The 288,358-nt window shown below is 40.0% G+C and overlaps 1 long non-coding RNA gene across 1 annotated transcript; it reads right to left on the bottom strand.

The window, feature by feature from the left end:
• Nucleotides 1-46,617: 46,617 nt before the first annotated feature.
• LOC125458650 (uncharacterized) lies at nucleotides 46,618-144,996 on the bottom strand. Its single transcript, XR_007248879.2, has 3 exons — nucleotides 144,670-144,996; nucleotides 48,049-48,104; nucleotides 46,618-46,748 (listed from the first exon to the last, which is right to left on the bottom strand). It is a non-coding gene; the product is annotated as an uncharacterized LOC125458650 (long non-coding RNA).
• Nucleotides 144,997-288,358: the final 143,362 nt, after the last annotated feature.

The following is a 288,358-nucleotide window of genomic DNA, read 5'->3' on the forward strand; positions in this document are numbered from 1 at the left end:
CCAGGCATCCTTTACATTAGGTCAATGCTCACATTGCAAACTTTGCATTTTAAAATATTTATAGAAACTCTTTCATGAGCTTTTCATTTCTGGATAGATTTTTCTTGTATACTATATTTTCCTCCTTGATAATTTTTTCAGTTCTTCTTTGCTTTCTTTTTATATTCTGCTCAATTATCTGATAAGCCACCTGTTTTTTGCACAATAAAATACTTTCTTTTGAAATGCTTATATTGCTTATCTCTTTTTAATTAGCCACAGATGGTGTATCTATCCCTTAGAATTTTTCTAATACGTTGGAATGTATATACTCTGTATACTCAGAAATAGTCTCCTTAAATGCCTGTCATTGCATGCCAGTTGATCCATCCATTAATCAAGTTTGCCAATTAGGGCTCTCATGCTCTCACACTTGTCCTTCTTTAAGTTGAAAAGTTAAAACAGTTTTAACATGCGAGTTTTGAGAACATTTGTAGCTCAGGTTGAGGTTCTGGATGTGAGTTTGGTCGCTGAGCTGAAAGGTTAGTTTTCAGATGTTTCATTACCATTCTAGGTAACATCATCAGTGAGCCTCAGATGAAGCACTGGTGTTATGTCCCGCTTTCTAAACAGATAAATAGAAAGCAGGACATAACGCCAGCGCTTCATCGGAGGCTCACTGATGATGTTACCTAGAATGGAGATGAAACGTCTGAAAACTAACCTTCCAGCTCAGCGAGCAAACTCACATCCAGAAGCAAACAAGTTTATTAAAAAACAGATTGTCGTGAACCAAGGGTCATCAGGCAATATCAATAGCTAACTTATAACAGTATAAGTGAAAAAATACCCTTCTCAATTCCCCCCCCCCCCATTATTAACAGAGTGATACACAAAGGCAGATAATACATGTATATTAAGAAAACAGTATCAGAGAAACAATTTGACAATACCACTGCGACCATAAGAGTTGATGAATTGTTTCTTTCAGTTTCTTCCAATTCCTGTTCATTCTTTGCTGTTGACATAATGTCGTTTCACACACCAAAGCTCCCTTTCATTTACTGTTTGAAAATTCAGCCTTTCACTGCCTTTGAAGGCATTTACATTCTTCCATCAACAGGGAATTTAAAGAGAAAGGTGAAGGGATGACGGGTAGCAAATACTGGAAAATTTCTGGTACCTCCACTCATGAGAGGCAAGTGTGGAGGGATTTTGTCTTGGTGTCTCTTCCCAGGCTAGATGTTTCTGGCCCCAAAATACTCATTTTCACTACGACAGGAGCTAATCAAAATATTGTTGCCAAACAATTGCCGCTATTGTTCAGGATACTGCTTGTACACTCTCCATTCCAGGAAAAGCAATACAATATCAGCATTGAATAAAACACAAAATGTGCTCTCGTAAGCATGATTTCTTAAACTACAGCAAGCATTTGCAGAATCTCCTTGGTGTAATAAAATATCTTCATGTTTATCGACTACAAACCAAAAATAAAGGAAACAAAATGATATGTTTTTTACAATGGTTAATCAGTTGGCAACATTTCTGTTTAACTCAGCACAACCCTTAAGACAACTTTTAAATGAATTTCAATCATAGTTTTAGAATGTACATGAGGAACATACATTTATATTCAAGGAAATGCTATTTTTTATAAGACATCTGAGTGTATTATGACCCCTCACAACTGACACAATTAAACGGAGATAACAAAGTGTGGAGCTGGATGCACACAGCAGGCAAAGCAGCATCTCAGGAGCACAAAAGCTGACATTTCGGGGTCTAGGCCCGAAGCATCAGTTTTGTGTTCCTAAGATGCTGCTTGGCCTGCTGTGTTCATCCAGCTCCACACTTTGTTATCTCGGATTCTCCAGCATCTGCAGTTCCCATTATCTCTGACACAATTGAACATCTCATTTGTAGGACTGGGAGCAATCTTTATTCAATAACAGCCAGCTTGGCATCACTGTGCAATTTACTGTTCTGTCTAAGCATTGTCTGACAATGACAGGAGATAGGTCCTATAGACAAAGAGGCTCTTACAGTCACATGGGTTTGTGAAAAATGTTCTGGATTAGTAATTGACTTGAAGGTCATACAGAGATTAAAAAAAACTCCTTATATGATAATAAGGAACTCATGAGAGTGGCTCTGAGAATCCAAAGATACCAAATGAGACTTATGAGATGCACTTCTGGTATGGTATATGTCTAAACCAAACTGCAAATGACAGCAGATGCATTGTGCAGAGCTGGTGTGGATCTTCCTCACAACAAGATAGTAATCTCATTTGTGAGACTGAGTCATATTTAGATTTGACTACAGTACAACAGCTGACAAGCTCAAACGTTGGTCACAAACAGCTGTAAGCTGAGGAAAACATCTGTATCTGCCAATCTTGCATTCAAGGTTATTTCCATCAACATCCTACTGGAATGAGGATTATATAGTCTTCTTTAAGCACTGGAAGCAATTTATTATTGTGTATGATGATAGTACAGGATGAAAGACTGGTGATTCTGTTCTCATAGCAGGCCATGAATAAGTCAGTTGGCTGGATGACTGCTTTGTGATGCAAAGAGATGCTAACAGTGTGGGTTCAATTCCTACACAGGCTGAGGTTAGTGTGTAGGATTGACCTTCTCAATCTCTTTCCTCACCTGAGGTATGGTGACTCCCAGGTTAAACCATGGCTAGTCATCTCTCTTCAGTGAAAGAGCAGCCCAGTGATCTTCTGTGGGTATGGCAGCTTCACCTTTTACATTGGACAAAATGCATCATGTCCACATAGGTATCACAAAATGCAGAACATAGATTTAGGTTTTCTTGTTACCAAGATCTCAGAATACATTATATCTCATTGTCAGGTGTATGCAATGCACCTACCAGTATGAAAGGAACCCCTGTCTCAACTCAATTCCCATCCAGACAGTAGGAACGTTCATAAGTGGATCTATTCTTTTTGTCAGTGATAATTTTTGAAGGCATTTGTAGTCAAACATCTTTACGTTTAAACCATGGACACAGCTACTCAGGCTTTAAAGGAAATTGAGGCAACATACGACCAACCTGACAAGCTGCCTCTGATAGTGGTCTACAATTTGCCAATGATTACTCCACACAACTACTACTCTTTTGCAGAAAACTATACATTTCATAATTTCCCTGAAATTTCCTCAATTCAACGGTGAAGCTAAAAGGGGAGTTAGAACTATCAAAACATTGTTGAAGAACAATGAAGAATTTCAAACGGCACTCCAAACCTATTGATTTAATCCAATGCAATGTGTGTTAGCACAATGAGAACTATAAATGGACAGCTACCAAATGCACTCAAAAAGATTACTTCCAAAGCTAGAAGGCCAGAATTATTACAGTTCAAGACCGAGAATGATCTTATCAAAAGCATTGGTTTCTAAACTATAACAGGAGATACTTGTACAAGGAACTTAACCAAGTTACTTGAATGAGTAAAGGTCAGGTCATGGGAGGAGTAATCATCCAGACACATGGGTACCAATGCATATTCAATACAGTACATATTGTGGAATGAACTACCTACTGAATTATGAGGAAAAAGGTGGAATTGATGAGAGGAGGACCTGAGCATTGCTGACAAGAGCTGGCAAGGTGGGGAACAGAGGCACACACACTGACTTGGAGGTGCTTGCGCACAAAACACAGGTGCAGCATGCAATCAGCAAGGCTAATGGAGTGTTGGCCCTTATTTCACAGGGATTAAAGTACAAGAGTAGGAAAGTCTTACTACAACAGTAAAGGGTGCTGCTGAAACTATGTCTGAAATACTGTGAGCAGTAATGTTCCCCTAACTTGAGGTATTATTTGATTGGAGGCAGTTCAGAGAAGGTTCACCAGAATGACTCTGGTATACAGGGATTGTTTTATGAACACAGGTTAAACAGGTTGGAACTGTACTCACTGCACGCTGGGGTTTAGGACAATGAGAAGTGATCACATTGAAACATATAGGATTCTGAAGGGGCTTGACAGGGTGAATGCTGAGAGAATGTTTCCTCTCATGGGACAGTCTAGGACCAGAGTGCAACATCTCAGAATAATGGGGTGCCAATTAACACTGAAATGAGAAGGAATTTCTTCTCCCAGGGAGATGTGGGGGCAGAGTGCTTGTGTATATTTAAAGCTGCGGTAGATAGATTTTTTAGCAATAGGGAAATTGGAAGTTGCAGGAAAAATACAGGAATGAGGACATAAGGAGTGTCAAATCAACCATAATGCAGTTGAATGGTGCAGCAGGCTGGAGAGACTGAATGGGTACTCCACCATTCCACTTCCTTGTGGTCTTATGGTATTATGATCACTAAACCTTGGCTCCACCCTTTGTACAGAGGTTAATACACAGTTTATGTCAAATATGGTGGATTAACTACAGGTATTAATATTCTGTCCTATTTTCAAATGCCCCATGTTTGCACCAACGTTTATTGTAATTCCTTTGCTTGCAAGTTGCAATGGATATTCAGCAGCAAAACAAATGCTCCTGTTGTTATAATCATCATGGCTTTTAGAAGCAAATTGCTGCTGTTATTTTTGTCACAACCCAAGCGACAATAAACCAGTGAAGTAGCTGTTGGTACGTTTCAGAGCATACTCACAATTGAGAAGCCCCTTAACCTCCACAGTTTATTCAGAAACAGTTACAACATATATTTTCCATCTAACATTATGTTTAACGCTTGTAAAGTTCCCAAGATAATGTAAAGAGCATAAATAAACAATTTCTATAATTGCAACCTTTAAGGCTTGATAGTTTTATACTTGTTTTTGGTGATTAGTGGCCATTGAATAATCAAAGAACTTCTAACTCCTAATTAGTTTATTTTACAACTGTAATTAGAATGTGACTGCTGAATACTGGAGACAGAAGGGGATGGTACAAGCTTCGCCTAATAAAAGGCAATCCTTCAATTTAACAGTGATAAATACAAATACAGGACAATGGCTTTGTCTGTTAAAAAATATCTACGGGCTTAATTCTAATTTGTGGATGTGCTGAGAACAGTGGGTGTAGCACTGGTGTGAGGCATGGGCTTGGATGACAATACTTGAGAAAACCCAAAACGATATTCAGAATAATAAAATGTGAGGCTGGATGAACACAGCAGGCCCAGCAGCATCTCAGGAGCACAAAAGCTGACGTTTCGGGCCTAGACCCTTCATCAGAGCCTCTGATGAAGGGTCTAGGCCTGAAACGTCAGCTTTTGTGCTCCTGAGATGCTGCTGGGCCTGCTGTGTTCATCCAGCGTCACATTTTATTATCTTGGATTCTCTAGCATCTGCAGTTCCCATTATCACACTATTCAGAATATCTTTTCTCAGTGACTTTTATAATGCATTGTTTTATGACATTTTATTTCTGAGTTTCATATCAAATCAATGGGAGGAAATGTGACCCACACAATGTTTAAGCCTACTAACTGCTGGTGCATCTGTAAGCAGCAAAGATATTCTTGCCTAAGCAATGAGGTACAGACAGAGGAAGCGTGGTTGTAAGTAGCAGAAGCATTCAACAGCAGGAAGGTGGCACCATACTTGTGGCTGCAGTTCAGTGACCTCACCAGGACGGGAAAGAGCTGGCAACTTTCTGATTGATGTACAATCCAATCCTTGAACTCTGCCTTATCAAGCATACTTCAGCCAATCATCCCCACAAAATATTACCCTAATGGTTATGATCACCTTTCTTTCTCTGCCTACCAATTTGCCCACATGCTTGTCCATTCATCCATCACTGATGCCCCGCATCACCTTTGCAATACAAAGATCATGTTTTCCATGGAAAATAATGCTGTCTCAACATGTGGGATAATTGGAGAGGGAGAAATTATCACCTGGAAGCTAAGAGGTGGCAGAGTTAACTACCAGTTACTCACATGGTACATCATCTTCACCCATGTTGATCTGAGGTAAACTACATATGAAATATTGCCATGTTCAAACTGATGTCGCCATTCTTTCTTTCCTGAAAAGTATTCATTCATATTTTTTACATTTTACAGACTATCTGAGCAACACTTCGGAGACTGTCAACAGCACCCTCTAAAGGAACTCATTTTTTTCTGAGGATCCATCATCACACAGCTCAGGCAGGTCACACACAGTTTAGATATTCAGGCTGTGATGGGATCAATAAGAAAGACATTTGTGTTTTCACCAACACACCAGTATGAGCGTGAAAAGGTGCTGAAGGCAGGATGTGGTGTCAAATTTATCAGTGGGTACTGACCTCTCTAAGTTCTGCACAGCTGGATGTAAACAGGGTTATACAGCATCGAAACAGACCCTTTGTTCCAATTCATCCATGCCACCAGATATCCTAAACTGATCTAATCCCACTTGTCAGCATTTAGCCATTATTCCGCCAAACCCTTCCTGCTCATATACCCATCGAGATGGCTTTTAAATGCTGTCATTATACCAGCCTACACCACTTGCTCTGGCAGCTCATTAGATTCATACATGACCCTCTGCATGAAAAAGTTGCCCCTCAGGTGCCTTTTAAATATTTCCCCTCTCACCATAAACTTATGTCCTCCAGTTTTGGACTCCACTACCCGGGAAAAAGGCCTTGGCTATTCACCCTTACCTTGGTCCTCATGATTTTATAATTCTACATAAAGTCATGCTGTATCCTGAGCCATGTCTATAAATAGGATACCTGCGGAGTAGCAGCAGAGAATGAGCAATGTGCTAGCATGTGTCTAAGCACAGGATAAAAAAGTAAAGTTGCAAAAGTCCTACCTGACCATGGAGTTGTTCTCTCATTACAGAGAGATGACAGGTAATGGTTTAAACTGAGGGTCACTATTTCTAAGCTGAGGAGAAAGGTTGAGAAGCAGGGACGTTTATGGCAAACTCAAGAATTCATTCTCACTGTTGGTGGGGCTCTACATCGCAAACCAGCCGTCCAGACAACTGGTAACCAATCCCGTAAGGATAGAACTACAGACAGATTGAAGGAAAATTCCTTCAGGATGATCACACATTGTAAAATAGAATCCCTACAGTGCAGGAAGAGGGCACAAAGCCCATTGCATCTGCACCAACCTTTCAAACCGTATTCTGCCCAGACTGAGCTCTTTACCGCATTACCAGAAACCCACATGGGGTTTTCTTTATGGGTAACCCACCTAAACTTCACATCCTTGGACACTGTGAGACAATTTAGCATGGCCACTCCACTTGACGTTCACATTCTTGGACTGTGGGAGGAAACTGGAGCACCTGGAAGAAACCCACACAGACATGGGGAGAACATGCATACTTCATTCAGACGGTCATTCAAGGCTGGAATTGAACCCAGCTCCCCAGAGCTGTGAAGCGGCAGTACTAACTACTGAGTCACCGAGCCACCCCGATATTGTGATGAAGTCCTCTTCAATTGATTGAAAGGTCAGCTGCATAGACCATCAAAAACAACAATCTGTTGAGAATATGCAGATATTGAACAAGTCCTTGGAAATTCTGGATGCTATCCTAAGTAGGATGAATCTCTGAATCCGTACCCTTGACCTTGTAGCTCATTTTGATCTCAGCACAGTGAGGGCAAGGAATGATATCTGAGCCAGGAAAAGCATGGTACTGAAAGGGAACATACAATAAGGACTTGTTTGATGAACTACTTTATTATTGTTGTATTTGGTAAAACTTTCGATACCAGTTCAGCCACATGGTTATGGCCATCTCCATCAGAGCCGTCACAGATGACTTCAGTAGATTCATTGCCAGCTATCTGACCTATTGGTGTCAGACTATGTTGCTGACACTAATTGGGGAAGGATGCCCAATGTTTTGGCAAAAAGCTGACTCAATCATGATGAACAGGTTTAGTACCTAGTACATGTCGATTAGCTATATTATATCTGGGTTATCTGAGACTATATCGTAAGACCTCAGGCTATCTTATGAATAACTACACAGCATTGTTAGCTTACAATTGAGAACACAACTGTGTAGCTCCTGCAGAGAACATTCCTTTTTACCCTGATAGGTAGCACTTAGTTTATGAAATAAATTGACCCTTTAAGATACTAATTAGCTGAGGAAACAGTATTATTGTTGGAGCAGGGGTGTCGCTTGTGGAAGCAGATTTTCGCAAATATTTGCGAGATGTATGCTCTGCTGGAACCTAAGTGAATCTGACAAAAATCAGGTTGTCTGAAGCAACACATTATGTACTGATCATTCATTGACATGTACATAGAAAAGACACATTCCCGATACATACACAACCTCCTCCCTCATCTCATGCCAGAGGATCTCAGGATACTGCAAATGTAGTTACATTCAAGTAGAAAGACAAGTTCTGCTGTCTATCACAGGAAATCTCTTTGAAAAATCCTCTTGAACTATCTTCTCATAAAAGACAAGAGACTCCTTTGATTATTAAAGAAAAATGTTAAAGTTAGCACCAACTGCTGTTGTGGCCTTCTTTAATCTCACAAAAGCCTTTAACTCTGTTAACCATGAAGGCTTAGGGATGGTTCTCTTCCAATTTTGTCCTCCTCAGAAACTTATTCACTACTCTCTGCCTGTTCCACAATGTCACACAATTTGTGACTCTCACCAGTTGAAGCATCAGATCTTAGTGAACTTTGCTTTGGTGAAAACTGGAAACACATAAGGAATTGTCATTACCAAATGACTTCTCCAATTTCCTCTCTGTGAAGACAAAATATTTCCCAAATAACGAGTCAATGAAGTATTGATGCCCTTGTTCATGGATCAAAAATCCTAACAAAGATACCTTACTATAATTGTTCACAACCTTGGTGAGAATGTACATGGCATATTGCATGTCATTTTGGTCTTCTTATGTAAGAAAGAATACACTTACCATAGAAGGAATGCAACAGAGGTTTACCAGTCTAATTCCTGGGATGGTGCTGAAAAGGGAAGTTTTACTTCCTTCTGTGCCTGCCATAATCAGATGAGACTGATGTTTCCCTGTTCACTGGTTTATTCAACAATCAAAGAGAACTGTGTGAAGCAAAAGATAGGGTGGTTTTAGTTAAAATCAACGGCTAATATAGTTGTCCAATGATATGATCCCAGATGCAAAATCTTTGTACTACTCTATTACACTGCAATCTGTATGTCTTTACATAATTTGTGCTGATCTATGTAAGCCCCTATCTACATTCTTGCAGTGTTTCTTAACCCTCTTTGTGACAGTTAGACAGCGTTTACATTTGGGGTTAACCATTTGGAGTAGCTTGTATTGAAATTCTCAGAGACTGCTCTCTCTGTACCAGCTGACATTACAATGGAGGGTCCTCCTCTCAACGTCTCCCCTCACCTGAGGCATGGTGACCTTCAGGTTAAGCCACCACCAGTTGTGTCTCTCTAATGAGAAAGCAGCCCTGTGGCCTGGTAAGACCATGGCAACTTTACCTTTTGGAAAAGTGTCCAAGCTTTTCTTGCACTTTTTCCCTTTCAATGGGATTATTTTATAAAGAGAAATTAAGCTAACTGGGGCATTCAGTCTCTAGAGTTTAGAAGACTGAGAGATGATATCATCTGATCTTTATAAATTCTTATAGGGCATGACAGGATGGATGTAGGAAAAATGTTACTCCTGACTGGTGAGTTCAAAACCAAAGGATGCAATCTCAAAATAAGGCTAAGATGACAAGAAATTTATTTACTTGGCCTGTGTTGAATCTTTGGAACACTCTACCCTAGACGACCATAGAAGCTCAACAATTGAGTATCTGCAAGACAGTAATCAAAAGAGTTCTGGAGATAAATTACACCAAGGAGCTAGGACGGGAAAGTAGCATTGAGATCGACAATCAGCTGTGAGTTGGTTGAATGGCAGGCTCAAGTACTATCTTGGATTACACCATGTATCCAAACAATTCTGTTCAGATTAGGTTAGATATAATTAAGAGAAGGCTTGACAACAACAATTTGTTTAAATATGAACACTTATTCAGCAAGAATAATGATTACAATGGTAACAATTAATGATTATAGTGGTAGTAAGAAAAGGAAAAGAAAATTGAAAAAATAGCCTCATGCCTTTCTCAAAAAACCAACCAGTCTCACCTTCTTCTGCTTATCGAGGACCTCTCAATCAATGGCTGATCTGCAGGCTTAGGTTCCTTCCTGGCACCGTTCATGTTTTCGATTCAAGGTGAAGTTCAGCAGCCTTAGAACAAATTCTCTCTCACTCACACATTGTTTGTGATAATGGATGAGTGAGAGAGAATTTTGAGTGCAGAAAACAACAGCTACAACAGACAAAACTGCTGGATCATACAGAAAACAAGTTTTTGTTTTACTTCTGGTAACAAGGTGTAGAGCTGGATGACACAGCCAGCCAGGCAACATCAGAGGAGCAAGAAAGTTAACATTTCAGGTCTGGACCCTTCCTCAGAAATGGGGGAGGGGAAGGGTGCTCTGAAATAAATAGAGAAAGAGGGAGGCAATGACAGAAGGTGGATAGAGGAGCAGATAGGTGGAGAGAGAACAGACAGGTCAGGAGGCAGGGATGGAGCCAGTAAAGGTGAGTGTAGGTAGGGAGTTGGGATGGGAGTTGGTCAGTGAGGAGGGAGGGGAGGGTAGGTGGGAGAGATGACAAGCAGGTCAAGGAAGCGAGGATGAGGCTAGTAGGTAGGAAGTGGGGGTAAGGGTTGGTCAGTGAGGTGGGAGAAAAGATGGACAGGTCAAGGAGGCAGGGATGAAATTGGCTGGTCTTGGGAATGAGGTCGGGGTGGGGAGATTTTGAAACTTGTAAAGTCCACATTGAGGCCATTGGGCTGCAGTGTCCCCAGGTGGAATATGAGGTATAATTGTGCTGTATGCAGCACGTACAGGAATGTTCACAGAACTCATCCGAGACTACAAAGGCAACCTTCCAACCAGCTGTAATGCACAAAGCAACTCTCTCTGCTGAGTGAGATACTGGAAAATGTGGACTTCTTCTTGTATTTCATTACCTCGCCTCAGACAGGGAAGAGATGGCCTAGTGGTATTATTGCTGGAATGTTAATCCAGAAACCCAAGGAATGTTCTGGGGACTCAGGTTCAAATCTTGCCATGGCAGATTGTGGAATTTGAATTTTTAAAAAAATCTGCAACTAATAATCTAATGATGAACTGTGAAGCCATTGTTGATTGTCAGGAAAATCCCCTCTGGTTCATTAATGCCCGTTTGGGAAGGAAATTGCCACCCATACCTAGACTGGCCTACATGTGACTCTAGACCCACAGCAATATGTGGTTGATTCTTAACTGCTGCAGTAAATGCTAACCAAGCCAGTAATGCCCAAATCCCATGAATGAATAAATTTAAAACAAATATATCCAGAGAAACTCCTCGCAATGAAGGAGGACAAATGTATCAAAATGCAACATTGCCTCCAATGGACAATCTCAGCCTTCAGTTGAGTTAAGAAATGAGTATTTTGAAGAAGAAAATCTCACATCCAAGACAAAGATCAAGGTTTACCGTGACGTTTACACTCCTGTGTGATTCAGAGATTTGGATAATCCACAGCCAGCATTTCAGGTACTGAAATACCATCAGCAATGACTTTGCAGCATTCTCAAAATCCAGTGACAGGAAGTGTGCTGTCCCACGCCACCTTGTCCAACATTGAGGTTCAAATCACTTCAAACGAGCTCTGCTCGGTCGGACATGGTCTCTCAAATGTGCTGAAGCAAATGTCGGAAAATAGTCACAGCAACAGACTCCCAGGAGGACAGTCGATAAGTGTTAACACGTTCTCAAAATCCTCTGGGGAGGTCAAGCATTCTCATTGAATCGTGAGGAACCTTGGAGAAGTCTCATTTGCAAAGGAACTAAACATCTTGAAAGATTATCGGGAATTTGCAGAGAAATCTGAAAGCTAGTGATCAGAGCTAATCTCCTAAGACACTGTCAATTGTGCCATTTTATCTTCCCAATCATTATGAAACCTATGTCTTCTTACCTGTTAAAGTCCTGACCGTAATCCATCCAGCAAACACATTTCTTTAGATGAGGGGTCACTCTGACATGCAATGGGCAATTTGCTGCTATCGACTGTCTTTTCTTGTTTGCAGTCAGTTTGAAGCCTACCAGAGCTGAAGTTGGGAGAAACGTGAGGGTAAGTGACAAGAGAAAGTAACTAATTACTTAGCTGTTTTGCAGGGTTTGCTGTGAATAAGCTGCAAACAGGAGTGATGTTGATAGAAATCTTTACTTGAAAAGGAACAATCAAATGTTGATTAGGCTGTGGAGAGTCAGCAAGTGCTACAGCAATTTAATTCCATTAGCATGATTGGCAACAGCTCCGTCTGGATACTTAATCACATATTCTTGTATCTGTGCTTTTCTGTATGCTTCTTTAACTATAAAGATGACAGCATTTTATTTTCTCCCTTAAGAGGCAAGGCTTCTAACATGCTTTGTTTACCATTCAGAATGCTAAAGAGATCTAGCCTTTAGACAACATGCAATACACAGACTGATTATGACAAGATATATTTGCATGCTTTACCACATAATCCTCTCTGCATTACAACTGTACATCAAATCTAACAAGGCAGTTTTGCTACAGCAATGTTAATATAGTGGTAATGTCACTGAGTGAGCAGAGGCAAATGGTCTCGGGACTTGGATTCAAATGGCAACTGGTGGATTTTAAACGCTATTGACAAAACTGGAACTGAAGGAAAGATTACCACGTAACCATTAATTTTGTGAAGCCTATTACAATCTAATGACTGTCTACGTAGATTGTTGGTCATTCAGCTGAAGTTATATGACTTGCAATAAATGCTGCTTTGGCCTCAATGTTCAAAATAATTTTCCAACATTCATAAAGGAAAACCAGATGTTTACAAAACTGAAAAAGACAAAATCCATTTTTTCCCTTCTTGACTTGAATCTAATAATAATAAATAAAAGCATTAAATAAGAAAAACAATATATTATGGACCTTCATAGCAAACTGATCTTATGTTTCTTCAAGAAGAAAATCTATTGTCTTCATACGGCCTGGGCTATAGTTGACTTCAAAACTACTATTATGTGGTTAGCTGTTAAGTACTTCTAATCTAATCTAATCTAATCATACTTTCTGAAATGTTGTGGCAAGCCATTCAGTTCAAGAGCAATTAGGGATAGCCGACAAATGCTGGCCTTGCCAGCAATATGCATATCCCATGAAATAACAAAGAGAAAATATTGCCTTTACATATAAAATGAGAGTTTGACAACTTTTTTTTGTTATTTGTTGCAACGATCCCTTGGGTCGTCTTTATAGCCTCTACATCAATAATAAACAATTGCTCTTGAAGGAGTAGCCACTGAATGATGTGCAATTCAATCATTTCAGCACATGCATGAATATATTATGTACCTAGATATTGTAAATGTAATGACATTGAAACTGTCAGCTTTCACTGTCATTCCTCCGTGAAACTGACTACAACTTCTCGTGTTTGCACATGCACTCTTGGAGTGTTAATGGATGAAAATCAAACAGAAATCAATAATTTGATGTGCATTTCTACCATCCCCGCAATTAGCATAACTGTAAAACTCTTGAGGTTGTTACACTTTGTTGGATAAGGCATAATTGGATTTTTACCAGTATACCGAACTATATTTGCTGCTCACCAATCTCTCTTCCCTGAAAATGTCATTTTATTTGAGTGGAATATCAAATTTCTCTGTTCATTGTGGGGGCAAAAAAAGTCAACATTGTCTTTAAAATTATTTTTAAAAATTCCAAAATTGATTTTGATGTTTTATCTTCCACCATAAACCGTCAAGTGTATCTTTTTCATCAAAGAAATTTTAGTGAAAAATCACAGAACATCACCCACGTTTATACATTAAACACAAACTTTCGTAAAAAAAGACGCATTTTATTCTAAGATAACAAAGTGTGGAGCTGGATGAACACAACAGGCCAAGCAGCATCTTAGGAGCATGAAAGCTGATGTTTCAGGCCTCGATCCTTTATCAGAAAATGGCAACGGAACTCCGCCCAACACTGATGCCAGCGGCACTCTGCCCACAGCCGATGCCGACATCACTCTGCCCACAGTCAGCAACCCCAGAGGAGACAGCCACACTGAACCCTGCTGAATTCTCACCATCCCCCCAGACCACCCCCTGATGGAAGACGAATGGTCAGTCCATAGCAAGGGGCTCACCTTTGTGCCCCTCCACCCACACATCAACGAATACCAGTCACATCTGGACATTGAGCAGTTTTTCTGCCGCCTCCGCCTCCACGCTTACTTCTCTAACCGTGAGCCTAACCCTCCCTTCTCTGACCCCTTCACCCACCTCCAACACAAGTCCTCCTCCTGGACCACCCCCAGGCCTCCTACCCTCCCTCGAACTCTTCATCTCCAACTGCCGTCGAGATATTAAATGCCTCAACCTCTCCACCTTTCTCACCTACTCTAAACTCTCCCCTGAAGAACATGCAGCCATCTACTCCCTCCGCTCCAATCCCAACCTCACCGTCAAACCCGCAGACAAGGGAGGCTCAGTTGTTGTATGGCGCACTGACCTTAACATTGCTGAGGCCAGACCACCAACTCTCCGACACCTCCTCCTACTCTCCCCTGGATCATGACCCCACCCCCGAGCGCCAAACCATCATCTCACAACCTCATCACCTCAGATGACCCCCCATCCACAGCCTTCAGCCTCATTGTTCCCCAACCCTGCACCATCCGCTCCTACCGCCTTCCCAAAATCCACAAACCCGCCTGCTCTGGTCGACCAATTGTTTCCACCTGCTCCTGCCCCACTGAACTCATCTCCACCTATCTGGACTCCATTTTCTCCCCCTTGGTCCAGGAACTCCCTACCTATGCCCGTGACACCACCACGCCCTCCACGTCCTCCAGAACTTCCCTTTTCTGATGAAGGGTCTTGGCCCGAAACATCAGCTTTTGTGCTCCTAAGATGCTGCTTGGCCTGCTGTGTTCATCCAGTTCCACACTTTGTTACCTCAGATTCTCTAGCATCTGCAGTTCCCGTTAACTCTGATCACATTTTATTCTGATGCCTTCGTGTTGCATTTTCAAGTAAATCTTTCCTACTATGTAGAAGACAAATAGTCAGTCATGCATTTGTTATTGACTTTAGAGTAGGCATATACAATCAAACCTGTTATAATCCATTGTGTAAGTTAGGACTAAGACATGGATCCCAGGACTACTGCAGTCACCAGTTCACTTGAGCTGAGTAACTGACCAGCTTAGTTTACCAAAATCAGGTTAGACCAACTTATCCAAATAATTCAGTTGAGTTCCCTGGAAAGCTTTTGCGTGGGTAATAGTGGTTGAGAAACAAATTTTAAAAACCTGCTTATGCGTTGCCTAAACAATGCAAGGGAGAAAAATAGAATTGTGTTCTGACGAGGAATATCAGAACTGTTACAACATTTTTCATCGAATTTTGTCATGACTTCTGTGTCTTTAACTTCAACTATAATTGTGTCCAAAACTAACTAACAAATAAAACCAAATAAAGATCCAAATTGATAACTGTAGAATCCAAATGAATTTAGTTTTTCTTTGAATTGGATGGCTGAAGGAGGAGCCAACCCCTAATCAAACTAGGCGCACTTATAAACTTTTAACATGTCACCAGTTTGCATCTTGGCTTTTTTTGTGCTCTTTCACGTCAAGTTTGTCATTGTGGCTGCAAGTGATCTAAGCATCTTATATTTTAGAACCTATCTCTGGCCAAATGTCTATACCTAACTAGATGCTAGTGTACTCAATGATATAACAACTCCTTTTGCAAGTTATGAATTATATTACCATGTCCACCATTGCAAACTTTTAAAAGACAGGAGAAAAATGTATGTAGCTTGGTAAATACTGATTTAAAATGTGAAGCTGTTTTCCTAGCAAGCGAACACGCTGAACACTAATTACGAAGAGAGTAAGAACAATGCTGGAGCCAGAGATAGCACAGTGTGGAGCTCGAGGAACAAAACAGGCCAGGCAGCATCAGAAGATTCTGAAAAAGGGTCCTGACCCAAAATGTGCACTTTCCTGCTCCTCTGATACTGCCTGGCCTGCTGTGTTGCTCCAGCTCCACACTGTGTTATCTTGAACGCTGGTTACATACTGCTTGCTTAGTTCAATAGTGGAACTGTGCTTAACAATAGAAAATAATGAAGAGCAAGACTTACTCTTCATGCTAATGGCTGTCTTACCTGCAACATGCCTCAAGTTGTCTTAGTAAAATTGAGACCGACCCAAACAAAGTTCTACATTTGTTCGAATTTACATTGCTCTCTTGTGAAACATATATAATAGCTGATTATTGTTTTATCATAAAATTCAGTTAACTCAATTTACCACATTTCAGCAGCTTTTGTTTGCTGTTTCTATTCATTACTTAATCATTGTTCAAAAGCCCACTTAGAAGATTTTACACTTTTTAGTCAAATATTTGTTTTAACAAATTTGTGACATTAAAAAATCAATTAATTACCAAGTATATTCCATAGATATTGGTAACTTGATCAAGATCCCAAAATACTAGGCAAGAACCCACTCACTAGCAAAACAGCAACTCTGTCAGCAGAGATGAATTAAACAAATTCTCTTTGTGAGAGGCAGTTGTGCCAAAGAATTGCAGCCAATATTCCAAATGTAAAATTATTCATGAGCTCAAAAAAGTGTTGACCTTTTTCAAATCCAAATGCTGTCATAACATACCCACATTACTTGTGCTTCACATTAATTGGAAACTTTCAATGAATAACCAGTAATAGTTAACTAAATCTTTTGGATTTCCATCTAAGTAATCATCATCCTTTTATCATGCACACATTGTTCCTATATGTAATAAGTTTTACGTGGCTGGACTAAATACCACCTGCCACTCTTCTGCCCATCTGTGTCATTGGTCCAGGTATCTTTGAAGCTATCTATCTACCTTCAATTTCACACTTGAGAGTATATTTTGCACATTGCCTTGGTAACATCCACTCGTTTCATAACAAAAAGTAATATTGTCAACATTTGCTTTGAATTATGAGAATTGTGTGTAGTCACAAACAAATCTCAATGGAATCTTTCAGGTCTAAGCTGGAGACAGTGTTTCAATGACGAGGAAGAAATTAATCCAAAAAGGTGATTAGGAAGCAAATGAGTAAAAATTTTTAAAAATGCAATTCCATCTAATCTAAACTCAACAAGACAATGACAGAAGATAGTTGGTGAAAAAGGAACATGTCAGAACTACAATTACCTTTTAGTCCGAGTGCAACTAACTGCCACTTAGACTGGACCACTGAATATGTAGATTTTTCACTTACTTCATTATTTTGTCATATATGTAGAATATTATACGCCGCAATCAAGCCTTTCTGCTGTCCACGTAATTTCATTACTGAAGTGACTAAAGCAATGAACATTGTGGATCAAATTGCTTTTGTCTATTTCACTTTCCTTGCAGCTACTCCCAAGCCAGCTTTATAAGTTTGCTGGAAGTATGGCATTTTATTTATTGATTCTGGAGTTTGAGCATCTCTGACAAGATTACCATGGATTCCCATCCATAACTGTACCTGAAACAATGGTCGATAAGCAGCTTCCTAAATTACAGCAGTGTTAAATGGCCATTTGCAGCACTGTCTTGGAGGAAAGCCCAGAACATTAGCCCTGTGATGAAGAACAAATGGCAGTGTAATTCCCACTCAGGTTGGAGTGCCGGGAAACTTTTAGTTTGTTGTGTTTCTATGTAGCTGTTGCTTTTCCTTTAGGCACAAGTTTGCAAAGTGCTGTCAAAGGATTCTTGGCACTACGCACTATTTATGGGACCCACTGGTGTTACTGTGTACTGAATGTGGATGGCGTGAATATATAAGGATGGGATAGCAATCAAATTGGTTGATTTGTCCTGGATGGTGTTAAATGTCTTGCTTGTTGATTGAGTGGGGAGCATTCCAATGAGGCATTGCGACTTTCCAGGGTGAGCAGACTGGGTTTATACACAGTGGAGTTTAGAAGAATATTACTGGAGCATATTAGAACTTGAGTGGACTGAATGATGTGGACACCAGGAGGATGTTTGCTGTTAGATGGTGGGCTAAAGCAGGGGTTGCAGTTTACGAATATGAGTTTTCCATGTTAAGATAGAAAGGAGTAGAGTTCTTTTCTCTCTGAAAGGTATTGGTTTGGACCTGCATCAGAGAGCAGCAGAGACTGGATCGTTGAACTGTTTCAGGAATGATTTTGGTAGATATTTGATAGACAATGGAGTCAAGGTTTATCAGGGCAGGCAGGAATGTGGACTTGAGACAAAAATAAAATCAACCATGAACTTATCAAATGGTAGAGCAGGCTCAAAGAAACAAATGATTGACTCCTGTGCTAATAGGCACATGTAAAAGCTTTTAAAATAACTATAATGCTCTCCATTTGAAAATGCTTTGAAGGCTTTACTTTTAAATAAAATAGGCTAAAATGACAAGTTTGGGAATGGCATTCATTTCACACTTTTTTCAAAAAGGACACAAAGTTACAAGATGCACACAGAATTATTGAAAAACAGAAAGAGAGATTCTCAGTATTCTTTTTTCTACATTCTTGTTATTATTGATTTTGGTACTCGTGGAAAGTAGTTGATTTTACAAAAGGGAGGGCTCAAAAGAAGTCTTAAATCAAAAAAAATCTGATTATTAAGTAATATGTCTCATGGTCAGGGAAGAAAATAAAGTAACATTTTCCACTGAATGTTAGGATCAACAATATATTTTAGGTTATATCTGTTTATTTATTAATAAAAATCAGGCAAACATCTCAGAAATTCTTTTTGTGCTCATCACAGTCTTTTGAAACACGTTGATGGTGCAGTGGACAATTTTTTGGTTGATAGATTAAAGGGGATCGGTGTTCTCCCTCAACTTAAATAAATACCTCTAGAACAGACAGGCAAATTAAAACCAACAATAGTTAATCTGGCAATCACGTAATGAAAATGTTGAAGCAGAAAGTGAATCTTCAATAAGACCACAAAAATTCTAATACACAACAAAAACAAAGATGCTGGAAAAGCTCAGAAGGTCTGGCAGCATCTGTGACGGTTAAAACAGTGTTAATGTTTCAGGTGCGGTGACCCTTCCTCAGAACATAATGAAAATTATAATGATCAGGGCCGAGATACCAAGCTGCTGGTACAAAATCCAAGGCCCCCAATATTAACAGAAACATACACTTTGTGGGATCACAACTGAATAGAGAAAATGATGATGAATCTATTTGCAACTATATTATACACACATTCAGATTAGCTAAACCAATGGTTTGCATATATCCTAGTGTTTGATTTCTGAGAGCTTCATTACCATACAATAGTGATTGGATGATTATTTTTATGATTAGCTAAAATGTTTGAGATGGGTTGAGGCTAAGACAATTAGAAGCTAAATGGGAATATTAGCTTGATTTTTCCTTGTTAAAAGCTGACTGGTTGAAATCTGTACCTTTGACTTCAATTAATATTTTATTCAGCTGGGGCCATTTATCTGAACGAAGAATAATCTCCAGCTTTTACTCCTTACCTTTGTAACAAATAGGAAGTGCAGAGAAAACCAACTGGTCCACTGAACATGGCTTGTATTGAATCTGGTCACATTCTACCAAATTCACATTTGCATCAAATCACTCAACCTCAACTTACACAACTTTTGTACAAATTCCTGGATGGGAGAAATAACTAAAAGAAAATACACTTAGGTCACACTGGGGAAACTGTGAAGCATTCTTCTTAATTCTCATCTGTGAGCAAACGGAGCTCCAATAAGCTGCAGTAGTTTGGTGTCTGCACCATATATTTTAGCCACCCTCAGGAACACATCTAACAGCTTCTGATATAGTGAGTGAATTTATACCCATGATGCATCAAACTGCCTCCTGGCATCTGATCTAGTTCTTTGTTTTAATTTGTCCTGTGTTCTTCCTTAACACACCTATTTACATCAAATCTAATTCTTTCTTCAATACCTCCACTGAATCTCCTCAAAATCTATGTAAAAGTAGAAAAGAAAAGCTCCAATTTGGTCAACCTAACCTGAGCTCCAAGAGTTTGTCAACTAGTTAGCAACCTAGTTGATCATTTATGAACTGTTTCCTGTGTTATTTTAAATCCCCAACCATGTTGTAGGGCCAAAAATGGACATCGTATTCAAATGTTGTTTGACATTTTTACTGAGGATGTACAAATAGCAACTCTTATTTATATCTCTTAAGGTGACTCAGTAGTTAGCACTGCCACCTCACAGTGTCAGGGGCCCGGGTTCAATTCCACCCGCAGGTGACTGTCTGTGTGGAGTTTGCACGTTCTTCCTGTGTCTGTTTGGGTTTCCTCCAGGTGTTCTAGTTTCCTTCCACTGTGCAAAGATGTGCAGGCGAGGTGGATTGGCCATGCTGAATTGCCTGCAGTGTTTGGGCATGTGTAGCTGAGGTGGGTTATAGGGGGTTGGGTCTGGGTGGGAAGGTCCAAGGTTCAGTGTGAACTTGTTGGGTCAAAGGGCCTGTTTCCACATTGTAGGGTTACTATGATGACTGGCCTGGTAAAATATCATATTACTGTATTGTAACTTGCAGCAGCTTTATATTGTGAGACAGTGTCAGGTCAGTGTAATAAAGTAAACCCACCAATTTGACAAAGAAATATGATTTAATTACAATCTCTGAACAACAGCTGCTACTCCGAGTACAGACAACTTTTGTAACTCAGAGTGACAACTCTAAATTAGCAAGAAAGAACCTGAATTATTGCCTTTCATAACCTCAGGACATCCCAAAGTGTTGCGTATCCAATGAAATAATTATGTGTGACCACTTTTCTAAAGTCGGGAATGCAAGAACCAATTTATGCACAAGGTCCCAAAAACAACAGATAGACCAAATGATCTGTTTTGCTGATGTTGTTTGAGGAATAAATATTAAAGAGGTCATCTGGAAAGGTCCTTCTACATTGCCTGGCTCTCCTTCAAGTAGGATTTAATTTCTTAGAAAAACAGAAATTAGTATCATTAACTTCACATCAAAGATAGCTAATTCCTTTATAACCATTTAGAGATGTTATCAAAACTGTGAATTTACAAGCTCCACACTCAGATAATGATAGGTTATGGAAACCACTAAGCACCATGAATGCTACATTGATCACTCTCAGGCTTATGCCACCAATCAGCTATTGAAATTGCTGGTGCTGATTTTTTAACAGCTGGATTTTTTTTTCAAAATCTATAGTGCGGAGGATTTAAATGACTTGACAACTGAACAGGTCTACAGACCATATTTTTATGTAACACTCATTCCTGTCTGTTCTTGACAAATTCAGAAGGTACCTGACATCTCCAAAATGGAACCTCATTTTCTTACTGAGTAGGGCTGGAAGAAAGAATGTCCCAGATACCACACAAAAGGCGGGTATATATAGGAACTAGACTGGCATATATTGTTCTGTAGGGTCTGAATGAATTAGCACCCATTTGAGAGGGGTAAGCACAACCCACTGTGTAGAGTAGCGTAGGAACTGCTAAAAGACAGGCCTGAGGCTAGTGTCGTAACTGTCTCTTCAATAATGCGGATCATATTCATGTAATTGGTAAACAGGGCAGGAATGCAAAAAAAAATCCCCACTGTTTACAACGCCATGCCAGTTAGACTGGAAAAGTGGCTATCCTTATTCATGCTTTACCACACTTAAAGGAACCCACACACTCAATCTGCCGAGAGATGGCATGATGAGGGATAGTGTGGTGACGTCAGTGAGACTAGCCACAACTTAGTGAACTGGGCCAACCAGCATTATTTCTAGATGATGTCAACTAATGGAAGTTAGACTTCAGGCTTTCAGATGAATAAGCTAAAGCGAAAAAGAAGCATGATGATGACCAAGAAAACATCAAATCAAAGAAATATTGTTGATTGTTGATGATAGCAAACCCCAAAACACTAGTAGCAACAGACGACAGAAAATACTTTAAAAATTGCCACAAAAAGTATTTCAGACGTGACAGAGATGCATTAGGGCAAGAGAAAACTGTAGTTTGAAGGCAGTGATACATGGTGTATTGGGACGCGGTAGTCTGTGGTAACAGTCCTCAGTCTGCTTTGAGCCAGTGAGTCAACTAGATAAAGAATATGACAAAAATCCCTTGTACAAAAAGAAAAACCTTAAACACCACATTAATTCAGGCATAAAGGCTGTAATTTCTAAGAGATGCTGCACAACATTTGGATACCACAAGGGAGATCTGAAAGCCACAAGAGAGAACTCATATGTTCTGGAAGTGGACAGCTGAGGAAACCACAAATCAAGACATTGAAAAGAGTAAACGTTTGGCAATTTAAAGAAGGGCACAACTCTAGAGTAACACAGAAATTTTCTGGGAGACAAGAACAATGTGATGGGACCTTAGTGAGTCTCTGAAGCTTGAGTAAACCTCTATCACAGCTGAGAAGCAGGAAGAAAATGTTTGTCACACATACGAAGCATTGGAAAACCTCCATGACAACAGCAAAGCATTTGGAAGTAAACTTTCAATGAAGCGGCAAAGAATGACAACCATGATTCCTGCTGAACTTTTCGATAAAAGTTGATGAAATATCTAATCACATGAGGAGCTATGGTATCAGAAGTAGCATTGCGAGGATGATTTAATTTCAGAGGTGGGGCAACAGAATACAAAACTGACATGCTGGAGAAAACAATTGAGGTGTGGAATAGCTTCCAGCCTAATATCAGGATAGAAGCTGAACAAGTTAATATACTTCTGTACACTATTGGGAGTTTAGAAGATGATGTTATTACTCAATGAGGGATAAATTAAACATCAGTTCAATGTGAAAATGTACAGAAAGGTTTTGACAATTATTTCAACCTCAAAACTGATTACATTCTTGAAAGACCAAAATTTATTAAAAGAGTCCAACATCTTGATGAAGCCATAGCAGCTTGCATTAATAATCTCTAAGGCCAGTGTAAAATGTGACCATAGTGGCTTCAGGCCAGAATTCATAATTAACTAGAGTGTTGCATTCATCATTGATGAGTGTTTTCTTTTGTCAGATTCATTACAGGTAATGGCAATATTGGACAAGCCATTTCTCTCAGTCACTATGAGGACTCTTGTGGTGCAGTGGTAATGTCCATAACTCTGAAGTTGGAAGTTGGGGTTCACATCCCACCTGCTCTGGTGGTGTGTAATAATGCCAAGTCTTAAACAGGTTGATTAGGGGAAAATATTTCCTCAGTCACAAGAGTCTGCCAATGTCAGAACATAAGTTTAAGGTGAGAGCAGAGGAGAAAGATTTAAAAGGGACCTGAGGGGCAAACTTTTCATTTAAAGAGTAGAGCATGCATGGAATGAGCTGCCAGAGGAAGTGGCAAAGGTGGTACACTTACAACATTGATAAAACATTTGGATAGTACATGAATGGAAAGCTGTAGATGGATATGGATCAAATGCTGGAAAAAGGGACTAGGTTAGTTTAGGACATTGGTTGGTGTGAACAAGTTGGACCAAAGGGTCTGTTTCTGTGCTGTGTAACTCTATGACTTTATGATTACACAGTAAAAGGGAAAAAAACAGTTTTAATCCCCGCAAGAACTATTTGAAATGATTATATACCAAATATCAAAAATAACTATTCAAAACGTTTACATTCTACAGCAATCGTGCAGCTTTTGAAAGGTTTCCATGCCTCCACATATAAGTTGCTTGTTCAATAGGTACTGGAGCTTTCTTTTCCAGACTTCTCAACACTTGAAGAGCAAAATATGGTTTTGCTTTATATCCTTAGCTTCCAGTAGTTTTCAATCGAGTCACCTCTGATTCATTTTAACTCTAACCTAGCCTGTCCAATCTTTCTCCATAAGGCAACCTGCCTATTTCAGGTATTAGTCAAGTAACTTCTATAAACCTTTTCCAATGCATTTATATTCATCCATAAATAAAGTGACCAATATTTTACAAAGTACCCCAGATGCAGTATCACCTGTACCATGTATAACTGGGCAGCTGTAGTCCAAAGCTCTGACAATTTTTAAGTGATTGTGATTTTCTTGATTCCCACAATCACTTCCATATCATAATTTATCACTGCTTTTGGAATGTTTCTTATATCATTTACATTGAAGACATTTGCAAAATGCCTTCAACTCATCTGCCATTTCCTTATCTCAGTTCTTCTGTTGCTGAAAACCTCCTCCTTGCTGTTGCTACATACAGACTTGGCTATGTTAATACTTTCTTGGCCAGCCTCTCAAATTTTACCTTCCACAAAGTTAAAGTAATCCAAACCCTGTTGCTGCTGCTGCTTTTTCCTGCTCCAAGCGCTCTTCACCCATTACCCCAAGCCTGCAGACCTATACTGAGTCCCAGTTAAGAAACACCTCAATGTGGCCAATTAATGGCCAGATGGCAGATTCATTCAGCAGGTATATGTTTGGCCAAGTATCAGGTTCACCCCCTGAATTTGAAGCTGAAACGGGCCTCATGACCAGATGAAATTTTAAATAGTATTTGATTCCTTTTTTTAATTAAGCACTTTTGAGAAATTTAATTGCATTAAATGTGCTGTTTTAATCTAGACTGCTGGTGTTGTTCAATATTGACACTGTAAACTTAAGAATGGGATAGTTCTCTTATTGGATAAGCACAAATGAAATGTAATCTGAATAAAATACATTTCATAATTTGTAAATAACTTGCAAATTCATTGTCCAGCTCAGATGCTACAAATTATCTAACACCAATTAATAGATGCAAATCCATCAAAACAAAAGTAATAATTTGATCTTAAAATCATAATTGCCCCATACACCACAGGATCAGTTATGTTCTAGCTGTAGCAATGCTTCACGAAAATAGTAAGCTATCACATAAGTTAATAGAAACTGATTTCTGAAAGAAGGTAAAATAATGAGCAATGAGACAATTTGCTGAAAGAGGTTACTAAAGTAATAACTGCAGTATAATGGTGTAAATCAAACTGATGTGAAGGTTATAGGTACAGTGGTGCAAATGTTGTTTTTTAGTTTGATATTTTAAAGCACAAAGCAATAGTTATTACTGATTACAAAGTTCAAAATTTGTATGTTTAAGTAAAATATGAACAGGCTGATGCCTTAGAGGGTCTGTTAAAACCAAGGTGGCCTTCATTTGCTGCATGAATGGTTTAAGTCTTCCACATTTTTAAGTTGCTGTTTAACAGACCTACAGAGCTAATGAAATTCTATGAATTTCATTTCACTTGAGGGGCAGGCTTGACCTCGCAACAACTGGTTTTGAACAAATCGATGGCTTCTCCACAATGTTGCAAACAGAGGATCAATTTTTCACTATCTGTACAGAATCAGGAGACAAACTATATACGACACTTCTAATTTGTGACGGAAAGCCGCTGGCAAAATCTTAAACTTTGAATAATAATGAAATGATCTAATTTAGTCCATGCTTGCTTGTCAGGTAAGTGATCTGTCCTGTCCTTGTACGGCTGCGTTAAACTGCTTTGGATACCAAAAAGCTGCATTAATTAACCTGGTAATGACAACGGTTGTTAGACTATTCAGTGGGAAGCGCAAAGAAGTTGGATCCACGAGATGAGCTTGTTCACAGTTCACTTCATCTTCTGCATCATGTGTGCTGTTTGTAAAATATTTTGATTTTTGATAGGGCAGATCAATTAGTTTTGTCAAGGAATCCAGCTGAAACAAATTTCTTTTAAGGTAATCACTACAACGTACGGCACAATGTGGACCAAACAAAAACATTGCGGTGCCTAAATTTTAAACAAAACTTTCATTATTTTGGTGTTCAGGAGACTTTCTATGTATGTTCATGATTCCACATGAGAAAACCACTGACATTTCAACATTCCAACCCTGCTAGAAATTCCATACAAATGTCAACTACAGAGCTCCCATTGAATATTTAAGTTGCAATATCATTATATTTGAGGGTTCTAATTTGGAATCCTTACATAAAGGCAATAAACAAGCCTCAAACACCATAATCAGTAAATTTAATTATCCTGTGTGGGATGTAATGCAAGTGATTTTTCAGTGAAAGGTTAATTGCCCTCAAGAATTCCTTACTGTTGAAAGTTTATAACATTGAAATCACAATGAAAATATACAAACCCTTGTGTACAATTATTTGTTTTAGTGGCCCTGTAATGAAGTGGCAGTGTCCTTAACGAGGTTCAAATCCCATTTTTTCCGGCAAGTGTGTCATAACTTGTCCGAACAGGTTGCTTGAAAAGATTGTTTTTTTAAAATATCTTTTGGTGGATTCAATGATTTGATCACTGATGTAGTTTGTGGTTGTATAATTGCTAGCTTGCATCCAATATACCGCAGAGACAGATCCGTGTTAAGAAATATCTTAGAAGATTATTAAAGGTGTTAATTGTTTACATGGCTACAGTGACACAGAGTTACATGCATGATCTGCATTCTGTTCTTATTGATGTTACCTTACATTGCATAGCTAACTGACTGAAGATGGCATACTGATTCCATTATACAAAGATGATGAGGCAAGGACATCTTACTGTATGTCACATTTCATGCTGTCTTAAATTTACAATCCTGTCTGATCTTAAATCCAAGCAACATTCCTCCCTTTTCCTACAAAGCATGGAAACCCTATTTCTGACAAACATGTACAGGGGTGAATAAGTTGTTTCTAAACTTCTAGATAAACTTTGTTGTATCTATGACAGATCTGGTCATTATCCAGTGACCAGGACTTTGCAATGTAGCTTCACTCTCTGGTATGCTATCTGATATCACAGGAGGATGTGTAACATTTGTTATATATGTACAGTTGTTGTCGGGCTTGATGTCTTGCATGTCCAAGTTGTCACTTGTGTGACGGGGAGTGACAATGGACAGTTTGTATATGTTTTTCTTTCTTTGCAGGGCTTGATCATTGCTCATCACAATATCATAACAACTGGGCTAGATAAACCAGCACAGCATCTTTTCAGAAACCTATAGGTTTGGGGCTCCATTGAAAGCCTTGAATTATTTTGCATCATCCCGATTCAAATTGGGAGAACTGCATATGTGAAAGGAGTACAGGAGGCAAGATCTGTGTGGATCTGTATTGCAAGCATGAGAGCTGCTCAAGAAGGATAAAGCATCACCCAGAGTATCAAGTGGCTTTAACATCGTGATGTGAAAAATAGAGCAGTTTGCTTTACATTTAACGATCATGGATTTTATGGTATAAACAGTATGTTCCGTGCGACCATTCAACAGAGTGTAGGAAGGAGAAAAGGCAATATCTTGAACACCAGTTCACCTATGTCTTCAAGGGTGCACTTGTCTACTGTGGACTACTGTCAGACGCAATTTGTCGACATACAGTAAACATATTGAACATGAAAATGTTATCTGTGCATTGTATACTTTGACCAGTTTGTGAACTGAAAAACAATTTACCCAAGTGCGCTTGTTGTTGAGATAGGACACAGGATTCAGTTTGCAGTTCAACTCGATTTTATTAACATAATATCCCTTATTAAAATGCTATGTGAGAGCCTCCCAGTTTACCAAAATGTTTACCTCTATCCAATTCTATTTGTCTGAGGATATTACCAGCACTGATCCACATGTTTGAGCTGGGCTGTTGAAATCTCCTTTCTCTCTGATGTGGGCCTTGCTCTTTTCCATGAAGTTAGGTCTCACAGTGGCCAGGGCAGATCTTCTCTCTCTGTCTCTCTCTCTATGCAGATTGTTAAACTTCTACTGCTCCGACAGGTCTGAGTCTTTACGGTGTCTTGCCTACGGGGCTTCCTCCTAGATGTGTGTTCTTATCCTCCCTTGTACCAGACATTAGGAAAGTTCTGTGGCTTATGGCCATTGGGGATCTTGAACTGGGTGGAAATCATCCAATGGGATCTCACCAACACCTTTTACTCTTGCAAAGCCAGGAGATAATGATGTGCACCTACTCAGGCACCCTAGATGCCAGAAAGTCTGATCGACACGTCCCCAAAACACAACCCTTCAGCTGGTTGTATCAGAGATAGTAGGGACTACAGATGCTGGAGAATCCGAGATAACAAAGTGTGGAGCTGGATGAACACAGCAGGCGAAGCAGCATCTCAGGAGCACAAAAGCTGACGTTTCGGGCCGAGACCCTTCAGCTGGTTGTAGCTGGTTTCCCTTGAACCTTTGGCACCTCTTTGATTTTGGTTTCCACCATTCTCTGTCGTCAATAGAGGGCTGCTGTTTAATTTAATTTGGCAAATGTTCTGTCAGGCTTGATTTCCCTGACTGGTAAGTCACTTTAGAATGTCCAGTTTTGAGCCCGTGATCACTTGACTGCTTGACATGTCAGTAACTACATCATTAGTGGCATTTTTGATTTAATGCACAAAAGCAAATCTGATGAAGCAGTCACCAGAATGTGACCATGTATGTAACCATGTAAGGTGTGCCAAAAAAGTCCCCATCAGTTTATGGGCATATCCTGGACTTAAAACCCTCTGAAGGGAAAAGTTATGGAGACTGGGGCATTACGAGGCCTGCACTGCGATACCAACCACTGAACAGCAGCAACTACGTGCAAACCTCCACTCGAAGCCTGGAGGTGATCAAAGGCATCCTGAGACCCGAAACCCCAACCGGGCCAACACCAGCAACATCCACCACCATTCGCAACATCGCAAGGACTACCAGGAGAAGAAAGAAAACCAGGGTAGACATCAGGCTGACCCCGTGTGTCTAACCACATCAGCGGACACCATTAGACTGACTGTTACCGGTACCTGTGGGCTTTTGCGGGGTCCCAGCTACTGTAAGCGACTGTAGCCAAGAGCCAGTCAAAATCACGTTTTCACACCAGGAGTGAGCCTGAGGTCATTGAGACTCTCTAACCCAGCTTGGCTAGTCTTTGACAGGGGAAGATGGGGTTCGGGGCTAATGGTGTAGGATACCTCTAAGGAAGTGGAATAGGACTTGGGGTCAGCAAGTATTCTCGCTCTGTCTTTCTCTTTCTCTCTGTCTCTCTCTCTCTCACACACCCTCCGCCTTCCCTATTAGCATAAGTCACAGTCACCCACTGTATCTATTTACCAACTGTATTCAGTCTTAGCTGCAAGGCTTAACTGGTGTCAGTCAGAGACAGGCAGGTTCTAATTTTGATATTTACTTTCTTGTTTTCTGTAAATGTATTAAATTTTGCTTGTTTTCTCAATAAAATCAGAGTCTTCTTTGCCTCCGGAACATCTGCCTCCTGTGTTTTTCCACCACACCACATTCCATACATATGCCCAGTGTCAGAACCAGGGAAAATGATGATCGAAAGAACTGCAGATGCTGTAAATCAGGAACAAAAACAGAAGTTGCTGGAAAAGCTCAGCAGGTCTGGCAGCATCTGTGGAAAAAACATCAGAGTTAACGTTTCAGGTCCGGTTACCCTTACAGTGAGCCAGACAGCACTCACAACCAACATGGAAAATGAGTATAATCATACATCACAGCTCAGAAGAAATCTCATGTGGAATAAGGGGTTAATGGAATTGCCATGCTTTGCACAAACTTGATGAGTTCAGCACTATCATTACTATTGTCGGATCAATAAATGGATTCCTCACCACCTTCCTTATTTTTCTGTGTCCATGGCCTGGTACATCTTCACATAGAGCTTATGAAGTTACAACCCATTAACCTTTGCAGCTTACATTCCGGAAAGTACTAATTCACACCTGAGTATTCAGAATAAACAGACCAGGTCAGGGCCCTGATGAATACCTTCAGGCCACTGGTTAAGAAGAAGCTTATTGAGCTATTCCAACTGGCCAGACCTACCATAGCTTGCTGAATCTGCTTGGCTTGGCTGTGACGAAAATATATGAGATCGATGTTGCAGTCTGCAAAATTTGTTCTTGTAACTGATGGATCTGTCATCTCATGGATTCTAATAACATACAGATCTGTGTGTCCCAGCAGATCAATAATACGTGGTTCAGCTGTATTAACAATGTGAAAGGTTTGAGGAGGTCCACCCAAAGATTCATACTCTCATGAAAGACAAAATACCAGCACGTGGCATGTGGGATCAGTATTAAGTTGTTAACTGATTTTTTGTGGAGAGCAGTATGCTGTCCCCATTTTCTGAGTAACCTTATGTAAAGTACAGCAGGGAATGATATTTGCACTGACTCCAGAGTCAATTTTGGTAGGCAAGGCACGTTGACCTTTCTTTTTAGTACTTATCACATGGATGAAGGTAAAGTCTTCAGCTGCTCTGATGGATGCGGTGTGTCAAATTGACCACATATAGGGTCTGCAAGTTGTAATGTTGAGGTTACCTCTTAGATTGCAGCATCATGTTTGTATGCCATTTACAATTCCTTGTTTGAGTTCAATGGGGTGATCACTGATGTGATTTGTGGTTGTACGTGTAGTGGTCCACATAATGTACTACAGACTCAGGTTCTTGTTGACAGTTTATTATGAACACCATTTCTTAAAAGGCTAAGTGCCACAGACTCAGACACAGAATTGAGTTTGTGCTTACTGATGGTACCATACGTTACACAGTTGACTGACTGAAGGTTACGCTGATGCTATTACCTAGAAAGTGTGATTGAGGTAAAGCAGGTACATCCATGCAGTATTTTCACATGTCATGATGTTATGTAACTGTCTTAAGGGCATAGATCTGTCTGGTCTGTAATCTATGCCATAATTCTGCAACCACTAAAGACTTTTGAAACAATCCAGCCTGTCATTCAAATTGCGTTAGATTCAGATGTTCTCTACCTTTTAACAGTTTCACCTGGCCATCGACACCATCATTTGGTTATCTTTTCTTTTTATAGCAAAAGTGACACTTCTGACAATGCTGTTACTTTGTAGCAATAAAAGTACAATTGTATTTAACCATTGCTAATGGAATTGCTCAACAGGAAGAACTAAGTGGTGTGTTTAACATCCTGTACCTTTTTATAGCGACACTTTGCTATGCTTCATGTGGCAAAGAACCATCTGAATATTGAGCATGGGATGTAATAAGATTGCAATGAAATGGTGTGGATGGCAACATTGCTGTCATATCTCATATATTCTACATATACATGTTTACATTAAAATGAAAATAGATTGCAAAGGCCATGTATTACAGAATATTGGTCTGCATAAGGAATTGAAAGTGGCTTGAATTTGAATAAGTCACTGTTTATAGTATTACTGTTATGACCTCAGGTGACGTCATGACCAGAAATGTCATATCCCAGAGAGGAAATTGGTTGGATAGATCATATTTTGATTGGTTTTGATTTTAACAAAGTAGTCTCTCAAAGAAACATAAGCATACCATTTGCAGAATTTACTTTGTCAATAAAACGGGAGTATATCAACAAAGAAATGAAGATAAATTGGAATAAACAAAAGCATAAAAGCATAAAACCCGAAAATACTGTTTCAAATGCTTTAAAGCACACAGTAAAGTTGCCATTGTTCATGAGGACATTAACGCTGGCCTCATGTTAGAGAGAGAGAGATGGCTGGTGATTCTTCTACCACAGGGTCACCATGCTTCAGGCAAGGGAAAAGATTTAGAAAGGTGGGAAATTCAAGTTAAACTCAATCAGGTTAGAATGGAACCCATGCTGCTGGCATCACTCTGCATTACAAAGCAGCATCCAACAAACTGAACCAAATGTCCATATTTATGGTCTATCATTCACCTGAGCTTAAATATACTGTCTTTTAAGTAACCTCTTCTGGGTTTTATCCCGACCTTTTTTTTTGATCTGGGGCTAACACTAACTGTTTACAGGAAAGTAACCTAGTTCACTATATGTCCTTCCCTACCCAGGGGCACTGGTCTGTACAGTTATCATATTCCAAGGACTTCACAGAACAAACAACAAAGAACAAAGAAAATTACAGCACAGGAACAGGTCCTTCGGCCATCCAAGCCTGCGCCAATCCAGATCCTCTATCTAAACCTGTTACCTATTTTCCAAGGATCTGTATCTCTCTGCTCCCTGAACATTCGTGTATCTGTCTAGATACATCTTAAATGATGCTATCGTGCCTGCCTCTACCACCTCTGCTGGCAATGCGTTCCAGGCACCCACCTGCATAAAGAACTTTCCACGCATATCTCCCTTAAACCTTTCACCTTTGACCTTGAAATCATGGTCCCTTGTAACTGAGTCCCCCACTCTGGGAAAAAGCTTCTTGCTATCCACCCTGTCTGTGCCTGTCATGATTTTGTAGTCGTCAATCAGATACCCCTCAACCTCCGTCTTTCTAATGTAAATAATCCTAATCTACTCAACCTCTCTTCATAGCTAGCGCCCTTCATACCAGGAAACATCCTGGTGAACCTGCTCTGCACCCTCTCCAAAGCATCCACATCCTTTTGGTAATGTGGCGATCAGAACTGTATGCAGTATTCCAAATGTGGTTGAACATGACCTGCTAACTCTTGTATTCAATACCCCGTTTGATGAATGGAAGCGTGCTGTGTGCCTTGTTGACCACTCTATCAACCTGTATTGCCGCCTTTAGCGTACAATGGACCTGAACACCGAGATCAGCCCACTTAAAGGTGAAACTAAAATTCTCTCTTTCTCAGCTATGAATTTTGCCCATTAACTTTTAAAAGAAGCCTGACAAGTCTTTAACAAGCCTCAAGGTCCCATTATTATCCTTATTGGTCACAAAACAATCTAAGATAACAGAAGTATCCATTAATGCACAAAAACATGTTTAGACTAAAGGTAAACCTCAAAAACTGTTTCTGAAACAAAATCACCAAGGCTTTTGAAATACAAGGTAATTATTTACTTGAGGCACACAAAAAAATACACAAGTTACTAACTTTAAAACATAAGTTCAAACTTATCATGATTACTAAACGTTTGCAAATGTGAATCACACAGTTTAGATCACATAACTGCAGTATAAAATATTTTCAAATTTCATTATTTGGTTTTAACACCTAGAATTTCCACAGAGGGACATAGGTTTAGAAAGATATTGCCTTAAAATGGCTGTAGCAATCACCTGAACACACAGATTAGTCAATGTTCATGAAACTAATGAGCAAGGAACAAAATTGGTTGAGCTAAAAATTTATTGAAACACCCCAAAGACTAGCTACCCTGGCAGAAATGAAGAAATCTTCATCTACTATTTTGATATGGTAGGTTTCACATATCATAAATGAATTATATCACCTGAAATTATCAAGTTAGAAAGCAATGAACCCATACCTTTAAATACACAAGTCTAGTTTATATTTAAAGAAACGTCTTTTGGTAGAGCTGAAGAGGTGGATTTGTGACTACAGAAGGCTCTTTCACACACAAAACAAAGCAGTCAGTGACAACACAAATTGAAGAAATATCCAAGCACCAAGAAATTGAAAAGATCTGCAACAGTCATTGCCACTGAGGACAAACAAACTGTGGTCTCAAGTTATAACCTCGATGCCTCAAGTACGCCCTGATAATTTCAACTGGATATTCCTTTTGTCTTCTTTTTGTATTGGCCCACCTTTTATTTAACTTTACAACTGTGCATATGAATGCTTGACTTTGATTCTTGATTCTTATTATTTTTCTTGATGTCAGCAGATATTAAAATTTCTCTTTAATTTACTCAAAACAAACTTGGAATTGAATCCTTACTGATAAATAGACACTAGTAACTGCATTTCTATTAGAGAAAGTATAGCATCTTGCTAAAAACATCCTAAATCATATAATGGCCAACGAGAAGATTGTAAGAGGAGAGCTGATTGACATCTCCATGCCTGATCCTAAAATAGGGATTGCAATTTACATAAAAGGCATTACGTTTCTTCCCGTCAAAACTAGCTCAATATTTTTGTCCAACACAATATATGCTTTCAATTTTGACTTCTAAGGATTAGCATTAATTTTTTCACACATTTACAAATGCTGCTACTGAACATATTTTGTTTTCATTACTATTTTAATAGACTCTGTTAGCTATTTCAAGTGCAATTATAGTTACTAATCGTTACTAAAATAATTTGAATTTATCACATACTTAAAGGTAATCCCCTAAACAGACAAATGATTATATGACATAGTCACAGTTTGTTATTACCCCCTCAACCACTAATGACAAATGTTTTACGTGTCTATAGATTAATTTTGTCAGTGATATCTGATGCCATTAAAACTGCATCAACATGCACAAAATGTGAAAGTTCTTACAGGTTTGTACAACGTATGGAAACATCTGAGATCATACACAATTCAGTGTTTCTACTTGACACATTCACCGCATGCACAGGGTATTACTCATATTGTGCAACCAACCTAATGATAAATATTGTCACTCTATTAACCATATTCCTTCTTCTGCTCGGAAGGGATTTGTGTTGCGGATTTTTTTTGCACACATGACAATGGTGTCAAAATATAATTCACACTATAGTTTATGCAGTTTGACTAATACATCTGGATTAATTGCAAATGGTGGATTGAGGCGAGGGTTTGTGAGGTGTGATCAGGGCATGGATCAGTGGATAAGGGATCCAAAAGAATATGGAGGGCTGAGTCAGTAGCATGGAGGAGTGGAAGACCCATTCAAGGGAGGATAGAGGATGAGGTTGTGATTATGCAGTAGATAATTGGGAAGTGATTGTCTGTGGTGTGGGGAGGGCAATGTTGGGAGTTCTGTTAAGCACAGACAAGAGAAGAAAATGAGGGGCCAAATGGTAGGTATTAGTACTGTCCACACGAGGATTCATCTTAGATTGCTGGTTGTTACAGTCTTGACACAGTTTTCAGTTCGCCCACAACATTTCAATTATCCCAACTGAGAGTGATCATGGACAATATCCTTCACATTGTATAGAAGAAAAGACCAGCTGTAAGTTTATTCATGTCTCAAAGTAACACTAGACTATGACAAAAATATGAACGAGCAAAAAATACAATATTGTTTCTTCCACAAAACAGCAACACCGCAAACGCTCCAGTAATTATCAATGTATGTAATAAGACATGTCAGTACTTCATAGTTTAATAATTTTCTTAAGTAATTTAAGTAACTTTTTGCCCAAAGTTATGGCCAATAACATAAGAGTTCTGCAGACCAGGAAAGTGGAAAGGGATTTAAATTTTCAAATTTAAATTTTGTTGGTAAATAAGTTGGTTATATTGGATTCTCTTTCATTATTTGTATATCATCATTCTTTTACATATTTAGTTTAGTTGAGATATGGAGTCATTTTCAGAATGGCAAACTGTAACTAGTGAAGTGCCACAGGGATCAGTGCTAGGGTCACAATTATTTGCAATATATATATTCATGACTTGGATGAGCAAAGTCAATGTGCTATCGCGAAGTTTGTGGATGACACAAAAATAAGTGGGAAGGCAAGTGATGATGACAACGCTGACAGTCTACATTAGGGATGTAGCCAGGCTAAGTGAGTAGGCAAGAACTTGGCAGATCGTATATAATGAGGGAAAATGTGAGGTTACACTCTTTGGTAGGAAGAATAGAGGAGCTGAAGATTATTTAAATGGACAGAAACTGCAATAAGCTGTAGAACAGAGGGATTTATGGACTATTGTGACTTTATCTAATGAAGCAAAAATGCTTTCATGCAACATTACAGCCCAGACTATTCCCAGTAACAAAGTAAATGGTTTCCAGGAAAAGATTTTAATAAGTTAAACATTTCATTGACTCTTGACTTTTTGGTGGTGCTCCAAGATGTAGGTTTTTGAAACATAAGAGCAAAACAGAGCTGAAATAGACATTAATGATTTATGCCTATCCACATAAAATATAATTGTTGCAGGCTTAGTAAACTTATTCAACATTGCTGATGGTGTCAAATTACAGACAAGGATGTTGACATTTCTGCAAAGTTAGAAACACATTTTGTTAATTAGTCTTCCAATTAAGTTCTAGTAGAAAGACATGGCAATGTTACATAAAAAAAATTAAAACAATTTGCAGCACCCAAAATCCAAGCTCAGCTTAATGATTAAAAATGGTTATTTTTTGGATAAGACTCACTTAGAATGTTGCAGTTCAATGCAGTACATATTGAATGCACTCGGTTTCAATTCCTGAAACATATTTAAAATTGGTTTTTCTCCTATTGAATATGCCCTCTCATATCCATAGATATTTGCATTAGTTAGAACAACAGACAAGAGAATCAAACTCAATGGATTTGACAGGTGATGTTGAAAGAGCCTTGATAAATTGGTTCAATATATATCTTGAAATGAAACAGATCCACCATAATCATATGGAATGGCAAAGTAGACTGAAGTGGCCAAATATCCTATATCTACTCTTACTTTGCATGCATGTAAGTGATATATACTGCTGCCACTGGACATTGGTAATGGAGGGACAGAATCTTGATAGTGATTGATTGGGTGCCGATGAAGCAGGTTGTTTCTGTTCTGGATGGTGCCAAGCTTTTCAAATGATGTTGGAGTTATTATAGTCAGGCACTCAACTCCTTTGACCTGGAGAATACTACTTTCACAGGCAGTTTGTTGCATATCTCTGCCACAACATCTCAGAGGATTTGGCTATGGCTCCTTCTAAAGCACCACAGCAGCGAAGGAGGTGCAAACCGCTACACTTAAATGTATAGGCAATCTTATAATAATGAGTCAAACCAGTAGTGTCTCCTTTTACTTCCTAATATGAACACACTTTCATACACAGGGGCCAATTTTCTGAAAATGAAAGAAGTATGTTGTAGCCATGCATCCTTTTTGAATTATCCAGCAGCTTGGGAAGCCTAGATAATGAAATGTGAAGCTGGATGAACACAGCAGGCCCAGCAGCATCTCAGGAGCACAAAAGCTGACGTTTTGGGCCTAGACCCTTCATCAGAGAGGGGGATGGGGTGAGGGTTCTGGAATAAATAGGGAGAGAGGGGGAGGCGGAATGAAGATGGAGAGAAAAGAAGATAAGTGGAGAGGAAAGTATAGGTGGGGAGGTAGGGAGGGGATAGGTCAGTCCAGGGAAGACGGACAGGCCAAGGAGGTGGGATGAGGTTAGTAGGTAGGAAATGGAGGTGTGGCTTGAGGTGGGAGGAAGGGATGGGTGAGAGGAAGAACAGGTTAGGGAGGCAGAGACAGGTTGGACTGGTTTTGGGATGCAATGGGTGGAGGGGAAGAGCTGGGCTGGTTTTGGGATGCGGTGGGGGAAGGGGAGATTTTGAAGCTGGTGAAGTCCACATTGATACCATTGGTCTGCGGGGTTCCCAAGCAGAATATGAGTTGCTGTTCCTGCAACCTTCGGGTGCCAGGAAGCCTACTGTTTTCATTTGTTTTCTGAATAGTGGTATCTCAGCCATTCAGATGACTTACCAGCCAATCAACACCTTTTTTCACCTTGAATGTGAATTGTTGTGATCATTTGATATTTGGCATTTTTCCAGTTGGTCCTGATAACAGGACAAAGCACTTCAGCAACACATCTCAATTTTTCACCATATTCAAAATCCAGGCTACAAACAGATTACATATACCTGGCATTCAGAGGTCTATCACAACAATCAGGAGTTTTTATAAGCTGCGTGGAATTTCATTCCATCAATATACAGTTGGGGTGGAGCCAGAAGATGTTCTTAAAGGCGAGGTAATCTGTATCCAAATCATGAACTTACAAGTCAACAATTTAAAGAATTAATGCAAACTTTTGAGGCATGTGAGATGTTTAACATGGATTGACAAAGATGAAGGCAATTAAGTTCAATAAAGGCTAAAGTTTATACTGTTCTACAAATTACTTATCATAAAAGTCACAATGAAAGCAAAACAAAAGGATATCATATTTGTCAATTTTACCTATTCTCTCATTGGGACAGGATATATACTCCATCCCTGTATTCCTGCCACCCTAAACTTATAATTTTTTTTTCCAATATATTCTTGTCTGCATCCTATTTGGAGCATCAGCACAAATTCTTGTTGCAATCTATGCTGTAGGATTACATTTGCAATCACTGTTTTAACTGCACTCAGTTTCAATCTTAGATTAAGTGAGACCGATTCATCATAAAAAACATTTTTGTCTTATGAGACCTTACACTCCAAATAGATCTTGTAAATACTAACTACATCATTTAATGTACTCGTCTTAGAGTTCCTTTATGTGGAAAGATCCATTAAGCTATATAGGAATCAGCAAATTATGAACATGATGCCAGTGAGTTTACACATAAAATGATTTGTAAGAAAAGTTAAGAAGGGGCAAATATTTTAAAACAAAAAAAATTGCCACACATTATTTTGTTTGGTTAAGAAGAAGGATGATTCACCAAAGCAACTGAAATGTTTTCCATAATAACTACCTGGTCATTCATTTGTGAGAAGCAATAATTGCATATTCTTTCACTAAGTCATTTGGCTAGATTTAGTGGAATCCATTGGAATGGGAAAGGTAGGGGACAGGGTCAGATAATCACATGGAATTCACAAGCTCAATCCCATTAGTGGGGAGGGTATGGCCTAGTGGTATTATCATTGGGCTGTTAACCTAGAGACCTTGGTAACAGTGACCCAGGTTCAAATTCTGCCATGACAGATGGCGACATTTGAATTCAATAAATATCTGGACCTAAGAGTCTAACAATGACCATGAATTGAATTTCAGGAAAAAAAAACCATTTGGTTCACTAATGTCCTTTAAGGAAGTAAATCTGTCATCCTTATCTGGTCTGGCCTAAATGTGCTTCCAGAAGCACAAAGCAATGTGTTTGACTCTTAACTGCCCTCTGGGCAATTAGGGATGGGCAATAAATGTTGCCTGGCCAGTAATGCCCTCACTCTGTGAATGAATGCAGGGAAAATAAAAATGCGGAAATCGTTCCCAATTATGCCAGAAGCAAGTGGAAATAAAATAGCACTCTTGGGTGTTGTCTGATGATCGTGGTGGATATTTTCCGGCAGTCCTGGACTGCATAAACCAGCAAATGTCAATTTCACTGCATCTGCGAAGAAATGACACATATGGTTACTTCCTTTGGCCAAGTTCAAATCATGAAAGAGGGTCTGGGGAGTTCAAAATAGCATTGCAGTAACTCATGAGCTTCATCTCTGCATCTCCTCCTTGTCTCTCCACGCAATCTAACACTGCCCTGTTCACTTTTGATTGAGATGTATCCAGAGGGGTGTTCAAGGAAGTACTCGATGTGGGCTTTGTGTTATGTGATCCTATAGCAAACATATACAACTCACCACCAATTGATTGGGTTTAGACGGTGGACCTTCATCCCAGACCAGATCGCTCAGCCTCACCAGTGGATTCAGCTATGGTAGGATAAAATCCAGACCTTTGATTTTATATATGAAAGCTCAAGTGAAAACCAAACAGGGTAGCTAGTGTCTGTACCCTATTTTAGAATTATATTTAGTTTTTAATTATAAAAGTTGCATATAGCTCCAATGCAGAGTCTATCTGGACCATTTTGTTATTAGTTCAAATACATTGCCTCTTCCTTGACTGTTAGAAATCTTAGTACATATCTGAGCCCTTTCAGTCTTCAATGGTTGAACTGTTTTAGAAAACAAACAGATGATCAATATGTACAGAGAAATGCAAGGAGACATCTATTTGCCACTTATTACTTCCTCACAGCTCTTACCGAATGCAAATCATGTTGATCTGTAAACTTTTTTGCGATATTATGAGCAAAATGTTGCCCGTGTAGAGTGATTTGGCAGAGCTGTGTCCCACTGGGTGTTGAATCCTTCAAGTATTCTGTTGTCTAAATTTGCACCAAATTTGATGTGAACAAAAAATAACATATTTGATTGATCCAGTCCTCCAAATTTATTCAGGAACAGCAAAATCATATTTCAAACAAAATCAGATACCATCCCTCGGTGGAAGTTTATTGTTAAATTAGTAATGAAGGAGCCAGAGTCACAGTTGTTCTTAGGCATTACTTTGTGAGATGCTAGCATGTCGTAAGATATCATTTACATGCCAGCTTTCACTCATTCCTTGTTACCACGACAGCTAATAATGGCACTTGGAGATATGGCATTGTATATGAATAATGAATAAATTTTATTTTAGTTTATCTTGAAGCTGGTATGTATGCATTAGCTGTTTTTTCTAATGATCATTCATTTGTCCTCTGCTGAGATATCATAAATTAGACACCATTTAGCTGCATTAGCACACACTCTGGAACAAAACCGCTTAACAATGAAATAATTATTTGAAAAAGAAAATGTAATACAGTGCATAAAAACAATTATTATTGTTTCTAATAAGTTTTAGCAGCCTCTGTAAATACCAATGTGACAGTCAATATTACTTCTACTTTTACTTTTCAAATATGTCAACCATGTTTCAATTAGCAGCAATTAAAAGATGGCACCTTCTACCTTTGCGACTGTACTGGATTGTCAGCATATTATTTTACTTGTGTCTCCAGAGTGATTAGTACCCATTGTAAGAGATGACTGCAGCAGGCACCTGATTGGAAGCCCGAATGTGGTGGGTGCCGTTGTATGAGGCAGTTACCTCAAAAGGATTAACTCTGAAGTTTTGGTATAGCTCTAATCAGTTTTAGAAAAATGTGCATATCAGGGAAGATCTAGTCAGCTATTCTACTTTAGTGTTTAGCTGGTTACTTCAACAGTCCATAGCTACAAAACATTGACCGAGTTTCTCTTAGGAGATAACAATGCCTTTACTTTATTGTTGGTGAATTTAGCGAGTCTTAAGCTTATGTTACCTGTTATTTTACTGATATGTAACAAACTACTTTTTCAAGTCTATGATTTTTCAGAAGACTTACCGCGGTTAATCCTTCACTACTTAATACTAGCAATCCGCATAGACTAGTAACACAAAAAGGGATTGTGATGGGATATCTCCCCTAAGAAGATCATAGCAGAACTAGGTGGCTGCTTCAGACATCCTTTAAAACAGATACAAGTCCCACTGTAGAGACATGGACAAAATATGTGTTGACAAAGCAGTGCAGTTGCAAGGCTTGAAGTTGCCATCTTTTAGATGAGATATGAAACTTCAGCTGGAATTGATATTCCATGGTATTTTTCAAATAAAAGCAAACTTTTTTGATTCATTTCAATATCTATCCCTGAAAAACCATGCTAGCTCCTGACAATTGCCACAATATTGTCATCAAAATGCTGCCATGTTTCATAGAAGGACAATATTGTTAAAATATGTAAGAGATTCAAAAGTATCTGGGGCATCCTGAACTGAAGAAAATCACTGCATAGATGCAGATTCTTCCCTTTGAGTAGTGCTGTGGAACCTTTTATACCCATCTGAGGAATGACTGGCTCTTAGTTTAATGATTTATTAGAAAATGAATGCGGTCCTATTAGCATGTGAAAACTTAGAAATATGAACAATAGGAGCAAGAATAGGTCAAATGGCAGAGCTTGCTGCACCACTTATTATGATATTGCTGACAGTCGATCTCAACATTATATTCCTGCTCCCTCTTTTTCTCCATACTGCCTGACAGCTGTAGCTTCTAGAAATTGATCTACTTCAGTGGCTTTGCTTCCACAACCTTCTGTAACAGAGAATTTCAAGGATTCACCGCTCTCTGAATGAAAAGATTTCTCATCATTTTGGTCTAAAATTCCCCATGGCATATTCTGAGACCATGATTACCTGTTCTGGAATTCCCAGCCAGGGGAACATTATCCCCACATCCAGTCTGTCCAGCATCATCAAAATTTTTAAAATATTTATTTTTCTGAGATCCTCACTTTTCTTCTAAACTCTAGTGAATACAAGCCCAAGTCAACTGTGGGGGTGGGGGGGGAGGTGATGGCCTTGTGATATTATCACTGGGCTATTAATCCAGACACTCAGATAGTGGTCTGGGGACCTGACTTCAAATCCCACCACAGCAGATAGTGGAATTTGAATTCAATAAAATATCTCGAATTAAGAATCTAATGATGACTGTTAATCAAATATCAAGGCAAAAATCCATCTGATCCACTAATAGAAGGAAACTGTCACCCTTGCCTGGTCTGGGCCTACATGTGACCCCAGACCCACAGCAATGCAGCTGACTCTTAGCTGCCCCCTGGGCAATTAGGAATGGGCAATAAATGCTGCCTGGCCAGTGACACCCTCATTCTGTCAATGAATGAATAAAAAAAAACAATCTGGTCTCATATGCCAAATCTGCTATTCCTGGAATCAGTTCAATGAACTTTTGCAGCATTCCTCCAATGCCACCTATATCTTTTGTTGGATAATGAGACCAAAGCTGCAGATAATACTCCAAGTGTGGTCTCATCAACGTCCTCCACAGCCCTTGCATTGAAAGCCAACACAAAATTTGACTTCCTGACTATTTGCTCCATCTGCATGCATACTTTCAGTGACTATACAAGGACACCCAGCCTCTTTGCTCATTTAAACTTCCCTACCACCATTTAACTAGTACTTTACCATGCTGTTTTCCCTCCTGAAGTAGGAGGTTTCATGTTTATGCACATTAGCGTACATTTACCCTGTTTTTGCCCAATCCACTTGTCTACAATGTGTCACAATTTTCTTTAGTAACTGATTTCCTTTGTCATTGATGCAAAACATTTGTCTTTGAAGTTATGTTGTGGTGTGGCAACTTGTTTACCATTTATAAGATATCACAAATAAACATAGGTAGTTGGAGCAAAAATAAAAATTTAACTCTTGAGCCTCCTCGAGCATTCAATAAGATCATGGCTGATCTATTTGCATTTTGAATACCACTTTCCCATCTACCTCTGATAAATTTTCATTCCGTTGATGAACAAGAAAATGTCTACCTCTCCCTTAAATAAATGTTTAATTATCCTGCCTCCACTGCGTTGAGGCAGAATTCCAAAGTCACAGAAACCTCAGACAGAGAAAAAAATTCCTAATTTCTGTCCTGAAAGTGTGACTACTCATTTTAAAACCATACTCCCTAATTCTGGAATGAGGCACAAGGGGAATCATTATCCCCATATCCACCTTGCTAAAATCATTCAGAGCATATATACATAATTCACGTCATTCCTTGAGCTTCTAAACTCCAAAGGAATCAAACCAGCTGGTCCAAACTATCCTCACAGAACAATCTAATGAACCCTGTATCTGAATTGATTCCATTGTGTTTACATCTTTCCTTTAATAAGGAGACCAAAACTATGCAAAGTACACAAAACATGTCCTTATCAATGTCTTGCATAATTTAAACATTTTCTACTTTCTTTTAAATTAATTCCTTTCTTAATAAAAGAACATTAGTCTTCTTGATTATGTATTGTACCTGTATACTAACTTTTATGATTCATGCACTAGCCCACCTAGATCGTTCTATTCTTCAGAGTTCGGTAATTATTCTCCATTTAAATAGTACTGTTTCTTTCTGTCAAAGTGAACAACTTCACATTTTCCCATATTATACACACACAATACTTCACCGGTCATATTTTTGCCATATCACTCAACTATCTATATTCATCTGCAACTTTATGCCTTCTTCATCACACTGTAGCTTGATGTCACCTTTGAATGTCACAATTGTGCCTTTGCTCCACTCATCTAAGTCATTGATTTAAATTGTAAAAAGTTGAGGTTCCAGCTCAGAGTCCTGGGTGACTCTAATCATTTACATGTTGCTAATTGAACAAGACTTATTCATGTAGATTCATGCCTGAGCACAGATCAAGTGTACACAATCCTAAAGATACAGCACCCACTTTGCCCAGTACTGATGCCAATGCCCCACAAACTGGAACGAGCTTCTCCTGCACTAGCCTTTGATTCATGTAGTCATCTGTATAATGATGTATCCTAGGCCAATTTGCATGCTAATAATCCAGACTAAAACCTTGTGATTCTGCTTTCTAATTCAGTGCCTCGTTCCTCAAATTCTTTGTGCAGAACTTTTGTCCTATTCTATGTATGTTGTTGATATTGACATGGACCAAAGATCACTGGATCTTCTTCGTCTAACGCAAGTTCCTTTCCAGTCACAATCAGCTGTCCAAAGCCCTAGCACCAGGCAGGGAACACAGCTATTTGCAGGGAATGGCGTCAACAGCCCCCTCTATAATATCTCCTTTTACTAATGCATTCGTCGTTGCTCCTTCCACTTGAATGCTTTTGTACGGTGGGTTTGTTCATCCACCCTTCCACCCCCATTCTGATGTAAGCCAGCTGAGAGCACATCAAACAAACTGGATAAGTGCAGAGGCTGACATGTGGTGCATGTACCTTTTGGGTTCCTTGAACTGGCCACTCGCAGTCACACCCTTCTTTCAATGATTAAATCAGAAGACCCGAGCCTTAGAGGTGTGAATGCATCATGGGACAAAGTATATACATAATTTTCCCCTCCTTGATCCATCTCCAATTCAGCCTCCAGCCCAAAAATTGTGTGCCAAAGCTAATCGAATTTCAAACACTTAATAGAGACATGTTTGTTTTGGATCAGAATGGTATCTATGGGCTCTCACATGCTTTGACACATCAACACTTCTGATATCATTAATGAATTGCAATTAATTGTACAATTATATAAATCACTTATATTGCTTTTTATCCAATTTTATGGGCCCAGATGATCTTGTTCCTGAACGAGATAGGTGCAAGTCTGAAATATTACTTCATAGATCATAGTTCATCTGTTTAGTTTTCATGGTTGGTGGGGGGAGGGAGTCCTTCACTTAAACATTACACTCTGATGTTAACAATTAAACAGGTTTGGCAGGTAAAAGAAATGAAAATCAAATAGAATAAACCAAACTACTGATATAAAGCAAAATATTAAACATTTCAAAACACATAGTCATGGAGTGACACAGCATAGAAACAGGTTTTTTGATCCAACTTTTCCATGCTGCCCAAGTTTCCCAAACTGAACTAGTCTACTTTGTTGCATTTGAAGCACATCACTCTAAACCTTTCCTACTCATGTATCTGTCCAAATGCCTTTTAACTGTTGCAACTGGGCCTGAATCTACCACTTCCTCTGGCTGCTTGTTCCACATACAAATTGCCCTCTGTGTGGCAGTATCTGTTTTGCAACTTATAAGACTTCTTCACAGCCTGAGGTTTCTGAAAAAAAAGTGAAAACACACAAAAAACCCTGGAGAAAGCCAAAAAGGTCTGACAGCATCTGTGCAGAGAGAAAAGGAAACAAGTATTAACTTTTCAAATCCAGTTTGACTCCCTCAGAACATTCATACAAAGTTGTGTGTTTGCTTCCCACCTGAAGTTAAAACCATAAGTTTTTTTAAAAATAATTACTCAATGGGCTTTGTGCAATCTTGCCGCTTTTGCTTACCATGGCTAAAAGAACTGAGTGCCATTATCAGCCATGGAAGCTATCATAGTTCCCAATATTAAGGTTAACTGCATATTTCCAGATTCAGGAAAATAAAATAAAGCTGACAAGTTGAGATCTTTACCTATGGCCCCATGTAAATAGTTGGCGACCGTTGATTACCAGCCTAGTGACAATCCAACCACACCATCACCATTTCCAGTGCTATAAGCTCATATTGGTTTCCTTCCACTCTAACATAGCCTGAAGCTCATGTTTTACAAGAGCCTATTTGTTAACAGTTTCCCAAGCAGAGATCAGATGACTCATTAAGTATGCTTCCTCTCATTAATTATTGTCCTATGATGTGAACCACCCCTCACTTGTTGGCCCAGGATGGGAGCCTTTTACTCTCGGCCTCTTCCTGAGCGCATGAAGCTCCTGTGACTGTTAACCTGGGAACTGCTGATTCTGGATCAGGATCTGTGAAGCCCGCAACATGTTGCCAAACTCTCCCAGGCCAGCCACTGCTAACTTGTTGTAGGCCCAATGCCTGTGAATGATAAAACATTATATTATTCCCAAAAAAAAGTTCTCGAGAGGGAACCCACTTCTATGCACATCTACAGGGCTTTACTTAGCTGATGATTAAATTTTCAGTCTTAACAATCTGATAACTTCCTTGTTTTGGCACAACATTGTGGGCCAAAGGGCCTGTACTGTGATATATTGTTCTATGTTCTATGTTCCTGAGCCTTTTTTCGTATAACTGAGCACATTTTTTTCTCAGTTTCGATAACCCCTCAAGGTTTTAACTAAACACTTCTGGTTTGGGCCTTTCAAAATAAACTCCTTATGCTAAGGTAGCCTTATAACTATTTCCCTTTTTTCAAGAAGAACTGTTTGACATTGTTACCTTCATCTAGGAATTATACAAAATGAAAGCAAATGGACTTTTCAAGCTATGGATGTTCCTTTAAGCCAACAAAAACAAAATATTCTGGATCATTTCAGCTGTAGTTTAATGCATGGCACTGTTTATACTGTTCACTCAAAAAATGCTTCCAGTGTCAAAAGCTCCCATGTATCTCCAAGAACTATCTTTCTCCCACTGTTCTTTTTTAATTAAACCATAGCTTCAGAAAGTTTTACATGTTTAACAAACTTGTATCCTTTCACATACATGTAAACTATATCCCATATGGCATTAATTCAAAATCCAAAGTTAAAAATAAGTTATATTAAAATATAGATAAACTTCCCATCTTAAATCATAATATTTTATTAACTTTAAACCAATTTATATACTGTAAAAAAAATCAAGGTTTTAAAAAAAGTAACACTATACAATTTTCTGTTGAATAATCTTCATGTGTCTTCATGTAACTGAGTTTATACTTTCTCCGTTTCTCACCAAATAGCTGGTTCCATTCACTGTAGGAGAGAAGGACCCAATTCAATTAACTTCAATGAATCTCATATCAATTTTCATTGATTTTAAAAAAAAGAGATGTTTCTTGTGCTAAATTGATAAACATTTGGAGTAGCTGAGTATAGATGTCCCAGCATTGCACCCATATGAGTAGGCTGCAATCTCAGAAAAAGATAAAATATGATACTAAGTGAAATCATTGTGAAAATGCAAGGGATCTTGGAATGAAGAGGAGGAAAGAAAATTGATAGCTGCATTTATTAAACTAATCATCACACTTTCTCAGATTAAATTTATTCTGGCTTTGATAGACATCAGGGAAAACATTACATGAGCATCAATTTAAAATATAACCTGATGAATTATGATGAGCATTGTTACAGCTGATTAAATGCAGTAATGGAAGATAGAACACTAACAGAATTTATTCCAGGTCTTTAAAAAAAAAACAAACTTTGTCGAATATTTCACTTACTTTTGACTTATTGCTTTCTGTCATTGTACAAAGGTAGTTGAGAAACAGATTTGCAAAGAAGAAAGTTGTTGCAATAATTTATTGCTTTGCCCAAGGTATAATTGTTTAAGGAAATGGGCAATTATTTAATTTCCATTGGCTTTGCAATTATCGTCAAGTTTGTTCATTTTATATCATGTTAGAAAATGACAGGAAATTAGTCACTGAAAAAAGCTTGAACTGTTGATCTGTGATCTTCAGTTGGAAGTTCAGGGACAAATCAATGAGAAACCCATCAGATGCCAATTCTCACCCATGCTGCCAAACATCCTCAGCCACTAAAAACGTCTTACTGTGACATTCAATTACAATATATCTTAGCCCAAAATCTCAAAATCAAGATGAATAAAATACAGACGTGGACACAAACTCATTAAATGACAGGTAGATAAACAATTTAACTTGAAATACAATGAAAAAAATAAATTATCTGGACTCCTTTAACAGTTCTGGGTGGTGCTTTAAACAAATTCTACCTTTGGTGAAGGACTTGAGGCACAATCTAATCAGGTCCTAAATGACATGAGCTCTGTCAAGAAATCTGGGAGAATTACATGGGAATCCAACAAAGAGTTTCTTGATATTGGCAGCAACTAGATGCAGTTTTCAGCTAAGTTCCATATGTTGATGTGATTCCCAACAAGCAGTGGTGAGCAGATGTTTATTAATGGGGATTATTGCTAGTTATTGGCCTCATAAGCTACACATCCTGCCCTATTAATATGCAGCTTCCTATCCTGCCATAACTAGATACTGAGAATTCCCCAATCAAAATTCAGAGCGGGTACCTGGTAACTCCAGCTGATCACTTGCTCCTCTGGGCATCCATCCATACAACCATAACCTGCAGGAAGAAATAAGTGGATTGCTCAGGTGGGCAAATGGAATTCAACCGAGTAAAATGTGAGGCAATGAAACTGAGAAGGTTAATAAAGCAAGTGATAACATTAATTGTGGTTGGACACTGAAAAGTATTGACAATCAGCAGGACCTTGATGTGTGTCCTCACAGCTCCCTGAAGTTGGCAGGGCGGGTAGATAAAGTGGTTTTAAGGTATATGAAATACTTGCCTTTATTAGTCATGCTGTAGAATGCAAGAGCAAGGAGATTGTGATGGAACTCCTTAGAATGCTGCTTAGGCCTCAACAGATGTCATGCATGCAGTTTCTGGTTACCACATTGTAGGAAGGATGTGATTGTGCTGGAGAGGGTCCAGAAGTGATTTTCTAGGATGCTGGCTGGGCTGGAGTGTCTGAGCTATGAGTAAAACTTTGGAGAGGCTGTGATCACTTTCCTTAAACCTGAACAAAGTTTAGTGAGGATTTTAGATGTGTAGATATTTTCTAATCAATCTGGCCTGAGATGTTATTACACGTGTTTTGAATAGTTAGAGCTTAGAGTCATCATAGAGTCATAGAGATCTACAGCATGGAAACAGGCTCTTCAGACCATCTTGTCCATGCTGTGCAGTTTTCACAATCAAATGACTCCCATTTTCCTGCATTTGGTGCATACTTTTCCAAAATCTATCCCATCCATGTACCTGTCCAAATGTTTCTGAAATAACAAATTGCACTCGCCTCCATCATTATCTCTGGCAGCCCATTCCAGATGCCTATCACCCTCTATGTGAAAATATAGGACCTTTTTGCATCTCTCCTATCTCACCTTAAACCTATACCCTCTAGTTTTAGACTCCCGGATCATGGGAAAAGCTGTTGAATATATACCTTATCTATGCATCTCATCATTTTACAGACCTCCATAAAGTCACCCCTTCAGTTTCCTGCACTCCAGGGGAAAAAAAAACTTCCCAGCCTCCCCTGCCACTCCTCATAACTCAAACTTTCCAGTCTAGGTTGCATCCTAGTAAATCTTTTTCCCACTCTTTCCAGTTTAATAATATCAGGGCAACCAGAACTGCATACAGTACCTGAACCAGAGCCTCCTGGTTCAGGGGAAGGGACACTACTACTTAGCACAAGACTCCTCCTGATACAGGTGCATAAGATAATGTGGGATAGAAAAACATTCTTCTTCATTAGCAGTTGAAGTAATAGGCGAAGTCTGTACCAGTTTGTTACCATTGTACCGGGCTTCTAAAAGCGCATGGTTGTTGCATTTGCTCTTTCAGAGGCCTGCCATGCAAATGCAACAAGCATGCACTTTCAGAAGGCAGCTACATTTCACTTGCAATCATGTCATCGTGCATGTGAAATACATACAGTTCACAAGTAATTGGAGCTCAAATGCTGGTCAGTAGCAATGACTGCCATGTCATTCGTGACATGTCATTATTACTTGCAAATTGCATGTAGACAAACCAATTAAATAGAAGTTATCATGAATGACATTAAAAGAGGCAGATAATGGTAGCAAACAGTAGTTTTCTTGCATGACTCGCAGATGTGGTGATAGAAATGAAATCGGTTAATGTCTTCTCCTACACTTTGGGTATGATATATACTATAATATGCAATGATACCTTTTATGGTTGATATGGGGCTGGGATGGAAAGGGTTTAGAGCGTAAGGTGAAATACCAGTATACTGCTGTGGTCACTCCATCTACGCAGCATCTCTACAAAGTAGGTGACTATTCCAAAATCCCATGATTGCTCGATACATGGCTCTCACTGTTAAGGTGTGGTGTGTCTGCTGAATAGAGAAAACTCTGCAGCTGGGATATTCCAGTACTGACTCTTATCAGGGCTAAGAGTCTAATCCGTTACTTATATTTCCAACACAAATCATTGCCAGTATATGTGATGGAACCAACCACTGGAAAGATGGTTGTTGTATTGGTTACCTTGCTAAGAAGGCAAAGGCAGTTACAGGAGCCAGAGCAACAGCAAGCCACAGCAGAGGTCAAATAGCACCCAACTCATGATTCGATATTGATGCATCTCTGGGCTCTTAGCTTTCTCCCATACATTTAGTGACTGACCACATCAGTAACCAAACAGCTAAAGTAAACTTTATAGTCTATCAAGCCAAGCTTTCTTTCTATTTTTATATTCAGTCATGGAACGTAGGCATCTCTGGCTGACTAGCATTTATTGACCAGCCTAGTTTCCCCTGAGCGAGTTGCATTCTTGATCTGCTGCAGCCCACCTGCTGTGGGTTGATCCATGATGCCATTAGAGAGGAACATTCAAAATTTTGACCCAGTGAAAGGAAGGCAACATATTTCTACCTCAGGATGATGAGTGGGTTGGAGGAGAAACTATGGTGTTCCCATTTACGTGCTACCCTTGCCCTTCTAAATGGAGGTGGTCAAATGTCTGGAAGGCCTTTAATGAATTTCTGCTGTGCATCTTACAGATAGCACACACCGCTGCTACTGAGCAATGGTGAGGGAGGGGTGGTTGGGGTGTTGAACAAATGCTTCTTTATCCTGGATAGTGTCAAGCTTCTTGAGTGTTGTTTGAGCTGCACTCGTCCAAGCAGGTGGGGTGTATTCCACCACACTCCTGGCTTGTGCCTTCTGGTGGTCAATATGCTTCAGGTGAGTCTGGAGATGAGTTACTCACGCTAGTGTTCCTATCCTTTGATCTTGTCTTGTAACCGCTGTAGTTATGTGATGAGTCAATTGAATATCTGATCAATGGTCATGACCAGGATGCTGATAGTGAGAGATTCAGTGATGGTAATACCATAGGATGTCAAGACACGGTGATTAACTTATCTCTCATTGGGAATAGCCATTGCCAGTTATTTGTGTGGTATGAGTGTTACTTACCATTTGTCAACCTAAGTCCGAATATTGTTCAGGTCTTGTTGTATTTGAATGTGAACTGCTTTAGAGTCTGAAATATCATGAATGGTGCTGAATATTGTGAAATCATTGATGAATATCCCCATTCCTGACCTAATGATGGAGGGAAGGTCATGAAGATGGTTGGGCATAGATCATGACCCTGAAAAACTCTAGCAGAAATGTCCTGGAGCCGAAGATGACTGACCACCAACAACCACGACCACAACCATCTTCCTAGGTGTCAGGTTTAACTCCAGCTAAGGACATTGCCCTCTGAGGCTCATTGATTCCAGTTTTTTCTCCTCGATATCACACTTGATCAACTGCAGCCTTGATGTCAAGAGCTATCACTAACACCTCATCTCTGAAATTCAGTTTTGTTGTCACTAAGGCTATAATGAGATCAGGAATTGTATGACCCTGGCAGAACCCAAACAGGGTGTCACTGACCAGGTTATTGCTAAGCAGGTACTGCTTAATAGCACTGTTGAATCTGAAAATTGACTGTTGTAACCTGACTGTTGTTGAAAGTAGACTGATGTAATGGTAATTGATCATGTGACATTTGCCCTGCTTGTTGTGTATGGGACATTCCTAGGCAATCTCTACATTGTAGGATAGATGCCAGTGTGTGATAGCTGGAGTCTGCTGCTCTCTGGAATCTGATTTTTTCCCCCCCCATATTACCATCAGCTGGGATCACAATTGCAGAGAGGACAGTGTTAAGCAGTTTATCTTTCCTGGGAAATGGGTGTTTGAATCAGCAAGGCAGTGTTGCTACAACCACTAGCTCAACAGCCCAGGAAGAGTTCAAGATCAATTCTCTGCCTCAATATTCCACTTTAAATCATTTTGTATCAAAAAGTTCTTCTAAGGAAAGTTAAAACATGGCAAATGGTCAACATTATGTTATGTTGAAGGATACAACAAACCACTGTCCCTTCAACAGTTGATTAATTGTATTGATTTTTTCATCTCAGTGGATGATTGCACTGTACATGAATTAAATAGCTTCCAGGATGTGTGATATTGATAAAAGGATTTTCAGACACTGGAGAGGGTGCAAAAGAGACTTACAAGGACAATACCAGAAAAGAAAGGTTATACCAATCAGGAAAATCTGAATAGGGTCGGCCACTTTTCTCTTGGAGATGGGAGATTGATGTGTGACCTAACGGACCCAATGAAGGTCTTTAAAAGTGCAAGAATTTATGGTAGACTCTGGGAGAGTGTTTTCATTTAGTGAAGAAAGAAAATATAAAGGCATTCAAGATAAGCACATCACTATGATATGAAGGACAGGAAATTTTCTAGAAATCTCTTTATCCAAAATGTGGTGAAAAATCAAACTTGTTACCTCAGTTACTTGGGACCAGTAACATAGGTACATTGGTACATTTATTACGATGCTAGATAAGCTTATGAGGCATAAGGGAAAATAGAACTATCCTGCTGAAGTATATGAGGAAGGATAGAGAAGAGTTGAGTGGAGAACAAGTAAGACCACGGTCTAATTAGTCTAACAGTTTGTTTCTTAGAATCACTTTAAATGTAAGGCAATGTGCAACAACCTCAAAATATCAGAACTGTTACCAGATGCCACTGGGAAAATCTTTTACTTCACACTTTTCCTCAATGGACTACAAAGAGCTAACCGTTATGATCCAATTGATCTGTGCTCTCCAGGAATGAGCTCTTCGATCAGGAACTATGAACTTCAATGAAGAAAGCAAGCTCCTCAAAAGGATACTGACTGAATGTTTAAACACTCAGCATGGCAGCACATTGAGCATCAAGGTTTGAAATAAAAGCTGCTTCCGTCTCATTTGCTTTAACGTGTAGATATAAATAATTTCATTTTTATTTTAATTGAAGTTAAGAAAGAATTTGGTTCTGATCAAAAAACTGAAAGTCTCTTCTGATCCTTAGTCAAAATAGTTTGTTCATTTCAATTGCTAGTGGCTGCATTAATGTCAATTTGATGATTTTCTTCTGAGGTGAAAAATCAGCCTATTGACTGAAATTGCTAATAGCTGTAATGATGCAAATTGCTGAGATTTCCTGCGAGCTTAATAAGTTATTGGTCTTTACAGTGTGAATGAATTTGTGCACAAGGGTGTATTTACAGGCCAAGAGGGATGTTTCGCTTGGAAAGAGACACACTGTATTCCATACCCTACTTACATGTATCTTAGATATCACTTTTTGATTGCTGTTGGATCACAATGTCAAAACGAAGAGACACTGAGCTGAGCCATCCATTTGTAAAGGTGATGAGCCTAGAGTTGGGAAGGATAATTAATTAGACAGGATGGTGAGCCTAACCTACACTGTTGCCCTACCTCCACTGGAAGTAACGTCTGACTGGGAAGGCACATGGTGGACCTGTCTGCCCTTCTGCAAAGTGAAGCCCTTAAGTGGTCAGTTAAGGGCCACAGTCTATTGTTACTGGCATTGACCCAATTTAAGAAGGCCTGTCACAAAGCACTGCATGCAACAAGTCAAACTGTAACCTTGGCTTGGGAGAGCAAGGGAATTGGGTTTGGGTGTTGAGGGATAGCTCCTGACAGCAAAGCTCCTGACTAGCATCTGAGCAAGGAACTGGTCGTCGGGCAGAGGTCTGCCCACTGGCAACCATCCCCATGCCCTTAGTTCCAAATCTCCCCACAACCTCTCCCTAGGACCCTGACCCAAGGCACCCCCTGAACAGACCCACATCACCGACCTTTATAAAAACTAAAAGAACTGCAGATGCTATAAGTCAGGAGCAAAAACAAAAGTTGCTGGAAAAGCTCATCAGGTCTGGCAGCATCTGTGAAGGAAAAGAAAAATCAGAGTTAGCTCAGATCTGAGAAAGAGCTGCTAGATCAAAACGTTGACTCTGATGTTTTTGCTTCTTCACAGATGCTGCCAGACCTGCTGAACTTTTCCAGCAAATTCTGTTTTTATCACTTGCTTTTCTCCTGGGTTATCCACTGTTCTGGATTTGGCATTGCTCTTATGGCAGGAACCACAACCGCTTCTGTGGTACTTCTGAATTGAAGGGCTGGCCCCCTCCACTTGATTGGCGACTTTTGTTGGGTGGGTATTTTTTTACCCCCAGGATCTTGATTCCATGTCGGTAACTTTAACACTACTGATTCATGAGTGGTTTGGAGGGAGTCACTGGAAAGGCAGTACAGGTCTCTTGCCAGCTGTCCACCAACCTGCAGGACCCCTGACATCTTAAGAAGATTCTGCACAATACAGAAAGTGCTTCAGCACTAATTAGATTTAAATCTTCAAAGTTCTAAAGCCTACTTTATTTCTTCATAATAATTATTTCCTTGCAGCAAGTAACTGAGTATTGACTTGTCTTATGAAATATAAATTATATTATCCTGCGAACTTAGTCAACTATGTTGTGCTTTGGACTGCTGCTAAATTACAATATCCATCTATCAGAAGTGAGTTTAATTTAAAAAGACTTTACTTAATGCATTAAATGGATTACTCAAGTAGCATAATTATTAACCTTCAGGTCACACATTTCTGAAAAGAATTTTTTTCATATGTCTACAGCTTGAGCGTCATAGAGGCCATGATCACAATCTGGGCACTCTTGTCAATACATTGAGAGAGAAAATGGTGTTATAATACAATAAATTCTAAGTGCTTTATGAAGCATGGATGTGCTATTGGTGCCGCATGAAGGAACTGAGCAAATTCTGCACAATATGACCTGTTGTTGATGTTTTTCCATCAGTAGCAAGAGAGATCTGCAAACACTTAGAACCTGACAGAGGCCAATAGAATTTACTGACAAAGCAGAATAGCTGCCAAAGGGAATAGGCTCTTCAAGGACAAATTAGGCTCTCAGCAGGATAATGGAAATTTCCTTGCATTAGGCAGAATTAACTAGATTTTTAAAACATGATTCGAAATAGGTTTGGGCAGGATTATTGCCTGTGAGCCTCAGGTCTTGACTGGGAGGCTAAAATGAGGGGCAAAAGTCCACCAATTGGGAAAGAATTGTTCTGCTGTCATTTTTATCACATTAACCAATCAATGGATTGAAAGTGCACTCACCGTCCAGTAAAGCTTGAGTAGGCTCTCATAGGTGGAGGGATAGGAAGTCCTCCAAGCTGGAAACCCCAGCAAGATTCTCTGCGAGATAAGTGAAGGTATCAGAGTCCCAAAATGGAGGTATCCTCTTTCCAACAGATATACATTTTAATTAAAATGAATGAAGCAGCTGGCTGACCCTTTCTAAAATTGTTCATTTCTTCGAGGCATGTCCCTATCTAAGAACATTAATTGTCCATTGCTGATCAGAGAAACTGGTTATAAGCTGCCGTCTGGAACTGTTGCAGTCCATGCAATGTGGAAATGCCCACAGTGCTCTTAGGAAGACAGTTTCAGTATTTTGGCCCTGTGGCAATGAAAGGTCAGTGACACAATTTCAAGGTGTTTTAGGGTGGTGTTTGGCTTGGAATAAACTTGCAGGTTCCCATGCATCTATTGACCTTGTCATTCTAGGTGTTAGAACTCCCAGGTTTGGAAGGCACTGCTGGAGGAGTAACTTACTGCAGTGCATCATGTTGCTGCCATGGTGAGCCTTACCTCAGATGTTTATAGACCAGTGAGCCTTCCTCAGTTGTTTATAGACCAGTGAGCCTTACCTCAGTTGTTGGTAAAGTGTTGGAAAAGGTTATAAGGGATAGGGTTTATAATCATCTAGAAAAGAATAAATTGATTCGGGATAGTCAGCACAGTTTTGTGAAGGGAAGGTCATGCCTCACAAACCTTATTGAGTTCTTTGAGAATGTGAACAAACAGGTAGATGAGAGTAAACCGGTTGATGTGGTGTATATGGATTTCAGCAAGGCTTTCGATAAGGTTCCCCACAATAGGCTATTGTACAAAATGCGGAGGAATGGAATTGTGGGAGATATAGCAGTTTGGATCGGAAATTGGCTTGCTGAAAGAAGACAGAGAGTGGTAGTTGATGGGAAATGTTCATCCTGGAGGGCAGTTACTAATTGTGTACCGCAAGGGTCGGTGTTGGGTCCACTGCTGTTTGTCATTTTTATAAATGACCTGGATGAGGGCATAGAAGGATGGGTTAGTAAATTTGCAGATGACACTAAGGTCAGTGGTGTTGTGGATAGTGATGAAGGATGCTATAGGTTGCAGAGAGACATAGATAAGCTGCAGAGCTGGGCTGAGAGGTGGCAAGTGGAGTTTAATGCAGACAAGTGTGAGGTGATGCACTTTGGTAGGAGTAAGCAGAAGGCAAAGTACAGGGCTAATGGTAAGATTCTTAGTAGTGTAGATGAGCAGAGAGATCTCGGTGTCCATGTACACAGATCCTTGAAAGTTGCCACCCAGGTTGACAGGGCTGTTAAAAAGGCATACAGTGTTTTAGCTTTTATTAATAGAGGGATCGAGTTCCGGAACCAAGAGGTTATGGTGAAGCTGTACAAAACTCTGGTGCGGCCGCACTTGGAGTATTGTGTACAGTTCTGGTCACCGCATTATAGGAAGGATGTGGAAGCTTTGGAAAGGGTGCAGAGGAGATTTACTAGGATGTTGCCTGGTATGGAGGGAAGGTCTTACGAGGAAAGGCTGAAGGACTTGACGCTGTTTTCATTAGAGAGAAGAAGGTTGAGAGGTGACTTAATTGAAACATATAAAATAATCAGAGGGTTAGATTGAGTGGATAGGGAGAGCCTTTTTCCTAGGATGGTGACGGCGAGCATGAGGGGGCATAGCTTTAAATTGAGGAGCGAAAGATATAGGACAGATGTCAGAGGTAGTTTCTTCACTCAGCGAGTAGTAAGGGAATGGAACGCTTTGCCTGCAACGGTAATAGATTCGCCAACTTTGGGTGCATTTAAGGCGTCATTGGATAAGCATATGGACGTACATGGAATAGTGTAGGTTAGATGGGTTTGAGATCGGTATGACAGGTCAGCACAACAACGAGGGCTGAAGGGCCTGTACTGTGCTGTAATGTTCTATGTTCTATGTTCTATGTTCTCTGGTGAAAGAAGTGTGTTTTCAAGATGGTAAATGGGATGCCAGTTAAGCAGACTGTGTGGTCCTGGATGATATCAAACTTCTTGTATGATCTTTTAGCTGCATTCATCTCGGGAAGAGGACAGTATTCTTACACATTGCTGACTGTTGTTGACGGTAGGCGTAGTATAAACTATGTACTGCAGAATTCCTAGCTTCTGGCCTCAACCAACAGAATCTATCTTCGTTTATGCTAGATATGACTTGAATCAGTATAGAGGGTCGTTTCCTCTCCTCTCCCTGCTGACCCTCACAGTCAACCACCAACTCCTATTAACTTGAGCTCTTTAAATTCACACTCAGCTAAATGCTGTCTTGACATTAAAAGATGTCACTCCCATCCTAACTCTGGGGCTGAGCTCTTCCGTCTATGCTTGGGCCTGGACTGAAATGCGGTCAGGAGCTGAGTTGTCTTGATATAACCTAAAGAGAGTGGCAGAGAATAGATATTCTTCAACAAACTTGATAGTTCTGTTAATGACTCTTCCATTTCTTTGCGGGCAATTGACGGTAGATTGATAGGTCAATAATTGGTTGGGCTGTATTTGTCCTTTCTTTTTGCACAGGACATACCTGGCGATTTTCTGCATTGTCAGATAGATGTGAGCGTTGCAGCTGTTTGTTCAGGGATAATACAGGGATAACCATTTATTACTAACTGAAAGTATTTTTCAAACTTCTATGAATAACAGTGATGTATACTCTTCAAATCACTAACTAACCACCTGCGCTATCAGCAAAACCTCCCTTTCATCCTCCAGCCAATACTTCAACCTGACAGACCAGACAAAAAGTCAGTAATAGAGATTAGATATTCAGTTAAAGGTAGAAAGAAAGAAAGTTGGTGAGCCACTTGGCTAGATCCAAGGGTATTTGAATCTCAGACTAATGATTCCAAACCCCAGGATCATCTCTAAGATGAATTGGTTTAGTGGAAAATTTGAGGAAGAGCTTTTTCACCCAAATGGTGACAGTTATATGGAACGTGTTGCCTGACAGGGTGTTGGAGGCAGATACTTTCACAATATTGAAATGGTATTTGATGAGTACTTAAAACATCAGGGCACAGTAAGCTATGGACCAAATGCAGGTATTTGGGATCAGTGTAGTTTGGTGTTTGTTAGTCAGCATAGAGAAATGGGCTGAAAGGACTGTTTTTGTTTTGTGTGACTCTATGACTCCAATAAGAAGGGATGGGCAAGAATGCCTTAAAGTGCAATTCCAGCCCATAAATGATATATGTAAAAGAAGTGAACACATTGCTTTTTGCATCCATGGTAGATATCATTTTCCTGCTAAGAGCATATTCAGCAAAGTATATTATCTCACGAGGCAGCTTAGAAGGATTCAGCAGCATGAAATATTCATGGTGTGACAAACCCTTCAACTATACAGGAAAATCCTTCCATTATCTACATAATATGGACAGGCCACGTCACATTTCTGTGGAGCCCATCTTGTGAAACAGAAGAAATGAATGGCCAATCTCGTCCAATTCATGCAGATATACACAGGAGGGCTTCACACAACATTTGCACTATATTGACGGTAGTAGCTAAAATATTTGATGGTTATTGCATTGGCATTTGTTAGCACTATTACAAACGTATACTTCCGAACCAACATTTGCACTGCATTCTGAATCATTGAAGAAATATTTCCCTCAGATTTCAGCAGAAACCAAAATTATTTTTTTTAAACTTGGTGAGAAAAAATGGACCATAAGTAAAAAGACTAGAGAACAGAAAGGTGTCATTACAGAAGCGAGAATGTTAAGAGAAAGAAAATCTATTTTTAGCTACCACAGGCTCCATATTCTCAAATTTTCATGGTCAAGGTTTTGATTTTATGTACAGTCTTAAACTGAAAAACAATATTTAACATGTGGCCAGTAATAACAGAGAAAGAACAAGTCACCTGCAGCTTGTTACTATTTTAATTCCCTATACATCCCTCCAACACCCTGTCACCATCTCAGGCTCGTCCAGATTTCTTACGATTTTAATATTCTGTTAAACCCCAAGCTGTGCTTTCAGTCACATACCTTCTGCATTACAAAGCTTGACTATATTTATCCAGTCAGAAGTCACATGCCACTAGGTTATAGTCCAACAGGTTTATTTGAAGCATAGCCCCTTCATCATCTATGCTCAGAAAGCTTGTGGTTTCAAATAAACCTGTTGGATTACAACTTGGTATCAAGTGATTTCTGACTTTTTCCACCCTACTCCAACACCTACACCTCCATATCATGGTTACTTTTATCTATGCATTGTTTCTTGCTTGTACCTCTAAAACACGTATATAATCAAAATTATTCATCAGCATATTTGTCATTTATGAACTTGATTATTCCTGTGTTTGTTTGTCTAACCTTCAATCCTATGTCCCTATAAGCTTCACTCCATCAAACATTCTATTAGTTACATCTAATCTGGACTTGTTCAATACCACAATCCTTTCCAATCTACATTGGCTCCAAGGGTTGGAACACCTTAAAGTTGAAAATATGTTTAAACCTTTTTTGTATGTCTCTCTGTCTTATCATTAAGACCAGCTGGAACAATAACAACAATTTGCATTTATATCATGTCTTTACATTGTGAAATGTTCAAAGGTGCTTCACACAATCATTATGAAACAAAAAATGACACCAAGTTACAAAAGGAGATAGTAGATCAGAGGAACAAAAGCCCTGGCAGACTCTTTCAGGAGTGTTTTAATAGCAGAGAGAGAGAGAGACGGAGAGGTAGAGCAGTTTTAGAAAGGAAGCTCAGAGTTTAAGGACTTTGCAGCTGAAGGAGCAATTGGCAATAGTAGAGTAATTCAAATCTAGAGACAAAAACTGAAAGAATATACAGATCCGGCAGTATGAATTTCTCCCCTCCTGTCCCCACTCCCAATTCCATTCCTAGGATGTTTGGTCATTCAATAATCCCTGTTCTGTCTTGCTGTCCATTTTGTTCTTGTATCTTGTTTAAATACTTTAGGACATTTTAGCTAGTTTGTTTAAAGTGAAGGGGTTAATTCCCATTTTATTTCTCAACTTGAGTTCTTTATTCTACATGGCTGCTTCAAAAGAAAAAATACAGCTATAAAACCACCAAACAAGACTTTAGCTTTCATTTTATGTGCTCATATATTATTCAGACTGTGATGTGTTTGAAATGAATATTCTAAACACCTGTAGAAATAGATGTCAAGATGGATTTGGAGCTTTTCATTCCCATCCATACATTGCTAACAAATGCATGATTGCTTTCTCTTCCTTTCATTTCTTGATGGTTCACTGACTCTCATCTATACAGAATGAATCACGGATGTTCCTTTTTTGTGGAAGTTCACCTTGCTGATTTCCTAATAAGTTAAAAGACATTGCAGGCAAAATAAAATTATGACCTAATCAAAAAGCATCTTCACATAGATATTTTAAAGCACTGCTGAAACCGAGGTAATTATAGCTTCTGAATACTCCCAGGCTGAGAAATGAGGTGATTTCCCAACTTTGTTCCCCAAGACTGCCCGTGGCTGCTGACAGGACACATCAGAAACCTCACCACATCCTGCTTTAGTATGTGCAACAATTAATTTTAATTGTTGGTGTATGATTATTGGAGTGTTTGAATTTCCAATACATAAATACCGCCCCCCAGTGAGGTTTGCAGTAGGAGATGCAAAGGCAAAAGAAAAATCTGCAACATGCTACAAATATGGAACTGTTATAGGTGTCTCCTCAGGTTTAATGGGATTTTGTCACTTCTGTTGGACTTTCCCACTTTCTAATTTATAATGCCATTGCTTCTAGGAACAGTTTTTGGGCCAGTTAGCTCTGTTGGCTGGATCGTTCATTTGTTAAGCAGGGTGACATCAATGGTCCAGGTTCAATTTCTGTATTATCTGTGTTCACCCTGAATGCCCTATCTTTCATCCTCGCCTGAAGCATGGTGACCTTCAGGTTAACCTCATTCCCAGTTGTCTCTCTCCTGATGGAATGCAATCTATAGCCTTCTCAGACTATGGAGGCTTTCTCTTCAGTGAATACAACAATTTGACAGGTAAATTGAAAGCATCCATTGAATTATCCATTCATTGCCAATTTTTATCTTTGAGCCATTGATGCTAAAATAGTAATATCTGGTGGCATTTCAATGCTGTCTGTGAGACTTATATGGATGAGAATTGGCACTAAGTTTATGCAAAAGAACATTATGCCTATTTCAAATTTCCTAAATTGGCTGGAAAACATTTTGAAATGCTGTAAATTCATGGAAGCTGGTGTTATAGAATCATAGAATGATTCAGAAGAGGCCATTTAAAATACAGCACCTGTGCTGGCTATTTTAACTATCAATCAGTCCTAACCCCTCATCCTTTCTCCAATGTTATACACTACCAAATATTGCTTAATTACCTTTCAAAATTTACTCCCGAATCTGCTTCTAGCGCTATATCAGAAAGTACGTTCCAGTTCACAGCTTAGATTGTAAAACAATCCTTATATCAAGACTGGTTCTTTTTTAAATTGTCTTAAAAATATCTCTTCCAGCTTGGGACCCTTCCACCACTAGAACCAGTTTAGTTTAATTTACTCAATAGAGCATAACATGAATTCTAACAGCTGTACTAAGCCATCCATTAACCTTTCCTATTCTAAGATGTACAATTCTGATAGAAATAGAGATAGAAATAGAAATAGATCATTACAGCACAGTACAGGCCCTTCGGCCCTCAATGTTGTGCCGACCTGTCATACCGATCTCAAACCCATCTAGTCTACACTATTCCATGTACATCCATATGCTAATCCAATGACGACTTAAATGTACCTAAAGTTGGCGAATCTACTACCGTTGCAGGCAAAGCGTTCCATTCCCTTACTACTCTCTGAGTAAAGAAACTACCTCTGACATCTATCCTATATCTTTCACCCCTCAACTTAAAGTTCCAGTCTCTCCATATAAATCAATGTATTAATGGAGTAACACTCTTTTGCATCCGTGCCAAAGTTTGCCTTACATCCAAGAGTGTGGTGCCCAGAACTGAACTGAACTACTCAGTATAAACGGTGATTTTCAAAAATATTGAACATAACTGCAATGGAAGTCTGTTATATTGTGAATGTTGACACCAAAAAGTGAAACGGTTCAATTGATGGATTGTTTTAATGGGAAAATTTGTATTTTTAACTAGTATGCTGAAAATTTTTAAAATATGTCCTTCCTTTGAGAGATATAAGAATTTATTTTGTGAATTCATAACATGTCAAAACTCATCTTTGAGGACTTCTATTATACTTTGATTTTGAACAGTACAGCCTTAGGAAGGCTTGCATAACTATTAATGTTTATGGATAAACTTATAAACAACAGGATTTAATAAATGCATATGAAGTGTGGTCAGATCTTGAGATATTTAGAAAACTGGCCAGTTATTGTGTGGAAGAATATAAATGGAAGTTAACAGACTGGATGCATTATGGACAATCCACAGATTGTACAGATTTTGTACAGGCTCCATTCTCCAGGCTTTTCGCAAGTTGAATTTTTACGCAAGTTGGAACATATAACCGAACAATAAAAAATAGTAATTTGTAAGGTCAGGAAATGTTCCTATGTCAGATTTTTAAAATTAAAACTTGTATGGGATCACATTCACAAGAACAAGTGTTTATGAGGCTGATATTAATAAATCAAAGGCCCCTTGTATCCGGATTCCCAGAACAAAACATGCTTTTGGAATAGATTATAGAAACTTATAAAAGATCCACAAAAATCATTTGTTTTCAGCAACTTTCATGGCACAAATGGGACATTTAGTAGTAACCGAAAATATTGCAAGATTCAAATGGTTGTGGCATTTCAAGACTGTCCAGATATAAGTAGCAAATATTAATATGTAAGAGGGATTATAGTTTTAAGGAGGGTGATTGGTGATGGATTTGGCACTTACAGCAGATGACAGGAAGAAAGGAGAACTGCAATGGAAAAATGAATCCCGGGAATGCCCAGGCAATCAGCTGTTTTAGTTACGAATCTGAATATTGTGCAATGGGTGTTCCAAAGGGAATAACAACAATTTTAAAAATTATGTACAACTCAGAAAGTCCAAAAAGAGGGTGGAAATAATCAGTTGGAAAGAAGGGCGTGATCAGAAGAATCTTTAGCCCAGTAATGAATGTTCTAGTCACGAGCCGTTCAATTGCACGTGTGGAACACTGGATGCGTGTCCACGGTGTTTGCAGTGGGTTCGTTAAAATGTTACCTAGATTCTGTAAATAAAAGGACCACAGCAAAGCTAAGATGTTTGAGGCTTCTATCTGCTTTGGGCTCAGTAGTAGTGAACTGACTGTCTATGAAAAAGACTCAAATGGATGTGATGTGCAAGACAAAAATGCAATTGTTTCTGGGAAGTCAGTGGATTTACAATTTACATAATGTAGACATTATTGTATCCCTTTTAATGCGAGCTAACTGGTCTGGTCAAAACATTAAAGAAATGTTAATGGCATCAGGGGATTAGAGCTTAAGAGAATAAAAACTAATTGTTTTAAAACTATATTGGTAGTTTGCCTATCTACCTTCTCACAGTTTAAAAATCCTACTAAAAGGCAGTAGCATAAAGAATAGTAAGTACATTAAACTTGTGGAGGATTTCAGTGGTAAATGTGATGTACTTAAAATAAAAGAAGGATGTCATAATGGCTTGTATTGAGTCTCCTATTAGCAAGAGAATTTAAATGAAGTTAGAGCAAAGGGACTTGAAGGTAGTAGAGAAGGGAAAATAAACTACACAATAAAGAAAAACAAAGTGATTGTGGAGGAGATAATGGGGAAACTGATAAGGTCTGAAGGAGGGGCATGATTTAAATTCCAAATTAACAACAAAGGATTTGGCAGAGGGCAGTTGTAGAGAATTTGTTAACAATTAGAACATAGAACACAGAACATAGAACAGTACAGCACAGAACAAGCCCTTCAGCCCACGATGTTGTGCCGACCATTGATCCTCATGTATGCACCCTCAAATTTCTGTGACCATATGTATGTCCAGCAGTCTCTTAAATGTCCCCAATGACCTTGCTTCCACAACTGCTGCTGGCAACGCATTCCATGCTCTCACAACTCTCTGTGTAAAGAACCCGCCTCTGACATCCCCCCTATACTTTCCTCCAACCAGCTTAAAACTATGACCCTTCGTGTTAGCCTTTTCTGCCCTGGGAAATAGTCTCTGGCTATCAACTCTATCTATGCCTCTCATTATCTTGTGTACCTCAATTAGGTGCCCTCTCCTCCTCCTTTTCTCCAATGAAAAAAGTCGGAGCTCAGTCAACCTCTCTTCATAAGATAAGCCCTCCAGTCCAGGCAGCATCCTGGTAAACCTCCTCTGAACCCTCTCCAAAGCATCCACATCTTTCCTATAATAGGGTGACCAGAACTGGACGCAGTATTCCATGTGCGGTGTAACTAAAGTTTTATAGAGCTGCAACAAGATCTCACAACTCTTAAACTCAATACCCCTGTTAATGAAAGCCAAAACACCATATACTTTCTTAACAACCCTGTCCACTTAGGTGGCCATTTTAAGGGGTCTATGTATCTGCACACCAAGACCCCTCTGTTCCTCCACACTGCCAAGAATCCTATCCGTAATCCTGTACTCAGCTTTCAAATTCGACCTTCCAAAATGCATCACCTCGCATTTATCCAGGTTGAACTCCACCTGCCACCTCTCAGCCCATCTCTGCATCCTGTCAATGTCCTGCTGCAGCCTACAACAGCCCTCTATACTGTCAACGACACCTCCAACCTTCGTGTTGTCTGCAAACTTCCTGACCCATCCTTCAATCCCCTCATCCAAGTCATTAATAAAAATTACAAACAGTAGAGGCCCAAGGACAGATCCCTGTGGAACACCACTCACCACTGACTTCCAGGCAGAATATTTTCCTTCTACTACCACTCGCTGTCTTCTGTTGGCCAGCCAATTCTGTATCCAGACAGCTAAGTTCCCCTGTATCCCATTCCTCCTGACATTCTGAATGAGCCTACCATGGGGAACCTTATCAAATGCCTTGCTGAAGTCATATACGCCACATCCACAGCTCGACCCTCATCAACTTTTCTAGTCACATCCTCAAAGAACTCGATAAGGTTTGTAAGGCATGACCTGCCCCTCACAAAGCCGTGTTGACTGCATTTAATTAAGCCATGCTCTTCCGGACGGTCATAAATCCTATCCCTCAGAATCCTTTCTAACACCTAAACAATTAAAATAAAAAAGTGTGTGAAAATATAAACATTGTGCAAATGAATACAGCAATGCAAAACTCCTTAGTAACGGAGTATGTGAAACATCATACAAGAGATGAAATGCTTTATAAAATCTTAGTGGTTCAACAAAGTTCTAAAACTAATATCTGCCTTGGTAGAGGTAGTTCATGCAAATAAAAACAAACTCAGTGGAAATAGATGATGGTTATAGTAACTTCATTTATTTTTGGAGAAATCCAAAAAAAAATTTGCTGATTGCCCCCATGCTCGCAAAGAGACAACAGCGAGATCCATTTTTTTCCGATTACTCAAATGTTCTGCTTACAGGGAGAAGAACATTCATGAAGGCTGAAGTTTCAGAAGAAGCTTGACAAACTTTACAGCATCATGCAAGGTCATTGGAAGTGCATTTTTATCCAGGGAATGTTGTTATGAAGGGTTGAGCAATGTCAAAATGTCCTGTGAAAGGGAAAGTGCAAATATAAACATTGCTAAATGTGCAAGACGAGGGACAGAAGCAAGATTCACGAATTGTGAAGAGACCTAAAGGTGCAGAAGGCTGCAAGTTCTGAAGGTGCACCTGGAAGCAAATACAGTCCCAGGAAAAGGAAGGGAAAGGAACTCAATCAAAGGATCAGCTATCTTAAATTAGGAGCGCAGAACAACATGAGAGGGCCTTGAGGAGCATCACCATACAAAGTGACCTAGGGGAGCAGGTGCATAGGTACTTTAAAGTGGAGCCATAGGTAGACAGGGTGATGAAGGAGGCATTTGGTATGCTTGCCTTCATTGGTCAGTGCATTGAGCATAGCAGCTGAGATGTCAAGTTGTGGCTGCACATGTGGCCACTGTTGGAATACTGCATTCAATTCTGGTCTCCCTGCCATAGGAAAGACATCACATACAACATAAAACAGTATAGCACAGGAACATACCCTTCAGCCCAGGATGTTGTGCTGAAAATGATGCCAAATTAAACTGAATCCCTCTTACCTGCTCGTGGCCCATATCTCTACATTCCTTGCTTATTCACGTGCTTACCTAAAAGTCCCTTGGATGCCTCTATCGCATCTGCTCCCACCACCACCTCTGGAAGTTCACTCCAGGCTCCTACCACTTTCTGTATCAAGACTTGTCCCGTACTTGTCCCTTACATCTCCATTGAACTTTCCCTTTCTCATCTTTAATGCATATCATCTAGTATTAGATATTTCAACTCTGAGTGAATTTCATCTCTGAATTTTATAGATTTCTATCAAATCTCCCATCAGCCACCATGACTCTGCAGAAAACAAACTGAGTTTTTCTAGCTTCTCATTATTGCTCAAACCCTCTAATCCAGGCAGCATCCTGGTAAGCCTCTTCTGCACCCTCTCCAAAGCCTTCACATCCGTCAAAAATCTTATAAATTTACAACATATCTTCCTGAGTCTGATACTCACTTCCCCAAACAATGAAGGCAATCACACCATATGCCTTCTTTAATGCCACGTCGACTTATGTGGTCATTTTCAGGGAGCTATGGAATTAAACCCCAATATCCCTTTGTGCATTAATTCTATTCAGGGTCCTGCTATTATCTATATACTTGTCCTTAACATTTGATCTCTCAAAGCATAGCACCTCACACTTACCTGAATTAAACTCCATCTGCCATTTCTTCACCCATGTCTGAAACTGATCGAGATCCCACTGTATCCTTTGACAACATTGTACACTATCCACAATTCCACCAATCTTTGTATCATCTGCAAACTTGCTAGCCCAGCCATCTACATTTTTATCCAAGTTCTTTGTATATGTTACAAACAGCAAAAGCCCCAGTACAGATCCCTGTGGAAATCCATTAGACATGGACTTCCTGCCAGAAAAACATCTTTCTACTACCAACCTCTGTCTTCTATGGGCAAACCAATTCTGAATCCTATTAGCCAAGTCACCAGGGATCTCATGCATCTTAATCTTCTAGATGAGCCTATGAAGGACCTTGTCAAAAGCCTTACTAAAATCCATGTCGACAACATCCTCTGTTCTCCCCTCATCAATCACATTCGCCACCTCCCCGAAAAATTCAATCAAGTTAGTAAGACATGACTTGACCTGCACAAAGCCATGCTGACTGTCCCTAGTTACACCATGCTTTTTCAAATGTGAGTCAATCCTATCACTAAGAATTCTCTCCATTAGCTTCCCAACCACTGATGAGAGACTCACCGGTCTGTAGTTTCCTGAATTATCCCTATTTCCTTTCTTGAACAGAGGAAACACATTGGCTACTTGCCAGGCCTCCAGGACCTCTCCAGCGTCTAGATTTTGGTCAAGGAACCAACAATCTCCTCTCTTGCCTCTCTCCATAACATGTTAAACTTGAAAGGGTTCAGAAAGATTTGCTGGGATGTGGTCAGGATTGGAGGATTTGAGCTTTAGGGAGAAGCAGTACAGGCCAGAGTTTTTTTTTCCCTAGAACATCGGAGGCTGAAGGGTGGCCTGACAGAGGTTTATAAAATCATGAGGAGCGAGGATAGTGTGAATAGCCAAGGTCTTTTCCTCAGGGCATGGGAGTCCAAAATAAGAGGACATAGGTTTAAGGTGAGAGGGGAAAGATTTAAAAAGGACGTGAGATGTAACTTTTTGGCACAGAAGGTGGTGCACATGTGGAACGAGTTTCCGGAGGAGGTGATAGAGGTGGGTACAAGTCCAACATTTAAAAGGATTTAGATGGGTACATTAACCGGAAGGGTTTATTGGGATATGGGCCAAATGCTGGCAAATGGGGCTAGATCATTTTTAAGATATCTGGTTGGAGTGGAGGATCTGTTTCCATGCTGTGTATCTCAATGATTCCCCAACAGCAGGAAAAGTGAGCTAAAGATTGCGTAGTTTTGTTAACGACGTATTTCTGGGATGTAAATTACTTGCTTTAAAAGCGACAATTTTCCAAGAGAAAGAAAGGGAACTCTTTTTGAAATCGTCTACAGAAGCTGGACATATATAAAGGATGTGTTAGAAAATGAAAAGATGTGTTTGTGAGTAAATATTGCATCAGTGTGATATTTCACAGGTAAATCTGTCAGATTTGAATGAAGAATGTATTCAGCTAAAATTATTTTTGGTAAAGGTTTACTGGTACAACCAAGGAGAAGCTAGTTGGCATCTTTATGATGCAAGTTGATAGATATTTGGTGGAGTGGTTCCACAGAATTTGAGCATTGGTATAAGATAAAACCTTTGAAACAGATGTTCAGAATTAGTACTTTGGCTTCAACAGCTTTTAAAAATATTGGATTAGGTATCAAACAGAACCATTGGAAGTGACCTTGGACCAACCATCTTACTTAGATCATGCAAATCACTTCCCATGTACAGAACTGGATCCTCACAGAAAGAGCATATCATAAACAAGGTGAAAATAGACCAAGTAAGAAATTGATTGGACAGTTGAACTGGTTGTGCACTCAGACTAGGCCTGATGTCAGTTGTTACCTATTGGAACTGAGGACTATGTTAAATTATGTCATAGTTTTGAAGGTTCTGAAAACATACAGCATTACAGATATTAAATTTAGAGAAATGTGTACTCAAATTTACAATCTTGGGTGATCAAGAAGCTATGAAGCTATACATGTTTCGTGAGAATTCACATGCCAGTCATCCAGATGGCTGTACTAGTATGGCACAATTTCTTATCTTCTTTGTGGGAAAGAATATTGTTTAACACGCTGACCCAGAAAGTCAAGAAAATAAATAGGGCAGTTAAAATCAGCTTAGTTGATAAAACACTGGCACTTAAAGAAGCAGTAGATATGGAATGGAATGTGTACTTGTCTAATATTCTGAATGAACTCTTACATAAAACTGAAATCTGAGATAAAGAATTGCATCATGTAATGGCTCTTTTTTGTGACATTATTTATTCAACAAAGGGTATCACAAACAAAAGGTTGAGAATTTACCTTGCTAATGGTGAGGAAAATACTGGTTAAAGAAAATAAATTCCTAACTAAACTGGATTGACACAAGGCACCAATTGCAAAAAGGAAAAATGCTTATCCTAAGAAATTAAAGAATGTCCTTAAAAAAATATCTTTTTTAGTTGATGAGATGAAACATTCAGGTGATAATATAAGCAGAGTATTATAAGAATATGGGTAACAATTTATATCTTCAATTGCATTTTAGTTATTTCTGCATTTGGAAAAGAAAATAAAAACAAGCAATGTTAGATCTGTTTGCTGCATGGTAATTTGTAAATCATGTTGGTTCTGCATGTTGTGCGAATGGAGTCTTTAATCCTTGTGAGTGTTTGTTGTACAGTGGCTGTAGGCTCGTGTACTACCATGATTCCTAGTATAACTGTGATCAGAGATAATGGGAACTGCAGATGCTGGAGAATCCAAGATAACAAAGTATGGGGCTGGATGAACACAGCAGGCCAAGCAGCATCTTAGGAGCACAAAAGCTGACGTTTCGGGCCTAGACCCCTGATGCTAGGCCCAAAACATCAGCTTTTGTGCTCCTAAGATGCTGCTTGGTCTGCTGTGTTCATCCAGCCCCACACATGGTTATCTTATTCCTAATATTACTACCTGGTAGATTCCTAGTAGTACTACCATGATTCATAGTGCTCAGTTCCTCTTGATAATAACAGCTGCCACAAACATTACATCAGATGGACAGGAAGGAAACTAGCCATCAGAATACTTGAACATCAGTTAACAGCAAAACAGCACGATAAACATTCCTGAATATCAGTACACTCAGACAATGAAGGCCATCAGTTTAACTGGGACAAGGTAACCATAGCAGCCCAAGACAAACACAGACACTAACGAGAATTCCTAGAGACATGGTTCTCCACCCATCATACAATCAACAAAAATACAGAACTGGACCCCAATACAAGCCCCGACAGACCAAAACTGGAAATGACACTACTCACGATAACAGACAAGACAGTATAAATTCCAAATGGAGTAGAATGGCATCACTTCATCAGAGGCCATACTGATAATGTCACCTAGCATGGTGACGAAATGTCAGAATGAAAGTAAGCCAGCTCAGTGAGCAAGTGTGGTGATAATGGGCAAACAATCCAGAACTCTGGGTTAGTGTTTTGGGTGCATGGTTTTGAATCTCCACCACTGCAGGTGGTGAAGCTTGTATTGAATAAAATTTGGAATAAAAAGTTACCTAATGACGATCATGTAGCTACTGTCGATTGTCATGGAAATCTATCCAGCTCACTAACATCATTCGGGAAGCAAATCTGATGTCATCACCTGGTCTGACCCATAAGAAAGACCGTAAGGTATAGGAACAGAAGTCCCAGACCATCTAACCAGCCCTGTCATTCAATGTGATCATGGTTCATCTGATCACCCTCTACTAATTTTCCTGATTTTTCCCATAGCCTTCAATTCCCTTACAGATTTAAAATCTGTCTTTCTCTGCCTTGCGTATTCTTAGTGACCCAGTTTTGACAGCTGTTTGCAATAATGAATTCCATAGATTCATTACTCTTTGAGAGAAGAAATTCTTCCGCATCTCTGTCTTAAATGGCTAATTTCTTACATTGAGATTATGCCTTGTGGTCTGAAACTCCCCCATAAGGTGAAGCAAGCCCTCCATATCTCCCTTGTCAAGCCCCTTAAAAATCTTAAGTGCTTCAATAATGTGACCTCTCATTTTTTCAATCTCCAGTGAGTACAAGTCCAACCTATTCAACCTCCCCCGACTGGAAAATCCCTCCATTCCTGGGATCAACCAAGTGAAGGTTCTCTGGACCACCTCAAAAACCAGTTTATCCTACTTTAGGTAAGGAAATCAAAACTGTTCATAGTATTTAATGAGTGATCTGATAAATGCCTCGTAGAGATTCAGGAAGGTTTCCTGATTATTGTACTCCATTTCCTTTGAAATAAACGCCAACATTCTATTGCCTTCTCTATTACCCAACTGAGCTTGGGTGCCACCTTCTCTGATTCATGCACAAGGTCTTTGAAATTCCTCTGTGCTGCAGCTTTCTCCATTTAAATTGTTCTTAAGTTCGTACGCTCTGTTTAGCTGTAATTAAAGCACACACCTTGGTGACATAAACAAGTTAGAACAGCAAAATCACTATTTCCAGCTAACTTCTGCAAAATGCTGGCACATTCTTAAAATCTGTTGCAGATGCTACCAAATGCATACTCACTGAGATAAGCAAGGTCATACATCAAAACCTCCATTTCTAGCAAACTCAGGTTTTCTTCCGGTCAAACTGAGGAAAGTCACTTTTTCCCATATTATGTTCCATCTGAATTTCTTTTTCTTATTCATTTAACCTGCCTGCTGACTTTGTGTCATCCTTACCATTTGCCTTCACACCTATGTTTCTGCAAATTTGACTTCAAGCCTGGCAACAATGTGGTTAGTTTTTAACTGTCTTCTGGGAAATATATGCTAACTTAGACAGGGACACCTCATCCTGTGAATAACAAAACAAAAACACATTCCCAAGTTGTTTACTGTAGATAATCACTTAACAAGCTGTTCAGGAATGCTATTACACATCTCTGGACTAAGTCGGACTTGAGCCCAGAGGAAGTAGCACTCCCATTGTGCCACAAAAGTACCCAAGTTGTTTAGTGTATTTTCTGAGTTATTTTCTGATCAATCTGTTCAGAGATGTTGTAATATGCCCCGGGCGAGGTGAGATTGAATCCAGATCTCCTGGTTGAGAGGATACAGATACTTCAAAATACGAGGGAGCACCTGCAGCTGTGAGTTTGGGATGAATGGTAAGTCAATAAAAGTGGGGAAGTCAATAGTCAAGACTTGTGTATCCTGGGCTCAACCTCCTCAATTGGCATGGTCTTTAAACATGTCAATTAATGTGAATGGGGTTTGATAGGAATGTTTCTGTTAAAAGAGGAGACTTTTTTACAGATCGCATGTAACAGTGACATTGGCATCTGATAGCAGGTCTTATCAATAAAAAGTGTACTGGGCCACAAAATCACAAGTGTTACCTGTACACACTGCTCACAATTTAAATTTCATCTGTGATCACGAGGGACAAAAACTGCAAGAGAACGGGTGTGACAAACTTTTGGGTCCACTACGTGGAGCAGTGTGTCACTGACAAATTTTGCCCCATGTTTCTCACATTCACAATACCCATCACTCCTTTCCATATGTCTTTTTATCCTCATACATATTTTTACAGCCTACAATAAGCACTGTTGAGGTAAAAGTTCTCATTTTTTTCTAGCTCTTCATTAACGAAAAGCCAAACTGAAAATCAGGGAACACTGAACTTATTTTCCGGCCCCAGATCTGATCCAGGATTTCAGGCCAAACTTATGTTCACTTCTCAGACACTAATGAACTTCTTGTTAATGTGCAGAATTTCTCCTAGCATTTGTTAAAAACAATCTTGTCCACAGATGACTAAATATACCACTTCAAACTTTTCAATTCTTTCCTTTCAATTATTACAAAACTGATTTCAAAACAGAGATTGATCATTTGTTATTAGGCAAGCGTGTTGAGATTTGCAGAACGAAGGCAGGTAGATGAACTTAGAAACAGATTGGTCAAGACGGTATTAAATTTCAGAACCAAACCTGGGGGGCTGAGTGGCCCACTAATGCTTTTACATTCTGTCTCCTTTTCCCTGTTTGTTTGGGGGTCTATTCTATAAAGAGATTCATATTTACTCTGAAAAAAATCTTTCTTTTCTATTTCCAAAATATTATACTTTTGCTTTTGATGTCCAGCAATGGCAGTTCGATATCTTTTTACTTCCAATGACAGTATAACGTCCACCTCATTTTCAGCAATTTTTCTAATGACAGCAGGATGCAGTGCTAAACTGAAACCTCACTTTGCATATTGAACCTATTAAATTATAAGAAATTAGACCTATCAAATGAAAAGAAAGGGTAATATTATAAATAATTAATACGTTCACATATATACCAAAAATGCATACTCATGAACAAAATGAAATAAATTTTCAAAGTGATGTGCAATCCACTTTACTCTGTAGAATAAAATTCACACTAAATGTTAATTCATTTGTATTTGTTTCTGCACATCCTACTTTAGTTGTCCTATCTCATTTCTAACAGTTTGATTTTTTTTTGCACTTGGTTAATCCTTGGCTTATTTGACTGGTTAATCACATTAAGTGTTGGCAAATCTTATGTTGCACGTGAGATACTGGCTACTAAATTACAACATATTTATAACCAGGGATAATCAAAAGAAATGCTGATTGTAATGAAGCTCACTGGCAATTAGACATGAAATTCCTGCTTTTTGTTTAAACCTTTTCTGCACTGATTTCAATACTGGCAACAATATAGCAGAATATTTCCACAGTAGCATATAAATTTAATAATTATCTGAAATTGACATAATGATTATTGTGATGAAAGGATGAGGGTTATGAAATGATTTTGTTTTTTCCATGTCAAAAGGCCACTGGCTTCACCAAAATGGGTTTGATAATTCAAATAAAATTCAAGGAAACATGAAAGAACATTCAAGAAAAATAAAGCATTGCTGGAGCATGGTAAGAAATGTTCTATTATATCTGAATTTGATGAGTTGCACTACATTTATACAAAATTTGTGAGGTGAATGGTAAGATTCTTAGTAGTGTAGATGAGCAGAGAGATCTCGGTGTCCGTGTACACAGATCCTTGAAAGTTGCCACCCAGGTTGACAGGGCTGTTAAGAAGGCATACAGTGTTTTAGCTTTTATTAATAGAGGGATCGAGTTCTGGAACCAAGAGGTTATAGTGAAGCTGTACAAAACTCTGGTGCGGCCGCACTTGCAGTATTGAGTACAGTTCTGGTCACCGCATTATAAGAAGGATGTGGAAGCTTTGGAAAGAGGAGATTTACTAGGATGTTGCCTGGTTTGGAGGGAAGGTCTTCCGAGGAAAGGCTGAGGGACTTGAGGCTGTTTTCATTAGAGAGAAGAAGGTTGAGAGGTGACTTAATTGAAACATATAAAATAATCAGAGGGTTAGATAGGTGGATAGAGAGAGTTTTTTTCCTAGGATGGTGACAGCGAGCACAAGGGGGCACAGCTTTAAATTGAGGGGCAAAAGATATAGGATAGATGTCAGAGGTAGTTTCTTTACTCAGGGAGTAGTAAGAGAATGGAACGCTTTTCCTGCATAGGTAGTAGATTCGCCAACTTTAGGTACATTTAAGTCGTCATTGGATAAGCATATGGACGTACGTGGAATAGTGTAGGTTAGACGGGCTTCAGATCGGTATGACAGGTCGGCACAACATCGAGGGCCGAAGGGCCTGTACTGTGCTGTAATGTTCTATGTTCTATGAACTGATGAAGCATACAATGCTATGAATCCAGTTACTAAAAAAGTTGTCGCTTATTAGCAATCAAAAAAATTCTTCTTAAATCTATATATAAATACATACGTGTGTGTGTGTGTGTGTGTGTGTGTGTGTGTGTGTGTGTGTGTGTGTCTGTGTCTGTGTTTAACACAGCAACAAGCCAATTACAACTTTAAGCTGGTTTGCTAGCAGAGACTGTGATTTTATTAATGCCATTCCATTTTTATTTTTTCAGAATACATGTTTCTCACAACAATGTAGAGAGACCAGTTTTAAGAGCCCTGGGATTTGGTTTTATAACATTGCATACTCAATTGCCTGACAGTCATTGACTCACAGGAGCTTTTCTTCTCACCGTAGTAAGTAAGTACAAAAGAAATCATAAGCAGAATGTCAAAAGACATCTCAGAATGGTCTAGCTATGTACTGGGAGGGAAGTTATAATATTGAAAAGTGCTCTGGTCAAATTAGCACATTATTTTAGTGCAACAGTTTTCTTTAGAAAAGCACAAAATGGTTGATTTAATAATAATTCATGGCTTCTCAAAAGTTAGTTTTAACATGTAATATTAGGTTTAGCTGCTAATTATTATAAATAAACTAATCTGAAGGCACTAAAGAAGTGACACCTTCAGGTTAAACACAACACACTAGTTATGACATTGTGTTGTTGGGATCAAGCACTCACAACCCCTGAATATGTAGAGTGGGCTGACTGACACATAACAGTATGTCTCAGAGTGGAGAATCTGCCCACTATCAACATCCTGGGGGCTACCACTGACCAGAAACTGAACTAGACTAACCATGGGAAAGCAGATCAGAACCGAGGAATACTGCGGTGTATAACTCACTACCAGACTCCCCAAATCCTCTCCACTATCTACAAGACATACATCAAAAGTATGGTGGGCATGTCTCCAGTTGTTTGGAGAAGTGTGGCTCCAACAGCATTCAAGAAAATTGGCACCGTCCAGGACGATGCAGCTTGCTTGATTGGCATCAGATCCAGAAACATCCATTCACTCCACCACTGATGCTCAGTAGCATCATGCATAATGCATCGCAGAAATGGAGTGGGAGGGTACAAGGTAACCAAATGAAGCAGCAGAGGATGATGGAGGGGATCCTAAAGATGAACAAGGTCCTACATTTACGTTGGGGAAGAGTGCCCATCTTCCCTAATCCTCACCCTGATGCCTCTTTTTGTTGCTTCATCTGATTTGATCTTATATTCTCCTCTGTATTCTTCTTGCTGACAAAGAGCTGGCTGCAGCATAACTCAGAACTCCAAATCTATCAGTGTTCAAAATATTCATGTGGAACAGAACTCATTCTTTGTAGGATTGCTTTCTCACAAAATGTTTTAGAATACTTGTTGATAAAGTTCTGTAAGAATCTTTACAATAACACTAGAATATGTCCCTCAGTGTTTCAAAAATATCTATCAACCCTCCAACAACAAGTGAACAGTAAAATAGCAGCAATCAAACCTCGACAATGTCTTGCTTTATCTCAATCAGCTAATTTGCACAGAGCATTATGCAATGCAACCGAGTACTGTATACAGTACTAACGCAGTCCATTTCCAAACGCAGCAAGACCAAGACAAGGTCCATGTTCGGGCTGAAAAGTTGTAAGTAACATCTGTGCCACACAACTGCTAGTAAAGACCAAGCCTAATAAAAGACAATCTAACCAAATGCCGTGTGACATTCAATGACATTATCACCACTTAATCTACCCCCTACTAACATCGCGGGGCTCACCATTGACCAGAAGCTAAACTGGACTAACCATACAAAAGCAGATCAGAAGCGAGGAATACTGCAATGCACAACTGACTAACAAAGTCCCCAAAACCTCTCTACTATCTCCAAGACATGAGTCAAGAGTATGGTGGGATAGTCCCTAATTGTTTGGATAAGTGCAGCTCCAAAGACACTCAAGCAGCTTGGCACCATCTAGGACAATGCAGCTTGCTTGATTGGCATCACACCCAGGAACATCTATTCACTCATCCACTGATGCTCAGTTGTAGCAGTGTGTGCTACCTTCAAGATGCATTGAAGAAATTCACCAAAGATTGTTAGACTGCACTTTCCAAACCCATGACCACAACTATTTAGTAGGAGAAGGCCAGCAGTTACATGGGAACACCACTACTTGCAAGGACTCCTCCAAGCCAATCACAATCCTGACATGGAAATATATAGTCATTCCTTCACTATTGTTGGATCTAAACTGGGAATTCTCTCCCTTACGGCATTATGGATCTATTTACAGCACATCGACTGCAGTGGTTCAAGAAGGCAGCTCACTGCCATCTCCTCAAAGTCAACTAGAGACAGTTAATAAACATAGACTCAACACTGACATCCACATTCCATGAACGAATATTGAAACAAAACTTCACTTCTCATTTTCAATTATTAAAAATACAGAAGCATATGTCACCGTTATACCTTTACATCTATGCATTGTTGCAATTCTGCTCAGGTTTTGGAGTCTCAAGAACGTTATATCAAACAAGCAGATATCTGGAGGAAGGATATATAATGTCAGGGGCTGAATTCAAGGCTATAACACATTGGCATCTTGTGTGAGCATTTGAAGTATGCACAGTCTACCATATATTTCACAGTAACAATTTATAGGATCTTTCAGTTGTTTATTTATTGAATATATAACATTTTTTTGCCGTACATGCATATTTCAGGGATTCACAAGGCAAGATCATTTGAGTAAGAGTCCCATTGGCTGATTTATTCTCACTTTTATTAGTACAGCTTCCTTTGGATGTTTGTTCCTGTAACATTATTCAAATTACTTCGATAGTAAAATAGATCCTTGTTTGTGACATTAGCAGACAAAAAGAGTTCACATGACAGGTCTTAAAATGTTACTTTGATGAATGCATCAATCCATGTGCGACAAAGAAGTTTTGACTCCTTAAAGCCAACAGAAGAAGGAATGTTACGTGAATGTATTATGTATTCATATCTTAGTAACATTCATATTCCAAGCTTAGATATTCCAAGGAGTGACAGAAGTTTCAATGACAAACTAGCTCACTCATTGAAGGATTCTATTAGGTTTCATTTCAATTCTGTCTTGCAAGTTATGCTGATCAACAATTAGTGCATCACTCTATTGAATGTATGTTTACTTTAACGTTTATAGTTGAATGTTCTTATATCCATTTTTCTCATTGAAATATTTTTACTTCAGTTTTCTCTACTCTATTTTTAAAAAATAAAACCCAACATAAGATCAAGAAGAAGAATAATTCAGCATTTCGCCGTGCTCCTTTAAAATGATGTTCTTTGCGCAGATTTCAACAAGGGATTTTATTTATACTCTTCAAAGTAACAAAAGTCAATACTGGGGCTAAAATCTTCGCCCATTTCTGGCCTTGACTCCAGTGTCAAGCTGAAAAAGAGTATCATATGTGTCAGGATAAAGCACTGTTCATTTATCCTCCCAACATGTCAGAACTATAACTTCAGAAGAATACTGTCTCCATCCACAACACCAGCACTATAACATTTATTTTAAGGGAATACTTTAAGTTCTGATGGGCTATATGTGGTTTTCAATTCAGAATAATTTAGGGAAAAATGAAGGATGTTGTGATGCCCGTTCCACGGGATGAGATTTACTTTATGAAGAATCTTTACAACGAGCCCATGAAAAAGATCACTAGCCTTATGCACTTAATCCCACACACTCTGGTTAAATATTATAGGTGTTTCTTTTTTATTTGATATGAGTGCTTTAAATTTTTTGGAAGATATTTTGCTGCATGTCCTAGTTGGTTTTCTTTCTGTCTGTACCTTACCCAAACTCGCCACATGAACCATCTGTGTCAACTCCTCCTCTTAATGCCATTCCATCTGCCCAATTTTCATCTCAATTTACTGTGTGCTGTTCCTGGCACAACTCGCTACTCAGCAGAACTCCATTGAGAGACTGGCATCCTTTGTGGCAGTCGGCATCTTTAAAAGATCACACAGATGAGCACGGGCACCCTGAAGCTAGTCTGCTCAAAAGACAGATTCGGAAAATGGCAGAGAAGTGGAAGGTGGCGTCATGATTCACCAAAAGGGACCTGGAACCCCTGGTGGACTGGGATGGTGCAAAGGAGAGGAGTCCTTTTCCTGAACAATTACCAGAGGAGGTTGTGCCATCAGATCCTGCCAGCCTGTCTAATCACCATCCGAGTCAGTGCCATCTTCACAGTTTGGATGAGTGGCTAACAGTCCCACAAGGTGGCCCAGGAACTTCATGGCTCTGCCAGATCAAGTGCCCCACTCTGCTGTCTGCCACCTCACGCTCATTCTACCTCTGCTTATGCACACACCACCCACAAAGCTCGTCCTCTGCCATTCTCACTGTTGCCTTTGACCCCTTCCCTCATTTGCCGGTGTTACCCCAATCTGCCATATCACTAACTCTGCATGCACTCTGCACTGTCTCCTCAATACCTCAGAACACCTTTCCATCTTCTGCACCAGCACTAATAGCCGCAACCCTTACTGTTATTTCACTCATCCTCCCCCTTGCTCTTGATACAAGCGAAGACATTCCATAACATGGAAGATCAAGGCTGTGCCAGTGAAAGGGTATCTAACATCCAGCTCCTCACCCCTATGAGGAGAGAATCTTTGCCCTTGAAGCAGAAGCTTTGAATTACTCCTGTCTGGATGCAGACACATCCATGTCCCGCCAAACTAATAAGTACCATGGTGTATGCCACTGCTACTATCCCATTAACTCACTGTCTGCCTTTTTTTCAATTGCTTACTACTTCTAATCACTGGCAGTGACACCTTCTCTCTTTTATCTTGTAGATAGAACCAGTGCTTCATGAAGTCAGCAGAAAGGGGCCAGCTCCTGCAAAACCCACTTCCTTGACTCCTGAGGGTAACAGGGCCTCAGCAAGGCTGTCTCTTACACTCCACACTGGCCCTGGTAATGATGCCTTGGTGGGAATGATAGGCTTAGAGAATGTGGGCCACAATCTGGCATGATATCCCACCGAGACAGCTCCACAGTTGGCCGGGGGAGAAGTGCCCCAGGCTATTGGGGTTTGGAAAACCATCGGAGGATAGTCGCCTACTCAGCCCCAGCCAGGAGAGAGCCTTTTGGTGTCAGCAATCAGTAAAGTCACAGGGCAGTGTGACAGCAGTAGGCTGCAGGCAGGCGTCTGGGGCTTAATAGCCCTCATCACTCAAGAGCTGCCACATAGCCTAACATATCTGTCTGCCTCCATGGATAAGTTAGTGGCAACCATGTTGAGACAGGTTAAAGTCTGCTGGAGAGACCTACATACAGTGCAGTGCATCACCTGAATCATATGTTCTCAACACTGAGCAAATGGCGACAGGGAGGGGAAGTGAAACTTTGTATCCAGTCAGTTGGATCCTCCCCACAAAGATGTTGTGCAGTGATCTAGAGGACAGACCACACACAGGCCCTTCTGCAGTTCCCTCTCAAACAGAGGTGACAGTCCCTCCACTCCCACCCAGCTTTCTTTCTGACTCTTGGAAGTTCTGGCTGAGGGAGAAAACCCTCAACATGCCTGGCTCATCCAGACACAAGTTCCCTTGGATTGCCCCATCAAACCCTCAGAGCCAACAGGATCCACCCATCCAAATCAGCTGTGGAACAAGGCAGTACGTAAAAATGCAGTGGGAGGGAAAGGAAAAAGAAAACTTGTTGAGGATACTTTGGTGACAATAGCTCTCAACTTATGTATAAACATCTGAGATTTAATTGTACATGTGAATGTCAGACTCACTGTGTTCTGAAAGGCATTGTAACACCATCCATCTTCTTATCTCACAGGTTTGCTGTTTAATATTTCTCTTTCAAACATTTTATCCCTGTTTCTTATATTTCCTTTCCATTTCTGGGCTCCTCTGCAGTATTCAGAATTGGCACGGCACTTGCCCTACAAACTCAAAGACCTTCCTTTCTTTCTCGCCATTGGTTGTTCTGCACATTCAGCTGAGGATTTCGCTTTCATTGGACTGTTAATGTCGAGTTTGTTCCTGTCACACTGAATATAATTAAGCTGTAAGGAGTCCACTAAGCCAGTTTTGTCTCAAACCAATAGCAAGTATAATTTCCTACCTTGGGAATTCAGGATTGTAGAAATAGGCTGCTATTTCTTGTTTCCAGCATAGGCAGGTCAATTCTACACTGAGAAGAGTGAACATTAAAAGGCTTAATTGATCACAACCATATACGAAGTATGGTACGAGATGGCATCTCCAGAAACCAACAGACACAGGGTTCCAATTCTTTGCAATCTGTTGTCATGACAATTTTGTACTGTAAGCACATGTTCAATAGCTATTTTTGAAGAGCTGCCTGGTTAACACTTCACTCCAAATCCTGAGGATCCCATAACTTGCCCGAGAATGTTGTTGGACTTCAAGGCTTCTCTTGCATAATGATTACCTAAATCATAGAATCCCTACAGTGTGAAAATAGGTCATTCAGCTCATTGAATCTGCACCGACCATCTGAGAAGCACCTCGCCCATGTCCATTACCCATCTCCCCCCCCCCACCCTATCCCTGTAACCCTGTGTTTCCCATGACCAATCCACCTAACCTGCACATCTTTGGATTGTGTGAGGAAACTGGAGCAGGCAGAGGAAACGCATGCAGACACGGGGAGAACATACAAACTCCATGTAGGCAGTCGCTCAAGGCTGGAATTGAACATGGGTCCCTGGCGATGTAAAGCAACAGGGCTAACTACTGAGCCACTGTGCTGGATTGTTCAAAATTCAATGAGGAAAAAAGTAAACCAAAACAAGTTATTGAAGTTTTGATCAGAGGCAGAAGCGCCTAGAAAACTGTGAAGCCAACAAACATATCAGTTTCCAGGCCATGCTCTCAACACTAACGATTTTTAGCTATTTCAGGTTCATGGCTTGCACCACTACTTCTTTCTGCAAAATGGGCAGCCAATGTGAGCCATTAAGAGATTTGTTAAACAGTGATGAGAGCAGATAATGAAATTCTCCGGTTGGTCTCCCAATGTGTTAGGGTTATGGGGATGAGGGAATGTGGGGCAGGAGTGTGTTGGGGAGAGTTTATATAGCTGTATGAGGGCACTCAGCAATCGGTTAGTCTGCTTGTGCTTCAGAAAGGCCCGGTGGTCTGTGCAGGGGTGTGTGGCTAAAGGCTACACTGTATGTCACACTGAGGACAGCAATAGTTCACTTTGGCAACTTTTTCAATCTTGTTTTTACATAGAAAAAGTAGATAAGGCAATGATATCACATTGACGTAGCTTCTAAGACACTATTATTTTGTGCAAATGGTTGTTCTCCTGAATCTGGAAGGCCTTCTCATCTGAACAAGCTACCGGTTGCTCTGATCAGATATGGGCCCTGTCTCCATGCCAAATCGAGGCTGCTTTGGTTAAAATCTGCATGAATGACTAGTTTCACCTGGGGGGGACAGGTCTGGGAACCAGAAACCTACAATTTTCCTGTGTGAAAATTAAAGCCCCAGTATTCCTAGTTTTTTTTTAAAGAAATGCTTTTATTGCTTTATAACAAAGTAATGTTGAATTTTCAATATTATCTGCTCAAGAACTCTGGCAATTACTAAAGATGCAGGGTGATAATCAGCTGAATGTTTTTTAACACCAGCCATTTAATGCTACTCTGTGGTGCATCGCCAGAAGTTGAAGCCAAGTGAGTCATTAACTGTAATGTTCAATTTTTTAAAGAAAATTAAAATAATGGATTCTACTGAAGCACCAAGAGCCTATGATCAGATTTAAATGCAAATGTGCTACAACAGTGATTTAAAATCATGTCTTATGATGTCATACAAAAACTTTCTGTCAGTAGTGAATAATATACTAGAGAAAATAATTCTGTGACTAGAAGCAATGTAAACCTTTGAGTAGGTAAGAAATATGAATTTTCAGAAACATTCCAGAAACTGAGTGTGCATGTCGTGACACCCATACAGCTGTAGCTAAAAATATTTAGAATTGAAGGGTGAATGAGCATTTTTTTATAAGAATGTTATAGCAAGCACAATGAAGAAGCTTGATGCCTAATATTTCGAGCAGGACTTATGTTTTGAAAGGTTGTGGGTAAAGTTATTTATGGTAGGTTTTACTGTACCTCTAGTGGTTTCTTTTAAAGAGGTCATTAATAGTTCACTGTGAAAGTAGGATTTTTTTTTAAAAAGAAAAGAATTCCCAAAAATTACATGTTTGGTGTATTGTATTTTTTTTGCAGTTGACCCTGCCTGGTCTGGTTTTCACCAGTGACTCATTTGATAAGGTTACCAAATGTGGAGCTGGATGAACACAACAGGCCAAGCAGCATCTCAGGAGCACAAAAGCTGACATTTCGGGCCTAGACCCTTCATCAGAGAGAGGGATGGGGAGAGGGAACTGGAATAAATAGGGAGAGAGGGGGAGACGGACCGAAGATGGACAGAAAAGAAGATAGGTAAAGAGGAGAGTATAGGTGAGGAGGTAGGGAGGGGATAGGTCAGTCCAGGGAAGAAGGACAGGTCATGGAGGGGGGATGAGGTGGTAGGTAGGAAATGGAGGTGCGGCTTGAGGTGGGAGGAAGGGATGGGTGAGAGGAAGAACAGGTTAGGGTAGCATCATGGGCCTCCTGCAGTGCCACAATGATGCCACCCAAAGGTTGCAGGAAACGCAACTCATATTCCGCTTGGGAAGCCTGCAGCCCAATGGTATCAATGTGGACTTCACAAGCTTCAAAATCTCCCCATCCCCCACCACATCCCAAAACCAGCCCAGTTCTTCCCCTCCCCCCACTGCATCACAACATCAGCCCAGCTCGCCTCCTCCCCCCACTGCATCCCAAAACCAGCCCAGCCTGTCTCTGCCTCCCTAACCTGTTTTTCCTCTTACCCATTCCTTCCTCCCACCTCAAGCCACACCTCCATTTCCTACCTACCACCTCATCCCACCTCCTTGACCTGTCCATCTTCCCTGGACTGACCTATCCCCTCCCTACCTCCACACCTATACTCTCCTCTCCACCTATCTTCTTTTCTCTCCATCTTCGGTCCGACTCCCCCTCTCTCCCTATTTATTCCAGTTCCCTCTCCCCATCCCCCCCTCTGATGAAGGGTCTGGGCCCGAAACGTCAGCTTTTGTGCCCCTGAGATGCTGCTTGGCCTGCTGTGTTAATCCAGCTCCACACTTTGTTATCTTGGAGTCTCTAGCATCTGCAGTTCCCATTATCATTTGATGAGGTTCTTGTTTTGTCTGATTGAATTGGAGAGAAGCCTGCTAAGAATAAAATGAATTGGAGGAAAGATTATTATGGAGAAGCTGTCCAGCTGATCCTCTATTTGTGAAAAGGAAAGAATAAACTCTTTAGTTAAGGGTGAATTCCATTGGGTCTTTTGAAATGGTGATCAAATAACATCTCAAAACTGTACTTGCAAGCTGAGTCTACAAGACTTCAGAAGTAATTCTGTATGAATAGTCAGTGACTTGATGGCATGTGTCAGAATATCTAGTGGCTTATTTTGTTGTCTTCAAGTATCGCCCATTGGAGTCTAGGCCTGAAATGTCAGCTTTTATGCTCCTAAGATGCTGCTTGGCCTGCTGTGTTCATCCAGCTCCACACTTTGTTAACCCATTGACGACAGTGTTTATGTTTCAGAAAGACCATCTTTGCAGATAGGTCTGATTTTTCTTTTTCTGAAGTGTGTTTGTCTATTTATGTCAGAGTTTTAAGGCTATCTAGACAAATAAGTATTCACACTTCAATATTACTGACAGTATGTGAACCGTTACTGCATTTTTATTGAAAAGCTCTTTTTAGTCATATACTCATAATTGTTTTTGTGAAAAAGACGGTCAAGAAGTCTTTTTGTTTAAAACTTGATATAGTTAAGGCATTTAGTTGGTCACTTGGTAACTGAAAAAGTATTTTTATTTTATGTTGTGACCCAAAGAGTAGTGAGACTCAGGTAATAATACTCCATGCCAGCCTTGGTCGTGAAGCAAGCACAAATAATTTGTCTTCTACAAGCAAACAATGGAGGTGCTTAACATTTATAGATGAATTTTTTACTGCCTGCTTTCCTCTGGGCAGGAAGGGAGCAATTGTACAATATAAATTGTATATCTGACAAGACATCAGTTTTTCCATTTTATTTCACTACGTGGCCTGAGATTGCGTGTTCATTTTATTTCAGTATATATGCAACAATAGATGGTTTTGCCTTGGGGAAGAAGGGTTCGGGGCTAATGGTGGAGTTGCCTCAAGATTAGTAGTGAGACCAAAGGTAGGAAGAGAGAATGTTGTCACCTGCCAGCAATGGCAGGCACATCACTATACACTTATGTGGAGACCATCACAATATTCCCAGAATGACATCTGGTTTCCCTAAACGCTCTGAAAAGAAAGTTCATGAAAATTATACCTTGAGAAAACCACTATAGTCTTGATTAGGATCTCATTGTGGCTATTAAAAACAAAGGCTGGAACAATGTTTTATATTATTTTTTCACCTTGCAGCTCTTGAAGTTTTGCAGGAATTCTCTGAACAGTGCCATTTTGGGGAAATATTTGCTTTAGTTGCTGCCATCTTAGTCTGTTGCATGCTAGTGTAATAATCGGTATGCATTAGTGAAATACATTGATACATGTTTGATAATACTGTTGGACAGACAAAATCACCACAAATATATTCCCTGCTTTGCTTACACAAAGGGCAGATAGTGACAGGGGAGCAAATGGCTCGCACCCCGAGAGAAACATCTTAATGGAGTCAGCAGTCCAAAAGAAATTACCTCTGCAGTCACAAAGCTTTGCAACCAAACTCAGGAGCATGGGAGTTTTGCTCCCTGCTTGGAGCAAGTCTCACCCTCGGGACTTCTGTCAGCCAGTCAATCTGAATAACCAACAGCTCCAACAATCCTAGTTTGAATTTGGTAGTGGCGCTGCTGGGACTTCAGGCAAGTCCATGAAGAAAACAGACGTGGGCGAATTATTTTTGGCACCTCAGGGAGGTGTAGGCATGAGGAATGGATGTGTGGCTTTTTCTTTAATATAGGTAGGCAGAGAGGCAATAAGTACTATATTCCCAGGGATGCCATCTTTGGGCAAGGTGGACCACTCAACCCAAAAGATAGTACTCCCATCCTTTCCCGATTTAAAATACTTCGTTAAATATAAAAAATGCTTACACCTCCTCACTCTTGTCAACCATTTTATGGCATGGACAGTTCAATATTTTGATCAATTGGACTTTTAACAAGCTCAACAGATCCTAATTATTTACTTACTGATGGCAATCAGACTGTCAGATGTAGCGCTTACTGTCCACTCTGTTGGTGGTGGAAAGGTTGTTGACTACCAGCCTGGCTGATATTGCACCAACCTCCCCACAACTGCTGGAAACATGCCTAATGATGGCATGAAATATAGTACAAGCCCCTATTGCTTGTCAGAGAGAGAATTGCTGCTTTGTAATATTTTGACTTTTACTTTCAAAATATTGTCACCATTTGCTTAATATTAGCTTACTCACAGCATCTTTTCATCTTGTTTACATTGCACCAGGTCTAAATATGCATGAGTGAGCATCAAACAACATAATTAACACTGAAAGAGGATTTCTATTTTGCAAAGTGAAGTGAGACACAGCAGTCACTGACTGCTCAAGCCATGATATTTTAAATTATTCCAAATATTGTGGTGGGTAAGTCTGCAGTATTAATTTGAGTGCATGTGTATTTTGCATAGGAACATTACCCTCTATTTAGACCTTATATTAATAACAGAAGTTGTTCACTCAAATATTCATTGAAAAAGTGCTTGTCATTTTGGTAGGATAATTACATCTGACTATATTAGTTTTGAATACTCAAGTGAAATCATATTAATTAGCTTTAGTGCTGTTTACAACAGTTTAATAGGCAATTTCGTGAATGCAAAATGGTTAACATTCCCAGTAATAAGTTTGTACTTTGGCATAATTCAGTTGTGCAAGTTATTTTATATGTACGTTACTTTAGGAATTTAGATTACAATTATTACAGAAATAATGAACTACTCTAAAATTTTAGTAATGCTTACACTTGAGAGAATAGATCATTATTCATTTTCTCTAAATACAACATATATCCATTTCTTACTACTATAATTTTTAGCACTGCAAAACGATGAGGAAGCTGAATTTAATCCTAATTGCACAGTTGGGGCAATAAAAGCAAAATACTCAAGACTACAAAATAAGTACAGGCAAGGAGTAGTCATTTAGGTCATCAGTTCGGAACTAAAATTTTAATTTCAATTTAAATCTAGAATTTAACTTTATTATGGTCAACAGCTAGAACTAGAGCTGATCAAACGAGATTTATGCGTTTGTGTGCATAGATCACAGAAATGATCAGGGATGAAAATAAATTTTATGAGGCAAAAGGAATATTTTCTTTTAGTACCAGAGAGTGTGAATAGAAGGAAAGATATGGATCCTTGTGGCACGTTGTTAATGTTCTGGCCTCTGGACCAAGAGACCTGGCTTCAAGTCTCTCCTGCTTAAATGTTGTGTGATAACATCTTTCAAAAAGTTGATTTAAAAGAAACCTATAAAGATAGTTTTGTTACAGGTGCTGGTTACACATCTGAAGTAGTGTTTACAGTTCAGAGCATCGCATGTTTGAAAAAATATATAAAAGCAAAATCCTGTGGATGCTGAAAATTTGAACCAAACAGAGAAAGCTGGAGAAACCCAACAGATCTGGCAAGAGAAACAGATTTAACATCTTAAGTCTAATATGCGTCTTCTTCAGAGCCCTCATATCAGACTCAAAATCTTAACTCTGTTTCTCTCTCCCCAGTTCCTTCATTTTCTAATGCTTGCTTCAAAAGGATATATTGGTCTTAGAAGAAGTACAGTATAGGTTTATCAGAATATAACCATGGTTTAGAGTGTTAAATTATTAGAAAATACTCCATAAATTAAATTAAGCTTGTATTTCCTGTTAGATTTAGCTCTGTAGAATTTTGAAAGGAATTTACAAGGTAAATAAAGATTTTTTTCCCTGTGAATTGGAAATAATAGTAAGATGGACAAGCCATTCAAGAGAAAAGCTAGGAAACACACAGGCAAAGGATAGTAGAAGTGCAACAAATATGATAGATCCCCACATAACTAATAATTTTATTCCTGACATTGCCAGATTTTCTACTGGATAAGTATGTTTAGGAATGTGGAACTGAAGCAGGTAAATAGAATTAAAATATGGGTGAACAATGATGTCATAAATGATGAAATAAGCTCGGGAAGTACTTTTGCTCTTCTGTCTCTACCTTGGCTATTCCAGCTTGTGATTCTATCTAATCACAGCAATCTGGCATCATAGACATCAGTCATCTACATGACTTGGAGACATGTTGCCATTCCTTCACTCTCATTGGATCAAAAATGCTGGAATTTCCTCCCTAATGGTATTGTGGGTCAACCCACAGTAGGTGGACTGCAGCAGTTCAAGAAGGCAGCTCACCAGCACCTTCTCAAGGGCAACTAAGGACTGGCAATAAATGCTGGCCAGGCACTAATGCTGACATCCCACAGATGAATAAAATTTGATTCACCCATTCATGATCTCAAGAAACTGCTGAAAGTAGTGGATACTGCAAAAGCTATGAGCCCTGACAACAGTCAGGTAACAGTAGTGCTCTAGAACTTCCTGCTCCCCTAGCCAAACTGTTCTTGTATGGTGATATCTCAGCATCTTCCAAATAGCATGGAAAATTACCCAGGCCTGTCCAATACACAAAAACCTGAATAAGTCCGTTTGGGCCAATTGCCGTCCTATCAGTCAGCACTCAATCATCAAAAAGTGATGGAAGGAGCCATTAACCGAGCTACCCAGCAGCACCTGCTCAGCAATAACTTGTTCAGCTTGGGTTTCACCAGTTGGGTTACTTAGCTCCTAACCTCATTGCAGATTGGAACAAACGTGGACGAAAGAGCTGAATTCCAGAAATTAGGTGAGAGTGATTAACGTTAACATCAAGGCTGCAATAGACTGAGTGTGACATCAATGAGCCCGAGCAAAATGTGAGTCAATGTAAATTGGGGGCAAATGCTCCATTGTTTGGATTCATACCTGGCAGAAACAAAATGACTTGCAGCAGTAGAGGTCAGTCAGCTCAGCTCCAGGACATCATTGTAGAAGTTCCTCAGGATAGTGTCTTGGACTTATCCATCTTTAGTTACATCATCAATGATATTCCCTCCATCATAAAGTCAAAGGTAGGAATGTTTGCTAATGGTTGCACAATGTTCAGCACCATTTGTGACTCCTCAGATGCTGAGTCAATCCATCTCCAAATGCAGCAAGGCCTGAATGATATTCAGGTTTGGTTGACAAGTGGCACATAATGTCTGCACCAGGTCACGATCAGCTCCAAGAAGAGAGTATTTAATCATTACACCTTAACATTTGAATGTATTGTTCATACAAAAAACCCCACAATCATATCCTGAATGTTTTTTTTTGACCAGAAACTGAACTAGGCCAACTATATGAATAACATACAGGAATATGAGGGCAAGTCAGAGGCTAGGAATCCTGCAGAGTAACTCATCTTCTGATATCCCAGATCCCATCCATCTTGAACAAGGCTCATGCCAGAAGTGTGATGGATTGCTCCTGACTTGGCTGGATGAATGCAGCTCCAACAACAGTCAAGAAACTTGAAAACACCCAGGACAAAGCAGCCCACTTGATAGACACCACATTCTCAAACATCTGCTCCATTTACCACTGATACACTGTCGCTGTAGAGTGTACTGTTTACAATATGCAAGTTCCTTTAAAAGCGCCTTCCAAATACTTGACCAGTACAACCTAGAGGGTCAAGGGCAGCTGATACATGGACATAATGACACCTGCATGGTCCCTTTGGAGCCACTCACCATCCTGACTTGGAACTCTACAGCCAATCATTTATTATTCACTATAGCAGTTTTAAAGGCAGCTCACTACCACCTGGATAACTGAGAATGAGCAATAAATGCTGGCCCAGCATACAAAGGAAACATCACTTCAATGAATAAAAACTAAGCTATTTGAAGTTCTATTCCTGGTCTTGATTATTCTTTTATGGAATTCTTTTTTTAACTTTCACTGATTGAAGTATAACATTGTGATTCAATGCTCCCCTGGGACTGCAATGCAATTATTATTCTTGAGTTTTGCATTGACTTATAACATTATAAACTTAAATATTTCTCCCTTCTCCAAGGTAGCTAATTGCAAAATAATTTTAAAGGTATTAAATATGGCTTGATACTCCAATGGAAAGTAAAAGTATTGCTTATGATTCTAAAGCATTTAACTTAATCCAAAAATAATTAATAGTTAAATAAATTTGCACTTAGTGTATTTCAAGATGAACTACATCTCAAATTCATAAACACTTTTGGGGAAGGTATATGTTTGGGCTAGGTTCCCAAACATTGGCCAAAGTTAAAGATCAGGGATAAAGAGTAGCATCTTTCAAAAGATTTCGCAATGATTCTTTATTCTCCCAGATGTTCAATAACTCGTTTCCTGCCGTCAGTAATTGTGTAACCTCTGCTTCTGAGGGCTCATTTATCTTCAAAACCTCCCTTACAAATTTTGTTCAATGTCTCATTTGTAGCCTCAAATTGGGATGCACAAGATAACGGACATGCCTGTACAATTAAACTCATTGCAAATAGCAGATAAAACGTGAAACAAAGTGGATCACATTTAAGGAATATTAGTATCTGCACATTTAAGGCCACAATAAATTTATCATCATTCATGTCTATGTCCTTCTACATTCGGTGTCATCTGTTGTCAAAATTGCAAGCATTTTAAAGAACACCTGGAAAACAGGCAATGAAATTATTCTGAGAATCGGCTATTTCCTCACCTTCCTTGAGGCTATCTTTCTAATGAGCAGATGGGTTCACAGTAAAAGACTGAAGGTTAGAAAGTACTTTCCCTTAGGACATATGTTTGAGCTGTGCAACAATTATTTCTTTGCTTTTGAGAGCACTGAATTTGTCAAGTTGTCATCTGTCTCCAGTAACAAAACAATATCTGAAGCCTGAAATTTTGCCTTAGACCATCATTCTTTTTGTCATTTACTGTCTATTGCTTTTCACCCAATAGGAGACCTTCCATTTTGTTCCAGATATTTTCTAATCAACCTACTCTAAGATGCTATTACACACCTCTGGAGCAGGTAGGATTTGAACCTAGGTGTCCTGGCTCAGAAGTAGGGACATTATTACTGTGCCCCACTCGCCACTGCCCACCCCCACTTCTCGTCTTTTCCATTTGGACCTTTTCAAAATGGGCAAAACCTCTAACATTTTCAGTTCTGAAGAAAAGTTACTGATCTAAAATGTTAACATTAGTTCTCTCTCCATGAGTGTTGGTTCAACGGCTGAGCATTTCCTGCATGTTCTGTTTTTATTTCTTACTGTTCTTATAATAGTTAATTTTTTTTTAACTGTCTTTGGATGTGTTATGAATTTAAAGTATTTTCTGCTTCAGAGTGCCAATGGTTGTTATATGCACAGCGACATTATAAAGTTGGCATAACTACAAGGGATATTGGGCGTTCTGAGTATTTCCACTGAGTATTAAGTTGTTCTAGGAATACTTTTGGTATGTTAGGGCTGGAACCTGGTATAATAGATGCCGTATGTAGTGGGGTAGGTAGTTAATCAGGAGATTTTGGGAAGATACAGTGAGAACATTTATTAGGCCCCATGGCAAGAATCCCTTTGAACTTACATTACTACTTGGACTTGGCCCAGCCCTTACAACCCATCTCCCCAAAAACCCAAGATTCAGCCCATAATGTTTACTCAGTTTGGGAACACATTTCTGAACATACAAAATGGCCAGATGTTGTCCTTTTTCAGTTATTAGTTAGCTGTGTAACTCCTCTCTGCAGTGTGCTTTTCTGCATATCATTTGTCACAGATGTGTATATGTGGTCTGATGTGAAATCTTCAGTGTTCGAGTCATTCATCCATGTGACACTTGGTTCATGATATGGGTTTCAGACACATCATCCATTTCTATGCGGGACTTAAATGACTCAACAGCATTTCGTCTTTTAACAAACGCATGCATTGTCATAAAAATCTCAAGACCTTATCTTTCGTCTTGGTTCAAGTTGGGATGATTGCCTGCGCGTCTATTGTTCTTGCTTTTATACTATTTTGTCTCTTATTTCCAATAATGTGTCATGCACATGTGGTTGGTGGTGAGAGTGTGTGAAGGAAGAACAGTGTGGATCCCTCTCCCAATTATGAGTGGCTGGTTGCCTTAAAGAATTGCATGTGGATTTTTGTAACACTTTGAAAAATCCGGGAAAATTGATTTACATTTGATTGCCATGATTTTATGGGATGAAGAATCACTTTGCAAGAGACTTGGCTGAAAATAGTTAAGGGGGGCAAATATCTGGAATTTTTTGCTGAACATGTCTTGGAAGGTTGCATTATCATACCATGGACCATTGTCAAATACTAAATTGTTCAGGAACATTGAACTAACTGAATATGGCGATCAATACATCAGCAAACATTGTATAAGTGGTGCATAAGAGTTACTTGAAGCAGTCAGCTACTAAAATATAATCTAGTCCTTGGACATGAAAAGTATCAGTTGCAATCTTGTACTATGGCTCAGAAGCAATTGTAGTTGGAAGGTAAGGTTCTCTCACTTGTTCAGGATAACAGACAGATTCAGTGTTGTAGTCAGAAATCTTTGGTATCATAGCTACTTTGTGATCATTATAGTATATAGACCTACTGTAATAACAATGTCTTTTTATTTCTATGAACTTTTAGTTATGGACTGAATTGAGGAAAGAACTTCTTTTTAAAAGAATAACAAAGAAGCAAGTAACTGGACACTCATTGTAAATGTAAATGTAGTTTGTAGCTTGGAGCCAAAGGGCTATGTACAAATGGAGCTCTGGTTTGGGACAAGTAGCTGGTTGGTCTGGGAACCAGTGACTAGTTATTGATTGCAAAGTCATTTTGCCCAGCAACAGCTATGTGATTGGTTCTCAGGTAACTGAACAGCTTGCGGTTGTGAATAGGATAATGGGAAGCTTGAGACTTCCACCAGCTCAGATACTCTTTCAATTCTCTGCAGTAAAAGCCACTTTAGAGCTGAAGAAAGCCAGTTTTTTTTTCCTGCAGTAGTATCGGAAAGCCTGAACTTTTAATGAACAAACCAGAGACAGTTTTTTTTAAACATGTGAATCAGCTTCCTGTGCCTCCTGAAATGGAATGTCAACATTCAAAAGAAGGAAGTACAAGAAGCATAATTCTGATCAATACCAGAACCATTTCAGCAGATCCTATGAATAGACTCCACCAGATGGTATTCCTAGCTTTTTCCTCCATCCATTAGGTGCCCCCTCTCCTCTATTCATTTGTATTTATCTGTAAGGGAGAGTTTATGAGATGATTAGAGTTTTAACTGGCAGAGTTACATGTTGACAGTTCATAATTGTTTATTTGTATCCTGTTTCTAATTACTATCATTAGTACTAATTCTTGTAATGTCCTGAAAATTTGTCCATGATTTCTGTTCACCTTTATTCAAAAGACAAGTAACTTGGGGAATTTTGAATACATTTTAAAAACTCTTTTTAAATTTGTGAAGATTCTGGGAATAGTGGGGCGTGATTTCCAGTTCAGAACTGCAGTAATCTGCACCCCAGTAAGCATGGTATGGATCAATAATAGAAGATCCTATTATGTCAACAAAGGAAAAGCCTTGGGATGTCCATCTGGAAGAGCTGCAATTACAATTACGATGAACAATGTCAATGGCAAGGTCATCAAAACTGTTGTAAATGATTAACATGTCATGTGTGGGCTGCACCACATTGTGCCAGTTTCCAGATTACATCACTTCTAAGCTACATAAAGGGGTGGTATTTGCCCAGGCACCAGAGTCAGTCTTGGAATTTAATGCATCCTATTCATTTTTCTCTGGGCATTTTAGTTAGATGGGTGTAAAAGCTTTGGCTTTTCTGATGGTGTCCATTTTCAAATTGTGCCCTTGCACTATCTGAATTGGGTCCATAAACTGAGACATTGCAAATAGCTCAGACTTCAATAGAGTACTTGCATGTCACGAGTGTTATAGAATATTAATGATCAGTAATGCATGGTGAAATGTTTGCTTTCCATTTTTTATTGCCTTCTTTATGCTCCTCAAAACTTCAGTATTAACATCTATATTGGAATATAGTGCCTACTCTGTTTTATATTCGCTTCTCTTGTTTATCTCTTCCCTGTTGCTATTGCTCTTCAGGTAGCACAATTGTGTCTGTAGATAGCAGTTGTGTCAAAAAAAGTGGTGATAGCATATATACCTTTTTCATTTTCACTCCATTTCTGAAAGCAAGGTGACAGAATCATCTGGTTGTTCCTATCTAATATTAAAAATGAGTGCTTTCTTCAGTTTTGTTTCTGTATTTGGTTCCAAGTGTGCTTTGTTATATTGTAGCTGAGTTCAGTGCATTTTAAAATGCTGTTTTTTTAAAAGAAAACATACAGTTGTGAGAGCATGGAATGCGTTGCCAGCAGCAGTTGTGGAAGCAAGGTCATTGGGGTCATTTAAGAGACTGCTGGACATGCATATGGTCACAGAAATTTGAGGGTGCATCCATGAGGATCAATGGTCGGCACAACATTGTGGGCTGAAGGGCCTGTTCTGTGCTGTACTGTTCTATGTTCTATGTTCTATGTTCTATGTTCTACACCGGCTGTAGCAGTGATAATGGGAACTGCAGATGCTGGAGAATCCAAGATAATGAAATGTGAGGCTGGATGAACACAGCAGGCCCAGCAGCATCTCAGGAGCACAAAAGCTGATGTTTCGGGCCTAGACCGCATCCCAAAACCAGCCCAGTTCGTCCCCTCCCCCCACTGCACCACACAACCAGCCCAGCTCTTCCCCTCCACCCACTGCATCCCAAAACCAGTCCAACCTGTCTCTGCCTCCCTAACCTGTTCTTCCTCTCACCCATCCCTTCCTCCCACCCCAAGCTGCACCTCCATCTCCTACCTACTAACTTCATCCCACCTCCTTGACCTGTCCGTCTTCCCTGGACTGACCTATCCCCTCCCTACCTCCCCACCTATACTCTCCTCTCCATCTATCTTCTTTTCTCTCCATCTTCAGTCCGCCTCCCCCTCTCTCCCTAGTTATTCGAGAACCCTCACCCCATCCCCCTCTCTGATGAAGGGTCTAGGCCCGAAATGTCAGCTTTTGTGCTCCTGAGATGCTGCTTGGCCTGCTGTGTTCATCTAGCCTCACATTTCATTATCATGCACCAGCTGTAGCCTTGCTTTATTTAAGTGACAGACTGCTTACAGTATTGCTCCTGAAGGTAGTATTAATGTTTTTGTACGTTTGCTATACTTTACTCTTGTTTTTAGCACTTTAGGCTTGATTGTCAATTTCTTCTCTGAACTCATGTAGGAGATGAAGAAAGGCTATTTAACTGCCACTGCTGCAAATATCTTTTCAGCCCTTAGTGTGAATTGTTTGCCACTCACCAGCTGTTACCATTAGGTTTTAGTACCTATTTGATGTCATTATGACAGATAACAACGGCATGTTTCTTGGATCAAGTACCACTGTTCGTATGAAGTGGTTTGAGTGCCGATCTCTATCACAATGATTGAGTTATTTTTTCGGTCAGATGGGTCAAAGTTCATTAACAACACAAATTATTTGCATGGCTATAACATCAGAGAATTATTCGTAATTGGGGTTTGATGCTTCGAGGCTATTGTGCATAGCATGTGCATAACATACTGCACTGAATCGGTTGTTCTGAAAGAGGGACCAAAGGTGAAGCGGTTACCTCTATAACAGAATGTCACATGTTGTAAAGTCACAGAACTAACTTAAAGATACATTGTGTTACGGTTGGAATCTATGCAATATCACAGTTGCAACTTCATGGAATTCTTGAGATAGCCAATTCCTTCAATGTTTAAGCTTAGCTAAGCATTAAGGTATTTAAGCTCCTTAGCATTAGAAGTGGCTCTGTTGTTACAGTAACAGCTGTATACGGGGGAGACAAAAATGCTTTAGAATGATTTCAAAAGCCAAATTATTAGTTTTCTCAATCTGATGTCAGAATGTGTACAGATGATAAGGGTAATTTTTTGTTTAATAAATGCATTTGCTTTGATGTTTACATCTAGTTCTTGCCACAGAGACTGTCTTTATCATTTTTACTTCCGTCTCTCCACTCCTGAAATCCAGTCAATACAAACATAGCGCTATTACATTATTCAAGTTGTCCCAAAAATTCCTGCTATTGTAAACGTAAAACATTTTACTTATCTCATAAAAGGCTGAGACAGTTTAATTATATTTAATAGTCACGGCATGAAATAATTTAAGCACATTTAACGTGGCTTTTGCCAAGATACAGTAGTGTCAGATAGACTTCTCTATTGCTGTAATGGGACAGTGAGATTTACATGTCTCACTGTGTTACTTGATCAGTTATTATATTTTATGAACCTTAAGTAACATGGAGGACAATACAGTTCTCAAACCCAGGTTGTTAAATTTTGAAGAAATGTACTTTTTCATAGCAATTGTTACACTGTTTTGCATTAGTTGTACTCAGTTACAAATATTTATTCTGATGCTCAGCTTCTGATACATTGAGAGTTATTAAGCTGCAGTTTGCTGTATGTGAACTGTCAGGTGCTGGTGAGTGTTTTTTTCACTCACTTTTTAATTAGCTAATGCATCTGTGATTTATCAGATAAAGGAAAAAAAAGTCATCTTTTTTTAAAATAGTGCAGTTATACATGGTTACCAGAGGCCTTCCATGATATCATCAGTATGAGGTTTTGCAGAATAGACTGCAGGCATATACTGGGAAACACATAGTCTTAAATAAGGTATAAACATAATTTAGTAGCAAGGTCAACAAAGGAGCTTTCACATTGCGAAGCACAGCATTAAATATGCCTGCTATGGCAGAAAATACAAATGACAAAATTAATTCCATAATAACATGAAAGGAACTATTCTCTTGACAAGAATTGTCAGTCAATAGGATTGTAAGTCCTTAAGGAATGATCATTCTATAATTTTTTATAATGGCATAATCTATTGTATTATACACATTTATTATATTTACTCATCCCTGAATCAAACCAGGACACAGACCAGGAGAAGATACTTTAAAAATTATTACAGGTGCAATGTCACAAAAATGGAAAAAAAGTCAAGGATATAATATAGTAAATTTGATATTATATGCAAAAAAAAGCCAGTCAAGGCATTTTGATACGTTTCAAAAATGGAGTACATCGGCGATAAAGCTCCTCTGTTTTGTTATTTGTTAGATTTCTCTTATCAAGTTTTTAAATTAGTTATTTCGCTTTTTTTAAATGTTAACATTTGAAATAACCATTCTGCTGTTATTAGATATTAACCCTTCCAGGCCTTTGATTTCAAGATAGAATACATAGCACATAGAGCATCCGGCTAAGTTGTCCATTGGTGAATGACAACAAGGCAAATCAAATCAGTAACAAAGCCCTAGAGGAGGAATTCCATGCGCGTCAGCATGATGGTTTTCTGGATTAATGCATTGAGGAACTGTATAGAATGACCATCTTAGACCATACTATTGTGTAATTAGAAAGGAATAGCTGGCAATCTAGCATATAAAGTCCCTTAATGAAGCATACCGTAATGTGGCAAAATTCTTCATTAAGATAGACAGCGGCACAATTAATATTGAGATGAGACCCTTGAATCGAAATAAAAGAATTAACAGTGGTATGAGGCACAAACTGGCTGTGACAAATTGGGGAATGTTACTTAAAGGTATGATGTTGGCCAGGCAACAATAAACATTAAGAGTACATGCAGGATCTGTAACATTTTTCATTCCTGTCAAGCACAAAAACAAAATGGGAAAGTTAATCCAACCGTGGCTAACAGGGTAATTAGGGATTATATTTGATCCAGGATAGGGGTATACCAATTGGCCAAAACAAAGATCCAGACTTGGTGTTTGGGAGAAATTCGGATTTCAGCAAAGCAGGACAAAGGGCTTAATAGGGAGATAATAGAGTACGAGAGTAAGATTGTGAGGAACATACCAGCTGGTTGGAAAATGTTTGTTTGAAGAGAAAAATATTACTGGGACATGTGGTAATGAAGAGACAGGAGAACCAATTAAATACATGTTTTGCTTCCCTCTTCACAAAGTAAGACACAAATAAAATGGTCAAAAATGTTGGGAAACACCGGATTTATCGATAGTGAGGAATTGAATAAAATCAGTATTGGTAGAGAAACAGGGTGGGGGAAATTGATAGAATTAAAGGTTGATACATTCCTAGGGCCTGATAATCTAAACCCCTGAGTCCTGAAGGAAGTGGCCCTAGAAATAATGGCAGTCATCTCTCAAAGTTCGAGACACTAGTTCAGTTACTACAGGTTGGAGGTGGAGATAAAACGGGGAATTACAGAGTGGTTAGCCTGATGTTGGTAGCAGGGAAATGAGAGAGTCCATTATAAAAGGATTAATCATAGAGTGCTTGGAAAACAGTGATTGGACAGAGTCAGAGATAATAGGAACTGCAGAATCTGGAGAATTTGAGACAACAAGGTGTGGAGCTAGATGAACACAGCAGGCCAAGCAGCATCATAGGAGCAGGAAAGCAGACATTTCAGGCCGAGACCCTTTATCGAAAGTGATGAATTTCTGATGAAGGGTCTAGGCCCAAAATGTCAGCTTTTCTGCTCCTAAGATGCTGCTTGGCCTGCTGTGTTCACCCAGCTCTATACCTTGTTATATTGGACAGTCAGTAAGGCTTTATGAGACAGAAAACATGATTGACAAAACTAATAGAATTTTTAAAGTTGTAACAAATTTGCTCTGACTTTCAGAAGACTTCTGATAAGTTCCCATGTAAGAGATTAGCATGTGCAACTAAGGCACATGGAAGAGGCAGTAAATGCTGACAAGCCAGTGATACCTGTCTCTCACAAGTGAATAAAAATAATGGTGAACAAGACCAATGGGCTGAATGGCCCATTCCTGGTCTGACTTTTTTTATGTTTCTGTTTCCAAGCATACATTTGTTCAAGAACTGCAATTCCTTAGTTTAGTCCCTTGACATTTTAGCAAGTTTTGAGAAGATTTGTGGCTCAGGTTGAGGTTCTGGATGTGAGTTTGCTCGCTGAGCTGGAAGATTAGTTTTCAGACATTTCGTCACCATTCTAGGTAACATCATCAGTGAGCCTCCGACGAAGCGCTGGTGTTATGTCCCGCTTTCTATTTATCTGGTTAGGTTTCCTTGGGTTGGTGATGTCATTTCCTGCGTTGGTGATGTCATTTCCTGTTCTTTTTCTCAGGGGATGGTAGATTGGCTCCAAATCAATGTGTTTGTTGATGGAGTTCCGGTTGGAATGCCATGCTTCTAGGAATTCTCGTGCATGTCTCTGTTTGGCTTGTCCTAGGATGGATGTGTTGTCCCAATCAAAGTGGTGTCCTTCCTCATCTGTATGTAAGGATACGAGTGATAGTGGGTCATGTCGTTTTGTGGCTAGTTGATGTTCATGTATTCTGGTGGCTAGCTTTCTGCCAGTTTGTCCCTGAGAAAAAGAACAGGAAATGACATCACCAACGCAGGAAATGACATCACCAACCCAAAGAAACCTAACCAGATAAATAGAAAGAGGGACATAACACCAGCGCTTCGTCGGAGGCTCACTGATGATGTTACCTAGAATGGTGACGAAACGTCTGAAAACTAACCTTCCAGCTCAGCGAGCAAACTCACACCCAGACCCTCGACATTTATTCTATATTGACTGAGGTTTACCAAGCTGTGCTGAATTAGACGATTCAATTAGGGAATAGTGAGGACATCTTAAATAACACCAATAGCCCCTGATCAGGGAGGTGAACGTGACCAGATGTCCTAAATCATATTACTTTGTTATAATGACAATGCTCATGTTGGAATTAAACTGTGTTTGATGTCCCAGACATCCTTTCAATACACACTATTTAGCTTACTGCAAGGTTGTACATTTGAATGAAAAAGAAATGGCCCAGAACAATAGAATCAAACACCTGCTGGGAAAAAGGTAAAGAAAACTGTCAGAATAACTCGATTAAAATTAATTATCTTTCTGAGTTTCTTCTTGGGAGGAGGGAGGATTTGTGAGCAGTGTGTTTATTTCTTATCAGTAAATAGTGAAGGTTACTCTCAGGCAAAAGTGAGGAGAATAATTGACAAGTGATAATGGGAACTGCAGATGCTGGAGAATTCCAAGATAATAAAATGTGAGGCTGGATGAACACAGCAGGCCCAGCAGCATCTCAGGAGCACAAAAGCTGACGTTTCGGGCCTAGACCCTTCATCAGAGAGGGGGATGGGGAGAGGGAGCTGGAATAAATAGGGAGAGAGGAGGAGGCAGACCGAAGATGGAGAGTAAAGAAGATAGGTGGAGAGAGTATAGGTGGGGAGGTAGGGAGGGGTAGGTCAGTCCAGGGAAGACGGACAGGTCAAGGAGGTGGGATGAGGTTAGTAGGTAGCTGGGGGTGCGGCTTGGTGTGGGAGGAAGGGATGGGTGAGAGGAAGAACCGGTTAGGGAGGCAGAGACAGGTTGGACTGGTTTTGGGATGCAGTGGGTGGGGGGCAAGAGCTGGGCTGGTTGTGTGGTGCAGTGGGGGGAGGGAACGAACTGGGCTGGTTTAGGGATGCAGTAGGGGAAGGGGAGGTTTTGAAACTGGTGAAGTCCACATTGATACCATATGGCTGCAGGGTTCCCAGGCGGAATATGAGTTGCTGTTCCTGCAACCTTCGGGTGGCATCATTGTGGCAGTGCAGGAGGCCCATGATGGACATGTCATCTAGAGAATGGGAGGGGGAGTGGAAATGGTTTGCGACTGGGAGGTGCAGTTGTTTATTGCGAACTGAGCGGAGGTGTTCTGCAAAGCGGTCTCCAAGCCTCCGCTTGGTTTCCCCAATGTAGAGGAAGCCGCACCGGGTACAGTGGATGCAGTATACCACATTGGCAGATGTGCAGGTGAACCTCTGCTTAATGTGGAATGTCATCTTGGGGCCTGCGATAGGGGTGAGGGAGGAGGTGTGGGGACAAGTGTAGCATTTCCTGCGGTTGCAGGGGAAGGTGCCGGGTGTGGTGGGGTTGGAGGGCAGTGTGGAGCGAACAAGGGAGTCACGGAGAGAGTGGTCTCTCCGGAAAGCAGACAGGGGAGAGGATGGAAAAATGTCTTGGGTGGTGGGGTCGGATTGTAAATGGCGGAAGTGTCGGAGGATGATGCGTTGTATCCGGAGGTTGGTAGGGTGGTGTGTGAGAACGAGGGGGGTCCTCTTAGGGCGGTTGTGGCGGGGGCGGGGTGTGAGGGATGTGTTGCGGGAAATACAGGAGACGCGGTCAAGGGCGTTCTCGATCACTGTGGGGGGAAAGTTGCGGTCCTTGAAGAGCTTGGACATCTGGGATGTGCGGGAGTGGAATGTCTTATCGTGGGAGCAGATGCGGCGGAGGCGGAGGAATTGGGAATAGGGGATGGAAATTTTGCAGGAGGGTGGGTGGGAGGAGGTGTATTCTAGGTAGCTGTGGGAGTCGGTGGGCTTGAAATGGACATCAGTTACAAGCTGGTTGCCTGAGATGGAGACTGAGAGGTCCAGGAAGGTGAGGGATGTGCTGGAGATGGCCCAGGTGAACTGAAGGTTGGGGTGGAAGGTGTTGGTGAAGTGGATGAACTGTTTGAGCTCCTCTGGGGAGCAAGAGGCGGCGCCGACACAGTCATCAATGTACCGGAGGAAGAGGTGGGGTTTGGGGCCTGTGTAGGTGCGGAAGAGGGACTGTTCCACGTAACCTACAAAGAGCCAGGCATAGCTGGGGCCCATACACAACTTGTAATTGACAAGTTGTATTTTGACCACTGGGCATGACTTTTTGCTGAGGACTTTTCACAAACAAAATATCTCAAACATTGTGAGTATTGCTCTGTGCAGTAAAATAAATAGTAGGTCATGAATATTCCACTTTAAGGGATTTCCAAACTTATTATCTTTGTTGACAAAATAACCTTCAATGTAAAGGGAAAAAAGATGCTGAATTAACTTTGATCATTTTTCTTTGAAAGTACTGATAAAGTAAGTAATACTGTAAATATTAGTTAAAAACAAAAGATAAAGCTAATACTATATCTATATATATATTTGCAGAAATGATTCTAATTAGAGAATTTGTAAAAAAAAATTCACTGGATCCGAGCTTGATAGAATTGACAAGTTAATTACATTCTACCAGGCTCTAAGGATTTAGGATTGTGACATACAAAAATGAACGAAGCAGGCTAAGTAGCAGTGAAAAAGTAAAGTGATGTCTGTACATAGTAGACTTGGTTAATTGACTGAGGACAATCTGTGCAACACAAAGGCCACATAACTTGCTTTTTAACACACACAAGCTTCTTTGATATCAACATGGCATACACACTGTTCATGAATACTTCTGGGACATCATTAAGTAATGGCGTTTGTTGGATAAGTGCTGTCCACCGTCGACTTAGCTTAGGATTCAGGTGCACAATAATACATGGCAGCATACAGAACAACACCATCAAAAAAAACCTTCATTCTGCAGATGACTGGATTGTTCAAGCACTGCTACCATTATTTGGAGATTGGTTAGCAGGGGAGTCCTGCAATTTGTGCCCCCCAACAACACATCAATCATGACAGCACAGCTCTGGCAACCTTTTTCATGGGTTGAAATAGATTTAAAGAAATTAGAAGGTCTAGTGAAAACAGACGGCACAACACAGGCCAGAGAGTGTGATTACAAAAGGAGAGATGTTCTCTTCCCTCGTCGAGATAATCAGACCTCTCTAGGTATGGACAGAAGAGGCAATTGGCAGATATCCAAGGTAGTCAATGCTTCAATTCTAGCACTGAGAGCCTGGTTACAGTGCCATTAGAGATTGCAAAACTTTATTTTGAATTATTTTTGTTATTTCCCACAAACAGCGTAGGTCAGATAATGAACCCTGACATCCCATTACGAATAACTTTATCAATATTTTTACATACACTTCAACTACTTTAATATCCCACCAACAGTCCATAAATACATTTGAACTCAGACCGCACATTCATATCCTTCACCTCACGCTAACATACTCAGCAAACTCTGCTGGACTGTATATTTGCATTTCGCAGATGGCACAATCCCAACAACTCTTTACCCGAGCAGGGGCATAACCCAACACACAAACTTCTGTTTTATAAGACAAAATGGCCAATCATAGATTGCAACCCTAGCTAAATGATCGAGTAACAGACATGCCTTCATGTGCAAATCCCAGTGAGTGTGTTGGAACGGTCATCACTGAAACCTATTGAGCAAGATGACATGACCTTCAGAATACACCTTCACACCTCAACCTTACTCTGTAATGTGGAAGGATGTGCAAATTTCAGAAGTAGTACTTACATGTCTTTTCTTCGTCCAAAAGTGGCTCTTGTGTATTTACATTTTCAGTTAACAAGAAAGGCTATTCCCTGATACTGAAAGTCTAGAGGGTGAAAAAGTTTAAAGAAGAACAGAAGCCGTTGCTCTAACTTACATTTACAGTTACCAGTATGGGCAATGCGCAAACTTCGGCGGGAAATATAGGGCAGAGAGCTGCATGTGGTCAGCCCGTCATCAAAAAGTGCTTTCTGTCCCATCTGTGGAGGAAATCCTGCTCCTGAGAGTTGCCAGTCAAGCTGATCATTCCCAGCTGTCGCTAACATGGCATCAGTTGCAAATTTGCTCTCATTTTCAAGGAGCTACAGCCACTGGGATGGCATTGCATATGAGCCCTAGGCCAAGAGAGAAAAGAACATACATAGGACAGGCAATAAGGGAATGCACAGGTGGCTGGTAAAATGTTGCTTCAAATATTTGTTTTTATTTCAGAATTATGGCTAATAGGACATTTGATGGTTAGGATCAAACTGATGCTGTTGAGAAGGCATAATGGTACATTGATGCACTTACACTGACAGCAGTAGTAACACGGTAAGCAGAATTTTACAATCCTTAAATGACCATAGCAGGAGGCGGTGGTGTAGTTGTATTATTACTACCTGGTCATCCAGAGGTCCAGGCCACCGCTCTGGGAAACAGTTCAAAGCACACCACAGCAGCTGGTTGCATTCAAGTCAGTTAAGAAATCTTGAAAATAAAGTTGATCTCAGAAATGGAGGAAAAATTGGTGGTAAATTCATGGCCACTCAACGATACTTTCCCACCCCAGCTGCTAATTGTCAGCTGGCAGAAAGCGCTTTACAACAGGGATGTTCCAGGGCCTGGCAGATTAGACTTTCATGAGCTTTCCGCCTCTTGAGCCCCCACTAGATCTATCCTCACCTTTCCCAAGGTGTCTCTTTTACACCAGCCTTTTCCTCCCCATCCCCCAGGCCCTCACCTCCATTTCTCGCACCCATCCTCACGTGTCTTGGCCTGGTGTTTCCAAGCACCTCCAAACTGACCTTTCATCTGGCTTCTTGGTGTTTGTTTTCTGGGATTGGATGCATTCCCCTCAGTGGCTAGCATGCCTATTGATGCTGCTGACCAATCAGATTGGCTGACAACTTGTAGGGGCACCGTTTCTTCTGGACATGGGACAGAGAGCCGATTACTACCCTCGGAGCTTTAAGTGGCTGCAATGCAGCCTTTAGGAGATAGGGTGAGCGCCCCATACATTTTTGTTGAAAATGAGGCTACATTACATCATATGGTTTCCGCATCCATTAAAACACTGCAACCATAAAAGTCAGAAAAATCAGAATAAGATGCCTTTAGCTTTAAAAAAATCAAGGCTGAGATGAAAAAAGATTCAGAGCAAATATAACATTGTTTATTTTAGTCATTGTAAGTTTAATATTATGCGTCTGATGTGATCTCTGGTATTTGAATGACTTTGTAGTTGTAATTGTTTGGTTTGATTTTTAAGATCAGAGTGCAGGAACAAAACAAGTAAACAGAGTGATCTCTGTTAGAAGCCTGACATTTCCTGGAGCGGCAAGCAGTTTGGAATTTCAAGCATAAAATATGAAACACAAGAATAAATGAAAGGGACTGGAAACAGTACAGGTGCGACTTCTTACTGTACCACATATTGTCAACATGAGATAGAAGTGGCCTTCCTTTCACAACGGGGATTCCCAAACCCTTGGGTCACAAACCTTGGTGGCATTGTGGGACCAGATTTTGACTGTGATCTCAATGGCTACAATAGCAAGCACAGAATGGACATTGTGTCAGGAAAGTTCTGGAGCTTTAATGGATGCTGTTGAAGAGTTACAAGGAGAGTTTGGGACTGGAAAGAAGCCAGGGTTGATGTCCTAGCTTGATGGTAATGTTACAATGACGGATATTCCAGGTCATAAGGTTGCAGATGGTGTCAGAATACAGTTCGGCTGCTACTGATGGCTCATAGTCCCTCATGGATGCCTAACCTTGTGTTACTAGATCTGTTGAAGTCTATGCCTTTTGGCATGCTGATGGTGCCATATAACATGCTAGAGGGCATTCTCAACGTGAAGATACAACTTTAACTCCACAAGAACTATGTGATGTTCATTGTTGCTGATACTGTCATAGAAAAATGCATCTTCTGCAGGCAGATTGGTGAGAATGAGTTCATGTAGTTTTCTCCCTCTTGTTGGTTCCCTCATCTCCAGCCAAAACCCCCGTCTAAAAATTACATTGTTTAAGGCTCAACCAGCTTGATCAGTTGTGGTACTGTCAAGCCACTTTGGTGGTGGACATTGAAGTCCCGACCCAGACCATATGCCAGCGACAATGCTTAATTGACTGGTGTTTAACATGAAGAAGTATTGATTCACTGGGGAGCAGGATAGGGAGTTGGGTGGTTTCAGATAAGGAGGAGTTTTCTTGCCCATATTTAAACTATGTTCTAAAAATAGCAGGCCAACACACCTGAAATACTGAAATCAACACAGAAACTTATACCAACTTATTGCCACCATGTATCCTGAAAAAAAATGTACCTCAGCAATTATGCTCCATGTTACAACCTATAAAAGATGTTTTACAAGATCCTCAATTTTGTAAATTAGCACAATGACAAGATAGTGCCATTATGCTAGGCCACCCTGGCTTCCTGAAATCTTCTACCTGGTACCATCAGATGCCAACAGTTGAGCTATGGCAGGGCTAACTGTATAAAATGCTTGTACATGTGCTTTGTACCCGCAACAAGCATGACCCTGTACATTAATATATCTTCCAGTATATTCTGTACGATACTGTAAGTCCGATTAATAAGATGTAATAAAACTCTGCCTCTTTGCACACCCTGGATTATTTAGCAAATGCCATCTAATTGCATAATCATACCTAATGGTGGACATTGTGTTTTGAGATTTCCACCTGCAGGCTGGTTGGGTATGATCTGTGATAACACAGTGCAGAGCTGGAGGAACACAGCAGGCCATGCAGCACCACAGGAGCAGGAAAGCTGACATTTCGGGTCAGGACCCTTCTTCAGAAACTTCCCTGCTCCTCTAAAGCTGCCTGGCCTGCTGTGTTCCTCCAGCTCCACACTGTGTTATCTCAGACTCCAGCATCGGCAGTTCTTACTATCTTTGGATATAGTCTGTACTTTGCTTGTTCAAAAAACATGCAAGAATATGCTGTTTGATATGATCCAGCATGTGGCTAATCTAACAGAATTCAGACAGAAGCTAAATATTACTCATTGGTGTGATCGGCAAAATAGCTTTTTGACTGAATGGCAGCATCTGTTAGCAGCAGACACTCCTCACCATGGCTGTTTCCTGTTGCTACTTTGCAGTAGCAAAATGAGTGGTGATTGGGCCAGAAGGTCACATGGCCATGTTTTTATACAAAAAGGCATTTAAAATTAGGGTTGATGTAAAACCTGGCCCACTCATGCATCCTTTCAAAAGAAAGGAAGACTTGCATTCACATCATGTCTTTCATGATCACAGGATGTCCAAAAAAACACTTCAAAAGCAACTAATTACTTTCTGAAAGTTTGAGGGTTGTGAATGTATTATCAGGATAGCTTGAGGAGTTGGTGAACTTATAGTTAATATGTGACAATGGCTGATCCCCAGAAATGGAGTTTGATAATTTGAGACTTGAAAAACATTTGGAAATGGACCATGTAAAAAGTGAGAGGAAGGTGGAATTGGAAATGAAATTACTTAATTTTTTCGATTGAGGATGAGAGCAGAAAATATGGTTGTCAGTTCATCTTAAGGTAGGGACCTGAATAGAATTAGAGAAAAAATGGCTGACACATCTGTGACCCATTCGGATACCAACATAATTTATTTGGGGTGACACAGTGGCTCTGTGGTTAGCACTACTGCCTCACAGCGCCAGCAACCTAGGTTCAATTCCAGCCTTGGGTCACTGTTTGTGAGGAGTTACACATTCTCCCTGCATCTTCATGAGTTTCCTCCAGGTGCTCTGGTTTCCCCTCACAGAACAAAGAAGCACAGATTGGATGGATTAGCCATACTAAATTGCCCACAGCATCCAGAGATGCATAGGTTAGGTACATAAGCTGTGGGAAATGCAGAGTTACACAGACAGAATGGGGGTGGAATGCTTTCCAAAGGTTCAGTGTGGGCTTGATGGGTCAAATGGCCTGTTTTCACACTGTAAGCAGTCTATGAGTGGAGGGTGGTGCTAATGGATGAAGACTGCTTGAGTATCTGTGGGAAATAGTAGAGAACCCACAATTGCTTTTCACAAGTGTAGAGAGATTTGAAATCTTTTAGATGTTGGTGGTTAGACCAATATATCGGCAACTGTTAAAGTAAAAGATGACATGAGAACAGCCATCGATATAGCTGGGAAGTGAACAAGGAAAAACAAATAGAACAAATCTAGAAAAAAGAAATAGTTCAACAGGACAGGATTAGTCTAAAGTGATGAATCTATGAGATAGGACTGCTTGTTGATATTATGGAGGTGAAAGTAAACTTGCCAGGTTTAGGCGACTGAGTTTGGTTGCACAGGATGAAGATCTAAAGTGATTAAGGATTTAATGATAAATCTAGAATAAAGTCTAGGTATTGATTGGTAGGATCAAAGGAAAGGGAAAAAAAATGAGGAAGTTCTCAAGAGTTGGCTTTGACCTATAGAGAAGAGTATGGTTTGTCCATAAGACAGCACCACTACACTTGTCAGCAAATTTAATGCTAATATTAGGATTAAGCACAAGAGGAAAAAAAAATGCAACAGAATTCTTGGAGACAGTTTAGAATGAGTGAAGGATCAGAGGAATTCAGATGGTCACTATCACACCAGGATATCTGAATGAAAGTATCTCGAGAAGAGATATCGATTGTACCCTTAGGTAACTGTTTGTATGGAGATTGCACACTCTCCCTGTGTCCGCGTGGGTTTTCTCCGGGTGCTCTGGTTTCCTCCCATAGTCCAAAGATGTGCAGGCTAGGTGAATTGGTCATGCTAAATTGCCCAAAGTGTTCAGGGGTGTGTGGGTTATAGGGCGATGGGTTTAGGTGGGATGCTCCAAGGGGCAGTGTGGACTTGTAGAGCCGAAGGGCCTGTTTCCACACTGTAGGGAATCTAATCTAATCTAAGACAGCCTGCCATCCTTATGTGGTCAGGCCTCTACATGTCAATCCAGACACACAGCAATGTGGTTGACTCTTAAATTCCCTCTGAAATGGCCAAACAAGCTATTTAGTTTTATCAAACTGCTAGTCAATAGTCATAAAGGAATGAAACAGGAAAGATCACCCAACACCCCCATACCTTTCAACTGCAGAGCCTTTATTAATAATATGTGTGCTAGCACCAAAATTGGGTGCATTGTCCCATAGATTAGTTAAGCAACAGGCTGCCATAGTCAGGCTCATAGAATCACACATTATTGACAGTCTCTCAGACACATGACCTTCATAATGCTTGAAAAAACTCTTCTAATTTCAATTCCTCCCTTAGTGTGTACAGCTCAGAGGGAATGTTGATGCCTGGGTAGGTATGGGAGGACAACGTTATATTGTTGAGAGAGAGTTGCTTGAAAGAGCTCAACATTGCGAGTATACTGTATGAGGGGTCAGCTCAAGCATAGTCAAGGAAATCTCCAGGTGATTAACATCTACCACCTCCACTGAAAAGCAGCAGTCTTTTCAGATTGAACATCACTAGTACGAAACAGGTGGCAAGGACGCAACACATATTATGGGTGGGGGGAGGTGGTCAATGTCCAACACTAAGAACTAACATGGTAACACCACCACAAACGGGGCTGACTGAATTCTAAAGGAAACAATTTCTGGACAAAGTTCTGTTTATAGCAGTTTATAGAATCATAGGATCCCTACAGTGTAGGAGCAGGCTATTCAGCCCATTCTGTCCATACTGACCCTCTGAAAAGCATCCGACACAGACCTGCACACCCCCTACACAAAATAAAACCCAAAAGAACTGCAGATGCTGTAAATCAGGAATAACACAGAAGTCACTGGAAAAGATCAGCAGGTCTGTGAAGAGGAAGCCAGAGTTAACGTTTCAGGTCCGGTGACCCTTCCTCAGAACACACTCCCTATTCCTGCAACGGTGCATTTCCCATGGCTAATCCACCTAAGCTGCACGTCCCTGGACACAATGGGCAATTAAGCATAGCCTATCCACCTAACTTCCACATCTATGGACTGTGGGAGGACCCAGAGGAAGCTCACATAAAAATGGGGAGAATGTGCAAACTCAATACAGACATTCGAAATCAAACCCAGGTCCCTGGCGCTGTGAGGTAGCAGTGCCAACCACTGAGCCACCATGCCCCCCAGTTGATAAGGAAACTAACAGAGGGAAAAGACTATTTGACTTAGTCCTCACCAGTCGAGCTGCCTCACATTTGCCTCTCCATGACTATATTTGTAGAAGTGACCACAATGCTGTCCTTGAGGAAACAAAATCCAATTTTCACGTTAGGCATACTTTCCATTGTGTTGTAAGGAACTACCATTATGCTAAGTTGGACTGTCGTGGACAAGGCCAAATCCCCTCAAAACACATTCAGAAGATAGTCTAGATCCTATCTTTTTTTTCATATTTTCAAAGTAAGCGTAAAGTTTAAAGTTTTCAAGTTGATTTGTAAAGTGTAAAGTGTTGTGCTCCAGATGCAATTCAATTCATCAAATACCAGGCTTGAAGCTAAGCACAATTTATTCGTACATTATAATTAAAATATAGACAAAATAAAAATAAAAGAATTATGTTATTGTAACTCTATCAAAATGCTTAATAAAATTATATGTATATTATCTATTGCTAATTAGGTGTTCCAATGTGATAACATCCCATAAACACACCCGTGGCAAAAGCAACTTCAGTAAAACAGATTGCCCAACATGCAATTCTAGCAGCTGGAACAAAATTTCAACTTTTGACTGTAACAGATAAAGGAATAAGAGATTTAACATCTAGCTACAAAATCCTGATAACTGTTAAAGTTGAAGGCTAATATTTTTTTAAAATCTCCTGGTTCCCGAGGAGCTTGACCTCCCATTCCAGCTGCTTCTATTTTGCAACTTGAAAGAAAAGGGCCTCACAAGCTGTTTACTTTATTGGGTATGGAGCCAACTGCTCATTGCCTCTGTCTCCACCTTTATATACATAAAAAAAGGACAAAATACATCTCTTGAAGCCATAACATTGTCACAGGGACAAAGTTCCAGGAGAACTAACAACTCAAAACTGGAGTGCTGTGAGCAATTAACAGCAGAAGGACTATCTTTAACCACAATCGTATGTCCTCATGATCCGCTAACTACCTACATAACCATTATTATCAAGCTGAGAGATCTTGGTTCTGAGGATTGGTCACGGACCTGAAATGTTAACTATGTTTTTTGCCTTTGCAGATGCTGCACAACCTGCTGAGCTTTTTCAGCAACTTTGTTTTTGTTCCTGATTCACAGCATCCTCAGTTATTTTGGTTTTTAAGCTGAGAGATCAACCTTGATTGAATGAAAAGTGCAGGACCAGGACTAGCAAAGATAAAAATGAGGTGTCATCCAAGTGAAGGGCTACTTATATCCCAAATAGTGGGAGTATCATGCGATGAAAAGAGGTAAGTGATCCCACAATCACCGAACAGAATTTAGCTTTGCAATTTGGCTGCATTCAATCCTGAATCATGGTGGACAATTAAAAATTTAACTGTAGGAGAGCTTCAAAGAAATATTCCTATTTTTAATGTTGGGGAATCCCAGTATATCAAGTCAAAAGAAAAGGATGAAGCATTTGCAACCACTCTTCAGCCAAAGTGCCCAGTGAATGATCATTTCAGCTTCCTCCAAAGTCTACAGAATGTCAGAGGCTAGACTTCATGCAATTCCATTCACTCTGTGTGATTTCAAGAAATTGAGGAAAAACAATAGGCCCTGACAACATTCTGACAATAGTACTGCCTGCACTCCCGAATTTGTGGCAGCCCTAACCAAGCTGTTCCACGACAGACAGAACACGTGAATCTAATCAGCAGATTGGAACATGGTCCAGGTATGCCCTGTCTTTGAAATGTAGCATAATTCCAACCTGCCCAGTTAGTATCAAATTAGACCACTTACAATCAGCAACAGATTTATGGAAGGTGTCATTGACGAAAAGCTCAGTGTTTGCATTCCAGGATGATCTTGATCAGATTTGGCAGATATGAGCATGAACTAATTGTGTTTTATTTAGTTCAGCTGACTGGCATAGGATAATGAAACCAATTCTTTGTTACATGTATTCTTACAATTCTTCTCTGGACATTTTCAAAACAATTATGTAACTCCTCAATTTTGGAGGGAACAAAACTCGGCACTGAACTCTAAATAGGATCTCACCAGAAATCTGTGCAGTGACAATTGGGTGATCTCATTGCAGAGCTGCTAACTCTGACAAATTTAGTCATGGTAATTAGCTTATGTATCTCTTGCCCTGATTTATTTAGTGGTTAGTTAAGATCTTTTACTGTTTCCTTCCATGAAATCTCATTTTAATTTTACCTGTTTTTTTTCTAGCTCTGTTACAGTTTTGTTCATTTTTTTCTTAATAATTGACGTCACATTGTAATGTCAAATTTTGTGCCTCTAAATATATCTCAGTTATTAATGAACTGCAACTGTTCATCTTCAAACTCTTCAGTCGCATGTTGAAACCAATTATGCTGTTCAATGTTTCATCATCCTCTCTGATAACTAGAAGGACCCTACATATCACCACCTTTGCATTACTATTCTGAAACATTTCTCCTTCAATTACTTTAAGTGGCTATCTCTCTGATGTTATTAGCCCCTGCATGCAAAACATTTAGTAGCTTCTTTCTACGTTCTTCATAATAAATCTCACCCACATCCCATCATCATTTCCTGCATCTTCTGGCAGAACCAAGGTCGGCTAGTCATGTACTTGTTTTTCCATTCTTATGTTCACTCAAATACAAGTTTGTGTGGGCCGAATTGCTTCCTACTGTGCTGTCAAAATTATGAGATTCTATGCATCGATGTGTATGTCTTTGGTACTCCCATGTGAATGCACTCACAATGCACTTTGAATACCCAATTCATTCTGTTAAGAGTCATTTCTTATCATTTATTAGCACATGCAAGCAGCACAAAAGGCATCACCCATGGAATCTGAGAGTTGGAAACGTAACCGCCTTAGACCAAAATGACTGTTAGAAGTAAAAGTTAATTTACAAAACCATTAGTAGTTCTTTTTTTCCCCCTCTCTCTCAGGAGCACATTACTGTTTCCAAGAATCACTGATCTTTTACGCATTAACCCCTCAGCAAATGTGTTGAGGGTTGTTTTCTGCAGATCTCTGAATTGGCATTGGCTGTAAGTGCTTCACCGACTGTGTCATGAAGACATTCAGTGAAACTTGGTGGCCAATAATTTTGTTGTGTAACCCAGTCTCCAACACAAAAAAAATCCATTGTTAAATACATCCTCTTTAATGCCTAACTCTGAAAAGATGGTAGATTTGGAACATACTTTTAGGTATTGTATCAAATAGGTATTAAATCAAAGATGATATTGCTGAATTGGTGTGTGTATTTCCAATGTAAGCCGTTATTGATAATGACTACCAACAGGACTCCATGCAAGGGTGCATGACTTTGTGCCATTGTTCAGCTGTGATAGGAAGATATTGTGCCAGTAGACTTCTGCATGTGTGGTTGATGCCTCAACAGTGGTGCATGATAGCATCAGCACAAATACCAGCTTCTCTTCAGCCGAGCTAAACTGAAATGTTCATTCCTAATGATTATTATTTCAGAAATTCTACTCGACCAAAACATTCCATCATTTTGAGGGTTGAGTGACATACCAGAACAGAGAACTTCCTTTATATTTGATGAATCACTACGCATTGTTAAATTTCATGCTTACTGTTCTCAGTGAATTCCACATTAGTAACAATTAGATATTCACTATATTGATAGTGAATGTCATTCACATTTCTTTTTGTACGATTACCAACTCCACATTTTAAGCAGCAGAGCACTGCAACACTACGTTTCTGCACCCTCATGCCTATTGCTTCACATAGTAGCCTTTTCGAATTTACTAGCTTGGAAACTCCTAATTGAATGTTATTAAAGACGAATATCACATTCCAGTGATTTGGATTCACCGTTGAAGGGAACAGCACAATTGCATCATAGTGCTTTTAGCATTCCAAAAGTCTTGACATAGTGACACCCTAACCTGTCTGCAAAAATGCATCATAAACTTGCTTCAAAAGTGACCATCTGCTATCCTTTAACAAGAACATTTCAGACAATCACCTCGGTACTCAACTGGGTGGAGACAGACCATTAGAAATTATCACCAAAGAGAACCTGACTAATGGGTAAATTTCCAGCCATGATCTAATAAAGCGACAGATAAACTAGCTGTGATCATATTTGGGTTACTAGGCAGTTGGAGAAGAAAAGTCATGTAACAAGCTAACCCCATGTATAGGCTTAAGCACCTGTTTTCTTTGCAGAACAGGAAAAGCAACTGAAGGAACAAAAGCTAACTGTATTCTTTACCCTTCTCAACCTCTCCCTTTCTTCACCCCATGTCAATTTTTTGAACTGCCTTCTTAATTGATGTGCTGCAGAGAATTTCAAAATAATTCTGCTGTCTCCAAAGAGTAAATGCATCATTCAGCTGTTTTTAGGATAATTGGCAGTAGTTACACTCGACTTTTTTTCCACTTAATTCAGATTTTTATTGAATTCAAATTTCACCGTCTGTGTTGGTGAGTTTCTAACCCATGTTTGCAGAACATGTTTGTGAGAAATTCAGAGGATTTTAATTTTTTTACAATCAGATAAATTTCAAATAAGCTTGCATTTGGCACTGCAGTATGATGTTACCAATGTATAGAACTAAGAATTTATTAGATACTGCCAGTAGGTCGCCTATGAGCTGTACTGCACAATGTCACTTATTGAGCTACATGTCTTTAGGGATGTGAAGTGTGTGGAAATGTTGATACTGGCTGTGGTGTCGTCCTATCCTGTAATGACATGTGTTATTATTAATTGCCAAAAAGACTTCTGATTGCATTATACCATTGACATGGTGAGTGAGATTAACAATGTTGAAAGCTTGGCCATCTTCTGGGTTTATCATTTAATTGGTCAGCTTTAAATGCCCTTGATACATTTGTATTTCTGCACCTTGAGAACATTTTTTACCAATGTTAAGGTGTTGAGCCATTTTGCTGTTTACCTGCGTAGTGAGTTCTAGCTTGATCTTTGCAACAAGAGTCCCTGCACATGCCTGCCCAATGTCCCTTGGCACCACATACTTTGAGGATATCGAGAAAAGCTGGGCAATGTTTGGGTAGGTGTGACAAAATGCATCTGTCATAGATTTTTAGTTTGGTGCACTTTGCTGGAAGTAGCAATTGTGCTAACTGCACAGAAAACATGTAGTTATTGTTGAGCTAATGTTATGGTGTCGCGTTTGCTTCAAATAATTTTTAATTGGTTTTGCTTCTGTCTTCTCATATTTATCACTTACCTTTTGGCTTTCCTTCACTTTTTTTCTTGTTGCTGTTTTGCTGGCTTTGGCCTCCTTAAGAATATTATTTTAAGAAGTTAATTTCCAAACTATAGGTTTGTAGTTGCTGCTTTCAGCCTCTGGCTGGTGTGTTTGATGTCCCATGCTGTTGTCTAGTTTGCCTTTAATAATTTTCCAAAAGTTTGACACAAAACTCTTGGAGTCTTTCTTTTTTTAAAGACTCCATGATATGGGTTTTACCTGGAGCACTATATACCACCTGATGTGGCAACACTGTTGTTATACCTCATGATGTACAAAACTCTGTATGGGTAACATAGAGATTGAAAGAATTTAGCAGATGTCAGTTACAACCAGCAGTTACATATAATTATTAAATTCACTGGCATTTAAGTGGCTGGATTACTGTTAGTTTATTCTGTTACAACACAGTAGCATGCTTTCAATAGTGTCATACTTCACATGATGGTAAGATGACATCAGGTATTATTTCAGTTCGAGTTGTTTCCATCAACCTGTTCCGCCATGTTATGCCACACCGACTGGGCAGGTGGGACTTAATCCCGGACCTTCTGGCCCAAAAGTATGGACTATACCACTGTGCCACAATAGCTCGTCTGTTTTTACCTGCATGTCACATGCTTCAATGATGATATCATGAGCACATCGCCGAAAGGTACGCATCATACATATTGACCGTGAGAGATTACACACCAGGCAGCTAGCAGGAAAATGGATTTAAAGTGATAATCTGATAAGCCACGATCATACTGAAAGGTTCGAGGAGGTTCAGAAGAGGTGAAATAGACTACATCTGCTCCCAATTCTTAAGTTAAAATGTCGTCTCTTGTTGGTGATTTAATATCACTGTATATTTTGAATGATCTGTAACAAACTTGGCAGGTATGTGCAATTAAAATACAAAACCTAGTTTTGTATTCAACACTGATAAGATTCCTGCATTGGAACAGTTGATTTCCAATGGTTGTTTGTCCTTCAATGATTAATAGAAATCAATAATTCCAACAATGTTTAACAGTTGTTGCAGAACTAATCATGCATTCCCTTCTTATACTACTTTAAGAATAAATGAGAATTACCATAAAGCTTTATGGTTTATGGGTCAATTATATTTAGCTTTCAACATCACAATTTGATTATCAGCTGAAAAAGCAGTTAAGTAAGCTGTTAATTATGTTTGTACATTTAACACATGGGATAGCTTAAATTACAGTAATAACTTCTTTTTGTCGATTGTCTGCTTTCAAACTAAATTGCACATGACAACAAGGGTTACCAGGCATCCTGAAGGACAAACACACTGATTACTGGGATGTGGGCCACAGGTCAGCAAGATGATTTAAAATATAACATAGCAGAGGGATTGTCTTTACTACTAAAAGGATAGAATTGAAAAGTAAGTAAGCTCTGCTAAACACGTATCAAACTTTGGTTTGACCAAACTTAAGAGCACCGAATGCTGTTCTGGTTGGCATATCACCATATCACCATTCCATTTTAACTTCTACAGAACCTTTACCTTTTCTTGCAATTGATATGTTGTTTCATAAAGATCTGTAGTTTCAGTGCATCTCAGGAAAGAAACATGAACCAACAAGTCAAGTTGCCCTTTGATTAAAAGCATATCAGGAATCCATGTAATATGCTGGCTGGAAGTGTATATGAGTTGTCAGTAGACACTAAACGTGAAAAGATGAGTCACATTGTATTGTAAAGTGTGAATGCACAACTTACATGCGCTATATATATATGGGAAAAAGAATGATTCGTCCTGTTTAATGTTGCATCCTGTAAACAGACATAAGGTCTCTGTAGCTGACAATAGAATGAAACTGAAGTGGAGAAAGTGAAAACTCACAAAAGTCGCCAGACTTTTTTGACTGCTTTCCTCAATGACACTGCCATCACACCCAGCATTTCAATTTTTTTTTGTATTCATATTATCTTACATGTATGATGCAACAAACCAGGTAGATCTCATAATCTTAGAAATTTTCATTGATATACCAATTTACAATACTCACTAGAAGAACTGTTCACAATTAATTAGCTCACCTGTCTTGACACATGGGGTTTTACATTGGAAACTGGTCCTGTTCTCGACCAGTTGTCAAGAACATCAGGTTGGTATGCACAAGAATGGGTTTATGCTCCAAGTTTCTCTTGAAGATGTGAATGCTTCCTGAAATCTTCATGCTTCTCATTTTTAGGATCTAATCTTGAACTTTCTCCAATGGAAATAATTTGGTAATTGAGCTGCATTTAATGCTTTAATTCATGCAAAATGCCTTCAAAGTAGTTTATTCTGAAATTTCCTTTTCAAGAGATGGTCATAATGCTGTACGTAATAGTTTTCTTCAAAATCCACAAACAACAATTAATTTGTTACCTTGACTTAATTTTTATGTAGCACACTATTCATGAAGAACTAGGAATAATTTTTTACATGATTATACACCATCAGGTGGCCCGAAGAAGAACATACCTTGTATGCCAGTATGCTTGAAACCTTCTAGAGATCGGTGGGCATCAGTGAAGCTGGAGGGCATGATTTTCCCCCAAAATGATATTCTGATTTAATTTGAGATAACAAGGTGTAGAGCTGGATGATCACAGCAGGCCAAGCAGCATCAGAGGAGCAGGAAAGCTGATGTTTCGGGTCGAGAACCTTCTTCAGAAATGGGGGAATGGTAAGGGGAGTCTGAAATAAATAGGGAGGGGGGGAGGCCGATAGAAGATGGATAGAGGAGAAGATAGGTGGAGAGGGGACAGACAGGTCAAAGAGGTGGAGTTGGGTTAGGGAGGAGATAGGTTTGTCCAAGGAGGACAGACAGGTCAAGGAGGTGAGGTGAGGTTGGTGGGTAGGAGATGGGGGTGGGGCTTGAGGTGGGAGGAATGGTTAGGGATGCGGGGACTAGCTGAGCTTGTTTTGGGATGCGGTCGCGGGAGGGGAGATTTTGAAGCTTGTGAAGCCCACATTGATACCTTTGGGCTGCAGGGTCCCAAACAAAATATGAGATGTTTCTCCTGCAGCTTTTCGGCAGCATCATTGTGGCAATGCAGGAGGCGCAGGATGGACATGTCGTCCAAGGAGTGAGAGGGGGAGTTGAACTGGTAAAGTTTCAATTAAAGTTTTGAGTTGAATTACAATTTCCTTTCAAAGAGTTCTCAAGAGTTAATTCTGTTTAATTCGCTATTTTGGTTCTTAGTTCTTGAATGTTCTCAAAAGACTATAGCACAGAATGCCACATTCACCTGTTGCACTGTGATCATGTGCCAGTAACAATGTTTGTCTGTCAGTCCACCAACTACATTTAGAGCTAGAAGAAGTGCACCTTTTAAAGCATCAGCATTTGAATTTTTCTAACTTATTTGAGTATTTCCAAAGAATGGGAACCAGAAAACATGCACCCATTCTATTGTTAATTTTCTGGTGGGTTGTAGAAGGTGTGCCATTCCAGCAATGGTTAAAAAACTATCAAGAAATGATATGAACATTTATACCCAACAAAAGCAACATGGTCAGTCAGATCTTTGAAATCAGAAAACTTAGAGAGAAATGTTTTGTTTTGCTGGGAAGAAGAATACAAGATTATGTCAGGAGAGGTGACCATTAATGTATGGCAGTGAAACGTGTTCATCAGACGTATATTTAAATAAATGAGTTGAACTGGTTGAAATAATAACAAAGTGTGGAGCTGGATGAACACAGCAGGCCAAGCAGCATCTCAGGAGTACAAAATACACCTGCATTTCCCATACAGAAGGCCTCAAGGCCCTTCACTTCTTCCTGCCCCGCAGACCCAACCAGTCGCCCTCCACAGACACCCTCATCTGCCTAGCCGAACTCGTCCTTGCCCTCAACAACTTCTCTTTCAATTCCTCCCACTTCCTATAGACCAAGGAGGTGGTCAGGGGTGCCCACATGGGCCCAAGCTATGCCTGCCTCTTCGTAGGTTATGTGGAAAAGTCCCTCTTTCGCACCTACACTGTCTCCAATGCCCACCTCTTCCTCCGGTACATTGATGACTGTATCGGCGCCGCCCCATGCTCCCAAGAGGAGCTCGAACAGTTCATCCATTTCACCAACACCTTCCACCCCAATCTCAAGATCACCTGGACCATCTCCAACACATCCCTTACCTTCCTGGACCCCTCTGTCTCCATCTCAGGCAACCACCTGCAAACCAATGTCCATTCCAAGCCCACCGACTCCCACAGCTACCTAGAATATATCTCCTCCCACCCAACTTCCTGCAAAAATTCCATTCCCTATTCTCAATTCCTTTGCCTCCGCTCCCAGGGTGAGGCATTCCACTCCTGCACGTCCCAGATGCCCTCATTCTTCAAAGACCACAACTTTCCTCCCGCAGTGTTCAAGAATGCCCTCGACCGTGTCTCCCGCATTTCCCGCACCTCATCCCTTACACCCCGCCCTCACAATAACCGCCCTAAGAGAATCCCCCTCGTCCTCACATACCACCCCACCAACCTCCAAATACAACGTATCATCCTCTGACACTTCCTCCATCTACAATCCGTCCCCACCACCAAAGACATTTTTCCCACCCCACCCTTGTCTGCCTTCCGGGGAGACCACTCTCTCCATGACTTCCTTGTCCACTCCACACTCCGCTCCAACCCCACCACACCTGGCATTTTCCCCTGCAAACGCAGGAAGTGCTACATCTGGTCCCATACCACCTCTCTCACACCCATCCCAGAGCCCAAGATGACTTTCCACAGTCTGCCTCCCCCTCTCTCCCTATTTATTTCAGAATCCTCTCCCCATCCCCCTTTTGTGATGAAGGGTCTAGGCCCGAAACATCAGCTTTTGTGCTCCTGAGATGCTGCTTGGCCTGCTGTGTTCATCCAGTTCGACACTTTGTTATCTTGGATTCTCCAGCATCTGCAGTTCCCATTATCTCTCTTCATCATCCTGATGTTGAACTACACATTTTAACATTATTGTCATTGTGTAAGAAGTCCTGGAACTTCCTTTTTTAAAAGCACTGTCATTGTAACCACACAAGATGATCTCGAGTACTTCGGGAAGGTAGATGACAGCCACAATCTCATAGACACTGAGGAATGTCTGTATTATATTAGGTGGCATTCTGCAGACAAATCTGTATAAGGGTCACCTACTGTGGGTCAGGAAGCCCAGGCTGAAGTGTTAGTCTCCACTTGCTGCAGAAAAGGACAGTAAGCTGGGAAGATACAATATACTCTGGCCTGCTTTCTGTGGGCCCTGTGCTTGGCCTGATGGGATTTATATTCCTGCTCATTTCTTCCTGTGCCCTTCCAATAACAATCAACCTCTCACGCTCACTGCAGCTTGTGTCAGTCTCCCAGTTGTCAGTGCCAATTGCCAGCCATTTTTACAACTCACATGCCAGTAAGCTTTTAGGTTTGGACCTCGGAAGGCCATGATATAGTGGTCACTTCTTCATACAGAAAGTCTGCTTGCATAGGACCATCAAACATTCAGCAAATGTTATTAAGCCAGCATAGGTGTTGTTACCTTAGCAATAAATATATGCTGGTAGAATTAGTATCATCTGGGATCTCACAGTTGGTGGCCTTTTACTGCAAAAGATGTTAAAGATATGTCTGAGTCAGTGAAGGTTGAAGTTGTCAGCCTTTTCTTCTATCTAGTATCATTGCTGATGACACAAAGGTGGGTGGCAGGGTGAAATGTGAGGAGGATGTTATTAGAATATAGGGTGACTTGGACAGGCTAGGTGAGTGGACGGATGCATGGCAGATGCAGTTTAATGTGGATAAATGTGTGGTTATCCACTTTGGTGGCAAGAACAGGAAGGCAGATTACTATCTAAATGGAGTCAAGTTAGGTGAAGGGGAAACACAATGAGATCTCGGTGTTCTTGTACATCAGTCAATGAAAGCAAGCATGCAAGTACAACCGGCAGTGAAAAAAGCTAATGGCATGCTGGCCTTCATAACAAGAGGAATTGACTACAGGAGCAAAGAGGTCCTTCTGCAGCTGTACAGGGCCCTGGTTTGACTGCACCTGGAGTATTGTGTGCAGTTTTGGTCTCCAAATTTGAGGAAGGACATTCTTGCTATTGAGGGAGTGCAGCGTAGGTTCACAAGGTCAATTCCCAGAATGGCGGGACTATCATATGTTGAAAGATTGGAGCGACTGGGCTTGTACACACTTCAATTTAGGAGGATGAGAGGGGATCTGATTGAGACATATACGATTATTAAGGGATTGGACAATCTGGAGGCAGGAAGTATGTTTCCATTGATGAGTGAGTCCAGAACCAGAGGACACAGTTTAAAAATAAGGGGTAGGCCATTTAGAACAGAGTTGAGGAAAAACTTCTTCACCCAGAGAGTGTTGGATATATGGAATGCTCTGCCGGCAGTGGAGGTCAAGTCTCTGGATAGTTTCAAGAAAGGGATAGATAGAGTTCTTAAAGATAGTGGAATCAAGGGTTATGGGGATAAGGCAGGAACAGTATCCTGATTGTGGATGATCAGCCATGATCATAATGAATGGTGGTGCTGGCTCGAAGGGCCGAATGGCCTACCCCTGCACCTATTGTCTATTGCCTATTGTTGTCTGGGTCTCACTACAGTAGAGGAGTGTGCTGGGGATGCAGACATAGTTTGATGTTCTCAGTCAAGTTGCTGTTGACCGACACTCTTTTACAAGCTTAGACATAACACCTACAATTATTTCAATGCATGTATTCATTTCAGCATCAAGTGAAAGATTGATGGTGATTGTGATTGTGGAGCTAAATATATGAAGCTACCAATAACACCCAATGTCACATTGTGAATGCAGTTAGGGTGGTGACATGACAATGCTCTGCACAATGATGTCTGTCTTCTAGGTGCTGATGGTCAAGATAGCTCAGCATCGTCAGTAACTATTTGATAAACTTAGTGTTCCTGTGTATTAGGTCTCAGGTGAGCAAACTGAAAACTTCTCATTATTTCTGGAAAGTAAACAGACACCATCTGTGGATGATCTGAAGGCATAAGACAGAAGCAAAAAGAAGAACATGCCAAAACATATTCACTGTTACAATGCTATCCTGTTTGATGTCATTGTGAATTTCAAAGTGTTCTGTTGTTGTCTCATCATAACTGATCCAACTATTCATGCTGTTGTAGATGAAGATCACGTTGAGCAGCTTCAGCAGGCAGCTTAAATAGACTGCCTCTGCTCACATGGCCAAATGTCTTGGATGGCCGAGATTAATATAGATTGACTTCTCTGGAAAAGTATTCATAAAAACAAAGCAATATTTTGAATACAAATCCAGCAGGACCACAGTTTACTGTTGTCAGAAGGAGATTCTAAATATATCTTGCTGGGTGTGATATGATCCTGACCTATGGAGATCAAAAGAAGTACAAAGAAGTACATACAAGAAATTATATTACTGATTACTCTGTAGCTTCTTACATGGAGAGAAAAGGGAATTTAATTTATTCTCATTTGCTCATTAAAGAAAATCTGACTGTTTTTGTCCTAACTTTTGAATGATTGAAATATTCTGTTAATCAATATAAATTTGATATAGAATTCTGGGTAAGATGAGAATATTTGGCTGAATGTCACTGGCTACTTCAAAGAATATACTTAATCACTGTCAGTTTAAAATTAAATTAGATCTGCCTCAATCAATCAAATTTATGTTCTGGAGTCCTTAATCAAAATGCAATCAACAGAAAGGTATACTTGCGCCTTTGTTTTATTTTAAGAATCCAGTGTTTTGGATTGAAGATAAATGAGGTGAACTGGGTTTCCAGGTATCTGATTTTGCAGCAAAATAATTTATCAACTGCGGAAAGACGTTTACATTTGATCTTGTTAAAAGAATCAGATTTATTATTACTCAAAAGACAATCTGACTTCATTGGATGCCTCAGGTAAAAGATAGATTTGACAGAAGTGAAGGACGATACTCGGCTACCTTGGAGAATTTCTTCTTCCAACTCAGAGGGCAATAGGAATGTAATACTTCATTTAGGTAATCTATTTGCAGACCAGAAAAGTTTTTTTTCCATAGCAACATATCTACATTGCAGTAGACCTTCATGAATATATTTCACAATGATCCATTATGTGGGATTTTTCCAACACACATAACATTCACAATATTTAGTCACAGTTAAAGACAGTGATAACTGTATGAATTCTGCATCTTGACCATGAACAAGAATGCTTTCATAATTATTCTGGTCAACATTTCCCAAAATAGCAGGGGACAACAATTTCAACATTATTGCAATAAAACTCAGCACGCTAATGAAGCAAACAAATAAATGCAGTGTTGGGCTTTCAAAGTAAATAATCTTTTCAGAAACGTCAGTCCATCAGTTAGATTGAAAGACACCAATTTATAAATGGCCACTCAATCCATGATAAATTGGTGGACAAATTGCCTTCATATGTGCAAATATTTTCCAGTCGATTATTGATTGTGCACACATTGGCGAAGAAATCCATTACTCTTTTTGTTAGATTGTTCCCATAAACCTGATGCTGAACAAATAATTAACTGTAATCACTAGACCTATATATATACCTTCAGATTCCTTGCTTTATTTTTATGCAGAGCTCAAACTATGCTAGCCTCTTGCTTTTAGTTTGTCCTAGAACTGTACATAATCCCCAAAATTCCTTTTGGTTCACTGCACTTTTCACAACAAAACTTGTAAAATTCTATCAAAAATTACCATCTAACAATTGTTCAATACTGATTGTTATTTAAAGCGAATGATAAAGAAACCAGAGATTTCAATCACGCGATCACAGAGATAACTAAGATAAGATAAATAACCTTGATGCAAGTGAGATGAAATCCTAAAAAGGACTTAAAAGGATTTAAATCAAACAAGAAATCTCTGGGCTAGCAGCTCGGAGATGTAGGCTATCGTCCTCAATCGGGTGGCAATTGCAGTGGACGTCAGAATCGGTTGCTATGGACAATTTTCTCTTCATGATCCCACTGTGCTCTCGTAAGGGCTTGCAACTTGCAACTGGTTCTTGTAATGGGATCCATAAAGTAAAAGTAAGACCAATAATGCTTTCTCTTTCCATAGATGCTTCTACACTGCCCACAGTGTATTTCTAACATCCACAGTAATTGCCTTTTTTCTAAGTCAGAAGCCATAATCAAACTATAGGGATTTTGGCTCTTTAACACACGGTTCAGCACTGGTTGCCATGACACAAACCAGGCCTTGCTGTGTACAACAGAGGGAAGAAGCCGATTGCTAATGTGAGATTTCTGAATTATGAAAAACAACCAGAGGACAGAGTGAATATTTCAGATTAGGAGGAGTTACATAAAACATAAAAAAACTGCCAACTGCGTGGAAATAATATAGCAGAAAATTATACGAGTAGGCAGGGGAAATGGCATTGGCAAATAGCAACTTGTAAATTTATTTTCCTTAACATGTAAGTCAATATATAGAATAACACCGCAGATAGAAATTGCATAAGATAAGTCTAAAATAATTACTGTAACTATTGGAAATATAAGGTTTTTAATGGCTGGATCAATTACAAGTGTTGAGCCAAATTGTATTGCACAAGGAATAAGGATAGCAAATTGAAAATTGTTCACACTTCATCCAAGTGAAACTTCTCCTTTCTCATTTCCAAAAAGCCACACATTTCTGGAGGAGGGAACCTACAAATGGGGCCCAGAAAAGTAGTTAAATTTATGAATAACACATCCTGGTTTGTTAAGCATTGTTATAAAAAACTCTGAGAATGTAAGGAACACTAGTTTTATCTATATTATAGAAAGCAATCCACCATCTCTCGCCTAAACGCTACCTGTTACAGACTATTTGAAAGCTTCTCACCTTTAATCTGAAATATCACTCAGATTTTAGCAGTACTTTTACCATGCCTAGGCATCTGAAACCTTGTTTCACTTGGCTGTCCCATGTTCGACACATATCCTTGATGATACATGTTTATCTCTGTTTGCAACAGCTACATTTGATGTAGGAGTTGATAGCTATGAATGCCATCAATAATATCCCACATGCTGCAAAGTGGTCCCCACATAGGAGACACACAGCGACCTTTCACTTTGCTGTTGAAGTTTAAAAAAAAAATTAAGATTGATTTATCCCTAGGTAACAACACATCTATTATCTGTAGAGTAAGTTTGTGTAGTATAATTTGATTTAGCATACATCTCTAGGGGTGTATTGGAATGGTCTGAACGCATAAAGATTCAGTGGTCACCTTCACAGTCATTGCCACATATGAAGGTCAGGCTTGAATATATAATACAACTCCTTTGTCATTCCTTCCTACTGAAAGGCAGCCTACAAAAAAAAATCTCTTTAGGTATAACTAGGCCTGTAATTGTGACTTGACAAGGGCACATATGTGCAGTCCACCTTAGGTGTAAAAGGCACCTGCTGTTCATCCCACTCAGATGCCATTATCTCCTTTCCAAAGCATTTGGAAAGTGTCCGAGGAATTTTCATATTCTGACTCTTAAAATGAAAAGTTATAGCTCAAATTGTAGCTCTCATAAATAACAAATTGAATACAGCAAGCTAAAAAGGAAAACATAAATAAAAACAAAGCCTAAGGGAAAAGAAAGGAGGCAAACAAATGCATGCAGCATAATTTTAAGGAGCAAAACTGCAACTAGAAAAAATCCTTTATGATATTAATCACTCAAAGGGCCAGCCTATTAGGGGAATATTGCCTGAATGCTCCATATTCGATAGACAGAATCTTCACAATTCTTAAACAAAATGGGCATTGGTGAGAAATTTGGGAAATCAGCAGTTAGGGCCTTTGATAGACAATTTCCTATCCTTCCACCTGCCACATAGAAGCTAAACAGAGGCAATTCCCAACGATAAAAGTCATAGTGATAAACTGGTGGCTCCAGCTCATTGCTTGCTCCTCATCAGTCGCCACATCTTGCGCACCCACTGTCCAGCAGGTTCTCCAGGTTCCAATCAGCAAAGCAAGGTGCCAATTACCCTCTGTTTGACATGTCCATGGCAAATAAAACCGTTCAAGGCAGCTGAGGGCCATTAGTACTTGGCCAGATACAAAGGTATTGTCGGCATCAGGGATCCTGGCAGTGGCTAACACTTCAGTCAGTAATGACTGGGGGTGGGGTGGGAATATTATGAGTGGAGTGTTACGGCCATAATGTACCTGTAATTTGGTGACTTTGGGAAGATAGCATGAGAAAAATCACTGAGGCTCACTGAGACAAGCCTCCTTTGAAACACACCAGAATTGACACTTAATAACTTTTGATAAGATTCAGCCTTATGTTATTCATTCAGTGTTGGTAAGTTATTACCTGTTGTGCTTTCTGTCCTTGAGATTGTGTGGACAAGTAAGCAGCCAGTTCTAGATATGTTTACGGCTCCCTAAGATCATGATACTGTAGAAGTAGAAGTTGCTTCGCTGGGAACAGAAGCCTTTCTGGCTACTTTTCAATAAAGTACCACAATAGAAATGAACAAAGCCAAGCTAAGATAGGCAAGTGCAGAGTCTGTGAATGTACATGAGTGAACTGTAGGATTCAGAAACTTCTTAAACATGAATCAGATTTGCTGCAACAGAATATGTAATATTTGTTGCGTTTCGCATAAATATTTACAGTGCTTTTTTGTGTATTACAAAAAGATGATTCATCCTCACTTGACAATTTCTCAGTGTGGCTAGTTTGATCTTTCAAACAGATTGATTAGTCTTGCTCTTGCCTCTAGACCTACACTGAGAGGCTTGAGAAGGTGAACATACATGGGATTAGCATCTTGTGTCCCAGCCGGTGTCTTTCCCTTTCTTCTTCTTATGAATGTTTGAAAGGTATGAGCCCTTAATGAGCTCTGCTTCACTTCATACTGCTGTTATTTATTGAAATCTATACGTCTGGGTAGGAATGTGCTTTTATTAATAAATATTGCATTATTTTCTATTATCTGAATCTAATGAATAATTGCTGCTCTCCAATGTTTGAGACTATAACTTTCAAATAAAAATCAAGATGTATAAAGCCACATCTGCTTTTACATGACAACATCCAGTAACATATAACTCCAAAGGATACGCAACAATGAATTCAGTTTCAATTCATAAGTGAAAACTATTTAAATATGCGAAGTGAATCCATTCTCCAAATGCAATCAAATAATTGAAGTTATGACTGGGATTATCCCAAATGTGTGTTGAAGCCAAATAATAAAAATTAACATATAATTAACAAGTCTTTCTTTTATTACAAATGGCATTGCTGATGGTTTAATAATTGCCAAATGTTTGCAGTCAGAGTTTTAGGACAATTTCCAAATTTGTAACAAATAATTTGTTAATTCATTCCAGCTCAATGACAAAGAAAATATTTCACTTATTTGAGTAAGTCAGTGGCAGAATTCTAATGGTCAAGGCATGTTGGATTCGGCAACAGGGTAAAGTTTGGGAACCTCTGAAATGTGGCATCAAGTTAGGGAACTAACCCTGGTCACTTCTGAACTGAGTAGCTTTTCCTGCAAGAAGCAAATTCTTGTTATTATGTTATGCAAAGATGTAGTTAATTATGCTTTTAACACTGCATTCTGGTTTTATTGGCCAGATTTAGCATGTAGTCTTCCAATGCTGCAACTCACCAGAGTCAGGAAGGGGGATGAGACCACAAAAGAAATGGTTCTTAACTGAAAATGCCAAGAATCCTCTAAAAACTGGAATTTCTAAGCTTGAAACCATCCACAGTGAAAGACTTGTGTTTACATGATTAGTTTTACAAGAATGAGGTCATTTCTTTGATGGTCATTTTCATATTTTAATGTACTTTCGGTTGGATTGGTTTGTATTCTCTTTCCTCCAGCATTCACAACAGCATAGAAGCAGAGATATTCCAGGTTTGTAGTCTGGAAGCTCCTCACTCTTAGAGGCTCAGCACCGATGTACACATGAACAGAGTTTAGAGTGTCCTCTGGGAGCAGTAAGAGAAAAAAACACAATGACTCTTTACTGACATTGAGAAGTGTGCAAACTCTGAAAACTCCAATTAATAAGTGATAAGCAAATGACAATTAATTACTATTACCTCGTGCTGTCATCAGATCTCCGGGATATGCCCATCTCTCTCTATCGCCAATCATCAGTGCACATGTGCCAGCCTGTCAATTTCCATGGTGTCAGACTCCAACATGGTCAGTTTGGCTCTTGCTGCAGGCCCCCACACCACCACCCCCACACCGCCCCCACCTTGGTAATCTGACTTGTCTGGAGCTGTGTGCTGCAGTCAGCTGCAATGACAGAAGACAGAGAGTGGAGAATGTGAGAAATGGATTTTGTGTTGCGAAGGGAAGAACAACATGTGTGGAGGGTTACTGTGCTGTGGAATGGTGCAAAAATGAAAGTACACGTCGACTGTTCAGATCGGGATGTGAGGATATACTTTAAGACAGAAGAAAGAGTGAAACTATGATGTCCAAGGTGAACGCTACAGAAGAATGCTCGGGAAAGTCAGAGTGAATCCTTCTATCTGAAAACAAAATGCATTGCATGCCTTTCCCACATTCTAGAATTCCTGGATACTTTTGCTGCATTGTTTCTTAGTTGGAGGGACCACATTCCTATAGTTGTCTCCTTTGGATACAGACATCTACCCCTTGATTTGACAGGCTTGCCTCTTCCTCCCATCATTGGCAATATCATCTCACTTTGGTTCCCCTAGTTACTGACCTGTTCAAAGTTGTCTCTTCATTGTATATGGGTCCATTCTTCCAAGCTTCTAACCCAAATCTAACTTAGCTCAATCACTGGCTTTATCAACTTAATGTTGGCAATCATAGTTGACACCATTAACAACAGCTCATATGTTTAAGTAACCATTCTCCATTTATAGTTTTAGAGCAAGTGTTAATCAATTTACAATAAGTGGCTTTCAGACATGTATACTATTAATTTGTCTGCTAGTGTGACCAGGCAGCATGAAAAGAAATATCAAGAAAACTGTAATCTCTTCAACATCTTTGTGCTTGAATTTTACTTCTTTTAAAAATGGACATCCTTGCCAGGCTCATAAAATGCCTGTGACTGATCCATTATCATGTTTCTGGAAGTGTCTATACCCCTGTGCTGTACTGGCTGACCAGCGAAAGCTGGCACAAAGGGATTTGGAGATGAATCAACTGTTTTATAGCCAACACTGGACAAAGGAAAACACCAAATCCCATAATGTCAAAATGAGCACTAATTTTTTTTAAATGTACCTCTTCATCTTGCAATGAAGGCTCTTTTGGGGGAGGTAAAGCTGCACAGTTAGTTTAATATCCTTTCAGTTCACCCACGGAGATAAGCAATTTGTACTTGAAATGTCTACCTTTGTTACACAACTGAAATCCAAGCTGGTTAAGCATACAATCCTAAGATTCTAAATCAGCTGCTGTTTGAATGAGAGGGGTTAGCGGGATTCCAGACTGAGTCAACAGCTTGCCTTAAAGCTCCTGTTCAACTTCCTGCTGCCTGCAAGGAAAATGACAGGACCCAGTTCACCAAGGAAACTATTATTGAACACTGACCTCCAGGAAATTGAGATTCGTGCAAACTGAATTTTAATATCTCTGGATTTACCACAACTTGGAATTTATAAACTACCCCCTATCCTATATTCCTTTTGTTCCCTAGTGATTGTCTGGATGAGGTACCAAAGCATTTCTCCAACATTTTGAATGTTTTATTAATAAACCCTCTCTTTGTTTTCATCTTTAAAGTTCTGCTTTGGGTTTATTTCAATTAGTGAAATTAAAAAAAAGGAAATGTTGGGGTATATGCTTTGCCTTTCTAAGAAAGAGATAAGAGTAAAAAGAAAAGAAAGAGAAATTAAACATCTCAGGTTTAAGATGGGAGAAGCAACCACTATTTAAATTTACCCCATTCCCCCTTGTTCTCCATTGCACCACAAATATTGCTAACATGGAAACTTTTGAATAAATATTTCATAGTTAGAAAAATTATCAGATGAAATTAGAAAGAATCAATAATTTCCCGAATGCCCACAATTCTATTGGACAGCTGTTTTTGCTTCTATCCACAAATAAAATATTTCTCAACATTTTAAAGAATTATATCATATCCCTCCTCAATGATAACTTTTCTGAAAGGAAATAAGTTTCACTCTACTAACAATTTCTATTTAATTATGGCCCTTGTTTTTGGGATATCATTTGCATGTGTTTCTGTAATGATCTTATTGTCATTTCAAAAGATGGAATGTCCCATTCTTCCTACAATATTCCATAAACGGCCTGACAAATGTTTTATGCCAACTTAAGACATCTTGCTATAAAAAAAGCTCCTTTCAAAATGTGATCTAGTGTTAGACCAGCCTCAATAACAATAACTTCAGTCTGGCTGAAACATTTCTGTGAATGGCTACATAATTCTGTTTTACTTCTGTAAATGAATGTACTTTACTGTGTGTAGTTCCTACTCTATTATGATGACACATTTTTCTTACATGTATCAGCAAATGTTTTTCCACTCAGTATAATTGTAATCCAAGCCTTTGTTCATTTTTATTCGTCATAAACAGCAAATGTGTTCCATGATCTTAAGGCTGAAGAAGCAGTTGTGCCATATTGCTTTTTTTTCAGTTTTGACATTGGTAGTTAGCAGTTTTAAATGACCTCTTTGGAGGTGTAGCACTTTTTTTGATCTCAAGTCACTGTAGGCTATTTGTGAACCCTTTGACTGATGCCATCTCAGACTGAAGTCAATTTGCAACATTAAGGTTACTTAGGAACAGTTTGCCTCTTTCAGAGACAGAGTGCAATTTGTTTCTCAGAACGATGTTAATATTTACAAACACATCAGTGTTAATTTCTAACAAATTCAGATAGAAATCATGGCTGAAACTCCAATGACATAATACTAAAGTGCCAAGTGCTTCAAAATAAATGTTTACTTCTCAAAATGCAATTTTGTCAAATTATAAGAAATTGTCTTACTCTAACACATTCGAAAACTGTTTAACCATTACAGATAAATCAATAAACCAAACATCTTTTCTCACTGAGTTCTCCCACAAATTTATTCCACTAATTTCTGTTTTATTAATACTGCTAAAATAATTTTGATGTGGAAAGCATGAGTGTTTGCAGGAATAGTTCAGTCAAGACAAGAAGAATTAAAAATTCTACCCAGAGGTTCTGGAACAGTTGTAGCACGCTACACAATTACTCCTTATCTGTAGTCACTCACTAATTTATTCAGACAAAGTGAATTCTAAATTCTTCACGTACAAGTAAATTCAAAACTTGTAGCTGAAGGCTTTAAAATGCCTACTTCCTTACTTTTTGATTATCATGAAGAAAAATCTACAAACCAGAGTAACAAACTAAAACTTTGAACTAACCAATGACCCAGATGGTGTGGGGTGTGAGGGCCACAGGATTGATAGTAGACAGTCAGCATTTGCTGACATTACTTCTCCTTTAATTATCTCTTTTTAACACTGTTTGTTAACTATACAAAACTGAAGAAAACAGGACAGTTCTGCAGAACTGTCAGTGGACCTGATCATTAACTCTGCTTTCTCTCCACAGATGCTGCCAGACCTGTTGAGTTTTCTTCAGAAATCTGTTTTTGTTTCTGTAATCAGGATGTGTTGGTTTACTCCATAATTGGCCAAATGAACACAACAGATGATGGAACGTCAACAATAAGTTAAATTAAACACAGATCAACTTCCCACAATTGTGAAAATTCCACAGAAACACGAAGGGATTTATCTGGTAATCAACGATGTATCATTTTTGACAAGTCTCATAGTGGGTTTCTCTCCATGAGCCCAAAAGAGATTTTCCACCCTGTTCTCAAAGGTCACCCAATTAGCTATCAATCACCTCTCAATGACAACCTAATAATTCTATCGTTCTGGATGCCAGTACTTGTCACTATTAGGATATCCCAGGATACCTGGCACCAGCAGCATATTTAATAAACAAATATGCACAAGGCATGTAATGTTATTCCAGAACTGTTTTGAACGGTTGCACAGACTCAAATGGACATCCCCATTTAACAATAGGGACCTGGAGGTGCTGATGGATGGAATTTTGCATTGGAAGGACCAGCCTATTTTCCCCAGGGCTGGTGGAGGAAACTCTGCCACCACACCTTTCTTCCCAGTTTGGTCCAAAGTTGACATTAGGGTTGGCAGACTGGAGGAATATAGAGCTATTCTGCAAGAAGGCCAATGACGTTCTCTAGCCTGTGTGTAAATGCAACCTTCTTCTCTCTGCTAGCTCTCACACAATCTCTGTACTGCATCCATCTCCCACTTAAACTCACATTCTAACCCCTTCACTATTATGTGCAACAGGAGTCCTTCACCTGTACTGAGTGGGCATTTATTTAATTAAACCTTAAGACTATAAGGTATAGGAGCAAAATTAGGCCATTCAGCCCATTGAGTCAGCTCCACCACTAAATCATGGTTGATGTGTTTCTCAGCTCCATTTTCCTTCCTTCTCCCTATGACCCTTGATCCCCTTGCTAACCATGAACCACTGTCACGCTCCTAATTTGTCTAGATTCTGAATCCTGCAGACTGTTCAACAATTGGCCTTTTTTTTCCCTCTATTGGTCATTTGTTATTTGGATGATGATGGTCGGCAATAGCAGTCATTCTTCATGGAGTCACAAGCTCAGCCTCTCAGTTTAGGCGACGTCCAAAATTCTTGATATGCCCTTCTTGGTTGCTTCCCTCCCATCCCCATCACCCACATCAATTTTGATCTTTCCCACATTCCTACCCAACACCTTTTGTTTTACTTTTTTTTTCTCTTTACAATTTAGCCCTGTGCCCCAGGCATACCGTGTTTTCATTCAGGAGATAATAGTAGAGTGTACCCCCCACTGATTGTCACTGACACCCCTCTGACATTATCCCTAATGTTTCTATGCTTGATAATTTCCCTCTTTCATCTGTTGAGAGTTGTCCCCTTACACAACCATTAACTCCTCTGCATGCCAGCATGCTGCTTTCTGCCCTCACATTCGAGTTTCCCAGCTTCCCTGCTGCAGCAGTAACTCCTGATAACCAACCTTGCCTTTCAATAGATAGACTCCCAGGACTGACTGTGGCCCAATCCCTTGATCAAGTTGGATGGATAGCCCCAACTAATGAGTGGCCAGAGCTCTGAGGGTCTCTGTGCAGCTCCCCAGGCTGACTCACCATGATTTCCTGGATTGGCAGCACTCAAGCTCTCAACTGTTGGCCTATCAGCCAGGTCTAATCATGGAGGACTCCAAAGTCCAGCTTTGAAGAGTAGTCAATATTACAAGAGGACTGGAGATTGCCATAAGGGTGCAGTAAGCATGATAAGTGTCCAGTGCTGAAGGCTGTTATCTGGGGTAGGCAACCCGTTGGAAGAGCTCTGAGATGTTGGGATTGCTATCCAAGATGAAGGCCTGGAGGAACAAGTACCAAACTGAAGTTACCAGATCGGACTTTCACGTCAAGAATCATTGTCGACTAGTTTCCATCTGGCTGGTGGGAAAATAGGAAACTGTATATCAACAAGGTGAGATCAGGTAACAATAAACTGCTGATGTATGAAGTCGCGTCCATACAGGCCTCTCACAGCTCACTAACAAGATCCTCATTCTGTTGTTCAAAACTATGTTGGAGAATCGCATTTTTTTTTTCATTTTGACATCTGCATTCTCATTCCTGCTGATCTCACCTTATTTTAGTAAGTAACTGTCTGATGTTCACAATGTCCTGAGGCTGGGAAGATTCCTCCCTCTGTATGGAGAGACATTATTACCATTCATCTGTTTAAAGCCCCAAAAAATCTGTCACCACTAGAAATTACGGTCAATTCTACTTGTTTCTCAGCTCATGAGTAAATTTAAAATTAGACTTGATTCTTAGGTGCAATGACATAAATAGGTACATTATCAAAGTTTTGAAATATAAATAATCAATAACTTGCTAAAAAAAATTAAATGAAGCTGGTAAATAGATCTGTATAGCACTTAAAGTCACCTTAGGTGATATAAAACAGTCTATTCACCATCTGTGAGTAAGAATTAATTAATAGCTGAAAGTGCTATTTTTTGTGATAAACCCATTTCAGTAGCATCTAGCAAATTGCATTGGGGTACCAGCCTTAGCTATATATTTTAATTTAAAAGACTATGCTATAATACATTAGTTGCACTATAAATCAAAATTTTACAAATATGATTTTGGTCAATAAGTATGAATAGAAACTTGTGCCATAATTTTGCCTTGGAATAGGAGTGTGATTTTGAGCAATACTTACACCTGGATTGCCGCTTGACTGCTGGAGCAGTAATTCTGTCCTTTTATTTTAATTTTAAATGAAAAATAAGATACACATTCATGTGTCAATTGGAAACAAACTCAACTTGATAAAAGCTGACATGTCATATCTTCCATGTTAAGTTTGAAACAAGTGTCTTTTGCTACATGCCCAAGTGGCAACAGCAATTATTCCCAACACCAAGTAAACTATACAGACTGGGCCATCTGGGCCTTTGGGAATTCTTACACCTGTTTGACAGCACAATACACAATAGAAAGTTAAATGAAATTAAGAAATGTAGAAAAGGAGCTGGCATTCATAGCATACTTTTCAAGATGAGTGTATAGCTTAAAGCACTTTGCAGCCAATGAAATACGTTTTCTGAGGTGGAATCATTGTTGTAATATATGAACCCGAGCAGTTAATTTGCACACCGCAAGTGCCTACAAAGAGGAACAAGACAACAGCCAGATCATTTGTTTTTGTGCTGCTGACTGACAGATAAATATTGTTCAGGACAATAAGGATCACTCTTGTTCTCTTCTATCAAATACTTGAACATAAAATATCTCAAACAAATGCCCCCTCTTTACTTTTGTTATGATTGGCATGAAGGTGCCAGTGTTGAACTTTTGTGTTTAAATCCTAGAGTGGCATTTAAACCCACTACCTCCTGATTCGGAAGGAAAATGCAGCAAACTGAGCCATGACAGAGTCTTATCAACAAGCTACTATCAAGTTGGCAAGCACCAGAAGCATCATATAATATGACCATAAGACATAGGAGTTGAAGTAAGGCCATTTGGCCCAACGAGTCCACTCTGCCATTTAATCATGGCTGATGGGAATTTCAAAATATCTCACACACACGTGGAGCAACAAATTTTGATTCTCTCAAGTAAATAAAGCAGAAGGCCTTGGCATAGGAGGTCAGTTTGAAATAGATTTGAAATGGATTAATGGGTTGACCTTCCAATGGCATCATTATGGCCATGGTTAGCACAGGAATCAATGCTGGGGCCATTGCTGCTAATAGAATATTTTAATAGTTTGTAGCCTGGAATAGAAATAAATAAAAGAGGGCGAGGATGGAAAGAAAAAAGATTTTAATCTTAATGTGTAACAAAAACAGAAGTTGATGGAAAGTCTCAGCAGGTGCGGCAGCATCTGTGAACAGAAATCAGAGTTAACATTTCGGGTTCAATGATCCTTCCCCCGACCTCCAGCCATAGGTGCATCACATTCCTCAGAGACTGCCTCCAGCTCAGACTCACCCCACGTGGATTCTGACTGAAGTTTCAACCCTCATGCTTGAGTCCACCCAGGGTCACAGGTATCTCTGTGACATTCAATGTCCCACAGTCAGCTGTTCTCACTGCATCCTGAGATTCATACTCAGTGCCATGCGGCATCATATGCACACTCTCAACCTCTCTCTCCAAAAAAATTGTTTCCTTAGTCTCATTGTGGGTTGTTTGCAAAAGTAAATTAATAATTTGGACTAATCAAAGACAATTAATCAGAAAAGAAAATAGATGAAATTTCTGTGAGCTACAGGCACAGCCCAGGGGACTAATGTGGAGATAACAGCTAACTGACTGCAACTGAAACTGCAATGTGCAGCGGTAGAGGAAATTAACTGGATCTTGGGAAGAAAATAGAGATAGAGAGACTGAATGAAAATTTCATGAGGTTATACTGAGTCTATAAGAACCAAATCTTTGTATAATACTAGACACCAGGAACTGATGCCAGTACAAAGAAAGGCAGTAAGATATTTAACTAGAAGTAAATAAGTAATGAAGAGATTTGGAAGAAACTAGGACTGTTTATTCCATCAGGGAAGGGTTTTTTAAACTAAACTTCTATTGATGCTACTTAGACAAATTCAGTGAGGTTACAATCTTTATCCACCTATCAAACTCTTTCAGAATCATAATTAACTTCATTGGATCATCCCTTCAACCTTCTCATTTCTAGATTAAAGAAGTCCAGCTGATTTAACCTGACCCTGTTAAGTGTAAGGTCAGTTCTGGTATTGTTCTTGTAAGTGTTTTCACCTTCTCCAACATATCCTTATCTGTTTATAATATACACACCTTAACCATGCATGGCTCAAAGAAAGTTTAGAGGAGCTTGACTTCCCTGAAATGTATTTATCTGCCTTTAGAAATGCATTAAAGTGTTTATTATTATTGTTATTGACCCCGTGTAGAGCTCTCAGATACCTCTGTTCTTCAAGCCCTATTTCAGCATCTGTTTTACAATGATTATGGGGCCTCCTTATTCTTTCTACCAAAATGTATTACCTGACGCTTATTTTTAATTGAGGTCCATCTGCCAATTGGACAACCATTCTGCAGGTTCACCTCTTGTGCTTTATTTTAGCCCTCACCTATGTGGTTGAGAGTATGGCTAGTTTGTTTATAGATAACACCAACATTGGTGAAATGGTCGATAGCGAAACAAGTTATTGAAGAATACAAAGAGATCTTGATCAATTAAACCAATGGGCTGAGGAAAGGCAGAGGGCGTTTAATTTGGATAAGTAAGAGATATTGCATTTGGGTAAAACAAGCAAGGACTTATATAATTAATGGTAGGGCTCTGGGTAGTGTAGTCAAATAGAGACACCTAAGGGTTCGGCTATATAATTCTTTGAAACTTGCCTCACAGTAAATAAGGTGATTAAGAAGACGTTTAGCATGCTTGCCTTCATTGCTCAGCCCTTTGAGTGTAGGAGTTGAGGTGTCATGCTGAGCTTGCACAGGTCATTGGTGCAGCCACTTTTGGAGTGCTGTGCACAGTTCTGGTTGCCCTGCTATAAAGATATTATCAAATTATAGAATGTCCAGGAAATATTTATCAGGATGTTGCTGAGGTTGGAGGGTTTGAGTTATAAGGATAGGTTGGATAGGCTTGTACTTTTTTTTCCACTGGAGCATAGAAGTGTTAGGGGTGACCTTATACAGCTTTATAAAATCATGACGGACTTAGATAAGATGAATGGCAAAGGTCTTTTCCAAGGGGTGGAAGAGTTCAAAACTAGATGGTGTATTTCTTAAGGTGAGAGGAGAAAGATTTAAAAGGGACCTGAGAGGCAACTTTTTCACACAGTGGGTGGCCCATATGTAGAATGAGCTGCCAGAGGAAGTAGCAGATACAGATACAGGTACAACATTTTTTAAAAATTTGGATAGGTACAGGAATAGGAAAGATTTAGAGGCACGTGGGACAAATGCGCACAAATGGGACTACTTTAGTTTAAGAAACTTGGTCAGCACAGACAAGCTGGACCAACGGGTCTGTTTCTGTGCTATATGACTCAATGGCTCTATACCTCAACCCAACTTGATGTCATCCACAAATATTAAAATTGTGTCACTGATTTTTAGAGCTATATCATTTTAAGTACATGACAATGAATTGTAGTCAAAACAGCAATCATTTAGAAACATATTTTTCAATCATTTGCTACCTTTATAACTGTATACTTTGCTTTATGTTTATGGTGAACTTACTATCCATTCTGCTGAGTCCCCTGACTCCCTTTGTTCTGATTCTGGTTTTGTGCGTGTACTCTGTGTTATTTACAAAGGCTTAGAGTTGAACATGAATGACCCTCTTTGGGAATTTATGCCAATTGTTCTTTTTATGTGTTCAGTCTTTTTTTTGGGGGGGGGGGGAGGTTTGTGAAAGGTCTTCCCCTAACTTTGCAACTGGCATTGTAAAGCTATTGTGTGTCTAGTTTCTTGGATTTGTGCTAGCACCCGATCTGTACATAAAAATCACCTTAGCAGTCGATCGGATTGCTGACACTATTCCCATTTTTAATTGATCTTTATGTTTGTGTAACAGTGCTTATTTTATCCAGTAGCTAACTTATATTACATGTGAACGTAATCTAACTGGATCAGGAGTTTTACCTTTTCTTTTCAATTTGATTATGCTGTCATATTTTTGACCTTTTTTTAACAACACTGTCATGATTGGCAGTTTCATTTCCTTGGTAACTACAAAGCCAAGTAATGTTTAATATTTTCACATTTCACCATCGTTATTTATGTATCAAATGCATCCCTGTGCTCATCACAATGTTTCTTCTGCTCTTGATGTGTCAGCTACAAATTCCTCTGAGCATTACACTTTTTTAAAAAAAATACATAGGCAACTTTTGAAAGTCATTAAATTTCATGAAGTTGTGATCAGCCTGTTTATTCTGATACACAACACATTCTAGATTGCTACCTGGCCAAGCATGCATACAGTTTCGAGAGAACATAGATTATAAACTGGAAGATGCTTTTAACAGACAATGACAGACAGAAGTGTCTTAAAATCATTTATAGCAAGTAAGCATGAGATTCTTAATTAATAAACCAGAATTTATAGAAATTATGTACTCAGAGATTAAATAATTTAAAGGGCAAAAAAAGAAGTCACAGCATTTTACCTGGACCTTATTACAGCTGCATGAGAAGCATCCAATTTAAAATAAAGAAATATCAAGGTTTGGAAGTAGTATTATCTTGTTTGTAATAGTTTATGGATTGAAGTGTTGCACTTGGAATCCAACTGTGGTTTTGCTGACTAAGAGACTGGATGTGCTTTATTGTGCCTTTTTTTCCCTGAAGAAAGGTCTAGGCCCGAAACAGCAGCCTTCCTGTTCCTCTGATGCTGCTTGGCCTGCAGTGTTCATCCAGCACTACACCTTGTTATTTCTATGCTTTATTGTGAACTAGTTTAAGAGGTTACAAAAAGACTTCTTTGTTAACATGTGGGCAATTCACAGGTCTCTTGTCATGGTGCTGATGCTAAATCATTCTGTAATGGTTCATTTAATAAAGCAATCTAAGGCTTGTGGAGTGTTCTCAAATTTCATTCTGCTCATTGATTTTCATTGTAATTGAGGAGGATGTTGAATAGCAATGGGGACACAGTGGCTTCGACACATGACAAGATATGTGTTGTTTAGGGACTTAGCTATATATCTTTAAAACATTGTGGTACATAACTGAGTCATTTCTTCATTCATACTTGGATTTACCTGTACATTTTTTCAAAAGAAGTGATTATTAAACCTTACACAATTCTTTCATGACATTTTGAGGCCCATTATTCCATTTTCTTCAAAGTGATAAGTACTTCTTTTGCAGACTGCATACTTACAAAAAATACCAAGGCAAACTGAGACATAATAAATGGAAAATCAACATTGCTGCACTGTAAGAACTGGAAACGTTGGCTTGTACCAATTCCACCAAACATTAAATGTAACCTAATAATTTTCCATCCCATTAATGCACTCCCATGAAGAGATACATCTATTCTTAACACATTGTCAAAAGTCAAAATTATCCTAACAATGCTGTGATTGCAGTTAATGCACCCAAGACAACTGACCTGAAAGGGTTGGCTAGGAAGCTTTAGAATAGCTCTCTCCACCAAACTATAAATGACCATTCTTGGGAGTACCTTGTCAGTTCCAAGTATAGTGTCAATTTGTTGATTATTTGTCAGTTCAACAGTACATAGTCACAATTTGTATGCCCTATTTTTAATACTTATGCAGCCCCAGTGGGCTGAATCTTACTTTTATTTTGGCAGAAGAGCTAATTTTGGTGATTTCCATGGAATGTTTCCCTCAATAAGGCCCAACAGGTTTTCTTGTGGCGTCATCCCAAACCGATTTCTGCCTGCTGTGCCATTATGGCGCACTTCCTGTCTGATGCCACTCGGATTCTCTCGTCATACCAAGAAGAACCGCCACTTCCAGGATATCCCTGAATAGACCAGTATCCACAGTGCTTGTGCCAATTTTAAAAAGGCCATTGGGCACCTAAATATGCATTGTCAGTTTGGGGCTACTCTACATGGCCTGTGACAATTGCCGTAAATGTAGTGATTAAGATAAAATTGGCAGTCTACTTTGCAAACAGGCACTTGGAGGCTCTGGTGGACACAAGCATTCAGGAGCAGGAATGTCCTCTTTTCCCAGGACCAACAGAAGATGCATCAGACCATTCTAGCCTGGTCCAAAGTTGCCACCTGGGTCAGTGTCTTCTGGAGGAACTTGCAGCAGCTGAGGATGAAGGTCAATGGTCTTCCCTGCTTGACCGGACTAAGCACCGCCATCTTCCTTCCGCTACCTAGCATTCGTTCTATCTCTTCTATCGCATCCATTTCTCACCATGGCTCATCCTCTAACCATCTCACTACTACATTTAATGCATTAGGCTATTACCATCCAGCCACATACTCACTTACCTCAGTGTCGCCAAACACAGGGTGGCCTCTGTGCTGCTACTTACTCACTCAGGACACCTCAACACTATTTCCCCCAGCAGCACCAACATGTGTCATCCATTTTCATCTCTCTCAATCCCTCTTTTTCTCTCTTTCCAGGAAGATACACCCCACAGCACAGCCAAAAGAGCCAAGGTGAGTGTGGGTTGCCCAGCATGTAGCTTCCAAACCCTATGAGGTGAAGACCTAATGTCTGACAGCTCTAATTGACCAAATGAGTGGGACTAGCTTCTAAGCTGTTCTTGACTTACTGTACTGGGATCCACTGACAAAAGGCTTGACGGAGGACTCTTGATAACCACAATAAGCATTTTGATTTTGTGAATGTGTTAAACAGCAAGACAAGACAGAGGAGATATTAGACTGGTAGCTTTTGCTAGGGGTGCAAAGTTCAAAGATAAAACAGGGCACAGAAGCTGTGAGCATCCAAGGAGGCTTAAGCGAATGAGCAATAAGATTGCAAACAAACACACCCTGAGATGCAGAAATAACAGGGTGTAGAGCTGGATGAACACAGCAGGCCAAGCAACATCTTAGGAGCAGGAAGGCTGACGTCTTAGGCCTATGCCCTGCTTCAGAAAAAAAAGTCTTCCTGCTCCTCTGATGCCGATTGGCCTACAGTGTTCATCCAGCTCTACACCTTGTTATCTCAGATTCTCCAGCATCTGCAGCCTGTACTATCTCTGAAACAATTTTATACGCTGAGATGCAGCCTAGTCTAGTGTGAGAGCTCAGTATTTGTTTTAGCTTGCAAAGTGTTCTCGAAGCAGCATTTCAATGCTAGTTGCTGATGAACCCCAAAGAGCAGATTTGAAGTGTAGAAGTGTCCTGTAAATCAATCAGAGAGGTGCCATGATAGTCCTATGATACAGAAGGACACCAGTATCCATGGACAAGGGGAACTGTGGCCGGTGCTGTGAGGCATGTCGATAAGACCTCAGCACTATAAGACACAGGAGCAGAAATTAGGCCATTCGGCCCATCAAGTTCTCTCTGCCATTCAATCATGGCTGATAAGTTCCTCAGCCCCATTCTCCCACTTTCTCCCTGTAACCCTTGACAACCAAGAACCTATCTCTGTCTTAAATGTATTCAATGACCTGGCCTCCACATCCTTCTGTGGCAGTGAATTTCATAGATCACCACTCTCACGCTGAAGAAGTTTCTCCTTATCTCCGTTCTAAAAGGCCTTTCCTTTACTGTAAGGCTGTGCCCTCAGGTCCTAGTCTCTCCTACCAATGAAAGCATCTTCCCACATCCATTCTGTCCAGGCCATTCAGTATCCTGTAAGATTCAATTAGACCTTCCCTCATCTTTCTAAACTCCAATGATTATAGATCCAGAGCCCTCTGGATGGGATGCTTAACATATGTTAAGCATTCCATTCCTGGGACCATTCTCGCGAACCTCCTTTGAACCCCACAAAACTGCACTCAATACTCCCAATGGGGCTTGGCCAGAGCCTTATAAAACCTCAGTAGTACATCCCTACTTTATATTCAAATCCTCTCAAAATAAATGCTAACATTGCATTTGCCTTCCTGACTACTGATTCAACCTGCAAGTTTACCTTGAGAGAATCCTGGACTAGAACTCCCAAGTCTCTTGGCACTTCAGACTTCTGAATTTTCTTCTCATCTCTCTCCTAACCTGTCCAAATCCTTCTGCAGTCACCCCACCTCCTCAATACTACCTGTCCCTCTGCCAACTTTGTATCGTCTGCAAACTTAGCCAGAATGCCCACAGCCCCGTAATCTGGATCAATAAGATACAAAGTGAAAAGTTGTGGTCCCAACACTGACCCTTCCAGAACACCACTTGTCACCGGCTGCCATCCTGAGAAAGACCCTTTGATCCCCACTCTCTGCTTTCTGTTAGACAGCCAATCTTCTATCCATGCTAGCATCTTGCCTCTACCACCATGGCCCCTTATGGTGCTCAGAAACGTCCTGTGTGGCACCTCGTCAAAGGCCTTCTTGAAGTCCAGGTAAATAACATCCATTGGCTCTCCTTGGTCTATCCTGCTCATTACTTCCTCAAAAAATTCTAGCAGATTTGTCAGGCCTGACCTCCTCTTGATGAAGTCATACTGACTTTGCCCTACTTTACTGTACACTTCCAAATATTCAGAACTCTCATCTTTTACAATGGGCTCCAAAATCTTACACTCGACCAAGGTTAGGCTACTCGGCCTATAATTTTCCGTCTTTTGCGTTAGTCCCTTTTTAAACAGGGCGTCATGCTAGCGATTTCCCTTCCTGACTCTAGCAATTCCTGAAAGATCAACACTAACACTTTCACTATCTCATCAGCTGTCCAGAGATGCTATTGTTAGGTATCCACGGTGACGGTCAGGAGGAGCAAACAGCAAGTTGACGTTGCCAGGCACCCGCTCTGATTTTTATATCGCCTAATTTCTTTGCAGTGAATAAGGTAGTAGGCTTCAAATTAATAAGGTGAGATTTGTAGTTAATGAGGCTGATAAAGACAATAACTGCCATTAATAGATATCTTGTTGTTCTCTACCGAGAATCTCATTTTGATGCCCAGAAGCCTGCTTAAAAGTGCATTGGGATGCTCCTAGCTCTGAAAAATGCCTCACCTAACTTCTCTTTCAATTCTTCAAGATTTCACAACTTGGCTTGTGTCAGTCAGAGCACCGTAAGATTCCGACTGTGGTTGAGGCAGAGTTCATGCAGCCAACTAGCCTTAAGCTGATGTAAGTTGTTACCTTACTGTATTGTAATAAAACACACATTGTAACTCAAGTACATGCCTCCTTGGCACACACAGAACGGTACAGCACAGCACAGGCCCTTCGGCCGATAATGTGCCGAGCTTTAACCGTAAACCTAAGATCTATCTAACCTCCAACCCTACCTTATACTATCATCCATAGGCCTATCTAATAGCCACTTAAATGCCCCTAGTGAGACGGACTCCACTACCCTCTCTGGCAATGCATTCCACGCCTCTACCACTCTCTGAGTAAAGAACCAACCTCTGGCATCTCCCCTACATCTACCTGCATTCACTTTAAAACTATGCCCCTTCATAATAGCTACCTCCACCCTCGGAAAAAAGTTTCTGGCTGTCCACTCTACCTACACCTCTGATCATTTTGTACACCTCTATCAAGTCACCTCTCATCCTTCGTCTTTCTAAAGAGAAAAGCCCTAGCTCTTTCAACCTTTCTTTGTGAGACCTTCCCTCCATTCCAGACATCATTCTGGTAAATCTCCTCTGCATCTTTTCCAAAGCTTCCACATCTTTCCTGGAATGAGGTGACCAGAAATGAACACAATACTCCACATGTGGCTAAACTAGGCTTTTGTATAGCATAAAATCAAAAGAAAAAGCATAAAATGTAGTGAGGATTTGTGGAAGCCAGAGGATTGTAGAAGATATATTAGTTGTCAATCATTTACCATATAATACCTGTATTGAGTCCTGTGGACGAGGACTAGGAGTAGGGGTGGTTGCAACAAATCTACTCCAAAAAGATTCAAATGAAACCATGTGTCATCTGTAGGCATCTCCCATAACAGATAATGCTAATGAGCTAAACATTATTCCATACAATATTATTACTGTATCATTTCAACCACGATATGCTTATATTGCTATTCACAAATATGTTGCAACAAGATCACAAATAGTACATTGAAGGGAAATTAAATGGCCCTATGATTAGAAATGGCAACCCACCACCAGGCTGCAGATTCAACAGGCATGGCAGGGAAACACAGGGATAAATGTGATTACTCATAAATGATCAACTGGAAAGTGTGTAGATGCACAAAGACAGACACAGCCTGCAGTAGATGCAATTAAGACTTTCCATGGCGAAGATTCGGATCACAATGTGATCTCAGATAATGCAGGAGACAATCTGTTATATCGTAGAGTAAGCCGTTCAGTTTTCAAACCTGAACAAACATTTCATCCACTTCCTTTCATCTATTTGGTAAATTGTTCACAACAGCTTAGAAGCTATGAATAAAAACGGTTTTAAAAATGCAGATATTGAAAACTCTGAATACACAGCAACACACCCAATAGCAAGAAATTCAACTGTTATCCAGTCATCGCTTTAGATGCGAGCTTTGTCGTAACTTACTGTTTTCTCATGGCTGTTTTCAGTTTGCTTTCACTGTTTTGTTTGCCGTTATGTTTTTAAGCCAAAGATCGAAATGACCACTCCAAACATTTTCTTTTTGTCAAATGCAGTTAGTGAACAATTGTGTGAGCAGTCCGTGTGTAGGAGTCTATGCAGTATAAATCTGTTGTTGTAAAAATGAGTTTCCTTGCAATGCTTGCTAGAAGGAGACACCCACAATTTTCACCGCATCCATTTAATATGGCTACAATGTTCCTCAGGGGCAGCGTTTCAGAAGTATCATCCCACTCTTCGTGACATTTCAGCTGCTCTACCCAGCAAAAGGTCTGGTACATAAATTGTCAGCCAGAATGTTGACATGCTAAATGATTTGAAAAAACTGACTTTTAAGCTATTTTTATAATGCTTTCATAAACTGTGCCCAATAGTTCACAGAAACTCGTGAAGAAAGAAAACTCATGCTGTGCCCTGTAAGAGGCTGTAATTATACCAGTTACATTGATCTGATGCCAACATTGTATAGTTTCTTGCCAGTGAAATATTTGTTGCAGTGCAATTGCTATTCCAGCAGTTTAACTGCAGAGTTACATGCCGAAGTGATATTCAATTAATTTCACAAATCACAGAACCTAATACAATAGTAGCCAGCTTTCCACAAGGAATTTAATGCTAATCAAAAAGAAGCTTATTTCAATTGTACAAGAAATACACTGGCCATTTAATGAATTAAATAGTAATCGAATAAAGAGTAGAGAGAGACAAGTTATCTTAGAAACATGTTTTACTTGAAAAGAATACAACGAGGTTCTCACTATGGCAACAATTTAACATAATTTCCTTTCTGCACTTAGTTCCAGTTCTCTTTCAAAGCCTAAGTGATCCGGTAGCACTGTGTAATCAATCCTAGAGCTAATTATGGCAAAAATTAATATGCATGACATTACAGATTGGCTTAAATAATGATTAACTACAAGACAATGGATGATTCATTTTAGCTGTGTTATTAAGTGCATCTGAATTTTTTTTAAGCTGGTATATCCAAATTAATGAACAAATCCTGCATTAACAATTCAGCTTGTTGTGTTTACTCAATGTTTTCTGTGCCTGGGATCTCAGTTTGGGGACAGGCAATCCCAGGGGTGATTAACTCTCTGGCCTTATGAACAAGAAGGCTCACCAAATCAAGCACCGATTTTCGATATTGAAAAGCTGCTCAGTGAGCTTCTCATCCAATCACTAACCTTCCCACAGAAGCCCCACATTGCGAGAGGTTGTGGCCAGAGCCTCTCAGGGCTGGCAAGCACTAGTGATGGCCCAGATTGTGCAATAATGAAGAGCTGCAATAATGAATAGATAAGGAAACCTCATAGAGTGGAAGTTGCAGAGAAATAGAGATCAGTTCAAGGCTAGGGCAAAGAGATAGCTTTCTGTGGATCCTGATTTCCCCTGGATTGAAGTAAATAGTACCCACCCTAACGCCGCTAGCATGTTGCCTAGCCATTTTTCCCACTTGCCAGGAATGTAGGTCAACAGGCCAATATAATGTTGAGGCTCGCAACTGGCCTTTAAAATTAATAAAGCGGGAACTATTGGAACTATTGCAGGTCATTCCAAAAGGAGTTTAGACTTTTGATCCACTGCTCATCCAAGGTTCTCTTCACCCATTCTCTCAGATGCTCATAACTCAGCTCTGTTTAGGAGCTTCAGAATGTTGTGCCCTTCCAGCTTTTAACTTCAGTTTATCAACAATATGCAAATGAAACATGGAAATGTGACTGCGGCTGAGAACAGTTGTTGACCACCAAGGGCTGCATTCAGAAACAAAAAAACGCTTGTGCAGTCTGTAATTTATCCTTGAAAGCACAATATTTTCTGTATTATTTAGCTCTTGTTGCATGTTGCTCAAAAGTACAAAAATTACAGAAGGTGGAATCCATTGGGGAATGTTATCCAGGGTAGAATTCATAACAGAAGGCAAGAGTTCACTGAATTCATTGGCACTGATTTACAACGTTCATTCATAGTAGCCGCATTGGAAATTATCAGTGAGCCACATTGGTATGTGCAGACGTTGAATAGGATTTACTCACAAAACTAAAACTACGCCCACAGAATTAATGAAACATAAATTCGGCAAACAAAAACAGAAGCTGCTGGAAAAGCTCAGCGGGTCTGACAGCATCTGTGAAGAAAAAGATCACAGTGATGCTTCCTCAGAAACCTACCGGAAACTTTAACTCTAAAGTTTTTGTTCACGGGTGCTGCCAGACCTGTTGAGCTTTTGCAGCAACTTGCTTTTCTCGTTCTGATTTAGAGCATCCACAGTTTTTCTTTGTTTTTATAAATTTGGCAGTGGGCTATCTATTTCAAAAGTTTACTACCTTGGCAGAAACATTGAAAATTAGGTTGAAAAGTGGTTCCTCCTATCATGTGGTTATGCATCTTTAAGTAGGAATGTCTGTTTAAATTAGAAGTGCAACCATTTAAGAGCTGCATTTTGCAGGCTGTTCAGAGCCTGACACCCCTTCCCCAAATTAGGTGAACACTCTGCGTTGAGAGCTTTATTTTAATTTAAATGGATGCAATAACAGCAATGACAAAGGATAATTCATCTTAGTTGTGTAATTGATTGCATAGGAATAAGGATCTTTAAATTTTAATTTCCAAATTTTCAAGCAAAAACTGAATTAAAAATTCAGCTTCATTTCAACAATGAATGCAGATACCTTCTCTACTGAAAAAAGTATACTCTTAGCCGTTGATATCAGAGTCTGTCACGTCAGCCTTGCGGTTTCCTACATTATGAGCTGACCGTACGGAGCAAAAGGGCGGCAGAGATGTTATTAGCAGGGGAGAGATAGGGGATAATTTTTGCCTTTTTATTACCAATTTGCTACCAATTTGACCACAGTAAGATGCATTTTTTGATTTTTAAAAAAAATTAACTTTATTTTTCTTTATCAACCTGTTTCCCCCTTGAGTACTGTTACTTTTAAGCTCATAAAAAAAGTTTTTTTGCAAATTTAAATTTAAAGTGTAGACTCTGCTTTGCACAAAAAAAACCAAACATGATAATGCTGCAACCACTCCTTATTGACACACACACAAGAAATGACATATCATCCCCACTTCTGTGCCTACAGTGGATTTTCAAGTGGAACTCTTTCTTGAGTTGGTCAAGATACCTCCTTACGGCTTTCATACGATAAAATGACTTGTCAAACAAGCAACATATATTGTATCCCCAGTCACTTTCTGTCATGTGTTCCCAGTTTCGACCGTCCAAGCAGATGGATTGATAGTTACCTAAACTTTCACACAAGGGAAAGTAATTGTTATCTCACCAATCATGAATAGCCTTCAAAATGTCTTAATTGGTTATTCCATCTTCATAGGACCAGGAAGTCTAACTGTCATTATCACTTCAAGCCTTAAAGTGGACAACACTAGTCCTCACTAACTGAGAAGGACAGTTACATTTTAAGAAGCTTCCCAGAGATAAGCGCTGACATTTCTGACTCCATCTGTACAAAAACCCCAAAAGAATTCAGTCGGCCTTCTTGTCTTCAATTAGTTGAGGGAGATTACCCGAATTCAATGTTATTTTGTAAATTAAGAATATCCATTTTCTTCATGCGCTCATGGGTAATGCTCACAAGAGTCACAGCAGCAAGTAACTTGCAGAGAATTAATTAATGGTTGTCATGCAAGCTGAGTGTGGTTAACAAGCACAGCACTATGATGCATGCTGTCTATCTCTGCAGCTGTAACAAAAACTGATGATTTTTCACAGAACTCCTCATAAAATCATACAATCACAGAACAATAATTGTTAACTTTTAATTAGTGCGCACTATGTATGCAGTGAAGTAATTAACTTGTACTGAGACAGCTGTGGACCTGTGTACAGTAGATGCATATTTACCCCCTCAGATGAGATTGTGCATTCAAATGATAAGCTCACCAATAAAAAAAATAAAAAGAGCCTCATTTTAATGACATTAATATTAAATTTATCTCCATTGTATAGGTAATTGAATTTATTCAAATTTCTCTTTCAAATATCAAACAAGCATGTGTAACTTGCAAGCTGTAATACAGACCAGATTTCAATAAAAGTAACAAAGTAAAATTAAACATTACTTGGTGTTCTGGATGTGAGTTTGCTCGCTGAGCTGGAAGGTTAGTTTTCAGACGTTTCGTCACTTTTTATTTGAAAAAAATATACTTTATTCATAAGATGTACAAAAGATAAAACATATTTATACACCTACCCAGTCATGCAAGCCGCTCCGGGTTACCCAGGGGGTATGTACACCAACTAAAGGAAAAAAACAAATAAAGAAGAAAAAAAACAAATCAAAGAAAATACCCCGGCAGTCGTCACCCCGCACAGTCCCAGTTGGCCCCCTGACCAGTTGGGGAAGGTGCCAGCTGGGCCCAGTTAACAGATAGGGCCCTTTTTTCTATTCTGGACGAGGGGCATCATATGGTGGTCCTTCCCAACCGCGCCTTGGCGGCAGCTGCCCCAAGCTTTAGCACGTCCCTCAGCACGTAGTCCTGGACCTTGGAGTGCGCCAGTCTGCAACACTCGATCGGGGTCAGTTCTTTCAGCTGGCAGACCAGCAAGTTGCGGGCAGACCAAAGAGCATCTTTCACTGCATTGATGGTCCTCCAGGCGCAGTTGATGTTGGTCTCGGTGTGCGTCCTGGGAAACAGCCCGTAGAGCACGGAGTCCCGCGTCACAGAGCTGCTCGGGACGAACCTCGACAAATACCACTGCATCCCCCTCCAGACCCCCTGCGCATAGGCACACTCCAGAAGGAGGTGATCGACAGTCTCATCCCCCCCGCAGCCGCCTCGAGGGCAGCGTGCGGTGGCACAGAGATTCCGGGCATGGTAAAGAATCTCACTGGCAGAGACCCTCTCACCGCAAGCCAAGCAATGTCCTTGTGCTTGTTTGAAAGTTCTGGCAATGAGGCATTCTGCCAAATGACTTTGGCAGTCTGCGTGGGGAACCACACGACGGGATCCACCCTCTCCTTTTCCCGAAGGGTCTCAAGGATACTATGTGCTGACCACTGCCTGACGGCCTTGTGGTCAAAGGTGTTTCCTTTCAAAAATTTCTCCACGAAGGACAGGTGGTACGGGACAGTCGAACTACTCGGAGCATTCCGCGGCAACGAGGCCAGGCCCATCCTTCGCAACACCGGGGACAGGTAGCACCTCAGTAAGTAGTGACACTTGGTGTTTGCGTACTGAGGATCTACGCACAGCTTGATGCACCCGCACACAAAGGTAGCCGTCAGGGCAAGGGTGGCGTTCGGCACGCCCTTTCCCCCATTTCCCAGGTCTTTGTACATGGTGTCCCTGCGGACCCGGTCCATCCTCGACCCTCAAATGAAGTGGAAGATGGCCCGGGTGACCGCAGCGGCGCAGGTCCAGGGAATAGGCCAGGTCTGCGCCACATACAACAGTACCGAAAGCTCCTCGCACCTGACAACCAGGTTCTTACCCGCGACGGAGAGGGACCGGAGCCTGCCCGGCTTCTGCTTCAATTTGGTGATACGCTCCTCCCAAGTCTTAGCGCACGCCCCAGCTCCACCGAACCAAACACCCAGCACCTTCAGGTAGTCTGTCCTGACGGTGAAGGGGATGAAGGAGCGGTCGTCCCAGTTCCCGAAGAACATGACCTCGCTCTTACCCCTATTGACTTTGGCACCCAAGGCCAGTTCAAACTGGCCACAGATGTCCAACAGCCTACTCACCGACCGACGATCGGTGCAGAAGACGGCGACGTCGTCCATGTACAGGGAGGTCTTGACCTGAAGGCCTCCGCTGCCTGGGATAGTCACACCCTTCAGGCTTACGTCCTTCCTGATGGAGGCGGCGAAGGGCTCCATACAACACACGAACAAGGCAGGAGAGAGCGGGCAGCCCTGCCTGACTCCAGATCTGACGGGAAAACTGTCCGATTCCCACCCGTTGATCGAGACTGCGCTAACAATGTTGGTGTAGAGCAGCCAGATCCAATTGCGGATGCCCCCCCGGAACCCCAATTTGGAGAGGTCGTCCCTCATGTAAGCATGAGAGACCCTGTCGAAGGCCTTCTCCTGGTCCAGGCTGACCCACCTGCCTGTCCTGCACATAGGCGATCGTATTCCTGATGAGCGCGAGGCTCTCAGCGATCTTCCTGCCCGGCACAGCACAGGTTTGGTCAGGGTGAATCACTGACTCCAGGACAGACCTGACCCGGTTGGCTATGACTTTGGCCAGTATTTTGTAGTCCACTTTCAATAGTGAAATGGGACGCCAATTCTTAATTTCTTCCCTCTCCCCCTTCCTCTTGTGAATGAGGGTGATGATGCCCTTCCTCATGGACTTGAACATTTCCCCTGCTCGAAGCGCACTATCGTACACCTCCAGCAGGTCCTGGCCGACCAGGTCCCACAGAGCGGAATACAGCTCAACCAGTAAGCCGTCGCTCCCGGGAGGCTTATTCCTCTCCAAGGACTTGAGGGCTCTGGTCAGCTCATCCAGGGATATCGGCCAGTCCAGCCACTCCCTCATGCCGTCGTCTAAGACCTCCGTGACAGACGACAGGAACGACTCGGAGGCCGTGCTGTCTGTGGGCTTCGTGTCGTACAGTCCGGCATAGAAGGATCTGCTGATCCTCTTAATGTCAGGCCAAGACGACGTCACCGAGCCGTCGTCCTCCTTGAGCCGGCTAAGCACAGAGCTCTCTTTGTGCACCTTCTGAAAGAAGAAACGCGAGCACGTCTCGTCCTGCTCCACGGAGCAGACCCTGGGCCAGAAGATTATCGTGGAGGCCTCCACGGTGAAGAGCAAGGCTTGCTGGCCCCTCACCTCGCGGAGGTCCTCCGTGACATCGACCCCCATCAACTGCAGAAGGAGCAGGTTCTGCACCCTTTACTGGAGTCGCGACAGCTTTCCCCACCTCTCTCTCACCTTCCGAACACCCTTAAGGACAAAGAACCTCTTGACGTTCTCCTTCACCGTCTCCCACCAGTCGCCCGAGACTCAAAGAGGGGTTTCACGGTTCTCCAACCGACGTACTCCCTCTTAAGCTCCTCGACGTTCTCTGGGGCCAACAGAGTCGTGCTGAGCTTCCACGTCCCCTTGCCGGCTGGCTGGTCGTCCTATAAGTGACAGTCGGCCAGCAGGAGGCAGTGGTCAGAGAAGAACACCGGCTCGAAGCCGGTGGACCTGACCGAGAACGCCCGTGACTCAAACAGGAAGTCTATCCTTGAGCGAACAGACCCATCTGGCCGCGACCAGGTGTACCTGTGCTGCTCTCCGTCTGCAGGGGTGCTGAAGATGTTGAGCAGCTTGGCATCCTTCACCGTGCCCACCAGGAATCTGGACGTGACGTCCAGTTGACTCCCTCCACCCACTGTCCCCACGCCGGATCTTCCATCTGCATCAATGATGCAGTTGAAGTCTCCGCCTCGGATGACTGGCCTGGACGTAGCCAGCAGGGGTGGAAGCCGCTGCAGGACGGCCAACCGCTCACTCCGTACCGCTGGGGCGTACACGGTGATCAGCCTCAGGGGAATGTTCCTGTAGGTGATGTCAGCCACTAGGAGGAGCCCCCCCCACCACCTCCTGAACTTGAGAGATGGTGGAGTTGCGCCTCCGCAGCAGAATAGCCAGGCCTGAGGAGCGACAGTCGTTACTCCCGACCAGATCGAAGGCCCACAGGTCCAGATGCCGGACCATTTCCCATACCTGCTGAGGTGCAGTATACTGCACTCCTGCAGAAACAGGAGGTCCGCCTTGACGATGGTCAGGGAGGCCAATGTGGATACACATCTAGCGGTGGACTTGACGCTGCGCACATTAATGCTCGCAACTCGTACCCCTATTGTGGGCAGTGACCGCAGTACCCTCCCCAAGTCCAAGGTCCAGCCCCTCCATCTGTCCCTACATGCCCATTGCCCGGGCTAACTGCTGGATGCTTTCTGGGCTCAGGAAACCATCCGTACTGCCTTGCGGGTGGCATCCCCCCGTCGGGGGTACAGAGGCAGGAGAGTCCGGCTCTGGGTCAGGCTGGGGACGCGCTGTTTCCTCCTTCCTGCCTGGAAATTCCAGGGTGCCCTCCAGGGCCCCAGCGGCACATGACTGGGTGTCGGAGGGAGCCTCAGGATGCCTCCCGTCACCTGGAAATGGGGTGCTGCTTTCCTTCTCCCTTGAGATATTAAGCTTCTGCTTTGGGCGCGCCCTCGCCCAATCTCCCTCGTCAGAGTAGCTCTTATAGCCCCCCTGTAGCTGCCACTTCCCGCCTGATGGTTTCAGTTCCTGGGCCCGCCGACGCACCTTCCTCCTCACTTTCCGGACCGTCGTCCACTCCCCTGGGTCGCCTGTCGCCACCTCCATCGACTCTGGGTTTTCGGTGGGGGGGAGCGGAGCCTGGAGGGGTGTTTTGCTGGCCTCGGGCCCATCCTGCGGGGCTGGGCCCCTCCTGCACGACCTGGCCCTCCTGCACATTAGTGGGGTCCTTGCAGAGCCCTGGGCTGGCCCCGCATTGCCCCTGCTGGCGACCTGGGCGTAGGTGGTCCCCCGCTGCGGGCATGCCCAATAGAGGCGGCCCGCTTCCCCACAAAGGTTGCAGCTTTTTTCTTGTGGGCAATCCTTTGCAAGGTGTCCCTCCTCCCTGCAGTTCCTGCAGATGGTGACTTTGCAGTCGGCCGCCACATGACCTGACCTACCACAGACATGGCAGACTTTAGGTTGAACTGCGTAGGTCAGGTAGCCCTTGCTCCCGCCGATGGCAAAGCTGGACGGTGGGTGTACAATGTTCCCGTCCGCGCCCATCCTCAGCATCACCTTGACCTGCCTCTTACTGATCCAGATGCCAAAGGGGTCCATGATGTCAGTTAGATCCCCTTCCACCTTCACGTACCTTCCAAGGAAGGTCAGGACATCAAGTGCTGGCACATGCAAGTTGTACATGTGTACAGTCACCATACGGCTCCTCTGCACTGGCATCACAAACAGTGGGACAGCGGTCAATACAGAGAGGGGGCCCTCACCTCCTTTCTCCTTGAAAACCTCCAGGAAGCGCTCGCAAAGCTTGGCACTCCTGAAGGTCACATCGTAAAAACCTCCTCCGGGGAAATCCTGCAGGCAGTAAATGTCCGCAGCAGCGAACCCACAACAGTCCAACAGGACCCTCTTCACGAAGAAGGTATGGTCCACAGGTGCACCTTCATCCGCCTTCTTCGCAGAAACACGGATGGTGTTCCGGGTCCCCTGACCTGGGGCACGAGCACTTGCCACAGCCGTTGTTGCAGGTTGGCTGCTCCCCTGAACCAGCGTTAGGCCGAAGCCAGCATTAAGATCCACCGGTTGCAAGGGTGCACAGCCAACCCGACGTCTTCCTTTCACCTCCAACACAGCGCTCTCCTCTTCTCGGTCCACAAAAGAGTGGGTCTTTATTTTGTTCCAGATGTAAGCTGGTTCACTGAGCTGGAAGGTTTGTTCCCAAATGTTTCGTCACCATTCTAGGTAACATCATCAGTGAGCCTCCGATGAAGCGCTGGTGTTATGTCCCGCTTTCTATTTATCTCTTTAGGTTTCCTTGTGTTGGTGATGTCATTTCCTGCATTGGTGATGCCATTTCCTCTTCTTTTCCTCAGGGGATGGTAGATTGGCTCCAAATCAATGTGTTTGTTGATGGAGTTCCGGTTGGAATGCCATGCTTCTAGGAATTCTCGTGCATGTCTCTGTTTGGCTTGTCCTAGGATGGATGTGTTGTCCCAATCAAAGTGGCGTCCTTCCTCATCTGTATGTAAGGATATGAGTGATAGTGGGTCATGTCATTTTGTGGCTTGATGAAACATCTGAAAACTAACCTTCCAGCTCAGCGAGCAAACTCACATCCAGAACTTCAACCTGAGCTACAAATCTTCTCAAAACTCGCTATTACTTAGTGTTATTCACAGGCAAATATATGACATGATTGTATGGTTTTATTCTGCTCTTAGTACAGTTGTTAACGTTTCTATTTTAAATGGGGTTGATATATCCGTCAAAACAATTGACAGTGGAATGTTTCAGGTTTAGCAATTTAAGACATCTGATAGACAAGATATTTGAGGCTTATGGGAGGCAGGGGCAGACAGCAAGGTACAATAGAGACCACAACCAAATCAGCCTTGATCTTATTGAATGGCAGAGCAGATGAGGAATGCAGCTCGAAGAATATGTGAGATAACAAGGTGTAGAGCTGGATGAAGATGAACACAGCAGCATCGGCATCCTATGATGCCGCTTGGCCTGCTGTGTTCATCCAGCTCTACATCTTGTTATCTCAGATTCTCCAGCATCTGCAGTTCCTACTGTCTCTAGAATAGCATGTGATCTCGCTGCTGCTTAAAGTTGTGAATATTACTAAACAGCTGTAGAACAATCTGAGGGAGATGGGTGAACCACCACTAGTGCTCGTGGTTCATTTCAGTACCAGCTGTTCGACTGTACACATATGTATATAGGAGGGAAATGCAGATAGTGGGAGTGAGTTGGGCTTCACTGAAACACATCTAAAAAGACACTTGGCAAACAGGTGTTTCCTGTACAAGCTGCTTGTCTAGTCTCATCAACTGGTGTGCATGCTCCTGTCTGGACATGGCAGGAACTCCAGTGGGAGTTCTTGTTTTCACCTTCAGGGGCTTGGCATGGAGTTAGTGCAGTGATCTAAACACTGAGTGCACAAGACTGTAGCTCCTGTTTCATTTCCTGAGGGGTCTCTTTCTTAATATTTGTCCCTCAGCCCCATGATCTGACCTTTGGCTATCTGGTGCACAGGCAAACTTCCCAGTCAGAGGATCTGCTCATGGGTTAGCCCCTTGATTGGGCAAAGAAGATCATAAATACATGCAGCAGTGGGCTTTTGGAAAGGGTTATTATACCAGACTGTCTGCCCATCTTGTATGGTTATGTGAGCACTTTCGTGTCCTTGAAGAGGGTGTGACGATGCTGTCAGTTTGAAAATGTTATTTTATCCTGGGTGATTTTTTTGAAAAGCTATTGTGAAGGCAGAGTATTGATGTGGCTATTGGAGACAGCTTAAGTCAATAACTTAGGAGACTTTTAGTTTTTTTTTAAACTGTTGTAATAATAGAAGGCGGGTAGCCAGTTCTCACAGATCAGGCTTTCCATTTTTATTTGGCTGTAGCTGTCAGAAGCTGTTTGGGTCCCAGAAGAGTTGGAGCAACAGTAAATTTATCTTTATATTACCTTTATCTTATACTTTCACCAAAATCTCTCGATTCTTTTTCTTGCTGCTTGGAGAACTGCATGTAGGAATCTGGGTCTGAATTTATCATTTTGAGAGAGGTTATATTTATGGGATGTTACTATATTGAAACAGTTAATTAGTAATAGATATTGTGTCTATTATTCAGTCAAGTTTTCCAATAGTTGTTATTCTAAGTTCCTCTTTCTTTTCTATTTTAGCTATAATATATAAATAAATTGAATTTTGCTCAACATTGAGTGGTTTGACCAGCCACATTACATTTGGAACATGCACTTCACATCTACTTTTAAAATCAGAAAAGGTTAAGGTCGAGGATACATTTTTAAAAATGTTTTGAGGGTGTCTAGTCTGGTATGTAACAAGGTAGTATTCAGCACTCACCTAGAGACCTGAGGACATCCCTGGCCAGTGGGTAGCATGTCCTCTGTCCACACATCAGAACGTCCAGGGTCTTATCTCACCTCAGGCAAGTGGTGGCTCAGAAGATGTACCAAGTAGGCTAATTCAAAGATTTTAAGCTTTTGGAGGACAGTGGTAGTGTCCAAATTTTGGGGTCAGAACCCTGGATTCAAGCCCACCTGTGTCAATGGCACATAGTAACATGTTTGAACAGAAACAGCACATAGGGCTTTCAGGTATGGGCTTATGCTGCACATCTTCCAGAGCCTCAGCCTTGCCATCTATGTGTACGTGCCATGGTGTTCCATTCTGCCGTCTGGAGATGGTGATGGCCCCTGGTTGGAGTCTCTCCACGTGGGAGTCTTCCCCTTTATCATCAGAACGTCACTGTAGACACCATATGTGCTGCAGCCTTGTGGCACAAGTGATTAGAATGGCTCACAAACTCCCAGGCACGCTGAGTTTTCTGCAGATTTGAAAAGAATGATTCCAAGCGGACATAGCTAACACCACTTCACAGTCTCTCCTTCGTCTGTGGAGGCCGGTGGTTTCTTTTTGCTTGAACATTAACTCCCACACTCCTGACCTTAGGCCATCCAGTGTGGGAGGAGAGACAGCTGTCAGAGAAACTCTTTAGTGGATCTACTCTTGGGCCTGGCTAAATTGCTCATTAAAAGGGCCAAGCAGCAGGCCATGACAAAGATTCTTATCCTCAACTGCCTGTTTCTCTTCTATGCTCATATCTGCACCTAGGCATCCTAAGTGTGGAATGTGCAGTGTCCTCTGACTCACTTTATAACCTTTAGCAACTAAAGGACACCAGAGTGGAGAGTTTGGAATCCATTAGTTCAGCTGTTACGAGCACTTTAAATGAATCTTACTAAATGGAATTAAAGTGTTAATTCTTGCTAGAGTGCCCCTTTGAGAAGTTGCCACTTTAATTTGTTAAAATTTGGTATTACACAGTTCATTTAGTTTCATGATGATCAAAAGTACATAAAAATACACATTGAAATTGTGGTATGGTTGATTTAGGAACTAAATGCTTATAATATTTAATACTTCAACAAAGCAAACCTGAGTAAAAATTTGGATCCAGCAGGTAGAATTTAGGGGGCTAAGGAAACAAATAGAGAGATTTAAATGGCCAACAAGATCTTTGCATTACTCCCAGCACCACATGCCAATAACAACAGAAATAGGAGAGAACATAGAAATGTATAGGCTGAAGAAATAGGAAATGAAGAAGAGTTTTTGTTTCATGGGGCACTGGGACAAATTCTGCCAAGAGACAAAAGAAAATGAAGACTTAAGGCTGGAGCAGTTGCTTGCATTCTGGGGTTTTAAAACAAATGGCTTTAGAGAAAATAATTTGAATATCCAACATCCTGCAAAGTGGATTGAAGCACTGCAAATATAACACGTCTGTTCAAGAAAGACGAGATAGAAAGCAAGATTAGAGCTTGCCTGTTGGAAACAGGTGAGATGAGAGGATAGGTGGGAATGAAAATGGGCAGGTTGTGTCAGGTCAAGGAGGTGGGGATGAGAAGGAGGGTTGGTCATGGAATGAGGCTAGAGGTGGGGAGATTTTGAAGCTAATAAAGTCCACATTGAGACCATGGGTTGCAGGCTCCCAAGGCCGAATATGAGGCGCTGCTCCTTCAGTTTCTGGGTGGCATCATTGTGACACTGGAGGACGCCCAAGATGGACATGTTGCCCAGGGAGGGGGTGGGAGAGCTGAAATGGTTTGCGACTGGAAGGAGTTGTCATTTGTCGCAAACAGAGTGCAGGTGATGTACAAAGCGGTCTCTGAGCCTTGCGACAAATGAGAACACCTACCTGCTCTCCCAACTCACTGACCAGTCCCCACCACTGCTACTTGCACTCACCTATCACCACCCCACCTACCTTCCCTAACCCCACCCTTTGTCTTCTACTTATTTCAGAGCTCCCTTCTCCCTCCCCCATTTCTGAAGAAGGGTCCCAACCCAAAATGTCAACTTTCCTGCTTCTCCGATGCTGCCTGGTTCACTGTACTCCTCCAGCTCCACTGTGTTATCTCCAACTCCAGCATTGGCAGTTCTTACAATCTCTGAATGAGTTATGTTCTTGGGATCTGATTTTGAATCCCTTCATGGCTGAAATAAAAAGAATGGAATTAAGAGTCTATTGATGATCATGGAACTGTTGTTGGAAAAATTCATCTGGTTCTCCAATGCCCTTTGGGAGACAGGAGGGAGTGGCCATCCTAACCTCATCTAGACCACCATGCAATTGTACTCTGAATAATTAGAGTTGAGCAATAAGTGATGGCCTAGCCAGTGACACCTGTGAATGCGTAAAAGAAAATAAAATTTCATGAGGTCACAGGGATGGTTGATGCGTGTCATGCAGTAGATGGACTTCTAAAAGGCATTTAATAAGGCTTAATATATTATTGTCAACAAAATCAAAGCCTATGGAAAAAAAGAGAAATTGGCAGCATGGATACAAGATTTTCTGAGTGGCAGACTATGAAAAGAGAACAAGTGCACAATTATTCTTTGGACTGGAGCTTCTTAGGCATCAAGGCATTTTTTCGCATTCTTTATCATAGCCTGGTTAATTATTTTGACTTGAGGTTGCAAGAGGCAATTTCAAAATTTACAGGTGGCAACACATAGAAGCATTGTGAACTGTGAGAAGGACAGTGATATCCCTGAAGGAAGCATACACCGGTTGTAGAGTCGTTGGGTATATGGCATTTAATATAAAGAAATGTAAAGTGATATACTTAATAATAAGAAAATATTAAAAAATGCCATATAAAATACAGGAGACTAATCCAAAGTTGGTGCTGGACCAGAGAGTCACAGATAGTTAGTGGTAGTGGGACAGAAAGTGATTAATGAAAAATACAGACTGCTGAGTCTTATGATTTCTTAAACACAAAAACCTGTTTGATATCAACAAAGGATACAGGCTGCCAACCAGCAAGGAATTATTAAAATGAAAACTAACTCTCCATTCTACTGAATGCAGCATGCATGCAATGATGGCGACTCAATTTTATCACCATAATATCCAGTTTCGGATAGATAAATTATTGGACATGACCCACTTGGACAAATAGGACTTATCTGAGAGAGAGAGAGTAACCAGGCACAATCTAATCAGGTGCAATGGGATTACACTGACAATAATTTCTTTGAATCCCTGGGCAGTGTCACGTGACAAGCCAATCTACTGTGTGTTTCAAGCACCTGCTTTCTCTGCAGGATAGGAAAAACAGCTGAAGTACTCGAAAGAAGAAAAAGGTGAGAGGGCTTCCCTGTCGCTCTCTCTTTCTCAAGCTTTTGAACCCTGTTTGTTGATTGTTACTAATACTACTCTAACAGCCAGAGCTTCTGAAATTCAGCCCTTCTGTTTTCAGAAGCAGCATCAGAGGCACTCAATTCAGCCTGAATCCAGTCAATTCACGAACCTCCATGGATTGTAAACTCCCTTCTTTTAAATTGGACTGTAACTTGCTTTATCTGCCCTTCCCAACTTTGTAATCCCCTTGTATATAACTGACTTTTGAGTGTGTGGGTGCTTTGTGTGCATACTAGTTGGCATAAATTTTATTTGTTTACTTAAATCAAGCTAAGTATGATAAAAGATGAAAGCAAACTCAATTGTGTCTTTCCAACTGACTTTAGGCAAATCATTTTTAAAAATGCAAGGATACAAAGACAAGGCAGGAGAGTGGGACTGAGATGTTCTTTCAGAGATTCGGCATAGACATGAAAGTTTGAAAGAAAAACCTGAAAGCACTGCAGATGCAAATCAGAAACAAAAAAAGAAATTGCTGGAGTTGAGCTCAACAGTTCTGGCAGCATCTATAGACAGAAATTGGAGTTAATGCTTAGAGCCGAGTGACTTTTCCTCAGAACAGGCCTGAGAAGGTTCACTTAACCCAAAATGTTAACTCTGATATCTTTCCCATGAAAGGCCTCTTTCTGTGTTATGATTGTGCAATGGTTTTACAATTCTGAAAAATGACTATCTTATATGTAATAAGAACATGAGATTTGTTGCATTATACCATCAAGCTCAGTGCTCATTTCTCTTGCTTTGAAAGCTTCTTCAGCTCATGGGTAGTCAGAAGTTCAATATAGCAGAAATTCAATTCTCTGTCATAATGATGGTGAATTATGTAAACCAATAGAAATTTGAGAACTTCCATAATTTGTTCACATATATAATCAGATTGACACAGATAACACAAAAGAAGCATTATCTAGTCTCACTCATCAAAATAAAGAAGACTTTACAAACAGCAAAATTATTGATTTGTACAGAGTAGTGACATCTCAAGCGAAGCCCTGACCTATGAAGTTTTTGATGGATAATCAGGAAGGCAAATAAATGAATTGTGCTAATGGAAGTTTAAATGTATTAAAATATTTGTCCCAGGTCTCCTCAGATAATTCTTAGATACAAATACGTTCTGTGTCGGCATGAGAATAAGACCATTTTGTTTGAGAGGAGAATGATGACAGCAACATTCTATCCCTGCAGAGACTCCTGGATTTGATGAAAACTTTTTGGTTTAAACAATTGGTGAAATTTTAACGTATGCAATTTCTCCCAAAATTTTAAACATATGTCAACAAAGTGCAGGAGACGACCAGATGATTAGCCACCTTTTCCTGGAAATTCTTGATGTAATTTTAGCAGAGTGACCAACTGCATCAACCTTCCATGTCCAATTCCTGGAGCAAGGTAAACATACTGTCTCAATGGGAATGATTTCTCTCAGATAACTTCAGTTTTAACTCTCCTCTGAGGAAGCCAATAGAGTCTTAAAGAGAAATATCAGTTTAACATGTGTTCTGTGCTATAGACACCACCATGGAAAGGTATGCTGACATCTTGTACTGGGGTCAGCCAATCAGAAGACCACTGAGTTATCACTTACATTACCTTCAACAGAAGGATCTTAGTGCAGAGGCAGTGTTTCTACCATAGGCCAGACGTTGCGGTTTCAAGTCCCACCTAATTGGAGTTCTACCATAACATGTTCCAACAAGTTATTTTTATTTAAAGGTGACCATTGTGGAAGCTGAATGTCATTTAATTGATAAATGCTCGAAGAAATCCACTCTTTTAATGAAGGCTAGTTGTTTGGGAGGAAAGAATTAACCAACTTCTGGCTGAGAACTCCAAGTGCTAGTTAAGCATTTTTTTTGTCATATACTTGCTGCTGGAAATGGACTTTTCAAATATATCAGGAGACATCTGGGTCAGTTTGTCAAAACTTCATCAATACTCTTGAAATGTATATTCTGAAACTCTCTGAAGACTGCAACTGAAACAAGAGTGATAACTACCTTATTGGACATCTTGTAGTAATTGCCAGGGTAAAAAAGAATGGTTGACTAATTGAAATCTTGTGAGGAGTTCATGCTTAATGGAGAAATGCGAGAATGACACCAGACTAGGCAGAACAGCAGCATCTGCTCCAGGGAAATGGAGGCAGATGGCTGGACAAAGTGTTCCCTAGTCCATTCTGAGATGAGCTAACAACCCCACACTATCAGTGCAAACTCATATAATGTTCACAATTATACAATTTCAGTGCTAAACCCGTTGATGTCTGTTTTGGGACCACTTGGGCACGGTCAAATTACACTAGTTGGCAATTAGCTTAAAAACTGTCTACTGAACAAGACTAAAAACAGACTTTTCCAATGAAGGGTCTAGACCCAAAACATCAGCTTTTGTGCTCCTCAGATGCTGCTTGGCCTGTTGTGTTCATCCAGCCCCACACTTTGTTATCTTGGGTTGTCCAGCATCTGCAGTTCCCATTATCTCTGATACAGGCATACCATTTGGCCCCTGTCTCATTCTTCCACAATAATATTCCCAAAAGCTTTAGTCAATTTAAAGAAAGAGAAGTTAAGGATACCAACCTCTGATGCCTGAAGACAAAACTAGTCACTTGAAATTCTTCTATAAATATTGATAGTGACAATTGGATGCACTATTTTCCCAAATTATCACGCCTGGTATCTTATGAAATTTTCTACTTCTACCAGTGGGAGGTACTGGGTAAAAAGGTTGTTGAGATAGTTCACTGTCATCATCTTTTCTTTATCTAAGGCCGAACTAGTAATTAGAGGATACATTACCATCTACAGAACAGACACTGCTCATGAATTGCAAGAATGTGTATTGCATGATAGTAATACATTTCTTCAGGGACGGGTACAAAGACCTGAGGAGATTGATAAAAAAAACACCAGCTCCCTCTGTAAGCTGTTATAGTACTCCTGTCTCAACACAGACTGAGAGACATCAGAATAATAGGTAGTAACAAGGTGGAGAGCTGGATGAACACACCAGGCCAAGCAGCATCTGAGGGGCAGGAAAGCTGACATTTTGGGTCTGGACCCTTTTTCAGAAACAAAATGGGTGGAACCCATGTATCCAATATCAGCGCTTTCAGAACTATTGCCATACACAACAGCAGAATCCCATTAAGCTCTCTTTTCAATACTTGCAGTGAATCACAATAAACTTCAACACCAGTGATATGTTTTTTGGGTAATTATTCCCTGTGAAAAGAAATGCCTCCTAACATCAAATCTTGTGTAAAATTCATTCCTGCCCCTCCTGGCTTATTCTGATCAAGTCGCCGCTTCGATCTAGCATAATTTTTGCATTACTTTGAACATCTAACTCAAACCCTTGCACTGGATTTCTCAAGTTAGAAGTTCCCATTCTTGAAGCCTATCATTGTGACCATAGCTACAGAAATTAGTGCTCAACTTAGCGTCTCACTGGGGATTTATCTGAGGTTTCTATGACTCATACCTGATCAAGGGGACATGAGTGGACAGCGTATAAGGGGTAGGATAAGTTAGTCTCCATAAAACAGATGAGTTGGATCAGGTGATATGAAAAAAAAAGTAATCTTCATGGCATTTTCATCACCATTTGGAAATTTTGGTTTTAAAATCAAAGAACCAAATATAGCTTTATGTTTGATTTGTATTTACATGTGTGTTAAAAAGGAACAGCTTTATTTTCACTTTTGAGTTTAGAAAGTTGCATCAAGTTGTGTGAAGTTATGTGAATGCATCTAACTGATGTAATAAAAATGTGAATAGTTCAATGCATTGCAATCAAGAGCAGACCAGACTAAACAAAAAGGGCTACTTTGAGCAACAAGATATCCTATAACATAGGGAGACAAAGGCAGAAGCAAATGCATGTAGTAAAGTGGTGTGAAGGTTTCCTCATAAGTATCAGGTTGTTCAAAGGTCTGGAATAACAGAAGCACAGTTTAACAGTGCCCAAAACAGGCAGGGCAGCAAATAATAAATCCTGTGACCCTGAAAGTCAGAAAGAGACTAGAATAAATAGAGGTTCTGGAAGTAGATTTTAAGGAACCTGTATCATGAAATGAGATTTTTTTGTCAACTTAAATTTCTTTAATTAAGCCAAAGACATTAATTAAAGAATAACGAAGCAAAAGCATAATTTTGAGTAGGAATAAATTACAGGCTGTACCAATGGGGTTACATAGCAGGCGACCCTTCACTGAGGCTTGTGTATCTGTAAGGTTGTTGTTGGGCTAAAAGCAATGAATTGTTATTTCTGATATTTTTAAATTAGACCATTTCAACTACGATGTAATGTAAAATGACTCAGTTTCTTCTTTTTGTGTGGAATAAACTTTAATATTCTTTTGTTGCAAGTACATTGACAACCTTTTGGGAATATGTTTAGTGACTGACTACCACAGTAATTAAGCAACAAAAATAAACCTCATGTTCAATTAAGTCAGATCTCACTCTGGAATCTGATTTATCCAGAAATTGTACCAGCAAGATCCTAACAAAAAGTCAATAATCTCTAACAGTTGTCCCCACCTCTGGTTTCAACAGAAGCAGGATGAAGGCTGGGATTGAAGTGTTAATTACCTGCTTGAAAGATGGATTGAACTTTCACAATGAAGCTGCCTGCCTCGGCATCATCAATATTCTTAATTTAATACTAACCAGCTGGGTTTTCCAGACCTCAGGAAACCTATCTGTTAAAGTAGGTGACAGTTTATGATAGTAATTGCCTTTTACTCATTTACTGATCACTTTATCTTCCCAGCAACTGAAACCTTCCATCTTCCTCAGGCTCCCTTAATTATTCACACAACCCCTAAACTCTTCTGGTCTGTCCCAAGGTTGCTGACTTCCTTGATCAGCAAAACTTCTAATCTCCCTCCTGACGGCTTCCAATCTTCTTCAACAACGATATTTCTGACAAAATCATTCTTGCACCATTCCTTCAGATTCTGAGGTCTCTGATCGTTCAGCACCTGGCTTCAACCTTTTCCATCCTCAGCCTATCTAATATTCCATGAGGTCTCTGATCTTTAACTTCCTCCTACCCTTTCCCAGTTTAAGCATCTCTGATCTTTAACTTCCTCCTACCCTTTCCCAGTTTAAGCATGGTGCAAAAAGCTTATTTATAAGCCAAGCTCACAATCTTGCTGAGTATTGCCAGGAATTAGGGATGAAAAACATTCTTCTAGCTTGCCAAATGCAAAACACCCTTACCAACTGCTTCCATACCATCATGCCTCCAACTCCCTTTCCATCTCTTAGCTAATCAGCAAAGTATTTCAAATAAGGCCTTATATCTTACCAATCTGTTGAAGCTGATAATAGTTCAAGCACTTTTAGAAATGAATACATTGAACCTTATCTGGTCCAGCAGCATTCAAGTTTAAATGCTGCATGATATACACCTGATTGGTGTTGCAATGTCAATGTTCATAACTGCTTTCAATATTAAATGATACCTGCCAGATAGAACCCTACGCACTCAGTGCCTTTAAATCTCCCTGGAATTAGGAATGGATTTAGTCTATTTTAAATTTTGTGATTCCAATTGGGCATGTGTTGAATTGAAACTGGATGGAAGATTGTTTGCAAAATAGATGAGGAATTAAGAAACTGAACAGCAGGTTCTCCCTTCTGTACACGTTTGTCCAATTTTCTGAAACTTAGTCTGTGCCTCAGAAAGAACTCATGAAATTTCTTACTTTATAATCTAAGCTGCATTACAGAGAGCAGTTATTAAGTATGAATAGTAGGATTTAAATAACTATTTTGTTTTTATGTGCACTTAGGGGCAAATACAATAAACTAACATATAAAGCCCATGAATTAATGTTCAACTGTGGTAATTGTGCTATTCAAAGAAATATTAAGCATTTGTAATTGATAGTGCAGATTGCTTAAGCATGAGCTTACTCTGTCATAGTGAGTTGGAACATGGCTTTCTCCTGTGTTCCACCATATAATAAAGTGTCAAATATCCATTAAAGGTCATTCTTGTACTGTACAGCTATTGTCTAATATTGAATCAGGTTTAATTTTGAAAGTGTTGATGTTGTTGCCTCCATTACACTGCCAAATAAATTATTTCAAGCATCTATCACCCACAGAGTGAAGAGCATCCTTCTGATATAATGTACTGTCAATTTCAGCCAAGTGTTCTATAGAGCTCCTGAGCAGATTAACAGAAGTGAAGTTGGGTTAAAAAAGAGACAAGAGCAACAGAGACAGAAAAAGAGCAAACCAAATAAGCCATAAAAACATACTAAATTAGAATAAAGGGTGAAGAATTAAAAGTGCTCATCAAAGCTGCTTTCAAAACAAATTGACTTCAAAGCAAACCAAGCAGAGCATACATTTTAGGCAGCAAATTGACTATTTTCCCCCCTTGCAATACATCACCTGACTAGGTTGGGGTTGTTTTTGTTCGAGTTCAGATGAATAAGGGAGGATCTCACAGAAACTTATAAAATTCTAACAGGGCTGGACAGGGCAGATGCAGGGAGGATGCTCCCGATGGTGGGTGCGTCCATAACCAGGGATCACTGTATGAGCATTCATGGGATATGATTTCGGATGGAGATGAGGAGATATTTCAGGGTGAGCCTGTGGAATTCATTATCACAGGAAGTAGTTGAAGCCAAAATATTGAATGTATTCAAGAGGTGACTATATATAACACTTGGAGTAAATGGGATCAAACGTTACGGGAAAAAAGCGGGAATGGGCCATTGAATTAGATGATCAGCCATGATTATGATGAACTGCAGAGTAGACTCAAAGGGCTGAATGGCCTCCTCCTGCTCCAACCTTCTACATTTCTACATTCAGTTCTCCTCAGAATATTATGCTAATTTTATTCATCTCACAAAGAGGGACTTTTAGGAAAAGATATTTTTATAGCAGGTGTGACCTTGCTTACAGTATTGTCATAGCTATTTGTAAAAGGCTGAAATTTCTCCCCTGTTTTCCAATTTTTCTTTTGGCCACAACAGGGTGTTTTGTTCAAAGGATGTGATTACCAATTCAGTGTGCGTTTAACTATTTGAACACAGTGGGCCAAGTGGCATCAAAGGAGCAGGAAAGCTTGACGTTTCGGGTCGGGACCCTTCTTCAGAAACGGGGGAGGGTAAGGGGATTCTGAAATAAATAGGGAGAGAGGGAGAGGTGGATAGAAGATGGATAAAGGAGAAGGTAGTGTGAGAGGAGGCATACAGGTCAAAGAGGCGGGGTTAGAGCCAGTGAAGGCGAACGTAGTTGGGGAGTTAGGGGGGATAGGTCAATCCAGGGAGGACAGACAGGATAGGGGGTGCAGGATGAGGTTAGTGGGTAGGGGATGGGGGTGGGGCTTGAGGTGGGAGGAATGGTTAGGGAGGCGGGGGCTAGCTGGGCTGGTTTTGGCACGTGGTCATGGGAGGGGAGATTTTGAAGCTTGTGAAATCCACATTGACACCCAGGGTTCCCAAGCGAAATGTGAGTTGCCGTTCCTGCATCGTTGTGGCGATACAGGGGGCCCAGGATGGACATGTCATCCGAGGAGTGGTGGGGGAGAATTGAACTGGTTCGTGACTGGGAGGTGTAGTTGTTTGTTGCAAACAGAGCGTAAGTGTTCCGCAAAGCAGTCCCCGAGCCTCCGTTTGGTTTCCCCGATGTAGAGGAGGCCACAACGGGAACAGCAGATACAGTATATGACATTGACAGATGTGCAGGTGAACATCTGTTTAATGTGAAAAGTCTTCCCAGGGCCTGGGATTGAGGTGAGGTGGGAGATATAGGGGCAGGTGTAGCACTTGCTTCGGTTGCAGGGATAAAAGTGCCGGGGGTGGTGGTGCTGTTCACTTTCACTGGCTCTTTGACCTGTCTGTCTCCTCTCACCCTATCTTCTCCTTTATCCATCTTCTTTCTGCCTCCCCCTGTCTCCCTATTTATTTCAGAATTCCCTTCCCCTCCCCCATTTCTGAAGAAGGGTCCCGGCCCGAAACGTCAAGCTTCCCTGCTCCTCTGATTTTGCTTGGCCCGCTGTGTTCATCCAGCTTCACACCGTGTTATCTCAGTTTCTCCAGCATTGCCAGTTCCTACTATCTCTGTGTTTGACTATCTGCAGGTTGCAAATGTAAAAGGCACATGTTAAACCTCTAACAACACAGTTTTATTGAAATGTTTTTTAAAGAAAAGACAGTAGCGTTAATCTTATTTGAATAAAAATTGTAAAAATGGTCTATCACACACATGTATTGAAGAATTCATACATATTCAAACATTTACACAAGTAAGCTACATTGCAGGACATTAAATGAGTTAGAGGTTGATGGATAGTGTAAAAAATCTTTTCTTATAGAGACAGCAGTTAATGGGTTTAATGCATAAATCAGCTTTGATCTAAAAAAAAGTGTTTGGAACCATACTTAAAACCCATGCACTACTCTCGTTTGTGGTGAATTGATGTTTGCTGATACCTCATTTTCCTACAATATGAGAGAGCCAACATAAAAACAAATAATAAGAAACTCTTATACTTCTATGACTGGAAGAGAATTCCCAAAATCAAACAGTACACTTAAGGATCCCAACGGTGTTAAAACTGACGATGAATGAAAAATAGCTCACGTTTATTTTCAGTAACAAGATGCACCTCGTACTATTTATCATAGCAGAAAGTTCAATTTATGACAATTTCATTGAATCATTACCACAGGAGAAAAAACATTGACAACTTTCAAATACTGTCTAATCATTTCAACTAAGATAATAAAATGTGAGGCTGGATGAACACAACAGGCCCAGCAGCGTCTCAGGAGCACAAGCTTTTGTGCTCCTGAGATGCTGCTTGGCCTGCTGTGTTCATTCAGCCTCACATTTTATTATCTCAGATTCTCCAGCATCTGCAGTTCCCATTATCACTAATCATTTCAACTATCCTACTTATAAATAAACTAAAAAGAATTGTTATTGGTAGAGATCAGGAACAAAAATGAAAATTGTTGACGAAACTCCCCAAGTTGGGAAGCATCTGTGGAGAGAAATCAGAGCTAACATTTGGGTCTGACAACCTTTCTTCAAAACTGTTTATCAATATTGCATGAGGGATAAAACATGCATCAAACGATCATATACAAAATGCTTGAGTCATTCTGACAGGTACTGAGTGCTATACAGTTAACTAATTGGCTCTTAACCAGATTAAAAAGTGAGGACGTACTTTTTATTATAAAATGCACAAGAGGAAAAGTAGAACAAATTATTTTCTGCATGTAAATTTGTTATATGTTTCATAGAACTTGAGTTGAAGCCATGACATGTTTTACGAAATGCAGTTTTATTGACTATATTGTGCATCAGGCTTACTTTGAAAGGAGAGATAACAGGAATATAGAGCTGGGATGAACACAGTAGGCCAAGCAGCATCAGAGGAGCACCAAGGCTGACATTTTGGGCCTCAACCCTTCTTCAGAAAAAAAAGTATTTCTTTTAATATGAAATGCATCAACTGTTTAGTTCACATTCATTGCTATCTATTTCAGAAAACATGCAATTGATCATGCAGAGGACAAACATTCATCAGTTCAAAATTAAAATGTAGATAGTTCAAATGGGCCAATATTCATTGTATGAACAAAGCTCATGTTTCTGTCAGTAGCAACCAAAAAAAAACATAAAAGTAGCTTAAGTAGAAAATCATAACTACTGTGTCCCATTCAATCAATGTGGGGAATGTGCATTTCAGAAGTGTTTCTAATTTTGGTGTCATCACATTTAACAGTCAGTGCCTTCATGTTCCGTATTATAAAAGTATTTCAAAATCAGTTTCTCCTTTAAAAGAGGATTCCATGCTAGACCAAAGAAAGCATAAAGTATTTGTATCAAACCTCATGACAAGTCTTGACTTCAAAGCAGGTTTTATCTCACAAATAAGGAATGTTTTTGTTATCTATAGAAGGCTTTATAACTTGATTGATTCAGAAGCCTTCATTATACTATTTAGAAATATAAACCAACTATATTCCTTGGAACGATTGAGCTGATTTTCCATGGACCCAGGAAAAGAAAGAGTGGCATCAGAGCAAAAACCCTGAGCCCATTGGTTGGCAATCACTATTAACTTGAATGTCAATCATAGGTTACTTTAAGATTGAAGGAAATTAGATGAAATATTTACAGGTTAAAGACTAAATGACCAGTAGGAAACTTGTACAAATCAAATTAAGAGCTAAGTAAATAAAACAGAGATACAGGCCCAGGCAATGTGTTATAACTGCATGATGTGAGAGCCAGTGGACCCAGACTGTAATTCATAGTGACCACATCTGGAACAAATGTTGGTTGCTTGAGGAACTCTGCTCAGAGTTGATGAGATGGAGACTGAAATTTGAACACTGTGACACATCAGGGAGAGGGAGAGTTACTCGGATGCTGTGTTCCAGGGGGCAATCACACTCTTAGAATAGCAACTTCAAATTCAGTCAGCCAGTGGTCAGGGACAGGAAGGTATGACTATGAGCGTAGCATGCAGTAGAATCCAGGAGGTATTGCTGAAGGAACATCAGCCTTTGAACTTGTCTAACAGGTTTGAGGATTTTGCTCCCTATGTGGACGAGAGTAAAGAAGAGTAAGCTGACCACAGCATTGTGGTATAATGGAGCCATTCAAGAAGGTGGAGAAAAGAGTAATATCATTGTAATTGAAAATAGTGTAGTCAGGGGAACAGATGCTGTTCTGTGGCTAGAATTGAAAGTCCTGAAGTCTGCCTTGCCTGTCTGGTGTCCAGGTTCAGGATGTGTCATCTGGACCACAGAAGAACCAAAAGCAGGAGGGAAAACATCTAGCTGTCATAGTCCATATAGGTACCAACAATACAGATAAAAAGATGAAAGAGATTCTGCTGAGGCAGTGTGAAAAGCTGAAAGTTACATTAAAAGTAGAGCAAAAAGGGCAATAATCTCCGGATTACTAACTGACCCATGAGCAAATTGGTAGAGGGTCAAAGATTAAGGAGGTTAATGCATGGCTCAAAGATTTATGTGGCAAGATTAGATTCAATGGCATAGGACATTGGCACCAGCACTGGGGAAGGAGGGAGCAGTTCTGATGGGATGGCCTTCACCTGAATCATGCTTGGACCAGAATCCTCGCTAAACAAATAACTAAAGCTGTGGATAGGGCTTTAAACTAAATCATGGGGTGGCGTTTCAGTTGCATGAGGAAAATTAAAACTGGGAGAGGGCTCAGCAGAAGATTGAAAGATTCCAGAACAAGCAATAGGACAGAGTTTTGGGAAGGGTCAGGGATCTAACTTCAGGCACAGCAGATGAGGGGACGTCTATGAAAAGGAAGCAATCAATCCAGGACTGAGCCTGTTGTCTTAAATGAATGCAATATACAAAACAGGATAAATGAGCTTGTAGTGCAGATTGAAATCTGTTGCTATGATGCTTAAGTATGACAGAGACGTGGCTACAATGGGTTCAGGACTTGTGACTAAATATCCAAGGATACACATCCTGTCAAAAGGGCAGGCAAGTGAGCAAAGGGAGTGGGATTGCTTTGTTAATAAAAAAAATACAATTAAGTCGATAGCAAGAACAAATATTGAGTCAGAAGACGTAGAATGAGTATGATTTGAATTGGAACTGCTAACAGAAAAGAACAAGATAGGAGTTTGTACAGGTGCTCTAGTAATAGTTAGGATGTGGGAAGAAAATAAATCAAGTGATAGAAAAGGCATATAATAAAGACACTATTATAATAATCAAAGGGGACTTCAATATACAGGTAGGCTCGGAAAATCAGGTTAGTGGTGGATCTAAAGGAAAAAATGTCTATGAGATGGTTCTAAAGAGCAAATCGTGGTAGACCCCACTACAGAACAGGAAATTCTGGATTTGGTCATCTGTATTGAGGCAACTTGGTTACAGAGCTTAAGTTACAGGAACATTTTGGGGGGGGGTGGGTGTTGGGCGCAGGGGGAGGGGGTGGTGGCAATGCCGGCATGGAGAGGTAATGATCACATGGTATTATCACCGGGCTATTAATCCAGAGACCCAGATAAGGCTTTTGGGGACCTGGGTTCAAATCCCACCACAGTAGATGGTGGAATTTGAATTCAATAAATATTTAGAATTAATCATCTGATTCTGACTGTGAGTCGATTGTCATAAAAACCCATTTGGTTCACTGCTGTCCTTTAGGGAAGGAAACTACCATTCTTACTTATTCTGGCCTACCTGTGACTCCAGACCCACAGCAATGTCGTTGACTCTTAACTGCTCTCTGGGCAATTAGGGACGTGCAATGAATGCTGCCCAGCCAGCGACGCCCTCATTCCATGAATGATTTTCTTTTTAAAATGATAGAATTCACCCTGCAGTTTGAACAGGAGAAACTGAATCAGATATATAATTTTCAACTGAGTAAAGGTAACTACAAAGACATGAGGGAGAAGTTGATTATAAGGGGTTCCTAACAGGGTAGACAGTAGAGCAGCAATTGCAAGAGTTTCTGCAGGTAATTCATGAGGTGCAGCAGAAATTCATCCCAAGGAAGAAGTAACATACCGAGGGGAGGATGAGGCAACCATGGATAAATCGCTCGGGCCAAATGGACTACAGCTCAGAGTTCAGAAGGAGATAGCTGAAGAGATTGTAGAGGCTTTGGTGGTTCTTTCAAGAATCTCTGGAGTCAGGGAGGTTCCTAGAGGATGGAAAAAGGCTGATGTAACATGCTGTTTAAGAACAGAGGGAAGCAGAAAACTGGAAGCTGGCCTGTTAGCCTGCCTTAGTTACTGGTAAGTTTTGAGAGTTCATTATTAAGGACAAGGTTGCAGAGCACTTGGAAGTGCATGGTGAAACAGGGCTGAGTCAGTACAGCCTCATCAGGGGGAGGTCATGCCTGACAAATGTGTTAGAATTCTTTAGAGAAGGTGACGAGCAAATTAATTAAAGGAGGGCCAGCAGACATGACCTATTTGGAATTCTAGAAGGTGTTTGACAAGGTTCTACAAGGAGAATGCTTAATAAGATAATAACACATGATGTTTGGAGCAAGGTACTGGCATGATTAGAGGATTGTCTGACTGGTGGGAGGTAGAGTAGGTAAAAAAAAATGTTGTTTTTAGGATGGCAGCTGTTGACTAGAGGTGTTCGGCCTATACGGTTTCCTCTAAGCTCCTCATTCAAAAATATATCTGCGGGCTGAGAGAAATGTTGAGACCATTACATATCTGAGCAGTATTTTGAGAGGTGTTTTGGTGCAGGAATAACGTCACCAAATTAAAAGTGTTGACATGATTTATTCAAAAGAATTTCACATCACCCCTGGCAACATGGTTCTCACTTCAATCCCACTAACGACTAAAAAGCTTTTCATTGACATCTAAATTCATTCAGTCTGGTGCTGTGCTTCACTTTGTTGACCCATTTGCAATTTCCAACCACAGCTTGTGTTGCTATTTAAAAATATAAATTTAATTTTAAAATCCATATGCTCAAAGCCCAATCTAAATGCATCTTGGAATTTGAGAACTCTGAGATTTGGCACCATTGTTTCAATACCACAACCTTAGTACTTCAAATCAAATATCAAAAATCCATATTGTGCCATTTAATCAACGTTTTCTTAGTTGAAACAAGTAAAGATTATTACAATAACTGCATACTGCTGAAGCTAATTTGATACATTACTTGTTACATAACTGTCTATCAATTGTAAGCACTTTCTACTCATGGATACTTTCAAAGTTCGTCATTTACTGGGGCAATTCCACATTAGAACATAAAAAAAACTAGATAGAAAAACCTTTATTTTTAAAACTGGTGATTATTAAACAATGTTAGAATAGAAATTAGTTATTTTTCAATGAGTATTTTTGATTTGATTAAGTGAGGAATTCAGTTATATTCTTTTTATTTGTAGATAGTTGCAAAGACTTTTCTCAAAGTAGAAATGTAAATGGTCCATGTCAAAAGTAAACTTTGTGATTGTTTTGGTGGGTCAAGTTAATCTAAACTTTGCAAATGCCTTGAGGTAAAAGAATTTTATTCCAAGAAACATCTATGTTTTAAAATGCTTTAGTTTTGTAACACATAGAACAGGCCTAAATATTAGGTTTGCACGGTCATTTCAAACTTTAATTTGTTTTCAGCCTTATTAGTTGTAATGAAGTTGTACATAGTTCTTTTAATGAAAACATAATGACAGATTTGTGGGAACATTCAAATGAATAAGTTGGGATAATTGGCATGATACATACTCCCTGGGACGTTACGCAACATATCCTCAGCAGACAAATGAATTGTTCATTGGTTAGGATCTATGGAGTTGGTAAGCTAAGAGAGATAAGATGTTGAAAAAGGAATGATTTTACATCAGGATTGGCAAGCCAAAGAATCAATCAGATGACAGTTGGGAAAAATGTTCAAAACTCAATATGAATGTGAATTTATGTGGCAGAAATGGATTCAAACTCATGGGACATTGGCACCAGCACGGGGGAAGGAGGGGGCAACCCTGATGGGATGGGCTTCACCTGAATCATGCTGGGAATAGAGCTCTGGAAAAACCAACAACTAAAGCTGTCGGTCAGGCTTTAAACTAAATAGTAGGGTGGGGTTTCTGTTGCATGAGGTAAATTAAAAGTGGGAAAGGGCTAAGCAGAAGTTTTAAAGATTCCAGAACAAATAATAGGACAGACAATTTTGGGAAGGGTCAGGAATCTACCTTCAGGTACAATAAACCCACTGTGAATGCCTTCTGAACGAGATAGGACGGAGAGATTATGACATCAATACGTGCACCATGCTGATTTGATAGATGAACTATGTCCTTTTGCATTTCATACTCTAGATAAGGTTGTCTTTTAACCTCACACAGCTGAATATGCAATCAACTGTGGGAATGACTCTCACCATCAACAATTTTCAAAGGGAACATGTCTAATAGGTTTATAGCTTGTTCAATTTTTCCAGCTGTTGCTATTGTTCTGCACATTTCTGTTTTCATTTTCTGTTGGAAATTAAATGAGTAACTCACAATTTAACCAAACATCAATCCATATTTGATTATAATGAAGACAACAGGGCAAGTTTGTGAAGATTTACTCACTTGATTTAAGACATAGCAGATATTGCAGCTCTGTTAAGGCAAGAAACAACATAAATTTGAATGCTGCAAATGACTAAATATCATGCATGAGTGAGTAAGTCTGCCAGGTTATCTGCGAAGTCTTCCTCAGAGGAGGAGGGAGACACAATTATGAGGGGCAGGCTTAAAAGTACCTGGTGGGCTTAGCATAAGTTGCTGGCACCAATAGATGAATAACCTAATCATCTAGTCCAGACCTGATTTCTCACGTGGCAGCTGCACTGTAGGAAAGTCACATGATGCTTTCTAATCAGGCCCAAAAGTAAAATATTGCAATTGAACATCAATGACATAATTGGGATTATATTAGAAAGTACCCCTGCTGAACCTGAGTTGTTGGAAATCCCAGAATATCAAATGCTAACAACTTCAGGATGGATTGCAGAGGTCTCCCATCAAAGCTGGAGATAAGGAGAATGAGAGATAATGGAAACTGCAGATGCTGGAGATTCCAAGATAATAAAATGTGAGGCTGGATGAACACAGCAGGCCAAGCAGCATCTCAGGAGCACAAAAGCTGACGTTTCGGGCCTAGACCCTTCATCAGAGAATCTCTCTGATGAAGGGTCTAGGCCCGAAACGTCAGCTTTTGTGCTCCTGAGATGCTGCTTGGCCTGCTGTGTTCATCCAGCCTCACATTTTATTATCTTAGATAAGGAGAATTGTTTGTGTGGACTGAATGACTTTGAGACTGGTGAAGGCTGGTGCATTGAATGCTTGCAATGCCGAATTGAACAAATTCTCGACTCTCAAGGGAATCAGAGCTTATAGAAGATAGATGGAAATGCACGCTGTGCCCACAATCAGATCATCTATGAATGACAGAGCAGGCTCGAGGAGATAAATGGCCGATTCCTGCTCCTTATTTGTAAGACTTATGAATCTCAGTACTCTCACATTTTCTTAAATTAAATCTGTATGATATTCTAAAGTCACCAGGAACTCTATGCTGTCTAATACTGCCACTGCCATTATCTACAACACAACTGAAAATCACATTCCTTAAAAACATCTAAACTAACACCAGTGGCAAGCATTGTCATAGGAACCCCACCACAATTCTGTTGACTTTAACCTTGCAATCCAATTTCATAAATAACTAATTAACATGCAGTTTCATAGAGTCATAGAGCCACACAGCATGAAAGCAGACCAATCAGTCCACACCAAGCATAATCTAAAACTAAATTAGTCCCACCAGCCTGTGCTTGGCCCATTGCCCTCCAAACATTTCTTATTCATGTACTTACCTAAATACCTTTCAAATTATGCAACTGCACCGGCATCCAACCGTTCATTCCACAAACGAACCACCTTCTGTCGAAAAATATTGCCCCTCATGTCTTTTTAAAATCTGTCTCTGTTTGCCTTAAAAATATGCTCCTTAATCTCAAAACCCCTCAACCCAGGGAAAGATACTTGCCATCAAACTTATCTATACCCCTCAAGAATTTATAAACCTCTACAAGGTTACCCCTCAACCTCCTGCACTCCAGTGAAAGACCCCCAACCTATCCAGCGTATCCTATAACTCAAACTCTCTATTCCCTGAAACATCCTGGTAAAACTCTTCTGAACCCTTTGTAGCTTAATGAAATCACTTCTATAACACAATGACCACAACTGTACACAGTACTTCAAAAGTGGCCTTAACAATGTCCTGTACAACTTCAACGTAATGTCTCAACTCCTTTACTCAAAGATCTGAGCAATAAAAGCAATCGTGCTAAATACCTTCTTAACCACCTCATATATATGTGATGTAAACTTCAACAAATTATGTACCTAAGCCCCTAGGCCACTCTGTTCAACAACACTATTAAGGCCCTGCTTTTAATTGTACAAGGCCTGCCCTTGTTTGTTTTACCAAAATGCAAAACCTCGCATTTACCCAAATTAAACTCCACCTACCACTCTTCAGCCCATTGAGTCAGTTGATCAAGACGTCTTTGTAATCTTAAATAACCTTCTTCATTACCTACTATGCCACTAATTTTTGTGTCATGTGCAAGCTTACTAAATAGACCTCCTTAATTCACATTAAATCATTTATATAAATGATAAACAAAAGTGGACCCATCACTGACCCCTGTGTAACATTGCTGATCGCAGGCCTCCAGTCCAATATTCTTGGTTACTTCCTCAAAAAGCCCAATCGAATTTGTGAATTCACACAAAATCACGTTGACGACCCCTGATCATTCCTTGCCACTCCAAATGCATGAAATGCTATCTTTATGAATCACTTCCACCAACTTACTCACCACTGAAGTCAGACTCAGAGAACTACAGTTCCCAGGCTTGCCTTACATCCCTTCTTAAAGAAAAACACATTAACCACTCTCCAGTCAACACCCGTAGTTATAGATGATACAAATATCTCTGCAAGGGCCCCTGCAATTTCCTCCTTAACTTGCGATAATATCCTGAGATACATTAGATCAGGTCCTGGAGATCTATCCATCTTTATATTTTCTAAGATTTCCAGAACCTCCTCTTCTGTCATCTAAAACATCAGTTTTATTTCTCCGAGTTCTCTAGCCTGCATTTCTTTCTCCACAGTAAAAAAAAACACAAAATATTTGTTCACTATCTCTATTTAATATTTTGATAAAGAAGACCCTGTAACATCATGTCAATTGCACTTGATATGAAAATAAAACAGCGAGTATCACTTGAATGGAATACGGAGGAATATTCAGACGTGGGGAGTCCAAATCTTTTCCTGTATCTGCGGTTTTTGGTCACATACACGCTTCGAGTTAAAATGGCTTTGTGAGCTACCTCCTGTCAAACGTGTTGAAAAAAAAATCAATAATTGTCAAGCACTTCATGTCTTCTGGAACGTTAGGAGCCAAAATTTGAGTAATTTTCCAAAATTTTCCATTGCAAATAGCTTCTGCTTTGCAATCTTGCCTTCTTTTAACTTGAACGTGATTTTGCTGAAGGACCTGAGACACCAATGAAGTAATATTTTCAATAAAATGAATAATAGGCCGGGTTCTATATCATGCAGGCAGGTTGCTCTGCTAATTTGCCACCCAAACAGTAGATTATGAAATGTTAATTAGAAATCTGCTTTAAGCTGTTGTGATCAGACTGTCTTCGAGTGGAAGTAATCGCCAAGTGTTTACTGCAAGAGCTTTTCGCACAGATGTCAAACATACCGGTTATGGGCAATTTTGTTCAACCTGCAATTTTAACTGTGTTAGACTGTGAGTTCTCTAATTATAGGTCCAGCTGTTAAAATAAACACTTGAAAGCATACTAACACATTCATCTGGTTGAGGGAGGCAGAACAGACGCACAGATTAAAATTGGAATTTGCCTTCAAACCTGTCTCTGTTGCATAACTCCGGAGTTTCGAGCTCCCCATACTCAATGTAACTACTTGTGTTTTCAGAGCATCTTCGACATAAAAAAAAAGACATCCTAAGGCATTTTACAGGCCTGGCATCAAATTGAATCTGACACCAAGGCACATACTGGATAAAGAGCTAAATGCACAAAAACTTGTTTAGAGGCATAAATTTTAAGGAGCTGCTTAAAAGGAGGTAATTGAGGCTGAGGGAGTAGCAAGGGGTTTCCAGAGGTTAAAGTCTCAGGAGCTGAAATGAAGGAATAATTAAAGTCAGATGATTTAGAAGACAGAATTCTAAGTGTTCAGATATCTTGGTGGTTGTGGGGCTGAAGGCACTTACAGGGTGAGGAGGTGTAAGTTATTATATTTAGTGATTAAATGCCTGAATACCATTGTTTATTACACAGTGGTAGAGTCCTGCCCACTAATCCTCCTCCTTTTCAAGTCTAAGGTGTAGTCTAGTATTCTGCAGTGGAGGATAGACCACAAATAAACCTCAGCAGAAGACATACTTACTTTAGACAATATTTTATGATTTATTACACAACAGTAATTATAAAGAGGCTTTGTGAACTCTTAGGCACATTAACAAATGCTAACATAAGGTAGAGAAGGCACATGCGTTCATGAGGAGACTGTGCCAGACTGCTATCTACCAATTGGCCAAGATAGTGCCAGTCTTCGCCTCGTAGCTGTGTTAAATATCAGACTGGCTAGAATTTCAGCACAGCTCAACCCTTTTTTTATGACCTAAGTCAGGGTGGGGGTGGTGTTACGTTTTCAGTATGGCAAACTGTACCTCACAGCATGCCACATTGGTCAGAGCTGGGGCCACAATTATTTCAAAAAAAAATATTAGTGACTCAGATGAGGGAAGAGAATAGATTATTATCAAGTTTGCAGTTAGCACCAAAATAGTGGGAAGGTATGTGGGGAGAAAGACACACACAGTCTGCGGAGAGTTATAGGCAGGTTAAAATGAGTGGGCAAAATCTCGGCAGGGAAACATAATATGGGAAAATATGAGGTCATACTCAATACAGGAAAAGTAGAGGAGTCGCATATTATTTTGACAGAGAAACATTGCAGAAAGCTGCAGCACAGAGGGATTTTAGAGTCTTTGTGTATGAATCACAAAAAAGATAGCATCCAGGTTTAATGCATAAGAAGGATGGCAAATGGAGTCATGGCTTTTATTTCAAAGGAGTGGAGTGTAAAATGAGAGATAATTGGCTAAAACTATATCAGGCAATACTCAGAGTGCAATTGGAATACAATGACAACTTTGGGCCATTCAGCGAAGGAGATACACACAGGGTTTGGAGGTAGTCCAGAAAAAATTCATGAGACTGTTACTAGGTATGGAGGGATTGTCTTAAAAGGCGAGGTTGAGAAGGTTGGGCCTGTACCCATTGGAATTTAGATGAGAGGTGGCCTGATTGAAATTTACAAGATTCTCAGGAGAAGTGAGGATAGATGCAATAATGTTATGTCCTTTTGTGGAAGAGTGTGGGACCAGAGGGCATAATCTAAGGGATAAGAAGTCGCATATATAACACACTGATAAAGGGAAATTTCTTTTCTCAGAAGGTGTGAATCTGTGGAATTCTTTACCACAGAAGGTTGTCGAAGTTGGTTCTACAAGTGCATTCAAGACTGAGGTAGGATTTGAAATCAATAAAGGAGTCAAAGGCTTTAGGGGAAACACAGGAAAATGGGATTGAGGATTATCAATAATTCTGCACTTTGATTTTATGTTCTTATTACATCAAAAGTAAAACTGTGGGACCAATTTGAAACCAGGATGAGAGTTTTAAAACTGAGCGATGTTTCTTCAGGAGTCAAATAGGTCAGAGAGCACAGGTATGATGGATGAATAAGAATTGGTGCTAGTTAGAATACAGGGGCACACCTTTGGATAAATTTGACTTTATGCGAGGGTGGAAAATGGAAGGCTGGTGAGGAACTGATTGGAATAGTGAGAAGCTAGCAAAAACATTGGAGTGGGTCTCAGCAGCAGGTAAACTGACAAAGCATCGGAGACTATTTTGATGTCTTCCTTTGCATTTTGGAAACTTTTTCTTTGTATCTTCCGCCCTCGCTATCAGGCAAACACACAAACACATGCACTCGAGCCTTCAGGGTTCAATGGCAGTTCCCTTACCTCTGGGCCAGGAGCCTGGCTTCCAGTTCCACCTGCTCCAGAGGTGAGTGAGAATAACTGTGAGCAGGTTTATCAGAAAATATTCACACGTATAGCCTGGTTTCATAAAAGATGCTAAAAATTTGAAACAGAAGCACAGATTGCTAGAGGCTCCCAACAGTTCCAGCAGCATTTGTGGAGAGAAAAAAGCATAGTTACTGATGCAGCACTGGACTCAAAACATTAACTCTGTTTTTCTCTCCACAGAAACTGCTGGGTGTTCTGAATTTCTCCTACAATTTCTGTTCTACCCTCTGTTTCACTTTGGCTGACAAGTCTGCCATATCAACTTGAATACTATCATATAGAACAGTGTCATCCGCTTAGACAATAGACAATAGGTGCTGGAGTAGGCCATTCAGCCCTTCGAGCCAACACCACCATTCATTATGATCATGGCTGATCATCCACAATCAGTATCCTGTTCCTGCCTTATGCCCATAACCCTTGATTCCACTATCTTTAAGAGCTCTATCCATCTCTTCCTTGAAAGTATCCAGAGAGTTGGCCTCAGCTGCATTCTGGGGCAGTGCATTCCATGTATCCACCAGTCTCTGGGCGAAGAAGATTTTCCTCAACTCTGTTCTAAATGGCCTACTCCTTAGTTTTAAACTGTGTCCTCTGGTTCTGGACTCACTCATCAGCAGAAACATGCTTCCTGCCTCCAGAGTGTCCAATACCTTAATAATCTTATATGTGTTAATCAGATCCCCTCTCATCTTTCTAAACTCAAGTGTATACAAGCCCAGCCGCTCCAATCTTTCAACACGTAATTGTCCCGTCATTCCAGGAATTGACCTCGTGAACCTACGCTGCACTCCCACAATAGCAAGAATGTCCTTCCTCAAATTTGAAGACAAAAACTGCATACAATACTCCAAGTGCGGTCTCACCCGGGCTTCAGAGAAAGAGCCAAGCAGATGGAATCTTTTGATACATTTTAGTGTGAGAGTAGAGTATAGCAAAAAAAGTATGATGTTAAAAGGACTTTGGAGATTGAAAGTGTGAACAGAAGTGCCATCTATTCAGAGGACTCCTTGTATTTTACAGATAAATCTTTTAAGGAAAGACATAATTCTTCCGTATGGTTAAAAAATGGAATTTGTGTAAGTGGTGTAATATCAATGTTTCCTTCAATTCTTCAGCACAAATTTTGATATGTGGTTTCATTCCACTTTTGGATTATTTCTGTTCAGGTAAGTTGTGGCTAGTCCATTTCAGGAAGTTTAGTCTCCAGATAAGAGTAACTATAAATCAGCCTCTGATATTTCTGCACACCTCTTTTTATTGATAATATTATAAATACTTCAATGCGAGGTAGTAACTCTCTCTAGTATAGACTGCTGCTCTCTCTCTCTGTCTACCTCATGGTTTCTAATATCACTGATGCATTATTATATGCATTGCTACCTTATAACTCTACAAATTTTACTCCAGAATACATATTTCCCAAATTGCAGTATCAGATACTTGAGTGATTCAAAAATACAATGATTTATTCAACATGCTATGAAATAGAAAGTGAAAAGATTATACATAATAAAGCTAATTATCGAGATCACTATCATCTATCAAAGGTATTGCTGGTCCCTGACAAATACTTTGATTGTTATCTATATTGCTGGTCTATTCATTTCTGAGAGGTGTTGCTTAAAATCTCTATTTTTGGAAATGCCTCCTAGATCATCTCCTTTACTTCTATCTATTCAGTCTTAGCACTGAACCCCAACAGGAAAAGAAATGCTCATGGAGTCTGGAAACAAGATATTTAAATTACTGCAGTTTGGATGTGCCCTGGCTATCGCTACCTGACAAACTTGTCCCGCTACAGAGGAGTTTCATTTAGTCTACATACTGTGTTATCTGTATGCCACAAGAGAAATTTTGATGGGCAAGTGCAATATTCATTACAAGTGGGTAAAAATGAAAAGCTGGCATGTTGAATATATTTTATAATTGGCACAATATTGTCAGCTAGTTTACATATAATTACTCTCATATTTTTTATATCTGCATGTTTAAGGAAATGTAGTTGAATAATATTCTTATAATTAGGATGAAAGCTCACAGAGTGCCAAGACGTTGTTTTGTCATAAATAGAAAATATCCTTCAATAAAGGTAGCTACAATAATGAACTCAGTACCTGTGGCTATCAAAGTAGTCCATCCTGTTATTTCAGATATTAACTTCATATTCAGTAAATCATCAGGGATTTCATTAAAAATGTCAGCAGTAAGTCAGATCTCAGTGAATATGCCTTTATTTATGTATGATAGAATATGACTTACACAGTTTAATTTTTAATGATAACTGTGTTTTACTCTTTCTTGTCCAGGGAATGAGATAAAGTCTTGGATTTTTGTAGCTTCGGAGAAACTTCATGGACCTTCCAAAATAGCAATTAGTCCCAGGTTTGAAAGTTCCACTGAATTTTCCAATGGATCTCAATTTTGCTGGTGGAGAAATCGGTAGGATGTTACTCACATGAACGAAACCTGAACTCAGAAGCACTATTTGAACTTAATGTAGAGCCCAAAGTCCATTTTCACTGCAACAATGGCCTAAATGTGGGAGTCACAAATTAATGAAGCAGAAATAAATGTTCCTGAAAGGTGGATTAGTGGGTCTGGGTTAGCCTTAATGTGGGAATAATGTAAAAAATAGAAAACTTGATTTATTCTACTTTATCTTCATTTCTTTTGTAACAACTTTTGTCTCCTTACTCAAGCAAAATCTGTAGAATTGCTTGCTTACCTTTCAGTGAGACGTCCGAATGCGATCCAACAGGCTGGGCTCCTGCCATGATCTGATATGTCTGATAATAACATCAGCTGGAATCAAAACACTCATTTTCCAAGTTTTAAAACTATGTCCTAGCAATTTTAATAGCTGCTTACATGTGTTTTACAAGGTCTAAATATCACAGCAGGCCATCCTTCTGTAATGCCTAAATATCCTTCAATATTCAGTTCCAGTCCTGGTCATCATACAGCCAGGTTTCTGTAATATCAGTTAGATCAAGTCTATTTCCCTTTGCTTTTCGATCACCAACTATGTTGCAAATACATTCAGGCAGAGGGTCGCTCACCTTGTCTTTTTGACACCATTGACACTTATGGCAAACTTGATGATCAACCTGTCTCCTGTAGGTCCAGAGAGGCCAAGCAGCATCATAGGAGCAGGAAAGTGGATGTTTTGGACCCAGACCTTCTTCAGAATTTCTTTTTTTTTCTGAAGACAGGTCTAGGCCTGAAACATCAGCTTTCCTGCTCCTCTGATGCTGCTTGGCCTGCTGTGTTCATCCAGCTCTACACCTTGTTATCTCAGATTCTCCAGCATCTGCAGTTCCTACTATCTCCTATAGGTCCAGCTGTCTCTACTACCAGAGGCTTGCCAGTTATCCCTTTGTCCTCCTATTCCAACCATTGGTAGAATTTTGGATGTGAATATTATTGGGAATCAAGTCCTTTTCTAAATGATTTCAATTTTTAGCAATAATTAGCTTTTTACTGTCTGAAGGTCTCAAGATATTAATTACCAAAGTATATTTCTGCATTTATTCATTAAAGTACAAGTAATCAGAGACTCTGAGGAGAAATTACTTGATTAAAAAGCAGAATAGGGTTCTCTTGATATGATCTCGATTTATATTAAACCATATGGCTTTTCCCATATTACTTGATTGACTTGACTTATTTTTACTTAAATGCTTAATTACAATGGGAAATATTGGTATATTTGCATTGTGCATGTAAATGAATTAAAAGTATGAATAGCAGTTTAACGTCGTGTTATCAATGCATGGAACTTTAAACATTGGCTTTAGTATTTCAGAGAGGTGTGAATTCTGCCATGGGGTTTGAAAGAGTGAGTGATGATGGTGGGAGAGGAAGGGCTTTGAATCAGTTCCTGCTAAATTTAATGGAGGACCCAACTGTCGTTCTTTATTTCTGCTTTTGTTTGTTACAGTCAGCAGATTGAGGGGCCATTCGGACTGTTTGGTGGGTTTGGCTACAGCTATGGGCTGCTCAGAGAGAGCAGAAAGGATGATGAGAGTAATCAGAAGGATATGATGGGAATTAGGATAGAGATTGGAAAAGCTGAGTTCATGGAGGCATGTAAGGTTGGGGTTTTAATGGAGGTGGAAGTCATTGATCTATTCAGAGTTAAAGTTGGGCTATCCAATCACATCAGGGTGGAAGGAATAGCTAACACTAGATTGGTTGTGGCAAAAAAAAGTTCTTCATTTCCCCAAGCAGTGCTGGAAAAGATTAGCAACTGAGTTTCTCAAACAATAGAATTTAGGAGCAGGAGTAGGTCATTCAACCCTTCAGGCTCGCTTTACCGTTCGATCAGATCATGGCTGATCTTGATACTGCTATAGAACGTGTTTGTTTCTGAAAGAGTTAATGCGGAGGAGTCCAGTAAGCTCCCAACATGAAGTCATAAAACCTACTACAGAGTGGAGCTGGTGGAACACAAGTCAGGCAGCATCAGAGGAGCTGGGAAGTTGATGTTTCAGGTCAGGATCTTTCTTCAGAACTGGACTTCCTATTCCTGTGATACTGCCTGACCTGCTAGGCCCCTCCAGCTCCACACTGTGTTAGACTCTGACTCCAACGTCAGCAGTTCTTGCCATCTCCATGGTGTCATAAAGGATTTGGCTACAGAGAACGGCTCCAGATTTTGAAGAAGTTCAATCTACAACATAGGTTTCTTGACAGTCTTTGTAACACTGTCCATCGTATCAATGCAACAACTGGATTGCTGTGTCATCCCATAAACTACATATTGTTTCAAAACACAGCCTTTTCACATTGGAGCTTCCTTCTACCACTGGAGACAAGGTTGGAGGCCTTTGATAGCAAATCTACCTTATGATGACAGAGTAGAGCTAATGATGGACACATTTTATCTTTCATCAGTCATGGCCTCAACCCCAATTTCTATTCTGTATCTCCACAACCCCACTCATCAAAATTTTATGGAAGAACTGTGAATAAATTAAATGTTTTCTGCTGCTTTCTGAGAAAAGCAATCCCTAGATGACTAATCTCCTGAGGTAATAAAAGGTATCCTAACCTTCACTTTAAGAGGCAAAACCTCTTAATCTTAATTAATATTCCTTAGTTTTAGTCTTCCTAAGAATTTGAAATATTTGATCACTATTCACCTTATTGGAGAACTGCAAAACCTGATTGCCAGCATTAAATTTAAAATGGGAGCAGCATATGAGATAACTGCCTCATTAAAATCATTACAGGAGTGATGAGCTTCTGCATAGTACACGGTTGTCATCTTTTTCTTAAACCAAAAATTGTAAAAGTGTAGATTCACAGTTGAGATTTTACATATTTTAATACCCAGGTTTACCAGAAATCCACAATTTTGAGGGAGACAAAGGTCTCGTCTGTTTCAGCAAAGTTACAAATGCATTGAAAAATATATTTTCTATCAAAGGCTTTCACTATCGGACATATGTTGATTTGTGTGTCGCAAAAGCACTTTTTGTTATTCTCAAATGCTCAAAACTGCAGCACAAACATGCATGTGTTGTGTGAGAGAAAAGGGTGGAGGGAGCGAGGCAGAGAGAAAGAGAGAGAGAGAAATATACTTGTAAACTTGCCGAAGATAGAGACACCATTGCCTCCCCTCAAAAAAAGTTGTAAAATTGTGCAAAGCTGAGTGTATGAAATGAAATCTCAAATGTGAACCTACCCTTTTAAAAACTAGGCCACTTCTTTCTACTTCTGCTGAAAGTGAAAGACTTTTGCCAACACTTTTATCAGGAATATAGCATCGTGTCTCTAAGAAGGACAGCACACATGAGCAGAATTATTGCCCGTGCGTGTCAAGACCAGTTATATCACACAAAGGTATAGCAGTGTGAACATTTTTGCTATACAGTTGCATTATGCTCAAGGGAACCTGTTCAACATGAGGCCTATTCAGTATCATTACTCAAGTCAGATACAAAGTCCCATACTGAATAAAATAAGAATGCTTGAGGCACAATGACTTCTCAAGGGAAATGACATCAACTGTCACATCCTGTCCATAGTAAAAAAAATTTAAAGGGAATTGAATTTTATTTGTGACCTGCACTTTGAGCTTGGCTGAATGTATCTGTAATTCATATTCACCTCGGCTTTAGAAAGAAAGGTAAATGGGGTATTCATTAGGCTAGGGATCATATTTTGTTATGGTGTGAAATAGATGCAAGCCTTATGTCACATTATAGTTGAAGGAATGAGTGCACTAAATCTCATGGCTATCATCCTGAACCATTTTGAATCAATCCACACAAGATTTATTACCCGGAAATGCCAATGACCCCAAGATCTCCCAAAGAGAAAATGTTTCTGTGAAGTGTATGGTGATAAATTGTCTAGCTGTGAAAAGCTAATAACACCTCCTTTGTCCTACTGGAGATCTGTGGAACATGGCAGATTTGATGCTACATGTCAACTGAGTTCTGAGACATTACTATTTATGTAGCCATTCACATGGAGATGATTTGCATGGTTGTCCAATTCTGTTAACTAGAACAAGGGAATTATATTAAAAGCAGCAAGGACTTGCCTCAGTACCCACCGTTTCATCATTGTAGCTTTTTTTTTTATTTTCAGTAACTCCATACTAGCTTCACTGAAAAATAGAACATGGATCATGAAGAACCACAGGATGTGCGTGCAACTGACTGACTAGCATTCTCCTGGTAAATTCATAAAGACTATGACTGAAAGGTTCTGCCATCATTAAATCAAATCAGTAGTTATTAGATTTAATCTTGCCGTTGGCTGGAGTGATGTGGTGTGATTGATATATTGCATTTATGATTCACATCTTTTGTGAACTTGAAATCTTATTGACAAATATGACTTTCATCATAATTGAAAGAAGAATCATATTTAATGAAAATTATTTTTTCATTCCAACCAATGATTTAATAGTAGGAAATATTTTGCTAAAATATGTTCATATGTTTAGATTTAGCAATTACTCTCAATTATTAACTCCACTATCAGAAAAACATAAAACCCTTAAAAGGCAGCAAGAAAGCGTTCATTTCACATCTGTATCTTTAGCTTTGCTGAATGTGGTCTGACTGAAGACTATACTCTTCCATTAAAGAATTGTTCAAAATCCAGTATCAAAATCTGGTGCTCATTAGAACATATAAAACCTATTATCGTCAGAGTCCTTCCACTGTACAATGCAAAAAAAAACCTACATCCAAGCCTGTGCACTAAGGGCAGCAATTGAGAACAGTAGGTCTCTTGCCCCTTAAAATAAGTGTCCAACTAATAATTCTAGAAGAAAGAAGGATGTAAATGTGTGCACTATCATAATGACCTTGTCTGAATAAAGAGCTTCAAAATAGAGTGAAAGGAAAGTCAGCTCAATTTTTCTAAAGTATTAAGTCTAGAAGACCATAAGATATAGGAGCAGATATAGGACCCCATTCAGCTCAATGAATCTGCCTTACTATTCAATGAGATAATGGCTGATATGATAATACTTTCCTGCCTTTTACCCAGAATCCTTGACTTCCTTACTGATTAAAAGTCCACCTCAGCAATGAATATACTGAACAATGCTATTCTCAAACAAAATATTCCTCTTCATCTTTGTCTAAAACACACAAACCCTTATTTTGAGACTATGCCCTCTGGTCCTAGGCTCACCAACTTTGGGAAACAGCTTTTCCTGTGAAGCCCCTTGAGAAAGTTATAAATTTCAATAAAATCCCCAGCCATTCTTCTAAACTCCAATGAGTACGGTTTCAACCTACTCAACCTCTCCTCATTAAAAAATCCCTCCATAGCTAGGATTAGCCTAGTGAGTCTTCTCTGGACTATTTCCAATATCAGTGTGTTTTTGCTCAGATAAGAGAGGCAAAAGTGTCAGAGTATTCTAGCTGTGGTCAGACCAGTGCTTTCTATACTTTCAGCAAGGCTTCCCTATTTTTATTCTCCATTTTCTATGAAATTAAGACAAAAATACATTTACGTTCACTAATATCTGTTAAATTTGAATGTTAACCTTCAGTGATTTATGCATAAGGACTCTCAAATCCCACTGTTCTGCATCTTTCTGCAGCCATTCTCTATTTAAAGATTCAACTTCTCAATTCTTCCTGTCAAAGTGTGTAGCCTCACATTTTCCTGCATTATATTGTGTCATGTTTTTGCCAACTCACTTAATCCATTTATATGTATCTGCAGATTTTAGGTCAGCCTCTCATCTGACGTCCCTTCTATTTTTGTGTGCCATCCACAAAATTAAGTACAGTACATGCATTTCCCTCTTCCAAGTCACTAACATACATGTTTCGTAATTGAGGAGCCAGCACTTATCCACGTTATACTTCATTAGTTATAGGTTGCCATCCTGAAAATGTACCGTTTATTCCAAATCATTATATTCAATAATGTAGAAAAATTTCTATCCATACTAGCATGCCATTCCCAACATCATCAGTAAGTTTCACAGAGTCAGGAAGGTGAGATTACATTCAGACTGAGACACAGCATGAGCCAGTATATCGTTCAAGGAATTTGGAAGAAGTGCAGAGGGAAAGAGGTGCTTTTAGCTTATTGTTTTGGCTCCTAGCTTGCAAGTTATTTTGAAACTGGATAAATTGAAGTCCAGGATCAGGGGCTCAGGACAAAAGAGTGACATCACACGTAAACTGCAAGTTCACTGCTTAATTTATGACTCATTTAACTATCTATTCTCGGTTACTTCCAGATTGATGGTAAATATGGAAATATTTAAATGCTACAAACTAAAAGAAAAATGCATTTTATTTTGAAAACAAAACCAATTAATAATAATATAGTTAAAATAGAGATCCTGGGCCAGTAAAAATGTTCTACTGCATGTCATGGAAGCGAGTGGACCTGACTGTGGCTCACAGTGACCACATTGTTACAAATACTGGTTGCTTGAAGAACTCTGACTCAGAGTTGATCGGCTGGTGTCTGAGTTTCAATAACTGCAACACAAAGAGAGGAAGAATTACACGGATGTGGTGTCTCAAGAGACCATCATACCCCTTAAATTAATTTCCTCGAATTCGATCAGTGATCAGGGAAAGGGTGAGAATGACTACCAGTGACAAAAACAAAGTTTCTGAAAAAGCCCAGCAGGTCTGGCAGCATCTGTGAAGGAACTAAAACAGTGTTAACATTTCGGGTCCGGTGACCCTTCCTCAGAACGGAGGAATGTTCTGAGGAAGGGTCACCAGACCCAAGATGTTGACTCTGTTTTTTCCTTCACTGATGCTGCTGGCCTTTTCCAGGAACTTTGTTTTTATTCTTGATTTCCAGCACCCACAGTTCTTTCGGTTTTCATTATGATGACCAGTGAGACAGGTAGGGAGATCCAGGAGGTAGTGAAGGAGACTAAGCCCTGGAGTTTGTCTGTATGGATGATAGCAGGGGCTGCAGAGAGGACAAGCAAACTGACTTTAACACTGTGGTTCAGGAAGTCATTCAAAGTGGGTAAGGTGGGCAAGATGGGGAAGAAAAGAGAAATGTTGTTATAATTGAGCTAGGATAGTCAGGGGAATAGACATTGTTCACAGTATTCAGGATCAAGAGTCCTAAAGGCTGTGATGCCTGCTTGATGCCTAGGTTCAAAATATCTCATCTGGGATGCAGAGAAACTAGAAGTGGGACAGGAAAGATTCAATTGCCATGCTCTATGTAGGTACCAAAGTTAAAGCTAGGAAGAGGAAAGAGGTTCTACTGATGGAATATGAGCAGCTAGGAGCTGAATTAAAAAGCAGAACCAAAAAGGTAAATAATCTCCAGATTACTATTTGAGCCATGAGCAAATTGACATAATTCATGGGATATGGGCACCAGCAGTGGGGAAGGAGGATGGTCTTCTGACAGGACAGCCTTCACCGGAGTAACATCGGGACCGGAGTCCTGGAAAATCACATTACTAGGGTTGGAAGGTCACTATCATAATCCACTGTTTCTGTAGTGACCTCATTTAAAATCCAAGAATGCATCCTAAGATCATCAAGGGTCGTATGTACCTTTAGCCCCATTAGTTTCCCTAATTTATTTCCTTTCTGTCATGCTGAGCTTTTGTCCCTTGATACATGAGTAATTTTTGAAATACTATTGTTTAGTTGTGACCATTGATACTTGTACAGTATCAATGTCAGTTCTTGGTCCCCTGTTATTTTCCCAACTTCCTTCTTTCAGGGTGCATTTTGGCCTCTCTGCCCCTTTTTAAGATGTTTAAAGAAGCTGTTAATGTCCATTTTTATATTACTTGCAATTTTACTATTAAACTTTATTTTCCTTTCTTCCTGTTTTATTGTAAGCTTAGCCAGTCCTCTGGCTTGGCACGAATCTTCGCCATGTCATATATTTTTGCTTTCGTTCAATTTGATTCTCTCCTTAACATGCCTGTTTAACCATGGTTAACCAATAATCTTTTCAGCATCTTTCTTAGTCTTTTTTTAAATTTTTGTTGAGAGTTACAAACAATTTTCTTAAATGTCTGCCATTGTTCCTCAAATATCTTTCCTACTAAACTCCTTCATCAGTCCATTCCAGTCACTTTGTGGTTATTCCTTTGCACATTCCCTTAATTAAATTTAGTACAGTTGTCTCTGACCAAAATTTGTCGTCCTCAAAGTGAATGTAGATTCCTATCATCTTCTGGCCAATGTTTCTTCGGGGATTTCTTTTTACTCTGTGATCATTTCTTAAAGCTGCCTCACCACAAATGACCAGATCAAAAGTAGCCTGATCACTGGCTAGGTACACAACATACTGTTCCAGGAAACTACCTCAGATACGGTGTATGCATTCTTCTTCACTGTGCCAATGTGATTTTCCCAACCTACATTAGGTTAAAGCCAACCATGATTAATGTACTGCCTTTTTCACATGCGCAATATCGCATGATTTAGTCTCTGTAGTATAACTGCACTAGGGTGCCTATTACTTCCATCAGTTACTTCCTCCCCTTGTTATTTCTTATCTCCACCCATATTGATGTTACCTTGTCTGAACCAAGATCACTTTTTGCCATCATGCTTATTCCATCGTGTATTAACAAACCTGAGCCACCACACTTGCCTGTCCATTTGAAAAATCCCATATGCCTGAATGCGTTGTCTTTAACAGACACAAACAGCATTATGTCATTTGTCCAGCAATTTGTCAAGATTCATAATGTTCCATAATATTACAAATTGTCTAGCTTACATGGAAGCAATGCAACATAATTATCACTCACTTTCTCATTGTTGGGTTTAGAGGGGAGTTACTTTTATTTTCATAGCTATTCATAGAATTATTGAAACAGGTGCATCACAAAGCCATTTGACGCATCCTGCCCATGCTGGCCCCTTGAAGAGCACTTGTGATCAGAGATAATGAGAAATGCAGATGCTGGAGAATCCAAGATAACAAAGTGTGGGGCTGGATGAACACAGCAGGCCAAGCAGCATCTTAGGAGCACAGAAGCTCCTAAGACACTGCTTGGCCTGTGTTCATCCAGCCCTGCACTTTGTTATCTTGAAGAGCACTTGTGTCCACTTTCACAACTATACTTTCTTTCTTTAACATAATAAGATGCCTCATTATCAGGCACCCGTCCAACTTCTTTTAATATTAATTATTGAATCAGCTTCTACCACCTTTTCAGGTTTTAAATACTGTCAACTTTGAATTGAGTTTCTCCTCATCATCACCCACCATCATTTTTTGTCAATTATTTCAAGCTTTTGACCATTGGTTATTGATCCATATACCACAGGGATTTTGTCTTCTCCTATCTACTCTATCAAAACCTATTAAATTTTGTAAACATCTATTCAATCACAACTTTACTGCCTCTAATTCAAGGAAAAGGCTCACAAATTTACCAACCTCCTCTCATAATTGAACTCTAATTATCCTTGTTGTCTCCCAGTGGCCAAGTTTAAGACCTTTACAATTTTCTTTATGTTTAGTGAGATTTTTCCACGTTTCTTCAGGTAAGGCAAATACAGTGATCTATAAAGTAATCATATAGCCTATTCTGTTTAAACCCTAGGCCTCTATTTATAAACTCAAGTAATTCATATGCTTTTGAGGTGTTTTTAAAACATAATCAACTTTCGCTGTTATCCTGAATGATGTGTACATAAAGTGTAAACTTTTTCTTATCTTCATTTTTCATATAATTCTATTTAGCATGTGCTGTCTTTTCTTATTAGTCATTCCAAAGTATAACCCTTCACACATTTCCAAATTAAACTCCATCTGCTATTCTTCGAACTTCTCCATTTCACCATCATGTATCTCATTATGAATTATATGCTCAACACCACCTATTAAAATCACCAGTTTCACATTATTTGGAATTTTTGTTCTCATTATGGCTGAGAAAAAGTCACTTCTAAAAGTTGAATGGGCAACAGTTACAAAAATTAGGTCCGAGGTGAACAGCAAGGCAAATCATGCGTTTAACCTGGAGGGAAAAAAAAATCCATCCAATACAACCCTCTGCTTTCTGTCAATTGCTTACCAATATTATGGATGTGCCTTTAATTTGCTTTCACCTTCTTGAGACATCTTCTCTGTAGCATATTGCTAAATGCCTTCCAACAGCTCATCTTTACAAAGTTTACTGTCTTGATCAACCTTCATTTCTAGCTTCATCAGAGAATTCAAGCAAACTGATTCATCTAATCACTTACTCGCTGCTTAAACCTATTCTCACACTGGTATTCCTTTAAGAACTGAGAGTTTAATTTGTTGAGGCTGCCTCTTACAAACATCTATCACACGCACGTCAACATTTCATAAAGTCCTCAACACAATAAAAGCACAATCAATGTATAAAACTCCTGATCATATCTCAGTTTTTCATTTTCCACCTGGACAGTATTTTTGTAAAATGAATGATACCATTGAAATATACTAAGATTTGTCCTTGATTTTATCTACTAAATGAAACATATGGCATTGGTTTGGTAGTAAGAGTCCCATGTGTAAAACAATGTGGAAATCATCAAAAATGACAGTGATTCAGAACCAATAACCTTGTGAGGGCCAATAATATCTCAGGACAAAACATGTTTTAAAACGCCATCAAACAGCTATGCTGCCCTGAGTGCAGATCAATGAGATAAGAAGTGTTCTATATATACCTCAAATTCTTCTAGGTAATGTTTAGATGAAGGAACATATTGAACATTAATCCTGCCTCTTCTGATAGAAAACCAATGTCTATGTTTTCAAAGTTACTCAAAACAGTCGATTCTGAGGGGTGTGCGTAGTTGATTCCTTGTCAGATATTGTGTCGCATCCTGCATTTTCAGCAGTGGTTCAAGGTAGTAGGAAGTTGGGTTAGCTTTCATACTGTGCTTCTTCATTCGTAAACCAGTGAAATACGACATACATTGCATGATTCCTCAGTGACGTAGGTTCTGTGAAGCTAATAGCTAGTAATTCTTGAACTGTTAAAGATGTAATGGATATACTTAGCACCATAGTAGCTCATAGAACAGTACAGCTCAGTACAGGCCTTTTGGCCCATGGTGTTGTGCTGACCTATTATCCTACTCAGATCAATCAACCTTGCATACCCTACATTTTACTATCCTCCATGTGCCTATCCAAGAATCATTTAAAGGCCTCTAAAGTATCTGACTCTGCTAACATGTCCACCACTCTCTGTGTGAAATGCCTACCTCTGACATCTCCCCTATACCTTCCTCAAATCACCTTAAAATTATGGCCCTTTGTAATAGTCATTTCTGCCCTGGGAAAAAAGTCTCTGACTATCCACTCTATTCATGCCTCTTATCATTTTGTAAATCTCTATCAAGTCACTTCTCATCCGTCTTCGCTCCAATGAGAAAAGCCCTAGCTCCCTCAACCTTTTCTCATGAGACCTGCCCTCCAGTCCAAGCAGCATCCTGGTAAATCTCCTCTGCACCCTCTCTAAAGCTTTCACACCTTTCCCGTAATGAGGTAACCAGAACTGAACACAATATTCCAAGCATTGTCTAAGCAGAGTTTAATAGAGCTGCAGCATAACCTCATGGCTCTTAAACTCAATTCACCTGCCACTTGAAGCCAACACACTATATGCCTTCTTTACAACCCTATCAACTTGGGTCGGAAATTTGAGGGATCTATGGACATGGACCCCAAGATCTCTCTGCTCCTCCACACTGATGAGCTCATGGACTTAACATAATCCAATTGATGTGGAAGCAGGCTATGACAACTAGAATCATGTTGTTTTGATGAAATGTTGAAGAGTAGCACAATTCCACTTCAATGGGATGTGATTGCTAAAAATGTAGGAGATAAGATACAAAGCGCAAGGATCACTATGTAGTTATGGCTGAAGATACATGGCAAGACATTTTGCTGATATACTGCATATGGGTCATAGATGGTAAATGTAATCAATAAAATTAGATAAAATATAGTTTTTAGGATGAATGCCTGTAATAATTAACACTGAAGTTATTACAATGAAACCTCAAGGCCAGTAAAACTTTCCTTTTCTTATTTTTATTCATGAAAGCTAAAAAGATGTGTCCCAATGAACAGCACTCAAGAATAGCCATGCAGTTACATCATGCATTTTGCACTATCTTTGTTGGAGGAGACCAATAAAAAAAAGGACATTTTTCCCCAAGTTTTTGGGGCATACCTGGAGTGAATTCTTCAAAACAGGTAATTGAAAATTCACTGTAGATATTAGAGATTCCAAGTAGGATTTCGATTAGTGACTGCCTTTATCAACCCGAGTTGGAGGAATGCCTGCTAAGATCAATCAGCTGATTGCTTTAATTTCTGAAAAGAAAGCCTTCTTGATAAGTTGCCCTTTGTCCTGGTTCACTTGGTCCCAACCTGGTTCACTGCCTCCCTAGTTCATTTACTATGTCCAATTAAATGCCTTACCAATATCATGTTTCAAGTAAAAAGACCAACACATTTTATTAACAATCCATAATTCTAGTGAGCTTTGAGAAGATTTGTAGCTCAGGTTGAGGTTCTGGATGTAAGTTTGCTCGCTGAGCTGGAAGGTTAGTTTTCAGACGTTTCGTCACCATTCTATGTAACATCAGTGAGCCTCCGGTGAAGCGCTGGTGTTATGTCCCACTTTCTGTTTATCTGTTTAGGTTTCCTTGTGTTGGTGATGTCATTTCCTGCATTGGTGATGTCATTTGCTGTTCTTTTTCTCAGAGGATGGTAGATTGGCTCCAAATCAATGTGTTTGTTGATGGAGTTCTGGTTGGAATGCCATGCTTCTAGAAATTCTCGTGCGTGTCTCTGTTTGGCTTGTCCTAGGATGGATGTGTTGTCCCGATCAAAGTGGTGTCCTTCCTCATCTGTATGTAAGGATATGTAAGGATGTAAGGATACCTACTTCAAAGACATTTCGGAAATGACTGCCAGACTACTCAGACCTCTTGGCATCAGGGTAGCCCACAAACCCACCAACACACTAAAACAGCAGCTAATGAACTCAAAAGACCCTATACAGACAACAAGCGAAACAAATGCCATTTACAAAATGCCTTGCAAGAACTGTGACAAACACTACATTGGACAGACAGGCAGAAAGCTAGCCACCAGGATACATGAACATCAACTAGCCACAAAACGACATGACCCACTATCACTATTATCCTTACATACAGATGAGGGAGGACACCACTTTGATTGGGACAACACATCCATCCGAGGACAAGCCAAACAGAGATATGCACGAGAATTTCTAGAAGTATGGCATTCCAACCAGAACTCCATCAACAAACACATTGGCTCCAAATCAATCTACCATCCTCTGAGAAAAAGAACAGGAAATGGCATCACCAATGCAGGAAATGGCATCACCAACCCAAGGAAACCTAAACAGATAAATAGAAAGTGGGACATAACACCAGTACTTCACTGGATGCTCACTGATGATATTACCTAAATGGTGACGAAACGTCTGAAAACAAACCTTCCAACTCAGCGAGCAAACGTACACCCAGAATCCATAATTCTGTTTATTATTACCACATTCCTACCTGGTTTATTTGACTTACATCTGATTACTAGAGGAAGTTCCCAAACACTAAAATTATATGGCTAGACCACCTTGTGTTGTTCTAGCCAATAAATAAATGACCAATCTCACTCCACTAATAATTAACATGTTACTTATATTTTTCTGCCCTTGGATAATCATTGCAGCACTGCACTAATTTGCCTACCTATCTCTAATAGCAAATTTCCAACAAGCAAAAGTTATGCAACTGACCAACAAGCACCTCAGGATCTTGCCATTATAATAAAGCAGATGTGATCGTGCCTCTTCAGTTATGTTGTCCATGCATGACAAGAGACCGTCCTTAGAAAATAAAGCAAGTCAGACTTTTGTTAATGACATTGCTCATTTAATAACAGATCAGTTATCATGTCTGAAAATCATGCCAGTTTTTGGAAGTAGTGCAATATCAAGTACTTATTAAGAGTGGGGCTAATACAGTCATGTTTCTACTGTCTGTTCTGATTAGTTTCAAGTGTTTATATTCAAAGAGCATATAAGACACTGGACATTAGCTCCAACTGCCACTGAAATTTAAATTCACGCAAGAGAACTGAAATTTACAGATAATTTTTTAAAATACCATAATTTGTTGAATATACTTTCTTTAAACTTCAAAGTTTAAAAAGCAACAAATGCACATGACTTTGAAAAATGTAAACAGTCAACTGTGAGCACAATTTAAGTAACTGTCAGACTACAAATTTGTAGTACGCAATTAACAATTGAAGGCTAACAGAGTTTATTAGAGTACACTGAATTGTACATACAGGCATTCTGTTATAACACAATCTGCGCTGCTGAGCAACATTGCGTTATAGAAAATCGTGCCATAAAAATAACACGGCCGAAGGAAAAAGCAGGGTTGGGGTAGACCATTAAAAACTATCACTCACTATCTCTCAAAACTCACTCAAAAGCCTAACGCACAGGATAGTAAAGTTTGAATAAATGTTTAAATCAGGTCTAATAATGAAATTAAAATAAATTTAACATCTTACCTTGAAAAAAAAAGTCAAGATGACTTGATGGGGCAGGAGGATTTGAGGTTGTTCTGTTGTTACTGCAGGGTCTGAGGGTCATCATTATCATCGTCAACTTTAGGTGCAGTTGTGGTTGCGGGCTTAGGACAAAAAAAAATCCAGAAGTTAATCCAAAAGTGGATGGCTGTGGTTCATTGTCTTTTGACTGTTTCTTGGGGCAGTTTAAGAAAGACATCCAGTTTTGACTGTTTGTCTTTTCTCTTCTTTCATGAGGAAGCTGTTCATAGGATGCCAAATAAGATCTTATTCCACGAACAGCTATCCTGCTGCATTCTGCATTGCAATCGTTGTCTTCTAAGGGCTGCAACTGCCTCTCAACTTCCCTCAGGATGGAAGACAAAACAGAAGTGGAAAGCTCTCATGGTGCCGCATCCTGGACTTCATTTTCTTCATCCCCAGTCTCTACGTCCTCCTTGGCGACATGTTGTTGTAGATCAGCTGTAGAGAGGTCTTCACAGAGAGACTCAAGCAGCTATTCAACATCCTCACTCACCACTTCTTCAAATCCAACTTGCTTTGCAAGATCGACACAATTTTTTTTTATTCTTGGGAGCTCCCCTGGCAGATCGAAGGTTTTAAAATCTTGAAAAAAAAATCTGGGAGAGGCTACCGCAAAACTGCATGCAAACAATCCTTACTAACATCACCCCAGACCTCTACAATAATGTCAATTTCATTCTCAATGTCAAGGCTCTTTCAAAATTGAAGAGCACTATTCTTATTGTCCTCAGTGGCTGTAATCAGTCTCTTCAATGTGCACCAGAAATAATAAGCTTTAAAAGCTGCCATTGCACCTGGTCCATGGGTTGAAGGAGGGAAGTTATGTTTGGGGGTAGAAATAGTACTTTGATATTTTCAGAAAACTCACCAATGGTGGGAGAATGGCTTGGCACTTTATCCAGGATGAGGAGAATATTGAAATCCATTTTTTTTTTCCCTGCAATACTTTCTAAAAACATACTCCAAAACATCTACAATAAGGTCAGAAAAAAAATTGCCCTGTCATTGAAGCTCTTCTGCTTGACCTAAAGTAGACACCTGTTGTAGATGTGATGCAGGCACTGAGACTCTTTCGGCTCTAACATTGCTCATGCTCAGGGCAAAGCCAGTGAAACAATCATGTGATGTCGATACATACTCCTCCATGCACCAGTGGAATTGCTTTATTGCCATCACACATTCATATTTTAGAAATAGAGTTCCCTTATTCATCAGTCGCATTATGGTTAATTTGTGTTGCCAGAACATGGGTTACAGCAGAACCACCTGTACCATTTAATTATTCTCCGATAAGCAATTTCTCACAAATAACAAAAGGCAAGACTGGACTGGAATGCTGAACCAAGCCATGATACAAATTTGGCCAGTTGTATAAATTCACCAGATTCTAAAATTGACTCAGAGTATCATTTCACAGTCTTTGTGCTAGCAGGCATTTACATCAGTGTAATTTATTAATGTGGTGTTCAAAAGTTAAAAAAAGCTCTGATTGCAACTCTGGATAGAGAGGTGGGTTGAAAGCTCACCTCTTGCTCATGAGTTCTGGTGAGTGATCTAAATCGGGGTAAAGTTGGCATGAAGCAGCAACAAATTGTGCTGCCAATAGCAAGTATGTAATGAGTACGACTGCCAACTGTGCTGTAGAGGAACCGAAGATAGTTGTGGCTGGTGGAGGTAAGTATGCAGGACTGGGAGCTTAAGCTTTCTTGTGAAAAAAAACACTTTGGCTCCTTTGGGTCCCGATACTCTCCATCACTGGAATTCATGGGCAGAAACTTCACGCCCCCTTCCAGCTCAAATTGCACTGAAAAAATGGCAATATGTCTTCATGGTACCTGCAGGAATTCTCCTGCACGTGGTAGAAAGAACCTCACGGGCTTTAAGCAGAATTGTCTTGCCACCTATTCATGAGAGCAAGTGGAAATGGGAACCTGTCAGCTCACAGCTGTTCTGGAGTGGCTAAATAACTTAAGCAACTTTAAATATCCACATTCACAGCTTCAGCACGTATGGTTAACCATCACATTCTGATGAACCTCCATCTAAACTCGGTGGAAACTGCTCCAAAGCGGCACAACATTGACTTACCTGAGAAGGAGAAATGTGAAGAAAAACATTTTTTTAATACTAGAATATTGCTAGAAAGAAAGCTACTGTATTAAATACATAGGACGTTACTGCAGCTTTTTCAACATGGGAGCATCAATTACATGAAAAGAAAATAAGTTTTCACCTCATGTTACCTAAGCATTATAAAAGCTTCCTCTGATAATCTGTATTCTGGTTACATTGATTGCAGTACACTATGGGAGTTGCAATTCATTTACAGGATCAAGAAATGTAACACATAAGCCAAGGGGACTTGTTTTTCACTGAACAGTGCATTCAGTAATTGAATGAGTTAAAATGTTGAAAGCCTGCTACCTAATTTTACCCAAGTCTACATCTTTCAGCAACTAACCAACTGAATGTAAATTGCTCATCATTAACTGAGGAGTATACAAGTCAGTGTGTGAAACATTCGGGGTAGAATTTTATTGCTTCCCAAGTTGAGGTTTAGCATTTGTCACCAAAAACATTCCATTTATAAAGCAGCTTTAACAGAACAAAGATTCCAACTTCGAATAAGAGCAAATAAAATTTGATGCTGAATTATATAAAAGGAAATTAGGGCAGATAGCCAAAGTTGGACAAAGGCTGTAAGTTTAGGGAGCCTTGAATAAGAGGGAGATAAACAACAGTTTTATAGTTTAATTCAAATCATAGGATGAGGGCATCACTGGCTAGGCCAACATTTATTGTCCATCCCAAATTGCCCAGAGGGCAGCTGAGAGTCAACCACATTACTGTGGGTCTGGAATCACATGTAGGTCAAACCAGGTAAGAATGGCAGCTCTGATGCAGGGTCTAGGCCGGAAACGTCAGCTTTTGTGCTCCTGAGATGCTGCTGGGCCTGCTGTGTTCACCCAGCCTCACATTTTATTATCTTGGATTCTCCAGCATCTGCAGTTCCCATTATCAAGGATGGCAGTTTCCTTCCCTGAAGGACATTAGTGAACTAGATGGGTTTTTCCCGACAATCGGCAATTAATTCATGGTCATCTTTGGACTCTTAATTCCAGTTTTTTATTATTGAATTCAAATTCCATCATTTGCCATGCCGGGACTCGAATCTAGGTCCCCAGAACATGTCCTGGGTCTCTGGATTAACAGCCCATCCATAATACCACTCGGCCATTCCCTCCCCATATTCTAGTCAGTTGAAAGAATGTATGTTAAAACACGTGGTGATCAATTGTGCAGCCAACAGCATTTATCACATTTCATACAATTAACAAAGTATTTCCATAATTCTCATTAATTTAATGCAGTGCAACAATCTGTTCTCATTTGGCACCTTTAACACAGAAAGGCATCTCAAATTGCGTTACAGTATTGTTAAACAAATTTGACACAAGTCATCTATGATGATCTCAGGGCAGATAACCAAATGTTTGCAGAAGAGTCAGTTATTAAGAAAAGTCTTCAAGGAAGAAAGGTGAATAATAAGGCAGAGCGAGTTAGGGAACTCTAAAAGTTAAATATTTGTCAGCTGATGGCATGGTTGTCAATGGTGAAGCAATTAAAACTGGCACTGCAAAAGAAAGCAAGATTGTTGTCCCCATATATTAACCATTCAAGATCTATGTCTAGGCTTACACAGATGTCCCCTGCAACTCAAGAGTTCCTACAAAGTCTCATGGCTTAGATATTACGTATATCTTCCTAATAAAGTGAAGAATTTAATCTTATCCTACCTTATACTCCATTTGCCACGTATTTGCCTCCTCTCTTAACCTAACTATTCTTTGTCTAGTGTCTTTGTGTCCCCTCGAAAACTTACTTTCCTACTTACTTTTGCATACCAACCATATCTTAAATCCCTATACCCAAGTCATTGACCTCAGTTGTAAACCGTTGAGGCTCAACCGCAGGATAATACTCGTTACATCTTATTCACAACAGAAAGATTAATTTATTTAAAGTTTTTGTGAAGACTTGGAACTCAGATTGTGGATGAGACTGTCGACTTGCTTGCCGAGTGTGTTTGGAAGATTCACCAGAAGCGCACTGATGATGTTACCTAGAAGGGTGATGAAATGCCCGCATCTAAGCACAATGGCTCGGCAAGCAAGTCTACACCCTCAAGACCAAGTTATGCTGCCTCTCTTCACCTTGTTAGCCAAACAATTTTCTATGCCAATATGCTACTCCCTCCACTAAATGCTTTTATTTTCCACAAAAATTTTTCTTGAGACCATTATCAAAAGTATTTTGGCTAATCTAAGTATAGCACATCCACTAGTTCTCCTTTATCCATAACACATGTTACTTCCTCAAAAGATGTTGTACAAATTGTTAAAGCATGATCACCCTTTTACAAAACCATCGTGACTGAATTCTAAACTCGGTGGAAACTGCTCCAAAGCGGCACAACATTGACTTACCTGAGAAGGAGAAATGTGAAGAAAAACATTTTTTTAATACTAGAATATTGCTAGAAAGAAAGCTACTGTATTAAATACATAGGACGTTACTGCAGCTTTTTCAACATGGGAGCATCAATTACATGAAAAGAAAATAAGTTTTCACCTCATGTTACCTAAGCATTATAAAAGCTTCCTCTGCCTGATTCCCTTGTACATATCCAAGTGTCCTGCATTAGGCTCTTAAATAATTGTTTATAACATTTTCCTTATAGCAGATATCAAGATATCTAGACTGTACTTTTCAATTTTCTGTCTCCTCCCTTTTTGAATACAAAACTTACATTCACTATCTTCTATTCTAATGGACCTTCCCCAAATCTAGCGATTGTTGAACAAAGCAAAACCAATGCAACAACTATCGCTCTAGCCTCTTGTTTTAAGATCATCTGATGAAGTCCATCAAAAAGGCAGCTCACAAAGGTGTGTAAAAGTAATAATTGGGTAATTATTTGGGGGAATTTCAATTTTTCCAACATAAATTTGGACAGCCATAGTGGTAAGGGTTTAGAGTGAACAAATTTCTTGAAATCTATCCTGGGGAGATTTTTGCATAAATTTGTTGAAGGCCAAGCAAGGGACAGCAGAGTGCTAGATGTAGTTTTGGGGAAAGAAACTGAACAAGTGTTTGATTTGGCAGTGGAGAAATATTCAGGCAATAGCAACCATAACATGGGATGTTTCAGATTTCTTCTGGACAAAGAAAAGATTGCCTGCAAAAGATGGTTTTTGGGCTGGGCATTTTATTAAAAAGCAGGAGCTGGCCACAGTAGACTGGGCCAGCTCCTTGTGGGCACGTACACAGCAAATCAAATGGCCACATTCAAAAAGGAGCAGGGGAGAGTATAGGTCGACAATGTACGCTTCAGAGAGAAATGTAGGGACTGCTCTCTTCACAACTTCCTCATCCACTCCAGTAGCCCCACCACCCCCTGCATTGTTCCTTGCAACCACAGGAGGTGCTACACCTGCCCCTACACCTCACCCTTCACCCCCAAGCCAGGCCCTAAAAAGGCCTTCCACATCAAACAGATGTTCACCTGCGCATCTGCTAATGTGGTCTATTGTGTCTGCTGTTCCTGATGTGGAACTCTACATCTGGGAGACCAAGCAATGGCTCAGAGACTGCTTCATGGAGCACCTATGCTCGGTTTGCAACAAACGACAACACCTCCCAATCGCGAACGACTTCAACTACTCCTCCCACTCCCCGGACGCCATGTCCATTCTGGGCCTCCTCCAGTGTCACAATGAGCAGCACCTCATATTCTTGGAACATTACAACCCAATGGTCTTAATGTGGACCTTACGAGCTTCAAAATCTCCCCACCCCCTGCCTCATCCCAAGACCAGCACCACACACCCAACCCCACCTCCTTGGCCCGTCTGTCTTCTCTCCCACCTATCCATTCTTCCCATCTCGCTGACCAACTCCCATTCCAACTTCCTACACACACTCACCTTTACTAACTTCATCCCCAACTCCTTGGCCTGTCCGTCTTCTCCCCCACCTATCTGCTCCACTGTCTACCATCTATCACCGCTCCCCCAGTCTCTATTTATTTCAGAGCCCCCCTCCCATCGCACATTTCTGAAGAAATGTCCAAACTGAAACATCAGCTTTCCTGCTCCTCCAATGCTGCCTGGCCTGTCGTGTTCCTCTAGCTCCACACCTTGTTATCTCAGGCTCCAGCATAGGCAGTTCCTACTATCTCTAAGGTATTTTTGGAGCTGTACAGAGAATAGGCCAGGACACAACTGGAGTACTGTATGCAGGTCTGGTTATTTCATTACCAGGATATGGCAGCCCTAAAGAGGATACAGAGGAAGTTCACTGGGATGTTGCCTGTGATGGAGAATTTAATCTATCCTGAAAGACTCGATAGGCTTGGGTTATTTTCTTTAGAGCAGAGAAGACTGAGATGGGGCAAGTTTGAAGTGTGTAAGATTATGAGGGGTATGGACAGGGTGAATAGAGAGCAGCTGTTCCCTTGGTTGAGGGTTCAATCATGAGAGGGCACAGTTTTAGGGTGAGGGACAGGAGGTTCAGAGAGGATTTAAGACAAACATTGCCACTCAGTGGGTGAAGGGAATTTGGAATACACTGCCTGGAAAAGTGGCCACGATGCGGAGGTGCCAGCGTTGGGCTGGGGTGGACAAAGTCAGAAATCACATGACACCAGGTTATAGTTTGACAGTTTTATTTGAAAACGCAAAACTTTTGGAACCACACTCCCGCTTCAGGTGATCAACGCTTTAAACCTTACAACCTTTTAAAAAAAACTGGACAAGTACTTCAAATACCATAACTTTGATGGATATGGAACAAATGCAGTTAATTGGGATTAGTGCACTTTTCGTGGTAGCTATGATGGCGCAGAGTTGATGGACCAAAATGTCTTTTCTGCACTACATATATCTATCAGTCCTATTAGCCTGCACCTCTAAAAACTGACTCAGCCCTGAGTTGTTACCAAATGTAAAGATATCTGTTTCACCAAGAAAACAATCTTCATGTTATAATGTCACATGGACTAACATGTAAGAAAGCATTTGGACCATATCATAGGTGAAGTGGTGTTTGACCCAAAAAATTACATTACAAATTAATGATTATTTTCTGTTTCCTGAATGGGAACCTGCCCATTCAGAGAAACATGAGATATCATACAGGATTCTCAAGACTGTAGCCAGATTAAAATCCTGAAATAAGAATGGAGGATAATACTAGGCTGTTAAAGCCATTGAGGTTTTTTTTTCACTTTTTAATTGAGTCATGAGCTCATCCGCATTTTAAATCAATTTTTACCCCTTATCTCTGAAAATCTATCAATCTCAACTTTCAATTTACTGAATCCCAAGTGCTTTTTTGCAAGTATGGTCCAAATTTCACTATCCTTAATCTCACGAAGGCCTAGCAGTCATCACTTAAGAGTTTATTAGTGTGTTATTTTCTCAGATGACCACTCCTGACAGCTTCTGGTATCGACTACCTCTATCAGTATGTGGTACTGGGCGAGAATACTTTGAAGTTGTTTACTGCTACCAATCCTCCTGCACGTTTGTTTTATCGATCTCATCATTAGTGGTAGAGAATACCCACCATGGAGCATTTACAGGACAGTACTAGCCTTCGACGACAAGAAGCTGTTTTTGTTAGAAATAGAGAACAACTAAACCCAGTCATGCACAATTACCACAATATTAGGGAGTTGAACGGACACGTCTGCTCCCTCCTAGTATTGAGGCACAAATCTTTATCTCCACCCAAAGAATATATGTACCGTCATACAATGGGTAGAGCTGAACTAGCAAGAATGTTAAGCTCTTCGGATGTATTGGCTTCCAAAACAATAAATAATTGAAACAGAACATTGTCCCCAAAAATAGCTAGGCAAGGCTCTCAGCAGCTCTCCAGCAAGGCTGCAAGAGCCCCATCACTTGGATTAAATTCTACCCTATGTCATATTTTATTCTGCTGACCACAAAATCAGGAAGATTTTGAGTGTTTGATGCACTATAGTAATTGAAGAGAAACAGGGATTGAGAGAGTTTTTGCCACACAGTATGAAGACACTGAGGCTTCGCTTATGACTGCAGTTTGATTGATGATAATTCCTTTGCCTGTATTCCTTCTGATGTGTAGATTCAAGCAGTTGAGAATATCATTCCACGGACACAGCTGCCTTCTCTTTTCTGAGAATGCCAATTTTCCACAGTTTTAATCAAACTGTTGCCACATTTTAATCAATTCCGAGGCATCTTCCTTCAAAGTGACTGCAAACAGTGCATGTACTGAAGTTCAGGCTTTATTCTCCCCAGCTATTTTAATGATCTTTTATTGTAATATGGTAATCTGATTCTTTAAGTTAATTGTGACGGAAGGTTAAGGCATAGTTCTGGATTTTTTAATAATCATGGCTGGTCAGTGAATCCATTGCCTTAATCAGTGCCTTCTGAAGTTCTTGCATCCTTCTTTACATTGCAGAAGTCAAAGTAAATTTTATTGAATCCTTAACATAATAAATGAGATCAACATTAAATGTAATCTTCAGAAGCTTTTAATTAAGAAAGAAGACAGGATTGAAACAAATTGCAAAATAACACATTTAATATCCTCAAAAATGAGCTGACAAGCAGTGAAATGTCATTAAAATTTGTGAACAGTCAAAAACACATGAATTGGAATTGATTTAAAAAGGAAGCAATGTGCAAAGATGGCTTGTAAGACATAGGTAAGACTGTCACCTGTAGCTAAGGTTGCAGAATGTGGTGTCAGGGGATATTAACATGCATCTGTCAAAAATTCTCTCTCACAATCCAGTTGTTAGGCTATGAATTTAATGTGACATTTTGCACAACTGGGCAGATATATGTGTGCATTTTGTTTCAGTTCAACCAGCTGTTTTTATTTTATTAAATTAGGTTGGATGGCATCTAGAATCATTTGAAACACTTAAACATCAGGCCAATGTATTGCATCCACTTTGTAAATTAATAAGACTTATTAACATGCAAAATTTGTTTTTCAGCAATTATTAATGTTTTCTCGTGAATTTATCAAATGTCTAGAAGTGTCAGTAGAATTAAATTAAACCCAATGCTGCATTCAACTGATAGTCACGTTGCTTTGATCTTTGTAGGTACAATTAAGCTGTAAAAATTCAGTTGTTAATTATTTATAAATAGCGAGTAGTGCAGTCAACCATGTGCAGAATTCTTACTTTTGATGCCCAAATCGTGACTAACGGCCATTTTACACTTATTACTGCAATACTATTCATTTATGCATCTGATTTGTCACATTTCTTGTCTGACATCCAGTACTGATCGAGCACAAATTATCTCCAATTAAATATTTGGAAGACCAAAACCATTGAGTGGTAAATCACTGTAGAAATGAATCTGATGGCTGCAAAGCTAGACATACCCTGCCCATTTAATATCAATAAATTTTGTGTGACAACTTGCAGGCATTGATGGGACAGCAAAAAGAAGAAAGTGCTGCATTGTTAGAGGGCAAATGAATAGTTTCTGAAATTGATAAGGAAAACATTTGAACACAGTACTAGTAAGGGTGCAGATGCCATCATTTCACTCAAGTACTACAGAGAGGTAATCTCAATAGCTGTAAAGGCTTTAAAGGAATTTAAAGAGTCAATGCATGAATGAATATGAAAAGTTGTGCAAAGCAATGATCCATTTTTGAAAACCCATTGCTGAGCTACATCAAGGGGAGACAACCTTAATGAGAAGGTAGACCTCAATGAGAATCATGTAGTGATCTTTGGTAGACTTGCATATATTGTAAATTTACACAGCAAGAACAGATGTGCTAACACTGCTGATAGGTGATACAGCTTCTGGTGCCAGTTCCAACACAGGCAGAGCCCAAGAAGCAGTGGTTTGGCTTAAAGTAGGACATTACGCTCCCCATGTACTCTGGAGCAATGGCACACTGAATTCCAACTTGGTTTTGAAATAAAATTTGTACCCTTTGTACAAGAGAGACGTCTGTTAATGGGGAAAGTTAAGATGCAGGAGAAAATAGGATGCCCCTTCTTCTATACAGTCTATTTGTTATAACTCAGGAATTAGTCACAGCTGATTCTCAGTCGTGCCAATAAGACTATAAGCCAGTTTGTATTTCAGATGAAACAAAAATAAATCATAACTTGGTGTAGAAACTGCATTTCTGCAGTTGCTGGTGGACCTGCTGAGTTTCTCCAGCAATTTCTGTTTTTCTTCCTTTCTGCATGCCTCTACAAATTGCCCTAAGTTGGGGCTATTACTTTGAGACACAAGTTTCCCTTCCTCAAACTGAATTTGAAATTCTATTTTAAGATTGTCACCTCGTCAATAATCCTTAACCTTATCAATTCTACCTCATGACACAAGACTGGATACAAGATAGCCCACTCCTGGTTAGGTTCCACAAAATATTGCTTCAAAAGGCAAACCCTGATGCTCTCCAGAAATTCATCCTGCATGTCACCTTTGCCCATCTGATTTGTCCAATTAACGTACAGATTAAAATTACCCACAGCAATTGTAAAGCTCTTCTTACATGCCTCCATTATGTCTCAAGTTACACTTTCTTCTACATGAAGCCAAATCTTCAGGAACCTATAGATAATTCCCACCTGTGATTTCTTTCCCTTGCCATTCTTCATCTCGACTCAAACTGATTCCACAACACAATTTATTGTGTCTTTATGACTTCTCATCATCCCACTGATATTGCACTTCAGTAACAATGCTATTCACATCTGGTTGTTTTTCCCTTTGTGCTTATTTTTCTGGAAGTTCAAATACCCTGGAGTATTGAGCTCCCAGTCTTGTTCACCTTGTAACCACATCTCTGTATTGGCTATCAAGTCATATTAATTTATTACAGTTCATGCTGTTGACTCTTTTACCTTGTTACAAATGTTATGTATATTCAGATAAAGAATTTTAAGCTTGGATATTGTGCCATTATTATTCTATCTGGTTCTAATTTCTGCAGCACATTTGTGCATTTTTTTTCCCCAGTTCTTCCGGTCACACCTTAATTCCTTCCCCAATCCTGTACATCTGTTTTTTTGCTCATTTTTGATTTTTCAACTTCCCTTCAATTGAACATTCTGACCAGTAATTAGTTTAAAGCCCTATCTACAAATCTGGTTTAACATTTTGCCAGGACCCTGTCACAACATGTCTCAAATGAAACGCACCCCAACAGAACAGCTTTCTCCTTTCCCAGTACTGGTCACAGAGCCTCTTGAACTCGAGCCCAATTTTACTCAATCAAGCTTTGTGCCACAAATTCATCTCTCATCTTATTTTCCGTGCGTCAATTTGTACATGGCTGTGGTAACAATCCAGAGATTTTCATCTTTCCTGCCCTGATTTTCAGATTAGACTTTTCACCCTGTTTGTAGAATTTAACATCTCTGCTGCTTTATGATGTGACTGTTCTCAAGTTGTGTTGCATTCTTGTCATCTATCAGAACAGAGTAGATTCTTATGCATTGGTGACTTCACAGTCTTGACTGCTCTTTCCACCATTATATTTGAACAAGGATGGGGTGGAAAGATCTGTCACCTTGTTTAGTCACTGCCTCCAAAGTGAATTTCCTGAAATATTTGCTCACAATTTGAGATCCATTGTCTGATGTCAAATCTTCTGGGACCAGTGAGTCTGTTGTTGGTGAACAAAGACTTGCTGTTACAATCCGCCTTTGGTAACATTTGATTATGATGAAATGCAGTCCAATACGCCTTTCAAAATGTCTAGTCGCCACACTGAGTGTTGTGCTCTTCGTCACTCGGTAAATATGCCCACTGGATTTTTCAGTACGATTTCACTTCACATTGACTTTGGTGTAAACATTCTGTGGTTATACACCCATAAATGTTGAACTATTGTTGGGTGTTATTACTGCTCATGGTACCTCTTCAATATTTGGGCTGCTGGATTATATTTTGCCAACCTCTGCAAAGTGTTAGTTGATCTTTGTCCACTCATTGTTTGATTTTTGAGCTGCATGAGTTGTTCTGAGTGCACCCACAGTTGGTGTTTGATTAAAACGTAAAAATAAGACATTAATATTTCCTACTAGAATACAATTTATTTTCCCTGTTCAATCCAACGTTGACATTGAGTGTGTATCTGCCATTATTTGCACCTTGCCAGGAACATAGACTACTCCATTATTATTTCTCATCAGCTTAAGCCTGAGCTTTTCAATGCATTTTTAAGATTTCTTTCCATCATAATAATCTCACCAACAGCTTGTGGTCAATCCTGACTTGGAATTACAGTCTTGTGAGGTAATCTGCAAACTCTTCACATTTTCAAATAATTGTTAGCACTTCCATTTTTATAGTTGTGGCCATCTCTTCAGCCATAGCTTTGCATGTAAAATAGACCAATTTACACATTGTCAGTTTACACTTGAACAATGACGGCTGCTAATCGATTGGATGATGCCTCCTCAGCTAGTACAGTGAATAATCCTGGATTGTAATGCAATAAAAAAAAATCAGTCGAAGGTAATCTTTTCAAAAGTTGCAGTCTTTTTTTGCATATCCCTTCAAAGGATTATATAATATTGGCCAAATTGAGGGTAAAACTCTTCCACTTGATTTATGATGCCTAAGAATTGCCAAACGTTGTATATACACTTGAGTGCCACATGATGCCTCATTCTTGGATAGTGTCCCAGATACCTAATTGTCTTTCTGGAGAATTTTCATTTCTCATTTAGTGTTAAGTCTGCAATCTGTAATGTCTTTTCCATTCCCCTGGCCCTTTGGTTGCATTCCTTCTTGATTTTACCATGCACCTGGCAAATTGTTCCCATTGCAAAATTTTAGACACTACCTTTTACAGGATTCCAAAGAGTAAGCAGTTAAACCAATATCGTATTGTTGGTGGCATGAATATTGCCAGTCATCTTGACCCTTGCGCTAAGAATATCTGCTAGAACCCATTGTTGACATCCAGTTTTGTGAAAAGCATGCCTATTGCCAATTTTGTGAAACAACAGTTGGCAGACAAAATAGGATGGATTTCCTTTCCTTTGTTTCACTGAGTAACTTGCCCAATTTGACTGTTAACACAAAACACGCCATTCTGGACACACAATTTTAGATCTCCATTTTCTCGGGAACATTTACTAGCTCCGAGCACCATGTGTCATTCTGTCATCAACAGTATATCATTCATGCAATACACCCAATATCAAAAGAAGCAGCAAAATACTGCAGGTGTTGGAATCTGTGCTCAAAAAAACAATAAATGCAGGCAATCACAGTAGGTCAGACAGAGTCTATGGAGACAGAGCAAGATGACATTTAGTCTAGGCGACTTTTCATTTGATGGAGAGTCTTCTAGACCCAAAATGTTGCCTTGCTCTTTCTCCATGGATGCTGTCAGAACTATTATGATCTCCCGCATCCGTTGTTTACACCGAATAACAAGTTAGTCTAAATTGCTTAAGGCTGCCACGCAATATTAGGCATTTTACGTCCATTGTTTGTAAACCAGTTTGATGTAAAAGATTGTCACCTATGCAGTGAAGAAGAAAATCTACTTCAGACACACTTTTCCCTCCTCTTTACCCTTTTTAAGTGATTTTACAATTTCTTAAAATCATTTCAGGCATCTCCTCTTCCTCTGCCTGCTCTATGGATGTCAATTTCCTCAAAAAAGGTCATAGAAGTATACAGGACAGAAAACAGATTCTTCTGTCCAACCAGTCCATGCCAATTATACTACCAAAATAAACCAATCTCACCATGCCTGCACTTGACCCATATCCCTCCAAATCTTTCCCTTCATGCACTTATCCAAATGTGCTTTAAATGTTGCAACTGTACCCAGATCCACCAGTTCCTCCGGAAGTTCATTCTACACATGAACCACTTTCTGTGCAAAACATTTGCCCCTCATGTCCTTTTTAAATCTGCCTTCACCTTTAAAATACGATCCCTAGTCTTGAAATCCTCCATCATACAGAAAAGACACCAGCCATTCACCTTAACTGTACCCTTCATGATTTTAACCATCTCTGCAAGGTCACCCCTCAACCTCCTGTGTTCAAGTGTAAAAAGTCCCAGCCTCTGCAGCCTCTCCCTATAAATCAAACCATCCATTCCTGGCAACATCTTTTCTGAACGCTCTCCAACTTGATAATAACCTTCCAATAATAGCGCAACAAGAACTGGACACAGTGCTCCAGAAGAGGACTCACTAACGTCCTACAGGATGTGGGTAAGAAATAACAAAAAAAAATAGAGAGTTTGACATCTTTAGGGAGCTACAAAGAATTAAAGGAGACTGAAATAATGTTTCTATTTTGGTCCAGTAATTTTTCCACACAACACTAACTTTTTAATCAGTGAAGTCAGATTATTATAATCAATGTTACAGTGTTATTTGAAATCAAGGAAAAGTTGCCTGCTACAGATAGCATTGTTTCCTTTGGCTGCCAGGACTCTCTGATTAAGTACAATTATTTCAAACATATGGCCTTTTATTTTTAAATAATGTAAATTCAACACTGGTTAGAGCATGATTTACAATACGGTAACACTAAATGTTTTCTAGAATTCTCAGCATTTTCAAAGTTAATTGGATTTTGCTCTCAATAATTACTTCTGCCCATGTATTCATTGCTTCATTGCAAAGACATCCACCAGACTAGATAAATGTGAGAATTTACAAAAACAAAATGCAGGAGTTATTTTTAACATATTTTTGTAGGATCTTGCTCTGCACAATTTGACACAATTACCTGTACGATAAAGTAACTACAAAACCTTAAGGTAATACAGCACATGAGTAGGTAAATCAGCCTATTTTCTTTATACTGGCTCTTAGAATGTGTGATGTAATTAGTCCTGGTCACCTGATGTTACTTCATGGTTCTGTGGATGTTCATTTTCAAGCATTTGGCCAATTTTCTTTTGGAAGTTATTAGTGCAGTGTATCGGTTTCAACCTCCCTTTCAGGCAGTACAGGTCAGATCATAACAACTCACTGATTACTTTTCCCACAGATGACCTCTGCTTCTTCTTACCAGTTACCTTCAAGTTGTAGTCATTAACCGTGTTTTGTTAGGCAGTTAGTACCTGTTTGTGTTAAATGATCTCACAATAAAAGTGCTGTATATCAGAATATAAAGGTCATTTCCTGGATAAACCCAACCAGTTTTGCTCCAGTGTCTGACAAAAGTCTTCCAGTGTTGCCGCACCAATGGCCAACAGTAATCTGTATTTACTCTAGAGGTAAGTCCGATTGCCTCTGGTAAACCTATCATGTGTCTTAGATATAATGCAACAACCTATTAGATACTACCTAATAAACCTTTACTTTTTGTTGAGATTGAGCTCCCTTCTATCGAGATTCTGTTTGGACCAAAGTGTATCTTTATTAAGATGAATATCAATAAAATAGATTGGTTAGTTTTGAAGAAGTGTCACTGGACCTGAAATATTAACTCTGCTTTCTTTTCACAGAGGCTGCCAAACCTGTTGAGATCTTGCAGCAATTTCTGTTTTTGTTTGGGAAAGATTGGTTGCTGTGAATCTACCCAAAGTACCTCAGCAGCTTCAAGTGATCATAACATGGCATACGTTAGGCTGAGAGAGGACCAGATTTTGTCATATTTGCCAAACTTTAGCACCATTGAGAACTTACATATCAAAACAAGCAGCAGGCTTTGCACGATCAGGAAGGAGATCATGTATCTGAGAGAGGCATAGCCCAAGGTAAACTGAAGCCCACGATTGGTGTCCCAGCACAAAGCCAAGAGTGAGACCACAGGAAAATCACAAGTTATTTGGTCAGTATTAGCTGCAAATTTGACTATTATGAATTGCTTTCAGATTCAAGGTCAACAATGCTGTGGGGCAGTATGGTGGCTCAGTGGTTAGCACTGTTGCCTCACAGTGCCAGGGACCTGGATTCAATTCCACCCTCGGGCAACTGTCTGTGTGGAGATAATAAAATGTGAGGCTGGATGAACACAGCAGGCCAAGCAGCATCTCAGGAGCACAAAAACTGATGTTTCGGGCCTAGACCCTTCATCAGAGAGGGGGATGGGGAGACGGAACTGGAATAAATAGGGAGAGACGGGGAGGCGGACTGAAGATGGAGAGTAAAGAAGATAGGTGGAGAGAGTATAGGTGGGGAGGTAGGGAGGGGATAGGTCAGTCCAGGGAAGACGGACAGGTCAAGGAGGTGGGATGAGGTAAGTAGGTAGATGGGGGCGCGGCTTGGGGTGGGAGGAAGGGATGGGTGAGAGGAAGAACCAGTTAGGGAGGCAGAGACAGGTTGGACTGGTTTTGGGATGTAGTGGGTGGGGGGGAAGAGCTGGGCTGGCTGTGTGGGGCAGTGGGGGGAGGGGACGAACTGGGCTGGTTTAGGGATGCAGTAGGGGGAAGGGGAGATTTTGAAACTGGTGAAGTCCACATTGATACCATATGGCTGCAGGGTTCCCAGGCGGAATATGAGTTGCTGTTCCTGCAACCTTCGGGTGGCATCATTGTGGCAGTGCAGGAGGCCCATGATGGACATGTCATCTAGAGAATGGGAGGGGGAGTGGAAATGGTTTGCAACTTGGAGGTGCAGTTGTTTGTTGCGAACTGAGCGGAGGTGTTCTGCAAAGCGGTCCCCAAGCCTCCGCTTGGTTTCCCGAATGTAGAGGAAGGCACACCGGGTACAGTGGATGCAGTATACCACATTGGCAGATTGGCATAAGCAGAACCTCTGCTTAATGTGGAATGTCATCTTGGGGCCTGGGATAGGGGTGAGGGAGGAGGTGTGGGGGCAAGTGTAGCATTTCCTGCGGTTGCAGGGGAAGGTGCCGGGTGTGGTGGGGTTGGAGGGCAGTGTGGAGCGAACAAGGGAGTCACGGAGAGAGTGGTCTCTCCGGAAAGCAGACAGGGGTGGGGATGGAAAAATGTCTTGGGTGGTGGGGTCGGATTGTAAATGGCGGAAGTGTCGGAGGATGATGCGTTGTATCCGGAGGTTGGTAGGGTGGTGTGTGAGAACGAGGGGGATCCTCTTAGGGCTGTTGTGGCGGGGGCGGGGTGTGAGGGATGTGTTGCAGGAAATACGGGAGACGCGGTCAAGGGCGTTCTCGATCACTGTGGGGGGAAAGTTGCGGTCCTTGAAGAACTTGGACATCTGGGATGTGCGGGAGTGGAATGTCTTATCATGGGAGCAGATGCGGCGGAGGCGGAGGAATTGGGAATAGGGGATGGAATTTTTGCAGGAGGGTGGGTGGGAGGAGGTGTATTCTAGGTAGCTGTGGGAGTCGGTGGGCTTGAAATGGACATCAGTTACAAGCTGGTTGCCTGAGTTGGAGACTGAGAGGTCCAGGAAGGTGAGGGATGTGCTGGAGATGGCCCAGGTGAACTGAAGGTTGGGGTGGAAGGTGTTGGTGAAGTGGATGAACTGTTCGAGCTCCTCTGGGGAGCAAGAGGCGGTGCCGATACAGTCATCAATGTACCGGAGGAAGAGGTGGGGTTTGGGGCCTGTGTAGGTGCGGAAGAGGGACTGTTCCACGTAACCTACAAAGAGGCAGGCATAGCTGGGGCCCATGCGGGTGCCCATGGCCACCCCCTTAGTCTGTAGGAAGTGGGAGGAGTTAAGCAGAGGTTCACCTGCATATCTGCCATGACATTCCACATTAAGCGGAGGTTCACCTGCACATCTGCCAATGTGGTATACTGCATCCACTGTAACCGGTGTGGCTTCCTCTACATTGGAGAAACCAAGCGGAGGCTTGGAGATCGCTTTGCAGAACACCTCCGCTCAGTTCGCAACAAACAACTGCACCTCCCAGTCGCAAACCATTTCCACTCCCCCTCCCATTCTCTAGATGACATGTCCATCATAGGCCTCCTGCACTGCCACAATGATGCCACCCGAAGGTTGCAGGAACAGCAACTCATATTCCGCCTGGGAACCCTGCAGCCATATGGTATCAATGTGGACTTCACCAGTTTCAAAATCTCCCCTTCCCCTACTGCATCCCTAAACCAGCCCAGTTCGTCCCCTCCCCCCACTGCACGACACAACCAGCCCAGCTCTTCCCCCCCACCCACTGCATCCCAAAACCAGTCCAACCTGTCTCTGCCTCCCTAACCGGTTCTTCCTCTCACCCATCCCTTCCTCCCACCCCAAGCCGCACCCCCATCTACCTACTAACCTCATCCCACCTCCTTGACCTGTCCGTCTTCCCTGGACTGACCTATCCCCTCCCTACCTCCCCACCTATACTCTCTCCACCTATCTTCTTTATTCTCCATCTTCGGTCCGCCTCCCCCCTCTCCCTATTTATTCCAGTTCCCTCTCCCCATTCCCCTCTCTGATGAAGGGTCTAGGCCCGAAACGTCAGCTTTTGTGCTCCTGAGATGCTGCTTGGCCTGCTGTGTTCATCCAGCCTCCCATTTTATTATCTTGGAATTCTCCAGCATCTGCAGTTCCCATTATCTCTGTCTGTGTGGAGGTTGTGCATTCTCCCTGTCTCTGCGTGGGTTTCCTTTGGGTGCTCTGGTTTCCTCCCACAGTCCAAAGATGTGCAGGTTAGGGTGAATCGTTCATACTAAATTGCCCATAGCATTCAGGGTTGTGTAGATGGGGGTATAAGTCTGGGTGGGGTGCTCTGTGTGTTGGTGTGGACTTGTTGGGTCAAAGGGCCTGTTTGCACACTGTTGGGATTCAAATATTTTACAGATTAAAAACTAAAATGTCAATACGTAATTAGGAAATAAAACAAATTAAGGACAAAGTAAATAAAATAGAGATGCAGGGCCAGGTGGTTTACCATCCCTGCATAATGTGGGAGCTGGTACACCTTATTTTGGTACGTAGTGACTACATCTGGAGCAAGTGTTAATTGGCTGAGACTCTAAGTATATGAGATCAGAGATAATGGGAACTGAGAGTCTCTAAATATAGCCTGGTTCAAGTAAAAGGTGCCATTGATTTGTTTGGGTAGAGTCAAATTCCAATGTTTGTTTGTTTCCTTGATTTGCTACTTTATAGAACTGAACCGCATTTGTGACCATGTACATATTTTTTTTATGAATAAGAGATTTTTTTTCAATAAAGCAAAAGGTTGATGAGCTGGAGTCAGAGCTTTGAACACTGATACATATCAGGGAGGGGAGGAGTTACCTTGATACTGTGTTTCTCGGGGCAGTCGCACCCCTTAGATTAATAACCTCAGACTGGGTCACTGCTCAGGGTCAGGAGGGTGCGACAATGAGCAAGACTGGTGCAGGGATCCAGGAGGTAGTGCCAATGGAACATCAGCCCTTGAACTTGTCAAATAGGCTTGAGATTCTTGCTCCATGTGTGGATGAAAGCATACTGTCGGGACGATAAGTAGAGGATAATAGCTGACCATCGTACTGCAGTACAGGTCGCCGTTCAAGAGGAGAAAGAAAAGAAAAATGAAGTTGTAATCAAGAACGTGGTTGATTCTGAACTCTCTTCTGGCTACTTGGGGATGGGCAATAAATGCTGGCCTTGCGGGGGATGTCCACATCTTATAAATGAAACAAAAATTATGGATAGCATAGGCAGGGGAATAAATACAGTTTTCTGTGGCCAGGATCAAAAATCCTGAAGGCTGTGATGTCTTCCTGGTGCCCAAGTTCAGGATATATTAAATTAATATTTTGCATCAATATTTAACGTGGAGATGGGCTTGCAAGGCAGGCAGCTTGGGAAATAAATATTGATGCCTTGAAAACTGTTGATATTACTGAAGAGGTGTGTATAGGGCTTCTTCCCTTTACTCCGCCCTGAAGCTGGTGCCTGGGGTTTCCCGATTACTGTGGTGGTCTCTCTCCAACAGGCTCTGAAACTCAAAGACCCGGAATGCCCACACTAGGGCAACTCCACTGGAGAGATCCCTGAACCGAACACACTGTTTATAGCTTGACCAGCGAGTCAGAACTTATCTCCACACAGTAATCGCGACCGCCACCAATGCCTGGGCAATTCCCTCTCGTTGGTGGGACAACAGCCACCTGGTACCTACCCACTCGGGCAGTACCCCCAAGAGGGAGAAAAAGAGAGCTCAAACTGCTTATCCTGGCCAGCAATCCCCCTTGAACGGGTAGTTCGAATCGCCCGGATCACCCTCCGGTCCTTGACACTGGAATTATAGTCTGGGATCTGCTGTGAACTCAACCAAAATTGGTCTGCCCAGAAGGAGCACAGATGGACTCAAGTATGAGTTCAAAATCACCAGTGAACTTTATTACAGGAAAACTCAACTTGCCCAATCTGCACAATACCTTGATAAAACTTATATTTTTATATCATAGTATAGAGTATAAGAAAACTGGAGCAGACACATCGTAAATCTTTAACCTTACATAATTTACAGGGTACTTATACTTTAAGAATCAAAAACCCTCCCTCCATGCCTAACCAACTACTTCTGAGTATAAGTGTCCCAGGCCTGAAAAGGTTCTTATGGTCTCAGGAGGGACTTGTTACTTGTCCGGTGGGGCTCCCTCTCTGCCTCAAGTGTTGTTAAGGACTTGCGAAGTCTGAGGTCGCAGACAGGGTCGAAGTCTTCAGCCCCAAGGGGTTGGTGTCCAGAGGAACAGTGAGTTCAGCGTGAGGACAGTGGAAAAGAAGAAGAGCTCTGCTAATAGCTGGCCCTGCTGCCCCTTTTACGCTTGTGATTTCAAAGGACCGGGCGGCTCCACACCCCCCAATCCCCACCACCCAGGTAATTCCGTGTCACAAGCATCATCAGTAATTGCTGGGGCAGTTTAATCTCATCATTTGTGGAAACAAAAAGGGTCAATGCTGTCCCGAATTCACTTAACTGAAATCTTGATGACTTCATGGAGCCTCCCAAACTGTTTTCAGATTAGTGTGAATTGTTATCACATTAACTAGATAGGCTCCATTGTTGCTGTGGTACCCATCCCTTCCTCCCACCCCAAGCTGCACCTCCATCTCCTACCTACTAACCTCATCCCACCTCCTTGACCTGTCCGTCTTCCCTGGACTGACCTATCCCCTCCCTACCTATCTTCTTTTCTCTCCATCTTCGGTCCGCCTCCCCCTCTCTCCCTATTTATTCCAGAACCCTCACCCCATCCCCCTCTCTGATGAAGGGTCTAAGCCCGAAACGTCAGCTTTTGTGCTCCTGAGATGCTGCTGGGCCTGCTGTGTTCATCCAGCCTCACATTTTATTATCTAGGCTCCATTGTTCACAGCTTCGGGGTCATTACCATTTCTATGCCTGTCCCTGGATACGATGTCTGGTAGGTGCCGGCTTCGTTGATTGAGTTGGCTCATACCTCTGACGATCTCTGTTCCCAAATGCCTGCACAGATGCCAGGTTGACCAGTTCTTCATAAAAAGCCATTTTCTTTCAGCTTTTCCCTTTAAAACTGGGGATTGCCCTGAAACTGCTACAGGTGGTGCGAGAGGTTTAAAAATGAATACAGGTAGATAAATCCCTCGGGTCTGATCCGGTGTTTCCTAGAACTTTGTCAGAAACCATTGAAGAGATTGCTGGGCCCCTTGCTGTGATATCTGTATCATCTATCGCCATTGAAGATCGGAGGTTGATTAATGTGGTGTTATTATTTAAGAAATCTGTAATGAAAAACCAGGGAACTATAGATCAGTGAGCTTCACATCAGTGGTAGGTAAGTTGTTAGGGGGGGATTTTGTGGGATGGGAGTTACATACATTTGGAAATGTATGGACTGATTAGGGATAGTGAGCATGGAAAAATTGTATCTCACTAACTTGACCGAGTTTTTTTAGAACATGACAAAGAAATTTGATGAAGGCAGAGCAGTAGACATTGACAAGGTTCTGGATTGTAGACTGGTTATTAAGGTTTGATCACATGGGATCCAGGTGGAGCTAGACAATTGGATACAACATTGGTTGAAGGTAGACAGAGGGTGGTGGTGAAGAGTTGTTTTTCAGACTGGAGGTCTGTGACCAGCTATGCGTCACAAGGATCAGTGCTGGGTCCACTGTTTTCCCTCATTTATACAAATGATTTGAATGTGAAGATAGAAGGTATGGTTAGTAAGTTTGCAGGTTGCATGAAAATAGGTTGTTTAGTGGTCAGTTCAAAGTACAGAGGGGCCTTGATCAGATGGGCCAATGGGCTGAGGAATAGTGGATGAAGTTAACTTCAGATAAACATAAGATGTTTGCCTTAACAAAATGCAACCAGTTAATGGTAGGACCCTGGGGAGTGTTGTCAAACAAAGACATAGGTGTGCATGTGCATAATTCTGCGAAAGTGGAGTCTCAAGCAGACAGCGTGGTGAAGCAGACATTTGGCACACTTGACTTGATTAGTCATAACAATACATATAGGGCTTGGGATGTCATGTTGTGGCTGTACACAACATTGATGAGGCCTATTTTGGAATAGTGTGTACAATTCTATAGGAAGGATGTTGTTAAAATTGAGAGGGTACAGAGACGATTTACAAGGTTGCTAGGATTAGAGAGATTGTGTTATCAGGAGATTGAAATTGGGCTTTTTTTAGCTGGAGCATTGGAGACTGAGGGGTGGCCTTTCAGAGGTTTACAAAATCATGAGAGGCATGGATTGGGTGAATAGCCAAGATATTTTTTTTCCCAGAGTGGGAGAGTCCAAAACTGGAGGACATAGGTTTAAGATGAGAGGGGAAGGATTTAATAGGGACCTGAGGGATAACTTTTTCATGCAGAGGGTGCTGTGCATCTTGAAAGATCTGCCAGAGAAATTGGTGGAAGCGGGTGCAATAACAATATTTAAAGGGAACCTGGATGGGTATTTTAAAAGGAATAGTTTGGAGGGACAAATGCTAGCAAATGGGCTTGGATGTGATGGGATATTTGGTCAGCAGAAATAGGTTGGACCGAAGGGTCTACTTCCATGCTGTATGATTCTCTCCCATCTGGATCCAGTGAAACCAAGAGTGGGAGAGGAAATATTCAGTTGATATGGTTCATATTGGTACCTATGATACAAGTGAAAAGAGAAAAGAGATCCAGATGACCGAAAAATGAGCAGCTAGGGGCTAAATTAAAAACCAAGACAAAAAGGTAATGATCTCTGGACTCCTACGTGAACCACAGGCTAATTGACACAGGGTCAACACAAAGAGGCAATCATGTGGCTCAAAGATTGCAATGGAGAAACAGGTTTGAATTCATACAACATTGGCACCAGTGTTGGGGAAGGAAGAAGTTTTTCATTAGGGTGGGCTTCAACTGAATCATGCTTTGTCCAGGTGATTGGCATAACAAGGGCTGTGGATAGGGTCTTCACATCAATCGTGGAGGGTGGAGTATTCAAACTCATGAAAAATTATAGAACCAAAAAGGTAAAGAAGGTGGTAGGATGGGAGGGTAGAGACAGAGTTGATTCTTAACAGAAAATAAAAGGAAGGGCCAGAATGTGTAACTGTCACATTGTTCTAAGGAACCATAAAAGTGTAGGGAAATTTGATAATAGAGCAGAATTTGTTTCTTAATGCAAGACACATTCAGAATAAGGTAAATGAACTGATGGTCCAAATCACAATAAATGAATATGGCCTCATAGCCATTTCAGAAACATGTTTACAATGAGATCAAAAGTTTAAAAAAAACTGATCTGCGAGGGATATTTGACCTCTTGCAGTAACAGGAGGGGCAGAAAATGTGGTGGGTTAATACCATTTATCAGATGAAATGAGGACCGTTGAGAGATGATCTAGGCTCAGGTGATGTAGAGCCAATTTGGGTGGAGGTAATAAAACAGAAAGAAGAAGAGGAGGAAGTGGGTGTAATGTACAGACTCCAAACAGTAGCCACTCTGAGGGAAACACTATAAATCAACAAACAATAGGAGCATGTAAAAAGAGAGAAATAATTATAGCTGACTTTAATCTTCATATTGATTGATTAATTCGATTAAATTTGATTAATTGCAAAAGATAGCTACAACAACAAATGGGGAGGCGATGACCCAGAAATATTTTTGCTGGACTGTTAATCCAGAGACCCAGATGACGTTCTGGGGACCTGGGTTCAAATCCTGCCATGACAGATGGTGGAATTTCAATTCAATAAAAAAAAATATGCATTTAAGAATCTAATGATGACTGTAAATGCACTGCCGATTGTCAAAAAAACTCAGATTCACAAATACCTTTTAGGGAAAGAAACTGCCATCATTATCTGGCCTGGCCTACATGTGACACCAGACCCACAGCAATGTGGTTGACTCTGAACTGCCGTCTGGGAAATTAGGCTTGGGCAATAAATGCTCCCTGGCGAGCAACACATTCTTACCATGAATGAATAAAAAAAACAAAATTTACAGAGCATTAAGGATGATTTCCAAAAGCAATATGTCATGGAGCCAACCAGGGAGCAGGCTATCTGGTTCTGGTAATGGATAATGAGGAAGGTTTAATTAATCACTTCAGAGTAAAAGATCCCCTAGGATGTCACAATTGCAATATGATAATTGAATATTAAATTCTGTGATTGCAAAACTTGGGTCAAAACAATTGTGTTTAACATAAATAAAGGGAATTACAATGAAGTGAAGGCAGAGTTAGCTGATGTGAGCTGAGTGGATAGATCAGCAGAAATATGGTAAGCAAGCAGTGGCAGACACTTAAGGAGATAATTCATGACTCTCAGCAAAAAAATACACCGCAGTAGGAGTGACGATTCTGAAAGGGATAAACGAGCCATGGCTAATCAAAGAAATTAAGGAGAATATTAATTTGAAAGAAAAAGCATACAAAAGATGAAAAAGTCAGTGATAGCCCTAAGGGCTAGGAGGAATTCATAATCCAGCAAAGGAGGACTAAAAATCAATAAAGAGAGTGAGAAAATTAACTTTAAAGTCAAATTAGCAATGAATAAAATGACTGACAAAGTACATTTTCTAAATATATAAGAAGTGGTGAGATCAAAATGAAAATAGGTTCCTTATAAAATATCTGAGAAGATAGTTATGAGGAACAAGAAAATGGCAGAGGAGTTAAACAGATACTTTGCACAATTCTTTACACAGTGGAAGGTTCTTCAAACATCCCATTACAGTAAAAGAACATGTGGAAGGAATTAAATGCCATCATTAAAGAAGTAGTATTATAAAAATCAATGGGGCTAAAGGCAGATGAATCCCTGGCCCTGATGACTTGTACCCTAGAACCCTAAAAGAGGTAGCTACAGGGATATGGTGCTGGAGGTAGTATATTGGCACAGATGGAGAACTGGCTCATTAGCAGGAAACAGAATGTGGGGTAAGAGGTTCTTTCTCAGGTTCCGAGATTGTGGGATATTATCTTACCGCCTTGTGAAGCTCCTTGTCAAATACCTTCTGGAAGTCTGAATATAACAACACCTCTACCCACACTTGTTGTGATCTGTGGAGTTCCACAGGGATCATTGCTGGGACCACAACTGTTTACAATATACAGTGGAGAAAGCTAGTGATTGCACTGTAGCTAAATTTGCAAATGACGTCAAGATAAGTGAAAAGGCAGGTTGCAAGAGAGATAAAAACAGTTTAGAGCGAAATATTGATGTTAAGTTAGACAGTAGTTTACAATTTCCTTCCTTTTGCATTCCTCTTCCTCCACTTAATTTTCGTTTAAAATGCCAGATCCACTTTTAGCTGAAATAACAAAACTGCATCAGATTACCACTCTGACATTCATGAGTAAGTTTGAATGCAAGAGAGGAAAAATGGAGTTCTAAACATAGAATAAATGAAACAACGCACAGAAGATTTGAAGGTTTTGCCAAGAGATTAAATTTTTGTCATGATTCCAGTTTGGTCAAAATTGATTTACCACACTTTACTCCTGGATTGCCAAATATGGTCAAAGTAGGAGGAGTACCTTAGTTTTGGTATGATTCTGAGTTTTGGGGAAAAAAAGTCTATTTATATGACTGCTGGATCAAGTTATTCATTTTCATTTAACAATTAAGCTGCAGGCAAAATTAAATAGTCAGTTCTAAAGTGAGCAAATAATCAATGAATACAGGAATACTTTTGGTCAGTAAAGAGAGGAAATAATTTGATTACATTCCTGATTTCCAAGACCCAAAACTACTTTTCTGGCCATGAACACTTAAGAAGTGGAGTCACTGTAATATAGTAGAAAATGCTCTGGTATGATGCAAGAGTGCTCCAAAAGCCATACTGTCAAAACAATTTTTCCCACTAAGTTAAACTGGTAATTGTTCTGGAACTTTTGACACAGCCTGCTGCACACAATCCCTTGGTCTCCTCAGTTAGCAGTTTTTTTTTCATTTTGCTGCAAAACGGTGCTTCCTTGGGAAAACAAGGCTCTCTGATTTAATGCATCCAAATGAATGGCTCTCTGCTTTGAGCACACTTTCAGTGGAAGGCAATCTCTCGTACTTTGAGAATACTTCAGCCACTGAATTTTGGGATTGACTAGGTAAAGCATTAAACTGTCAGCTTTAAATTTATTGATATGAGCTGAATCCTGTGAAACCAAAATAGTGTAATGTAATTACATTAATATAAGGACCTACTTACACAGTTGGTTGATCATGCAATCGCACATTAAATGCTATGGCTTCAAAATAAATACACCAACATTTGGAGTGGTGTGGTGGTGCAGTGGTCAACACTGGTGCCACAGTGCCAGGGACCTGGGTTCGATTCCAGCTCCAGCTGATGATCTGTGTGGAGTTAACATTCTCTCCGTGTCTGTGGGGGTTTCCCTTTGGTGCTCCAGTTTCCTCTCATGTCTAAAGACGTGCAGGTTATGTGTATTAGCCATAGAAAATGCGAGGTTACAGGGATAGGGTAGGGAGATGGATCTAGGTGGGAACTTGATGGGCTGAAGGTCCTGCATCCACTCTATAGTGATTCTATGAGCATGTAAATGTCATAATATGTTGCACATAATGACTTAATGTCATTCAAAAGTAACTGAAAATTCTCAGGTAGCATAGCAGACATTTTTGCTCTTGGAAATGATCCACACTGGGATAAACAACAGATTAAATGATTAAGCTGTTATCATTTGAGGGGGGAAAGGAAACAGGAAAAAACTCTGCTCTTGTTATGGCGTCATGAGCTCTTTAATGTCAATCAGTCCTACACGTATGAGAAATGGACTTTTGTGTTAAACTGCATACAATTGGGCAGCACTGTTCAAAGTATGAACCTTGACTAAATTCTCAATCCCTGGATCACCATTAAGACCCTTTCTGTCCATTAATGTGTGTCAAACTTCATACTGAGAAACACTTAAAGATGTTTACATTTTGTCAGAAAATTATATTTCTTTCAACACTCATTTATTGTTAAAAAGTTCTGCTGATGGCACAAGTAAATCAATCTCCTACAAATCTTCAATCTTTCATCTGTTGTACAAACCCTGTCAGGGCTAACAACTGTCTGTTTCATAGTAATACCACAACTCTGCAGCAAAATAACCTGCATTGGATGCCCAGTAGTTCTTTTAGTCTGGAAAGTAGAAAATATCAAACTGCCACGACTCCCTGTTAGTACAATATTAAATCAATTAAATCGCTGTGTAATTCGTTCAGATATATTATGCACATATTGCACTGCAGAGCAATTATATAATCAACAGAGAAGCAATCAATTGGTATTTTGGCATGGAAACAGCTTGACTGCATTTCTTATGATTAGAATCTTACATCCTTTACATTCTTTCCACATTGTTCAACTTGTAAAAACAAATGCTGAACCTAAACAGTCCAGCATACACAGTTTTTAGCTTTACTGAAAAGGTCTTTGAGCAAAAAATGTAGATATAGACCATGAAAAGCAAAGGATAAACAAATAAGAGTTTAAAGAATGTTTTAACAATTGCTTAGTTGAACAGCATAAGATAGAGCTTATCAGAAACAAGACTATACCAAACCCGCTTTATTGCGACTAGACAGGAATAATGTCAAAAAGATTAATTTGTGGGGTGAGGGGTTGATGTAGAATCAGGCTGTGAGAGAAATCTAGCTTGAAATATAAATGCAGATCATAAGAGTTTCAGTAGCCATTAAGAAAAAAAGATAGCTAACAAAATGAATAGTGCTCCTTAACGAAATGAACCTGGTGAATTACTCATGAAGCATAATGTGATTACAGATGAACTGAACAGATATTGTGCACTTGGTTTCACTGCAATGCATAAAAAGAACATCCCATAAATAGCTGCAGATTGGGAAGAAATTCTTTAACAAAAAATTTCCAGAGAAGTGGTTCGAAGCAAATTGTTGCAATCACAGACTGATTAGTCCCAAAGTCCAGATGGGTTTCATCCTAGAGCCTTAGAAATAAAAGAGATTAGTGAGACAGCTGACATACCAGTTCCAAAATTCCCTATGTTTAGACAATAGTTATTTCGCGTAGAATATAGTGAATGTTTCTTCTTCATTCAAAAATGAAATGAGAATGCAAACAATAAATTACAGGAAGCTAGCTTAATAAGTGTCATCAAGAAGGTGTCAGAAACTATTAATAAAAACATTAAAGCTAGCCACTTAGAAAAGTTCAAGGTCATCAAGCAGAGTCAACATGATTTCCTGAAAAGGAAATATTTAACCGATTTATTACATAGAAAGTTGGCTCAGGAATAGGTCATTCCACCCTGCGAGTTGCTCAGCTATTCAATACGATCATAGCTGATCCTGGAGCTCAATACCTTAATCCCACTGTCCCCATATCACTTGATTCCTTTATCCACAAGAGTTATGTCTATCTACTTCTTGAAAAATAGATTACTTTGGCCTCATCCACTTTCTGTGCCAGTGAATTGCACCATTCACCAGTCTCCGGGGGAATAAATTATTTTCCATCTCAATTCTAAGATGTTTACCCTTTATCTTTACAGTACATCTCTGGCCTAAGTCAACCCCTGACCATTGTGAAATCCTTCTTGCATCTAACCTGTCTAGTCTTGCTAAAATTTTATTCGTTTCTATAAGATCTCCCTCATTCTTCTAAACTTCTGACCGAATAAATCTCTCCTCATTCACCAATCTGGCCATATCAGGAATCAATTTGGGAAAGCTTTTCTGCACTCCCTCTGTAGCAAGAGCTTCCCTCCTCAGATAAGGAGGCCAAAAACTGCACAAAATATTCCAGTTGTGGCTTCACCAACGTACCTCTACTCAAATCGTCTCACTATGAAAGCCAGAATAGAGTTTGCCTTCTTTACTGCCTGCTGTACTTGTGTGCTAACTTTCAGTGACTGCTTCATGGGGCTAGCTAGGTTTTGTTGAACATTGCACTCTCTGTTTGCAGCCAAATAATAATCTGCCTATTTTGCTACGAAAGTGGATAACCCCACATTATGCTGCATCTGTTAGGGATCTGCCCACTTGGCCTGTCCAAGTCACACTGCAACATCTCTGCATCCACTTCACAGCTCACGCTTCCACCCATCTTAGGGTCATTTGCAAAGTTTGAGGTATTACATTTAGTTATTCATCGAAATCATTGACATATATTATGAATAGTTGGAACTCTATTACCAATCCCTGCCATACTCTACGAATCACTGCCTGCCATTCAGAAAAAAAACCCATTTATACCCATTATTTTCTGTCTGCTCACCAATTTTTTATCCAACTCAACACTACCCCCAGTCCCATGCACTTTAATCTCTAATGTGAGACCATGTCAAAACACTCCTGAAAGCCTAAAATGAACTATATCCACTGACTACGTTGTCAATTTTAACAAGCAATGCTTTGTTTTTTTTAGAAAAAGCAAGATCATTGAAATAGCAAGAAATTGTAGAGTTCAGACATGGAGAGGAATCTGGGTATCCTAATGTATAAATCACAAAATGTGACTGCTTAGTTATGGTAAATAATTAGGAAATATAACAGAATATCATCAATTATTGCGAAGGGAATTGAACACAAAATTAAGGTAATTATTGTTACCACCAGATCCTGGAGAATGTCTCCATACTTATTAAAATTTCAGACAGGGTGCATGAAATTTTCAACCTGGGTAAGATGTGATGATTCAGTGTCCCTTCAGTTGTGGATAAATTAATTTACTTTGGGAGAAAATTATGTTTTAAAAGGAGTCAATGTAACTAGGCTTGAGCTAACAGATAAGTTTACTAGTTACAAAACACGAGAAAAAATAATAATGAAACACAAAGGCTCACAGATCAGAAAAGAGCCCCCAAAAAACTAAGTTAAAAGGCATAAAAATTAAATTCTACATACGGGATTGGGGCGGGGGGGGGGGGTGCGATATTAATAGTTAACCAGTTGATTTTGAAACTCTCAGCTTTTCAGGTCATTTGAATTCCTTTTGTCCAGTTTCTTTGTGTATGGTGGTTAGCTGGTAGCACTCAGAACAAGAAAGCCCTCCGGTTATCCTGTTTCCTCATGACTGGCTTAACGGTAAACAGGCTTCTAGCACTCAGATCAAGAGAATCTTGACCTGCAATGCGAGTGTGACTCTTTGTGACCATCACAACATATTTGCACTTGAAGTCAGATCGCTGCATACAAGTACCACAACTCACAAGCACACAGACCACTATGTTAAAGGAATATGTTAGACATGTTTCTTGCCGAGAATGCTGCCTTTTCTCTCATCATGCCCACAGTTGGAGATGAATTCCAGGAGAGCAAAGTAGCTTGCAACACATTTTCTTCATTTTTCAGTCCACCTTTTTGGAAGCTTCCTCAACATTTTGTCAGTTGTGATAATTCAGGGTCTTTGTTTCCAGACACCCATTTAATTCACAGTGGCAGTTATCTGTTTGGCTGCAACAGGTTTCTTTCATCAAACACACACAGGAGTTAAAACCTCAAAAAACCCAAAAGTGATCCAGTGTTATAATCCATTATGCTTCAGTTATATAAGGCATCGTCAGACTGCAAGTTGAATGCTCTGCAGAGATTTGATGTCATTATTTAAGGAAGGATGTAAGTACATTGAAAGAAAATTCAGAGAAGATTTACTGCACTAATACTTGCTCTTCGATGGGTCGTCCTATGGAGGATATGTTGGGCAGGCTAAGGTTATATTAGCTGTAATTGAGAAGAGTAAGGTGACATAATTGAAACATAAGATCCAGATGGCTCTTGATGGAGTAGCTGTTGAAATAATGAGGTCACTGTTTAAAAAATACCTCACCAATTTCAGAAGGATATCAGAATTTTTCTGACAAAGGGGGTTGTGTATCTTTAGAACATGCTTTCCCAAAGAGCAGTGAATACTTTTCAGAAGCAGATGGATAGGTTATTGATCAGAAAAGGTGGAAAGATTATAAGGAGTAACCAGGAATATAGATTGAACAAATCAGCCAGGATTGCAGTGAATGACAGCATAGACTGAGTTGCTAGATTCTTACCTCAGCTCCTAATTTAAAATGTAAATTTAGATGTAAAACAAGTTTTTAGAAAGATGAACTTTCTCTCAATTTTGGGATGGCAGTTCAGGTTGAGCAAATATCAATTACTATGTCATGAACATCTAACTTTGAAAAGTTTAGAACTTTAATTCCTTTGAAGCATGTCCAGAGCTGAGTGAGTTTAGAGATCACACACAATTGACCAGTTAATTGGTTGATCATCAGGCGTGATAGGAAAAAATGCAACATCATTTTCTGAGGTTTACCACTTGGTCATTTTAATCAATGTTCATCAGGCATTATCAGTGAAAAAGGGCCACAGGCATATTATTACTATCAAAGATAAAATAATGAATAACCTTGATATAAAATGATCATACACAGATTTATAATTATCTACAAAAAAACTCGTTCTTCAGGTTCAAAAAAATCCCGTGACATCAGAAAATTAACCACGATAAATTGGAAAGGAATACTTAGGTTTTCTTTCCACATTCATAAAAATAAAATGCTCAACACAGCAAGTGATTCAGCATCCTCAAATGAAACTTGCACAACCTTCTGACTTTATCATCATATCCAAATTTCATATCAAATTTAACAGAATGTGTTTTTATTTGGAAACAATATAAAATGACTTATCAGAACTCGATCGCGGTGACATTTTTCCCTCCTCGGCAACTGAATTTTATTCTGTCAGTAGTGCTATTGCATCATTGGTTCAATATTCTCAGCCTACAGCCTCTCAAAACACATTCCTTCACCCACCCAATGCTTGCCAAATATCCCAATTCAGCAACTCGAATTTGAAACTCTTATTCTTGTTTATAAAACTTGCCACCCTATCTTCAATGCACTTTAGCTGTATGATCCTCCAAGATCTCTGTGCATTCCTCCACTTCTGGTCTTTTGCATTTCCTTTATTTTAATCATTGGCTCTGCTTTCCATTACCCAGTCCTCAAGGACTGAAATCTCTCGATCTTGTTTACTTCTCTCTTCAGTCAGTGTTTAAAAGTTTACATTTCTAAACAGATTCTGCTCTGAATGCCTCAGTAGGTCAGCCAGCTTCAAATTCTGTTTGTTAAAAATCCTTTCAGTGCCTTACTACATTAAGGAAGCTATATACATATGGTTGGTGTTGTTATGCATATTATGAGATACCATCAAGCTATTGGGCAAAAACTTGATGCAATAGAACGATAAAATTTAATTCAGTTGGGTGACTTTACCAGTGTTGAGCATTCAACTTATACAGAGATAAATTATAGATTTTCTGTGACATTAGATTCTGCTCATTAGCACTTATGTTTGTTCAAGGCAAACACATTGAAATGCTACAGTGTCCCCTGAGAGATGCCATGACACTTGCTATTTGTGAAGTTTACCAAATCTGATCTGTGATCAGATTTATGGTTCAAAAATCATTCACACAATCCCCGTTTTACTGACACTAAAATGTCAAACAGTGGCACTGGCTGGGGAGAACAACAATATCTGATTCAGGCATGCATCCATCCTGAACTGCATACCAGAAAATAAAGCTTGGGAAGAAATCACCATCCAGAGAATCTGACAGCCGGTTAGAGAATATTTCCATGATGCTAAAAGGACTCAATGAAGCAGAAACTGGCCTTCAATTACCCAGACTGCATATAAGACTGCAGAGTATTCTCAATGAATAGAAAGACCATCCATTCAAAGTGAACAATAAAATCATGTCATACACAATCTTTGCATTCCACATTACAAGTGCACCAGACTAGGTGCAGGGGAAAAGCAAGTTCAGATAATGTAAGTAGTGCTGAACTGTAAAATGTAAATAGAGATTTCATCCCATCAAAGACTCATCGCACCCAGTAATGCTCTTCTACAACCTCTTCCATCAGGAAGAAGATACAAAAGCTGGATCACACACACAGGAATGTTCAGGAACAGCTTCTTTCCAACTGTTATTAGACTGATGAATGGATTCTCTAACTTCAAATAATGCTGATCTTGCCTAGCGCATGTCCTGTGTGACATAACCTGTATGCCCCTATTTAAGGTCTTTTTTCCACCCTATAATTTGTATGTCCTTGCTTACTATGATCTGCCTGTAAACAAAACTTTTCACTGTACTTAGGGATGGTGCCAATAAATCAAACCAAATATTCGATGTTTCTGATTGGTGTTTGATGCATATGTGTATCTGGCATTAAGAAAAACACATGTGCAACCAACGAATGTTTAAGAAGCTTCCCAAGACATGGAAAACATCAACTTTATTGGGAAAACAGCTTGCTATGATTTTGTCTCATGATACTGCAAAAGAGCACAAGTTCATGTGATATTGTATTATTTTATGATGATCTATACTGTGTGTCATTAACATATCACAGTCAGAATTAACCCCTCCCATTGCAGTTTTGAGTCTTAGCCACCAGATAACCATTTCTGAAATGTATTGCAATCAGATCTTTTCAAGTAAAAATAGAGGATTCCAGGGGCAAAGTTTGAAGAAACGCCAGACCGCATTCTTCCCAGTGTCCCAACTAACAAGATGATTCCATCATTGTCACAGTATTGTCTGTGAGACCTTGCTGGATGTAAATTGGACTGGATGTTATGAACTTCTGGAAGGCATTCTCTGAATGCAACTGCATTTTTTCAACCATGTTTCACTAAAACAAATTCATCAAATGTTAGTGAAAGCAATCAGGGAAAGCAGATAGAATCAAGCATTTTCTACATCCATAATATGGATGTAGAAAACTTTATTTTCAGTTTTGTTTGCACTGTTCAATTGGCCTAAAGCATATAATGGCCAGGGCACCAGAATTGCCAATTGAGAACTGTTATTGTTCGTACAATAGCCTACTTATCTACATTCCATTTGACGAGGATTGAGGGTTCACATTTTGTTCAGAGAATATCCACAGTGTGGAAGCAGGCCATTCAGCCCAATGAGTCCACATCAACCCTCCAAACAGCATCCCACCTAGACTCTCCCCCTCTACCCTATCCCCATAACTCTGCGCTTGCCGTGCTCCACCCACCTAACCTGCACATCTTTGTACAGTGGGAGGAAACTGGAGCACCCACAGGAAACCAGACACGGGAAGAATGTGCAAACTCGACACAGACAGGGTGAAATCAAACCCGGGTACCTGGCACTGCGGCAGCAGTGCTAACCACTGAGCCGTTGTGTCACACTTTTGCTTCTTTTCTAACAGAACTATGAATCAATAGTTTAAGAACAAATCGCATTCTAATCATTACATTAAAATTCTGCAGTTGAATTAACATATCATTTTATAGGAATGTCGATATGAATAACTGCAACTCAGAGATAAGAGTGGTGGGGTTATCTATAGTCCATATATCCCTGATTAAGTTACTATCATTGTCACTAAGGTAAATCATTTTCTGTATTTTCAGAGGCTATTTGTCTTAACTGAGCAGAACTAAACTTTACTAGAACTGACAGATCCACTTCTGTTCCTGTGTTTCTAACATTTGTGAAGTGAAGAGAGTGATTGGAGAAATGAAATAGCCAATCCTACTATGGGTATGGCCTGTTTGAGAAAGTAAGGTATCATGTTGTTAAAAGTTATGAGCTTAGAGAAATATTTGAAACCAGATTTTAAACACTTCTGTTAGACATGTTATTTAAAACTGCCAAACTGTTACATATGCACGGAGTTTAATTGTAAATATTCAAGCTGACTTCACATCAATCCTGGACATTTTATTTTCAGTGTTAATTAAGCATACAGACACTAAACATTGTGGTACAATTTAAATACTATTTTGCCTGTAGCATTGCTAATTTATTTAGTAATAGGTATTTATTTTTTACATTTACAATAACGATACTGTTAACCATGTTTTACAACTGTGTCATTAAAGGAATTGATAGCCTATGATATTGCTGTCTGACTTCTAAATTATATAAATAAACAAAATTTATCCATTTGTTAATCAATTAAGCATTGCTGTTTATAAGATAACTTCAGTAACAGGCTGATGCAGTCACACGCTAAATCATATCCGATAGCAAACATCTCTCACTTCTTTAATCACAACCCACTGGTAAAATAGATGAATCACATGTGACTGTATACCAATGTATTGTCAATAGGAAGTTGACGTCGGAGCTCTCAATATTAACTCTGGACCCAATGATATTTCATGACATCAGGTCAAACGTAGGCAACAAAATATTCTACCAATTCCAGCTCAGTTCCCTCCCTCAACTGATAAATCAAAACGCCACCATGTTGAAGACCATTTGGAAGAAGTACTGAAGGTAGAAAGGCCACATAATGTGCCTTCAATGGGGGACACTTGTCAGTCATTGATTATTTTATCTTTAAAATGTCAGTTATTTATAACATTAAGAAATATTGTAAGTCATGACACATAGCAACTAGCCAATTTCTATTTGGTTAGATTACAGGCACATAGCAGACTAACTTACAGACAGAATCACAACATTGTATACACACAGCACATGGAATCATCAAATGGTGAACTTTCTTAAAAGGTGCCTTTCCTTAGTATAATGTCACCCTTTTCAAATTGAGAATCTATGACTTCTGCCACGATACTGCATTAAGAGGTGTATTTTGTCCTTTTTATTTAAATGAAGCAAGGTTGAGACAGAGGTATTGAGCAGTCTGCTCAAAGCCATTGAAGTAAATTGTTTGTGAGGCCTTGGGGTTTTTCTTAATTTGGAACAATGGAAGCAGCCTGATTGAGTGGGGTCAAGCCCCCACAGAGCCAGATTTTTAGTTTTAGATTTCTGCAGTTGCTAGGGTCTTGAAACTGGTTGTGAATGCTATTATTCCTCTCTCTGGTAAAGCTAAAAGCTGGAGCTCTGTTCCTGCTACTACAATTGCAAGAGAGACAATCTGTTTTACAGATTTTGCTTTTGCTAAGGGTGTATTTGTGGGACGTTAATGTATTAGAACTGTTAATTAGTAGCAGTTAACATTTCAATTATTTTGTTTAGCATTTTTAACCATATGGATTTGTTAAGCACAGAGAGTCTATTTCAATAGTTACATTTAAGCGAATTATTTTATCTTTAAAATGTCAGTACTTAGTAAAAATAAAAAGTGTGTTTTGCTTAATGTTGAAGAGTTTAACAAATCAAATTACATGTGGAATGCAACCCTTTATTTACCTGTAAAATAAGAAAAAAGTTAGGGTCTAGGATTCTTCTTGATATATTTTGAGGGGGTTCGGCCTGGTCCATAACACTTCACTGAAAAAAAAACAAATACACCATTACTGATCATGTTGACTAGCCCTGAAGGACATATGTGACAAGTTGTTTCAGAGATAGTAGGAACTGCTGATGATGGAATCTGAAATAACAAGGTATAGAGCTGGGTGAACAGAGCAGGCCAGGCAACATCAGAGGAGCAGGAAAGCTGATGCTTCAAGTCTGGATCCTTCTTCAGAAATGTCCAGACCCGAAACATCAGCTTTCCTGCTCCTCTGATGCTGCCTGGTCTGCTGTGTTCATCCAGCTCCACAACTTGTTCTCTCTGACAAACCGGAATTGTGGCAGCTAGGAAGAGAATCAACAAGAGCTACATGACCTCACCCATCACTTCTCTGCCTGCCGTCTGCCCATAATACTGATGGCAGGGATGGCCACTGCTCTTTCCTCGTGGAGATGTAGTATAATCTTCACAAAGAAGAGATGGACTGCATTGTGCTGTGCGGTACCACTGCTTTGCTAAATCTGATGGATTCAGGATAAATCTTAACAGCTGGAAACTGGATATCTCTCAGGCACTGCACAACAACTGCAGAACAGAAATCTATTTAAACACAATCCTTAACATCATGATTTGGCATCTCCCCTCATGCAGTCAAGGAGATCAACCCTGGTTCAATGAAGTTTGCAGGAAAGCATGTAGGAGCAGCACCAGGCAAACTAAAAGGTGACATCCTAGTGAAACCAGGACATCTTGTTTTGCAAGGGTATTGTCCCTGAGCCAGTAACTCTGAGTTAGAGTCCAATTTCAGGTCTCAATTGTCATGTAATGTATGTTTATATAGGTCCCAAAACGATGATTATCAATCCTTAAACCCTTCCAATATGCCTGCCTGTGATAGGTGGCAATAACAACATTGTTTCCTGGTTAGCCAAGCTTGGTGCAGAATTGGAGCTACTTTAGTAACAGTTTCTGGCAAAGGTTAGTGACTATCTTCAGGAAAAATAAATTGCAGGAAACAGGCATAAGGAAATGCTTTATCCGCGTCATACATGCCTAGATGTCTCCAAAGTTGAAATCTGGTTAAGTTGCAACACCTGGCCCTCGCATGCTAAACAAAAGAAGCAATGTGTAATAGGCTGAGTAAAGCAATCTCAAAACCAGTGGATCAGAGTAAAGATCTGTAACCCTGTTACATCCAGTTTGTGAACAGTGGTGGACAGTTAACAATCAACTTGAAGTGAAGGCTCCGCAAGCATACCCATCCTCAATGATAGGGAAAGAAGCCCCAGCCCATCCAGCCTCTTCCTAAAGCTCAAAACCATGCGCCCCCCCAACCCCAGCCCCAGACCTGGCAACAGTTTTAGAAATCTTTTCTATGCCTTCTCAAGTTGAACATCATCTTTCCTATAAAAGGGCAATTAGAACTATATGAAGTATTCTGAAAGTGGCCTCACTAATGTCCTGCACAGCCACAACATGCCATCCCAACTCAACGTCCTGACCGGTGAAGGCAAGTGTGCTTAATGCCTTCTTCATCACCCTGTTAAAGGCAGTATTTGAGTGACCAAGATAGCAAGCTGCCCAAGCAAAACAGAGATCATTAGCAATCTGGTAGGATACCCGCTACCAATTGTAGTTCTCGCCAACAGCAATGTTAGTGCAGTTGGAAACGGGTCACCTCAGGCCCGGGATAACACTGCATGGGTCCCTCACAGTAGATAATTTCTGAACAACCTCTTCAGTGATCATGATTACACAACTATCAAGCTGGTGGGAACTTAAGCCCAAACCTCCTTGACCAGAGGTAGGGTCGCTGCGACTGCACCACAAGAGTCCTCTCTCAGGGTAGCATCCAACGGCCAAATATCATCTGCTTTCCTCAATGACTTCCCCTCCATCATAAAGTCAGAAGCGGGAACGTTCACTAATGATGGTGCAACATTCAGCATCATTCAATACTCCTCAGATACTGAAGGAGTTTGTGTTCGAATGCAACAAGACATGGATAACCAACTCGAGCTGAAAATAGGTGAGTAACATTTATGCCATAGAGAAGTGTCAGACAATGACCATCTGCAACAAGACAGAATCTAATCACGTCTGATCTTTCGATGGCATTACCATTGCCGAATCCCCAATCGACATCCTGGCTACCATTGACCAAATATTTAAACATAGCAATATTGAGGCCAATATGGTTGGCAATAACTCACTTTTTGACATGCAAAACACATCCATTATCTACAAAGCATTGGCAGGGATGTGACCAAATATTCTGCACCTGCCTGAATGAATGCAGCTTCTAATCCACTCAAAAAAAGTTTGACACTATTCAGATTGAAGCAGGTCGCTCAGTCAACTTACTGCCATCACCAATCACTTCTTCTGATATTGTGGCAGCAAAAGGCGGTGGCAATAGTGTGCACCATATACAAAATGAACAAAAGCCAACTTGCAATGCCTCTTTCTGTGATATTTTTCAAACTCACGGTGTCTACAAGCTGGAGAGATGAGAGTAACAGAGTGGAACACCACTCTTTGAAAGTTCCCCTCCAAGTTCCAGCATACTGGGACTCTTAAAGGTATGGTCATTCCTTTACTTGTTGTTGGATCAAGGTCCAGGAATTCCCTTCCCTTATCACTGTGGGCGTACCGGATCAAGAAGGTAACTCCGCCCTAATCTTGTCAAGGGTAATTAGGGGTGGGTAACAAATGCTAAACATTATTTTAATGCTAACAACCATGGAATTAATAAACAAGAAACTGGTCTTTTGTTGAAGAGTTAAGATGAAGTAATTGAGAAAAGTAAGATGAAAGGGTTCAAGGCACATCTTGTGCCTTTTAATTTAGATTTCCACAATTTACAGATTTACCAAAAACAGCATTCTTAAAAGTTCAAATTCTTGGATGAAATGTCTTCCCCATATTCACTTTTATTTTTAAGTTGTTTAAAAGCTATGGGCGTAGGTATTTAAATGTAAAATACTTTTACTATTTTTGGTTCTAAGCTTAATACAAGCAGTTGCTTGGTTGTCAGATGCTAATAACTTAAAGTGATTAAATCATGCCAATATGGTTCAGGCTAACTAATAAAGCAAACAGAATAATATTGCTTCCACCTGCTGCCTCTAATGGTTCTAGCTCATAGCAAATCAAAATCAAAGGGTCACTTTTGCAAGTGTGTAATTTTTTTGACTATGTTCCTCTTCAATTAGCTGGCAAATTAAAGACAAAGAATCCAAATGGAATGACTGAAACATCCCAATAAATAAAGCATAAAAATTTTGAAGGTACGTGCAGAGTAATTTGAATGCTTACAAATAAACTATAGATAAGACAACACAACAACCACGGGCTTTGTTTAAAATCCCCTCTCCATATTCAGGCAGACTGTTTTGGCAGTTAAAAAATTGATTTGGTTTTTATCATTTGATATGTCATGAAATATGCTTGTGTTCAGAAATGATATGCATCATTCCAAACTTTGTCTATGAATGAGCAAATAACATCTGACCCATAAATGGCAACTGTATGCCGTTTTAAATAATTTTCCTTGCAAAATGAACTTGCAACTGCTCCTGTTTGTTTTATAATAATTGAAACTAAACTGTCTATTTCCAATTAGCACTCAGAACAACTTAACAAATAAAGTAACATTTCCATTTTTATATTTATTTCAAGAGAGAAGTTAGCTGTGGTATTCTACCTGGGGGGATGCACATTGTATTCCTGGTGTCTCATGTCATGCAATATAAATGTCTTTCACATGACAGCCCTCCACTGACATTTCAGTAAGCTATATTTAAAATGACAGTGCTCAATTGACTTGACATTTCCACATGTCTCTGTTTGCTTTGATTCATCGCAACAATTTGATTGGCTGATGTTGATAATAGGCGTATATACTTAAGAATATAAAGAAAGGTTAAGGACAAGAGAAAGAACCATTGAAGCTCAATCCCACTAATACTGAGGCTATCACTTCATGTCATCCAACTGTATATTAAATATCTTCAATGTTTGTCTTCTGCCTGGTAAATGATGACTAACTATTTAAACACAGTGGGTGATTCAAATCAGAGAGTGTTATGACTCCAGACCCCAGGTGAAGTTCCTTAGTTTGTTACGGTTTCAAATGGGATTACTCCCAGCAATTAAATTCCCCGTTGAGGAGAAAGAGGGTTAAAAAATAAAGGATAGGTGTTCAGAACTAAGTTAGAACAGCAGAGAAATCTTGGCTACACGGAAAGAAAACAAACCTGAGTAATGAGATAACAAGGTGTAGAGCTGGATGAATGCAGCAGGCCAAGCAGCATCAGAGGAGCAGGAAGGCTGATGTTTCAGGTCTGAACCCTTCTTCAGAAATGGTTGAGGGGAAAGGGATTCTGAAATAAATAGGGAGAGAGGGGGAGGAGGAGAGAAGATAGGTGCAGAGGAAACAAACAGATCAAGGAGGCAGGGTTGGAGCCTGTAAAAATGTTGGTGGGGGGTTAGGGAGGGGATAGGTTGGTACAGGAAGTACGGACAGGTCAAGGGGGCGGGATGAGGCTAGTAGGTAGGAGATGGTGGGAGGACAGGTTAGGGAGGCGGGTACCAACTGGGCTGGTTTTGGGATGCAGTAGGGGGAGAGGAGATTTTGAAGCTTGTGAAGCCCACATTGATGCCATTGGGCTACAGGGCTCCCAAGCAAAAAATGAGATGCTGTTCCTGCAACATTCGGGTGGCATTGTTGTGGCACTGCAAGAAGCCCAGGATGGGCATGCCATCCAAGAAATGGGAGGGGGATTTGAAATGGTTCGCGACTGGGAGGTGTAGTTGTTTGCTGCAAACTCATTGGAGGTGTTCCACAAAGCGGTTCCCAAGCCACTGTTTGGTTTTCCCGATGTAGAGAAGGCCACAATGGGAACAGCAGATACAGTATACCACATTAGCAGATGTGCAGGTGAGCATCTGTTTGATGTGGAAGGTCTTCTTAGAGCCTGGGATGGGGTGAGGGGGTGGTGTAAGGGCAGGTGTAGCACTTCCTGCAGCTGCAGGGAAAACTGCCGGGTGTGTTGGGGCTGGAGGGGCGAGTGGAGTGGACAAGGGACTCACGGAGAGAGTGGTCCCTTCGGAAAGCAGATAAGGGTGGGGAGGGAAAAATGTCCTTGGTAGTGGGGGCAGATTGCAGATGGCGGAAGTGTTGGAGGATGATGTGTTGGATCTGGAGGTTGGTGGGCTGGTATGTGAGGACGAGGGGGATTCTGTTTTGGTTGTTATTGCGGGGAGGGGGTGTGAGTGATGAGTTGCGGGAAATGTGAGAGACACTGTTGAGGGCGCTTTTGACCGCTGTGGAGGGGAAGTTGAGGTCCTTGAAAAACGAGGACATCTGGGATGTCCGGGAGTAGAATGCCTCATCTTGGGAGAAAGATGTGGCACAGACAAAGGAATTAGGAATAGGGGATGGCCTTTTTGCAGGAAGGTGGGTGAGAGAAGGTATACTCTCGGTAGCTGTGGGAGTCGGTAAGCTTGAAATGGATATTGGTTTCCAGATGGTTGCCAGAGATAGAAATAGAGAGATCCAGGAAGGAGAGAGAGGTATCAGAGATGGTGCAGGTGAACTTAAGGTTGGGGTGGAAGATGTTAGTGAAGTGGATGAGCTGCTTGAGCTCCTCATGGGAGCACAAGGCCGTGCCGATACAGTCATTGATGTAACGGAGGAAGAGATGCGGAATAGGACCAGTGTAATATCAGAAGAAGGATTGTTCCACATACCCTACAAAGAGGCAGGCATAGCTTGGGCCCATGCGGGTACCCATGGCCACCCGCTTTGTCTGTAGGAAGTGGGAGGAATTGAAGGAGAAGTTGTTAAGGGTGAGGACGAGTCAGTGAAGGGGAACTGAGCAATAATGTCTCCTTGGGCACACTGAACAAGGAATATAATGACTAAACAATGTGAAATCTTAAACTCCATCCAATTAATCTCCTCTTAAAAATGTTAAAATTGTTGTTTTCACTCTGATAAGCTTTAAACACATGCATATTTTGGAAGGGAGTTCCTCTTGAATATAGCCATAAAGTTCACTGCTCAGGTCTGTAGTACATGCTTACCAATAAAACCTGAGCTCAGCTATTAGCGCCACTGACTGTCCTATTAGGATGGGAGTCTGGCAACTCCAGCTCACTGCCTGTTCCTCCTATTTAGATAGCAGTCCTTGTCATCTCAGGGTACACTCCAAGGGCAGTGAAAATCTGTACCATCCAGCACATCCCTCAGTCATGCACATAGAGGTTGGCATCGGATACGCATCACCCTCGTGGCGCATCTCTGACCCACTTACATTACAGTTCTCTGTTTTGATCCTGCAGTTTGGAGCACACCAACACCTTTCATTACAATGCTGCTGCTGGGGCACCAGGTGTTCACAGGCAGATGGCCACTTCGTGGCTCCTCTCTTGCTCACTTTGCGTCCACTTGGTTTCTTTCAAAGTATCTGCACCTTTTTGCACCTTGTTCCTTAAACACTCCCAGTCCTTATGCCGTACCGTTCTTTTCGGCGCAGACACCAAGCCAAGCAGCTTGTCAATGCTGTCAAGGGTGTGAGCTTGTTACTGGATGGCACTGTGCTATGTCAATGTCACACTTGCACCACATGCCAGCAGCTTACACAGTAAACATACTGCATGCCCTTCAGCCAAACAGCCAGTCTAAGGGAAATGCTCTTTGGTTACATTAAAGGAGACAGCTTCCAGTCGGGGGGACACAACACAGTAAGCTAAGCCCAGGAGCTTACCCAGTCAGTCAGCTTGGGGCAGCCATGGCCAGAGAGCCTATAGCTCAACTGTCCAGGGACTAGGACTTGGTCAGCCAACCAGTTGTGAATTTTCAATATTCAGGGAGCTGCGTGGAGATCAGTCAATGACATGGTGACCTATCAGTCTGACCTGTCCATCAAAGGCATGCAGGACAGTGGGCAATCGGCGAACAGGCCCAGTCCTGGGGTGGGGGGAGGTCAGTTCAATGAATGTCAAAGAATGTTACAAAGGCCTCTGTCGTGGTAGGAAATTGAAGAAGTCAGTTCTGAGGATTGGAGCCAGCATGTTAGGTTTCAGATGGGTCAATAATTGTAAAAGCAGCTGAACTCTCAAATAGTATCAGAGATAATGGAAACTGCAGATGCTGGAGAATTCCAAGATAATAAAATGTGAGGCTGGATGAACACAGCAGGCCAAGCAGCATCTCAGGAGCACAAAAGCTGACGTTTCGGGCCTAGACCCTTCATCAGAGAGGGGGATGGGGAGAGGGAACTGGAATAAAATTTTTTTATTCCAGTTCCCTCTCCCCATCCCCCTCTCTGATGAAGGGTCTAGGCCCAAAACGTCAGCTTTTGTGCTCCTGAGATGCTGCTTGGCCTGCTGTGTTCATCCAGCCTCACATTTTATTATCTTGAACTCTCAAATAAGTAGGTGATAGGGTGGTGATAGAGTATTGGAGGATGTGGGTTAATGCAGTGGGTTAGGGTCATCAGAAAAGCACTCTGAGGTTTGGGGAACTGTGCAGCACAGTTGTTACCATGTAAAGCTGGAGCATATGGGGTGGGGGGGGGAGCACGGGGAATGTTGAGAGACAAAGTCATAATTCAAAGAGCTGTGTGAGAATGTGTGGAAGCACAATAGTGATGGGGTCAACAGGGAGCACGTGGAGTTTGGATGGGTTATGGGGTGGGGGAGGGGCAAAATATCTGCCATCATACAGCTTTTGCAATCTCCTACTGTATATGTGCAACATATATTGATCCAAATAAAGCCACTATGTCAAAGGTCCATGGGCAGGTACTTTGTGGTCCTCCTAGACAGGGTTTAGTGTACCTCCCATCCAGGGACTATCACTTATGAGTGATACGAACACTGGCTGCTCACATTACGAAAGATCTGTCCTGTTTTCTGTGAAAATGGTGAAGGGAATGAGATGGTAACACATTGCTAAAAATGTTCAGACTGTGATCGAATAGGCAACAGCAGAATGAAATGGGGGCTGCTCCATCAAGCTGGACATAGAAAGTTGGTGTAGCCTTTTGTGTTAAATACTGCATGTGAGGGAGAGAGTGTGTGTGTTGGGGTGGGGGTTGTAGCAGGGTAGGTAGGGATTGGGGGAGAGGGTGGGGAGAGAGAAAATGTGAGTGAGTGGGTGGGTGAGTGAGCGCATGAGCAAGCGTACGTGTTTGAGAGACGGTGTTATGTATGAGAGAGGACTTATGTGAAAGTGTTTATTAGTCAATGTGGCATTTTATTAATTCCTACATTAGAAATAAAACCAGTCTGAATCCAAACCAAAACACAAAAAGATTCTGAACAAGGCCTCATGCCTAACATGCACTGTCTGACCTAAAATGTCACCTCTTCTTTACGCTGATAAAACCTTTAGTTCTCTCAGTACAGTGACTTGAAAGAAATTTAGGGATTTACAGATACATATTAATCAATTAAAATCTTCTAACTGATTAAAGATTTAGCAGCATCTCAGGTTTATTTAATACATCCTGATCAGAGGTGTATCCCATTAAAATTGTATTTATAAATTCTGTGTCTGACACTACCTTTCTCACTAACACCTTAAGGAGGAGTGAGGCTCTGAAATCTTGTGATTGCCAAATAAGCCTGCTGGACTGTAACCTGGTGCTGCGGTGTTTTCTGACCTTGTCCACCCCAGTCCAATACCAGTACCACCACATCATGGCTTAAACAGTACTGCACAGCACAATTCTTTGAAAGGCAAATGGAGATGAAGGGCAGAGAGATCAGGCATGGATTTTAGGATGGACAGAGCCAAGTGGTACTGGCTGTGTATCAGTGCTGGATGATCGTGATCCATTTGCAATGTTAGCTAGCTTGTGATCAAGAAATGAATTTTATTTGTCATTAATTCGAGTAACATTGGTCTACAGGGTTATGGGGATCGGGTGAGTAAAAGCATTCAAGTGTTCAACCAACCATGACCACATTGAAATGTCTACTCCCATTCCTGTTCCTGGAATGAAGTCAAAGGAGAAGGAGAGCGCCTTGGACAAAGCAAAAGGATATGGGCAAGTTGAGAGAGAAATCTAGGAGAGGCGATGGCTCAGGGCAGGTTTGTGGGTGGGAAATACGACCTGAGCAAAAGTTTGATTTGGAAGGCAAATAAGAAAACAGTTCATCTCCACAACAATACAATGGAGCTAGATCACATTAGACTAGGTTCCCTACAGTGTGGAAACAGGCCCTTCAGCCCAACAAGTCCACACTGCCCCACCCAGACCCATCCCTCCAAAACCCACACACCCCTGAACACTACGGGCAATTTAGCATGGCCGATCCACCTAGCCTGCACATCTTTGGACTGTGGGAGGAAACCGAAGCACCCAGAGGAAACCCATGCAGACACGGGGAGAATGTGCAAACTCCGCACAGAGAGTTACCCAAGGCAGTTAAGACAAGCACAAAATGCAGCAGGATACATTATGCCTTATTTTTCTTTAATATTCCAAAGCAATCCATAAGATAACACTGACATGTTTAGTTCTCTTCCTTGTATATTTTATGCTCATCTCTCATTATCTTCTGAATATGTGTCTTTACTGTAGCTTCACTCAGAAGGAATAATACATTGCAGGAATGTAAATTAGCAGAGCTTGAAGACACGTCAATTCTTCTGCTTTGGGGAAAGACAATTCAGAAAGGCCACAAGCATTACACAAATTCACAGAGTAGAAAATGCGAATCTGGAGAAAATTTCATATTATGCGACTATTTTGGACAAGGGGACAGAGATGTTGGAAAGTTTATGTTCATGTCTAGAATGCAAATCATTTTGGAAATAATTTTGTATAACTGAACAAAGCTTGGAATCATTTAACAGGTAGGTGGAACCTGGATTTTTGAGCTGAATTCAACAACAGCAAGTTGAATTGATACAGCACCATAAATATGGTTAAAATGCCCCAAGGTGCTACATGGCGGAATTATCACTGAGCTGAGCTACCCGTGGAAATATTCAGACAAGATTGATCTAAAGGAGCATCTTAAAATATGAAACTGAGGGAGAGAGACAGAGAGGAATTCCAAAGCTTAGGTCCTTGGCAACTGAATTTTCAGATGCAAACAAAAAGGGAATTTAAGTCAGGGATGCACAGAAGAGAAAATCTATCTCAGAGTCTGATTTGACTGAAGAAGATTGCAGGGTTTTGAGGATTGGTTGGGGGAGGGGAGGGATAATGCCATGCAGAGATTGAAACAAAAAACAAATGTTTCATTAAATGTTTTATCTAAGTTAAGGTACAAACAGACATTTGGATGACTTCAAGTTTACTGTGGGTAAAACATGGAAGCCTAACTGGATGTTTGTTGGAACAGTCAAGCATAAAGCTGACAAATACATTGAATAACATATTAAGCAAATGAGCTGAAGCCAGGAAAAATAGGCAATGTTACACAGTTGGAAATAGTGATGGCAAAGAAAGCAAGACATGAATGTAAAGAAAACTATAATTAAACATTTTGTAATGTTTCCTTGATATTACCTCAAAACTTTACTTAGCAGTGAATTACTTTAATAAGTGTAGTAACTGTTGTAGGGGAAATAAAACAGTGAACCTGGTCACAAAAGAGGGCAGGATTCCAGGGTGGGAAGTAGGGGTGGGGGGAGAAGACAAACCTCCCTCCAAATCCACTTGAGCAAAAATCTACATTAACACTTGTGTAAGAAACACCATAGCAGATAAGTCGTTCAAAATCTTTCCCTGTAGACGTCATTATAAATACAAGAGTTGTGCAGTTAGTTTTATAAATGTAGCCAGCATTAATAGGGATAGAATTGTTCCAGCCTTCAACTTTTTTTCTATCCTTTTAAATTTTTAATTCAACGTCCAACTTCTGCTTATGTGATCCCCAAATAGGGATCAACTGAATTGGGTTGGTTGAAACCCTCAACTTTGCACGTGTATCACCAAACTGAAGGAATGTTTGCTTTGTGCATTAGATCGAGCAAAATTGCAAACCCATCCTTTAGAATCATTTAGGGTTCCATAATATCGATTGTACATAAAAAAAGTATTTCAAGTAGACAGTTTGGGCAGACATAACATACAGCTTTTCAGCTGATCAACTGAACACTTCCTTCCTTGTCTCCCCCTTTCCCTTAAAGGATGCGTCCTCTCAGTTGGTAAGCCAATTTCTCTTTTATTCCTCTGGAATTTTTAAAGTCAGATTGCAGACTTAATGCCATATAGTGTTGAAATTGAAGGAACTTCTGTGCCTTTGACTCTGCCCACTGGAGGCTGCACTTTTAGCAATTGTTAAAATTGTTTAGCAATTTTTAAACACTTACCAGGAAAGGTGAAATTGATTTTCTTAGTGCTACATTCAACTATTCAGAAATGAGTCATTTGATGTAATAGCTGAAATTTACAGATTCCTGCTTCTCAGTTTAATTTATATACTATAGAAATCTATTTTCATTGAGCCCTTTGCGCACTACTTCATCTGTTTGCTCTGATAGCCTGTTGTATCACATTATCCATTTGGTATGTAGTGCTGTGTCCAAATTTGAACAAAATCCATATATAAATGGTTAAGATCCCAAAGCAATCAATTTAAATCATCAGTGAACATTGCATTCTTCTGTTCTTTTAGTGAAAATCACAACTTTATGTTATTCCAACATTCCACTCATTACAATCCAACAAATCATCAAAGATACAAACAATTTCAAAGCGTGTACAGCAATTGCATTTTTAATAGATGCTTTCAATCCTTTTAGAGATTTATCCTTGGTGCAGATTTCCTCTTATTTTCTTAAGATGTTTGGCATCAGACAGCTAGTCTATGATAATACATAACAAACCTATACATTTGTACAGGTTTATATGCCTCTATAAAAGAAGATTCACTAATTCTTTAATGTAATTGATCTTTCACAGAGCCTAAATAAATAATCCCAGTTGTTTCTGGTTTGAATACCAAACATCTTAGTAACCTTATGCATTTTTATATTGTGTCAAGGGTGCAATGAGTCCCCACTGTTGAAAACTGCTTTCTGCTCAGGCAAATTGCTATGTTTAAAATAATGCGGCATCCCGCTGTTTGCTCAAACCTTATTTTGAAACAGAATAAAAGAATTTCAAATGAGGCCATTCAGTCCTCTGTTCCTGTGCCAGATCTTTGAGAAAGCAGTCCAATCAGTTGTGCTCCGCTCCCCCGTCCCACCCGGCCGCACTTTTATCCTGTAGCCCTGCAAACATGATGATTGAAACACAATAGCAATATAAGAGAGTGTATGGCTAGGACACACAATACTGCAATACAGCACAATTCCAATAACATGGTAAACATCAGTTTGACAATCAAACCATCGTATAGAAATAAGTGCTTTTCCTAACATAGGGAGACAAACAGAACCAAAAAACAGACTCATGTAATCATTTTCTCCAGTATTTGTTATGTTCATGTTCAAGTCTTCACTTAAGTAGTAAAGCTTGGACAGTTTAAGTAGTATTAATTTTTTTTAACAGTTTTACTGAATTGAAAACAGACAGATAGCAGAATGCATTTCAACAAAACTCCTCAGGCAGTTATTTTGCTCCAAACCATCAAATAACTCAAAGCAGAACAGGACCTGAATAGATATATCCAATATTCCTGTAATGTCTTTTTTTTCCTGTTTATAATGCATAACAGTACAAACAATGCTGAAACAGCATTTCCAAAAATGGAGAAAATATATTAAAATACAACATAAATTTCTGACAATATTACAGCAAAGTTATGCGAGATAAATTCCTTCCTAAGCTAATAAATAAAACCCAAATGCTAAACCATTCTGATTCACTTTAATATAAGTTACAAGTTGGGATTATTCCAATGAAATTCTGCAACATAGTATATTCTGACTTCATCTGGATCAAATTTTTCGTCTTCTTTTCAGTACCACCACATGGAAATGATTAATACATTTCTCTCAAGACTGTACAACTATTTGTCACCTCCAAATCAATTTTTTTTTCCCCTGTTTTTACATTCACCCTCCAATGTTTAGAATTTTCTAACCAAGGTTGTCAGTTCAGGCCACCATTTCACAGGTAACTCTATGATTGACAACAAGCAAGTGCCTTCATTAAATTATTTTACAACTTCACTGGATTGCAGCTCAGCATTGTTCTCCAGTGGTCTAAGATTTGGAAGTCATTGTTTGGACAATTTCGGAACCATTCCTGCAATTAAAAAATAACCAACGTTTTTTCCGTAACATAAGAAACTCATAGTAATACAACAATCTACACTCCTTTTACACTTTAAAACCAGTCCTTTAAGATTAAATTCAGTCAACATCGAAACAACCTTGAGCACTGTTTTTTCTTTGAAAATTCTAAGTTTTCCTCAGATTACCTGATAAATCAAAAATAACCACGTGCAATTTCATTGTATTCACAACAGTATTTTCTGTAAGAAAGGGTGTAGGCCCAAAACGTCAGCTTTTGTGCTCCTGAGATGCTGCTTGGCCTGCTGTGTTCATCCAGCTGCACACTTTGTTATCTAGTATTTTCTGTAACATTGGATCTCGTTCCCTATCTGTTACAAATTGAAAAAGAACTAATAAGCTAGGAAGAATTTACCGAGAGTTTTGCAAAAAAAATTAAAATTTTATTACCTCAAGCTCAAATGTTTATCATTTGTTTGGAGGTTTAAGTTCTTCTTCATATTGGGTCAGTTTAGTGCCAAAAACAAGAATTTGCTATAATGAAGTCAAATCACACTTTGTTTCACCAAATATTATGATATATTCAGCAGTAAGACCTAACTTACTGGAAGCCGTAATCATAGGCTTTTGTATGGGAGTACATGTTATTTAAAAAAAAACTATTGGTTACATTCCTGTAATAGCCCCCTCCCTTGGTAGCACTGCTGAGTTTCCATTGTCTGGTGAGGGCACAAGGGCAACAATGTATTTTCTCTAATAAAATCTTTGAAATAAGTGTCCAACCTAGGTAATATGTTAATTAATTGTTCATTATCTTATGAAATACAGAATAATTAGACATTCAGATTTCCATAGGCTAAGGCATTTTTCTGAACTGATTTCTTGCAATATATTAGGTTTTATTTTATGTAGGTGCACAGAGGAGAACAATAATAATATTATGCACAAAACAACAATGTTAAAATTGTATGCAATGTTTTGGGTATTGTGTAATGGAAAATGCATTAACACAATAGGTGCTGTGAAATATAGATTCACCTGGAGAATTCAAACAATGGGGAATCAAAAACATTTAGCTTAGATTGAGATACCGTGACTGTTCCAGTTTCAGTGGAGGAGGCTCAAAAGGCATTAGTCGTACGTGATGTTAAGTAAGGGAGGGATTTGATACCGTATTTAGGGAAAAGTTATTTGTTCTGTTTAGGAAGCAATTGATGCATTTTAAATCATATAAGAAACTGAGGGGAGAGGTAAGGAGAAACTTTGTTACATGGAGAGTTTACGAAGCATTAGCAAAGAACGATTAAGGCAGACTATTGTATTATTTTAAGAAAAGTGAAATTCATGGTTAAGGGAAAAGAGAAGGGTGATGCATTTAGTTTTTGATATGCTCAAGGAAAGAATTATGGGTTGAATGGCCATGAGTTTTTTTAATACTTATAATTCTATGTTTCACAACTTCTGTAGAATTTTTAACTAATTTAGAATGAATTACTTAAGTAAATCAACTGGTAAATTTAACAAGTAATCTTTGTTTTGTTTTAAAATGGAGCAACTGCAAACAAAAGGAGGGAACAGAATTCTCACCTCCCATGGTATAATTAACCAAATTGTCTCATTCAGATCAGCAGCTGATAATTGTTTTCCCGTTCTTTGGAATAAGTTTTACCTTCGGCCTCTAAACAGCAATTCCTTGAGGTTTCCAATGTTCCATTCAAATGTGCATCCCAACAACAATAGCATGGTGTGATCAAGATAGTAAAACATCACAAGAAGTTTCACAAGAGCAACATATTACATAACTTGACAACGATGTGAGCAGATATTAGGCAAAAAAGAAGTAACGTAGTCAAAGATTTTAGTTGCAAGGTTCACAGTAAAGCAGGAAAGAAAGCAAAAGTGTGGGTATCTCAACGGGTAGTAGTGATGGAAGAGTTTGCAGAATTATGAAGAAGCGAGGCTTTTGAGGATCTTGAAAACAAGGATGGAGAATTTAATACCGTGGTTTTGCTTAACTGGGATCATAGGGTGATAGTGAATGGAACTTGTTTCCTGTTTGAACATGAGCATAAGAGTTTTAGATTAACTAAAATGTAGATAAGGACGAGCAGCCAGGTGTGTGTATAATTAAGCTTTGAGGATGAAGATTTTTGCAGCAGATGAACTGAGACAGAAAGAGTGTCAGACACTATTGGAGGGACAAATAGACAATCTTACTGAAAACATGTAGATAGTGTACTGTCTGATCAAGCCTCAGATATTTCCAAAGGAACAGATCATTTGATGGCCAGGGAATGGAATACATCACAGGGATGAAAGACAATAGGCTGGATGATTTTGTAATCACAAAGAGAGGCGAGGCTGAAAAAAAAGTCCGCCAATCAGGGGGCACAAAGCCCTGCCTCTATTCCCACCATTTTCTCAATTTTGATGAAGGCAGGGAGGGACCACATCCTAGCACCATAAGGGAGGAAATTAATAGCATGGTAAGCTCAATGTGGACCAACTCCAGAGTAATTAAAAAAAAATTCATGGAGGCTGCCAGACTTCAGCAGAATTTGGATTTCAGATCAGCTCCAAGAAGGCAGGAACCATGAATTGGATGCAGGAAATATCGAAAAGGCAAAGAGATAGTCATGGGGCAAGTAAAAATAAAAATCAAGTGGTATGGCCAAAGGAAGTGTAAATGGGATAAATGGGAAAAACGGGATCACCAAAATCAGCTCGATGACAAAAGAACAGAAACCTCCTTTAAGGTGAAGCAACAAGTGATATTGCTTTTGAATCTTTATAATGTGCATGCTGGTTACGATGTGACTTTCTCCAAGTTGCAGAAACAAATTGTCAATCTCATGACTACATTGTAGGACACATAAGGTTAATATGAAAGCATGACAACAGCCTCCTGGTTACCTGTCTTTTTCATACACTGCTCCAATGGTACTATGACCTTTCAGTCAACAGCATTGTACCAATGAGACACCTCATCTGCCAACCTCCTCATTTACACTTTTTCTAGACATCTCTTTGTCCTCTTTATTATTACTAGTTAATCTGTCAGGTTGCAGTTCAGACATGGAGGAAAGAAAATGAGTCAGACTCTACCATTAAATTTGGCAAGACCTGAGGGGAAATTATTTGTTCAATTTTCTGACCTCAGCCCAATCAGATCTGCCAATACATCACCAGCACTCCAACCAATCCAAGTAAAAATTCAACTTTATATCACTCTGGTCAAAAAACAATTAAAAAATATTTAAATTGAAACCTTTGAAAAAATGCTTTCCTCCTGTGCCAAATGCTTTACTTTTGTCTTCTTTTACAACAGCAGACACAAAATGCTCATTTGAAGCACAGTGGGACATTATTGATTTTCATCCAACTTTCTTGTGCGTAATGAATCAACTGGGAGAAAATCTGGAAGATTGGTGACCTGTGATCCTGGTGGGGAAATGCGCAGAGTTGTACATTTCTCCACTGAACTTTTCTGCACGCATTGCAAAGTATGGGGAAGATAGCACAAAGATTGATTGGTATAATTGATTTGATGCCGTCTGAGAGAGATAAAATAAAATTTGAAGGACAGATTACTTCTTCTGTCTCTGATTGCAGAAATCAGAAATTGTCCTTCTCCAGTTGAATTGTCCAAATGCTCTTATCCTGCTTGTCTTCATGCTTCCCTGATTTTCACCCCTGTGAAATATTTCATGTGTTGTTCAAATCAGGTGTCAAACTCATTAATTCAATCTATTTCACATTCCCCTACCATTGTGAACTTCCTTATTAAAAGGTGATTTTGCTGGAGGGAAACAATTATAGATGAACCAATGAATTTTTATAGGACAATCAGATCAAATGTAGGAACTGTGAAAATACACACATTGAAATGGAAATACAAAGACAGTTTATGACCTGAATGACATGGTTTATTTTCTGATTATTTCCTCATCCCGCTACAATTCATTCCTCCAATATTGTCATGAAAAATTAGAGAAACACATTGGGTGCAAGAAGCTAATAAAGTATAATGTAACCTGGTGCAAAAAAAACAAGCATTTATAGTGTTTCATAACCTCAAGCCATCCTAATTTGCGCACAGCAAGATCCCACAAACAGTAATCAGATGTATCACCACATCTTTGGGTTTAGGTGAAGGATAAATGATGAAATAAAGTCATGGAGTCTTTTTAAATCATCTGAAAGGGCAGATAAGGCCTTGTTGTATCATCTTATCTGTAAGATTGAACCTCCAAATGTGCAGAACTCGGTCAATACAAGCCTGAAATGCCAGCCAAAACTTTAAAGCAACCAAACAGAAGCTAATTTGCATATGTAGATCCGACTGATTACAAAAATAGCCAAAATATCTTAAAATAAGGAAAATCAGGGCATTTTTGAGGTCTAACTTGCAATGCTTATTGTGAAAACATCAACAGTTTCCTAATTGCAAGCAGTATATTATTTCTGTGTCTGCTTAGAAGAAAAGAATAGGTTTTATTCAACATGCCTCACACTTTATAGAAGAAAATTATAGGTTTTCCTGAAGTGAGCTTAAGGCATCTTTGCATAAAACCCCAAAAAAGTCAATCTGGAACAATAAAGCAGAGAGTGTAAAGACCACAGACGGAATCTTGTAGTGGCTGGAATGATGCGGGCTGTTGATAGATTCTCTCTTTATGGAGATGTTTATTTTCCCGCCATTTGTATGGCACAAATTTTACTCACAATTTATCAACCGGATGTAGGCCAGGTCTTGCTGCATTTGGACGAATATTGGATTATTATCTGATGTCTCATAAATTGAGTAAATCATTGAGTAATCATTAGCAAACATCCCCACTTCTGATTTTATGATGGAAGGAAGGTTATTTGCATAGAAGCTGAAGATTGGTTAGCCTCAGACATTACCCTAATTAATTGCTGCAGTGAAGTCCCCTGGGATGAAATGATTAATCTCCAACAACCACAACCGCCTTCCCTGTGCAAGGCATGAGTCCAATTACTCTAAAATTTCCAACCTCAATTCTCATTGACTCCAGTTTTACTAGCGCCCTTGATGTCATACTCTTTTAAAGACTTGGTGTCTAGATTAATTACTCTCATTTCACTTCTGTAGTTCAGTTCTTTTGCTCATGTTTCCTTAATCATCCAACACCATTCACAATTAGGTACAACAGAATTCCTGTTGGTTTTGAAATTGTTTAGTCCTGTCTATAATGTGCTGCTTCCATTGGTTAGCACACATATAATCTTGTGCTGTAGCTTCACTAGCTTGATATCTCACTTTTAGGTATGCCTGGTGCACCCTTCTGCATTCTTCATTGAACTAGAATTGAACTCTTAGCTTGATCGTAAAAGTAGAATGGGTTACGTATTAAGCTATGAATTCGTAGATTGTAATTGTATACAAATCTGTTTTACTGAAGGCCCATATCACTTCCAGAATGCCCAATTTTGAATTGCTATTCTGTTCAAAATGTCTGTCTCACTTAACACAGTGATTAGGCCGCACAAAACCATCTTTAGTGTGAAGATGGGACTTTGTCTCCACAAGGATTCTGCAGTGGACATCCCACACAATACTGTCTCGAGCTGTTACATCTGTGATAGGTGGATTGATGAGAAAAACGTCAACTAGGTTTTATCCCCATTATTGATTCCCTCACCATTTGCTATTGACAAAGGCTATCAGCAATGTTCTTTCGAACTTGGCCAACTTGGTCAGTAGTGGTGCGATTGAGTCACTCTTCATTGTGGAAACAAAGTTGTTCCCCACCCAGAGTATGTTCGGTTCGCTCGACATCCACAGTGCCTCATTCAAGTTGGGTTCAACATGGAAGAATACTGATTCATTAGCCAAGGGGATGCCTGTACTTGGTAATCAGCAGGAGGTTTCCTTTTCCATGTTCAACTGATGAATGAATTTTCATGCGATCAGGAGTCGATGTTGATGATTTTGAATGTAACTCTTTCCTGCCTTTATACTAGTCAGCCACCACCTTTGGTGGGTGTGTACTTGTAAAGAATACTGCATGTAAGGCATGGTAGCTGTTAGGCTGTTGCTAGACCCGTCTGTGTGACAGTTCTCCCAATTTTGCTGGAAACCCCCAAATGTTGAAGGAGAGTGATCAAAAGGGTTATGTTTGCTGTTGTTGTTTGTGGTGTCTAGATTGATAACAGTTGTTTTTGTCTTTTTCTCCTTTCATTAGACTTTGCTTTAGTTTGATATAACTGAGTGGCTTGCTAGTAAATCTCAGGGCATTTAAGAGATAACCGCGTGGGTACGGAATTGCTAGATACGTTGGTTCGAACAGCGGGAATGGTAGATTTCCTTCACTTCAGGGCATTTGTTTCATTGTAATCAATAGTGGTTACGCAATCATCATTCGGCCAATTTTGAAACTGTAGATATATAGATTGCATTCTAATTTCACGATCTGCCATGGTGGAATTTAAAGACACATCTCCATAATATAAGGATGTTTCTAGATTACTCATCCAGTGAAATTTGCCACTGTGCCACTGCCTGCTATGATTCAGGATATAAATTAGTTTGTCCGGGGCAGGGGCTGGGACTCTGAATGAGAGAGGGCCCATTGAGAAAATATGTTAGCTGCCAAGAACAAGTTTACTGTTGAGGACAACCAGGAGCACAGTAAAGCAAGGGAAAATACTTTTGGTTTAAAATGCATTTAATTCAACGTACGAGGCCTGACTGGTAAGGTTCTGGGGACTGGGATATTATAGCCACAGGAGGAACATGGCTGAGAGAATGGCAGGGCTGGCAGCTTAGTGTTCCAGAATACAAAACAATAGATGTGGCTGAAGTACATGTAAGTGAGAAAGGGGAGATGCCTTTTTGGCAAGAGAGGATGTAACAACTGTGCTTAGAAGGGTATTCTTAAGAAGTCATCAAATGAAGCCATGTAGTTAGAGCATAGAAACAAGAAGGGGATGGTCACTCTGTTAGGACAGTATTAAAGACCCCCAAATAGTCAGTGGGTACTGGAGGAGCAGATGTGTAGAGAGATTGCAGATATCTGCAGGAATAAAAGAGTGTTAGTGGTTGGGGATTTTAAATTCCCACACATTGACTGGGCCACCTAGACTGTAAAAAGCCTGGATGGGTTGGAATTTGTCAAATGTGTCTAAGAAAATTCCCTAGATCAATATGGAGAGGGCCTTACTCGGGTGGGTGCAAGAATGGATTTCCTCTTAAGAAACAAGGTCAGAAAAGTGACTGAAGTGTCAGTCAGAGAGCACTTCGGGTCCAGTGACCATAACTCTCCTAGATATGGAAAAAGGTGGGACATGTCCATGGGTTAAGATGTTAAATTGAAGCAGGATCAATTTTGGGGTCATTAGGCGCAATCTAACAGAAGTCGATTGGGTGAGTCTGTTTGTAGGAAAGGGGGTGACTGGTAAACGGGAGGATTTTAAAAGTGTGATATCAAGAGTCCAGGGATGGTATGTCCTTGTTAGGGTCAAATGAAAAGCTGGCAGGTTTAGGGATCCCTGGCTGACAAGGGATATTGAAGCTCTAGTTAGGAAAAAAGAAGGCATACATTGAAATTAAGCTATTGGGCTCAAGTAGACCCCTAGATGACTATAAATTGTGTAGGAGCACACTTAAGAGGGAAATTAGAAGAGCAAAAGAGAGAGTATGAGATGGATATGGCAGATAAGATTCAACATAATCTCAAGAGTTTCTATAGCTATATTCAGAGTAAAAGCCTGGCTTGGGAGAGAATAGGTACCTTAAAGATCAGCATGGCCATCAACGTGTAGAACCACAGGAAATGGGAGTGTTTACTGAGGAGAGAATCATGCATGTTAAGAAAATAAGGGAAACAAGTGAGGATGTTTTGGATAGCATGTATATTACCAGAGAAGACGTGTTTGTAGCCTTAAAGCACATTAAGTGGACAAATCCCCTGGGCCTGATCAAGTCCATCCTCAGACATTGTCAGAAGCTATGGAAAAAAATGGCAGAGGCTCTTACAGAGATTTTTTTCTTCATCTTTAGCCACTGGTGAAGTTGTGGAAGATTGGAGGGTGGCTCATATTATTCCCTTGTTTAGAAAAAGGTAGCAAAGACAAGTCAGGGAACTGCAGACCAGTGAGCCTGACATCAGCGGTAGGCAAGGTTTGGAGATGAGGGACAGGATCAACCAACATTTGGATAGTCAAGGTTTGAATAGGAATAGTCAGCATGGATTTGTGCAAGGGAGGTCATGTCTGACAAATCTTTTAGAGTTTTTTTTAACTAGGAGGATAGATGAGGGTAGAGCAGTAGATTCAATCTATGTGGACTTTAGTAAGTCCTTTGATGAGGCCTCACATGGCATTTTAGTCATGAAGGTTAAGTCGCATGGGATCCAGGGACAACTAGCTAATTGAATTCAAAAGTGGCTCAGTGTTAGGAAGCAGAGGGTAATGGCTGAAATTTGTTTCTTGGACTGCAGGCCTGTGGCAAGAGGTGTGTCACAGGGATTGGTGCTGGCACCTTTGTTATTTGTAATTTACATAAATGATCAGGATGTGAACGTACAAGGCCTGATTAGTAAGTTTACTGATGATACAAAATTAGGAGGTATCATTGATTGCGAGGAAGGTTATCAAAAATTACAGAGGGACCTTGATCAGATAGGGAAGTGGGCTGAGGATTGGAAAATGCAATTCAAAACAGATAAATGTGAGGTGTTGAACTTTGGAAAATCTAACCAGGGTTGGATGTATATAGTAAATAGTAAGGTCCTGAGGAGTGTTGTAGAACAGAGGGAGCTTAGGAGTACAAGTACATAGTTTGTTGAAAGCAGCGTCAAAGGTAGACAGGCTGGTGAAGAAAGCATTTAGCTTGCTGGCCTTCATCGGTTGAAGAATTGAGGAGAGGAGTTGGGATGTTATGTTACAATTGTATGAGTTGTTGGTGAAGCCATATCTGGGGTATTGTGTACAGTTTTGGTCACCCTATTTTAGGAGAGACATTGTTCAGCTGAAAAGTGTGCATAGGAGATTTAGAGGTTATTGCCAGAATTAGTAGGTTTGAGTAATACAGAGAGATTAGTCAGGTTAGGACTTTATTCCTTGGAACATAGGAGAATGAGGAGTAGCCTCTTGAGGTGTATAAAATCATGAGGAGCACAGATATGATGAATGCACATAGTCTTTTTCCCAAGGATGGTGAATTGCTAACCAGAGGGCATAAGTTTAAGGTGAGAAGGGAAATATTTAAGAAGGACCTGAGGGACAATTTCTTCACACAGAAAGCGGTGCATATATGGAATGGGCTGCCAGAGGAAGTGGTCAAAGCAGGTACAATGGCAACATTTAATAAAAAAACATTTGGATCGGTACATGGGTGGGAAGGGTTTAGAGAGATATGAACCAAATGCAGGCAATTGGACCTAGCTGAGTGGGCACCATATTCAGCATGGGGCAGTTGGGCTGAAGGTCCTGCTTCCATACAGTATTACTGTATAACTCTATGACACTAATTCTGTGCTTTTAGTGAATACCCCATTTTTTTTTAAGCTTTCCCATCCTGGGTCTAACGATGGGTTATAATTCCATAGGTTCTAGAAACACAACCACTGAGCAAGAATGTATTCAAGATGTGTATACCTGGGCAGTCAGTGTTAGTTAAATGGTTCATTCTTCCATTTGATCCCATCCTCACCTATTCTCCTCACACTTGTATTTCCAAATAGGGTTAATGAGTGACAGAAACATTGTGTAATCTTTCTCTCTCCGCTATGCCTCCTTAAAAGTTCCATTCAACTTTGTTGCAGACATCATTGAGACAAAAATGTACTACTCTCATATTTGAAAAGCCCAACCCTCTCAATTGTTCACCGTGTATTAAATACAATTTATAACTCTATTCACTGCTTTATAACTAGCCTGTATCAACTATATGTGCATATTTTAATCATAAGAATATTTTAAATGTTTTCGCTGTAAACCCTGTTTTGGAAAGTAATGTTGTTAGTTATTATTCTGCTCCATCTATTCGGATCATTATACTTATCATGTGTGAAGATATTGCTTCAATATTCAACAATTAAATTAATGCTTGAGCTTAAACAGTGAAATTAGCATTTTAAGAGGTTGGACTCTACTTAAAATGCATTTAAATTATTATAATGGTTTGTTAAAGACTGCAAGCAATTAGAATCCAGAATCTTAAAATTAAAGAATTTACTTGTAACTAAATTACAGATAATTAAGTTTTGACTCTTACTGCATCACTGTTACAGAATAGATTGATTATTTACTTGTACACTGCATTAAATAAATAAGAATGAAGCCATGACAGAGGATATTTTCAGCACGATGTGGTGTCAGGATAAAATTCAATCGCAAGCACTACAAAATGTGACTGTCAGCAGCCTGGATCTCCCACCTGCCTGAAAAAAATTGGAATTTCTGCACAAATGGATTTGGACTCCTATACAGAAACTATGGGCAAAGTTAGATGAATTCTTCCCTGTCTGTGAAAAATGTGATGAGGTGGCTCAGCGGTTAGCACTGCTGCCTCACAGCACCAGGGACCCGGGTTCAATTCCACCCTCAGGTGACTGTCTGTGTGGAGTTTGCATGTTCTCCCCGTGTCTGTGTGGGTTTCTCTGGTTTCCTCCCACAGCGCAAAGATAAACAGGGTAGATGGATTGGCCATGCAGGAAACGGTGGACAACCCAGAAAATCCAAGCAGTGTCAGGTACTTCCACTGCTTGTGAACAAGATAGCACAAGAATGGTGCAGTCAACGTGACCTGCAGAGAATGAGCTCAAGGAGGGAATCTGGCATGAAGCTCCTCAAAGTTGATATTCAGCTATTATTCAGTAAAATTCAGCGCTATGTTCAAAATAAGAGCTGAAGACTTGAATTGAATATAAACAAATAAATATAGTTCAAGACCCTTCTTTGTGCCATATCTTTAAAATGTCTTAACTTCTTCATTTAATATGGAACAACCCTCCCAGTGTGGAGTCGGCAGCCAGGAATTCAATGCCAGCTGTTGGTGAATAAAATATTGACTGTTAGTTCTGCTACTTATGCTTCCAAAAGTTTCACATCTATCCATTTTAACCTTTAAGATTCTTGGCAGCTTTAGCTTTGACTTTTCTGTTTTGAACATTAGGAATTTCTGTTCAAGAGGAAAAGAATCAAAGCATTCAGGAAGCATATTAATTAGTCTGTGCAGTGTCCTTCCAACTGGACACCATAACATCAACATAGTGAAGTGACCTACTTATGTTCTTCTGCCAAAGTTATAGTGCTCAAATGATGCTAGTCTACAGATTGTCCAATTATTGTGAGTCAATTATTGTGTTTAAGGCTGATAAGAATGCAACATAACAAACTAACAGTTACCACAAATTCTTGTAATCTGAAGTATAAAGCACTCTAATTTACAGCTAATCTCCAGATAGCCATAACATTTTGATCTAAATCTTCAAACAGCCTTTGGGGAAGGCTCAGGGAGAAGTTTAAATACACAGACCGTGTGCTAGAATTTCGACTCAGTTTTACTGGTTTCTTTGAAACAATTCACTCAGAATCAGAATAAACTGCACAAACAATCAGGAACTTTTAAGCATAAACTATTCTCACCACAGTTCAAAGCCCACAAACTATTGTACCTCATAATAGCCCTCAACTCCTTTTGTGTGCCTCATAGGATAACAACTCCTTAATATTTCAAATATCTATCTACCTTTACTTTTCGTACTTTCAGAGGGACAGTTTGGTTTGATTAGCTGGACGGCTGGTGTGCAATGCTGAAGTGAGGCCAACAGTATGAGTTCAAATCCCTTTCCAACTGAGGTTACAATAAAAGTTACCTTCTCAACTTCTCCCCTCGTCTTGGTTAAGCCACTAGTAGTTGTCTCTCTCTAATGAGAGAAGTGACCTGTGGTCTGGCAAGACTACGGCAGCTTTCTCTGTGATCCTTACAAACTTTCAGTGTTCTAGCCTCCACAACTTCCTGAGGTAGAGAATTTCAAACATTCGCTAGCCCCCTAGAGAAGAAATTCCTTTCCATCCCAGTTTTAAATCAGTGTCCCTTTATTCTGAAAATATTTTGCGAGTTTGAGATTTCCTACAGTTGTGGAAAAATCTTTTCAATAGCTACCCTCAATAAACTCCCTCAGAACCTTTTATCTTTCAACAGCATCACCCCTCATTCTTCTAACTTGAACAAATAAAAGTCTAACCTGTTTAGTCATTCCTGACAATTTAATCCCATCATCCGAGGAATCAGTCTAGAATACTCTTTTGAAGTTCCTCTAATGCCAATTTATTGAATATGGGGATCAGCTGTGACCTCATCGACACCCAGGACAGTTGTAATATGACTTCACTGCTTTGAAATTCCAACCCCATAGCAATAAAGGTCAAAATTCATTTTGCCTTCTTCTGTATTTGTTGTACCTGCATTTTAAAGGTTTTTTTTCCATCCACACAAACACCCAGATTCTTCTGTAATGCACTCTTTTTAGAATTTCTGCATTTAAGTAATAGTCTGCCTTTTGATAATTTTGTACAAGCAATGTACATGACCTCTCTCGTTCCAATGTTATATTCCATCTGCCAAGTTATTTTTGCCCTCTCATTCAACCTGTCTGTATACCCTTGCAGATTCCATATATCTTCACGGCAACATGTTCTCCCACCCTTTATATCCTTAGCAAATTTGATACAGTACACCCTGTCCCATCCTCCAAGTTATCAACATCAAAGCCAAATAATTGAGGCCGGGGATTGATTCTTGTGGCACACTGTTGGTTTCATCTTTCCAATATGAAAAGAATCCTGGCTTTCTGCCTTCTACATGTTAATTGATCCTTAATCCAAGCTAACACATTACCCACAATACTGTAAATCAGCTGTCTTGCGCAATAACCATGACAACTTGTCAAATACCTTCTGGAAATACACAGCATCTTGTGGTCCCCTTTCATGAACTCTGCTTGCCACACCTTTAAATAACTCTAGCAGCTTTGTTAAACATGATATCCCTTTCATGAAGCAATGTTCACTCTGTTTGATTACATTCAACATAAATGCCCTACTATTTCTTCCTTGATAATGCACTCTTAACATTTTGCCAATGAAGATTTTGGGCTAACAGGCTTATAATTTCCTGCTTTCTGTCTCCCTCCTTGAACATGGACATCTCATTAGCAGTTTGCCAATTCCATGGAATCCACCCAGAATCTAATGACTTCCAGAAAACTTTGGCCAATGCTTTATCTGCAGCCACTTCCATTAAAACCCTTGGACACCGGTCATCAGGCCCTAGTGATTTAACTGTCTTTAGTCTCATGAGTTTGTAAAATATTTTGCCCTTTGTGATTGAGATGGTCACAACATCTTCCTTCCATTTACTCTACATTTGTAATATGTCCCATTTTGAATGCTCATACTTACTTGTGTTAATTTTTGATCATTTTAAACACCCATACACATGCACATATGACTCACGTCTTTTATAATTTGCAAGTTGATTAGTAAGATTACACATTGTTTAGCGTCATTAGCAACTCTTCAAATGCTAAAGCAGTCCATCCTTATTTCAACACAATCTGTATAGCTTTCAAGCTTAAGCTGGTAATTAGCAAGTCATATTGATGTCAAACATTACAGGTCAATGACCACCTTCAATAAGAGAAAATCAAACCATCTTGCCTTGACGATCAATGACGCAAATATCACAGAATCCCTCACTATATCAATATCCTGGAGGTTACCAGTGACTGGTAGCAACTGAATTAGTAAATACTATGGCAGCAAGAGAAAGTCAGGAGCTGGGATTTCACTGGGCTGTCCACAAATTAAGTGCACAAGGCAAGATTGTGATGGATCAGGGAAGCTTTAACAATGGTCAAAAGATTCAGACTGTCTAAGACAATCATGTTTACTTATCAGCAGATATAATGGGAACTGCAGATGCTGGAGAATCCAAGATAACAAAGTGTGGAGCTGAATGAACACAGCAGGCCAAGCAGCATCTAAGGAGCACTTATCAGCACTCCACTTATCACCTTAAAAAAATCACTCTTTTCATCACTGGTGCGCAGGAGCATGAATGTGAAACATCAAACACCTAAAAAGCCAAGGCAAGAGATGGATGGTAAAACCACTACCCTCAAGTTTCACTCAAGATACAAATCATCCTGACCTGAGAATATGTTATCCTCTCATTTTTTTTCTTGGTCCAAACCCAGGGACACCCTTTCAAACAGCATGGCGGGTATATCAACCCACATAGTCTGAAGTTGCTCAAGAAGGCAGTCATCGCCTTCTCATGGGCAATAATCTTTGGCATTTATTTTTCTCCTTTCAATATTTCTACAGGGTCCTCTTCTCTGATTCTTATGTTGAAATGGGATATTTTCAGTTTACGAGGAAAGCATTTTCACTTTTGCCACAAACAAGTAATTGTCCAAAATGTGTTTGAAATTGGCTCAGTTACATTTCAAGTATCTGGTATCAAGTATCAAGTGTCAAGAAAAACAATTCATATGAGTGCAAATGTAAAATCTACCATGTACCAGTGCAATTGGGCAACATCATATTAAAGTAATTGTTTATTTTCATTTCTCACTGTTAGATAATGCTTGTTAATGCATGTTAAGAATGTCAACCTGATTTACTTATCTAGGTTTGTCATAAAGCAATACATTAAATGTGTAATCTTTGTCTGCAACTCAATTTAAGATCAATTAAAATGATTTCAAAAACTATTCTAAAACACTTACAACTTCTATTGCTCTGTAATGTACCATTCCTTGGCAAATTACAGATTTACAGATATTGAAAGCTTTAAAATGTGCCCATTGGTATTAAAACTGAAGAAAATTAGTACAATTTTAGAGCTTTTACCAATGCGTAAGAAGGAACTGTAAGTAATCTCTGAACTTCTGCTTCTTGAGTCCAAGTACTTTTTTTTTAGAATTCTTTACTTACTGCTTTGTCAATACTCACATTCTCTTAAACATTGGTCGACCTTCTGGTCTGTCCCAGTTCTCCCTAAATAATCGTGAGACACTAACCCATCACTACATGACTTTACAGCAGCATCATCAAACATTCTGCTGATGTCTAATTACTCAACTAGAGACTTACACTTATCCAATTGGTAGAAGCTCACAATTTTGACCTTGGGTGAAGATTGTTTTGTATTAGCGGGTTATTTTCAGAGCTGTGTGCCTGATCTGGCTGATATTACAGTAAGGGTGCGAAGAACTAAAACTTGAACACAAATGATTTTGGGTATAAATCATAATGCCTAAAATCTTTTGCTTTAGAATTGACCAATTTGGCCCTGATAAAGAGCAAAAAAAATTTTCAAGATCATTACAATGGCACAGACACACTCTCTTGTAGAAAAAAATTTTAAAAGCTGCAAAAATTTAACTCTAAATAAATTCCATTTAGATACCTACTATTATTTATACCTATCATTGTAATACATGAGAAATAGTCTTATTGTGACTAACTTTACATTTTTTTTTCTGTGATTATTGTTACATTTCATGAAAGATAATGCAATTTTTTGGGGAAATACAAGGGTGTGGATAGCCAGATAGGCTTTTTTTTAAGGCAAAATCATGACTAACCAAGTTGCCTCCTCTGTTATCTATGGTTGTATGACAATGAATATTTTGAAAATGGTATCAATTGAGAGAATTTACAGATTGATTTTGACTCGAAATTGACTAACTATAGATACATGTTGGGAGAAAAAAAATAAAGAAAACATGAGGTTGCACAATAAATAAATTTGACAGCAGATGAATCTATGTTCCCAGTAGTGATCTCTTTCCTCTGCTTATTAACTTTGAAGGTAACTATGCACTTTCCATCACACATCACCTCTGTGTTGCATTTGCATTAATTGAGACCAAGAAAAGTCTCTTGGTGGAATAATTCTGAAATTACTGAATGTAGTTTAACATTTAGTTGCATTTTATTTAATAGATTGTCAAGAAAGACAATTTAAGGTGTTTGCCCAGGAGGAGGGATCAATTTATGCCTTCAAGCAATATGAATAAATGTTAAAGGGGTTGAAACATAAATCTACTGTAACAGTTAATAAGTCTAATCCCCAAAGTGTTTATTGCAAGAATCATACAATTCTCAACCAATCTCCTGCTAATTCAACTGTTCTTTTGATATATCACAACTGAAGACGTCTTCCTGGTGATCAATATTAGCCAGATCCCATTTGTACCGATTCGTAAAACTACATTGTTGAAGATTTGAACAATTCTAGTACTGTTGTTTGCTTCATTGCAGCAAGGTTACATATCAATCAAATTGCCTATGGCAATTAGACTAATTAAATGGGATATGGTGAATGCAATGCATTCACTGGAAGAAGTATAATGTAAAAAGTGAATGCCAGTATCTCTTTAGTTCAATCTATATAACGTAAATCAGTTCCCCAAATCAAATCACCCAAACATTATTCATCATTATTTTTTACCCTGCAAAAAGATGTTAACACATCTTCCTTAATATTTGCTTGCAAATAACCTAGTAATATTCCCAGGGACTTGTCCAAAGGAGATTTATCAGAGCTGTCAGAATTCATCTGGAAGGCTGTTTCTCTTTGATGATGAATTTCCACTCCCAAACCCATAATGCAACTTAATCTCTGAAACTGGCCACAACTGACTGTCTCAGATCAATCTATATCGCAGCACTTGAACAGTTAGGCTCAGGATCAAAGGATAAGCTTGGAAGTCCTGCAGGGATCTACCAGTCTTTCATTCTTCCAAGGTTCTGGATGTGAGTTTGCTCGCTGAGCTGGAAGGTTAGTTTTCAGACAATTTGTCACCATTCTAGGTAACATCATCAGTGAGCCTCCAACGAAGCGCTGGTGTTATGTCCCGCTTTCTATTTATCTGGTTAGGTTTCCTTGGGTCGGCTGAAAAAGTGACTCTGCCTATGTCAGTGAATATCAACAATATTTATTAAATATAATTGCACTTCCAACATGATCTCAAGCAGTTCTGACCTCACATTGAGCAGCTCAGTGCGTACTGCTTGTATCCTATCGCAGAAGCCAAACCCACCAACTGACTTTACACATGACCAGCTCAGCACAGGCAGCAGTAGCCTGCAATTGTCGAATAAGGTGTTGCAATGAGGTCAACAGTGGGGCAACAATGGTGGGGCTATGACAATGGTGGGGCTATGACATCTTTGTCCAGAGGTGGAAAAAGGACAAGTACTTCACTGCTACTTTCTAAGGAGGGCAATTCAGCAATCCTAGCAACGTTTCAAGGGACAGATTGTTGGATTGCTGTGAGCTCTACTATCAAGGGGCATGATAGAAGTAACCTGAGCTTATATGGCAGTTGACAATGTTTCTGTCTGAGCTTTCACTGCAAGATCCAGGTGAATGATGTCTGTTTGTCTGGCACTGGAAATTGTGATTTTTTTTCCCATTCAGTGCTGAATCATGCTGCCTGTATCAGTGTTTTCATTGTACATGGCATTCACTCTGGAACCAACGGACTCCCAGTTCTGCACAATCACTTTGCCAAGTTGATGGAAAATCTGTGTAAATCCACCAAAGATTTAAATGTGCATTCCTCTCAGCCTTTGTCTGCATGCTATCCCATTAAAGTGCTCAGTTCTGTTACTGCAGAAATCTTGAGCTGATGCCAATCTCGAATTCCCCTTGGAGCACAGGATCTGAGGTGGTGACTGCAACGATAAAAGTGAGTGAAGATGTTTCTTTATCATCAATGTCTTCTTGCTCTCCTTTCACTTTTCCTTCTACCATAGCCTGGCCGTTTGCAGTTCTATGGCCGCGGAAAAGAGGAAGGCACAAGGGTAGAATTGTCATGAGGGAAGTGGTAAATAGTGAAATGCTTAAACTATTTGAAGATTGTACATCAAAACAGGTTGATGCATTGATGGATAATCATACAAGGATACCATCGCTTTTCAGGATTCAGCTTCACTGCTGGCTACGGCCTCAGTCATGACCATTCCGAAGGATGTAAGTTGCTGCTACCAACAGTTATGCACAAATTTGTCCCATAAGATGGAGTGAAATATGCCAGTGAATGTGATGCAATGTGTTTGGGCGATGTAGCTATTAAGGTTGAATAACCAGCAATATGTGCAAGCTGTGATATTAGAGTGTGAGGATTGCTGTAATGCTATGCAGTTGGGGCTGAGGGGAAGCTATAGCAAAACTCATTGTAGTGACTAAAGGAGTGACTCCACAAGAAACAGATTTTTTCCTTTATTCAGAGTGGCAGGTAATACTGTTTATATTGCATTCAATGCCTTCAATGATAAGACATGATCAATTTGACTTCTGACTTGTTAATCAAAATGTATCCTATTTCCACAATCGACCTGGTAGTCAATTCTTGAATGTTGTATACTGCTTTGAATGTGGTTGACATTGTCAGAATTACAATGTAAATAATTAATCTATTCGATATAAACATTACGTCTAATGCATTAGCATGATCTTAATTGGAGAGAAAACCAGGTTGATAAGCTCATTAGTGACCATAAAAACAAGGGCAGTTTGATCTTCTTCATGAAACTGATCTCATGGACGTACTTTATTGTAGTGAATAAGAGGAAAAAAAGGAGTGATATATGGGAAGCTGAGAATGGGCTGAATTTTGAGGTGTGTACTGCTTGTACCCTATCCCTGAGGAGAGGCCTAACTGATTGACTTTACACAAGGCCACCCTGCAGCTACAACACCTTCTAAGCAGCATGATGAGGTGAAGGTTGAACTTCTGATCTTTAGTGGGACGAAACCCTGTCCTTAGGAAAATCTGGCCAATCTGGTTGGCTAACAGCTGCAGGAATCTCCTGCAGCAACAGAAGCTAGTTGTGGGATCACACAGAGATCAAGGGTAGATCCCAGATACTAAGAAGTTCTGAGCCTTTTGGCAAGAAGGTGGCAGGTACTTTAGGCAGAGGAAAGAGAGATGGAGGTCTATGTTTTGGTGGCCAGGTAGGGCCACATAGGTGAGAGTATCATCTTGGGGGGTGCAGCGCCATGGTGTGTCAAGGGCACACCACAAGTGATGAGCCACTTTTTTTTTTCATTTTTCTGCCTTTTTTCCACTGTTGTCAAAAGATGGCCTTTTTACTCTTCCAACATTTTATGGCAATGGATGCAGATTGAAAACTTTAAGTCAGTAACAATCTGTCACTTCTGGGTTTCAACAGGGCTAACAGAACATGGTTTAGTAGTTGCCTTGACCAGCCCTGTTTTAAGGTGAATGGGCTGATGTTGAGTGGGAATATGGCATCTTGAAGAGCCACTGACCTAATTTTCATATTCTCAGCCCTGTTCAAAACATGTGGGGGTGGTGGTGAGGTGGCAGGGGGTGGGGGGGGGGGGGGGGTGGTGGGGGGGCTGTAAAACCCAGGACCTTGTGATTTGGTGGAATCAGAATTCTTGTGGAAGACTGGGGAATATCATACAGTTAACCCACCATCTTCTCTGTGATGCAGGAAAAACAGTAATGAATGCCATTGGGAATACGAAGCTGCTCACGACTGGCTTCATGATGAGTAATCAACAAATGAGCAAAATGGTGGCAATACTTTTCCCGCTCTTGGAATCCTCTCAGTGGAGAGGTAAGAGGTTGACTTTAAACATGTACCAGGAAGAAGGGTGATGGAATGGTTATAACATTTATTAATGCCATTCTATTTTCATGTAATTCCCAGTGGCCTTGAGCCAAGACACTTACAGCCACTTTGCATCCAGGGTCAGCCAGAAAAACATATGAGAAAATACATGGAATTATACTAAAAAAAAATACACATGTAGTCAGGATATCAAAATCATCAGAAGCTGCAACAACTGCAAGAAATGATAGGCTGGCCTGAAGGCCATTTAGAGTAGTGTAAATTTAAATACATGTGCATAGACAGCTGGCAGCTGTCAACAGACATAGACACATATATCTGAGACTACAGCCTAGATTGGACAGCACAAAAAGCTTAGAATCCTGCCTTCACCATCCTTTAACTTCATAAATTTAACATCAAAAACTTCAGGACAAGGTTCTGGGAATACCTATATGCAATTCGTTCTAATACTCCACCAACTTCATTTAGAATTAATCAGCAGTGCCTGAATCGAATCAACTCAGATTAAATCAGTGAAATACAATGAGGTAGAGTTTTCTCTTCATCTTCTAGTTTGTCATCTGCTTAAACAGATGAACTATCCTTTAAGGAAGCTGCCTGAAATCTATTCAAATAAACAAAGTGGGTTGGAAACCAAGTAAGTTTTTCAATGAGCCTCGTATATATACAAAAGTCACTGCCTAGGGAGCAAAGAAATAAACCTACCCTGATATTTGGTCAAATATAGGCAAATTTCCAATATCTCTCTATTTTATCAATACCGTTCTTTTGCTTATTCTGATATTCTTTGGTGCATATCACTGTTAATTCCTATTACATTAGATATTTTTGTACTTTGTCATGATGTAATAAGTATGGGCTATTATTTACAAATTCCATCATCTGATTTTAATACCTGACACTCTCTCAGACTGATTTTTCTTTAAAGGGCAAAAATATTGACTTTAAATAGTCACAGTAATTGTTTGACTACACAGATTTGCCAAGTGTCGTGAAACCAACGTACAGTAAATTTTAACTAGTCTGAAACTGTGATTAACATTTTATCAAAAAGGCTCTGAAACTAGTCAAACCAATAAGGTTTGAAAAGGCTCTCATCTTCTATTCTGATTTATGTCTTTATGGAGATTTTCACATATTGGACATGGGACCCCACTTAGCAAATGCTAATAAAACTTTTAACTTCTAGAAACAATACAAAAACCCAGCTTGTACTTCAAGGAGCTGCAGTGAAGAGAGAGGAGGCAATGTATGTTTTTTGACTGCAGAACTGTAATGGAGAAAGCTCTGTTTCAATCTTTTAAGGAGGAAAGGCAGCCAGTGACAAGATGATAAGAAGAAAGTCAGCACACCAAGAACCCAAAGGACAGCTCAAATATTTGCTAGGGCTGATGATGACTTTGCGTCAGTCTTCACAGTGGAAGACATGAGTAGTATGCCAACAATTAGGGAGAGCCAGGGAGCAGAGTTGAGTATGGTAGGCATTAGAAAAGAAGAAGTGCTAGAAAAGCTAAAGGGTCTAAAAATTGATAAATCTCCTGGCCCCGATGGGCTACATCCTAGAGTTCTGAGGGAGGTGGCTGAGGAAATAGCGGAGGCTTTGGTCGTGATCTTTCAAAACTCACTGGAGTCAGGGAAAGTCCCAGATGATTGGAAAATTGCTGTTGTAACTCCTTTGTTTAAGAAAGGATCAAGGCAAAAGAAGGAAAATTATAGGCTGATTAGCCTAACCTCGGTAGTTGGTAAAATTCTAGAATCCATTGTCAAGGATGAGATTTCTAAATTCCTGGAAGTGCAGGGTCAGATTAAAACAAGTCAGCATGGTTTGAGTAAGGGGAGGTCGTGCCTGACAAACCTGTTAGAATTCTTTGAAGAGGTAACAAGTATGTTAGGCCAGTGAAACCCAGTAGATGTTATCTATCTAGAGTTCCAAAAGGCCTTTGATACAGTGCCTCACGGGAGGCTGCTGAGCAAGGTGAGGACCCATGATGTTCGAGGTGAGCTACTGGCTTGGATTGAGGATTGGTTGTCTGACAGAAGGCAGAGAGTTGGGATAAAAGGCTCTTTTTTGGAATGGCAACTGGTGATGAGTGGTGTCCTGCAGGGTTCAGTGTTGGGGCCACAGCTGCTCACCTTATATATTAATGATCTGGATGAAGGGACTGGGGGCATTCTGGCGAAGTTTGCCAATGATACAAAAATAGGTGGACAGGCAGGTAGCATTGAGGAGCTGGGTAAACTGCAGTAAGATTTAAACAGTTTAGGAGAATGGTCCAGGAAATGGCTGATGAAATTCAATGTGAGTAAATGTGAGGTTTTGCACTTTGGAAAAAAGAATACAGGCATGGACTATTTTCTAAACGGTGAGAAAATTTGCAAATCAGAAGTGCAAAGGGATCTGGGAGTGTTGGTTCAGGATTCTCTAAAGGTTAACTTGCAGGTAGAGTCCGTAATTAAGAAAGCGAATGTAATGTTGTCGTTTATCTCAAGAGGGTTGGAATATAAAAGCAGCGATGTGCTTCTGAGGCTTTATGAGGCTCTAGTTAGGCCCCATTTAGAACACTGTGTCCAATTTTGGGCCCCACACCTCAGGAAGGACATACTAGCCCTGGAGCGTGTCCAGCGGAGATTCACACGGATGATCCCTAGAATGGTAGGTTTAACGTGTGATGAACGGCTAAGGATCCTGGGATTGTACTCATTAGAGTTTAGAAGGTTGAGGGGAAATCTAATAGAAACTTACAAGATAATGTATGGTTTGGAAGGGGTGGATGCTAGGAAGTTGTTTCCATTAGGCGGGGAGACTAGGACCCATGGGCGCAGCCTTAAAATTAGAGGGGGGAAATTTAAAACTGAAATGAGATGACATTTCTTCAGCTAAAGAGTGGTGGGCTTTTGGAATTCATTGCCACAGAGTGCAGTAGAGGCCAGGACGTTGGATGCCTTCAAGGCAGAGATCGACAAATTCTTGATCTCCACAGGAATCAAGGGCTACGGGGAGAGTGCCGGGAAGTGGCGTGAAATGCCCATCAGCCATGATTTAAATGGTGGAGTGGACTTGATGGGCCAAATGGCCTTACTTCCACTCGCATGTTTTATGGTCTTATGGTCTTATGATTTAAAGCATCAATTAAACAATTGCTCTCAGGTTAAAACTTTTCATTTAATTCAGTGATAGGATGTAGGGATTGGTAGCACTTATTGCCCATCCCTTGACACCTAGAGAATTGATAAAAGTCAATCATGTTTCTCTGGATCAATAGGCCAGATCAGATTTCCTTCCTTAAGGGACAATGTGAACCATAGTTTTACATCAACAGTTAAATGATCACCATGACAATATCTTTTTAATTCCAGATTATTATTACACATGTCACCAAAGCATTAGCCTGGCATTCTGGATTACCAGCCCAGTGAAAGCATCACTACACTATATTTTACTATCACCTCTCCCTTGCGCCTCATGGACAAACTAAGTACTTTAAACTGTGTATTCTATACATCTTCATTTTCTATTGGGCATTGTTCCTTTTTAATGTTGTGCATGTGTATGCTTGATATTGCAGTTTTAAAAATTTTTTTGAGTTAGGAGTTAATAACATGATACGTACATTCAAGAAAACAATGTTAAATAGCTCCTTCCTGCTGTGATAGAAATTAGTTAACCACATTTTAATTGGAAAGACATTTGACTTTACACTAAAAAAAGACATACAGGTTGAAAAGAAGAGAATCAATTCTCCCTCATCATGTGATTGCAACAACTTTCAACATAATGGATGTTGCACATGAAGAAGGCCATGTTAGCAAAAAAGAAGTTTTGCTAGTTCTGTCTTGCTGCAGAAGTGCAGTGTCTGCTGCTCCACTTGTTGTTGTGGACCTTGTGTGTGAATATACGGTGTTGCAGACAGGAAGAGTTTTCCTTTCTTTTGTTAGTTAGACTTTGTGTGGATTTTGAAGTCAAATTTAGAAATCCTGCTTGCTCAGGTTTCTGAATCCAGTTCTTTTGACCATTCATTTTTTTAATGTAAAATAGATATTTCTGAAGAGGGGCTTGTACAGTTTTAGAAAAGCTTGGAGAATGGTGTCCACCATCTCAGTATAATGCCACCATAATGTCAGTGGTAGTTGTGGACAATGAAAAACTGAAAACAGGATAGATACAAGATAACAAAGTGTGAAGCTGGATGAACACAGCAGGCCAAGCAGCATCTCAGGAGCACAAAAGCTGATGTTTCGGGCCTAGACTCTTCATCAGAGTCTAGCCCCGAAATGTCAGCTTTTGTGCTCCTGACTTGCTGCTTGGCCTGCTGTGTTCATCCAGCTTCACACTTTGTTATCTTGGATTCTCCAGCATCTGCAGTTCCCATTATCTCTGACAAAGATTGATACAGGTTGATCAGAAAATATCCACCATACTCCAGGCACTGCATTCTATAACTGAAATACAAGCTGTGTGATAAATGTCATTTTTTTTATTTTCCAGCTCACATTTGTATTTTTTGCAAAACATATCAAATCTGTGCCCTCTCATTCTTGATATTTTTTTCCAAGCAAGCACAATTTTTCCCGATCAACTCTGTACAAACCCTTCACATTTTTGAAAACTTCTGTCAAATCTTTCTTGTGTGAAGAACAGTTCCAATCTATCCTCATAACTGAAGCTTCTCATCCCTGGAAACATGTAAATTTCTTCTGCAGTCTCTCCAATGCATTCAAATCCTTACTGTAGTGTGGTACCCAGGCAATATTCCAGCTGAGGTTTAACAAGTCTATTACACAAAGATCAGCATCTTTGCCCTTATACTCTATAGCTTTATTAATAAAGCTAATTTACGAACTACTCTCTTGACCTGTCCTGACACCTTCATTGATTTGTGCACATATATATTCAGGACCTTTGCTCCTGCACCCCTCCCCCCCCCAACTCCTCCATTAAGAACTCTACCTTTATGTTAAAGTATGTGTTCATGTTCTTTCTTTCTACTAAAATGCATCACAGCTGCAATATACCTGCCTATTCCAACAAATTAGCAATGTCCTTTTGAACTTGCACACTGTCCTCCTCACAGTTTACAATGCTTCTGAGTATCATTTGAAAACTTTAAAATTATCCTCTGCACACCAAATCAAGATCGCGAATATGTATCAAGAAAAACAAGGGTACTGAGAAACAATAAACCTTCTCCCAGCCAGAAAATATTCATTGTCCAGTACTCTCTGTTTCCAATGTCTCAGTCAATTTTGTATCCATGCTGTTGCTACTTTTCCCTTTATTTCATGAGCTGTACCTTATCTCACAAGATCTGTAGCATTGTAAATGTCATCAACCTCTCCTCTTGCTTAAAAAAAAGTCAGTAAAGTATTTAAAAGCAATTTTCCCTTTAGAAATCCTGTTGTAGGTTAACATTGTGAAATTGTCACTGCGGAGCACTGCTACCCACAGGACTGGATGCCAGTCATCTCTACCAGGTGCCTCATTTGCAATCAAAGTCTGTTACCTCATTGCAGCTACTAATGTAGCATTGCTGTCATGGCCATGGTACTGTCGCACATCTGCCATTGCTCACACTTTAAACATCCACAGAATGACAAAACTCAGCAGTTTATGCAATGTCAGGTCATTAACTTTGCTTCACTGATAAAGGAAGGTAGACGTCATCCCACTGGAGTTTGCACATTCTCCCCGTGTCTGTGTGGGTTTCATCCGGGTGCTCTGGTTTCCTCCCACAGTCCAAAGGTTTGCAGGCTAGGTGGATTGGCCATGCTAAATTATTCTGTAGTTGTCAGGGTGAGCAGGCTAGATGGATTAGCCGTGGGAAGTGTGGGGTTATGGGGAATTGATTGGAGTTCAGGATCTGGGCAGGATTATCTTCAGAGGGTCAGTGAGAACTTGATTGGCCAAATGTCTTCTTTCTGCACTGTAGCAATACTGTGAATTTTGTGAATCAGGATAGATTTTCACCTAAGGTTTTGAGAAGAAAAGGACATGGCCTGAAATGGTGGCCTCAGAATGAACATCTCACTGGTATCTCAGGCACACACACCGTGTAGTGTCGAGCCCTTTGAAAATGTTAAGCCATCTTTCATTCTTAGTCTTTTAACTTTTGGCTTTCTCTGCAATATAATCTTTTTACTAGTGACACATATGGACATTCTCAGCCCCAGGATTTCGGAAGTGACATCACTATTTATATCTATCAATGCAGACACGGTGTTCATGTTGCCTGAAAATGTCTCTTGATGCCTTTTGTTCCCTTCTGCAGGATGAAAAACACACACATTGAGCAATGAGTTTGAGCAGATGGGCGCAGGGGCATGGTTGACACAAGGGTCTTCACCCCTTATAAGAAACAGGCCACTGAGCCAGCAGGAAAACAAAACAATAGAGCTGTGCTGTGGAGATCACTATAGCCATGGAATGAAAAATCCTCCAACATGCTACACCCAACTGCACATCAAGCACAGATGTCTTATTAAAAACTTTGGGCAAGAGGGCAGATCACCACATAAACAAATCCTTCTGTGTTTTTGTGCAACCTCCAGATCCCACTCCTAATCCAGGAGCAGGGAGAAGGTGGAAAGCCCCAACCTCAGGCTTTTCTCTACCAGCCCATCAAACTTCATGGCTGATGTCAAATAGTTAGGACCCCTTGGAGGATGAAGGCCTTTGCTCCTATTCTCCACCAGAGTGGAGACACTCACTTTGATGAGTAAACAAGCTAGATTAGCATGCATGTTATATTCTGTACTGCACAGCGCTCAGAGGGACATTCGGGGGACAACTGGATACCACCCCCTTGCTGAGCCCCGTATGGATGATAAGCCCTTGCACTTAGCCATTAATGAGCTGGTGGAGGTGAAAAGACAAAGAGTGGAATGCCTTGCAGAGGTGCCCGAGATAATGGACAGTCTGGAACTAAGGGCAGAGGACTCTGCCTGCGTTCTCTGTGATGCCAAGACTGTCTTGCGAGGGCATGGCAATCTCCATGCCAGCTGCCATAGAAAGCAAACTCCACCATCTCAATTAGTATCTGTTGGATATGCCCAAGGACCTTGACTACATCCTTCAAACTGAGGAGGTATTCATTTACTCGTTCAGTAAGATGTACCCCAGTGCTACTCCAGGTGCACGGCCCATCAAGGGGCGAGTGGGAAGACATTTCCCACCACCAGGCAGGAAGAATGAGAAATGGGCATCCAGGGATTATCATGAGATTACACTCCAAAGGTGCTCTGCCATCTCCCCTTATCCAGGGGACCCAAATGGACCCATCAAGTCAAGTCAAGGAAGTTACAATTCCAACCGGGCAGGAGTGCCCAAGCAGGGCAGAGACTTCCAGTAACCAGACAACCAAAAGATATCCACCAAACCCATTGGAGATCAGCTGATGAGGCAGTCAGTAGGATTTTGCAAGGTCAGCTGCAGCTGCCAAATTGCTTTCAAGGTATAGCAGGAAAAAGGGAAGGAGAGAAAAACCATAAGTCGCTTTGAGCACAGAGGTGTCAACATGGACAAAGCACTTTGCACGGCAGTCCTGTGATACCTTGCGATCTATTACAGTTTTTGTCTATTGTTTCCTTTGCATGAAGGTTCACACATGCCAATCAATGCACTGTGGAATGGCCTCCACCTCCAGAAGCACCTTCCGCACATGCACCTCAAGGTTGCAGAGCAACAAAAGCAAATTAGAGACAACATTGCTCTTGATTGTACGTTTTTTTCCTTTTCAGCTATCATTGAGTGCTTTGATCATCGTACATCCTCATGTAGCCATCATGAGGAACTGTATAACCAGCACAAAGGCTGTCATTCTCTGCCACTCTCTGGGAAGAATCTAAACTCTGAAATAAAGGAGCTTAAGCCAGGAGTTTGTGTTTCAGGAGTCAATCAACACAGTTTATCATGTCTATTTCTTTGTCATAGAGGAATAATTGAGGTTTGGATCTTATATGCCCAATACACATGAAATCCTGCATAACTCTATACTGATGCTTTGGGCAACATACCAGAAAGTAAATTATTGGCCCCAAGGGAATGAATTAACTTACAGATGTTTTAAAATTTGAAAAATATTGGCTTGAGGTCTGGTTTTTCAGATTATTAATGCAGAATCATTCATCCTCAATTATCGACTCACTTCCGGACTCCCTAGACCCTGTCAACAAGCATAAGTCAGGAGTGTGATGGAATACTCCTCACTAGCCTGGATAGGTGTAGCTGCAACAACACTCAAGAAGCATGACACCATCCAGTTTAAAGCAGTGTGCTTGACTGGCACCACATACACAAGCACGCACTCCATCCCTCACTGACACTTAGTAGCAGCAGTGTCCACTATCCACAGGATACACTGCAGCATTTCACAAAAGATCCTTAGACAGCACCTTCTAAACCCACAACCACTTCTATTTAGAAGAGCAAGGGTAGCAAATACTTGGGAACACCATCACTTACAAGGCCCTCTCCAAGCCACTCACCATGCTGACTTGGAAATATATCGTCATCCATTCACTCTTGCTGGGTCAAAATTCTGAAAGTCCAACCCCAAGGTCGTTGTGGGTTTATTGACAGAACATGGTCTACAGCAGTTCAAGAAGAAAGCTCACCATCACATTCTCAATGTCAACTAGGGATGGGCAATAAATACTGGCCAGCCAGCTTTGCCTACATTCCACGAGTGAATAAAAAACCACTGGCTCCTATTGGTTTCTCTCAGACCTGTCTTCCTTGACTCAGTACCACCTGGTTTCTTTCACTTTGTCACCTTAGATCCTTAGATAGTGGGCCCACACCTGCAGAAATTGCTGCCTGTGGTCACAAATTGAACATTGAAGGAATTAAACCCTTTCCTGTTCAGGTATCTGGCTGGATGATGCCATAGAGGTCCAAATGTCAGAAAAACAGCAGAGGGAAGCCTCTTTGCAAATATCTGGACCTGTTGGTGGACCCATCTCTGATGTTCTGCTCTCTGCGGGTTTTTGAACACAGAATTTTCCCCACATCTCCTCCTTGATATCACTGACTTTATCAAGATTCTTTGTCATGAGGGGTTAGCTGCTTTAACTGAGGGACCTCTCGTTCTGTGTTCCCAATATGACAGACTGGCCACCTGCAGTTGGGTTCATCCCAGTGGCATTCAGATAGCTCTGTTAAATGGCAATTCATTGGCCTCTTAAACACTTCAACTGGTGCTGAGCAGGAAGTTTAAATATAAATTTTCTCAACCAGCCTTTAACTCTGATGACAGCATAAAGGTGACAAGGTTCAGTCACCATTATACTTTATTTTTTGCCTTTCCTGTTCCAATCACTCATCAACAAGAGCAGGAAATTCTCTTTGATAACTATGTTTTGCATGCTCTATTATTGATCCTTGACCTATAAAATATGTCCAGCAAATTTTCTCTGAACTTAAATTCTCTTTGGATTTCATTATATCAATCCACAATATATTGAACTTCCAACTGTCCAAAAATGAGGAAAAATTATGTACACATCTGGTATGGGTGAAATTATTCCGAAACAGGTCAAATCAATTTAAATGGTGGATGCTGTGAGGTAGAAGTAGGATTGAAGGACATAGCCAGACATTCAGTTGATTGTCCATTCATAGGAATGAATGAAAGATTTTATTGTCATGTATATTTTACAATGAAAATAATGTTAAAATATAGTGAAATACATTTCAACTGTTGCCAGAAGCTAGCATCATTTTGAATAGTTTTAAGAATAGGGAAAAAAAAGTAGAAAGGTATAGCTTAAACAGAGTCCACCAATCCTGAGCCAGCTTATAATCAACAATGCGTCTGCCACCATCCCCACTCCCCTGCCTTGCTGTTTTTACACCAAACCCCACCAACGTTGAAGCTGCCTCTCTCCAGGCATCATCTTTTGCTACTTGGAGGCAAAGGATAAAATGTGGAGATGCATTGATACAGCACAATATGAATCGCTATGTACTTTAACCTGGATGTATTGTGGCATACTATGAATAAGAAATGATTTGGAGTGTTGAAGTTAAGAGATAAATTAATTATAACTTTGTTGTTAACTGTATTTGACAGCATACACTCAAATTTCACATACTTAAATGTTAACACATGCCTCTGTTACAAAGAGATCAGTTGCCGACGTTTCAAATGGGAAGCCCATGAATAAAGGATAAATGTAGTGATCTAATGCATGCAGCATGATGCTTGCACTTGAAATTAATGTATATTGATTGTATGGCCCCAGTTTTAAGTTCCTAATTTTTTACCGTTGTGTTCTTTGATTGTTTCCAAAATTGTCAGCATGACATCAAGGGTCTATGTTTTTAGGCTGTTATTTGATAGTTACAGATTCAGGTCTCTATTGCTTTACTGTGAATCCAGCACAGAGAACCAGAAATAAATTCTGCATGTAGATGTTTATTTTCAGGCAGAACTCAGTTTAGGGTGATAAAGTGTACGTGCATTGAAAGCACAGGCAAGAGATTTTATAGACTCAAAAGATTTAAGTGAGCACTGTTCCATTTTATAAAGTACCCGGGAGGTCCAATGATCCCGACTGAATATTTTTCAAATTCAACTTGACACTAAATTGTGTGATGTGCCCAGTGTCAAGTCTAAGTCGAAGAAGCAGATTCCTGTGAATGAGTTCCACTTCAGATCACTCCAGCCCAGATCAGCACCTGCGTCCAGAGTTATACCTTGCAGCCTGCAAAACTCACTTTGACAAAAAGGTACTTTATTTTCTTAAAGGGTAAATATCCCAATTTAACATGCATAAATATCAATTTGCATTCTGGTCCTTATGTTTAAACCAAGATTAAAACTCATTGGATTCACTAACGTCCTTTTGAGAAGGAAATCTGCTGTCCTTACATGTCCTGGCCTGTACATGGCTCCAGGCCCAAAACAAAATATGGTTGACTCATAGCTGTCTCCTGGGCAATCAAGGATTGATAATAAATGCTGGTCTGGACAGCAACACTTACAGCCAATGAACAAAAAAGAAGATTGGATTATAGTAGTTCAAGAAAGTGACACATCGTTGTCATAAAATTAAGTAAAAATATGACAGTGACACAATTAGCTGCATCAGTATAATGTATACCACAGTGTAAATTAAAGACCTTGAAGTGTTACAGGGAACAAGAGTTAAGAGTTAAGACTTATTCTGAGTTAAGAACAAGCCAGAAATTCAATACAGTAGCAGTCTGGCAAGACAATGCTGTCTCTCAGAGCATGTATGGATGCCAGATAACCTTGAGAACCAATCGAGTATAGCATTCATGAAGGAACAGCCATGAAGGTTTGAGTCTGTGTGTAAAATACAAACCATTCACTAAGGTGCAACATTCTAAGGCGTGGTTTCCACAGAATTCTTTCAAAGCAATCACCACTTTTCTCAAGAAGCATTCTGGATGAGCAACAAATGCTATACTTAGTGGCAACTATATTCTATGGGCTTGGGAGCACTTTTGGGGACTGTGTTAAATAAAACACCTGATGGGATCACCATTGTGCAAAATGTAGATTGTAGCTTTGAGGGGGAGTGCCTGTTGACTTCTATTAAGGCTCTGGAACAAAAGCCTTGAGGAATGATTGATAAATATTGCAGTGAGTCAAAAATGCTCTCATGAAGGGATGAGAGTTTGGAAAATAATGTCAATAGGCAAAAGAAGCTTAGTACAATTAATAAGCAATTGTGAGTCTCCAAACAAATACAAATTGAATCTATAACATACGTAACAAAAATACAGCAAGGAAACATTATGTTGTGGCCAGAAAAACACACAAAAGAAAACAGCAATAAAAAGACAGAAAATGTATACAGTCACTCAAAGTATACAACATGAAACAGTCCTTAACTACCCAGTAAAGCTCAGGTTAAAATCTCTCAGCTTTGGGAATAATGGAAAGAGAAAATGAGACTCGGTTTTTCATTCAAAATTTGCCAGTGTGGAGTTGGGAGAAATTCTGGCCGTGTAAACTGAACTTTAAAAATGCCTTCCCAGATGTTAGATTTTCAATCCAGGTTGGGTGACCCTGGACGTGGCGAGAAGGATGCAGTGTGTATGTAAGTTGGCTGAACAGGAGACCTACATTGAGACTTCAACACTTGTTTTTAAAAGCATTAAACTACCCTCCAGTTCCCACCCCTCACACCACCTCACACCCAACTCTTCTCATGTCCCAAACAAGTCAATTCATGCCCCATTCTGTCCCTTAACTTCTCATATCTGCATTCCAGTCTATATCACAACATCCACACATGGACCTGGATAGTTTGAAATTAGTGCTGACTCATGACAACCCATCTTCACTTTGATTTTACAACAATTAGAGTGAAAAAAGACAACATTCTTTTTCATTTAAACACTTCAGGCTCCTACTTCCAAAGATTTTAAGGCCAGGCCTTTTCAGTGCCTGGTCTACCACTCTCTTTGACAGTTTCATTTGACAGATTCACTTGACAATTGCTTCTAACAGTAATGACAGTTAATTTTGATAGGCTTATTAACTATTTCACTGATATTGGGAATGAATAAGTTCATGGACATTTCGTGCATATTCATGCCCATTTTTAATAATTCCAAAGCAACATCTGATCTTCCACAAAAGGTGTTGTTGGGCTAGACCTAAAATGCTACTTAACTCTCCAAAAGGTATACGTGGCTTTCCAAACAATTATTCCAAGTTCAGAGATAGTAAGAACTACAAATGCTGGAGAATCTGAGATAACAAGGTGTAGAGCTGGATGAACACAGCAGACCAAGCAGCATCCGAGGAGCAGGAAAGCTGACATTTCAGAATCTCTTTCACCAGGTTTACTCCCCAGACGTTGAGTTACACCACTGGTCTGCCAAAATTCCAATTTAATCCAATAATTTCAATGTCTTTGTGAACTGTGTATAAGCAAAACATGAATCATGTACATCCTTCCCCCATGTAAATGGGAAGTGCTGTGTTTAGGAACATGACTTCCTGCTCAAACGTGGCCAGCACGGTGGTTCATTGATTAGTACTGTTGCCTCAAGGTGCCAGGGACTGAGGTTCTATTCCATCTTTGGGCAATGGCCTGTGGATTTCTGTTGGGTTCTCCGGTTCCTCCACAATCTAATGATGTGCAGGCTGGGTGGATTGGTCATGCTAAATTGCCCATAGTATTCAGGGATGTGTAGATTAGTTGTGTTAGCCATGGGAAATACAGCATTATTTCCCAGGGTTGCCAGGGAAAGGGTAGGGGCGTGTGTCTAATAGGGATGCTCTTCAGAGGACTTGTTGCAATGAAGGGCCTGTTTCCACACTGTAGGGATTCTATGATTTACAATTTCTGTATTCACCTGTCATTTCCATCACAGGGAACAGGATCTCCATCATGGCAAAAATCATGCCCTTGTTCTCTTGGATGTCAGGCAGCAGGTCTGCAGGAGCACATTCAATACTTTCTTTTATAAAACTTACAGTGTTCATATTGGACTCAGCATGAAAGCATGGAAAACAGTTTGAGAAATGTCTTGAACATTTTGATTGTTGGGTTTATTAGTGCTTACTAGCTGTGCATTGTTAACTTACTGGAAGATGCTTGCTGCTCATTGAAGCACTTAGGCACTTGTTAGAATTCCGACTCAGTAATTTTAAGCTGATCTGCTAATGTTGATTGATTGTAAGCCCTTTCCTCTCCAGCTGAATAATATGAGTCAATGAGTAATTCTTTGCCCACAAAGAGGGAATGATTGATACTTTCCCACACCCTTCTAGTTGCATGAGTTTCAAATACATCAAAACTAATTTAATCAAGTTCATACTTTTATCATCGGATATTTTTAATCATATACGCGTGATAGACAAGAATATCCGAGCCATGATCTGAAAGCATTGCAAACACTGCCAGTAACTGTCACAACTGATCAGATCTGGGTTTGATTGCTCTGATTAAATGTTGCCTCATCTGACTACTGTTCACACATAGTTTTGTCTTTAATTAAAATATACAACAGATGGAACACCACATGTCTGAGCCATTTGCATTGTAGACATTGGAGTGTTGCCACAGCCCCAGTCAGACTTACAAGTCGATTGCAAAATAAGTTATACAGCAGGAGGTTTGCAACTCGCTAGCTGAAGTCAAAGATTTACAACCTTTTGACATAAACTCATTCTCAATGTTCTCAAACCAAGTCTTTTAAATGAAACAAAGCTGTCAATCAATATCAAATTTGAATACATAATTAGACCTGTACCTTAAAAGCTAATATTGTTTGAGAGATTTCTGATTCTCATCAAATCAAAAGACACACTGACATCAATTAGTTCAAAAGGTATTAACTTATATTCAGGTTTAGATCTGGTTTTATGAAATTTTAACAATAAATATGGAAGTACCGACCTGACTTCATAATAAAGGTCATCAAGCATATTATCTTGGTTTTCACCAGATAGTATATTGTTCCAACACGTAGAAAACAGATGTTTAGTCTTCCGTATGAGAGCTGTGTGTGTCTCTCAGGGCCTGACAAATTTGTTTATCTATTTTTATAATGGAGGTGCAGTTAATTGATTCAAAGGAAATGGCATAAACAGTCAAAAGAGAAATTTTCTATTAAACTATTGTATGATCAGATGATAGATTGTTCATAGTATTCAAAACACAAATGTCCTTACTAAAGCTTTTTTCTCGCCTGCCTTGTTTTGAAACACATGTAGAGTTACTGGTTATAGGGTTAAATTAAAAAAAAACTCTAAGTGAGCAAACAGGTTAATTCTGTTTCTAATTTATATATCAGTGTCTTCATGAGTTCAAAGTACAATCCATCATTTCATAAATGCTTCAGGTAGAAGGACAGCAGGAGCTTGAGACTGCAGAGAAAGGGATTCAATCAGGATTAAAAACTGTGCGTTTGTGTGTGTGTGTGTGTGTGTGTGTGTGTGTGTGTGGGTGTGTCCACATATCTATTTACTTGGGTGCTAGCTTGTATCCCAAATCCTATTTATTTTGGACCATAGCACCATAAGGCATAGGAGCAGGAGTAGGCCATTCAGCCCATCATCAATCCTGCTCCATTTTGAAGAACACTGCATAACAATTGGAATATAATTAGGTACTTTTAAATGTCTGCTTTACAAAACATTAATTGCCCTTCAGAACATACAGATCAGCACATTTTATAATTACAAATATGTTTTCCATTCATATCTACCTCCTTTTTCTCCATGAAAGAACCAAGACTGCAGAGCACCACAGCTCCACAAAGAATGCTGTTTGATTATATCGCACACCATACCAATTGCACAGTACCATACACACTGAATAATACTGTACAAATACATCACACCAAATATTACTGTCATGCATTACACCAAACTATACTGTACTATGAAGCACAACAAATTATAATGTACAAGAAACCACACAAATATTGCTTTATAGTATACTGCAAAAAACAGTATTGCACCATAAAACAATCTATCACTTTATCGTGCAGCATTCTCAATGTTACTGTGTCATATAAAAAAAATAAATACCTCAACACCATTTCATTTCACTACCTCGACTCAACTATAGATTGAGAGGCATTTCTTTTCTGGAGCTTGATTTGTTAAAAAACAAAATTCCTTCACAAACCTGGTGTTAACTTTTTTTGGTCTATAATGGGAGTAAGCCTAGGGGCAGATGAATGGTAATTTCATATTCCTGGCTACCTTACCTCTTTACCAGCACTATCCAGCTACTGGTCAATTTCTCAGAAGTAATATGATGGGTGTAAAGGTGCACGGCAAAGCTGCCTATCTTCAAATGATGAATACTCACTTAAGGTCATTTCAAGATTTATTGGTAGGGGGCAATTAGAATCCTCCAGTTTGCCTGCAAGCCCCTCAGAGTGAGTGGTTTAGAAGGAGCCTCCCAGTGGCAGACTACCAAAGGCTTCTCTCCAAACAGGCTTGGAGACTGTACCCACATGCCTAATTTTAGCTATACCAACACTGTGGACCCGCTCCACAATAATGGCCTGGTTGTCAATGACATTGTTTTGTTATTTTAGAGTTAACAATGTTGGAGAGAGGGTGACTTCTTATTGTTGTGACCCCGGCTTTACTTATCCCCCAATCAGCTGTTTTGGCCCATGCTGGAGAGTCTTACTTTGGCTGCCCAATTTGCATAACCCTCTTGCTAATCCGAACTGGATGGTAAAACCACCTTCTGGCCATGGGTTTGCCAAGTCAGAGAAAATATCACAAAGTGATGGAATTGGCAATCTGCTCAGTAGGACAAACAGAAGAAGCATTTGACACTTAGCAATCTCTTTTTGGAATTAAAGTGATGGTCAAACTTACTTTATCCATCATATTTGATATTTCATTTTATTGCACACAAGTTCAATTTGGGTCTGATACCATTTGTTTCATAAGGGGCATACTTTCATATTTTTGTTTTACATGGTTTAAATGCTCTTTTTCCATAGATTTTAGAAGCAGGCAGCAACAACAAAAGAAAGTGTTGATGACATAATGTAATTTCATTTTCAGTGACCATGCCAGAAGACTGTTTAATCACCTGTGAAAAAGCATGGGTCTTTATGTGTATTGTTAAGAATTCACTGGATTAGTTAAACTGACGTGGCTTTGTGAAGCTAGCTTTGGGGGATACTGCGCATTTGAAATAAGTTTTGTTGCAAAATTGCAAAATCCATATCACTGATTGAATCTGGGAGGCTCTTACCTATGTGATGAAGGAACAGGATTTTTTTTTCATCATACAGGACACCCCATTGGCATGTTCTAAATGAAGCTGTCTGACAGCATGTAATTGATCCTGGAATTTAAGTTTAACTACTATGAAAAAGATGCAGAGAGATTGAGAAAATGTTAAAATTAAAAGAGTATCAAATTTTGGTAAAAATATCATTGTGCAGTGAATGTGCAGAGTGTAATGCAAGCATGGAAGTAAATGGTATTTTTTATGCCTGTGTGCAAAGCCTCTGAACTTATAATAACCCAACTCTCTTTTCACAGACCAAGAAAAATCAATTGTCATCCAGGCCTTTGCTGAATAGAAGTAGTGAGCAAAAACAGAAGTTGTCATCACCTTCTTCAAGTGAGCAGTTACAGTGACATTCAACAACAAATATACTGTGATGGGGATGAGGGAGAACAAGATTAGATAGAGAGTACATATGATGCAAGACCAGCAGAGGTTAAAATTTAACAACGACAAGTGTGAGCAAGGCAGAGGATCAGACTGCTGACTGCTTCTCATATATTGTCTCATGATAGAAGTCTCTGGCAGCCTGCTTTTAAAGCAAGGATGCTAAAACACATAGACTGAGTTCGCCAATGAGTAGTTCTTTGTATATCTTAGAGTGAAAAGTCCTTTTACCAGGTTGAAAAATGTGCTTCCCTACAATGTAACTGTTTTTGTGCAAAATAGACCAAGAATACTGCCATCAATATAATAGGGACCAAGTGGCAGACCAGAATGATTTTAAACTGCTGAAGAGAAAATTGCAGAAAACCAACCGATTTAAAAGAAAATTACAGAAAACCATGGAGCTAGGTTTTGAAACCATCATGGTGGAGATTTCATTTCAAGGAAATCATTTGGTAGTTTATGTTCTACTTCTGCTATTAATGACATGTGAAACAAACTTATTGTGCAGATCAGAGCATTAACATGTAACATATAAATTCTTGACGTTTAAGAAAGAAATAAGACCTTCACATATATACTTGCTTTCACAACCTTAGGGCATCTCAATGCACTTTGTAGGTTAGCTTTTTTGAAATACTCTCAGATTGAAATTTCCTTGACAGTCTCCAGATTGTGAACAGTTTCTATTTTGGAATCCTTTTGCAAGATAATTTTACACAAGTCAGAACACAATGCAGGACAAAGAAAAACAGATACTTGTAAGCAAAAGAAATGTTCTTATGTTGGTACTTAAAAATTCCATTGATAAGCATGAGCACTCATAAGTCAAATGTTTGTAAATTAGAGACCCCCTGTTTTTCCATGTTTTGGTGTTAGGCTTGCAAGTTGGACTCATAATGTGCTGCATTCTCTATTTGGATGGTAAAACAAAATTTGGCACATTGTGCTTTTTGATGCTGTTTTATTCAAACTATACTAATTTTTTTAAAAAAAAAGCTATGTACTGTGGTGTGATAAACAAATTTATCAATTTGCATTATATAGTAAAATCCAGAATTAGAACATACATTACATTTTGAAGGAAAGCAATGATCATGTTATCGGCTGACAGCTGAGCAATCCTACTTCCAAAGCTGAAAGTGCAGTTTTGTTTTATTAACATGCATTTATACCAATAGCACATTGTTTTGAATTCAACTTACTAGATGATGTTTGAGAACAAAAGTTATCACAAGCAATGGGAACCATGTATGAGCTGAATTGAGTCAGTGGGATATTGTCTCCGAAGAAGGGTCGAGGCATGAAACGTCAGCCTTCCTGCTCCTCTGATGCTGCTTGGCCTGCTGTGTTCATCCAGCTCTACACCTTGTTATCTCAGATTCTCCAGCATCTGCAGTTCCTACTATCTCTCGTAGCAGCCACCAAGTTTCAAAGTATGATTTCTGCCGAGATGTGGATGTCTTTACCTTTGTTCACCAATTATTTTTTAATTGTCATTTTCACTTGTTATTCATATAGTGAGCGCTCAGCAAATGGTGAGGATAATTTTAACACAGTGTAAATGATTATACACAATGGATCACCAGTGGTTTTGTACTCTTTGGATATGGTAAAAATCAAGCGAAAACATGAAAGTGATAACTTCTTAAGCCAGTAAATACTTCCATTGAATCATGTTGCTTCTTTTATATCCATTTTCAGTTTAAATTTGAAACTGTCAGTGATCATTTTTCTCTGTGCATACTTCCAACAATAAAGGTAAAAAAAATGCAAGCAAGTTTTTCTTTTAAAATTGGAGCGATAAACCTTAGACAGGTAGAATTAAGCAAGAAGCTGAAATGCAGGTTAAGCAATATTGAGAATAAATGCTAACCTTTGCAGTTTTAAACATTGCTACAATTTCTTTTGCTCTAGAGAATAGGAAGATTGACTATTTTTATAGATCCCAAACAATAATGCTTCATGCATATATTCTTTACTTGAGAAGCTCAACTCTGATAAATCATTTACTGTGTTTTTATCTTAGCTACATTTTTTTGCATGCTGTCTTTGATTCAGCATTAGATGCATTCTGATCCTAAAATAATGCAAAATAAAGCTTTGGTTTTATCAATGCTGACACACATTTGTCTTAAGCTCATTAAAATAAAGTCAAATAATGATGTCACTTTGCTCTCTGTTGTTCCTCCTTGAACATATTTTAGTGCAGCTGCACAGTTTTGTTTATAAAGGGAATTTTCAGAGGGATTACAAATTTCTTTGTGACATTTTAAGATAGTAGGCTAGAATTCTGATTCATAATGCCTGATAATCCAATTACAAATTTGTATTGTGTAAATCCTTCTTCAAAGTCAAGCAATTCAGCAAAAAGTAACACTTTATGGGATTGCAACATCTCACATCACATCACCACTAATTCATCTGGCAAAAAGGAAATAAGGGCCAGAAGAGCATGTATGTTAATTTAGTAGATTTAAGTTACCACATATTTAATTCATCCAGTTTATTTCATTACCATACATTACTTATCATAGTTAAGTCTACTGTTAACAAAATTGGATTAAAGTGTGTGGCAGAACAGTGCAGATGCAAAAATCATAATACAACCTGGCAGAGTGCATTTGAAGCTGATTTGGCTTTTCATAATAAATTGATCTTTGCTACATTAGCTTTAAAGTAACATTGCATATAAGCTTCACTCCATATCTACATTTTTTCTGATGTCTTATTAACAAGATATATGTTTTGCACCACACAGCAAAAGAAAATTGAGCCAACATTGTTTTCCTTGTTAAGGTTGTCAGTAAAGCCCATTAATAAGACAATATGGTAAGTGAGTGAGTAGGACTCAAGTTTTATCTTGATTACTTCACATTTTACATTTGAAAATTGGAAGAAAGGAAAAATCTTGAGAAATATCAAGGGTATATCAGACTTTGAATCATTCACCAGTAGATATAGACCTCTCACAAAAATAAAGATATCTATGAGAGCTGGAAAATAGTTACCACAATGAGAAAAATAAACTTCCATTGGGGAATAGTAAGCTCTATAATCCCCAAGAAAGTTGAAGCTTATATTTCATTCAGTGTTTGTGCTGCTTTGAAAAGTGTTAAACCCAATTATAACTGAAATCAGAAATACCAAGAAAGCAACATTCAAGCTAAGTTGACATAAGTGAATGAAATATTTTGGATACCAGTAGGAATAAAGCAAAAGGGTGTTGTATCAGGTAATGATAAAACATCCTCCTGGTAAAAATACTTGACAATAGACCCAAGATCAAGTGCTCAAGCAAGAGTCCTACTATTTGTCCAAGACATAGCAGAGAGCATCCTGAGAGATGTATGAAATATCCAGGCTACTTTAGCAACATTAAATCAAAGAATCTGCATATGATGGGAACAGAGTATCAGAGATCATTAGCTAAAAGCGGAAACAGGACATCTATCAGAAATCAGTGAGAGAAAAGTGAGTAAATGCAAGATGGAAGGTCAAAATCAATTGTGGAGAGGCGGGCTTAAGGGAAAATAATATTGAAGATCAGCAAGTAAAAACAGCTGTCTTGAAGGAGTTTAGAACCAGGGCTCAGATTAAGAATCAGAAAATAAGGAGAGAAAAAAAAGTGACATCAGCAAAAGGGAACATGCTGATTAGTGAGTTGCAGAGAAACTTGTTACATCAGTCATCAATATATCTTAATCTAATTATTAGGGAAGAGCAGAGCTACCTTATTCCCATTGAGTGCATATCTTGCTCCATGTGGGAACTCCAGAATGCTCCTTTTACCTTGAACAGGATTTTCAAGAAATCACATTGGCTGGAGGAGCTTAAGCTCGATTTGAATAGCAGCTGGAGTCACTGCAGCGCATGTGTATGGCTGAAAATTTTGGAGATACTATGTTTCTGTATAAGAACACCTCACAGCTAAGGGTGTGCAGGCAGAGAGAGAACATGTGATTACCAGGCAGTTAAGGAAGACGAAGACAGTTAATGCAGCAGTTGCTGGAAAGTGTCTCATTCATCTGCCAATAATCAGAACAATTAGAACAAATAATCAGAACAATTTAGAACAAAGTCCATGGCACCACGGGTAGCTCTGCAGCCTGGATAAAATGGAGTAAGATCAAAAATATTGTAGTGTTAGAGGAAACTGTAGTTGAGGGGACAAACAGGCATTGGTGTTGCT

This window comes from Stegostoma tigrinum, chromosome 15 (assembly GCF_030684315.1).
Source record: "Stegostoma tigrinum isolate sSteTig4 chromosome 15, sSteTig4.hap1, whole genome shotgun sequence".
Lineage (NCBI taxonomy): Eukaryota > Metazoa > Chordata > Chondrichthyes > Orectolobiformes > Stegostomatidae > Stegostoma > Stegostoma tigrinum.